This window comes from Patella vulgata, chromosome 3, assembly GCF_932274485.2.
Source record: "Patella vulgata chromosome 3, xgPatVulg1.2, whole genome shotgun sequence".
Lineage (NCBI taxonomy): Eukaryota > Metazoa > Mollusca > Gastropoda > Patellidae > Patella > Patella vulgata.
In genome coordinates, this window is record NC_065881.2 from 61,291,865 (window position 1) to 61,541,695 (window position 249,831).

Sequence of the window (249,831 nt, forward strand, 5' to 3'; positions counted from 1 at the left end):
TTACTACACTAGGATCTGGAGAGTTGTTATATGTACGGCGTTTTGGTTGAAGTGAGGGATAACCCAATGAAACAGTCTTTTGCGATTGAATAATCAATGTCTGACACAAAGCCGCTCATACGACCCCTGACACGACGTGTACGTGTAGGCCATTTAAAGTATAAAAAAAATAAAACGAAATATAGATCTGTATTTTGATCAGATTGGTCATTTTATGTAAATCAACCATCGTATGGAATGCAATAACAGGAACGGATTAAGGCCCCTACCTAAAATAGGCTGAGAAATGAAATGAAATGGGGTTTAACGTCCTACTGTTCTGCTCCTATACTGGGCTAATGAAGACGGGTATACGCCATACAGTGTGCTATGAGGGAAATTTTGCCAAGGGATCTTTTATGTGCATGCAGATGTAGGCCTATACACGGGACCTCGGTTTTGCATCACATCCGAACGACTAGACAGCTGTCCTTGCCAGACCCTTCTTCCTGCACAAGGGGAAACCACGTATGAAAATGCTGATGAACGTCCTGCACCAATGACCAGGAGAAACCACTAAAATTGAATCACATAATATATATTCCTGTATTGGCTATTGTCAAACTATACCAGGAAGACTATTAATGTCATGTTATATATTACATGTATACTAATGTCCAAAAGAAAGTATACACACTAAAAATTTGACTAAGTTTTGTTTAAATCAAAAAAATGTGGTAAAACTACACTGAACATGTCTCGTGCGTCCAAACTCAACATTTCTAAGCAAATAAACGGCAAAACAAATGGACATTGTACCCAAATACCGCGTACAATGGAAAAACGACTTTGTTTGAAGCAGGACGAAATGCACAGTGTATACTTTCTTTTGGACATTAGTATATATTCTTTTAACCTTTTCTTGTATGTTACCTATTATTTATAATCCATTGTCAGAGAGAGAGAGAGAGAGAGATGGGGTTTAACCTCCACTCAACACAAACTAGGTCATTTTGGGACTAACACATGGTTTAATTTTATAGGGGTCTTTAGCAGTGGGAGGAAACCAGAGGGCCCGGAGAAAACCCATAAGGTTGGACAGGCGACCCTACTCCTTGCCACGTACAACCGAGGGATTGAAAACACGCCACCTGACTCAATGACAGACCTAATGATAAGCGTGCACGTGCTAACCATTCGGCCATCCCCATCCCACCCCATTGTCATGGAAATCTATTATTGTAAGAATATGTATTGTATTTTCAGTATTTTGTATACATTATTAATATCTGAAGATGCCTATAGAGGGCAGACAGCTAGCATGATTTAATGTATGTCAGAATGAAGTAAAGTGGAGAATTTTTTACCCCCTGGACGTATTTTTTATTTATTTATGCATTTATCTACCGTAAACAAAGAAGTACTTGTACTTTAATATATATATATTAATTGATGGGCTATTCATTAACATAGAATGGTTAGCACGTTTTGCAAGAGATGGATGGAGAACGAGCTGCCCCCCCTCCCCCCCAGTGGCTGCCAGGCAGGATATGCCCACATTTTTGCAAGAGATGGATAGAGAACAAGCCAAAAACAAAAACGATTTTTGTACAATCAGGGGCCATAATCCAGAAAGTTATGGTCTAAAATGTGCAAATATCAAAAGGAACTCAAATTTTTGGAATATAAAGATATGTATTAAGTTTCATCAAAATCGGATAAAAATTGTGACCTCTAGAGGGTCCATAACCTTTGTATTACACACTTATACACAATTTGCGTACAGAGAGCGGCCATTTTGTCGGGCAGTTTCATTTCGATTTTCCCGAAATTCAAATTCAACCTTCATTATGGTGGAATGGTGAAACATTTAAACGGTTTTAAAATCGGAAAAAAAAGTTGTGACCTCTAGAGAATCCGCAAGCTAAATTTGAACTCAACCATCCTTAGGGTGTAACGGTGATATACTAAAACAATTTTTTAAATCAGATAAAAATTGTGAACTCTATAGGGTCCACAAGCTAAAAACGAAATTTTCCGTACAATCAGGGGCCATAATGCCCATAATCCATGAAGTTACGGTTAGATACATGTCAATATCGAAAGGAACCGAGATCTTTGGGAGATAAACCTGTATTTCAAGTTTCTTTGAAATCGTATAAAAATTGTGACCTGTAGAGTGTCCACAAACAATTGTGGACGGACGACTGGTGTGACGACAATATACGTCCATATGGTCCATATGAAAATCTGGGCGTATAAAAATAAAATTTAATAACTATATTTTATTCTTCATATCAATAATGTACAGTATCTTGTTTATTTTAGTACATTATATTTTTCTTTAGTAAAGCCAATTAACGTTCAGAAAATAAATAAATATTCATGTAACAGAAAACAATGTTTACAGCCAGAAAATTTTCATATTATTAATAATGAGATCACACAGTTCAAATAAACCAGTCAGCGGATAAAATACATGAATTTTTTCAGTCATATTCAGAACCAATGGCAATGGCAATTTCATCACCTTCTATTAATGTTTGATGATACCACATATTAGCATCCAGAACCACTGAAAGATAGAAAACATTAATAAGAAAATGTTTATACTGAGAGAATTTCTGGCACTCATATCTAGTTTTGTTTAAAAAACATATGAATGTTTCATGGATATTTTTGGGGTATTTACTATTCAAATTATAACATTCTGTCTTCTTCAGGAATATTTAATAATGTTAATCCAGGAAGTTATGTTCGGATATGCGCGATTATCGAAAGGAACCAAGGTCTTTGTGATTTAAACATAAATCTAAAGTTTCATCGAAATCGGACCAAAATTGTGGCCTCTAGAGGGTCCACAACTTTGATATACCATATTTTTACATTATTTGCATACGAGGGTCGACCATTTTTTCCAACAGTTTTGGACCGATTTTCATGAAATTTATACTCATACGTCATTAGGGTGTAACGGTGATATATTCCAGCGTTGTTTTTTTTAAATTGGATCAAAATTGTGACCTCTAGAGGGACCACAATCTAAAAACGTGATTTTTCGTACAATTAAGGGCCATAATTCAGGAATTTACGATCCAATATGCGCGAATATCGACAGGAACCAAGATCTTTGGGTTATAAACATGAATTTCAAGTTTCATCAAAATGGGATCAAAAGTGTGACCTCTAGAGGGTCCATAACCTTGATATACCATATTTTTACACTATTTGCGTAAGGCAGTTTTGGCCCAATTTTCACGAAATTTGAACTCAACCATCATTAGGGTGTAACAGTGATATATTCAAACGTTTTTTTAAATTGGATAATAATTGTGACCTCTAGAGGGACCACACGCTAAAATGCGATTTTCGTACAATCAGGTGCCATAATTCAGGAAGTTACAATCCAATATGCGCTAATATCGAAAGGACCCAAGATCTTTTGGTTATAAACATATATTTCAAGTTTCATTAAAATCAGATTAAAATTGTGACCTCTAGAGGGTCCACAACCTTGATATTTACGAGGGGCGGACATTTTGTCTGACAGTTTTGGTCTGATTTTCTTGAAATTTATATTCCATCGTCATTACGGAATAACGGTGATATATTCGAACAGTTTTTTAAATCAGATAATAATTGTGACCTCTAGAAGGACCACAAGCTAAAAACGCGATTTTTCAAACAATCAGGGGCCATAATTCAGGAAGATACAATCCGATATGCACAAATATAGAAAGGAACCAAGATCATTGGGTTATAAACACGCATTTCAAATTTCATCAAAATCAGATGAAAATTGTGACCACAAGCTAAAAAGGTAATTTTTCGTACAATCAGGGGCCATAATTCATGAAGTTTCGATCCGATACATGCCAATATCAAAAGGAACCGAGATCTTTTGGAGATAAACCTATATTTCAAGTTTCGCCAAAATCGGATAAGAATTGTGACGTGTAGAGTGTTCACAAACAATTGTGGACGAACAGACGGGCAGGGGCGACAACAATATACGTCCACATGAAAATGTGGGCGTTTAAAAAGTGAAGAAAATTTTTATTGTTTGTTTAAAATATCTTCATTGCAATTAAACAGAATATCCTGCTTGCATTAGAAGGCAATCCCCTACATTATGGATATAATCATTAATGCTTCCGCATCTCATTTTCCTCTGTCACTATTTAAATCTATCCCTCAACTAACTTCATTATTAGAGAAACTATCTGAGCATGAAATTATGATATTAATGACCTGTCTTCTCCTGAAACTTTATTACATGACTTCACTTTCATAACAAGTTTTATTACTATTCTTTATTTTCTATAATATCATTCCCTAATAATTACCATTAGAGACAATCTAGTTCTAAATCTAACTCACCAAAATCTATACTTAGCAGAAATCAATATTTCATGGTCAAAGCAGGAAGGAGAGTCTTTTTTTTATTTTGTCTTGAATTAAAATTAGGGATGCAAAAAAATCAATATCGACTGGTATATCAAAATATTGCAATACTCAGAATGAGAATACTGGTCTTCTGCAAGACATATTGCAATACAAAATTTGTCAATAGATATTTTCAGATAGATTCCTTGATGGATTTCAGTTTCATTTGATGGTTTGTTTTCAGTAATGTGGATTTTCTTATAAAAATATCATTCAAAGAATAGCATAACAGAACTTGTTGTAAATTCTTACTATACTGAAAGTCTGTTTTAATATTTTACAACAAGAATCAAGCACTTTAATATAAAAATTTCATAAAAACAATCCATGAACACAGGTATAAGCTTATACAAATTGTTTATTATGAAGTTATTTTTATGCTTTATTGTATCACAGTATTTTGCATACTAGTCATAGTATTCTCTTGAATAACATACAATCCTAATTAAAATCTTTTTTTTTTAATGTAGAAAGACAATGTTGTTTTTGCAAACCCACATTAGGGACCTATATAGCAGTTACTTGTGTCTCTGAGGGTTAGAGATTAACAGTACCCCAGCGCCCAGACCTGTCAGTACTTACTTATTTCTCCTGGTTGAACTACAACTTCCATATGAGATGTACATGTATAATAACATTCTGGTGGGGGTTCCAATATCCAACGTTTATGTCCAGTTATTTGAGCCTGCCATGAAGGATTACCAACATTATCAATCTAAAGAGGATAAATATTAATACCACATAAATGTTATTGTTCGATTTTTAAAGAAATCCATGCAATTTTAAATATGGTAAGTAAAGGCATGTTTTAAATAAAGCCAAATATGGTACGGTATGAGATAAAGCCAAATGAAATACAGTTTTAATTAAGCCAACTAAGATTTTAAAGATGGTGAAAAAGGATAAGTTGTAACTAATTGACATAAATTAAAGCCATGTTAAACGTTTATATATACATACATGTAAATTGGCACCATAGCCGGGACTTCCCATAAATATCCAATCTGTTTTGCTGGATTCAGCTAATACTGGCAGAAAATATGGTCGACTATAATGACGTCGTAAAATACTCCCAATGGTGAAATCACAATTTTTCCTGAAAATGATAAAAATAGGAAATGTTATCAAAACGAGCTTATATTGTGGTAACTGAGACTAATTGTGAATGTCACATGCCTTCTTTTTAGAACAAAGCGTATGCACATAAATAACATTTTATTTGCGAAAATTTGCGGTTTCAAGTATATGTTATAGTTCTAATAGGCTATACGTGCCAATGATAACTATAACCGTTGACCACGACTGGTTTCGATTATAGAATGTGTGAACTCCACATAAACTAGTTTGTGGCCATCTATGGACAACGAATAAGATAAATACTTACCATCCTATGTACCATGGTTTTGAACCATCTCTCATGTAGGCCATGTCTAGTGTCATTTTAAATACATCTGCAAGTGCTTTAAAGTTTGTTTTGTATGGGAAAAATTGGCAGTCTGTTCCCTTCACATTAGTTCCTGATCCCGACACATTTTCATGAATATCTTTAAAAAATTTAAAATTATACACATCCATAGCTGTCCATTGTTTCGTGGCATCTGCAATTACTACTGGATGACCAGAGTATGCATATTTGCTCTCAAAATCTTCTTGTCTTATACCAGTCACCCTTGGTATGTGTGTAACATTTTGACAAAACTCACATGACACTGGAGGTCGAAATATTTTTTGTAAATCATGGGGCATATCCACCACACATTCTTCTCTTCCAAAATATTTAGAAGACACGCCTTGAATGGATAATAATTTTGATGCAATTTGTTCATTCAGAATGGGCCAGTTGAAGGTCCATACAAATCCAAAGATAATTGTTGCAAAGATCACTGTTTTTATAATGAAAAAACTCACATACATAAGCAAATTTCTGTTACTGTCATAGTTTATTTTTAGGCGTTTAAGAGATGGAAGAGATTCCAAATCTGATCCTGTTAACCCAAGAGATTCAGTTTTTTCTAGCAGACGATTGAACCGAAGTCTGGGGTGGTCTTCCGTATCACTTGTGGCACCCTTCATTTGAACGTGTCTGTGCTTTAAAATGTCACATCTAAGTCCATGAGTATGAAGTAAGATTGAACCACTACTATTACAAAATGACGCTTGTTTCAACGAGCTAAAACCTCAAATACTTCTCTGTCAGATCGGAACATCCTGTGCTTCTTTTATCAACAAAGAGGTTGCTTCAAAACGAAGTAACTAAACGATTTGGCGAAACGAAATTTAATTCAAAGGTAGTCAGCCGTGTGATTGGACTGGTAAAATGATTTGATGGGGTTTGTGTCAATGTCATTTCTCTCCTGGTATCCTGTTATTATATTACAGTATAAATCTATGCCTATTATTGATTAATGAAGCATAATAATGAAGGCTAATGCAGTGTTCTATGACTATGATGAGGGAAATGCTGGACGGACAGCGCTGTCTATATATACCATTCAAAAAAAGTAGGGGATATTTGATTTTGGGGGCATAATACTAAAATATGCAAATGACTACGAAAAAAGTCACTATAGAACCTAACAGAAGAAACATTTCCAGTAACATGTGACGCCCAAACGCACCAATAGCTACCGCATGGAATGCAGGTGATGCTTGGGATCATCATGGGGGTCCAACCCAAGATTTGCACGACTCTGACTTTGAATGTTACAGTCATTGTGGCATTGAATTCCAGGGTGGAAACATCAGTTTAGTTGTTTTAGTGACCAGAAAACAAATTTTGATATGCGTCGGCTTACCCAAAATGAAAGGTTACGTGCCCTTGGCATGCTACAGATCGGCACAACACAGGCGGTTGTGGCGCGGACGATGAATGTTTCTCAGTCTGTCATAAGCAGGCTATGGTCCAGATACCGTGATACACAATCTGTACAGGACAGACCACGCTCAGGTCGACCAAGGGCGACAACTCAAGCCCAGGATCGATTTATCCGTACCTTGGCCTTGAGAAATCGTGTCATCACAGCAAATCAGATCAGCGCTCGTCTTCAAACAGACACTGGTGTGAGAGTGAGTGGCCAGACGATTCGGAATCGACTGCATAGGGGTCACCTTCGCGCCCGACGTCCTCGCGTGATCCCTTGTTTGAGAGATCATCACATTCAGGCAAGACGTCGTTGGTGTAGGGATCGTCAACACTGGGATAATCGACGCTGGAGCAATGTGATGTTTTCAGATGAGTCAAGGTTCACTGTTGATTTTTTGGACAGACGTAGGAGGGTGTGGCGTCGTCGAAACGAGCGCTTCCAAGACGTTAACGTCATCAGACATGATCGATTTGGGGGTGGTTCTGTTATGGTGTGGGGAGGCATCACTGTTGCTGGAAGAACGGCTTTACATGTTGTTGCAGGGCGTGTTACAGGCCAGTACTACCGAGACAACATCTTGGCAGTCCATGTTGTGCCGTTCGCACGACGTCATGGCCGCCGTTTCATCTTCCAGGATGACAACGCAAGATGTCACAGGGCCAGGATCGTTACAGGTTACCTCCAACAACAGAACATCACCACATTACCTTGGCCAGCACTGAGTCCCGACCTCTCCCCCATCGAGCATGTCTGGGACATGCTTGGACAGAGGTTACGTCAACGTCAACAGCGTCCTGCCAATGTCCAAGAACTTGCTGCTGCGTTGCAACAGGAATGGGACAATCTGGACCAAAATGACCTTAGACGTCTCATTAGGAGTATGCCACGTCGGATCAATGCTTGTTTGGCAAACAGAGGAGGATTTACCCGTTACTGACTTGGTTGTGATGCTGTGGTAACTTTGCTGTTTGACCCCGGGTATCATTTTACCCTTATAATGGTCAGTCTGTGCCTTACTTAGTCTAACGATCATTTGGAATAAATCGATGAATGTGAACTTCATTTCATTTTGTCATTTGTTTCTTCGTCAGTTTCATTAGGTGACTTTAATAACACTTAAAAATCAAATATCCCCTACTTTTTTTGAATAGTATACTATTACTATATAGCTCCACCCCATGGAGGTGTATATATTCAATGTATATATTCTTCGAATTGCTTCTGACCACCCAACGGCTCTTTTATGTACACGCGGACGCCAATCACGCGGCCAATGTGTTCAAGAGACCTTGTTTTTGTCCCATCCTAACGACTAGACGCCGTCCAGCAGTCCTGGTAAAATGGGTGACCGAGCTGAAAACTCCCGATGGTATAAGCTATAGTTTTCTATTATAACGTCTAAATTAGTAACATCAATTCAGTTGTGAAAACCTACATTGTGTTGAGGGGCGCGACGTGTTTAACAAAAATGGGATCGGCGCAGCCATGGGGGTATTTATGAATCTAGAGTCCCTAAAATACCATTTCATGGACTTTGGGGGCAGATTTTACAGAATTCTGATGGTCAGAAAACACATAAAATTATAACATGAGTAAATTGAGTAGGCCTACTACTACGCTTGGGAATTCATACTATTTATTAAGATTTTTCCAAGAGTGCAACCCATGCCCACGGAACGCCACAGCCCACTCCACAGCCAACAGCCTATGGTTTATGAATCATCTGGAAAATTCTGATGTACGCGAGGATTATGTTGAATTAAGCTGTCCGCGAGGTTTATGATGAATATTTCTGGCAATGTGATTGAAGTGGGCATATACATCTCTTTGGTAACTAAAATGTATCGTGTTACCCGTGAACACACTCGGGTTCAAATTTAGATAACAAAATTCACAGTATTTTAGTTCCGTTTGGTTTTGAGCCTAAGATATAAAAACTAATTTATACTGTTCTGTATATTTTCTGGAGAAACATAACAGGTGAGCATTCTATAGTTTTCTGTAAAATTTAGATGTAGGCCCGTATAACCTTTCCCGTAAAATTTACGAGCAAATTTAACAAATAATATAGTAATAATGTAGGTATTGTATATATACTATTGATTTCATAATTTGGAGATCTTAAAAATGCATTATGTAACAGCTAACAAAAATGGCGTTCAAGGTCACAAGAAGGACTAATGTCATTGATATAAGATGCTTAGCCGAATTAGGAATTTTTCCTGTTAATATCGATATATTCCAAAGAATGACTATGTAAAAGGCTAAATGAAAATAGCAATACCTTACGTAACTCTCTACTTAATTCTGCATACCAGGAAGACATAAAATCAAATAGAAAGTGAGTTTAACGATCTCCTTGCTGAATCTTGCGGACCTAACCATAAATTCAGAACCTTCGGATTATTCAAAAAGAATTCAATAACACTCCAAAATATCTAGAGGTTGTTAATAATAAGAAGTTCAAAATTGCGATGTCTACCCTACGATTAAGTACTCATCAGGTTGCCATATCACCCCAGGATCGCATCTGTAAAAAATGAAATGCAAACAAAACTGAATCTAAATAACATTTTCTTATAAAATGCCAAAAATATGAAGATTTAAGAAAACAACTGATACTTTGCACGTTTTGTTTCGTATTTTCATATATATATATATATGTATCATGTATGCACGTTTTATACTGTCTATTTATATGAGTGCTCTGAATTTAGGGGTTCACGGTAGCTAAGTGGGTAAGACGCTGGCTCACTAGCCTGGAGGTCGGGTGTTCGATCCCTACATTGGCCGAGAAAGTTCATCCAGATTTTCCGGCGTGGTTCCCCCTTGTCAGTGACGGCCTGACAAGGGCAGCTGTCTAGTCGTTCGGATGGGACGAAAAACCGAGGTCCCGTGTACACATTGGCGTGCACGTAAAAGATCCCTTGACATTTGGAATTCGATATAAGAGTAAGCACACTGTTTGGCGTATGCCCGTCTTCATTAGTCCAGTTCGGAGCAGAACAGTAGGACGTTAAACCCCATTTCATTTCATTTCATTTTTGCTCTGAATTTATGCCCGTCCATATTTTTTTCCCCGTCCAAATTTCTGTACTTGTATTTAATATCTGTATATTGTATGCCGTCCTCAAAGGACGTTCCGCTACAACAAAATTATTCCTCTTCTTCATACAACGGTACTAGTACTACGTACTGCCGTGGTGTGATCGTCTGATCAAATCACCAATCAACTTTTTCATCAAAAATTCATCATCTTATCAGATCTTACTTTTGTTTCATTCTTGAAAATGCACCCGCGTTTGTTTGTTTTTTTAACACTCGTCGATAAAGTAAATAAAAACACGAGAATCTGCCGAGGTTTTTTTTTTTTTTTTTTTTTACTTTATCGACGAGTGTCGACTTGTTTTGATATTGATATTAAGATATTGATATCAAAAAAGACTCGTAGGAGATTCTCTATATATCTTATCTTGATGTCATTTGAGGTAAAAGGGGGATAACTGACATCCGTACAGAACATTGTCTGGAGGCAGACCACCATTAATTTCCCCATTGACTTCAATGTTAATTCTGGCCTCGTTGCCCACCTCCAACTTTTCTCCAAATTTTCGTTTGGCTGAATGCTTTTCACTACAGACAGAGGAACAAATGATCATGTCTTTGCACTAAAATTTGCACGAGGGTGACCACCAAAATTTTGAGATACACAAACTTGAAGAAGCATACTAAAAACATGTTACTAGTTGCCGTACATATCACCGTAGCCAACCTGATAACTCCGTTATCCTTCGCCTCAAAATCATGAATATTTACCAAAACCTGGCAGAAAATGTTAATTCAAACCATCATCGTCCATTCTAGACCAAAAAATCAACAAAAATGGGCATGCAAAATGGGAGAAAGGGGACAGAGAGAGAATTGCTATAAATAGACGAACTACAATTTGTGGGTACCGAGATGGTGCAATTTAATGGTGGTCTGCCTCCGTATGTTATAAATAAAACACCACGTGTTCTTCTTAATCCAAGTGATTAAAAACATAAACATTCGTTCAGTTAATGGAATGTAAAATCATAACTGCAAAGGTCATTCTCAAGAGAAACATTGCAAGTCATATATCATAATGAAACGTAAAGTTATGACAAGCAAACTCACTTTATTGTATTTTCACGTGATTTTTCTATAATAATTTTGCTTAATATATTTCTATCTTTGAAAAATTATTCAATTGTGTCCCGAATATTTGGCATTTATTTAGATTTAACGCCTAGAACAGATTCATAGAACATATTGTTCTGTTTGGAACACTCGAGTTATGGATAGTGAAACACGTTAGAGCATTTCAGAACACATTTATAAAAAAAACCCAATAAACAGAACCCGCGTCTAACTTTTAGAGTGATAATGATCATTACAGTGGATTTGTAATGGCAGAATTAGTGGAAACTAGCACCCCTTTCTTCGTTTTATCTTATCTGGTGCCAAAGATATTACATTTTGAATTTTTCAGATGTTCAAGTTCATTGTCATCATAAATGGTCCTGGTTGTTTAAATCCACGAAAGAAAAAGTAGGAAAAAATGTTCACCGATTCAAAGAAAAAGACTTTACTGCATACGACATTTTCAGTAGCATCTGTCCTTCTAGGTCGACGAGGATTATCTCGAGGTATAGCCTATCTTCTTGATGTTTAGGATCTACCATTTGGTAGTCTCGATAATTACCAGGATCAGTATCAATCATTCTATCAGATAATTTAGGTTTTTATTATACTTTTGATGTACCACTAATAAGTCCTACTACCAATTCAATTGGTTTGCGTCAAGGGTAAATACTATATCAACTTCTGAAATAACATGCTGGGTATCTGAAGACATCTTTCCGTGATCGATGGTATGCGAGTTACGGATTTCAAGGAGGTATTCACATTGTCATTTATTCCAGAAGTGATCCGTGGCCAATTCAACATTATCTGGCGAGGAATTACAACCCATATCATCTGGAACATTCTTATCTGGTAGACTAGCTATAACCACATATAATATGAGAGTGTATAGGGGTTCTTCATATACTCTTCCGATTTAAACAATATTTTATTCGTAATAACTACAAACAATCATACAAAATAGTACAGTCTAAAGAATACAACAATGGAATATAGATATCGCTTTATAGCCTTATGATGAGCTGTAAGAAAGTGGTCTAATGTTTATAATTAGCAGATCTATAAAGTCCCGAAGCTTATACAATCTACTAATTTCCCCATATTTCATCTATGTTTGTTCTCTGATTAGTGATTACAATTATGACAAAACCGTGACAGAAAATACAATTCGAACAGCTTTCTTCGATTCTAGACTAGACAGTCACAAAAGAATTGCCATGCAAAAAGGGGAAAGAGGAAAAAGAGGAAATCATATAAATAGTAAAACCATATAGGAAACAATTACTAGTCTTGGACCTGTTGGCTTAAGAATGGGTTCGCGAGAGAATCATGCAAAATTTTAAAAAAACGGCACAAGCGGTGTCGGGCGATTTTGACCAAACTTTGCAGATTTGGTCATTGGGTACCCCGTATACCCCACATGAAATATGAGGGTCACCAACCTTGTAGTTACGGAGAACCAGCTATGACCATTTTAGAGTTAAAAAAAACGTCATTTTTAAAAAAAAAACAAACAAAAACCCAAAATTCAAATATTTCCCATAAATTGTCTATTGGTTTTTTATTTTTTTTTAATTATTTTTTATGAATGATCATGTCTACTACTTCAATATATATGACTATTAAATTTTTCCAAAACCATTTGAGGCTATGAGGAATTTATTTTGAAACGTAGTTTTTGCTATATGCTAAAACATATAAATTTCATGATGCCAAATCTCACCCACTGCGGGGCTGAGGAAAATTCTATTAATAATGGAAGTTGAGGACTACTAATACTAATATTTGGTTTTGACAAAATGACTGGCACGGATTTCTTTCATATTAAATTTGATGGTCGAACTTGAAGAAAATGACTTCATTTTTGGCATCATTTTTCCAATAAAATCATCCATTGCCTGGATTATTAGGCCTGATAATGCCCCATGCAACCGCCTTCCAGCAACCCTGTGTAGGGCCGGTACAGATGATTCGGGAGTTCCACAAGGATCAGTCCTTGGACCTGTGCTTTCTATAATGTATACTAAGAATTTGGGACAACTAATCGACAATCATGGTTCTAGGACGACATTCTTATGCAGACGATACACAGCTGATCGCAACTTATTCCCTTTCAAAAACTGTTTCATTCCCTAATTATTCTGACATCAAATTGTGTACACATGACATTAAAGATAGGATGACAAGACATATGTTGAAATTAAATTTAATTGAATTAAGTAAATCAGAATGTATTTTATGTGGTCAAAATACACATCTGAAAAATACAAGTTCAAATGATGTGGTAGTACGAGATGCAATATTTGTACCATGAGACACTGTGAATTTGGTCCAGGAACATTGGCCATGTAAACACTTTATTAGCCAGGAAGCAGCTGCTACACTTATATGTTCATTGGTATTCCCAAGGATTGACTACTGTAACAGCTTGTTAGTAGAAACATCTAGTGCCAATATTTAAAAAAATCAACTTGTAGAAAATACCGCAACTCGAATTCTTACCAGATCATCAAAACACTCTCAGATTACTCCTGTTCTGAAATCAATCTATTGGCTGCCAATCATCTTCAAAAGTCTGTCTTTGACGTATCAGTGTGTGAATGGCTTAGCTCAAATACTAACTTTATGCACATACAAGTTCCCTCGAGTAACCTCCGGCCGAACACACATTCATCAGTTTTGTTGCTCAAGGTGGAAATTAATATCATTTAGATACGGATCGTGCTCAGTGAATGCGCCTAAACTGCGTAACAATCTTCCAGAGATCATTAAATCATCGCAAACCCTTTCTTGTTTTACATCAAGACTTATCAAGATTAATTAAATTAATTTAAATGTATGCGCAGTGGACATGCTTCTGTACATGGAGTACGTGCGCTATATAAATGTACGCAATAGCCAGAGAAATGCCACTCTGGCCATTGCTGGATTGACTTCTGATACGTTTTTGAGGGAATGTGTCTATTCTTCCCGTTCAATCAAATCGCTCCTAAGTAAAGCCTTTCGTTTAATCTGGGGTCTTCCCTAAAACTTTGGACAGTGATTTAAGGTATTAAACACGGTGAAAGCATTGTTCGTCTCCAAACAGTATTGTTTACATTGCAGACATGTTGATAGCCTCGTTTGTCACGCAATTAGTTTTTCTGCAATATTCTGCTATGCACTGGTTAATAGTTCGTAATAAATTTCGTGAATCATAACGTAACGTTATGTTAACATATTTGAAACTCTGTTTAAACCAGAATGATATTGTTACGCAGTTAGGTATTGGTTGTTAATCGGACAATTGACCAGTCATAATTTGGAACAGAAAGTTGCTTTCATTACGGCAGTGTTGAGTGGGATTAGGTCTAATCAAACGAAACACTGAGGGGAGTATGCTAAAATAATGACCTTACGCTCATATAGAATTTGTTTTTTGTCTTTTTGAAATATCGCTCGATTCGTTTGACAAGTATAGACAGATGTATATGACTAGTACACCATTTAGTTTTTATGATTTGCTATTCAAAAATTCATCATCCTTCTACTAGATCATGAGGTTATATTCCCGAATTAATAAAATGTTGACAAATTGTCTAGAGAAATTAATTGTATTTACCAAGAACAGCTCTTTTGGCATTTACAGTAAATTAAGCTTTTCAAACTTCATCGTTTGAAAATTTTAACAGTGTAATTTTGAGCTCAGTTTTCGTGATTAGATACTTATTGGATAGATAGATAGATATATAGAGAGATAGATAGCGCTAGCTAGATAGATAGATATATGGATAGGAATAAGTATTTGTCGTTTTGACAATGAAACATTTTTTAAACTTTAATTTTTTGATGAAAGTATATAATCTGCGTTTATATTTATTTGTTTATTTCTATTTTTATTATGGCTTGCCCTTAATGGGCCTGGAAACCACGTTAATTTGGTTTCACGTGTCATGTTACACTTTTCACTGTGTAAATAAAGCGGTTTATTTTTCCTCTTTTTTGTTGAAAATCGTTATTTTTGTACAAAAATGGAAATTATTTACTACTAAACGGGTCGAGTGCCACCCAATTTTTTTCTTGATCTTAATACTATAGATCGTTGCCTTTTCAGTCAGCATTCCAAAAAAATACTTAAACCCGCAGTGGATGAGATATAGATAGAATAAAATGACATACATAAATTGAGCTATTTTGGAACCTTGCAGCAATAAGTCCCTATACCAAAAACCGCTCCATGAAAATCCATCAAACTTTCAGAATGTATACTCACTAACCATATCTACTACGCTATAAAGTTTCATTAATCTACTCGCCGTAGTTTAGTTGTACGAAATAATTGAAAAGTGGTCTGAAAATAATGATTTTTTGGCTTTTTTCGGCCTTAAAATTTCAATTTTTTTTCTACGCTCTAAAAATGGTTCGATTGATCTAAAATTGTGGTAGTGGGGTTTGGAGGGGTTACCCATCATACATAAAAAAAATGGTGAAAATCGGTCACCCACCATGTGCCGGTCCCTGCATGGTTCTCTCGCAAAGGCATTCTTAAAATGGACTTCCCTCCCTTCGTCCATTCTACAGTATTTAAAAAGTATCGGCACACGTAAAGCGCCATGATTACCAGAATATAAAAATGAATTGGCTTATCAATAAAGCTGCCACTTATAAATGCATAATTATTCCCCCTTTGGCTTAAAGATACATTATGGGAGATTAGATACTGGCAGTTCTCACTATAATAGTTTAAAAAAAACTAGATAATGTAAACGGAATTTTCTGAAAATTTCAGTCAAATTGATCCACACTGAACCGAAAATTTAGCGATTGAATTTTAGGCCTAGCCTCGTTCATTATTACTAAAGTTGGGACGATAAAAAACAGTTTCGATTATCCATTTTTTGATTTAATCATCGATGAGCGCGGGGCAGCAAATCGGATTGTAATCCAGTAAATATCGTAGGCTAAGGGTGACATCGAGAGTTGATTATGGTCTGGATAAGTTAATTAATGTCTAATTAATAATTTAGATAACATTTCAGACCTAAAAAAAGAAAGACCTGCAATAGGCAGATTTAGCCCTTGCATAATGTAAGTTTAATTAAAATATACTCTTCAAAAAAAGTAGGGGATATTCAGAAACAATACAAAACTGCAGAAATGCACTGCTGTTTTTATTAGAGGTAACCAGTGTATGTTAATAACAGGCCCATTGCCTACACATGAACATAAACAGTTCTTATGGGCGGCTTATCTGGCGGCCCCTTTTCACTCGCAAAGAGATACAGTTCAAAAGTGAAAATGGACGTTTTTGATTTTTGTCTTAATATTGAGTAATTGCTCCACCAATCCTCAGACATTCAGCCATTCGTCGTGGCATGCTCCTAATCAACCGTTCAATCACGATTTGGGGCAATCTGACCCACTCCTCTTGCAGTACCACGGCAATATCTTGCAGTGTTGTCAGTTGACGTTGACGAACACGTCTCCTGATCATGTCCCGGACATGCCCTATAGGGGAAAGGTCAGGACTCATGGCTGGCCAAGGCATATGGACAATATGGTGACGCTGGAGGTAGTCATTCACGACATGAACGGCAGTGGGCACGGGCATTATCATCTTGAAAGATGAAACATCGACCTTCACGTTGAGCAAATGGCAGAACTATCGGTGCCAGGATGTGACACTTCCTTGAACAGTATGCAAGTCCGTTATGCCAGTCATGGTGATTCCTCCCCACACCATAACAGACCCACGCCCGAATCGGTCATGTTGTCTGACGTTAACGTTAGCATGACGCTCATTTACACGCCTCCAAACGCGAGCACGCCTATCGGTGAAATCCAAAGTAAATCTGGACTCATCTGAGAACATTACACGGGCCCATCGACGATTAACCCAATTTCTACGCTGCCTACACCATTTACGCCTGTTTGCCATGTGCTGGCGAGTTAATGGAGGCACAACACGCGGTCGTCGCGCATGCAGATGGGCTGCATGTAGCCGATTTCTAATCGTTTGGGGTATAACTGGAATTCCTGTAACTTGGTACAAGTTTACAGAAAGCTGATTGACCGCTTGTCCACGATTTCGCAGGACCTGTGTACGAATGTATCGATCCTGGGCTTGTTTAGTGGCTCTGGGACGACCTGAACGAGGTCTATCACCAACATTAAGCATGTTTGCTACTGCTCGCTGTGTAGAACCCCTTTGAATCATGCCAATAGATCATGTTGAATACGTCTCATTGCAAATTAAACGTAACACACTAAAGCAAAGATACGCTAAACAGTAAATCTTATGCAAGAACCGATAGGAAAGCAAACATGGATAGGATAAACCAGCACGCGGCAGTTTTCATCAACCCTTCCTTGAAATGTCAAATTTGACAATTAACCCCTCCCACGTGTAGTCCTAAAACAAGATGTTGACGAACATGAAATTAATTTTAAAAAATGCCATTTCAAAAAATCCATTTGACTGCATGTCAGTTCAATATCCAACACTCTTATTTTTTTATTGTAAAATTTCTCTCTTCGTGGACCATATCTATGTTTTTTAAATTAATCCTAATTCGTCGTCACGATTCATTTGTTGTTATTAATGCAAGAATTATGGGATTTATTGCGGGAAGGGGCGCAACTCTTACTTGACTTGGCCAGAAGATACTGGATTATCAACCACATTAAAAACCAAACTACCGGGTACGCATGGACAATGGACTTTTCGTCAAATACAAATACTGACAACGGTCTCAGACCCTTCTCCGTACGTTGAAGGCTGGGGGGTTCTGAGTAACCGAGACTAGAAATTACCTACTCATGGCCTAACAAGGAAATGGAGCCTACACAAAAACCGAGGTCCATATCCGTGAACACATTGGCGTGCACGTAAAAGGACCAGTCACAGATGGAAATGCGACTGTCACGGTAAATTCTCCTTACACCTTGCATTGCACACAAAACCCTATTTATAATAATTACCGTATTTGTGTGTCTCAAAATGGCCAAAGTATTGTGTTGAGACGTTAAACCCATTTTATTCAATTCGAACGCGTTGGCCTTTGTGTGTGGTATTTGACTTTTCAACGAGAAGTTTTATTTTTTTGGAAGCAAAGTACATATGTTAGTAACGGAATTACCCAAATGACTTTATGTGGATCTCATCCATGGAATTTATCAATTTGGGTCTCTGAGGCCAACAGATATATATAGTTTGTATGTTTTGTTGACATTTTCAGGCCGACATACTGTTTGATATTATATTAATTTTGTTCTAGAACCTTAGAATCTGCTTTGCGTAATGTACCACAACAAATACAAGTCTAATGGCCAGCCAGTGTGGAGCATTGTGTTTTCTACCGGAAGTGTCGAGACACTTTGTCAAAAATGTAATGTCAAAGTAGCATACTACAAACAGTTTAACGGGCCTTAATATGGTGTCATCCGTTCGCGTAATGGTTATCTCGATTGTGTAGGAGACCACGAGGTAACACAAAGTATTATAGACCGTGTCAGTATTATTTGGAAAAGCAACACGCACTTTTTTCAATGTTATATATTTCATAATATTTATCGGTGATAAGTTTTTAATTTTGGGTTTATCATTTTATAATATTCAGCTGATCATTTTTATATGCTCAAGTTATTACTTTTTGTGATAAATATGCTCCCTTCCACTCCCTTTAGATCATGTATGTTTGAGCTGTACCCGATCTTGTTCTGCTGAAGGCTAATGGGCAATTGTTTCATCAACTATAGAATCAGAGTTGATCAATAACAAGTTTATTTAGTAAGTACATAGAATGTTATTAACTTCACTAATGTTCGTTCTTTCTAAGGTCTGTAATTCTTAATTTCCAGAAAAGGTCAATAAACAAGAACATCTACAGAAAATGGACTCGGTTTAGCTACAAATAGAAAACAACAAGGCGAGTAATAGGGGGGCATTATAGAACCAAATGTCCCGGGGCCAATTTTAGCCCGGTTATCTAGCAATACAATTACATATAACGATATTTATCAAACCGCCTAGTTTCTAAATATAAATTACATTTGCTTCTTCTATACAAGTCCAACTTTCGAGTAAAAATTGCTCCAAATTACACTGGATATTAGAGAAGCGTCAAGAGTAACTTGTTCCCGGAATGAAGACTCATTTAAAATTAACGAGGAATAAGTGAATTTTTTGTATGCGTGTGTGTGGTTTTTTTTGTATGTTTTTTTTATTAATCAATAAAAGTTGGTATTTCATCAACTATTTCGAGTGAATTTATTTTTCAAGAGGAATGAAAAACTGTTACATGACAGAATGGAGTGGAGTTTTCAACTAATACTGCACAAAAACATTATGGGAAGGTATGAAGTAGTTGTAAATTGGATATTCTCATCTGCTATCTGTTTTGAGGAGCTATTTCTTCAAGATCGCATCATTAGAAAAACTAATCACATTACAGGATGCTGCAAGGATTTGTCGTTCTTTATGGTATGTGTGTGTGTGGGGGGGGGGGGGTTGTTAAAATAAAAGATTACGGTAATACAAATCAACAGAAGGAATAGCAAGATAATAATCAATATGACTGATTACAAGAGAAGCACAATATATTACCAACGATATTTTAATTTAAAATGCAACAAGGGCAAGTTACAAAGCACACTTTGAGTATTCCCTTAGATCAGTTTATATATCTTTGATCTCTTCACAATAACGGGGGAGGGTGAGGGGTCAAGTGGGCTAATGCATGCGCTGTCACTGAATCAAATGGCGTTATTTCCATCCCTTCACCCATTCATTGGCCGCCCTTTCCATTGGACGCAATACGAAGCCAACGACCAAAGTGCCCATTTCAAAATTCAAGCAAGTCGCACTCTAACCAGATTCCGAACTTTTCATTATTATAGGTACGTTAAAGTTGTATTCCATCCTTCTAATAATTTTTATAATGTTCATATCAAATTATCATAATACGCCAATATCGCAAATTCAGCGTCAAAATTGAAATTTTCCGACAGTTTCAGGTCCGAACCGCATTTTCCCAAATTTTCGTGCGTGTGTGTGTGTGTGGGGGGGGGGGGGGGCTGGGACGCACCCTAGACCCTCGGAAGGGAGGCGTGTCCATGGTACCGTTCGCCGTGGACCGTCAAGTGTAGGTACATCGGCGGCCCCAGTAGCCTTTGACCGCCCCCCCCCCCCCAACAATTTTGGGCTAGCTAACGGGGCTGAATATTGTATCTGCAAAATAATACGATAGACCTTCAGACCAAATGTTTATAAGTAACCATCACGCACCTTTATTCTCCGTTGATACAAAAAAAAAAAAGAAAAAAAAAGAACAAATTAAAAAGAAAAAAAATCAACAAGAAAAAATAACAACCATGTTCATTAACATTCCTAACAATCGATATTTCAATTTCGATATTTCAGATCACGTACCTGATTGAAGGTTAATTGCAGCGGATAAAACATCAATTCATGCACGAAATTGACTGGAGTTTTCCTTCAGGTGCTTCAGGATATAAACTTAATTCTAAAATAAATCTTGTGAAACATGATATCGCACATCTTTGGCAGATTTGAAACTTAGAATTATGCGCTTAGCCCAGCACCGGGTAGCCCAGTGGTTGAACTCAAGTAGCGGAGGCAGGCGATAGTAAGTAGGAGGTGGGGTCGCATCTCCCAGCCTGCGCAAATGCCGTCCTCAGGCAGAGTCTTTCACTCTGTTTTGTATATATTTTATTGAAATCATTCCAAGTTCCCGAAAATACGCGATGACTTAATATACAATTTCTTTTGCCTAACAAACTTGTCTAAATTAACAAAAACTAAAAAAAAATGAGACATGTGAAACCAAACAGTGTTTTGCCAGCCATAACAATAAAAAAAACCCAAATAGTTTAACAAGAGAAATGTATCGTGTGAAAATATATATTATTTTTATACATCCATACATTTTAGGCATATTGATTTTTGTATGTGCAACCTATGTTATTAGTAGTAATATCCGTCCACTCATCAATCCGCCATTCGTTCTATTCTCTCTGGCTCGCAAGAGCCCGTTATACTCAATATAAACCAACGGCTGCCAGGCAAGATACGCCCACATTTTGCAAAAGATAGATAGAGAACAAGCTAAACAAAAAGTGATTTTTTTCGTACAATCAAGGACCATAATCCAGGAGGTTACGATCCGATATATCAAAATAAACCAAAACATGATTTTTCGAACAATCAAGGACCATGATTTAGGAAGTTACGATCCTATATGCGCGAATATCGACAGGAACCAAGATCTTTGGATTATAAACATGTAGTTCAAGTTTCATCAAAATCGGATCAAAATTTTGACCTTAAGAGGGCCCACAACCTTTATATACCATATTTTTTACACTATTTGCGTACGAGGAGCTACCATTTTGTCCGGAGGTTTTGGTTCGATTTCCACAAAATTCGATTTGAAGCATCATTACAGTGTAACGGCGATTCGAACGGTTTTTTTTTTAAAAAATAAATCGGATAATAATTGTGACCTCTAGAGGGACCAAAAGCTAAAAACGCGATTTTTCGTACAATCAATGGCCATAATTTAGAAAGATACGATCCAATATGCGCAAATATCAAAAGATGTTTCAGAAGATGTTGGAGACAATAATACCCCCGAAAACTTATTAAAAATGTATAGTAATAAAAGTGGTACGCGGGGCGCAGCGAGCCAAAAGATTTCTAGCAATGTGTTAATTTTTGTCAGTCCACAATATAATAACAGCATCAATCAGTATTTTAAAAATACTTCTTCATTTACCCAGGTGCATATACAAATAGAGACTGTATATGCGTTGTTGTTGTAAGATCCAATTCTTGTATGGTAGGAGTAACGGTTATCTTTGAGAAGAAAATTGCCCCAACCAGAATCTGCATTCGGGACACCGGAATGACGATAATGATTTAATAATTTATCTTTATAGATCGCACCGAAATGTATCATTTAAAAGTGTCTAATTTACAAATTGTCGCATGTTTCTTTTCACAAAATAACGATAACATTGATTCTATTCCTGTCTGTAACATGTAATACCTAGCTGTTCGCATGTAATACACAAATTTCTACGACTTGTCATTACGGGCGGACTAGAGAGCTCTTGAAACCTGACAGATCCAGCAAATTGGCTTCTGCACGGAGGACTAGTTTCATTTAGTCTGTGAGAAGAGATTTTCGTGGTGCTAAATTCATTAGAGAAGTAGTAAAGACGGCTAGGGGGCAGGAGAAATCGTATTATACGATGGTGTTGACCGTTAGATTACAATCTTATCAGCTGTAAGTAAATATCGGGTTGTCCTGTGATTTCATTTCTACCTTATATAAAAGTCTTAAGTAGCCTGACCTTATGAGGTTATCAAATTGATAAGGAAAGTTCCAGTAGCAAGTCTGGTAATACATGGTGACAGTTTGTGGAGTAACGCAGTTATCGATATGCACAGATAAATCAGTCTGTTAATGGAAATCTTTTATGAGGCAGCAAACGACTTCTCTTACAACAGAGAAGTATATACCACCAATAAAACCAAGTTCGACTGAATTACTCGCGTAGGGGTCTTTAGCAGTGGGAGGAAACCGGAGAAAACCCACGAGGTTGGACAGGCGACCCTACTCCTTGTCACGTACAACCGGGGATTCGAAACCACGCCAGTCGACTCAATGACAGACTTTATGATACAGCGCGCGCACGCTAACCATTCAGCCATCCACCCCCCCCCCCCCCAGTTGAATAAAGGAAATCTGCGAAAATACTAATTATCGGCAATGCATATGTTGGGCGCAGAGTTCACCTCGCGACCAGATTACCACGCTTATAGAATTTATATCGGAGATTTTAGTCAAAGAATTTTCGTTCCAATAGCGAGTTTCAGCGACGGACAAATTTACCAATGCGAGTATCAGTGTTTGCCAAGGGTAAACTTTTTCTTAAAATCAGCACTAACAAACACTAGAATTTTTTTATTTGAAGAGATCACCCCGGTTAAGTCATGAAAATTCGCTGTAGTTTACTCAGGAGAGATTTGATTGGACAATGGGAATGGACACGCTCCGTCAAAGACTCGATTTTCAGTCCCAATGCAGCAATGGCTAGAGAGGGATTTCTCGGGCCATTGCTTCAGGATTATAAATATGAGTATTTTATGGCTTACCGCGATTGTCGTCGATATGGATTCGGACGTTAGATAAAGCTTTCACGGACATGATAATCGGTATTCATCATGTATCACCGCGGCAGCTTTATTCGTTTTAATGAATTTTGTGACCGTCAGTTTAGTGGTTCAAATGCGAGCAACGCGATACGGAAGGAGAAGTTGATTACCTTAAAGGAAGAACCGGTAGTGAGAACTCCAAATAGTTTGTTTGTTGGGTTAGAGAGAAAGGATTTGAGCTAAAGCGGTTCCGATCGTTAGGTCTACATGACATACTCTGTGAGCTTTCCAAAGAAAAAAAATGGGTCCATACATACCTTACCGATGATTTATCTCCACTTAACCAGAATGTTAGCTATAAACACTGAAAATTACGGTAATTACAGCAAATATTTTTGGAGATTCAGTCACATGATTAGTTGAGTAAATAATGGCGAAGATTATGAGATACTACGAACTCGAATTTAAATCTTATTCTTAGCATACCCGCTAGTTATGCAGTGATTTTGAAAAATATTTGAAAAATCATTACAGTACAAAGTCGACAGAGAGCAGATCATACACGGGACGTCTGACACTCATACTTTCACCATTAAAAACATTGAGAAGTAATCGGCCCAAAACTGACAGTCTGAGCAACAGTTTGATACTCACCGGTCACAATCAGTGCGCGCAGGCGTAATCTGCGCAGACAGAGTGGACCATTGTGCAAAACGGCCACGCAGTGGTGAAAAATGCGCCCAACACATACGATACGCTAAAATGTTAAATATATGGTTGCCAAATATTCACATTGATTGTACAAATTATGTAATGAGTTGTATCGGTAAAAGTGTGATTAAGATTGTTGTTTTACTCTTGTTCTATCTCACGAAAACTGTGGACGGATTTAAAAGAGTGGTTACAAATATTGCAAGATAAGGACTACTCTAAAGCTAGCGTTTTATTAGGAAACCCTAATGCATCCATTCTATGGAATCATGTTATTTTAATAACAAAATATTATTTATATAGATGTACAAAAGATGATTCTAAACCCTTATTCAAAGTTCTCTTAATAAATATTAAATAATATTACAAAATTGAAAAGTTTCTTTTTCAGAAAAATAACAAAATAGAAAAATTCCAACCAAAATGCGGTCCTTTAATTGAAAATATTAACATAAGAATATAGGGCTTGTCTACAGTTCACATGAGAGTATTAGAGATATATCTTCTCTAATTTATATAATGTCTAGTATCATATTGCGAACATTACGATAATTTTCCTTGGGTCTTAAATAGGTAGATATTTATAATAGACTCTCTTTTCAGCTTATATTCACTGTATATTATCTATTACTGAAGCATGACAAAGTAATATTTCTTTTCAGATTTGAAACAGGAAAATATAACGTTTATTAAACTATATTACTAAACTATTATAATATGGAAACATGAAAGTGCTTATTTTGGTTGAAACCCGTGAATTAGTTAATACCCCCCCCCCCCACACACACACACACACACACCACCACCCCCAGTGTTAGTCATATAGGAAATGAAATGAAATATAATGGGATCTAACTTTCTACTGTTCTGCTCCGATTGTGCTAATGAAGACGAACATACGACATATAGTGTGCTATGAGGGAAATTTTGCCTGGAAGGCGGCGATACGGCCTACTCTTATATCGAAATCCAACTACCAAGGGATCTTTTACGTATATACCAATGTGAACAAGGGACCTCGGGTTTTCGTCCTATCCGAACGACTAGACAGCTGTCCTTGTCAGGCCCTCCATCCTGCATTACTGACAAGGGGAACCACGCCGTAAAACCCCGATGAACTAATAAGAGCTTTAATGTAATGAAGGTTAATTTGCTCTCCATGATTACATGACCGTTGCTAGTTGTCATATAAGTAAACTGATTAAATTATTGTTGATTTAAAATTCGTATTTTGGCAATAAAACGAAAAATGTCTGCAACTAACGGGCAATCAAGATAGAGAGTCAGTCAAGGCCTGTAAATATGGAAGCAGAAAGCGTATGGAAACCAAACAGAAGCGGGAAGTTCTGAGGCAACCCATCATCGTCTCCGGAATCGTCTCTTTAAATAGATGAATGACCACTTTATTTAGACATGAACTTTCGATGAATGGATGAAATACCATCAACCTGGTATCTTTTAGTTTGATGGATAATGATGTCATGAGGAGATGATGTCCCACCTGTATGTTCATAACATCCCTATGATCAATTTGAATAATTAAGATAATAACATGTTTTAACGATAGTATAGATATTATTTTGGAGAACATTTCCAAACGGTCAATATTTTTAGTTGCAACATTCAGTTATGGTAAAATTTCTTAAAAGTTTGGTCTTTGATTTACATACGTAATGAAGTCTGTTTTTAGAGAGCCATTGAAAAACTGTACTTGTCCTTAAAGAGATGTCTTTTCGAAGACCCATTGAAAACTGCCCCCCTCCCCCACTTTAATCTACATGGCATGGGATGGTACGTTGTAAATCAGAGCCTATTCCTTTAATCAAAATAGCTGATCAAATGTAGATTTTATTAAGGTCTTCAGATAATCAACTTAATCATTATTGTATTACTAAAATGTTGATTATCTGAAGAGCTTAATAAAATAAGCGAAAGTGCTAGTAATCGACAAATATTGTAGTTCTTTTTTCAAAAACTTTTATATTTTTGTGTATCTAAGAGTAGTTATCTTTTATATATATATATATATATATATATATATATATATATATGTATATATATATATATATATATATATATGTATATATATACTAAAATAATGAAAAATTATTATCTGATAATGTATGGAGAATATGGTCTGTTAATATCAACAATATATTAACAAGTGATATCCCTTCCTTTGTGATTTTATATATATAAATTTATTTTATATTATGTTTTCAATCTGGTTAAAAAGCGAAGTTTCAATCATGTTTCGCCTTTCTGATACCCCATTGACATCCGTCATATTTTTATACGCCCACGGTCGTATACATTATAGATTTTTGGCAAGCGTAAATCCTGGTCCTTATCGTGTATCCGAATGGATTTTGCGTGTGACGTCATCGGCAGATTCCGTTACTCTACATCTAGATGTAGGATACTGAAATCTGCTGAGGTTTGCCGAGTGGTGATACGGCACACAGATACGACAGCACGTATCGAACAAATTTCATACGGAAAAGTTCCGTATAACAACTTTGTCGGTTTTGTTTTTGCTACTTTTAGACACTGAAATGTTATATCATAGCTTTTTTATGAATCTATGTGTATCCTAGAACACGAAGGTGTATATTTGATGTGATTTTAACCATGTTAAAGACTCAATATCATCCAAAGTCGTCGACATTGAAAACATGAATTATTTGTCAATTTAAATCAAAATTGATGTTGTGATCTTACTGGGAAAGATTGGCTTCTGATATCCAATATTTTACCATTGGTACACGAATCGTGTACCATAATGCGTTTCAGCGTCATTTGTAAAAAGGGCTCAAAGAACGAAGCTAGACATATTCCACAAGTCGTGTCAACCGGTGACGTCATATTCTTATCTGGATAGCATTCTCAATAAATACTATCGGTGTAGACTGGAATAACCAGACGCTAGAGATTGTCATTCGATTGAGACTTCTGGATTGAACATAAATGATTTGAAATTAGAGTAAAAACGGAAATGATTGAATGAAATCAGTTTATATACATGTACACTCATATATTACATTATTATATGGGTTGCGACCCATTTGTGTCAATTTCTAGGTCCCAAATATTAGCGATTTAGCTCCTTTAATCATTATTTTTGATGGGGTTTTCTCGGAATTTTTATACTTTTCCCGTCTGTCTGCATGCTGGTTGATCTACGTGTTAAATTTAGGGAGGCGGGGCCTTGCAAATCTGTAAATGATTTTATTCTATGGTAAAGGTGCATAAACGTTCTGAAATGATACATTAATGAAACCAAAAATTGCTGTCGAGTCAAAGTCGAAGATTTTTAATAAGATTCAACGTTAAATTTTTTCTCAGCGACTGTCGAGCGACTTCAGTCCCTCCGGGAAATTGTAGGCTAGCCACTTGACTAGTACTGATGGTGATCTTGGTAGATATCTGCCATCATGCTACAACAGAACTAAGCTCAGCTCAGCGACGCATACGGACGCGACGCGACTCGAAAATCTGCCAGAACTCAAAAACTACATTGACGCAACGTAACACGTATACGATACGGATGCATGATACGGATGGGAAAAATTCCGCTTGCCAAAAGTCTCTAATAGTCGCCATCCTATTCGTGCGTTGGTCCGTGCTTTAACAATTGGCTTGTGAACACGATAGAGTCTACAGATTTCCAAGTTTAGTGTGAATTATTGGGGTCATGAGAGGACAAACTCTGTCGATATTCAGTGTTCCAGAGCTATGCCCCGTTTCAGAATAACCCTGTGAGGACGATAAAGGCTAATCATTGTTTCAAATCCGGTGTGACCCTGTAATTATTCAGCATTCCGTGCCAGTGAACACGATAGCGGCTACAGTTTTTAAGCCTTGAACAACATTCAAGTTGTCCGTTCGGATAAGCTGTTGTCGAGACATACTATATTTCCATGTTTTCCGTGGGTATCTTCATTGAAGACGGTGTCCGGATCATGTGAGCTTATTGGTAAATCAAATACCTCGCATTGGTGTGCAGGACCTCGTTTTGTAGTGATTTATAGGAATATTAATACTTTGATGAGGTTAGGATTAAGAATTTGGGGAGAGATTAAATCTCCAAGCGAATTATTAAAATAAAATTATATCATGTTATTCCCGAAATGATCTAGTTTGTGTCGAGTGGACGTTAAACCTCATTTCTCTCGCCAACTCTCTGTGTTGACATGTCTATTTTCAAGTCATCGAAGTCAGATCACGGGTCTGGTCATTGGCCATTGTTTTTATATTGTCACCTAGTTCAGCTCACAAGCCCACTGGCGTAGCCGCTGAATTGCACAAACAGCTTTTCGGAACTACAGGCGAGGGATGGGTAACCAACCAGTGATGACTAATACCAGAAATGGCTAACTTCTGAAACGAATGTGCAAACTCTACTACAGCCACACCACCATGCAAAATAGCCAATCCCTCAGTTGTCCCGAAAATATTCTTGCATTCTGCAGTCGCATTTTATGGTAATGATTAAATATGGCACAACTTCAAGATATCTTAAAGGCATATTAAGGGTTCTCGAATCGACTTCTATAGTAAGTGCAGGAGCACCGCACTACACGTAAAACAAAAATCTACAAGATAAACCTGAGGACAAGACAGAAAAAAGACACTGTGGCTGTAAGTGTATAATTTAAGTCCATGGACAATCAAATAGGACACTATGGTGTGATTATATTGCAAAAAACATATGATAATATTTTGTTTCTCGAAAGATCGGCCATCTTGGATTTTAGAATGGTTAATGTGCATTTTCAACAGATTAATTCACAGGGTGTATTTGTGTCCATGTTCTAACTTGTATCCATCTTTCAAAGATTTCCCTGATAAGTGCAGTCATCTGTTGCAAATACCAATAATGACGTTGCTCGACTTGTCCAAAAGATAGAAAAAAATAAAGTTTAAAATTACATAGTAATAGACTAGTGTTTTAAATACAGTGTTATACGGTAAGATAAATTGATTATTCCTCTTTAACTTCACTGTTTTCTTGAAGAAAAAAGCTCAATAAATTGAATTATTATATAATTTGATAATACTCGGCTCAATGCATCTGCATGACTTTTGTTGAAAAAAGAAAGATTTAATAAACAGGCTGTTTTTAAAATTATCTTTGAACATTGAATATACATAGGAAAACAGTTTTGTTCCTAAATGACTAGTTTGATGAAAAGATTTGATTTCAAGTTGTGGAATGCATGATTTGTGTCGAAATATGATTCATCCCAGGTCGTCTTGAAAGTACGAAAGTCTTGACGAACTTAATTATATTTTATTTTCTGTCATTTCAAGTTCTAAACCAACATTTCTAACTAATATGGAATTAAAGGGATTATCCCGATTTGAGGAGAGTCTCAAAAATGAAAGTCCGAATACGTATGAAATTTAAACGGCAAAATATAGAGGTATGGGGGACGTAAACGTCAAAAGTGCTTATCCGGACACATAACCCTTTAAGATTTCGCGTCAATTTTTTCGTTGGGTGATTTGATAATCGATTGCCGTTCCTTTGGAGGTCTATACAGTGAATAACCCATGTGCTGTACTTGATAACGAAAGGTAAATTTCACCTACACATTATTTTTATATCTGGTTTTATCAAAACACCGCATAATACAGCTTGGGGTACCGGTCTCCATTTCCAGATGAAGATGGCGGGTTTAAATTGTTTGAAAACGTATCACACATATTGAGTTAGTAGCTCGGCCCTTAGGTAGAGGATTTTAATATTATAATATTATCGTGATTGACCCTTTAAATGTAAAAAGAGGGGTTATGTTTATTATCAGAAATACCTTTTTACGCGTGTTTAGCAAGTTTGGTTTTGTAATTTAATAACTATTCGCTGAAACATTTTAAATAACCAGTTTCAAGATCGTTATTTTGAATGTTTGGAAGGTTTTACTACCACAAAAAATATAGGAAAATTACATAGAAATACCACGACCATATTGAACTGAAACAAAAATCTAATTTGTCTATATAATGTCAAAAGATGAATTATTCAATTAGCGATAATGGATTCGATGATGTAAATAAAGTCTTGTAGGCTTTCAGACAAATCTGGTGTCTATTCTGTTTTATACTAGGTTAACATCAATAGGTCAAGACGTAATGGCTATCTTGGATATTTTATGGTTAATATCACAATTTTTAGCTTGTCATTGTTAGTTGGAAATAGAGGTCTAAATTACGGTTTGCTATTTCATTAATAATACACTAATATGTAATAGAGTCTCTTAATAATGAACTGTCTTCTTTCAGGAACGACGTTGATGACTTTTAGTTCCCCAATTTAAACCGTTCCAGACTACAAAGAGCGCAAAACAACATTGTTCTTTTCAGGGTTACCACTTAAATATACCCAAATTGAGTTTTTCTTAAATCGATTTCTTCTCTGTATTCTTTATTCTTGAAATCTAGTTATCTAGTGAAAAGCTTTCGACTGAAAGCTTTTCTTCATTACTTGAGCCTTGATTATTGCGTGGCTGACACAAAACTTGCCCATTTGCTCATTAGCATCTCACGATTGCCATTTTCTGATCACTTGGAGCAAACAGAAGAGGATACAACAACCAGAAAACAAGATAGTCTGTTATTTTCCCGTGTTCTATTGTCGTCTGTTCAGTCTATTATTTCTGCCAAGATGTACATATTGTGTAGATAAGATAATCACACACGCAAAAATCAAACATTACACGACCACCACTCGCCTGAATCTATCTTGCATAAATTGGTATACATTTCTAGACATACTTCGGACAGTCCTGAGTGTGTCGTGGTCATTTATTTGAAGATATCGATTATTTTCTTCTACATAGCTCTACAGTACCCATGATTTGTTATGTGTCTGTAGCAACAATGATATCTCACTTTATATCTTTCAAAAGATTTACTTGTTTTGCGACAGCAGTCATAATAAGATGTGCGGTATAACACAGAACAATGTACTTATGTCTGATTAAGTTTTAGTTTTAATGTTTTGGTGTTTATCCACCTTTATCACCCAATAATAAATTCTACAGTAGATATCGCTTGTGTGATAAATTTCATAATCTACTGCGCTATCTCCTTAGGAGATATCGCTTTACATGAATTTGATTGGTCAATCAAAAAGGAACTACTTTTTTTTATTTTCAAAGAACAGTACATTTTTTTTTATTAAAAATAACTCCTCTCTTATTAAAAAGGAACTATTTTTATTTAATTGACTTTCATGGAAACACTGGGTCAATATAAAGGAGTTTGCAATGGTTGAATTACTGTCAAAAATGATGTATCACTACGCCGTAATGTAATCAGGTTCAGTAAAAGTGAAATCTATAGCAAAGAATTATTTATTTATATGTGCATGTAAGAAATGATTGAGTGATAAATAAAATCTCGAGCTCGTTTTTTTTTTTACTTTATCGACGAGTGTTGATGTTTTTTGATATCAAAAAAGACGAGTAGGAGATTCTCTATATATAAATAAAATATACATTTTCATTCTTTTATCTACGAGTTAAAAACTTTTTCAAACGTCCCAGATCCTTGTCATGTCATATAGACAATTCCGTTCTTCGATCCATTTCATTTCTAAATAAAAGAGTAACCCAGAATCATTAGATCAGACCTATAACAGACCTATAAGTGTCATAATGTCTAACCGTCTAAAATAATCTAATTTTGTTAAAATCGGACTGTCAGTGTGGGTGGAATTGGGTTAGTTCAATGACAATCATAAATGTTACCGCGCTGACCAATTGTCAATTATTCCCCACAAAAAAAGAACGAAATAGTAAGCCAAGCCCGCAGAGTGACTATCATTACCTGAAGAAATCTGTAGTATATCTCAATTCTCCCCCCACCCCACCCTCGATACTATATTTTATGCACTTACTTTCATCTATGACCAGAACTGAATTATCAACAAACATTAGGTCACAAAAACTAATCTATCCACTTGCATTGTATTTTTCTCTCCAAATTTCTCAAGTTTTTAGTCCTTTAGAGATAACTTTGTATTACAGTTTTTGACATTAGACTGATATTGTGAATTTTTATATTGGGAGTAATTTTTAAAATTATTTATGGTTTTGTTAAAATTCAGCAAAACAAAGTTTTTATGGTCAGTTTGCATCATGATCACCTAGATCAGAGATGAGTTGATTTCTATAAGTAGTGAGTTGCTGTTCTCTTGCCGGATGTGGACAGTGTGGTTGACAAGGCATGAACTGGGTGTGGGCGTGGCCTGCCTCTTGTTTTTGTACGCCGTACAATCGTCCATGATTTTTCTACAACTTGAAAACAAGTATGGCGATTATTTAGGGTGTTAATTTTTTTTATTTGAATATTTCTGTAGTTTTGTAATCGGAGTTCAGCTTTAAGACAAGGATAACAAACAGAAAGAAACTTGGCCATAAGCCAACTAGGTCTGTGAACTTTAATAATCTAACAAACATCAATACTAGTATCTCACATAACACCTATTTTAAAATCCTTACATTGGCTCCCAATTCCAGCTCGCGTCAACTTTAAGGTTCTGTGCCTCACATACCAGTGTCTACGAAATCTTGCACCCAGCTATTTATCAGAACTACTAACAGTATATCAACCAAATCGGCCCCTGAGATCTTATTACCAGAACACTCTTGTCGTTCCACACTCAAAACTGAAACATTTTGTTGACAGAAGTTTTAGTGTAGTTGCTCCCAAATTGTGGAATGATTTACCACTGAAAATCCGAAACGGTGAAACTTTGACTACTTTCAAATCACTGCTGAAGACTCACTCATTTCGAGAATGCTACGAGAATTAGACTTTCTATTCACTGTGTATATAAATATTGTCTCATTGCGCTTTGATTTGATTTGGCGCTCTACAAATGTACATTATTATTATTAGTAGTAGTAGTTCTGATTCAAAACAACATATAATTACAACTGTACTAAATGTTTTTCCACGGCTCAAAGTTATCAAGCCCAATAGAGCATCAGTTCGTACTAAATTAAAATTTATCTCATCCTATGAACTTCAATAGAGTCTAAATTTCATGCAATCGAATGCCCATTCGTTGGATAAGAAGATCAGTTCTGTATGTGCATCTATTGTATCCAATCGGATAGACGCGTGTTTGATCTCGGAATCCTGGAATACTGACAAAAATGGTGCTCTAGTGGATGCTGATTTTTTTCATCGTCTATTTCCGGCTTTAACACATATCATGTGCCACGGAGCCATCGTCGTGGTGGTGATTTTGCGATGCTGGCGAGAACAAACCTCAAAGTACTGAAGTGTAGTTCTGTCACCTTCAAATCAATCAAAGTCCTGCACTACAATATCCACAGTGGAAGAGACATTCTCCATATAGTTCTGATCTATCGTGGGGAGTTGGATGGCTGAATGGTTAGCGTGCGCGCGCTGTATCATAAAGTCTGTCATTGAGTCGACTGGCGTGGTTTCGAATCCCCGGTTGTACGTGACAAGGAGTAGGGTCGCCTGTCCAACCTCGTGGGTTTTCTCCGGGTCCTCCGGTTTCCTCCCACTGCTAAAGACCCCTACGCGCAAGCGAATTATTGAAATAAAATTAAAAACCATATGTTAGTCCCGAAATGACCTAGTTTGTGTCGAGTGGACGTTAAACCCCATTTCTCTCTCTTTCTTTGATCTATCGTATCCCATACTCAAAAAGGCACCGCATTACAGTCAGTACTTTTATCTCAGTATTTGGGACTCTCATGGAATCTGCTCTGTCCTCCTCGGGTCATCTGATATCCCATACTCAAAAAGGCACCGCGTTACAGTCAGTACTTTTATCTCAGAATTTGGGACTCTCATGGAATCTGCTCTGTCCTCCTCGGGTCATCTGATAGTGGCAGGCGACATGAATATTCATGTAGATGTGATGGAAGCTGCGAATGCCAGAACGTACTGGAGTCTACCCATAACAAAGGCCACACGTTGGAACTTGTATTGTCACGCGCTGAAGATTCATGCCTATCCAACTTCAGAATAGATCGATCAATGCCATCTGACCATTATGCAGTGCACTTTACAGCCAATATTCACCGTTCACCATCGACGAAAATTAAAAACAGCACAGGAACCTAACGGATCTTGACCCATGTGTACTGAAGGGATCTATTCATTCGTCACTCACCATGTCAAGCTCCTGTGTGGATGAACTGGCTACCGCTTACAATTATGCACCCAGTAATACAATAGATGAGCATGCCTCTATTCGGACCAGGGTTGTTGTTGAGAAGCCTCGGGTTTATTGGTTTTCCATTAAATTCGCTGAAGAGAGGCGACTACTGAGAAAGCTCGAAAGGAAGATGGTGAAAACGGAGCTGATCATTCACAAGGAGATCTACAAGGCAGGGTCTAAGGCATACAATAAATAACTTGTTGATGCGAAATCCGAGTTCCCCAGGAACAAGATTCAGGCTGCTGACTCGAAGAGATTGTTTCCTATTATTGACAATTTGTCTGGTAGCAAGGGGTCCACTGCCTCGGTACTCCCGGACATGGATCATGTACAGTTACCTGACATTTTTGCGAACTTCTTCAGTAAGAAAATTTTGGACATTAGGCTTAGCTTAAATTATAATTCCATTTTAGATTGTAACTATAAAACTTCTAGTCTTGACCCATGTACATTATCTTTTTCTGTGGCTTCTACGCCTTAGTTCTGTCAGTTTCAGCAGATGAATGTTGAAAAAGTTATAACTGTCATGCGGAAAATGTCACACAATACCTACCTTATCGATCCAATGGCGACATTGATTCAATGCCGACTAACTTAGTGAAAGAGTGCATCGACATTAAAGCGCCCTTTTTTAACTTCTATTGTGAATACGTCTTTTGTGTCAGGCTCGTTTCCCGAGAGTTGTAAAGTTGCCATCATTCGCCATTTGATCGAGAAACTAGGATTAGACAAGGAGGTTTTGAAGAATTATAGGCCAGTTTCGAACTGTACGCCTTGATAAGTTTCTAGAAAAGTGTGCCTCTCAGCTTCACAAGTACCTACAGAATAATAGTCTTTATGGCAAATTTCAGTCGGCCCACCGCGAGGGCCACAGCACAGAGACGGCTCTTTTGCGTGTCTACAATGACGCCATGCGTTCTCTCGATAGACATCATGATCTGATTCTTATCCTACTGGACTTGTCTGCTGCCTTCTACACCATCGATCACGACATCCTCATAGACAGGTTGCGTTCCTGGTTTGGGATCAAAGACACAGCCCTAAATGTGGCTTGACTCATATCTGCGGGCTAGAACGCAGAGGGTTGCGATTGGTTCGGTGGTTTCCGAGACACACCCTCTTACCTATGGAGTACCTCAAGCTTCTGGGACCAGTTCTTTAATTCTCTTTCATTACACGCCATGGCCTGAAATCCGTCATCTATACAGATGACACTCAACTGTACATTGCATGTGAATCCTGGGCTGATTACACTATGGTGCGTTGTATTAGGGCTTGTGTGGACGATTTCCGTCTTTGGTTGCGTGCGAATATGCTCGAATTGAACGGTTGAAAACCGGAAGTTCTGTAGCTTTCATCCCGATTTAAAGATGCGGTCTGTCATGAACGATGTGTGGATTGGCGAGGTACACGTCTCTGCTACGGATCTGGTGTGGAATCTTGGGGTGTTGATGGATTCGATGGGAACCATGGATAGTTATTTCAAGAAACAGAATTATTTACGATATACAAATTCAAGAAACAAGATTGCCTATGCATTAATTACATCCGTAAAATCCGCTTTGATGGAGGTCCCATCTGCAAAACCGGAAAAGGACAAAATTATATAATAAGAGAGACCACCCACAGACACATGTGTCGTGTTCTGCATTGCATTGATTGGAGAAATGAAATGATGTAATTGATGGTTAATGGCACGCCAGAATCAACCCGGAGATAATGCGCCAGACATGATTATTATAGTCAATGATTTAGGACGTGCCTATGTAATAATACCTGTATATAAAAATTGTTTTACTTTTGTTGAAGGCTTCATGAAATATTAGGTTACATATACAATTAGTTTGATCATCACTCCAGCCACAATTCAACTTTAAAATTTTCGAGAGTTCTCAAGGCAAAGTCTTAAGCAAAGGAATAACTATGCAACCCGCGATGAATTTTGCACATTATGAACCCAGTTATTATTGTGTACGCCTATAGCCTCATTCCAAATTTCCATCACGTGTCAGTTCAGGATAAAATTTATATGCAGTTTATATCAATATGAAAACGCTACAGTCCTCGGGGCCAATTACATATCCATGTGAGTTGGACAAACAACTGTGGTCTTGGATCCCGTAAAATAAAATTTATAGTCTACTGGGCCGAAACAACTTCCTTAACATCCAAGTAGGCCGAAGCCAAACCAACGCCCCCAGCCCTCTTCGACTATTTCAGATAACTAGGTCAAACATGGCTGATGAAATGAAATGAAATGGGATTTAACGTCCTACTGTTCTGCTCCTATACTGGGCTAAAGAAGACGGGCATACGCCATACAGTGTGCTATGAGGGAAATTTTGCCCGGGCAGAACATGGCTGATGTTCAGTAGCGCGATGTAAACAAACCACGAATTTTCAAGAGAGAGATGTTATAAAGCTTGATTTGAAATTGGTTCCCTCGTGTAAGAAAGTAATGGGATGGCAATTCCAGGTATATCACTATGTTTTAGCCGTTTTAATTAAAAATGGAAGAAATGGCAAGCAACTTTCTTGTCGTAGTGTCACCTGGAACAAACAGTAATATCGCCAGTAAAACTAGATACCTAATGGGAAACGAGAAAGGTCTTATTGTAATAATAACTGATATAAGATTATGCCTCTTTGTAATCTAATAAATCAATGTTTTCCGTACTACGATTTCCTTCATGACATATATTTCTGGAATCAACAGTATGCTTGCAAAAGGCTAATGCATTATTAATTTCTGGAAAATAAATACAGACTTGATTTCCGATATACAATTTTGCAATTATGTCCCGAGGCACTTCTCGATTTATGAACCCGACCAATCCTGACACAAGCTATAGAGCAAAATAGCAATTGAATATTGTTTATTCGAAGTCTTTGGGAAATCTTACCAATGTCAGCTTGTATCACTGATTGTCAAGTGTCTCTTCGTTTGTGATTGCAAGGTTACTTTTAATTCACAGGGAATTTTTGAATTTTGTAAAGGACACCAATATACTGTAGCTTGTTTCTCTTTTCAGATTATTTTTATTAGTGTTCTTTCAACTTAAACTCATAAGTATTCATGCAAAGCATTTGGGTTCAACAACATCTGCATATGAATAAATATCTTCGTGACAAGAACGTTTCTATTAAGGATTCTTAATGAACACGTAAGTCACCCCTGCTTACTGTAATAAATATCAGTTACGAGTGTACATATAGAATCACTAGCAGTAATTGATCCACAAATTCAATTAACTTATGGGTAGTTTCACTTACTTGTACAGTTGTATTTTAATAACTATATTACCAGTTTGTAATATAATATAATGTTGGGTTTCATGTGTTGGCCGATTGGTCATTCCTCCCGTTTCTCCCGATTTCCCGTCTTCATTAGCCCAGTTCGGCGCAAAACAGTAAGGCGTTAAACCCCATTTCATATCATTTCTTATTTCCTATTATATTCCTCCGATTTCCTTCCATTGTTGAAGACCCATACTCATAATATGCGAAAATTGGAATAAAGATATACCATTATTTAGTTGGTACCGAATGTAGAATCGCCTGTCTGAACCCATTTTATTTCTTTCAGTTTCCCTCCTCACTCTCTTTCGATCTCGATGTGAGGTCATTTTTGAAAGCTTTATTGCTTTAATTAAAATGGAATTTATTGATTGGGGACATTTGTCGCATTTCAAAGAAAAAAACGGTAGAGCAATATCTTGTTGTCCACATTATAGGAAAATACAGAATTAATTAACGCTGTTGCGAAAATAAATGATACTTTTAATCAACGTAACCAGACTACATTTCAGTGAGTTTCCCGCTAGGAATAGGATTTCCAAAGTTATATATATTTAAGGAAACGGCATTACAAAAAAAGAAAACCTGGATGAAAAGTAAGAATACTTGACATAACAAATATTTCTTACAAATAATTATCGTCCGGGGCCGGGGGAGGGGGGGGGGCACCACCTGAACAACAACAATAATCAATATAATCTTTAAGTAACATTTAGTCAATATCATTGTATTATCACATCAGTATCTAACATTGTCGTTACCCGATTGTTACAGTTTAATTTAATCCTGTTTTGGCTAATTGAGCAACATTCCACGCGATGCTTCAAGCTGCCGATAACTGTTTTTCAATTAACAACCCACTTTTTATTTAATTGGGCAATGTTGTTTTGAAAAATAATCGTTATTTGGGCAATCTAGGCTACGCGGATGAATTGAGATTTAATTCGATTTTACGACAAAGTATTCATATTAGATTGTATTTCATTTTTTAAACCCATTTAGTGAGGTAGATCGGTAACCATAGCTTTGCTGATTCGACGTCTCAAATCATGTACGAGAATTTCGTAGCCGACGATTAGAAATCCCGACCTTATAACGCCAGAAGCAATACATTGGTATCAATAATGTATGACATGACAGAAAAGTAATATATAATTTTAAAAAGTCAATTCGTTAACAGGCTATAGGAAAGACAAATATTATGTCTTGAATTCATCCATATCAACAATAACTAGTCGGGGCATAATAGGGAACAAGGTTTGACCCTAGCGAAGAAATAATATAGTTTGCTACCTCTGAGATCTATGGGCTAACTTTAAGAGTGTCGAAAATCCAAGATGGCGGCTAAAAGTGGTCTGAAATTGAGTTTGACAGACATTTTTGGCGAAATAAACCGTGTTATATATGAGTTTACAGGTTTTGTGGGTCACCGGGCTCATTTTGGACAGTTTCCGATTCATCTAACAAACGGTTGATCCAATATGGTAGCAAAAATCTAAAATGGCGAAGAAAATTGGCGCGAAAAGTATTCTTTCCATACTAAGAGCCACATGCAGGTTTGATATGTCGTTTCAGGGGTTGCGGGGGACTAGAAACGCGAGTATGTCATTTCCAAGCTTAATGAATTAATTTGAAAGGAGATAGCATACACAACTTAAACATTATTGCGTCTACAGACCTACACATGTACTAATAACAAGCATGAATATTATTCTTCATGTTACAGCTATCATGATACATTATAATGCACTACATAATACCGTATTCCGTCTTAAGAATTGGAAATATCAGAAAATACGTGTCAAGAGTCTTAAGTATTTTGAGTCAACTATCAGACTTGCCCACTCAGACTGAGCAGTATTATTTTGGGAGTTATCGATTGAGAGGTTGTTTAAACACTAAGAAATGAGGCATCGGCTGTAAATCATTTATAGACTATAAGACTTCCATTGACTACTTTCCAAATATTTCCTAGTGGCGATGGTGGAATCTGTAGTCAGTAATGCAGCATAATGTAGGATTGATAGTAGACTCTCTTGACTTTTTGCCTAAACTACCGCGATCTAGTAGTATTAGGAGATCAACTTAGATCACATTCCTAAGAGACACACGTTTATGTCAATTTATGGCGAACACATCATCCTAGCGCGAACGTTATGTAGAACTATCAAGAAGTATGTGACTCTTTCCACGTTTAAGCCGTTAGGTCTGCGGTAGAAAGGATATTAAACTCAGACCGTGGATAATTTAATAACTCAAAAAGTAATTATCATAGATATTGTAGTTTCGTGTATGTAACCTTTGTAGTTTGCTGTATTCGTTAGATAAACTTAGTAACAACATAAACGGTGTTCCAGGGTCATTTACTTGATGATTGAAATATTTCACCCAACAACGTGAAGTCCAAGCAGGTCCTAGACGATCATCTGTCCCCATAGTGTCACATCTAATTCCTTTTTGGTACCGCGACACAGTATAGTGTCACACTCTAAGCCGAGGCGGCTAAACGTACGACTAGAAACGCCGGATGATGTCTGAAGGGAATTTAACCCCGCTCTTCTTATATAGAAAGTATAGATGCGTCAGATATTACGGCAGGACAATTACCATTTTTTGGGTAAGTGTTGCGTATGTGTGCCGTTTCACATCAACGTTATTCTATTTAATGTCCAGATGCCTGGACGATAGTACCCTACTTTCAGCAACTTGAATCTTGCAAAACACCTTCTTAGTCTATTTCTCGTTGTCACCCATTTGTTTAACCACTTCAATATATTAAACAGAACACCTTTCCTAGAATAACCCCTATAGTATCACATTACCAACGGTAAAAAGCGATAATTTCAAATTTCAACAAACCTGATTTAGATTTTACTCTTTGATTGGATTCCCCTTATGAAATGAATTCCCCACCTCATTACCTGCTCCGTTGAACGGATTTCGATAAGCACCACTCAATCAACATACCTACAAATTTTTCTGTAACCCATTAGAGTGTTCACGGTGAACACCAAAAAACTATGGGGTCGAGCAATTTTCATTCGAATAAATCTAAACAACCACAAGCTAAGTAACATTCATGCCAATATTTAAAAAAAAAATCAACTCTTTCAGACAAGCTCTTCTATTTATCGTCTTACGGCGATCCTTGTCAGCCATTATGACAAACACGCCGATTTTGCAATAGAACTTCTACTTGACCCTTAATTGTGTTGGAACCTGAGTACCTATACCCTTTAAAGGCGGGTTACCATTAGATCCCGATAGTTTCAGGCAAAAATTCAAAAGCGTTTACTATCAATCCTGCATTATACATTATGTTACATTACAGACTCCAGAATCTACGAATGGTTGTGGCCGAATGGTTAACGCGTGCGCATTGGATCATTGTGTCTAATTTTGAGTGGACGTTAAACTCCATTTTATTCTCACCAGAAAGTGTTGAATGGAAAGCGCTTGTCTATATTCCCATCCGATACCTACTCGTATGTCTCAGTGTTTAACTCCCAAAATAACAATAATTCTCAATCTGAGTGCAAATGTCCCGATAGATGACTCAAAATACTTAGACTCCTGAAGTGCGTTTCTAGAGATTGCTGTAATATATGAAGGATGAGATTCATGGATGTCTGGAACAATTTATGGCTATGCTTAAACCACTGAGGTATACAGTATCAGTCTTCGCACCACGTTTTCGTTTACCATGTAACTACGACCAATCTAACGCTCCAGTGGTTGTCCTACATGAGTCAGCTTACTCTTTCTAGAACACCACTTCTCAACCGACACATTAACATAGCTAATGAGTGTTAGAATTGGGTTGCTTTTACCATGTCTTGTAAGATTTGTGAATTTACCAGTCCACATGTAGGTAAGAGGTTACACGCATTGAAATAAGCATATTGGCATACGCATTAGCATTATGTTGAGAATTGATTTATTATGCCGTTGCTTCGTTATTTCATTGTCTATCAAACTATCAGAAATGTTTATATAAACTTTGATATTATTGTGTATATGTTATATATTATTTCGGGGTTTTTTTTGTTCAATATTATCAGGCCAAACGGCTACTCTTTTGTAGATCTAGACAATTAAAGATGCTTTATTTAGGAGGTAAATCTGCCTATTGCAGATATTATTCTGGTTTCAAATGTTATATAAATTGCTATTTAGGCATTTATTCACATGCAAAACACATAATCAACTATCTGAACCGGGTGGCTGAAATGTTGAGTGGATTAGGCAATGTCTCCCATATATTCGTTAAACAATAAAATGGATTTCGTTTTTATCGAAGAAATGGTACTTGACAATCTAGACTAAATACGCATATTGTTTTCAGTATATTCATTTCTTCTAATCTATCTTGAAACTATCAAGAACGGTCAGCTGTCTATCTCAATCTTACATACTGCATGTACATGTACCTTATTTTATAACTAAATATTTTGGTACCTTATTTTATAACTAAATATTTTGATACCCATCTCAACCGCATCACTGGTGCGGTTTAAAAAAAAACACAAGCTGGGTTGAATGTCCATTTTATAGATGAGGAGTTGTCGGGACTAATGTTTAATACAATAATCAGCTTGCAGTGAGAATGGGTTTGAAGTGGGGAACCTGGACAAAACCCACGATGCCAGGCAGGCGAAAATAACCCATATAACGTACACGCATTGGACCGAGACCACGCCATAGTATTCAATAGCAGACCTTAAATGATCTAAATCACACACGCTAGACCAAACCTATCACCCAGCAACCCGTATCAAATATTAATTAAAATTCATAATAATAATCTAATTAATCTGTAATAATCTGTACAGAGTGGTGTCTATGCCGATCTTGTAACAGGCCCGTTTCGGTTATCTATACTGGCATGATAATCCGGTCTACATATCGAGAACTTGATATAACTCATATTGCTACTTGTTATTAACATGTCTGGTCGTCGTAATATTAGCCAACCACAGATCTAGATCTATTAATCAAAAACGAAGGATACAAAACGGCTATAATTTACCGATTCGCATTTGTTAAAGTAAAAAAAATCGAGTCACGTAAAAAAATATTAAATGCCCTTAGCACTTTTCAGTAGACCATATTACATAGAATTATGGGAATCTCTGACAAATGGATGACATATAATCATTATTGCTATTTTCTATTGATTTACTCCATTACTCTTCCCTTATCACGTCATCAACTGACTGACTGAAGTCGTCTGCTTATTGCATTCCATCTGTGTTTAATACCTAGGACACGTCATCGATTATATGCATTTATGCAATGGCTGACTCTCATCGTCTATGGAATATTGGTCAGAAGCGTAGCAATGTATTCATTCTTGTGTAACTACCTTCTAATATTGTGTATTATTGCCTAGGTTTGTAGTGGAACCAGCACTACGATAACTCGACAAAGCAGTTGTAAATTTTAATGAAGCAAATACAAGGAAGCATTATACAGGTAAGATATTTCACTCTAATGGATTTCTGCACAAACTAAACTGATTGAGTGAAGTGTGGTTTGGGTTTGGTATAGTGACGTGTATTGTACGGTAGTGTAGTATCAATCACGTATGCAATACATCTAAGCTACCGTCGTTCATCTGTTGAATGTTTAAAATGCTGTGAGTATGAGGCGATAGTTGCAACCAGACCAGTGTATACTGCGCATGTCTGCAAGAAACGGAAATAATTTGAAATGACTGGCATTACTTGGTTAGATATAACTATTAAGGCCACCTGCAGATTTCTTCAAGGTCACGAGATATAAACAGGGCTGGCGCTATCCGTAATCCTTATCCTACCCTAAGACCTAGCCCTGTTTACATACTTAGCTATGACCAGCACTATATATACCCAGACTGAATTTAGTGTTTTCCGATTTACTGAATTCAGATAGATAATGGAAATAAAGCAACCAAAATTTTGATTTTATTTACTGGAGTTATAGCCCGTGTTAACTTTGCGATTTTGTAATCGCTAGCGAAAGTCACTGTCTGGTCTACTTTAAATTTATTTTCTTTGTTTCAATTACTTCTGATAATATCTTGTAGAGCAATCTCCCTGGATTATGTCATAGATCTTTATGGACTATCCGGATGAATGTGGACGTGCGTTTTGTACAAAGCATGAAATCAAAAGAAAACCTAACCTTCATTTAAATCCTTTATTGTATATTTTAATTGTCAATTTCTTAAAAATGATATGTTCTAAAAACCATTACAGTAATATGCATTGAAAGATTTTTATGATATTTTCTTACATGGTTATACTTTATCTGACCCCGATTCTGACTCACTGAATGTTGTTTTATGGGGTATTATATGATTAAGTTCGTCATATTTATGTGTTCAGTCCACTTGTTGCTAAAGCAACCAATATCGAAAAGTGGAGTAATAGACGGAGATTAAACTAATAACATGAAAGGTTTTTAGAGACAGAGGGAGAGAGAGAGTTTAGACAGGCGACCCTACTCCTTAGCGATATAAATACATCTGAGATACACTGTAAATAATATCTGTGTATTTTTACTGTAAAGTGACTGGCAGAAAGTTGCCAGTATAATGACTGTATTTTACCACTGACTTGTAAATTTACACCTAAGTGGTAGATTTAGATTTACAAATGGCATGTAAATTTACAGTGATATCTTATTTATCACCCAATCCTTTCTTACATGCACAAATAGATAAATATAATTCTTTGGTATAGATTTTACTTTTACTGAAGCTGATTACATCACAGCGTAGTGATACATCATTTTTTGACAGCAATTTACCTATTGCAAAGTACTATATATTAACCCAGTGTTTCTTTCAAGGTTAATTAAATAAAATTATTTTCTTTTTAATAAAACAAGAAGTTACCTTTTAATATAAAAAAAGAAGTTACCTTTTATTCAAAAGAAGTGGTTCCTTTAAAATAAAAGAAAGTAGTTCTTTTTAATTGACCAATCAAATTCATGTAAAGCGATAAGAGATGTCGCAGTAGATTATGTAATTTATCACACAAGCGATATCTACTCTAGGGTGTGTTATTGGGTGATAAAATAAATTCACAATTTGTTGTAATAATACTATTTCAAATGGCATTTCTGTTAATATACAGCTCACATAATGTAAACTGACATATGGTTGTATTTCTACATTACGTTTGATGTAATCTTACATGTGGCCAAAGAGCGAATAACCGGTGTGGCCACTATTTGAGAGTAGTTAATTTACAATTTACTGTAAAAAATAATAATTCAAATGGCATTTCTGTTAATATACAGCTCACATAATAATAATAATAATAATAATAATGAATTTATATAGCGCCTCTCATCTAGAACTACTCAATCGCGCCGAGCTGCACTGTCACGTTTGGTATTCACAGTTAAATAAGTGAGTCTTCAAGGCTGATTTAAAGGACTCTAATGTTCTGGCTTCCTTTAATGGTGCTGGAAGTTTATTCCATTGGTTGGGTGCTGAAAAAACTCTATCTTGTTTTCATGTTGATCGAGTTGTTCTTTCTTCACTTTTGATTTGTAGAAGATCACTCAGCTAGTCAGGAGCTAAACCATGGATGCACTTATAAGTGTGTGTGTGTGTGTGTGGGGGGGGGGGGTATTTTATATTGAATACGCCTGTAATTATGGGCAGCCAGTGAAGGGATTTGAGCACATGTGTAATATGATCGTGGAGTTTTGTTCTGGTGATTACACGTGCAGCAGTGTTTTTTATCCTCTGTAATAAGCGAAGAGAAGAAGCTGGAAGTCCGTAAAGTAACGAACTACAATAGGCCAATCTAGATGTGATTAAAGAGTTCATTAACAGTTTATTTGAATCTGTATTTAATAGTAAAATGCAGGGGGACTGCACCACACAAAATTTACACCAAAAAAACAGCAAATACACGGATAAGACATCATACTCAGGAAAACACAAACAGACAAACAATTAAAAAAAAGTGAATGGATTCGGGGGCTAGCCGTAAGCGTCCACTGCGCTGTACAGTTCCGGGTCTGTAGTGACACAGACTTCACTCAAATTTGAAAACAATCAGGAATACAACCCAAAGAAACCATTGTGTAATGCCAGCATGAGTCATGATCTACTATATGCTACACGAAATACGAATGTAAGCATATGTAGTAAAATTCAACTATACAAGTAACCACACCGGTGAAATGTATAAAAAAGTAGTCTAAACCTAAATGATCTAAAATCAATCAAGAAACGTTTCAGTAGTCAATACATATAGGGCACATGTTCCATCCGTCACAAAAAACTATAACAAAACTGAATACAAAGAAGCAAATAGGAAATGTAGACTGTCTCGAGAGACAGCGTCTGCTGACGGAGTGGCGACGTTATTTTGGAAATGACGTCAAATCTTAGAAGGTGATAAAAAAAATCACAATAATAAGGGGGATAATCCAGATAAAATAACGTTAAAAGCTTAAAAACTATAAGTTTTAGCGACTAATCGGAATTATTAAGTTATGTAATTGTACAATTTATAATATATTAATATAATACTCCACACAAAAAATGCAAAACAGGTATGCTGTAAGTGTATTTATAAAGGCATAAAAAATAAGGGAGTTAATTCAGACAGGGTTAGGTAACTACAGAAAATCTAAATTAAAATTTAGATTGGATCATTATCCAGTATGTAGTCGGTTATATACTTATAAGAAATGTCAAACTTGGTATGTTGAATAAATGGAAGTTTTGAAATTTCTTTTAAAATGCGTAATTGTGTACCGCCTTTGGCAGTGCATTTAAAGTAAAGAGATTTTATTCGGGAGAGAAATAGTTCTTTATTGTTACATATTGTCAAAAATCGCAATGCCTGTGAATAGAATACACTATATAGCGTGGTATCTGGTATGTTACTATAGATTGACGGGTATTTTACTACTTCAAAACCAAATTTGTCCGTTTTGTCGAAAATACCGACATTAAATTTATTGCTAATTATATTGATGTCCAGGTCAAGAATTTTCTTTATTTAATATTAGTTCAGGAGGATATATTTCACTTTTATATTTGTTGAAATTTCCGTTATCGTTGATAGGTGTTATGTCATCAATGTATCGGAAGGTATAGTTTAGACTTTTAGCTACTTTGTAATCTGTTTTTCTTTTATGGTCTTGAAAGTCGAATTCGTATTTATATAAATGTGCATTTGCCATAAATGGGGCGGAGTCAGTTCTCATTGGTAAACCAATGGTTTGCTGTATTATCTGATCCCCAACCTCAAATATGGCATTGTCAATGAGGAAATGTATGATGTTTTGAAATTGTTCTTTATCAAAAACTATAGTGTTGGCATTGCGACGTTTTATAATCCATTTAGCATCTTCTGCATAAATGACCATCAAGTTTCTGCCTTTCCCGAAAGCCCCATCATACTATTTTCAAGCTTCATCTTATATCAAAACACATCGCTGAAATAATAAAACATTAGAAAATCGGTCATAAATTAAATTAAACTATTTTCAGATATCCTAAATTATTCGTAATTTCAACTAGACAGTGTGCACAATTTTAATTTCCTTTTTGATAGACTAGCTTCACTCAGCAATGTTTACTTAAAGATACATTATTTAATATTTTGGTAAAGAACTGTCCGTTCGTGCTATAATAGTTCAAGATCATTCAAATTTCTTCAAATTATCGGAACCACGGTGCCGGTTATTCGGATCCTAGCCTCGCTTCATCATTTTTAAATTAAATCATTCAATAGCAAAACCGTTCTAATCTATTTAAAACCAGAGCCACTCAATAGCATTGAGAGTTGATTATGGTCTTGTCATGTTAATAAATGTCTAATTAATAATTTATTTACTATTTTAGGCCTAAAGAAAGACCTACAATAGCCCCACGGTTCGATTTAGCTCTTGAATAAAGTAGAAGTTTCTAAGTCACAGTTTGATCAAAATCTGACTACCGTGATCTGCCAAATAAAATATAATAAGGGGGCTGAAATAGGTCACATTGAAACGTGCCAAAATTGACACTGACAACAAATCAGAACAGTATGCCTATACAATAACATCCTCTAGAATCCTAGGTAACACATAGTTTTATAGGGTATTTTAGGGGATGTAAGCACTAACTGATCTGGACTAAACACGAACCGAAATCCTAAAATAAATAGATGACACATACTAATTAATTGCACATTTATTTTTTTGAAAAGTATTGAGCAATCAAACTGATTATACCTAGTCTAAGGAGTACACGGTCGAACTCATTCATGGTTTTGAAGTACCTGTTAGTGAAACTTTTCACTAAGTTTCATCAGTTAGAATTAAAGTTATCTTGTCCCAAAGCATCGACCAATGTCATTGCTTAGCTTAACTTAGCTTTAGGGGAAAATGTTAATCACTGAACTCAGTTAAGACATTCACCCAATGAACATCTTAAGTTTACATATTGTACCGCAATTAAAAGCAGAGTTGATATGTTGAATAATCAAATTGCTTGTCGCTACTTTGCCTTAGCAGTAATATCTTATCATTGAACTTAGTCAAGGTATTGATATAATGAAACTATACTCTGGTTTCAACACTGTCGCGCAATTAGAAACAAAGTTATCGTATTCCAAAGTCTTAACCAATGAAACTGCTAATCTATACTTAACCTTAGTGGTAAATGTGCATGATCGAGCACTGTCAAGGCATTCACCTAATAGACACCTACACCATGTTTGAACATTAGACCTCAATTAGAAGGAGAGTTGTTGTGTTCCCGGGTCTCTCTACCAATCAGATTGAAGTAGGCCTATCTATTTAGCCTAAGCAGAAAATGCTCATCATCGAACTTAGTCAAAGTACTGATGCAATGAAACTATACACGACGTTTCACTACTCTCACTAAATTAGAATCAAAGTTATCCAGCTCCAAAGTCTCGACCAATCAAATTGCTTATGGCTCTGCTTACCCTGAGCAAATTCGCACCAGGTTTCATCACTCTCACTTAATTAGAACCAAAGTTATCGTTTCCCAAAGAAAGAACCTATCAAATTGCTTTTCTGGGAATACCCTAAGCCGAAAATGGTCATCTTTTAACTCCATTCACGCATTCACATCAACCGACAACCAATCAAATTGATTATCTCTGCTTAGTCTAAGCATAAAATGCTCATCTTTGAAATCCCTCCAGTCTTTCACATAATAAAAACTAACACCACGATTGAACATTCTTATTCAATAAGAGTAAGAGTTGTGTCCCAAAAAGTGCGACAGACAGACAGACTCATTTTAATAGTCCCCTGCTGTCTTCGAAAGGCGGGGAACAATTATAAATGCTATATACTCACCACATCACATGTTACCTTAGAAAGCGAACCCAGCTGTGTTGCCGAAAGTTATCCCTTTTTAATCTCGCTTAGTAGGCCGCAACTATTAAATATATTTTATTGGCTACATCTGAATAACACTTTCTTTCGTAATTCATTTAATCCATCTAAATCTGCTAGAAATATTGGTGTCATGTTTGATTGTCACTTACCCATGGAGTCTCAAATTAATAATATCTGTAAAACTGGTTATTTTAATCTACGTAATATATGTAGAATTAAGAAATATATGTCTTTTGATGCTACCAAAACCTTAATTAATTCTCTTGTTACATATCGTATTGATTGCTTTAACTCGTTACTCTATGGTACTCCTGCTCAACATCTTGATAAGCTTCAAAAACTTAAAAACTCTGCTGCTAGACTAATATCAGGCATTTCCTATCGTGACCAAATTACACCTGTTCTCTATAAATTACATTCGCTACGGGTTGTATATATATACTCTTCAAAAAAAAAGTAGGGGATATTGAAATGCAAATACCTATGCAGGTTGTGATATAAGTCATGGACACTTGACATGCTTTGAGAGTGTGTTCACAGATGAAGAACTTATCGCCCCAACAGAACCACTGAGATGCGAATGCGACACGCAATAGCGCCATACATGTGGGAGGGGTTCATTGTCAAATTTGACACTTCAAGGAAGGGTTAATGAAAACTGCCGCGTGCTGGTTTATCTATTCATGTTTGCTTTTCTATCGGTTCTTACATATGATTTACTGTTTAGCGTATCTTTGCTTTAGTGTGTTACGTTTAATTTGATCGGAGCAGAACAGTAGGACGTTAAACTCCATTTCATTTCATTTAATTTGATCGGGAGACGTGTTCGTCGACGTCAACGTCAACCGACAACACTGCAAGAATTGGCCGTGGCACTGCAAGAGGAGTGGGTCAGATTGCCCCAAATCGTGATTAGGCGGTTGATTAGGAGCATGCCACGACGAATTGCTGAATGTCTGAGGATTGGTGAAGCAATTACTCATTATTAAGACAATAATCAAAAACGTCCATTTTCACTTTTGACAGTGTATCTCTTTGCGAGTGAAATGGGGCCGTCAGATAAGCCGCCCATATGAACTGTTTATGTTCATGTGTAGGCAACTGGCCTGTTATTTACATACGCTGGTTACCTCTAATAAAAACGGCAGTGCATTTCCGCAGTTTTGTATTGTTTCTGAATATCCACTACTTTTTGTAAAGAGTATAGAATAGAATATAAGATTTTATTTCTAACTTTTAAATGTTTAAATAATATATGCCCTTCTTATTTGTCAAATATCTTAAATTTTATAAACCTAGTCGTTGTTTACGTTCTGCTTCTGATGAATATCTACTTTTTGAGAAAAAGCTAATTTGGCGTTTCACGGCCAGAAAGCTTTTTCAGTCGTCTCTCCCAACTCTGGAATAAACGTCTGCTTAAGACCTATCTTTTTAAAAGAGCGTTTAAATAGCTAATTAGTCTGTGATAGATGTTCATTTTTATTATTTTATTTGTTTGTAACTTTATATTTTATTTGTCTGTCACTTTATATTTTATTTGTCTGTCACTTTATATTTCATTCGTTTGTCATTTTATATTTTATTTGAACACTTCTAGTGAAAGCAGCGCTATGTAATTACATGTATAATAATAATAATAATAATAATTCCAAACATTTTAAAACATTTTAAAATTTGCAAAAGACGAGGACGGTCGGTATAAATCTTTTGACCAAATAACGGCCATAAATTATTCCGAAGAAAATCCGTAAATATTTGAACTGCAATTAACGTTCCTGTTTCGAATTGATCGGGGGTTCATTGTCCATTTAACCATCCTTGAATAATGTTCGAATTTGAAACAGGGAGTGTTTATCTCATAAGTGGACTATAGACGAAAAGTAATGAAGCCTTAAAAGTACAGATAACATGCAATAAAAAATACAGTTCTAACTTGTGAAACTCCACTTTTATGGTTAATTCACCCATCTTTTACAGAAACCACATGTTACATCACCAATACAATAAATTAATAGTATAAAAACATGCAGTGTTATTTTTACAGCGTTATGTTAAACCAGCGGCTGCCGGGCAGGATACGCCCACATTTTGCAAGAGATGGATAGAGAACAAGCTATAAACAAAAACGTTTTTGTACAATCAGGGCCATAATCCAGAAAGTTATGGTCTGAAATGCGGAAATATCAAAAGGGACTGAGATTTTTGGAATATAAAGATATGTTTTAAATTTCATCAAAATCCGATAAAAATTGTGACCTCTAGAGGGTCCATAACCTTTGTATTTCCCGAAATTCCAATTCAGCCTTCATTATGGTGGAATGGTGATATATCTAAACGGTTTTTAAAATCGGAAAAAAAATGTGACCTCTAGAGAATCCACAAGCTAAAAATGCGATTTTTCATGAAATGAAATGGGGTTTAACGTCCTACTGTTCTGCTCCTAACCTGGGCTAATGAAGACGGGCATACGCCATACAGTGTGCTATGAGGGAAATTTTGCCCGGACAGCGGCACTACGGCCTACTCTTATATCGAATTCCAAGGGATCTTTTACGTGCACGCCAATGAGTACACGGGACCTCGGTTTTTCGTCCGATCCGAACGACTAGACAGCTTTCCTTGTCAGGCCCTCCGTCCTGCATCACTGACAAGGGAGAACCACGCCGGAAAATCTGGATGAACTTTCTCGGCCAATGCAGGGATCGAACACCCGACCTCCAGGCTAGCGAGCTAGCGTCTTACCCACTTAGCCACGCGATTTTTCAACCAATCAGGGGCCATAATCCAGGGAGTTACGTTCGGATATGTGTGATTATCAAAAGGGACCAAGAATTTCTTTATGATAAAAACAAATATTTAAAGTTTCATCCAAATCGCATAAAAACTGTGGCCTATAAAGGGTCCACAACCTTGATATACCATATTTTTACACTATTTGCGTACAATGAACGGCCATTATAACCGCCAGATTTTGTCCGAACTCGAACTCAACCATCATTAGTGTATAACTGTGATATATTCACACGTTTTTTTTTTTAAATCGGATAAAAATTGTAACCTCTATAGGGACCACAAGCTCAAAACGCGTTTTATCGTACAACCAAGGGCCATAATACAGGAAGTTAGGATCCGATATGCATGAATATCGAAAGAAAACAAGATATTTGGGTCATAAGCATGCATTTCAAGTTTCATCAAAATCGGATCAAAATTGTGAATATACCATATTTTACGCTATTTGCGTACAAGGGGCGGCAATTTTGTCCGGCAGTTTATGTCCGATTTTCACGAAATTCGAACTCCGCCATCATTAGGGTGTAACGGTGATATACTAAAACGGTTTTTTAAATCGGATAAAAATTGTAACCCTTAGAGGGACCACAAGCTAAAAACGCGATTTTTTGTACAATCAGGAGCCATAATTCAGGAAGTCATGATCCAATATGCGCGAATATCGACAAGAAACAAGGTATTTGGGTCATAAACATGCATTTCAAGTTTCATCAAAATCAGATCAAAATTGTCACCTCTAGAGTGTCTACAAGCTAAAAACGTGATTTTTCGTACAATCCATGAAGTTACCTACCGATACATGCCAATATCGAAAGGAGCCGAGATCTTTGGGAGATAGACCTATATTTCGAGTTTCGTCAAAATCGGATAAAAATTATGACCTGTAGAGTGTCCACAAAGAAAATGTGAACGGACGCACGGACGGGCGGGGGCAATACACGTCCACGTGAAAATGTGGACGTATAAAAAATACATATTTTTTTTCCAGTAATTTTTCATTTATTGTTAACAGTGTATATGTACTCAGATACAGGACTATATAAGTGTGTGTGCGGGGGGGGGGAGAGAATGGTTAGCACGTACGCGCTATATCATAAGGTCTGTCATTGAGTCAACTGGCGTGGTTTCTATTCCCCGGTGGTACGTGACAAGGAGTAGGGTCGTCTGTCCAACCTCGTGGATTTTCTCCGGGTCCTCCGCCGGTTAACCCCCACTGCTAATGACCCTTACGCCCAATCGAATTATTTAAATGAAACTGAACCGTGTGTTGGTCCCGAAATGACCTAGTTTGTGTCGAGTGGACGATAAACCCATCTCTCTCTCGCTCGCCCCCCCCCCCCCTCTCTCTCTCCCTTGTATACATATAAACAGGAGTAAGAAATAATTTTCGATTTGCTTTGATTTGACGGAACAGTTATATCTGGAAATTTGTCAAATTAGATTGTATGCAAAATTTGAGCCAGCTGATGTAATTAATTTTGCGTTGATTTAATTAGGACAGTTATTGGAATTTCGATAATAAGTCGAGTCTAGTGATATTTTGATATAAAATTAATTAAATTTATTTTCTTGTCGAAAGTTATAATGCTTATGCAAATACGAAACGCCACAGCATTTCCAAAAGGGCAGGAGTCTTATTGAATTTCGGCGATTTCTGGCGCTTAATGTTGGAGTTATGTCACATAATTACGAAGTTCACCGTTATCTTTTGATGTTTGTGATATTCTAATAATTTATTCTGATAAGTAAAAAGAAGACGCTTATCGATATAAACCAATTTCCAGTAATACCATTCATAGGCGTGGAGGGTCCAATCTCAGTTCGGAGGGGGCGGGGTGTTGAAAACATTTGCCCGAAAATTTTCTTTTGTCACCCAAATTTTCAGAATGAGTCAACGATGAACTAAAACGAGTTTTCCACAAAGCTCCACTTATAGTATTCAAAACGTAAACCGCAAACGATATCATTTTACAATTATACAATTATATTTCTATGATATATGGTCTCATTCCCTGATGTTTGTACCCGAAAAACGGAAATACATTGGCCGAAAAATGGACGATTGACTAAATCGCCTATGATACCCTCATATTTATTGCATGAGACTGGATCTTTATGAAATTTAGTGAATTTGTCCAGAGAAGAGAAATATGGACATCGACCATATTTGTTTTTCATAATATACCTGTATACAGCATTTGTGTCTTTGTTTGCTCAATTTGCTTTGAGGATATATGATCCCTAGACTACAATACTCCATGTAACTAATCATAACATGCATCTTCCATTTACTATGTTCACTAATATGTTGATTAAATGAGTAACCCCTATAACCAGAGAAGACAGACGAACTCTTAGGTGGTGATAAACAAATTTATTGCAAACGTTTCGGACTAAAGGTGTCCTTCCTCAGTAATATGAATTTCTGAGTTACTTGTTAAAGGGGAAATTTGATAAAACTGTTGTCCGTGATTAGAGTTTATCAATTGAAAAGTGCTCTCAGTGGTGAAATTTAAGAACATGCCAACCATTCCAACAAATACGTTTACCGCTTAAAAGCATTACATTTCCCCGGTGGCCTCAATTAATTGATAAGTTTAAAGTATACGTAGAACCGTCGGGTATTATGTCATCATTATACTTGTATGTTACCAGATTACTGTAATTTGAAGCAAAGGGGTTGCGGTGGGGGTGGAGCTAGTGGTATGTTGCAAAAATCCATTTTGCTAAATCCATTTGAGAACCAATAATTGAACAAATTATGTCTGGACATTAATTTATAAATTACCCTGTGTTTAAAAATGTTGTATAGTGTAGGGCGCGCATAGTAATGTAGAAATTGCGTTCGGCGGACTCCAGATCACCCTATACTAATCCCTCTCTCCCTCTCTCTCTCTCTCACTCTTTTTCACCCTCCCCGCTTTTGTAAACATGTCAAATTGACATTTTATTATCCAAAAAAGACTTACAAATGACCGTGCTCAATCTGATAATGACCTATTGGTGTATGATATCTTAAAGGTTCATATAAAGATGTCTGGCACAAAAAGCCTAGAGATAAAATCTTGATGTAATTGATGTTTGTCTTGTCCGGACTGTTTCCTCTGGGTTTACAGACCTTTCCAACAAAGTAGCAGACGTCTGCCTCGCACTCTTTTTGCCGTCTAATAATACGACGAATTTGACATGAACATACGACTTTATGAAGCTTATTAGACACATCAGGCGAGACAAAATAAGAAATAATGACAATTACCATTGGTACTTAATATCAACCTCCGGCTTTCAGACCTGACACTACATTCCATCTCATAACTTCTACTCGTCAATTATACAAATAAGTGACTCGATTCCACACAAATTACCCGTATATACGGATTATACAAAGAATATGACATAATCAATAATATAATGTAGACCATTATTATATTTTTCTCTAGGTGTGACTCAGTTAGGTACCCCCTAATTTTGCTATTTCCGGTAAGATGTACATTTATTTGGAGTTTCCTCGCAATTCTGATCTGATCTGACTAGAAAGTGATCCCAATTAGTCCTATATACCGTTCGTTAAAGAGAATTTTTAAAATCATTAAAAATCTTTAGCTAATCTACACTGAACGAAAGATGATTCGTCCCATTGGTCAGTATGTGCCTGAAAAATGGTTTATTTAAAAATATTTTACATACAGTTGTACACAATTGACCAACTAATACGTTTGGCGTCGCTGGTCATTGCTATAATGGTTTTTCCAATGAAAACAAGTAATATAATAATTATAGTCTTTAACAATAAGTCTACATGGATAAGTCTTCGGCGAGGTCCTGTTGTAGCGTTTCCATCTAAAAGTATAAGCGCGGGGGGGGGGGGCTTTAGGTCATAAAGTCAGTCATGAAGTCAGTCAAGTGGTGTAGTTTCGATTACCCGCTTGCACATGAGCTTCAGTAGGGTGAACTGTCCAAACTCGCGGGTTGTCTCCGGGCCCCCGTTTTTTCCTCCTGTTAAAAACCCTTAAATTTAACCATATGTTAGTCCCTAAATGACCTAATTTGTGTCGAGTGGACGTTACCCCTTCCCTTCCCTACTCTCCCCCCCTGCTTAAACCCATTATATTGAACTACATGTTAGTCCCTAAATGACCTTGTTTGTGTCGAGTGGAGGTTATCTCTACTAAACCCTACCCCCTCCCTCTCTCTATCTCTTTCCATCCATCTAAATCTGCTCTACAATAACGCAGTAAATCATATTTAGAACAGGACAGACAATTAACTTGGGATGAGAATCATGTCTGATCCACTAACCCTATAATAATAACACCGTTCATCTTCACTGAGTTAATCTGACCCAATACCATTCAAACTGTATATTATACCCTATCAACTAAGAAAATCAGTACCATCATTAGGTACCAAGACATCTCGATAAAATTGGTTGATTTTATAACAACAGCCAATAGATGTGTCACTCAAAAAGTGTTCCATGCATGAAACATTAGTTATTTTGATTTTATAGCATGAACTCCCAATAATGGCTGCTGTGAACAATTCGACAGATTATTACGCGTACGAAACTATCACTCGATAAAGTAATTAGATATGATATTTTTTCATCATGAATCACTTTGCACCTGGATCGAATACAAAGGATTGTTTCAAGTGTTGCAAATGTCACAGATGAAATCTATAGTGTATACTTAATAATTTATTCAAGAAAAGAAATATGCTACAATAGACTTGGTCGATAGAGGACTTTCACTCAATAATTAGAAACGTGCCTTTTTAAAAGGTTGTGTATAATATGGAATTCACAAATAATAAATAATGCCATTTGGATGAATACTACGTGGAGACATAGTCCAATGCGATCGCTAGAATATTACTATACGTACCTAATGACTGACCTAATCAATCAATTGATTACGATTTTGTATGATTTGGAAATAAGGTGATTCAATCTTAGTGCTTACGTACTGTTATGACCAAAGTAAAACAAGGTCAACCACTTAAAGATACATTTCCGGGTACAACCTGGGTGATTTGATGATATATTTGGACTAAAAACATATTCAAACTAATTAATTTATCATAATTTTGCTTCAAATCCTTCTCAAAACATTGCAATTGTCGGGGAATACCCTGGCTATAAAAAATCGATCAAAAGAGGTCATGTTTGTGACTTACCTCTCTCGGTATCTAGCAACGCAAGCGAAGTCGGAGGAGAATTCATTACATACACAAGACGATGTTGTCTTTAATCGGTGACTATTTATTACAAATATCGAAGCCTAATTAAATTTTCGGATTATCCGTCTTTTTCCGTGATTTTTATCTCAGAAAGTGTTGTACATTTTATTCTTCATAAAGTTTATCAAATTGTACATCAAGCGCTCAATCTCCGCGTGCAACCATCGACATCACGCGTGCAGACACTCCTAATCGTCGGGCTGTCGATTAGGGAAACCCTTACATTTTTGTCCTGTATGCGCCCCAGTAAGATTGGATATTTCTACTTTCCATATATACCAAAATTGCCATACTTCTCTGGGAACGTAGCTTTAAGATTGGTGAGCAATATATGTTTTCAATATCAATATCAAAATTGGTAAATATGATATAAAGACAAACTATGCATGGTGCATTAACAGTTATTGAAAATATAATATTTTGGGGGGGGATTTCGTATTTTGATCAAATAATCTTATTAAATATTCCTCGCACGCAGCCATTTACATTCTTTCGATGGTCGTTAGATGGATTGCAGACTACTTATCAAACTTCGCAAATTTTGACCTGGAGAACATTCCAACGCCATTTATTTCAATATAGGACTTCGCACGATTGTGGTGTGATCGTTTCGACATTAGATAATTTTCGACGTGATGTATACCACTGGTTAAATAACAATTATATTGACTAATCTTTTTATCATATGGAAGATAGTTGATACCCTTAGGCACGTAGACGAACATTTATTTGTACCTCTTGTAGAAATGCTCAAGAAAATAAACATCGTCTGTATTATGTCGTCTAGAATTGTCAATAATCCCCATATTAGGTTTACCATAATTTCTTTATATATACACAGACGCGAGAGGCAGACGATTTAATTTCAAATCTTAAGCGTTTAGTTTATCTCTACTGAATTAAACATTCCTTAATTTATTTGCACAAACGATTTCTTTCTTATTGGTTGCTGTTTCTTTACCCATTCTTGTCCAAATAAATTGATTACCCCTCAGATGAAAATAAAATGTCTGTTAATAGTCAAATGACCCGGAAAACTTGTATTCCCATACCTTCCAGGCATTCGACCGATTAGGCGTGTTATCGGTGGCTTATTTTGCAACACAGCTTTTTAGAGACCTACACATATAAAACCAAACGAACAACACAAGCTGTTTGCTACAAAGGCGATGGGTTTCCCAATGAAATTAAAAATTATACTACACATTCGTTTTTTTGTTGTTTTTTTTTGTGTGTTATTTTAATTTATTTTCTATCAAATCTGTATTCTGCCAGTGACAGTTCTATGTATATTAAACAGCCATACTGTACCCCCAAACCCCTACTTAGGCTATAACGTTGTTATGCTAAAAATATTCCCTAGACAATTATGGAGCGGAATTTCCCCCATAATTCTTACTCCTAAACTAGTTATGCGTATGCTAATATGCTTAATTCTATGCATGTAACTTCTTACTAACACATGTTAAATTGGCTATTTACACATGTAAAAATGCTAATTTATATGACTTATTTTTTTAAATATTGCAGTTAGAATTTGTATTTTGTTCTATTTCCATTATTACTTTTAATTTATTGTAGGCAGTTTAGCTTCGTTAACATTTTGACATTTTACAAATGTTTCGCGGTAAAGGCGCCATAATTCTAAGCTCATTTTGGTAACAGACGGCGCTGTTTACAATTGTATGGTGACTCATTGGGAACATGAACAATTGACCCGACAGACATGACGACATTTTTTGTCAAAAATAATAAAAATATTTTACTTACAAAGCAATCTATTTTAAACTATTTTCGATAAATTAATGGGCTATTTTATCGTGCATTTTCACAAATAGTTAACTGTCGATTGTTTTGGCCTATTTGTTTTCTAAAAGAATAATATATATAGGTCATGCATGAAATTGAATACATCAATATAAATCAGTCATGCTTAGTTTAGCTTATCTCTTCCCTTCAAAATTATGAAATATTTCACGTACACAAATAAAGTATTTATGATATCATTGAAGTAATCCATATCGGGCCAGGCTTCCAAATCATCGGGAGCCGCGGTGTCTCGGTGAGTAAGTCACTGGCTCGGTAACCAGAAGGTCCCGGGTTCGCTCCCGGAGTTGGAAGAGAAAGTCCCTCAGGTTTTCCGGCGTGCTTTCCACCCGTCAGTGCCTGAGAAGGAACACTGTCTTAATGGGACGAAAACGCGATGGCGTGCACCAAGAGTAGGCCATCGCGCCCCTGCCCGTACAAAATCCCCAGAAATTGCACACTTCATGACGTATGCCCGTCTTCATTAGCACAATCGGTGCGTAACAGCAGGACATTAAACTTTATTTCATTTCCAAATCACCGGTTTTGTGTTAGGATGTAGGAAGACTTTTGGGGATTGGGCGAACGATTCACCGCCCTTATTGACCCCATTCTATAGGGTCATAACTAAACGAAATTAAAGTTGGTATAGTTCTACATTGTTTACACTCTCTCATCAAAGTCCCATATTATGCTCCCGTTGAGGGGTTCCGGGGTAATTGTCACCACCCCTCCCCTCTTATATTTTAATGTTTCCAAATGAAATGAAATGGAGTTTAATGTCCTACTGTTCAACTGTCAAGGATTATTTTACGTGCAGTCCAATGTGTACACGGGCCCTCGGTCCTGCACCACTGACAAGGGGGAACCACGCCGGAAAATCTGGATGAACTTTCTCGGCCAATGAAGGGATCGAACACTCGATCTCCAGGCTAGCGAGCCAGCGTCATACCCACCGTGACCCCATCATTAATGTTTTCATAGGGTAGTATAACATTTTGGATTATAGCTCCTGATCGTACGAAAATTGCACACATAGCTTGTGGGTCACAATTTTTATTCGATTTATTTTAAAACTAAAGTTGTATGTTATATCTGAAAGAACTCGAATAGGTTCAATTTTGGCACATATTGGACCGTAATTTCCTGGATTTTAGCCGAGAAGAGATCAAAATTTTGATTCGTTTTCGAAAACATTGTGAACGCGATACAGGCTATAGTTTTTAACAGTTTTTTTTTTAGTTTTTTTTTTATCAAATTAGGTTATGGCCCCTTAGCCGAAACCCCTTCAATATTTAACCTTCTGTAAAATATAAAATATTGCTTATAAACTAAAACAAACACAATGAAAACTTAGAATAAATTACTTTTGCACGTAAAATACTTTATTTTTTCTTTTAGAGAAAAAAATAGCCTATTTTAAATTGTCGAGAATGACTTACTTTTGTACCTATGTTAGAAAGCAAAAATGTCGTGTTTTTGGGTTATATAAAAAGGCACAACTTCACATGTCCTCAATGGACCACCATATAATAAACAGCGCCACCTGTTACTATAATGAGTGTTAGAATTATGACTTATCATAACGTGTTAAAAGGGAGTCATAATTTTAACGCACATTATGCTAGCAGATGGCGCTGTTAATTATATGGTGGCTCATTGGGGACATGTAAAATCTCGCCCTTTTCATTACCCATCAGACATGGCGACATTTTTCTGTCAAAAATACTAAAATATTTTACGTACAAAAGCATATTATTCTAGATATTTTTCAGATGACTAAATAGGCTACTTTTTCGTGCATTTGTCCTAATGCTATGGCGGTATATTAGATTCAAAATTCTAAAATGCTTTCGTCTAACTTCTTACTTCTGTTCATGTATTTTTTAACTTCTATTCATGTAATTTCTAACTTCTATTCATGTAACTTTTAAATTAAGACAATGTATAATCCAACTTCTTTATTTGTTCACTGTAAATTTTAATTCTATTTCATCTTATTTCTATTATTTAGACGAAAAACGTCTTCTTCATTGATGCTTTACACGTTTAGCATCAACATCAACGAATTCAGAATTTTTACATTCTACCTAGCAACCATCATTATGAAGTCGTTTGGTGTCGCCACTGCGTGCTCATTTGGTGATTGCGCAACTGGTCAGGACCATTATGTTGATATAAACGACTCGTAGAGAGAGAGAGAGAGAGAGAGAGAGACGGGCTTGATAAAGACGAGTGTATCCTCGTCGAAACGTCGCTTAGTATTAAACTCAGTAATTGTGTATCCATAAAATTGTACCCTGTGTTAATATAGCCCGTACAGTATATATAAATTATTAATTGGCTCAATTGTAAAAAAAAAATCAAATAAAATTCTCTAAATCCTGCACTTGCTTTAAAATAAAAATTAGCAAATGCTGTTTAGCTTATATTTGAAATAGTATTTGTAAACCATATCACGTTCGATGTTGTTTGGGGGGTTGGATGGCCGAATGGTTAGCACATGCGCGCTGTATTATAAGGTCTGTTATCGAGTCAACTGGTGTGGTTTCGATTTCCCAGTTGTACGTGCCAAGGAGTATGTTCGCCTGTCTAACGTCATGGGTTTTCTCTGAGTCCTCCAGGTTCCTCCCACTGCTAAAGACCCCTACGCGCAAGCGAATTATTGAAATAAAATTAAACCATATGTTAGTCCCGAAATGACCTAGTTTGTGTCGAGTGAACGTTAAACCCCATTTCTCCCTCTTCCCCCCCCCCCACACACACCAACCCAAATTCGTTTGGAATGAGATTAATAAGATCAATTCAAGCGGCTAATCCGATGATGTGGAAATTTAACATACATTATGCAAGAGCTGAATTTGCCTATTGCAGGTCTTTCTTTAGGCCTGAAATGTTATCTAAAGTATTAATTAGACATTAATTAACTTATCCAGACCATACTCAACTGTCGATGTCATCGCTAGTCTGCGATGTTTACTGGATTAGGATCTGATCTGCTGCTCAACGCTCATTCATGATTAAATCAAAAAATGGATAATCGAGATTATGTTTTTTTTTCGTACCGACTTTAGTAATGATGATGGAAGCTAGGCCCAAATTCAATCGCTAAATTCTCGGTTCAGAGGGGAACTGTTATTTTCAGCAAATTCTCTTTACATTAGTCAGCTCTTTGGGTCTATCTATTCTCCCATAATTTATCTTTAAATTAAATGAAATCGAGTTTAACGTCCCGTCGTTCAGCATCAACTGTGCAGTGTGAGGTGATTTTGCACTGACAGCGGCGCTACGGCCTACTCTTATTTCAAATCCCAACGTCCAGGGTTCTTTTACGTGCACGCTATTAGAACGACTAGACAGTGCTCCTTGTCAGGAACCCCGTCTTGCACCACTGAAAAGGGGAAATCACGCCGAAAAACCCAAGGACTTTCTCTTCCAACACCAGGAGCGAACCCGAGACCGAGTCAGGGATATACTAACCGAGCTATCGCGGCTCACAATGATTTGAAGGCTTGATCCGATAGAAAGCTAAAATAATATCAAAAATACTTTACTTGTGTGCGAAAAATATTTCATAAATTTGAGGGGAAAAGATACGCTAAACTTATCATTACCTATATAGCAGTATATTGGAAAATGCGCGACAGGGAAGCCTATTTATATATTTTAAAAATATCTACAACAGTTTGCTTTTGTTCATAAAATATTTTATGATTTTTATCTGTCGGGTTATGAAAAAGGCGAGATTTTACATGTCACTAATCAGCCTCCATACAATAAATAGCGCTATCTGTTACCAAAATGAGCTTAGAATTATGACGGCTTTACCGCGAAACATTTGTGAAATGTCAAAATGTTAACCAAACTATACAGACTACAACAAATTAAATGTAATAATGGAAATAGAACAAAATACAAATTCTAACTGCAATATTTAAAAAATAAGTTATATAAATTAGCATTTATACATCTGTAAATAGCAATTTAACATGTGTTAATAAGAACTTACATGTATAGAACTAAGCATATTAGCATACGCATTACTAGGTTAGAAGTTAGAATTATGGGGGAAATTCCGCTCCATAGACAATTAGTGTAGCAGAATATATAGAGGAAAATGGCATTATAAGAGTCACCCCGTTCGCCCCCAACCGCCCCTGTTATTCTCCTCATTAAAGTGGACCGGTCATATCATATTCTTCTTGTGAAATATTACTCCAAGGAACTTGGATTCGTCTGTGAACTGAATAAGCTGACCATGGCGTAGAATATATAAACAAACCAGCACCAGCCAACGATATCACCCTTGGTGGAAGTGGACGTTAAACTCCAGAAACGAACGAACGAGCCAACAGAGTAAAATCTTCTGATGGGCCTCTTTTTAATCCGATTAAAGCCCTAGCGAGATATTTTGATTTCGTTTTTTAAATTAAATGTCCAATAATCAATTTAAGAACATTTACCGTGGATTATACAGTGAAAAATTCGATATACATTTAATGCACATGGTCATATCCCCAACCTATTTCATTTTTGCATTCCGTCAAACATTGCGATTTTGTTCCGTTATCTATAGATTTATTTCTGCCGAAACCGGGTGACCTATCACTGCGTCCCAGGAATGCCAATGTTTCTATAGAATATATTTATCTTTCAATATTCTGCTATTTTTTCTAATTGTTTAGAGAATTCTGTGTAAATTATATATAAGAAAGTCTTCAATATATCAATGCTAGCATTTATTAAAACGGAATAAAGTAATAGCTTTGGTTATCTCAAATGTCAATGCTTGAGGATAAATCTGTGTGGCTAGATTACCAAAGTTAAACGATATAAAGGGTAATGTTGCTATTGGGACACTTAGATCTAAATAGGACTAAAGATTCCCGTCTAAATCAATCATGGTAGTCACTTTTTCAAGGTTAAATTCATTAAATGTTCAGTTTGTTTCATTAGCACAACTTGTACTGAAAATCGATATTTTTTGTGTAAAAGAGAAAACTATGAAGAAATTGGGAACATGAAGACTGGCGTAGACTGACTACACAACTGGCATCGGGTGTAAACAGACATCTATCTATATGGATATAGGTATCACTTAAAGATTACTCTATTCTGATCTAGCGTAGGTTGTCCACTATCGCATCAACGGCACTTGACATTCAAGGCCCTGTTTCACAAAAATTTAAGGTAAAATCACTAAAATAGATTTTAACTAAAATCAAAATGAAATTTTAAATTTTATGCGTTTCACGAAGATCGAGTGTAACTTAAAATGCAATTTTAAGAGATTTTAGTTAAAATTGCTTGCGCCCGCGCAGTACACATTTCCGAATACGCTTCGAAACTGAAAACTGTTGCCAGGTTGAACTGACAGGTACAATATCAATAGATAGAGTTTCATACGTTGTAAAAATGTTTGGACATGGTCAGAGAGTCGTAGCGAGGTAAAATAAACGAGTTTATTGCGTATTATTCGTTTCGAAATGTATCAGTGGGTTGGCCTTGAACTTGGCATTTGATTCGTTACCTTGACATGTGATTTACTCGCAGGCTTCAATGTAAATAATGTGTATCGATAAACTATATTAAATCGCTTGAATGATATTTTGGATAACAGAAACTATTGAGAATTGTCACAAACATATGATATGAGTGACTCAAACGACTAATCTAGGCCGTAAAGTGTTGTCGAATTTTAAAAGTATTTAAAAACTTTGAAACTAATCCACCAAATAGCCAATGTTGCGATGACTAGATTTGGAATGTCATCCTATACTTTTTTGAAAAATACTTTGAAATTACCAAAGTGCCACACTCCTTATAGGATAATGTCTATCTATCTTACGCAAGTAAAATGAATTTTTCCCAAAATAAAATATCTTTGGCTCCTAAAACGCCTCTAATTTATGCTGTGTTATTAACGAAGGGGGGGGGGGTGGATGGCTGAATGGTTAGCGTGCGCGCGCTGTATCATAAAGTCTGTCATTGAGTCGACTGGCGTGGTTTCGAATCCCCGGTTGTACGTGGCAAGGAGTAGGGTCGCCTGTCCAACCTCGTGGGTTTTCTCCGGGTCCTCCGGTTTCCTCCCACTGCTAAAGACACCTACGCGCAAGCGAATTATGTAAATGAAATTAAACCATGTGTTAGTCCCGAAATGACCTAGTTTGTGTCGAGTTGACGTTAAACCCCATTTCTCTCTCTCTCTATTAACGAAGGCCTTCATTAAGAAATAATAATAAATTCATGATATTAAAATTTAATTTCAAATAGACCTATAACACTTTTCAATAGACGCATTTGAGATTATTTATTTATCTTTTTACAAATCATCATAACTCCAAAACCATATGAGTAAATAATTTGCATGTGACATGTCTAGTAGTATATGGCAATATTAAACCATTGTAGGCCTACACGAAGATATTTTTTGTTTATAGATAAGAGTGTTCTTCTTTCCACGAAATTAGATATGAAATGAGTTTAGATTTTGTTTTAGGTTGTTGTTTTTTTTGTTTTTTTTGGGGTGGGGCATCATCTAATTTCTTAAATTGCAGCTATATTTCACATGCTATAATGAAAAGAAATTGAATGAGAATTATTTTTGTGAATAGTAGTATGTTAAAATTATGTGACCCGGGCCATTTGCAATATTATCATTATTCCAAATATATCTATATGTCGCTATAGATCTAACAACGTAGCTCTAATCAATGTTTGTTAATGTCGTGATTTTAAGTTAGGAGAGGGTGATGACTGTCCTAAGTTAAAATTGATTTTAGTTTAAATTGTCCCTAAAATAGTTTTGTGAGGTGCCAATATTTTAAGTTAAGATAAAATATTATTTTAGTGGATTTTATCTAAAATGCTTAAAATCGTTTTGTGAAACGCATCTATCTTAAGTTAGGATGAAATTATAGTTTAAGATGATTTCAAGGAGATTTAAGTTTTTGTGAAACAGGGCCCTGTGTGACAGTGTGAGATGGTTCCTGGTGTGTGATTACCGTTTAGCGCATGCGCAGTTGTAGGAGTCAGCTCACACCGTTATCGACACGGTGTGCATTGACTCCCCGTGATAGGATTTCAACTAAGATTTTCTTACGGTCAAAAAGGTTTGTACACTATTATCTACCAATATTAAATATTAAATTTTGAATCTGAATCTTTGCAGATATTGAGATTGATATTAAACTTTTACAACACAATTTCTAGTAACACATTTGAATAAAATAGCAATTCAGAATCGTAGATTGAAGCGGACTATATTTCAGCCGCTGACTGTCAGATTTCACGCTAAAGTCACGTGATAAGCAAATTAAGCTCTTACATAATGCAGCTTTAATATAATTTAATATTTATCAGATGTTTGCAAAGTAATCGTTTCCAGACAAAGCCAACTTTTGTTAATATTGAGCACTGAAAACTCAAATAATCACAACAGTTCTATGGAGGAAAATTATTGTTGCTGAAATTTAATTGGAGCTACGTTTCTAAAATAATTCTCTACTCATTTTTAATTATAAAATTCAGTAAATTTCTCTCGCAGAGAACTGTTGCGGTTATTTTATCTGTGTTCTGAAGGTCACTAAAACAGTACACGGTTAATAAACGATCTAAACTATATCTTCAAACAGTGATAACTTGGCTCAGAATAAAGTAATTTAAGTGAAATTTTCAATATATTCATTTTTCATTTTCTATATCTAAATCTTACATAATTCATCTTTAAGTATCTTACACATACGATGTATAATTATATGTATAATGTAAAATGTAGTCACTGTCTGTTACATGGAATATATTGACTGATTACCCCACAATTCTCATTACATTTTTAGTCTTGATTTTCTAGACAGATTACATGGCAAACAAAGTTCAAGGTCATACACAGCCAACATTGTTGGGCCCATAAAACTATTTAACCCCCAAATTATACATGCTTCGAATGGTATATGCATTATTTAAAGATATTTGTTTATATGTCAACTCTATGTTCCATCGGATGGCAGATATATTAAAGTAAGAATACGACACAATAATAAGACTTATCATTTCAGAATTTAACTAAAACTGAAATACAAAATACAACTAGAACTGCGGTGCAGTAATGACGGGTTTCACCAGTGCCACGTTAACCTTGAACTTATGTCACATCCGGTACCAATAAAACCGTTAAACAATTTCCACATAAGCATTGCACACGTGTTATAAAATAGACGCAGAATCAACCAAATCCAAAAATATCAATTCCATTGATACATTTGTTACCATGTGTTACACATGTCAAAAAAGTGATCCTGGCAAAATTTGTTACTAACTTGCCGCTAAGTTAGCTGACTTTCTAATGGGAAGTTCTCGACAAGGGGAGATGCTAGAAGCAATTTTTGAACATCTATATGATTGTATTGATCCAGTCTATGTGTCAATCGGAATCAAATATCATAATGTTAAACGAATAATAAATATAACTCACAAAAAACATTTGTTTTGAAGTCTAAACTACAGTTTTTACCAAAATGTACTTCCGTTGATAATGAAAATGTTAAATTAGTTCTATGAAATCATACATGGTATAAGGCATCACATGTTGAAAATTTTATGAAAATCCAATAATAATTGACACTTTTATAGACCAAAAACCTTCAAAAGTGACTTGTAGAAAATCGTCTATTTCTCTGCAACCGTACAAGTTAGAAACCATTTGGTGATATCTGTATGATCGTACGGGTTCATTCTATTTGTTGATTGGAATCAAATATCATAATTTTAAAAACATTACAAATCAGACTCATGTGAATAAAATATCAGTTTTGAAGGCTAAAAATAAAGTTTTTTCCGAAATGGCGCCATGTCTGGTGACATTGAAAATGTGAAATTGGATCCGCCCAGTCAAAAGTGGCATGAGGCATCACATGGTAAAGAAAAATCGAAAATCGGACAATAATTAACTCGTTTATAGGCAAAATAATGTGAAAATGGACTGAAGCAAAATCGCCTATTTCTCGGCATCTGCTAATATAACAAACTTATTTTGACATACACTGTCTTTGTATGGATTAATGCTACAGGTTTATGAAAGTTTTTAAGATATATTTTAAAATGTGAAAAGCCTGAATGCATTGTACATAGCTTATTTTTATACCTAATTTATCATCCTTAAATCAAATTGGCGCAAATACAAAATTTTTTGATATAAATATGATCGCATTGATGCATACTATTTGTCAATAGGAATCAAATATCATAATCTTAACTGAATAATAAATATAACTCATTAAAACAAAATAAAAACGTTAAATTAGTTTTATGACATCGTCAATGGCATTAGGCATCACATGTTGAAAATTTTATGAAAATCCAATAATAATTGACACTTTTATGGACCAAAAACCTTGAAAGGTGACTTGTAGAAAACCGTCTATTTCCCCGCAACCGAACAAGTTAGAAACAATTTTGTGATATCTATATGACCGTCTGCGTTTTAAGACATACAAGAGTAGGATTTTAAATCCCTTTTCATTTCATTATCGTTATTTTCAGATAGCAATATCTCGGCAATTATATAATTGTGCAAGCTAATCTTTTCATAGTTGGTCAATGGAGAGGTAAGAATGGAAATTTATTTGAGTGTTATTTAGTAATTGAGTAGTATCACACTAAAAATCTTTATGGAATAACAATTACTGGTTTATTAACATGCAACGTTTTGACGATGATACTCTCGTCTTTATCAAGCAACATGGATCGGTGTCTTTGATTCTCCAAAACTGACGAACGCCAAAAAAATAGGGATAATGCTGTAAAAATTAGAACTACCGGAAAATTCACAGCGAAACGAAGAAATACTATGTGCTGATAATACAAGGAGGTATATATATATAAGAAGCCATTTAAAGACCTGTTTTCTATTCACTTAATTCATAAAACATTCGCTCATCTGTGTTTCTTTTTTATGAAAATAATAATCGTCATATTCGTCATTGATTTTTATCTCTTGTTTTGTTTAATTCAGATATAATTTACAATAAAGTATTCATTGATCTCTAGTTTGTATTTATGTTTCTTCATTCATCCAATTCCTTAATATACTACTACATGTTGCACTTTAACCACGACTTTCAACTTTGTCAGTTCTTTTCTTTGCTGATGTAATGGTTCAGGCCTATAAAATGCATTTATTTTGTATATTTTTCTATACTGCTTAGGCCTATAAATCCATTTATATTTGTATAATATTGTGTTACAGATATAGACCTAATAGACCCACTGGCCTACTAAGAGCAAATCCTGGCGTTTGCTGAACACTTTGAAAATGTGTAGGTCTACCACTCGCCAAGGAGGCTCGTCAGTGGTGCAGGACAGAAGGCTTGGGAAGAAACAGCGTCAAGTCATTCGGTTGAGACGAATAACCGAGTTTCCGTGTACACATTGGCGTGCACGTAAACTAACCCTTGACAGTTGGAATTCAATATAAGAGTAGGCCGTAGCGCCGCTGTCCTGGAAAAATTTCTCTCATAGCACACTGCATGGCATATGCCCGTCTTTATTAGCCAAGTCGGTGCAGAAAATTAGGACGTTAAACTCAATTTCTTTTCATTTCATTTACGATTCGTTATATTTATCTTAAAACTCCTTTAACTTAAAAATGAATGGAAGATTTGTCTGAATTGCTGTACACATTGTAATCTACTAAACTGTTTAATCAATTGGAAAAAAAGAAAAGAAATATACGCTGATGAAATAAAAATTAGAATTCAATATAATTTAAAAATACATTATGCAAGAGCTAAATCTGCCTATTGCGGGTCTTTCTTTAAGCCTTAAATGTTATATAAACTATTAATTACACATTTACCGTCCACTCGACACAAACGAGGTCATTTTGGGACTAACATATGGTTCAATTTTATTTCAATAATTCGATTGCGCGTAGGGGTCTTTATCAGTGGGAGGAAACCGGAGGATCTTGAGAAACCCACGAGGATGGCCAGACGTCCAAAACCACTGTATTGCATATGTCTGTCTTCATTAACCCATTTGGTGTTTGAAAGTAAGACGTTAAAAGCCCACTTATCGATTATAAACCAACGAGATTTGACCTTCAGTTATTGCTTCGCGCCCCTTTGGATATGATATTAATGGTTGACCGGTTGCCTTTTAAATAGAGACGCTGTTTTCAAGATATGGGGTAGGGCAATGCATAGATTTAATAGAGGTGTTTAATTTTTCCTTGTAATAACACGTATGATTTCACTATAATCCCCCAGACATGCGGTTAAATACAAAGACTAGGTTGAATTTTAAAGCCCAGTTGATCAGACTGGAATTATCCGACTAGAGATAATTTTTTTCTAAAATTCAAGAATATCCTGCTTGTATTTCACCCTCATTAACTCCACACAATGGACCTATTTAGATTCCTTTCTAGTGTCAGTGAGTAGAATTCGATAAAAAGATACGAACGCTGGTAGTGAAAAGAGAACGGAATAGAGACGTCAAATGAAACAATTGGACCAACTTTCCACTGGATCGACTGGCATCAAAACAAATTAAGAGGAGCTAAAAGATGTAGAGATCGAGGAAGCGTAATTTACACGTAAAACGGATGTTAATAAGTTCAGATTGTGAATAATTGATACTATTTAGCACAGTCTTATATAAAACTTTTCTATTTAAAGCGACATTCTATCTTTCTAAAATACAATTGGCTTTCCTGGTATATTTATCAGTCTTAAAACCATAAAATAAATGTGCTTCGAAAAAGCACCACCAACTGTTTAATGTCCATATTTTTTCTTTATTTTACTTTATGAGACAACCAGAACAAATATATCATTAACGGGTTAACAGTATTTATTTTCGATTTGTTTAAACCTAAATGTATTCTGCCTGATGCCAGGAGAATTGAATAAATGTCTGTGGAAAATACAATACCGTAGAAAAACACTTACATATAAACGGCATTGATCTCAACTATGGCGTGGTTTACTAAAGATATTATCCAAACTACAAAATCCTTCTTACGTAAGAGGACAAAAAATCTCTTACTTTCCCGTTTTAGATGACTTTTATTTCTCCACATTCGCAATTTAATTTCCTTCTTTTTAATGTTACCGCCAGTCTTTTTCAATAAATATTCTTCTCCAAACACTGTTTAAAAATCAGTTATCCTAATAATCCCAGTTTTTTCTAGGCACTGTTTCCACTTCTGCGATACCTGACACGTCAATTACCCGCGTTTAAAAAACATCTATTCATGTTGGAATTTATTCTTTTGTGATATTTTAGCTTTCAGTTATTATTAGTTAAAAAAAACATCTACACTAAAACAACATTACTATTAATGGAGAAAAGTATATTACTCTTCAAAGAAAGTAGGGGATATTGAAATGCAAATACTTATGAAGGTTGTGATATGATAAATAGTCATGGACACTTGACATGCTTTGAGGGTATGTTCACAGATGAAGAACTTATCGCACCAACAGAACCACTGAGCTGCACGTGCGTCACGCAATAGCGCCATACACGTGGGAGGGGTTCATTGTCAAATTTGACACTTCAAGTAAGGGTTGATGAAAACTGCCGCGTGTTGGTTTTTTCCTATCCATGTTTGCTTTCCTATCGGTTCTTGCATAATATTTACTGTTTAGCGTATGTTTGCTTTAGTGTGTCACGTTTGATTTGCAATGAGACGTCTTCAACAAGATGAACGTCTACGTGCTATTGGCATGCTTCAAATGGGTTCTACACAGTGTGCAGTAGCCAACATGCTTAATGTGTCACAGTCTGAGATCAGCAGACTCTGGAACCGGTACCAACAAACACAACAATGTTGATGATATACCTCGTTCAGGTCGTCCTAGAGCCACTACACAAGCCCAGGATCGATACATTCGTTCACAGGTCATGCGAAATAGAGGACAAACGGCCAATCAGCTTTCTGTAAATTTGTACCAAGTTACAGGAATTCGAGTTACACCCCAAACGATTAGAAATCGGCTACATGCAGCCCATCTGCATGCGCGACGACCGCGTGTTGTGCCTCCATTAACTCGCCAGCACATGGCAAAGAGGCGTCAATGGTGTAGGCAGCGTAGGAATTGGGGTAATCGTCGATGGGCGCGTGCAATGTTCTCAGATGAGTCCAGATTTACTCTGGATTTCACCGATAGGCGTGCTCGCGTTTGGAGGCGTGTAAATGAGCGTCATGCTAACGTTAACGTCAGACAGCATGACAGATTCGGGCGTGGGTCTGTTATGATGTGGGGAGGAATCACCATGACTGGCAGAACGTACTTGCATATTGTTCAAGGAAGGGTCACTGGTGTGTACTACCGTCACCACATCCTTGCACCGATAGTTCTGCCTTTTGCTCAACGTGCGGGTCGACGTTTCATCTTTCAAGATGATAATGCCCGTGCCCACAACGCTTGTGTCGTGAATGGTGAATGACTACCTACAGCGTCACCATATTGTCCATATGCCTTTTGGCCAGCCATGAGTCTTAGCCTTTCCCCTATAGAGCATGTCTGGGGCATGATCGGGAGACGTGTTCGTCGACGTCAACCTTCTATTATGTTATTCTTGTCAATTAATCTAGCAGTTGCCAAAATAATTTTATTTTTAGGTATTGAAACGGTGTTATTTGTAGGATTCAAAAACAAATATACGGCCTTGCCTTTTTGAATTTTAACGACACACTTGCCTCCTGTAATGTTATTATTTACAAGAGTTGAGACTGTTTATAATAAAGCCACAGACTCATTTTTCAGTTTGGAAATATGAACACGAATTTGAGTTTCTCCTTTTGGTTCCAAATTAATAGCAGTAGCAGATCTTACTAGACCCTTGATGATATTAACTGATGGTTTTTGTAGTTTCAAGTCTTTCTCTAATTTTATGTCCTCATTACCTAAGGAAGATTTAGAATTAGCTCATACTTTGTGATAAAATCGACACCTAATAATAAGGGATGGTGTAATCGTTCCATGACATAAAATGTTTGACAACACATATTATTTTGGATTTCCAGACATAACTTTATAGTTCCTAATATATTATGAGATTCGCCACCTACTTCTATGATTTTATCAAGATCGGAAAACTTTAATGTGTTACTTTGCATGCCAATTTTGCGTAAGAATGTCAATGATACATAACTAATTTGGGCTCCTATTGTGGACAGGGTTGTCTACGACAATTTCGTGTTGTGTGATTATGCATGTTACAATTAGAGCAGAAAGGCTTTCCTTCATAAAAATGACGTGAATTATTGTACTAACCAAAATGTTGATTGGAAGGTTGGTTGAAAGGTTGACCTGGTTTCTGCTTATAATTCTGGTGATATGACGGCTGATAACTTGGTTGTCTTTGATAAGTTTGACTTCTTGGATTATAGGGTTGTTTATAGTGTCTCTGGGGTATATTTTGTCTGTTATTTCTAGCACAAGTTTCACGTAGTAAGGATTGGAACATCTCCATGTTTTGTCTTTGTGTCGATTCTAACATCTCTCCAAATGTTTCACAAAGTGTATCCATTGAATTAGAATCTGTTTTAGTTACGCTTTGTAACAGTGCATATCGAAGAAATATGCACAAATATTTTATTTTAGATATTTATATTTTATGTATTATAAAGAATTTATAGTTTATAGATTATATAGTTTATTGATAATGTATACACGTTTATTAAAGACGGCGAATGAATAATCCCCTAATAGGCATAAATCAACCTTGACGCCGATGGCTGTCGATAGCTTTTAATAAACATGTATACATTAACAATAAACTATATAATCTATAAACTATACATTCTTTAAAATACATAAAAATTAAATTAATTCTGACTAGTTTTGTGGTTTTTGTATATATATATCAACGTGTTTCTGATACTGTCCATTGACAGTCAGTTTTCTCGCCTGGTTGTTGTTTAATGTTGCCAATATCGGGATGTAATTTGGATGAAAAACGTAATTTAGATTGTTCTTGAATTAACTTGTCTGACATCATTTGGTAGATTTTCAAATCACCGTTTAGCACTTTCTTTTAGATGAAATGAAAATAGACTGATTATTTTACTTCTGTTTGTTATAACGTGCATGATATAGTATGAATTGAAGTCTTGGATCCAGGATTTCGCATTTTCACAGGAAAGTCCACTGAATGTAGATAATTGAATATTTAACGAACCAGCCATTATCACTTGAGGTGGTACGGAAGAAATCTCGATATTTGTCGACGTGTGTGACAGTGGTTTGTTTTCCCGAACAGCCTTTGCTTGTCTCTTGGGTATTTGTAGTTTTCTGGCGTTACTCCTTTAGACATACGGGGAGCTTTTTAACATCTTCTTAATTGTAAAAGCTAAAGATCTCTGGTTATAAGTCTTAAATGAAACAAACACTGTATTAGATGTATAGCAAGTTTATGAGGAGCCTACTACTATGGACAATATGGTGACGCTGGATGTAGTCATTCGCAATTCTTTGAAGAGTAATATATTTTTCTCCATTAATAGTAATGTTGTTTTAGTGTAGATGTTTTTTTAACTAACAATAACTGAAAGCTAAAATATCACAAAAGAATACATTCCAACATGAATATATGATTTTTAAACGCGGGTAATTGACGTGTCGGGTATCGCAGAAGTGGAAACAGTGTCTAGAAGAAACTGGGATTATTAGGATATATGATTTTTAAACAGTGTTTGGAGAAGAGAATTTATTGAAAAACATTAAAAAGAAGGAAATTAAATTGCGAATGTGGAGAAAAAAACAGGCAAATAAAAGTCATCTAAAACGGGAAAGTAAGAGATTTTTTGTCCTCTTACGTAAGAAGGATTTTGTAGTTTGGATAATATCTTTAGTAAACCACGCCATAGTTGAGATCAATGCCGTTTATATGTAAGTGTTTTTCTACGGTATTGTATTTTCCACAGACATTTATTCAATTCTCCTGGCATCAGGCAGAATACATTTAGGTTTAAACAAATCGAAAATAAATACTGTTAACCCGTTAATGATATATTTGTTCTGGTTGTCTCATAAAGTAAAATAAAGAAAAAATATGGACATTAAACAGTTGGTGGTGCTTTTTCGAAGCACATTTATTTTATGGTTTTAAGACTGATAAATATACCAGGAAAGCCAATTGTATTTTAGAAAGATAGAATGTCGCTTTAAATAGAAAAGTTTTATATAAGACTGTGCTAAATAGTATCAATTATTCACAATCTGAACTTATTAACATCCGTTTTACGTGTAAATTACGCTTCCACGATCTCTACATCTTTTATCTCCTCTTAATTTGTTTTGATGCCAGTCGATCCAGTGGAAAGTTGGTCCAATTGTTTCATTTGACGTCTCTATTCCTTTCTCTTTTCACTACCAGCGTTCGTATCTTTTTATCGAATTCTACTCACTGACACTAGAAAGGAATCTAAATAGGTTCATTGTGTGGAGTTAATGAGGGTGAAATACAAGCAGGATATTCTTGAATTTTAGAAAAAAAATTATCTCTAGTCGGATGATTCCAGTCTGATCAACTGTGCTTTAGAATTCAACCTAGTCTTTGTATTTAACCGCATGTCTGGGGAATTATAGTGAAATCATACGTGTTATTACAAGGAAAAATTAAACACCTCTATTAAATCTATGCATTGCCCTACCCCATATCTTGAAAACAGCGTCTCTATTTAAAAGGCAACCGGTCAACCATTAATATCATATCCAAAGGGGCACGAAGCAATAACAGGAGGTCAAATCTCGTTGGTTTATAATCGCCTGTAAGTGGGGTTTTAACGTCTTACTTTCCTACACCAAGTGGGTTAATGAAGACAGACATATGCCATACAGTGGTTTTGGACGCCTGTCCACCCTCGTGGGTTTTCTCAAGATCCCCCGGTTTCCTCCCACTGATAAAGACCCCTACGCGCAATCGAATTATTGAAATAAAATGGAACCATATGTTAGTCCCGAAATGACCTCGTTTGTGTCGAGTGGATGTTAAATGTGTAATTAATAGTTTATATAACATTTAAGGCCTAAAGGAAGACCCGCAATAGGCAGATTTAGCTAGCTCTTGCATAACGTATTTTTAAATTATCTTGAACTCTAATTTTTATTTCATCAGCGTATATTTCTTTTCTTTTTTTCCAATTGAATAAACAGTTTAGTAGATTACAATGTGTACAGCAATTCAGACAAATCTTCCATTCATTTTGAAGTTAAAGGAGTTTTAAGATAAATTTAACGAATCGTAAATGAAACGAACAATGTGTACACGGAAACTCGGTTATTCATCTCAACCGAATGACTTGACCCTGTTTCTTCCCAAGCCTTCTGTCCTGCACCACTGACAAGCCTCCTTGACGAGTGGTAGACCTACACATTTTCAAAGTGTTCAGCAAACGCCGGGATTTGCTCTTAGTAGGCCAATGGGTCTATTAGGTCTATATCTGTAACACAATATTATACAAATATAAATGGATTTATAGGCCTAAGCAGTAAAGAAAAATATACAAAAAAAATGCATTTTATAGGCCTGAACCATTACATCAGCAAAGAAAAGAACTGACAAAGTTGAAAGTTGTGCAACACGTAGTAGTATTTTAAGGAATTGGATGAATGAAGAAACATAAATACAAACTAGAGATCAATAAATACTTTATTGTAAATTATGTCTGAATTAAACAAAACAAGAGATAAAAATTAAATGACGAATATGACGATTATTTTTTTCATAAAAAAAGAAACACAGATGAGCGAATGTTTCATGAATTAAGTGAATATATAACTATGACTCCTTGTATTATCAGCACATAGTATTTCTTCGTTTCGCTGTGAATTTTCCGGTAGTTCTAATTTTTACAGCATTATCCCTAATTTTTTGGCGTTCGTCAGTTTTGGAGAATCAAAGACACCGATCCATGTTGCTTGATAAAGACGAGAGTATCATCGTCGAAACGTTGCATGTTAATAAACCAGTAATTGTTATTCCATAAAGAGTTTTAGTGTGATACTGCTCAATTACTAAATAACACTCAAATAAATTTCCATTCTTACCCTTCCGTTGACCAACTATTAAAAGATAAGCTTGCACAATTATATAATTGCCGAGATATTGCTATCTGAAAATAACGATAATGAAATGAAATGATAGTTGTACGTCTTAAAAAGCAGACGGTCATATAGATATCACAAAATTGTTTCTAACTTGTTCGGTTGCGGGGAAATAGACGGTTTTCTACAAGTCACCTTTCAAGGTTTTGGGTCCATAAAAGTGTCTATTATAGGATTTTCATAAATTTTTCAACATGTGATGCCTAATGTCATTGACGGTGTCATAAAACTAATTTAACATTTTTATTATCATCGAAAGTAATGTCATTTTGGCAAAATTTTGTTGTAATGAGTAATATTTATTATTCAGTTAAGATTATGATATTTGATTCCTATTGACAAATAGTATGAATCAATGTGATCATATTTATATCAAAAAATTGTTTCGAACATCTTCCCTTGCCGAGAAATAACCAATTTTTACGATTTTTCGCATTTTAATTTCAGTATATGGGCTCTGGGTTAATTAATTATTGCCCGATTTGTATGAAACAAACGTTCCTATCTGCAGATAAACTTTTCTGTCGGCACGGGAAGTGGCGTAATTTTGCCCAAAACTTCAATTTTGACGTTTCAAAGGAAAATATTAATTTTTACAAATCTGAAAGATCAAGATGAATGCTCCTACTAATGAGGCAAAATATGTCGGGCTTGTTTTTTTTATTTCGGTTTTGTATTTGCGCCATTTTGATTTAAGGATGATAAATTAGGTGTAAAAATAAGCTATGTACAATGCATTCAGGCTTTTCACATTTTAAAATATTTCTTGACAACATTCATAAACCTGTAGCATTAATCCATACAATTTCACATTTTCAATGTCACCAGACATGGTGCCATTTCGGAAAAAAATGTATTTTTAGCCTTCAAAACTGATATTTTATTGACATGATTCTGGTTTGTAATGTTTTTAAAATTATGATATTTGATTCCAATCAACAAACAGAATGAACCCGTACGATCATACAGATATCACCAAATGGTTTCTAACTTGTACGGTTGCAGAGAAATAGACGATTTTCTACAAGTCACTTTTTATGGTTTTTGGTTTATAAAAGTGTCAATATAGAACTAATTTAACATTTTCATTATCACCGGAAGTAATGCCATGTTGGCAAAAACTGTAGTTTAGACTTCAAATCAAATGGGTTTTTTTTTAAAGTGAGTTATATTTATTATTCTTTTAACAGTATGATATAGATTGGATCAATACAATCATATAGATGTTCAAAAATTGCTTCTAGCATCTTCCCGTGTCGAGAAATTCCCATTAGAAAGTCAGCTAACTTAGCGGTAAGTTAGTAACAAATTTTGCCAGGTTCTATTTTATAACACGTGTGCAATGCTTATGTGGAATTGTTTAACGGTTTTATTGGTACCGGATGTGACATAAGTTCAAGGTTAACGTAGCACTGGTGAAACCCGTTATTACTGCATCGCAGTTCTAGCTGTATTTCAGTTTTAGTTAAATTCTGAAATGATAAGTCTTATTATTGTGTCGTATTCTTACTTTCATATATCTGCCATCCGATGGAACAGAGAGTTGACACATAAACAAATATCTTTAAATAATTTATATACCATTCGAAGCATGTATAATTTTAGGGTTAAATAGTTTTATAGGGCCAACAATGTTGGCTGTGTATGACCTTGAACTTTGTTGGCCATTTAATCTGTCTAGAAAATTAAAAGTAACCAGCGGCTGCCAGGCAGGATACGCCCACATTTTCAAGAGATGGATAGAGAACAAGCTAAAAAGAAAGTGATTTTTCCTACAATCAAGGGCCATAATTCAGGAAATTACAATTCGATATACGCAAATATCGAAAGGAACCGAGATCTTTGGGTTATAAATTTACATTTCAAGTTTCAACAAAATCGGATAAAGGTCCACAACCTTGATAAACCATATTTTTACGCTATTTGAGAACGAGGGGCGGCCATTTTGTCTGTCAGTTCTGGGCCGATTTTCATGAAATTCGAACTCAGCCGTCCTTAGGGTGTAACGGTGATATAATAATACGTTATTTTTTAAATCGGATAAAAATTATGACCTCTATAGGGACCACAAGCTAAAATCGCGATTTTTCGTACAATCAGGGGCCATAATTCAGGAAGTTACGTTCCGAAATGCGCGAATATCGAAAGAAACCGAGATCTTTGGGTAATAAACTTACATTTCAAGTTTCATCAAAATGGGATTAAAATTGTGACCTCTATAGGGTCCACAACCTTGATATACCATATTTTTACGCTATTTGGGCCGATTTAGGGTTTAACGGTGATATAATAATACGTTTTTTTAAATCGGATAAAAATTATGACCGCTATAGGGTCCACAAGCTAATGGTTTTATTTTAAAATGGCGAATCGAGTCTAAGTCTCGAATAACAATTGCCGTTGATAGATAAGAAACAATCTATGCCACATCTTGTCAAAACTTCACACAATATTCAATATATTTATTTTGCACTATCTTTTTCTGAACTATAACAAGAACGGTCTAAATCTTACATAATGTACCTTTAAGCTGCAAAAGAATAGACATTGTTCGAAATATGTAAATGATCAGCGACTTTAAAGGAGCTGTATTTTCAATCTGATTAAAACACAGATCCTATTTCGTTTCGTTTTTTTATAGTTCAAAATTACATTTTACTTGTCTTTACTACACTAAGATCTGGAACACTACACTAGTAACGCCAACGCTGATTGATTAATCAATGTCTGACTCATAGGTCAAAAGCCCAGCGTACGACCCCTGACACGACCTTCGAGTACAACTTGTCAGATCTTCATGCAGTGTGGGCCTTTGAAAGTATAGAAAGAAACAAAACAAAACGAAATATTGATTGCTGTATTTTAACCATATTATAGAGAGAACTACATTCGTTTCTTATAGAAATAAAACACAATTATACTGTAGCCATTAAATAGCCAAATATGTTTTTACAAATGTCTCTTTAACGGTGAGAAAATAAATCAATTTGATAATAAAAAGTAAGAAAAAAATATAAATACCAATTGAACAATTTCTTTATATTCTATAAAATTTCTCTCTAGAGAAAACATTCATTATTTTAAATTGATTTTAATCAAAATGAACGGAATGAACTATTGACGAACAAATAATCAGTGTACAATTATTTTATGGTTAACAAGATGTGCGTTGATTTGTGATTGCAAGTAAACATCAAATACGTCAGTTTTCAAATTTTAATTGCATTCAATGAACGGCTTCAAAGTTACAGAGCGTCGAAAATGTAAAAAAAATCATAAATTTGGAAGGTCATACCTAACGGCAAGCACGACTTGAGAGTAGGCGTTCCTAAAAGAGTAAGCATATCCTGTCTCGTGTACGGCACCTACCACAACTTGTTCTTTTAAAGGAAAATGTCTGAAATTGCTATTATCAGCCTAGAAAAATAAATGAATTACAATTCCAATAGTTAGTGGATTTTCCAGGTTATCATTCAACCACAAATTTCTCATTTTAGCCATTAATGCGTAAACCGAAATAACTGATCAATGCCCTTACAACCACAATAACTCCTAGTCTCGGTCACCCAGAACCTCCTAGTCTTCAACGTCTGGGACACTGATCTATATATCAATCAGTGGTCTGGGACCGTTGTCAATATTTGACGAAAAGTTCCATTGTCCATGCGTAACCGGGGGTTTGGTTTTTATTTGGTTGATTATCCAGTATCTTTGGCCATGTCAAGTAAGAGTTGCGCCCCTTCCCGAAATAAATCCCACAATAATTCATTCTTGCATTAAAGGACAATATCGGTGCCAGTCATTATCACATATGTCATAGAGCTGGTTAAACACATTCCAAATATAATTTTAACATAGAGATCATTGCTACTATAGCTGAGTAATACAGGTTTCCTGAGTCGGAAGTGACGAACGCCAAAGGAAAACACGAGTCATCTCTCTATATAACTGACTGATGTGACGAGTGATAACGGATATACGGCCGAATTTCTGCTCACTAATAATTCCTTCGAAGACCAAAAGTTGATATATGGGACTGTAAGAGGATACCTGACAATTCAATAAAGTAATTGAATGTCATTAGATAAGAGAACACGAGGAAAATAGAAATAGTCCGTACATTCCCTTGTTTATATTCATTCTATATCTTATAAAAACATGGTAATGCACGGACTTTTTCTGTTTTTCTTTCGTGTTCACTTATCTAGTGGCAGTCAATTCTTTTTATGAATTGTCAGATATGTGATAATGACTGGCACCAATACTGTCCTTTAATATAAACAAACACGAATCGTGACGATGAATTATGATTAATTTTTAAAAAAAAAACAACAACATAGATATGGCCCACGAAGAAAGAAATTTTAAAATAAAAAAAATTTAAGATATTAAACTGGCAATGCAATCAAATGGATTTTCTGAAATGGCATTCTTAAATTAATTTCATGGGGCCAGCATCTTGTTCCGTAGACTTTGTTAATGATAATGTAAAAGACCGGATAATCTAGCCAATGACTTATTATTCTGAAATGTTGACAACGCATCCAAACTAATATTCGTAATATATCTTCTGGATGAAAGAGACTAAATAACTCCATGTGTTTAGAAATGCTTTCAATTTTGATAGGCTTCATGAGGACATGATTAAAAGTGCACGGCGAATCTGTATCACTTGATTTGACACGATATGATCATTCAGTGAAGTAACAAATTTTAAAGGCACAAAGATTACCTGTTTATCAACTTTTTTTTTATTAATCAATAGTTTCCTGATTATAATTTGAACACATTTCATAGTCATTGAATTTATTTCAGATTTAAAATCTGATAGAAGGGGGAATTAATTCCCCCAGAAAAATACATTGAACTTAACTAAAGTTTTGGAAAAAAACAGCCGTTATGCAAAGCTCTAAATGCCATTTAGCGATGTTTTACCAAGCGTCAAATAACAGTTTTATTAAGTGAGCACTCACACACTTCAAATCAGATCTCATTTTTTTTCTTCATCTTTGCCAATCACATTTCGATGAAAAAAATGGTGAATTTCAATTTCGTGTTTATACGATTGAATGAATATATAGCGAAAATTAAATGAGAATGTAGAAAGTGTAAAATGTCAAAAATGTATATGTTTTGCCATTCAACGCAAATATTACGCCTACTATAGTACCAGCTCTTTGATGCTTGACCAGAACCTTGCAGTACGGTCACAGTCAAATAAAGAGCAATTCCAAATACAAAATCGTGACCTGCAGCGCTTCACCACGGTTTCGTTGACGGAGACAAAGACTCTGCCTAAAATAACTGCAAAAGAAATCTAAAAAATTGAAACGTGTAAAGTGGCCAGAATGTTGACTAACATGGACAATAACGGAATTTCGAAAAACTAGGCCAATTACAATTATCCCGAAAGTAATGTACGAAACCACAGGGTATTTTTGACGTTATTATATTTAGTCAAACATGTCCACCCACCCGTCCGCCCGTCGGTCGTCAAGAAATACAACTGGTCGATCTAGAGATTAAAGTTAAATTCTCATTTAGTTTAAAAATCACTTTGAAACATCTTGTGCACGCTCCAGAGGCTAAAGTTATCATTCTATTGATTTAAAATCCACACGTGTGTTTTGCTTTTTCACGAGAAGAAAAAAAAATCCGTTTCCAATAACTCGTGGGAGGCACGGTGGCTAAGTGGGTCAGATGCTGGCTCGCTCATTGGCCAAGAAAGTTCATCGGGATTTTCCGACGTGGTTACCCCTTGTCAGTGGTGCAGGAAGGAGGGCCTGGCAGGGCAGTTGTCTAGTCGTTCGGGTGGGAAGAAAAACCGAGGTCTTGTGTATGCACGTAAAAAATCCCCTGACAGTTGGAATTCGATATAAGAGTAGGTCATAGTGCCGCTGACCGGGAAAAAATATCCCTTGGAAGTTTGAATTCGATATAAGAGTAGGCTATAGTGCCGCTGACTGGGAAAAATTCCGCCATAACACACTGCATGGTGTATGTCAGCCTTCATTATCGGAGCAGAACAGTAAGGCGTTAAACCCCATTTCATTTCCAATAACTCGAACATCTTATATTAAAGGGGCATTAGGTAAGATTAGATAAAGAACTGGCAGTTATCGCTATAATAGTTTTATAAAATAGATAATGAAAACAGGATTTGCTAAACATTTCAGTCAGATTGCTTCACTCTGAACCAAGATATGAGCGATTCAATTTAAGGCTAGCCTCGATCGTCATTACTGCCTCTGGTACGATAATAAAGTCTCGATTATCCATTTTTACGTTAAATCACCCATCATAAAACGTGATCAAATCTACTAAATATCACAGGTTAACGATCGCATCGAGAGTTGATTATGGTATAGATAAGTTAGACAGATTTAGCTCTTGCATAATGTATGTTTAACAACTGATTATCGGCACATTTTTAATTTAGGATAGCTTTAATCAAATTTTAATTATTTCTCGTTTATTACTTCATCGGCTGTTGCTCTTGGTCAGTTTTTAGTGCCTTGTAAATGGTACTACAACATACAACTTACGAACAGCTCGAGTGACTTAGCTGCTGTGGGAATACCTTTTGAATAAACCAATAACTCAGCGATACACATAGACTATTGGCAAACGTTATGTATGGGCCGTGTGGCGGCACTGTATTCCATATTACTCTAAAATTAGATTTGAAACGTTTTAGAGGAACTGTTAGAATATTGTCTTTAAGTCGCTATTTGAAAGGCAACGCAAATTAATAATAAAAAAGAATCATGATTAAATATCGTTATCTCAAACATGAAGAATTATAAAAATGGCCTACGTGACGACTCCCGAAATATGATGGAATATTTAAATAGAGAATGGAAACCTTAGAATCTCTTAGGTATTATAGAATCATCATGATAAGACAGGGATGTAACTGATCAATGCCTCTTACTTTCTTATTATCTTTCTCCTATTCGTGCATAGATTCACGTATTTCAACTCAGGAAGTACGTGGCTTATAGAAACTGAGAAACCAGATACTTTTATGTTGACTCTACTCGTGTTAATGATGTATCAGAACCTTTCACGTCACTTTATGTTTTTAATATGAGAAATATTAATAGAACAAACTTGAACTCATCATTGCTATAGCACACTGAACCATAGGCGTAGTGAAGAAGTGACGAAAGCAAAAGGAAAACACGAGTTATCCTTCTATATCCTATAAATCTATCGTCTATACAAACAATATACCATGGTAACTAACACGTTATAGCCCGTGGACGTTAATTGCAACTTATAAGATGAATTTAAAGTGTAAAACAAAGAATACTCGAAACAGGTGATTAAGGAAATTCATTAGACAATATGAAATAGTTTAACCTCACTATCCCCACATCTGATTGTTTTGATAGGGGATTAGACTGTGGGTGTAGGACTATAGTCTCTTCTAATTAATTAGTGTCACTTTTGTAAAATTCTCACTCTAATTAGTGTCACTGGTGAACACTTCCCACTGGTTTAACCTCACTTTCCCCACATTTGATTGTTTTGATAAAGGATTAGGAGGTTAGCAGACCATGGGTGTAGGACTATGGTCTGTTTTAATTAATTAGTATCACTGATGTAAACTTCTCACTCTAATTAATGTTACTGGTAAACACTTCCCACTATCAGTAAACTAAAGAAGCTTGGTCCGGGCCATCCAAATATATACAAGTTCCTAGACTTGATTAAGACTGAACAGGAAGATGTTGAACTAACCATCAGACAAATAGAATCTGGGGGCAGACTTGCTCCCAAAAGAAGAAGTACCGTCGCCTTGATGAGAGAATCGTAGAAGAGAAGAATTTATTAATAACTGGCGCCAAGACGCCCATTGATACCTCAACACTGTTATGAATTTTGTTGGACAGTGAATTGTCATGTTTATCAAACTGTTTATAAATATTTATACTATAAAAATGTATTTATTTATTTACTATGTTGAAGTGTTACAAACTTTTTACAGACTATACTTTAAATCCCCTTAAACCCTCTTTGTTGGTTAATTAGTCATGGCTGGGTGGACCTAGACTCTAAACAATAGATGTAGGGAAAGTGAGGTGTCCCCTTCCCACTATCAGTAGAAGGGCAAATTGGTGAAATCAGATTTCAACTGTGAGTCGTTTTTATGTAATAATTAATTTGAAATATAAACAAATAAACTACTGACATTTCATCACAGTTTATCAGTTGACATATATAGCTCCTCTGAATCGAAAATGGTGACAGAAATCTGGAACCATTTCGCCACTGTGGGGTCAAGAACAGCTTATCATTTGGAAGGTTGGCACTGCAAAACTGAAGAAGCTTCGCCCGGGTCATCCAAATATATACAATTTCCTAGACTTGATTAAGACCGAACAAGAAGGTATTGAACTAACTATCAGACAACTGGAATCTGGGGACAGACTTTCTCCCAAAAGAAGAAAGTACTGCCGCCTTGATCAGAGAATCGTAGAAGAGAAGACCTGGGCCTGTTTCACGAAATATTAACTAAGATAAAATCCAAATTGATTTTATTGCTTAGCCAATCAAAATTGAAATATCTACTAAAATTTGAATTTTATCTTTAGTTAAGATTCAAGAAACAGGGCCCTGGTGCCAAGACGCGCATTGAATACCTCAACACTGTTATGAATTTTGTTGGAATGTAAACTGTCATGTTTATACTATAAATTTACTTATTATATATTTATTATATTAAATATGTATTAATTTAGTTATTATTAAAATTCTGGAAATGGTTTAATATAAGAAATCATGTTATATGTATTCTTTACATGTAATCTTTTTCACTAAATATTGTTTAAATCATTTTGTTGAAGTGTCACACATTTTTTACAGACTATACTTTAAACCCCCTTTTTTAATTAATTAGTCGTGGCCTGGTGGACCCAGATTCTAAACAATAGATGTGGGGATAAAAAAAAACTTTTTTAATTAATTAGTCGTGGCCTGGTGGACCCAGAATTAAGATCCACTGAAATATAGTTTACGGAATTAAGTAATACTGTGCGGATTAGCACGACGTATTACATTTACTACTGGGTCGAAATTCACCCTACTACAGTACACGGGACCTCAGTTTTCATCCAATTCGAACCACTGGACACTGTTATTTCCAGGCCCTCCGTCCTGCACCACTAACAAGGGCGAGAGGACACTGTCATATCCAGGCCCTCTGCCCAGCACAGCACCACTGGCAAGAGAAAATCATGCCGTAAATCCAGATAAACTTTCTCGGCCAACACGGGAGTGAACCCCTGTAGTCCAACCGTTGCTCATAGTGGAAATATTAAATGAAAACGAAGCTATCATAAACATAATATCCCTGAATAAAAAGGGTGAAGTGTTACAGCTGAGAATGCAATTAAACTCAATCATTTAAGAACGATAGTAATCATTTATTTTTAAATTTACCAGACGCAGAGGTTAGATGTCATCTTGAGCTCCATGTTCATGGAGTAAAATGACATTTCATTGCATTGGTTAACGATCTTAGAAGAAAGACTGCGACATGAAGCCAACATAATCTTTAGTCTGGAATATTGAATCTTTAAAGTTGCAATTGCAAATTTTCAAGTTATATTTTTAAAATGTATTAAAATAAAGCCTTAAAATAGATGGTATCCATAAACAGTCCTTCCTTGTTAAAGAATAATCCTATTAATCCTATAATTCGCTATTGCCAGCTGAGAAATTGGCAAAAATATCATTTTTAACTTCAAATTCCAACGTTGGAAAATGGCTGCCCCATGTTGTCAATAGCAAAACAGGGGAGGTAATTGTGTTGTTATTTCCTGTGTCATAGATTTTTAAGGTAGGGAAATAATGCCCATGATCGTATAATAGTGATTTGATAACCTATTGAGCAAAAGACATAGAAATAATTATGTTTTGACTTTCTTAGAAAATTTGAAATTCTCGCTTTAAAGCGTGGATGGGTTACTATTCACCAGGTTAGAAATTAACATGTACAAATTATCGATGATTAAAACATATATAAAAAAACACGCTGTTACCATATAATGAGAATTTTGTTAGTATCGGTGGTTATCAACGCCTTATTTCTGATAATTATACACAAGATGTGAAAAGTCAGTCATAAAGAAGACAAATGAATAATGGCCTAATATCAAATTACGCGACTTAATAAACATCCTATAAAATATGGGTAGCTCCATGACCTTATCACAGACTAGCCAGTAATGATATTTTCGTCATTATTCATCGGTATCCCTGTCGTGGCACATTGAAGAAAGAGGTTTTAATGCTATATAGTTCATGGATTACTACATAATTTTCCAGCATTCCTGCCAAATCGGCTCATATGGTATTAAGACGATCATATGGGGAGACCACACGAGGCTTTAATAATGTCTCTTGGTTAACTTTAGAACATGATATATTCTATTGGGTCTGTAAGGGGCGGGGCTATCCAAGATTTTCAAATTTCCGTTCAATTATTTAAAGTATTTTTCTCTATTTCCGGAATGTTTTCCATCTATGAATATCTGTAGATTTCAATATCCTTTCCTTTAAATACTCATAACGTGTTGGTAATAATTTAACATTTACTATTAAATTCAGTTCTTTATGTTTATTTGGTTGTTTTCTTCACAGAGATCTTAATAGTCATCTCGTGTTGGTAATACTTTATCTTCTTGTTAACATATCACATTAAATTCTGCAAAATTATTATTTTTTTTTTCATGTGGGAATATACATCGTAATAGTCGTAGTCTTGCCCGACAACAACACAGATCAGATTCTGCTACATTAAAGCCGACTAGACGAGGTTCCTAAGCTTGACGTTCTTGTTGTCGATGTTTAGGGTGGGTTTCGGAGGACAAATGAAGCCTGTTATCTGTACATATCATGGGATCGCGAATTTATATATGACACGGAAAAATGAGTCCTTGATTAAACCCGCCTTCTTCACATTTTTCACTGAGGTGTTCTCTGAATGAAGTTTTTGACAAGGACAAGGATATCTCTAAAGATGGGTTAACTAGTCAAACTAATAAACCTTTACAATACTATTTGAGCGCAACATTTATATTCCGGTAAAATATACGTCAAAATCAATAAGAGTGGCGAAATGTTTTCCGCACCCGATCTCCAAAAGAACTCAGCTACCCTTCTGGGGTGCTGTAAGGAAAGATGCTGTAAGATAATCTTAAAAGAAGTCACACGAATGGGGTAAGCATTATTACAAGCATTACCAAGTTAAGAGTTAGAATGTCGTGAATTCCGCTGCATCGACCGATGCATCGATGCATTGAAATGCTGAACATGTATCGAAGATTACCAAAACAAAGAAAAATAACTAAATACAACTATTTGACATTTATAAACCCCCTCCGCGAATTTCTACCACATCTTTGCAGTTAGAATGACAATGTAATAATAATTCTATCGAGCTGGTTCTCTTTTTTATTCAGTTAACTACACTTTACGTTAATGACTGTTGAATTTCTTATCGAGTATTAGCTCACACCGGACATTACGGTCGGCGTCATGTTACGTTCATTATATAAAGATCGCACTGTAATCACTTTGATTCCATGTGTTCTAGAACAAAAACAAGTTAAGCCTGAACCGGCTTCTATAATGCCAGAAAAACAGATACGCTACTACCAGCTGAGTTGACTAAACTATAATATTCTATTGAGTGACAGTCTTCTAAAAGTGTGAAAGATCGGGAAAAAATTAAAATACGTTTGAAAATTCATGATTATTTTCTTTGTTTTTGTATTCAATATTTTATTCCAATTAAAATATGCAGAGTGGTTATAAGAGTATAAGCTATAATCAAAATACTTTAAAGCTCGGGAACATCGATCACATACAGAAATATGCCTGAAAATTTATGGAGGTTTTTTTTTGTAATCAATAATTTAATTCAATTTAAACTGGATTGTTGGGCGTGTCAATATCAGTGTGCCAACATAAATAATTGACTTACAAGTTTTAATGATCAATTATTATTTGGTTCACAGAACGTACAGAAATAGCACATTTACCGGTCTGGAAGTTTTAGTTTAAAATAATCAGTAGTTGGGAAATGATAGTTTATAAAATATGATTTTCGAAACACTTTTCTTCATTGAGTAGCCTGATAAACGCGACCAGCATGATTGTTGGACAAGACGTCCATCCACAACTCCACCTATGAAATTGTACATTGGTATCTTTGAAAACGTATTGCTGAGCTTCAGATAGTTGCTTAGGATACTTATATTACTGACCTCACTTTACTGCTACCAAATTTTTGTGGAGGAAGTAGAGAAGTTGTTCTCACTGGTGACTTTAATCTTGGCAAAAGTAGTTCTATTAATAATTTGTATGCTGCTGTTACTTCTTCTAAACTCTGTTTTGTAAAATGTCCCATTCATGTACAAATTCGTCATCTGCTTTACCTCTTAAGCGTTTCTCTGACCATCAACCTTATTTTACCTGTTTTCTATTTATTCAAAAATGTATTCGTAACGCTCAAATATCCTATTTTCATAAGTTATTTGATTTGCATGAGTTTGACATGAAAAAAGCTTGGTCAGCAATTAATGAGGCTCATCCCTCCTGTTAGACCTATATGAGTTTGGGAAGATCTAAAGCAGACTTGGTATTCCCCGCTAGCAAAGGACAGTGTCTTTGCTGATAAACTAGTAAGAAAATAGCAGACGATTGGGTATTCAAACTGTTTATTGCTTGAAGCGCGGACAGAGAATCGGTAAAGATGACGCGCTGTAGTGTATTTGATGATTGAATGAACTCAAAGGCCTGAAGAAAAGCTACCCGATCACCATCTTTAGAACCATCTGTGTAAATAGGAGTATAATCACCATACTTAGACCTTAGCTCTCTTAAGAAAGATTGGAACGCCGTCGAACTAGAATCTCTCTTTTTTATGTTGAGTAAGATCGAAAGTTCGGAATATCATTAGGGTCAATCAAATGATATAATTATAAGATAGCTATCTTGTAAATTACAAGATAACCATTTTATATAACTATCTTGTAATTACAAGATAGCCTAATATAGCCTATCTTGTAATTACTAGACATGGATTGGCCCATTAGAGTCAATCACGTGAAAAGGGTGTTCTATCTAGTTTATTTCAAGGTCGTCTTGCACTGATTTATCGGATTTCTAGGCCAACGTAGTACTTTTTTATGTTACGGGATCGGCACATTCAGGTCATGCTCCCATTAATATCATTCGTTATTTCATGCCCCCATTAAAATCCATCCATCCATTAAGTTCATACTTTCATTAACTTCATAGTCCTATCAACTTCATACTCTCACTGATATCATTTATTAATGATTCATTGATTTCATGCCCTCCGTAAAGCCACGGAATGTCATTTACATTTTTCAGAAAATTTTGCTAACCCAAGCCTGAATGTACACCAATTGATTATTAAATAAATCAAAATCAAGATCGCAGCAATAGATAATTTGCAGGCCTGGATTCAATCGGATTAAATATAGGCGCATGAAAGAGGTTCAGCGAAACGTAAAGATGACAACGGCTTGTTTAAACGGGATATAGATGAAACGATACTAATCCAAAACGGCCGAAAATGTGATAAAACTTTACCTTAATATAAACATCAGTGGGTTCTTATTAAAGGGCGTATGGCTCTATATTTTTGGAACCTTGAAATATACAAAGATGGTCCTAACAGCACATATTAATGTAATATGAATGTATGTAAATTTATTATTCAAATTTTGAAAAAAAATATTGTAATTTCCAATCAATTATGTTTACGCCTGCTTAGTGCATTCTACACGTTTTTTAAATTACTATTTTTTCCTTTTCCTTATTATCAATAATTGATTTCCTGTTTGAATCTTCTATGTTAAAATTGTAATTAGAACACCTGCTTAACCATTTCTATTACAAAATTGACGGACGTCAACATTGTCCACTTTCGGGCCACCGACACCACGGACGATCGCCCTCGAACTGGTAGACCAAGGGTGACCGCAAGGTGACAAGATCGCCATGTTGTGCGACAGCACATGCAGAATCCCTTCACACAGGCATCTGAGACAGCACGTCAGACAGTGGGAACACACGGAAGACCCATTAGTACCGATACAGTGCGCCGACGTCTCACCAGAGAGAACACCCATTGCCGTAGACCTTACCGTGGATCGATCCTCACCCCTCGCCATCGACATGAACGTCTACAGTTTGCCTAACAACAGCAGAACTGGTAACACAGGCAATCGAGAACTGTTCTGTTCACAGACGAGAGTCGGTATTGCGTATCAACTGCAGATGACGACCAGAATATGGCGTCGATGTGGCCAGCGTTATTCTGACCAATGTGTCTTGGAACGAGACTCATTGGGAGGTACAAGCATATTGATTTAGGTTGAATCAGCCTGAACCAGAGAGTGGGTCCTGTGGTGTTTCAAAATCTTGGTCCAGGGAAAGGAGGCGGCATCACAGCAGTGCGCTACATTGATCAAGCTCTCATACCCCACGTCATACCACATTTCGCACGTCATCGAAACAACGTTTTCCAGCATGACAACGCCTGTGCCCACATCGCCAGAGTTACTCGGGACTTTCTACAGCAGACCAGTGTCAACGTTATGCACTGGCCAGCCCTTCGTCCGGACTTAAACCCGATTGAACATTTTTGGGATGAAACTCAGAGGAGACTGAATAACGACGCACCAAGACCAAACACATCCGATGGATTGCGCTAGGCTTTTCTGAAAGTGTGGTTCCAGGTGCCAATGGCGTCACCAATCGCCTGGTCCACTCCATGTACAGACGCTGCGCTGCTGTTATTGACACTCGCGGTGGACACACCAAATATTGATGTATAGACTGTAAACCTTGGAATTGTGATCCATTTAGTATGTCCCTCTCTAGAATGATTTCATTAAAGTGCCTCTCTGATTTTGAAATCGTACTGACTTTTTTTTTATGTTTTTTTTTGGGGGGGGGGGGGCTGTTAATTTTTTTTTTTTGCTGTATATATATATGGACCAATGAAAACATTAATATACAATGAGAGTGATAATCATTTAGAAACCATCAAAGGGAGTGAGAAGCCATAGGGGTTTGGGTAGTGATGAACAATATACAACGAAACCATGAAAATAAGGACAGTTAATTAGGTAAATTGGTGATATAGTGTCAAGTATGCGTACACAGGGGGTTGGGGGGGGGGGGGGACTTAAGAGACCATTAACAATGTGGAGAAGCTATACTGTCAACGGATAGATATTGAATTCAGTGAAGCATTTCAATAAATATTTATATAAAAAAAAGATGTTCATAAACATAATATAAAAAATACAAAAAATCAATAAACAAATAAATAAATGAAAAATATGATGAAATATAAAGAAAATGTTCAATGTCTATGTATTCTGTCGTGTCCGTAGGTTTATCTTGCAGATTTTGTTTTGCGTGTAGTGCTATCCTCCTGCGCTTACTTTTAAGAAATATAAAACATATTTAAGAAAATATAAAAATATTCAAGTATTTAAGAAAATAATTTAAAATTAAATGCAAAAAAAATAAAATAAAATCATTTATGAAATATAAAATACTTGTGAAATACAAAAAACATTATAAAATATAGAAATATTTATAAACCATTTATAAAATATTTATAAAACATTTATAAAATATTGAAAAACATTTATAAAATATTGAAAAACTTTTATAAAATATTGAAAAGCATTATAAAATATATCCATAAAATGTAAAGATATAATAATACATACAGTGGGAGAATATACTGAATGTTATGTCACTGGATGAGGCTGTCGTATGCTCTTGGGATGAATAGATTAAGGTGATGATTAAGTGCCGGATAGTGCCTTTTGATGTTGATGGCTTCTACGAGTTTTCTTGTCTTTGTATTCTGTCGGTTGACTGTCAGTGTCGTGTAACTTCCCAATTGCTTTTATGACGACCATTGTTGTTCAGGTGTTGGGCTATGGCAGAGGTGTTGTTGCCTGTTACGTATTGGTGCTCTTTAATACAGGCATAAACGGGCGTTTTGTTTCACCTATACATGACTGGTCACACGAACACGAAATTTGGTAGACACATACCATTGGTTGTTGTTGTATGGTTGGATTAATTTTCGCGGTAGCCCGTGATAATTATTTGGATAGGCGCCGAGTAGACCGAAATGAAATGAAATGAAATGGAGTTTAACGTCCTACTGTTTTGCTCCGAACTGGGCTAATGAAGACGGGCCGAGTAGACCGGGTCTCTGGAGAAAAACAAGTACCCTGGCATTGAGTTGGTATTTGTGGATTTTGATGATAGCTCTGGTATAAGGCGGATGGGGATGAGTCGGGTTTAGTTGGTGGAATAGCTGGTTTGAAATCTGATTCTGATCTTTAAGCGATTTGCGGTTTTTCAGGTGCTTCGTTTGGTAGGTAGAAATGGGAGTCTTTCCTTAAAGATACATTATGGGAGATTAGATAACGAGTTGGCAGTTCTCACTATAATAGTTCAAAGCTAGATAAACGTAATGGCAATTTGCTGAAAATTTCATTCAAATTGATCCACTATGACCAGAGAATTAAGTGATTGAAATTTCCGCCTAGCCTCGATCATCATTACTAAAGTCCGTATGATAAACAACATAGTCTCGATTATCCATTTAATCATTAAATCGTGAAGGAAAATTATGCAGTAAATCGGCTCATAAACCACTAAAGATCGCAGGCTAGCGATGCCATCGAGGGTTGATTATGGCCTGGATAGGTTAATTAATGTCTAATTAATAATTTAGATAACATTTCAGGACTAAAGAAAGACCTGCAATAGACAGATTTAGCTCTTGCATAATGTATGTTTAATCTTTTGTAGGTGGATTGGTCTTGAAGCAATGTATTGGGTACCCATTATGACCGTTTCCCCCCTTTGTCCGCAAGTACTATGGTGATGTCTTCGTCTTCTTTAAGTTCTTTGAGGGTTTCACATTCGGTTTAATGAGGATGTTGGGTTGTTCTGGGGACTTGGAGAGGATGTTGGCGATCTAGTGCCGTAGATAGTCGGCGCTACCCCCTGGTGCTAATTGGCGTAGTCTCTTCTCAATGCTAGCGATGTAATCAGTATAATTCTTGGACTTGGCGGTGAGAGTAAGTAGGAGTTCACGTAACAGTAGGGAAATTCGGACATCTGTGAGGAGCCATTGGCTAAGATTAATGAGAGTTTTGTTAATGCATTATCCTTTGCTGTTTTGGAAGTAAGCAGGATTGGTTGGATGTTGGTTGCTGCTTTTCAATTGGTTGAGCTGGTGACGCTTATATATTAGACACTGACTGGCTTTGTAGAGAATTTTCAGCGCGGCTGATAACACAACTAGTGACTTGAGGGCGAATCCTTTCGACACTAAACAACTGTCTCTTCATGGCATAAAAAATGTTAAACTGTTACACACATTGACAGATTTACCTTCAGACTTACTAATCTGGTTGATGAGATTGACTGCCACATCTCCTTGGTCATGACGAATAAATTGTTTAAGCGGCATTTAGTAACTGAATGAAAATATCACATGACCCTATTATATGGAATAGAAGTTACTTAAAAGGTTTATTTCTTTCTGGCGACTTTTAAGCAGCATTTAGTAACTGAATGAAAATATCACATGACCCTATTAAATGGAATAGAAGTTACTTAAAAGGTTTATTTCTTTCTGGCGACTTTTCCACGTGAACCTCTCGTCTTTATCAAGCAAATAATGATAACCATAATACAATATGGAACAATGAAAACATTAATATACAACGATAAATAGTCATTTAGAAACCATCAAAGGGGGCGAGAAGATATATGTACACCTGTATTCCATGTAATTGTGACATGTGTTAGACCCGATTTACTTACAAGTTTTAATTATTAATTTGCTCACACTTTGATGTGTTACTTAGTTTAATCAAGGCATACATAACATGAAAACTCGTATTAAATATAAATAATCATCAGTGCCGGATGTACCTGCCTTATCAAACTGAAGTTACAATGAACCTTTCTTACGCGCAATGTAATTAATTAAATTTTAAACACTCTTACATTTACCCGATAATAATTATTTACAAAATTGCTAAAAAGTAGTTGAACCCAGTCCTGTACTTCATTCTCAATTTGTAAAAGTGAAAGCCTTAGCGGGGAGATAACTCTATAATATATGCGCCGATTAAGAAACAGAATAGCTATAGAAAAAAAATACTTATAGACCATAAGCTAAAGATAGATAACTTTAAAGCGTACTTTAATTACTTGAACCCATTTATAAAGTATACATAAAGAATAGGTTTGATGGGATGGGAAAAGTGCAGTGAAAACATTCCAGAATCTCAACACAATTCTTAACAGAACTATAAGAGAGAGAGAGAGAGAGAGAGAGAGAGAGAGAGAGATAAATGGGGTTTAACGTCCACTCGACACAAACTAGGTCATTTCGGGACTAACATGGTTTAATTTTATTTCAATAATTCGCTTGCCCGTAGGGGTCTTTAGCAGTGGGAGGACCGGAGGAACCGGAGAAAAAACATGAGGTTGGACAGGCGACGCCAGTTAACTCAATGACAGGCCTTATGATACAGCGCGCACGTGCTAACCATTCGGCCATCCAACGTTCCTCAGAAATCGTCTGCCGATCAGAGCAAGTAACAACAAAGATACAAAAAGTGAGAATCACTAAGTTATCAGATTTTTAAAATGAATTTTAGACAATTTGTTTCATTAAGAATTTTGGACTAAAGAATTTTCCACAAAAGTATTTAAAACCGGAAAACAGCAAACTGCTTAAATGAGGAGTCCCAACTGTTGTAAAAATGGTACCACCACTCCATCCTAAATTGTCTCGTTATCGACAAAACAGGGACTATTAGTCTGGACACAATGATATCCATTACGTACATGGTAAAGGTCCCGTCACACTTATTCGCAATCAGCAGGACCCAAGCATTTATCGTAGCAATGATCTCTGTGTTGAAATTATATTTGGAACGTGTTTCACCAGTTCTATCACATATGTGATAATGACTGACACCAGTATTGTCCTTTACGTACAGAATGAATAAAAACAAGGCAATGCACGAGCGATTTATATTTTTCTCGTGACAGCCAATTCTTTTTTTTTTAATTGTCAGATATCCTCTGACAGTCTCATTAACACCTTTTCATCTTCAACGAAATTATCAGTTAAATTAAATTCGACCATGTGTCTGTTATCGCTCGTTACTTCAGTCAGTTATATAAAAGGATAACTCATGTTTGTCATTTATGGCGGTCTTTTTTAAATGTTCGTTACACAACTACCGTAGCAATGATCTCTATGTTAAAATTATATTTGGAATGTGTTTAACTAGTTCTGTCACATATGTAATAATGGCTGACACCAATGCTGTCCTTTAACTCTCAGCCAATCGTATATTCATGACCTATGACACCGTATGCCAATTTAGTGCTATTTTGTCCAGACTAATATTCACCGCAGTCGGGGACAATTGGGGATCTTGTGGTCGAGACTACAATGGACACGGTCCATCATTACAACCACCAAGAGAATTCGTACGATTAGCGTCTTATTAAAATAAGACGAAAACAATTTCAGGAAATCTAATTTACATCCTCATGCAAGTACACGAATATCGAGGAATATCACTTCGGGACATATATCACCGTCGTAATTCGCAAATATAAATCAATATCATTATTCTACAACTATATATATTTTTATTTTATGAATTCAAATTTAGAAATCTAAACTTAAATTGCAAACCTATTTTTCTGTAAGTTAAAAATCCGAGATTCTCCGGTTCCCTCCAACATTAAAGATACATTATGGGAGATAAGATAAAGAGATGGTAGTTCTCGCTATAACAGTTAAAAACTAGATAGTGTAAAGGTAATTTGCTGAAAATTTCAGTCAAATTGATCCACTTTGAGCCGAGAAAGAAGCGGGTTAAATTTTTGCATAGTCTCGGTCATCATTACTAAAATCATTAATATAAACAGCATAGTCTCGATTATCCACTTTTATTGATTTAATTATCAATAGCCGTTAGCGGCATATATGAATCTAATCCAGCCAACATCGAAGGCTAGCCTTGACATCGAGAGTTTATTATGGTCTGGATAAGTTAATTAATGTCTAATTGATAATTTAGATAACATTTCAGGCCTAAAGAAAGACTTGTAATAAGCAGATTTTGCTCTTGCATAATGCATGTTTAAAGGAGCTAAATGGCTAATAAATGGGTCGCAAAATGAATGTATATAAATCGATTTACATTCAATCGTTTCCGTTTTACTTTAATTTCAAGTCAGTTATGTTCGGCGAAATACGCCAGAACTCCCAATCGAATGTCAATCTCTAGCATCTGGTTATTCCAGTCTACATCGATAGTTTTATTGCGCATGCTCTCCAGATAAGAATATGGCGCCACCGCTTGACGTGACTTGTGGAATATCTCTAGCCTGGTTCTTCGAGACCCTTGTTACAAATAGCACTGAAACGCATTATGGTGCACGATTCGTGTACCAATGGTAAAATGTTTATATCGTCTTAAATATTGGATATCAGAAGCTCATCTTTACTCGGAAAGATCACAACATCAATGTTGATTTAAACTGACAAAAAATTTGTGTTTTCAATGTAGAAGACTTTGGATGATATTGGGTTAGTGACTTAGCTACTTCAACATTCATTATGACTTATGGAAAACTAAACCGTGCCAATTGATTCAATGAAACTGAGAGTTTTTTTCTTGACGCTATACAAGCACCTAGTACAATAATCGATTATTGGAAACCAATATCACCATAGTACATTACAAGGCGGGATAATGTTTATTTTATTATTACACGATGTGTCAAACCGATAAAACACTTAGCTGGAGTTTTTGAATAAATATACCAAGTTTCTAAATCAAGATATCAAAAAATACTGATATACCACACATATTATTCAACCTATAATTACATCTTTGATCTTTGCGTAATGTTATTGATTAGAAATCAGTCTAATCGAACAAGCTCTTCTTGGCGTGAACAGGAATGCTATGGTGAGAAACTTCAGAAGCAAACTCGCTTGTCACCAAGCCAAAGATCCATCTTGCTCAGTTAATATTGCGTGCTGGCGCTTTATTATAGACTCTCCAGTAAGAGCAATGACGCGTGCATGATAACATCGGCGACAGTTGATTAAGGCGGACGATTTGTGATGAGCACCATTCCTTCTTTTCAACCGGACATTGGCTGATGGGTATTCTGGGTTTCCATGGAATTAGGAGGAACATGTATTTTTAATCCGTGGAAAGCCACATGTTGCCGTTTAGCGGTCGATCACAGTATTTAGATCGCATACAAACTATTAGGATAAACGGACTTCACGTCTAGGTAAGATAAGTTTCTTGTTGAGATTATTATTGTAACAAAGCCATCGTGTTCTTTCTTAAATACATATTTATGATATTGGTTATTGTGCCTGATTATTATAAATTAATAATCAATATAAGAAAGATGATGATCTTTGACAATGATATCTATAATAGTTCTGTGCTATAGCTAGGGTATTTATAATATTACTGGTATGTTCATATTTTAATAACTTGTTCTTGAGCACTGCGTAGTTAATTAGTATTTGTTCTATTGATAACAACAATACGTATGATTTAAAGGTCGAGTAATCAAAACAGAACGACCCGGGCTTTATTTTATTGTATTTTGTCAAAAGGTTTCAATGATGCTTTGCACCAATGTTTTATGGTTACGTTTTTTCTTTCTTCATTATTTTGGTTGGAAGATAATGCCACGAAAATATAATCTCTAATTATCAATTACATTTCATTTAGGGGTGGGTTGGTGGTGGGTGGTGGCGGGGGGCTGAAATAATACAAAACGTGTATATCTTTAGACCTTCCTATTTGCTGCACTGTAGTTGCTGATTTTAATATGAGAACCCTTTTACTTTATAATTGAATACGAATTATTTGTTTTATTAATTATTCAAAATTAATTAGTGACAGTCGGTTTCAGCAAAAATCAATCTAGTCTATGATTTCACAATGAGTAGAGTATGTTTTTGGTATCGATTGTATCTAGGCTACCAATAGTCTGGAGAAATGGCAGGTCGTATGACACACACTAACGCGAATTGAATGAAGGCGCGCTAAAAAAAAAAGTACTAAAATTGATTTTAGTAGCGGGCATCGTTATCTGTCTATAGGTGGACCATATCTTTAATATTCATGTGATCGATTCTAATTTTTAACTTTTATCCATCACTGTCAATGATTCAATGTGGGCATTTTGTCTTTCAAACAACTAAACGATACGCTTGAAATAAAGTTTTAATTTATGGAAGAATTGTCTTTTGTGCAACGAAGAATACTTATAGTTTATAGCGTTTTCTCATTGTTCTAATATCAAACCATCGTATAAGCCAAACGGCTATTTCTTACTTATTAAAGCCTATTCAATATTTTCTCGGGAAGCGAGAAGAATGCCAATTTCAGTTGATAGATCATTTCTCATTACATTCCCCTCTCGACCAACGGTACACACGAAGACATTGATTGTAATTATATCCAATTAGAAGATGGCCTCGGTACTGTTGATTTGAACTTTGTAAACGACGTATTAGTATCAAAATCATTAGCAATCTGAAATATTGTCAGAAAAATGTACTGATCGATTAATTTACAGTACCGTAGAGATAACGATGGAATTAATGAAATTGTACAAAAAAAAAACTACTGTCTGTTCCAGGAGATACTTCAACTCAAAAATTGCTTGCCATTTCTTCAATTTTAATTTAAATGGCGAAAACTTATTGACATACCTTGAATTGTCACCCCGTTACTTTGTTCGTCGAGCTTTAAAACCTAGTAGTATCGATAAAATCCATATTTCTCTTGTAAATTTCACATAGTTCGACATTGTCCCATTCTCGGAACATAAACATTACGACTGCGTCTGCGTAAAATGAGACACTTGTATATCGGATAAAGGCTAGTAAGGGATCTACAATTCGGGTGCATTCGGTTAGAAGTATTTAGTGAAGGAAAATTTACCGTTTGTTTTGCGACAGTAATACTTATTTGGGTTTCACACTGGGAAGCTTGTGTAATACACTATTTTTTGGTTCGGATTATATTATGTTCTATTTCCACTTGGCTTATTTCGCAGAAACTGCTCATTGAGAACAAGATCTGGAAATATGAGATTTGCCCAAACGCTTTGTTAGTTTTCAAAAGTAAATAGGTACTTATCGGGCTGTAAATAAATATAAAACAATATATTTATCTAAATTATCTCCCTTTGGCGATGCATTTTTTAGCGGAAAAAATATATAATAATTATCCGATTGACACAGAATTGGTGGCATATAATACACCATGACACCAGCTATAATAATTATTGATGCAAAATACTATTTTATTACAATTTAGCTGATATATATAGATAGTCCTAGTAAATAAGCAGGGCAAGGCGGGGGGCGATTTTCGAATTACGTTTTCCAGCAGTTTTTATTTAAAAGTTAAAACATAACCATTTTCAAAGGCATATAACTTTTTCATTTTCATTTTTTAATATTTTTATTCTAAACTTTCGTAAACACGATGGGCGGATATATAAGATCTAACGAAATCCATGAATCATTTTGAATTTTTGCTATTTCCGAGAAAAGGACAATTTCACTCATCGAAAAGCCTAAATAATGCGAACATATAGATATCAAAAGGTGGTATATAACTTGAGGCAATTGTCTAAAAGTAACTTTTTACGTTGTTTTGTCCAACACATTTATTTATAGTGATTTTGAAAAAGAAAACTATATTTTTAATCTTTAAAACACACATTTTTCTTTAGAGTGTTATTCGTTACTCTTTAATAATACTGTTTGCTAGCTTCCTTGCAATTTTCGAGTCGGGATATCTCCTGGAACAGACAGATAACAGACACTATTCAGAAAATTGGAGCAACTTTGCAATTAAGTGTAACTGACAATAAATACAATGGAGAAGAAATCTGTGAATCTGTTTCATTAGTACGGGAAGTGGCGTCAGTTAAAGGGCAACGGACACCGGCGAAACCAGTCATGCTGCATCGCAGTCATATTTTTGATTATTTTCGGACGTATTTCTAATCCTTTCTTGCAAAATAAATGTATTCTTACAACAGCAATATATTTGGCTTTCGGTATTTTAATAGTCCTCACAGTTGACTGGACCATAGATATTCTTGATTGATACCAAATTGTACTCCACATAACACTTATTGGCATGTTGACCATGTTCTTGCAAAATAAATGTATTCTTACAACAGCAATATATTTGGCTTTCGGTATTTTAATAGTCCTCACAGTTGACTGGACCATAGATATTCTTGATTGATACCAAATTGTACTCCACATAACACTTATTGGCATGTTGACCTTTAGGATCAAGTGTAAATTTTGTACAATATCTTATCTTACAGGGGGAACCACGCCGGAAAATCGCGATGAACTTTCTCGGTCAACGCAGGGATCGAACACGGGACCTCCAGACTACCGAGCCAACGTTTTACTCACCGAGCCACCGTGGCTCCCGGTTTCAGTAGGAATAAGAAATGAAATGAAATGAAATGTTGTTTAATGGCACGCCAGCTCCAACCGGGATATATTGCGCCAAACATATGGTGATTATTTCGAGACAGGCTAAATTATATCACAGTATAAATTACATGCATAAATAAAAACAATATCACAGTAAGTAACATTTTAAAAAAATACATCTTTTGAACATATAACTATCTAAAATACAGAAATGAAATAATATATAAATACAAATTAAAATTTATTTTAAAAATCTGCCTCTTTTAAAAAGTCTAAGACTTTACCATATAAACCCGGTTGGGCAAACATGTGATGTAATGACTGACAACGGTAAAACTGCGATCTAATATCCTTAAGATGCTTGGACTCAATCAAAATGGGCTTAACTGTCAAAGGAACATGACAGTGTTCACATTCTGGTTGAGGCTCTCGCTTTAAGATGAAAATATGCGTTAAAAGAAAGTAGGAATAAAGCTACCTATACAATTAGATTGATCATCCTTCCAGGCTTCCAGTCTAAACTCGAGTTTAAAATTCCGAGAGTTCTCAAGGCAAATATTAAGCGAAGGAATAGCTATACAAACCGCCATGACTATTGACCGAATTATTATTAGGTATGTCCTATAGCCTCCTTCCAAATTTCCATCACGTGTCAGTTCAGATTAATCTTTATATGTAATTTATACCAATATTAAAACGTTGCAGCCCTCGAACTGGGGCCAATTAAATATCCAAGTCAGCGGGACAAACAACCGTGGTCTCGGATCCCGTAAATATCGTTTTAGAATAAATTGATATATTTTACTTTCCGGCCCAGGACACCTCACTAATGACAAGATTGATCCTGCTGTGACACAAAAAAGAACTTACGCAGTATGGAAACTTGGATAACTAAATTCAGACCATTTTCCCATATGGCCTCAATGATTGATGTAAAAACATTGATTATAACAACCCTGATGAAAACACTTTGATTACAAGAAATTGTTATAAGAAACGATCATAATTTTCAAAATAAAAAACATTCTATAAAAAAAATCGAAATTACAAAAAGACCCGGAAATTATTTTGAATGAATTGCATTCTATATGTCAATGCCATACTTCCGATAAATTGTCCTGTGCAGCTTGTGTACTCAACCCAGCCCGACAAATTGTACACGCTTTGAAAAATCAACAGCTAAGAAACTTGATGTCCTCATACAGGATATCATCTATTCTAATCAACTTAATGAACGTTTTCTTCCTCAATATTACGGATTGAATGCGCCAACTCTCCTTTTAAAGATAAGTTTCATGACCATATACTGACAGGAAACTTCGATATTGTGGAAGATAAAAATCTTAAAAACCTTTTCCGCTTTGGACAACAATTTCGAAAACAACCAAGTCAAACTAATTTCAAAAAGTTACATAACAATCTCAAATCTTAAATCAGGAAATGTATAATAGCTTGGTCTGATAAATCTCGTGCACCTATAGAATCTTTTGGAGAATGGGGAAACACAGTTTTTGATCTCTTGTCAAAGACAATCAAGTATATAAAACTAAACCCAAGACGACCCCACCCGAGGTCCTAAATAACAATACATCTGCAGTTTAATGACTTGCTACTCTTCAAGAGAGATTTGTTTTAACGCCTGTCGATAAGGCTAGCAACAATATTGCTTTTACCTGTAAAAAATACTATTTTAGAAATATTCTTACTGAAGTTGGACTTTGGCTCAATACCAAAAATGAAACTTTTAAATGCATAACGGATATAACTTAACTTGATATTTTACATAATCCATATACTTTCAGCGGGAGTAATAAAATTAAAGATAATGTTAAAATAGACGCACATTTATTCTATACCTAAATTCCATAAAACCCCAGTACAATTCAGGTACATAATATCTTCCAGCAACTGTCAAACAAAACCACTGGCTAAAGCAATTACCAAAGGACTTAAATTATGCCAAACCCAACATGACAGTTGGTGCAGAACACTTCGCAGTTATACTGGCATTAATTTTTTTTTTCATAATTGATCAAAATAGAAATTTTAGATGAAATCAATCAAAAACTTAAAGCAAAAACAATAGAAACGTTTGATTTTTCTATTTTGTATACTTTTCTTCAACATTCAGATCTTAACGGTAATTTAGATTGGTTTGTGGATAAAGCTTTTAATCACGCTTTCGGGAAAGGCAATATCTTGATGGCTATTTACTCGGAAGATGCTAAATGGATTATAAAACGTCGCAATGCCGACACTGTAGTTTAGTTTCAAAATATTATACATTTTCTCATTGACAATGCCATATTTGAGGTTAGTGATCAGATAATACAGCAAACTATTGATTTACCAATCGGAACTGACCCCGCCCCATTTATGGCAAACGCACATTTATATAAATATGAATTCTGCTGTCAGGATCATAAACGAAAAACTGATTACAAATTAGCTAAAAGTCTAAACTATACCTTCCGATACATTGATTTGGAGAGCATGCGCAATACATACTATCGGTATAAACTGGAATAACCAGTCGCTAGAGATTGCCATTCGATTGAGACTTCTGGCGTATTTCGCCGAACATAAATGATTAGAAATTACAGTAAAAACAGAAACAATTGAATGTAAATCAGTTTATATACATATTACATTATTAGATGCGTTATGACCCATTTGTGTAAATTTCTAGGTCCCAAATATTAGCGATTTAGTTTCTTTAGTAGGTCTAAACGATTCAAAGCCAAACCAACGCCCCAAGCCCTCGTGAACTGTTCCAGATAATAAGGCTATACATGGCTGATTTTCACTATATACCCCCGTTAGACCAGGGTGGCGTCCTTACTGCGCTGCTATGACCATACGACGACCAGACGATGTACAAGGTTGCGGGCAAACGTGAACACAACACGAGAAAATGTCCTTTCCGCGACATGGGCAATTATACCGCGTTCTCAATGCGCGCCCGTCACGATGTCTCCGCGTATGTGTGGCGTATGCTAGCCTTCATTAGCCCAGTCGGTGCAGAAAAGCGGGACATTAAACCATATTTCGTGGCGCGCCCGTCACGATCTCTCCGCGTATGTATGGCGTATGCTAGCCTTCATTAGCCCAGTCGGTGCAGAAAAGCGGGACATTAAACCATATTTCAATTCTTAACTGGGCGTTTACTATATTTTGAATCAGTTCTCATAATTCAACAACAGTGTTGAATAATCCTAACCATAGTCTGTATGTGTCTCCGAGTATTTATAGTTCTTCACAGAATATGTAGAATTGTAATTATAATTCGAAATGTAATTTTCTTAATAGGCCAACTATTAGAATAAGGGAACTATATTTTTTTTAAAACGAATTATTGCTTCCAAACTATTTATCAAAAGTGGATGAAAATACATTTCTTGGGTTAGCAATTGATCTAGAATATTTGTTTTTACACTGACTTCCGCACATGTGGTTTGAAATAATTCTCTTAAAATTATATCACGGCTGAGCACATATTGAGCTTACATCTTTGCTTTATAAAGAAGGCCCATAGGACAACAACGACATGCTGTTGTGTTTCAAGTATATACAGACGAACGTCATCCAGTACTTTATCAGTTTCGATTATAGTGGTATTGTGATTGTCAATTTCAAGAAGCAACATCAATAACTGAATTTTACTAATCCCGTGTGAAATGAAAGGTATTTGGATTTTTAAATGTAATCTAAGATACAATAAATAAGAGAAAATCACGATTTCATGTCTCCCTCTGGAATATCTACGTTCGTCGTTAAAATACAATGATTGACGTTACTGGAATGGACGATTCCTATAGAGAATGTAATTTCAGTTACACAAAATTCGATAAGAATTGTTCCAAAATGGCTCATGGGATTACTCGTTTACCATTTTCTAAAGAATGAAATTCCCTCATTTTCTGTTAGTAAAGACAAGAAACTATGTGATTGACGTAAAGTGGATCAAGAAAAGACAATTTAGTGGCTCGACATCTACCAGTAAAGCCTCAGCGGAGGTCAAATTAGGCAACATTTATTCAATTACGGCAGGATTTCTTGTTTGATGTAGTTTCTTTCGGAATGGAACCATAGAATAACCCTCTCTAACCAGCTGGTTTTATCAAATTCGCCTTTATCCTGTGCGAAAAATTACTTTGCGTTCCTGATGTTTACATTTCGTTGCAATACGTGAGGTATTTTCAAGTTTCCAGTGTTGATAATTCAAGTTTTCACAATTATACTGAGGCCTCCCTTCACTTGAGATTTAATCTAACGAATTTAACTCCTTGGTATACTTTCTATGCTTGTTTATTTCATGAATAATTGAAAGTTTAAATGATGAAACATCATTGATTTGATGTCGATTATTCTTGGACTTATCTACTAATTTATTTTGTGAAATGATAATAGGTCTTCGTTGGAATTTTACGTCCACAGAAAAGCCAAATAAGATGTAAGATTAGTAAACAAAGCAAGTTCCGCTTAATCTTTAGCCCCCCACCCCAACAAATCCAGCAAAAAAAAAACCACCGAAATTAATCGAACCTCTATGGACCTAAAGCATAGAGGTTTAATTTCTTTAACTATAATTGTTTTGCAGGATATTTATACGTATAAGCCATATTATCTAGAAACGTGCCATAGAAGATTATCCACCAACTTCATTTCCTGATAAAATTTGAAAATAATGAATAGAATATAGTTGTTATCTGGTTGGCTAGATGTCATCTGAACAGCTAATTGGATTCAAATGAAATGAAATGAAATAGGGTTTAACGTCCTACTGTTCTGATCCCACTGGTCTAACGAAGACGAGCAGACGCCATGTGCTGTGAGGGAATTTTGTCCGAACAGCAGCGTTATGGCTTACTCTTATATCGAATTCCATCTGTCGATTCCAACTTTACGGGACCATGATACCTTCCAAGAAGCAATCGCGAACATTTAAAAACAAGAAAATTTAAGAAGTTTTATGTGTCGATAAGATTCTTGCTAAAAAAAATTGGCTATTTCTTTATAATCGAGCAGTTTAAGAAGTTTTATGTGTCGATAAAATTCTTGCTAAAAAAATTGGCTATTTCTTTATAATCGAGCAGTTTGAAAAGCTACATGTAGAATTTAAAAAGCAACAATTAAACTTTTTTGCACCTTGATATACATTATTCGTTCCTATGTAAAAATGACCACTCGAGTGGAGCTAGGTTAAATACTTAGTAGCTGTACTAACATATATAAGATAATTAAACAACAAAGATGACAAACAGTTTTTGTACACAAATGGGTCGATATGATGTATTACCGTATGTCATTACCTTCAATGAAGATTTTTAAAAGAGGATATTGCCAGACTGAAAAGGAATTTTAATCAATTGTAGCGGGTCTTCGACGATCAGTCAGACTTTTTAATTTCACTTATCGATATATCGATGACGTTTTATCACTTAATAATCCTAAATTTAGTGATTATGTAGAATTCATATATCCTGATGAGCTCGAAATTAAAAACACCACTGACAGTGACAATTACGCTTCCTACTTGGATCTGCGTCTCGATTTTGACAATTGCCATAAACTGAGTGTTAAATTGTACGATAAACGTGATGACTTTGACTTTCCGATTGTTAACTTTCCATTTATTAGTAGTAACATTCCAATATCACCAGCTTATGGAGTGTTTGTGTCTCAGCTAATTCGTTACGCGAGAGCTTGTTCCTTTTATTCTGATTTTTTAAGTAGATCGAGGCATTTGTCATCTAAGCTTCAACTACAACGATACTTGCGCACTAAACTTATTAAAACTTTTAAAAAGTTTTATGGCCGTCATATTGATTTGATTGGTAAATATAACGTGTCTCTCTCGGCTATTATTCTAGATATATTTAATTGACACGTGTACTATTACTATCTCCCTGATAATATCTACTACAGTTCATCGCGTGCATTTTGCATACCGATAGTTCATTGGCCAATCACGCTATTTTACCGACATTTCGCCTAATAGTTTGGATGCAGCTATGGCGGGTGTGGCGCCAGGCAGGGTAAGCTTACTCTTCCGGACACCTGTTACCACTGTTTGTCGTGTATTTTGTACACGAGGAGCAGTCCATTTGCTGATTACACTATTTTGCTTGAATACACTATTTTGCCTATAACGTTTTTTAGGACTTCGAATTCTGTCTTATGGTTTGGATTGTTCGTACTTGGTTTTATTTTATTGCATGGCCGAAGAGTCAAACGCGTGCGCTGTAGATCACAAGGACTGTTATCTATACAAGTTATGGGTTCGATCCGGGATCCGACACTACTAAAGGTGCCCGCACGCAACTGGATGGTAATCCCGCTTATTTTTCTCTCTCCCATTATATTACTTTATATCTGAAGCGTATACATCACATAGAACTTGGGCTTATAAATGTTTGACAGGACAATGTTTTCTCGATATATGTCATTAATTTTTTCTACATTGTTTGGATCATAAATGTAAACTACTTCAAGATTAAGATAAGTATTGTCTCGAGTTGGTAATTATATACATGTATATTTTATAATGTAAATTTTAACAAAAGTAATACTGTGATTATCACTCTTGGTGTCTAGCGTGTTGAATGCTATGATTTATTTGCAGAACTTGTATGTAATATATGTAATGACACTAAAGAGACTTTGTTTAAAAGATAAAGAATTAAATATGTATTTTATTGGAATTCCTTTGTTTGTAATTTGGGTTTTGTTGGTTTAGAAGTTATTTTTGTCGCTCATTATAAGAATTTTAACGCTTATTGTTTTCATCTAATTTCTATTTATTAACTACAATGGCCAGAAATCCCAAATAGCAATTTATGCCATACCCCACTTTGTTAATCTGTCACAATTTTGCCTTCTTCACCTAAACCATTTCGTGGATTTCAACAAAATACTCTAATTTCTGAGGAAATTTAGATATTTTCGATCAGGTGATGGAATTGAAAAAAAAAAAAAAAATTAGGATAGACATAGTGCCCGGTTTAAATCTGTTTACATGAAGTTCTATTTGGCTCAGGGGTGTGACAGCAGTACCTCAACAGAGGAATATTTAAATAATGTTACCGTTAAAAACGGATTTAATAAATGAATATTTACATCCATGGGAATATTTTCGACTTTTCCCCCTAAAACATTAAAGGAATTATTTCAACAGAATTTTGCAAGAGTTTTAAAAGACCTATAAAATATGTTCAAATAAAGTCGCCACGTATCATACTACAAGATAAGGGAGAAAAGATGGTTTCGTTAAAATTAGAAGTATATGTATGTAGTTAAGCCACTTAAAAAGGTTTCATACAATGTGTATTCTTCAGAGGAAAAATGCCTTTGCCGAAATTAATTTCTCAAATACAACGTGATATAAACATTTTGTTCGTGATTTGCTAGAAAATCGACGGTGTGTAATATTAAGCTGTGGTATTTAACAAAATCTAATATCTTGTTATCGTCTAGACGTCTCTTAGCCACGGCTCAATCTGGAATACGTCATTTTGACGTTAATAGCTTATTGCAGATAACTAGTTTCTAGAATACCTTAAAACTGACTAAAGCCTGTATATGAGCATGATCGAAAAAAACCCAAAAAAACCGAAAACAACCGTATTTTCATTAATTACCGGTACGCTATAAATTCTATAAAGTTTATATAGAAATTCGGACGACGCTAGTTCTAACCACCAAACTGGTGTTTTGAGGAAACGAGCAAACATAGAAATTCACAAGCTATGAAATCCAAATTCTTCAGGAAAACGTAGGTGGATATATACTTGTTCTTGGTAATAACGTTAAATTACATTGTGTTTTTTAAAGATACTTTCCTACAAAAGTATTTATCAAGTGGTTATTTCCAATAAAAGTATGGTAATTTTGATATTTATAAAAAGTAGAAACACCCAATCTTACTAGTAAAATACTGGATTCCCTAAAAAAAAACACCCCTGGAGCGCATACAGGACAAAAATGTAAGGGTTTCCCTAACCGCAACCCGACGATTAGGGATGTCTGCTCGAGTGTTGTCAAAGGTTGCACGCGAAGATTGTCTGATCTCTCAGCGTTAGTGAGCCCTTGATATATATGTTGATAAACATGATGGTGAGCTTAAACGTGCAGCAGTTTCTGAGATAAAAAACACGGAAAAGGACGTGGGCAGTGGATAATTCGAGAATTTATGATACTTGGACAGCGATTAAAGACAACATCGTCTTGTATATGCATTGAATTCTCCGATGGCTTCGCACCCGTTGCTAGGTACCACGTCAGTCAAGTCACGTGACATAAACATGACTTCTTTAATAGATTTTATAGAGGGGGTATACCCTCGCGAATGCAATGTTTTGAGAAAGATTTGAAGCAAACTTTTGATAGATCAATTAATTTGAATATGTTTTTAGTCCAAATATATCATCAAATCACCCAGTTTGTACGCGGGGAGGTATCTTTAAAAGCAATAATTTCTTCCTAATCAATATGCCGTGTCATTTTTGAGTTCCAAACTATCGCTCCGTTCACTATAGTTATTAATGAGATTCTAACATGAGGCAAAAATGTCTTCATTCAACAAAATACCCATTATATATAGCTTTATGGCACGGAAGCCTATTGGCAACAATGTTAAAATCAATTTTCAATAATGTCTTTACATACTCGTGGGTGTGGGATTAAGACATTATTGATGACATTGCTAATAGTAACTCTCTCAGCAACAATTTCTCAACAGTCTTACAAATGGCTGATGTGGTAGGTGCCTTCAGTGTAGTGTATGTAGTTTAGTTCAGTATTGAACAAAAACTTCAAGATGTTCTCTTTATAGATATACTTCAATCGGATATTTCCCTTTTGTGAGTTAAGACCCTTTGGCACACAACCGAATCATTAATCAAAAAAATTACTCTAAATGTTTCCCGTTCAGAACTTAAACTACATGTAATTGTGACACTAAGGGGAGAGATGTGACTATCCTGGTCACGGACTCAAAACAGAGAGGCCTGTGACACTAGGGTGACTCTTATCTAGTCAACACTTTCACGCTGTATATAAATCTATTTTCACTGAACAATTGACTCTGGAACCCTTTGTTGGTTAACTATGTTTTGATATCTTTATAACATCCATAATACAACGGTTATATACAACTGCTCAGACGCGGCCCCAGGTTTAAACCCAGTTTACCAATATGGACACAAGGAGGACGGTTGTCCACGTGTCTAAAATATGGGATTACCATATTTGGATTACAAGACTATGATGTCATTGTCCGATTTTTATCTACCAAACATATCCTTGTTAGCCTAGATCTCCTTGTCACTGGTTCCAGCTAACTTAAATACCCCCTACGGTACATAAGCCCTATAGTATTACATAATGACTAATTCACACATCAATTAAAAAATAAATTTTGCATGAAGTGACAAAGGTGACTTTTATTCCATGTGAAAATGGTACCAATTTATCGATTTCAACCTGTAAATAATCCAGTTTTGAAAATCCGGTTTTTGAAAATAATTTCTTTACCTTATAAAGTTAGATGTTTTAAACAGGATAGAATCGAAGAATGTAAAACTAACAGAATGAGATATAATGTTTAACCTTTAAGCAGTTTAGAATCTTGTTATTCTGTGAATTCTCATATTTAGTTTAATGTTTCACGCCACTACAAATTTTATTAAATGATTGACATCCCTGTTTAATATCCCGTCTCTTTGGAAAACATCATTTGCTGATTATATTATATGTATATATAGATATACCCCCCCCCCCCGACACAAACCAGCCTTCGGTCTGCTGTGACCAAACGCGTGGTGTCTACTATTTAAGACTATAGCCAGGGTCTCATGTTGTGAGACGATAAAACTATAAAAAATATATATCATACTCTTTTATAAGAATAGTACCCATGATGTTAGATATGACAATACCCGTAAAAAACCTAAAAACACTTTCTAGAAATGACAATGGTACACTACAAGTTCATGTGGCTTTACGTGTACTAATCAGAAAGCCCGATGAAAGTGAGACCAATGCCTTTCTGATGGATTAGATATGTGTGGACATTGTAAGGGATTCGGTGGTTTTCTTCTACCACGTGAAAATCGAACATTTTTGGTAGATTAATATTAATTTTTGTAGTCTAGTTAGGGTTTCTGATAAGTACTGACCAAAAATGTTTCATGGTTCAAATACATGTAGTTTTAATTTGAAAACAATGCCACAAGTCCTTACAAGAACAGTTCGTTCTTTGAAGTACATAGTTCGTCCTTGTCCTTTCAGTGTTTGGTTCATTTTACTATAAAAAGATTACGTAGTTGTTTTTCAACAAGGGTGTATATTGTTTTGTTGTGGTCGATAAAAGTTCACCGGATTTCTGGGAGAAATGTGTACGCACGTCTGAGCATAGAATAGAATAGAATAGAATAAGTTTATTGCAGTAATATAGATCAAAGACCAAACGTTACAAGTTTGAATCAACTAAAAAATGATATGTGCAATTATATTTTAAAAGGTACGAGTCATTACCAAATTATTAATTGTTGACAATTGGAGGTTTATATACAATTCTGATATATTTAACATATAATACTATAAGCATGTCTGATGACTGTGTTGAATACAAGATATGGTATCAAACTTTAGTTTGATAATACTCAAATGGCGCCTGCAAACAACCCAAACCACGCACTTAGTGTTACCCACGCAATTTTAAAGAGGTTTTATCATGGGTAATTTTCAGTTTGGTGCAATATGACTATTCGATTACATTGAGCTTATTCAAAATAGATTGTATGCAAAATGTAACCTGTCTACCAAGACATCGATGGGCAATGTACAATTCAGCGTTCAACTAAGAGTGCTAAATTCTTTTTAACACGACCTTAAATATAGATAGAAACGTGCTATTTCGTTGTAACTAAAGTCTTGTAAACTGAGAAAACAGTTATTTATATCAAGCAATAGATTTTTATATGTATGCTTATAGAGTCACCAAGCATCCACTTTCACTTACGAAATAGAAATTCAGTTAAGAACAAAAATGAAAAGTAATTGATACCATCCCCCAAACGAAAAGTATTCAACGTTATGCATACTGATACCAACTCCATGTCTTTTTCTAAGATGAGTTGTCGAAATGTATATATATTTTTTTGTGGAGGGGGGGGGGCTTCAAATGTTATATAAATTATTAATTAGGCATTAATTTATTTAAATGGCAAGGAGGTGATCGACTCTCCTCTCAAGATTATCGGGTGGTCGTAATATTGAATGGATTAGATCATCATCGCCATTTAATAATTTAACGTTACAATGGATAATCGAGACTGTGTTTTATTATCCAAACAATGATACTTGACAATCGAGGCTATCTTGTCAAACTTCAAAGCTCATAACTTCGCTCATAAGGCGACTGAATTAATTTTTGGCTAAATCTAATATTTAAAAATGCATTATGTAAGATTTGGATAAAGAGCTATCCGTTATTGCGGTGATAGTTCAAAAGTAGATAGTGCAAAATATGTATATTGAAAATTTCATTCAAATTACTTTATTCTAAGCGACTTTATCAGTGTTTGAAGTTTTGACAAGATGTGGCATAGATTGTTTATTATCATAACGGTACTTGTTATTCGAGAATTAACCTCGATTCATCATTTTTAAATTAAATCATTAAATGGCGGCCGTCTTTTAATCTGTTTAAGTCTCTGCTATCCGATGGTCTAGAGTGTTGATTATAGGCTTGTCGTGTGAATAAATGTATAAATAATAGTTTATTAAATGAAGCCAAAATAAAACCCTGCAATAGACAGATTTAGCTTTTAGCCTCTTTAAAGGCTGTCACTCAATGGCAAGGAGTAATTCGTGAGTTTTTCTCTCTCTCGGGTTTCCCACTGCTAAAGAGTCCTATGTATACTCGAATTATTGAAATGATGATATGTTAATCCGTAAATGACATATTTTGTACGTTGCCTCTCTCACCGTATTGGTGTTAACTAAATGTCATTTGGGTTAAACAAACATAAATAATTTACATTTCTGAGTGATCGATGCTAAATTAAATTCTCGATTACCATAACATTTGGGTACTGGTTAAGAAATTATTGTTTTCCGCGTCTGGATTAGTTTTCGGTTCTTGATAGTGTAATAAGTGAACTTTTAACCTGGAATTCAATTATTGTCTGTTTTGTTCGATTTTTCCATTTTTCATTTAAGTTTTCTTTTAAAACTTTCAATGACCCCATAAATATGTACACTGCCATTGATTAAGTCAGGTTCAGCAGAAATGGAATTATTCCTGATGCGTTTAGTTGCAAATTAACAAACTCGTATACTAGATCGTTTACCTAATTCATGCTTTAAACAACACTTCCTGATGAATACACCTGCAACATAATACATAAGGTTAAAGATACATTATGTAAGAGCTAAATCTAATTGCAAATCTTTCTTTTGGCCGCAAATGCTATATAAATTATTAATTAGACATTTATTCACATGGCAAGCCCATAATCAACCCTATAGACCATGGGATAGTTGTGATTTTTAACGGACTGCAATGCGATTGCCATTCAGTAATTTAATTTAAAAATGATAATGGATGCTTTGCTTCTTATCCTAACAACGGTACCAATGCAGACGAAGACCACGCTATTCTTCAGAATGAAATAATTTGACTGAAATATTCAACATACTTTAATTTATCAAATCAGAAATGAAATTCGATTGGTATAGTACTTGAAATAATGTATAGTATTGGAATCAGAATTGTGGACCCGTTACACGTTTCCTGCCACAAAGACTGTACAAAATAAGTTTGCTTTGGTGAGCTGGTCTAAATTATACTAAACCAAAGTTAACCATTTCTATCTGAAATAAATTCTTGATAGACGATTAGCTGTAAATTATTCAAAAGCCAAACTATGTATCATTTTAAAGATACTTTAGTAAAGAGTTTAATAAAGAGTTTGCCATTCCTGGTATAATAATTCAAAAATAGATGATAAAAAAAGAAAATATTGAAAATATCAGTCAAATTACTTTATTCTGAATGGAGTTGTCACTGTTGGAAGTTTTGGACTAGAAATAGGCAAAAACTGTCTCCGCACCGTCTACGAGAATTGCCGATCGTTTATTTGATAGACGATAACTTCACCCACATATTCCCGATTATCAAGTAACATTCTCAATAGCCATGGTACCCTCGATTGGCAGGCCTTCCATCGGCATTCTCCGGTAGTGACGACAGTGACTAACGGTAAACGTTAGCTTAGTCAGCCATTTATTGCTTTACTTATTAAATGGATGACTGTTTAAACCCAAGTTGTATCCAAACCATCCGAGGGTCTTCATAGTTGATTTTGAGCTTTTCATGTAAATAAAGATCCAATTAATAATTTCTATAACATCTGAAGCCTAAAGAAAGAACTTCTCGTTCATGCACGGGTTGGGAGAAGGGGGTAGGGGGTATTTCTCAATGCGAGAAGAAATGCAGGCCTTCCATCGGCATTCTCCGGTAGTGACTAACGGTAAACGTTAGCTTAGTCAGCCATTTATTGCTTTACTTATTAAATGGATGACTGTTTAAACCCAAGTTGTATCCAAACCATCCGAGGGTCTACAGAGTTGATTTTGAGCTTTTCATGTAAATAAAGATCCAATTAATAATTTCTATAACATCTGAAGCCTAAAGAAAGAACTTCTCGTTCATGCACGGGTTGGGAGAAGGGGGTAGGGGGTATTTCTCAATGCGAAAAGAAAACTTGTCAGCCCTGTTTACTTTGGGTTTGTAACTCAATTAGGAGTTATTTGAGCATCACCAAGTTGCAGAAACTATAAGTTTTTCACAGATTATGCGGGAGGGTTATTGTAAAGCGCCATGTACCAAAAGAAAGAAATTCGGCGTCATCACACCCGATAAAATGCCATTGGGAGTTCGGCCAAGACAGGGCCTTCGATTCAATATCTTATCGCTATTCCGAATATACTGATATGGTTTTCTCTACTGTCCCAGTCTCGCTCCGACGGGCAGCCTTTCTTGATGGCTTTCGACCAATTCCTTAATTGGAACATTGTTTGCGAATTCACCAAGGTGCAAACCTGACGTTAAACCTACTTCATGGGCTTTTTTGTCTTTGATTGTCCCATACGATTATTTGTATGTACAAGAACGTCGTGTTCGAAACTGTAGTCTTGACAAAACGCGAACATCACGAACTTATAAGCGAACACCGTCTTCATTCTTCAGTTTGCCAGGATTTGATTTCCAGAGCGAAGAACGTAACGTCAATCTAATTGCAAATCTTTCTTTTGGCCGCAAATGCTATATTTATTAGGTCAATGCCTCGAGGGAGTTCGAAGATGAGCATTTTCTGCTTAGGATAAGCAGAGATAAGCAATTTGATTGGTTGATGCCTTGGGACACGATAACTTTAGTTCTAATTAAGTGAGAGTGATGAAACTTGGTGTATAGTTTCATTACATCAATACCTTGACTAAGTTCGATAATAAGCATTTTCTGCCCAGGGTAAGCAGAGCGATAAGCAATTTGATTGGCCGAAACTTTTGAACACATTAACTCTCCTTCTAATTGAGCTAGAACGTTCAAACTTGGCGTAGGTGTTTATTAGGTGAATGCCTTGATGGAGTTCAAAGATGAGCATTTTCTGCTCAGGGTAAGTTGAGATAAGCAATTTGATTGGTTCATGCTTTGGGACACGATAACTTTAGTTATAATTAAGTGAGAGTAAGGACACTTGGTGTATAGTTTTATTAATACCTTCACTAAGTTCATTAATGAACATTTTCTGCTCAGGGTAAGCAGAGCGATAAGCAATTTGATTGGTCGAGACTTTGGAACACAATAACTCTCATTCTAATTCAGCTAGAATGTTCACACTTGGAGTAGTTGTTTTTGGTGAATGACTTGGTGGAGTTCCAAGATGAGAATTTTCTGCTTAGAGTAAGCAGAGATAAGCAATTTGATTGGTTGATGCTTTGGGACACGATAACTTTAGTTCTAATTAAGTGAGATTGGGGGCATTTGGTGTATAGTTTTATCACATCAATACCTTGACTAAGTTCGATAATGAGTATTTTCTGCTCAGGAGCCATAAGCAATTTGATTGGTCGAGTCTTTGGAATACAATGACTCTCCTTCTAAATGAGGTAGAATGTCCAAACTTGGTGTAGGCGTTCATTAGGCGAATGCCTTAATGGAGTTCGATGATAGACATTGTCTGCTTACGGTAAGCAGACGATAAGCAATCGGATTGGTTGATGCGTTGGGGCGCGATAACTTTGGTTTTAATTAAGTGAGAGTGATGAAATGTCAGTATAGATTCATTATATCATTACCTTAACTAAGTTCGATGATGAGAATTTTCTGCTTAGGCTAAGGAGCGACAAATAATTTAATTGGTCAAGACTTTGGAACATAAAAACTCTGCTTTTAATTGGGGTAGACTGTTTAAACTTGATGTAGATGTTCATTAGGTGAATGTCTTGACTGAGTTCAATTATTAACATTTCTAACTAAAGCTAAGCAGAGCTAAGCAATTTCATTGGTCGATGCTTTGGGACAAGATAACTTTGATTCCATCTGATAGAGAGTGATGAAACTTAGTGTATAGGTGATAATCAGTTTGATTGCTTGACATTTAGGAAAAAAATAAATGTGCGATTAATTAATATGTGTCATCTATTTATTTTGGGATTTCTGCGGGGGACATCAGCCTCACTGTTGGCTTATTCAAGATTAATGTTGCTATGTAAGGAGTACCAAAGTAATGGAAATAGTGTCATTGCCGTGCGGCAAAAATTGTTTTTTGTATTTGATAAGTTATGATTTTTACTCTACCGTTTTATCGGATGTGATCAAATTTATACAGGGTCGTCGGAAACCCCATATTGACCCGGTATTTTCCGATTGGAAAAACATAATTTGCTTTTTTTTTTAAATCGAGACCAAAATCAGAGGAAATTGGGTAGTCACAATCAGTCGATCACCTTCAGCGTTTCCTGTTCCACTGAGAGCCAACAAGCAAGGAAGCTTGATCGATGGTGCATGAACGTATACATTGAGCGAGATTGGTTTTTAGTATCTGTAAAGATGGCACAAGGTAACTCTTTCGAAATTCAAGAGCACTTTTTCTTAAATGACGGCACTTTTTCTTAAATGACGACTTAAATGACGGCATTTTTTCAGAAGAGAGGGCACTTTTTCAGAAGAGAGGGCATTTTTTGGGAAGGGGATGGGGGGTGGGCAGGTCGCCACGCCCACCCCTATACCCTGATAAGAAATTTCATCGGATTCGGGCATTGTCAAATATTCTCGGTTTCTTTTGTTTTTAAATGTATGAGGGCAGGTTAGGCGGTTGCCCCTGTACAGGACTAGATATTGAGTGATATTAATATAAAGTCGATCTCTGTCTAATAATCAGTCTCTATACTATACGGGGCTGGAACTTAAAGTAGGAACAACTGGTAAGGCTCTAATAAGTTTATAGTTAGTAAACGTAACTCAAAATATGAATGATAAAAATACAGTAAGTATTACAAAATAATACTGAATATGAATACATTATGATATCAAGTTAAAATAAAAATAACAGCTATTATTAATTATTCTTAGAAACTTAGATATATACAAAATGACTTGATAATATTAAACTCAATATATTTACACATACCTAAATACGAGAACAACTGGTCAGGTTTCTAATAAATATATAGTTAGTAAACTTAACTAAAGAACTGGCTGTTTCTTGGGTTTATATATCTTTGAGTTGTTAAGTTCCCCAATCTATAGAAGCAAGTTACTAACTTATAAACAAACCTACCAGTTGCCTGACTACGATTACGTAAAGTGGTTAATCCCCAACAACTTAAACAATTCTAATTACTATTATTGTTTAGTTGATTATCACGAGAACAGTAGTTATGATACCTATATATGCAAATTTCAATAAAGCCTTTTCGGGTGAAAATGTACAATATAATAATATCAATACTAATCCAGTAATACCATGAGCTCAACATTAGTTAATCAATAGACCAACTGAACAGTTTTTCCCTTTTTTTCTTTCTAATTTACATTACATTAATTTATCTAGCACCTTATTATATAAACATACAGTTTACGGTTGAGTTCATTCTTTCATGTAATAAAAAAGATTTATGTAAATCGAATGATTAGCTACATGCACTATAGTGTAACAGAGCGGAAAGAATAAAGACAGCGATCGAGTTTTTGTTGATATTTGCGATTCTGAATTCCGTCGCACGCTATACAATTACTGTATAATGTTCTTTTCCATGCAAATTGAATGATTATATTAATAAAAAAATTGCATATGAATTAATATGATGCATCATGCCACAAACAAGTTATTTAGATTAGATTATTTAACATAATTTTGATCTACACAGTGGCGTGGGATCCATTTTAGAGGGAATTAGGAATTATCGCGGTTACAAGTTGCACTGATTAATTTGAATGATTAGTTTATTTCATATATTTTACATATTTTAAGGAGCTAAACCTCTAACTCAATATTATCCATAAAATTGGAAATTAAAAAAATCCAATTATAATTCAATATTGGTCCATTTCAATCAATATTGATGTTATTACCGTGAAAATATGTCATCCTAGCTAAGATCCAATATTTAAGACACAATGAACATTTTTAAATCTCTACACGACTCGTGTATTCTGTGAACATAATGGTTTCGTGCGCCATTTACAATGACTACAGAAAATCATATCCCAGAAAACAATGCGGAAGTAACTAAAAATGGCTGATCGACATTTCTTACATTTATGAGTACTAGTCCTCATTCTTGAGTCTTGGGGGCGTACACTCAATGATTTGGCCCCTGGCATCACAGAACCCCTGCGCACCACTGGATCTACAAATAACGAACGTTAAATATTATATACTTATTGTCTGGTGCGGTTTTCGTTGCATATTGAAATAGACGGGCAACACAGAACAATTAATTTACTCGAGAATGGCTTCAGAAATACAATTGCTGTTTTTTGTTGTTTTTTATATTACGCGCCGTAGTAGTATTCCTGGTGTCAATAAAATCGTTGTTAGGGTGATAAAAGAAATTAAATGATTTTATGGTACATCACGTAATAGATAAACATAAAAGTTAAGCTTAGTTAACATCTTTGACCTGTAATTCACAGGCTGATGAATAGCTAGCTGTCTTTGTGGTCCTCGATTGACCATCTTACTTAAGACTCGATGGCCCCACAAATCACCAATAAATTACCGTAACAACGAGTTTAGTGTACACATCACGCAATATTCTCGTTCACATAACTGAAGTTCTATCTGCTTTAGTACCGTTTAACTAGGCAAGAATCATTTTGTTAAACCGTAGACCGATAATGACACGTTATGGAAGTTATATGCTTGGGCTTGTAGCTGTAAAAAAGCGCCTGGTTAGAAGTCTATCGATGCTCTAGGAGTTTCAATTTTTATTTGCATAATTTCACCCACCCACCCCCCTATCCAACTAACCCTTCTATTGAGTGTCTTTTTAAAAAGTGACATTTATGTGTAAGTGCCTCAGCTTCTATGCTAATCATATAATCCTATTTTCTTTCCCAGTTTCGCAAATAACACCATTTGATCGTGTCAGTTTTAAATTCTTGAGCTCCACTAAAGTACAGAATTTAAAGATGTCCCTTGATTATATTTAGACAGATTGTTTTGTCATTGGGGAAGTTTGTAATCGAAAGTCAGAGTTTTGAGATTATTATTTTCCAAAACGTCAAAGGATTAAAACGCTGAAAACGTTTATTAACAGTTCGCACGACAGATCTGCTGGTGTTCCTATGTTTTCGTTGCATACCAAAGATTTTGTGTTTGTGTCGATATCACCCTTGCCGTCATCGAAGTATGGTCACCATTACGCCCTCTAACACTATCGCTAGTAACACCATATCTTAACCACCATAAAAACGATTTTATTATAACTTTCAGTATCATCATTATCGCCCCCAACACTGCATAATCCTTATCCTGAACACCACGCTACAATCACCATCCCTTCTCATGCCATCCCCTGTCAGCATCATAGCTTACAGAATCACCATTACCACCCCCAACAATACCCCCATATTTCCTTCCAATACCATCTCCTTTCAGCATCACCATTATCGTGCCAACAATACCCCATAACCCGTATTCTGAACACCAGACTACAGTTACCAACCCTTTTAATATCGTCTCCTTTCAGCATCATAACTTTCAGTATCATCATTATCGCAACCAACAACACCCCATAATCCGTATCCTGAACACCACACTACAATCACCAACCTTTCCAATATCGCCCCCCTCACTGCCAAAATCATCATCACACACAATACTTTCAACATCATCCCTAGTACTTCTTTAATGATGAACATATTTTATTGCAGAAAAAATATACAAGGGGGCTGGCAAAAACGTACCGATAACCTCTCCCGGCACTTGTACTTTCTATTACCATCACCCTCATCCCCATACATGCAAAATTTAAAAATAAAGCAATTCTGAACTCAAAGAATGTTAAGCAGTAATATTTGTATTGTAAGTCTGTTGTGGAGGATGTAAAAAACAACACAGCAACAGCAAAAGGAATAGAATGTTTTAGTTACCGAGAAACAGCCTTCAAGATTTTTCAGGCCGGTTTTTCAGCGGACTGACACGAACAGTTGGTTTGGTCGTTCGGGTAGGGTGAAAAATAGAGATCCAAACATATACACCATGACACTTGTAAATCTAAGAAGAGTAGATGAAAACTCCGTCGCATTGTAACCACATACGACAACATGACCGAAGTATTATTTGTGGAAGAGACTTTCAACCTCATTCCATTCTTCTACTAACTTGAAAAACTGGCGAATTCTGTTCTATTCGTGTTAAGATTTTATTTTTTGAAATTATAAGATTGGGTGTTTGTCTCAATGTGTATAATTTGAGAAACAACAAAAAATAAACGCAACACATTTTATGATAGACATTAATTGTGAATTTTTAGAAGAACCTGTTATTACCCTCTGACAAGAAAATTCTTATAATTGTGATTTAATATATATTGAAGAGGTGGTTTTCGGATTAAATGAATGCCCTGTCAATGTATAATGTGAATACTCTATAATAACACATTTGCTTAGGTTTCTATAGACACCAGGTATTTGATTAGAAAGTCTGTAGCAGGCACACGGTTATTTTCAGGGTCTTACACAATTGAATTCATCTTCAAAAATTGAAGTATAATGAAATGAAATTGTGTTTGATTTCCTACTTTTCTTCCCCGACTGGGCTAATGGATACGGGGTTCACACCGGTCATAGTAAAAGAATATGACTATAACTGGAAGCAATCGTTAGAAATGTAGAAAGCTACAAACAAAGGCAACAAAATATACTCTCATAAGGAGCCCAGCATCATTAGTACTCAGTCCTTGGGAGCTGAAAATCACACGGGAGTGACAATTTGTGTTTGCCATATATCTTGCTGGAGCAATTTTTAGCGGAGACTATATAATGTTTATTATTATTAATAGTCTAAAATTACAAATGTTCATTAAATAAACACTATTACAATTAATTTACTGTTTTAACGTGAGTGTTCATAAATATATAAAAGTAAACAAAACATTTGAAAGAATTCCCTTTTCTTCTGTTATCATAATACATGTAATGTATGTCAAATTACCAGAAAACTAAAATACATTTAAATTATGGATGTTCAATATCGATTAAGTATAGATCAGTTGATTAGTCAACTGATTGTTTAGATACATTCAGAGTCACTTGAATATTGGACATCATTTGATCTAGACTCCAAGTCTATACGGCTGGAGTTTTCAAAGTCACTCATGTAATCATTATCAGATTGAGAAGACGAAATGTCAGACTCCTCTGATGTTTTAGAATCCTCAGATAATAAAATCCAACTTCAGGTGCCTTTAACTGATTGTCAGTATGAGGTGTTTTACCCAATACAGACATGTGAGATGCTTGGGGCTTGTGTAGTTTATTTTTTTCTTTTTAGTTGAGTGATAAGTATCTAAAGCACAAGATATACTGTGATCTTTGTCTTCAGAGCTCCAAACTAGATGGTTAACCTTTAATAGTAATAGGTCTGCCATTGTACTGTGTTTCATGGACAATCTGGAATCTGTCAACATGGCAGTCAAAAGGCTAAAACCATTGTCTACTATACTATTTGATATGCCAATAAACGACACTTTAACATATTGTTTTTCTACAAATTTATTACAGCCATCTTATAATTTCTAGATTTACATTAAATATATGGTCACTGATTCTTGTAACCGTAAATTTGTGAGATTTAGCAATGTCTTCAGGAAGGTCCTCATACAAATCCTTTAGATCAGAAATCAATTTGATCACCCGTTTCAAAAATATTCAGTTTTGATGATTGCAGAAAGAAAGGTACATGTAGTTTTGATATTCTCGCCAGAACAAAAGAGTACAAAGAACAAAGAACACATTGTTAGAAATGTAACGTCAACGAGTTTTTTAACACACACCTAGTAATTTAGAATTAATATTTGAATATTTATTGGCGACAGAATTTTCAATCACGACAAGCAAAGTCATCCAGTTGTTTAACAGCACATTTAATCCCCTCTAGTGATTACCAATAAAACGTGTTCCACTGGTTTTTGGAAATTTGTAAACATGAGCTTCTAAAGCCTTGACAGTATTTTCAAAGTGTCTTTTAAATTTTCCTGTTATCATCAGACCTTCAATTTCTTTAAAAGTCTTTTCTTTGTGTAATATATCTTTGACAGCTAATTCAACTCGGTGACATACACAATGTATTATCAACAGCCAATGTCTTTCATCTTGTTTCATCCGAGTTAGTAGTCCATTGTAACAGCCCATTTTAACCGAGGCGCCGTCTGCTGTGACTGCCACGAGTTTCTTTGTGTATTGTTCTTGCTCTTAAATACAACATCTATTAAGGCTTTCAGTCGTTGCATCTCCAAAGTCATCTATATTTTGTAAAGCCATAAGAAAATTTTCTGGGGTTCCATTGCGTAAGGTCCGTACTCAAACCAACTCCGTTTCACTGCCTGTTTTATGGATTTGCGATCCGTCCGACAGGACAGTGAAAAATTTAGAACTATCTAATATCTGGCATAGTTGTGCTGCTAATGACAGTTCATGAATAAACTTCCGACAGTTCATGAATAAACTTCCGACAGTTCATGAATAAACTTCCTTCCCTTGGCAATGTTGCCAACACCATCAATTAATTGTACCATATTAGATTTTTGAACATATACAAGTGTTTTAAACGCTTTTAATCACAGCCCCTCTGTGGCTAGGATATATGCTGTTTTCAGTAGTTTTTCATAAACATTGCGTGTAAAGGAGTTAAGAGATGTATTAATCTTGGATTGCCTGGATGAGGCTGAAGCGGACGCAGGTGTAGACGATTCTGTAGAACTGATAGTTGTGTTGCCACCATCTGTCTTAGAATTTGAACTTGTGGATCCTCTGCAGATTCGCTCGAACTCTCTAGCTGCTGCATGTGCCTCAAATAAAAGAACAGAAATAAGCTTATACTTATAGTGTAATATCAAACCAGATAGAGAACTTTGCTCAACACAAATAACGGCTAAGTCTTTATAAGGATGTAATCTGAGAAAGTGCCACCTAATAATTTCTAAAATATTTTGATGAGCCTCCTTTTAATTTGTTTTAATGGAAGATAGGGAGATTATATTGATCATACCTTACTTTAAGTTACTACTCGTGGCGCTGTATACTAGGGCCTAGTATACAACCTATCATGATAATATTATATTATATACCATTATCATAATGTTAATTTAATTATATTTGGAATGTGTTTAACCAGTTCTGTCACATATATAATAATGTCTGACACCATAAGTTATGTACTATCGCTCGGCCGTGTTTATCCGCACCGCAATCACGCCCGTCAAATCTCAAGGCCTGAAAACGTAGTGACAAAATCTGCCACAAAACATGACGTTGTCCTGTCCAGCCAATATGCCATGCAACCATATCACAAATGGCAGATAATAAATCGGTCATTTCTCAGATTTATCACACATGTAGAGGAAGTTGTTTTAATTGTCTTAAAAATAAATATTTATTTTATTTGTCCCTTTAATACATATGTTCACATATTATTTCTTATTCCTCTGTATAAATTTCACAGGTAATTATCAATGTCTAAGATGTAGTAATAACCAATATTAAGTATATAGATTCATGAAGCCAAACACACTGGTTAATAATTGGTTTTTGTGAGAGAACTATAATTTGCTTGGCCATATCTGTATTCGGTATCTTTATTATACTGTTTTCTCATTTTTTGTTTGCAGATGTTCGAGCCAGCAGTATTATTGATCTTATCTCTTAAAGAAGATGCGAATTTTCATAGCAGACAACTTTTAAAAAAAAACGGACAATAGTTATTGCATCGAATTGTATGGTGGGTGTTGAAAGCTTCTTCTCGTCAGCTTTATTCTATTTGTTGTGTGTCAAAATATCGGCTGACAGTCAAAGACCTTAACAAGAACAAACGGCGCAGGTTTAAGCTCCAAGACATTAAAGATTGTCACATTGGTTTTCATTGTGCTTTTGGGATTATTGTGTTTCATGTTTAGAACACGACTCTTCTAATTACTTACAGTGCCGCCTTGATAGATGAAACGTGCTCCTCATTATTCCGATGGTCCGGGGCCCGATTTTGTAATTGGTTTTGACTGGGTCTAGCTGCTTCTTGTATAATTAATCACGTGTAGAATAGAGGATGTAAACAAGCGCGGGTTTTTACTAGTCGTAACTACTCGTTTTTTACTGACACGAACTTTTCACTTGTTCTATACCTCTGGCGCCGAAACAGTATTAAGTTGTAAAATATAACAGTTATTTTGTATAGTTTGCTTTCTAATAATCACCAATATGACCGAAAAGGTAGTCGATTTCAAACTGGAAGAGGCGGAAACGACACAGAAGACTAACTTTAGACAGGAATTGATGAACTACAGAAGTTTTATGAACAACAATGTGTACTCTTTAATGGGAGCAGACGATAAAAGACCTCCAACATGGCGGAACTTTATAACATTGTGTGTGGCTACGTTTTTAGCCATCACATCGGTGATGCCAACAAGAAATTTACAAGCAAGTGTGTACACTGATTCACATTTAGGAAAGTTATCATTATGTTGCATGTACGGTTTTTATTTAATTGGATGCTTCTCAGCCAAGCCATTGATGGACCACTGCAGACCCAAATGTATAATGTTGATCAGCCTCTTTGTTCATGTGCTTTATTCCATTTCTAACGCAGTTCCGTCATTTTACACGGTTCTGCCTTCAGCCGCCATGTTGGGTTTTACCCACCCAGTCATGTGGTCCATACAAGAGCGTTTGATGTTGGGGTACTCGCTCAGTTATACCGCTTCCTCCACGCTCACTCTCCAAAGCTCGCTCCATTCCTTCCAAACTCTCATGGTCATCATCATCCATTCTGCTCATATTATGGGAAACCTACTCAGTGCTGGGCTTATCTCGGTTTCTCACATACACTGCCCTGGACTGTCCCTTTGGGGGAACGAGACTGTCTCGGGTGGCTCCCATCGAATCCACACTTCTGGAATACCAAATACTGAAGATCGGTGGACCTACACGTTGCCATTGATGCCCATCCTTACACGCCAGGGTGGAAGTAAACCCCACGAATTAGACTATTATCAGCTACTTACTGTACTATTTGTCTGTTTCTCGGTTATCGCCATGGGAGCGCTGTTGGTATTTTTTGAAAATCCAGATATTATCATACAGAAGAAGACGGGGAACTGGAAACAGAGACTGGGGAAGTTGTTCTCGATTTCTAGAGACCCCGGGTGGTTTATGGGGCAGATCGGCGCCTTGTTTAATGGCTTTCTCCAGGGAATGCTGATAAGTGATATACTTAAGGTGAGTTGTGTAGTTATTATTTGTGTCTTGTGATTTCTGCTGTCCAACATGTTTTTATAACTTTAAGAAAACCTATATCTTGATACTCCTTACAAACGGTCAACATTGCAGTACTTTGCTACTGCTGTTGTGTATAACAACTTTGTCGAAGTACATAATGTAGTGGCCAAAATCTAGCAAGGTCTATGTTGGCTTTGCGTAGAATGAAGTCAGTGGTTTACGAGGAAGTTTAGGGTTCTTTTAAGCTACTAATAATAAGTACAGGGTCCGTATTCAAAGCTTTTCTGAAAATTAAGTGAAAATACTTAATTTTTCCACATAACCAAGTGTGTAACCTTAAATCGGTATTCAAAGGCTGTATTTTACAGATCCTTGGTAATGTGAAAAAATTAACTGCACATCTAACTTATGGGTTGTCAGCAAACGCCGAAAAGCTAACCTCTGTCATTGAGACAAATATTAGTCTGGATGGGTTGTCAACATTTGAGAACAACTATGTCTTTGGATAGATTATCCAACTGGAAGTGACATAGTTGGTTTAACACGTTCACTGGTCTCTATAGTAAGCATACAGATTTGGCACAAGTTTACTCCTGTATTGTGTTCACGCGTCGTCCTTTGGCCAAAAATCTGATCAAATGGGTTGTTTATTAGGATATTATAAACACGAATTTTTGTTTTTAACGTTTAGTTCACAAAGCCGTCGCGGAAATTCACTCATACTGAACAGTACGCTGTGCCTCAATTCACGCCACATGGCTAATTGTTTACATCACGTGGTTTGATTGACAGCTTGCAAGTGAGAGACGTTTCGTCTGCTTGAATGTTTTTGTGCGTGCTGAGTCTGCTGACATTGTTTTTATTTATTTCAACGAACTTGTGGCACATATATATTCAAAAAATAAATATATAAATTTCCAAAGTATGTCAACGTCAAATACCAACGTATTGGAATAGAAAATATCTGTTCTATGGGTTTGCAGTAATGCCGTATAAACATTCGACCCCAGCCATTCTCAAGAGGAAATGGAAGAAAAAAGGAAAAGCCGTTCACGTCGACATTATGTGCCAAAATGCACTATATTATATGTCTTACATGCCCACATAATTTTGATCTGTTTATGTTGGAAAAAGCTGTCAGCAAGCACAAAAACATCGAAGCAGACGAAATACATGTCACTGGCAAGTTGTCAATCAAACCACGTGATGTAAACAATAAGCCATGTGGCGTGAATTGAGGCACAGCGTACTGTTCAGTATGAGTGAATTTACGCGGCGACTTAGTGTACTAAACGTTAAAAAAACATAAATTCGTGTTTATAATATCCAAATAAACAGCCCATTTCATCAGATTTTTGGCCAAAGGACGACGCGTGAACACAATACAGCTGTAAACTTATGCCAAATATGTATGCTTACTATAGAGACCGCTGAGCGTGTTGAACCAACTATGTCACTTCCTGTTTTAATAAAAAATTAATTTCTCACTTACAAAAACTTTTTTGCTTGTGCTACAAAGGGGATTATTTATCAATATATATTTAAGGTTTATGGAAACCTTGTTGAAAATCGTTGGTCTTCCCCTTTAACATGAACAAAATCTAAGGGAAGTAACTAACCCTAAACAAGATGTCGACGCCCATAAAATTTATTTAAGAATTGCCATTTCAGAAAATCTATTTGCATTTCCTGTTCGGTATCCAACATCTCTTCATGGACCATATTTATGTTTTTATTAATCCTAGTTCGTCGTCACGATTCGTGTCTGTTTATAATAATGCATGAATTATGGGATTTATTTCGGGAATGGGCGTAACTCTTACTTGACTTGGCGAAATGTACTGGACAATCAACATAAAAAAAAAACCCGGTTACCAAATGTTGACAACCGACCCAAACTCTCCCTACCGAAAAGCATGATTTTGTAACTTATGGAATATCCTCTGCTGCCAAAAATTACGAATTTCTAACTTCGAATGCAAGTTATGTCCTCTTAAGAGCACCACTTCTCTACTAAAATCTTAGTTGTCACTGCTAGGAAAAAGTTTGTTAAAATATTATATTGTAACCTTTGAAAATATTATGACTAAAAATGATAGTACGCATCCTTTGCAGAAACAGTTGTTTTTGGTAGGTTAAGAGCACTGCTTCTCTACTAAAATCTTAGTTGCCACCGCTATATTATAACTATAAACGATAGTGCGCTACTATATAACCTTCGGATGAACAGCTGTTTTGGTAGTTGTTGTTTTTTTTTTTTTTTTTTTTTTTTTAGTTTTTAAATTTCAATTTTAATAGATTTCAATTGCAGTTATCGAATAGTGGTAGTATACTGTCACATATTGTAACCTTTAATATTTCAACAATGTGTAACGAATGGAAATAACATTTTCTTCTTACCAATACAGAAAGCCTTTTGGGTTTTAAATTAGATGATTATTTATGAATTCATAGAAATTCTGTCAGTGCCTAAACTTTAGAATCCCAATTGCCAGGCGTTGATTGTTTACCAAATAAGAACGAAAGATGCACTGAGCATTATTTTCTACTCCTGAATACATATTTCCGATTAAATTGCAATAAGTGATATTCAAAGGCAATGTTAAGTAACTTACTGAATGACGTCACGTTATTTCGCATGCCAATTGAATTTGAAAAACTTGAGCTATTATCCAGATTCAATGTACAGGTTCATTTCCCTTTCACACGTTAGCCATGCTTTTGACCAAACATTCAGTAATCTCTCAAATCCAAGATTGGTTTAACATGCAAGCTGACACACCGCTAGTGGAAATTATTGAAATCAGACTTGTGTTCCGTTTGTCAACTTTGACCTTCTTCTTATGACATCTGTTCTTAGTAATACGATTAATGCATATTTTAGCTGGCATTATTACGTGACAGAATGAAGTCTTTAACAAAGTAAAAAATGCATGATCGCTGAAACATTAAAGCCACTTGTCGACAGTGTAGAAAAGAAAAAAATATAACGCCTTTATATTTCCCAATATAAGGCTTAACACTTTCTGTTTGTTACGAGCAATAAAACGAAAAAAATATGATCCGTATATTGCTTGTTGCGTGCTTACTTTTAATGTCAGATACAAAAAGAAGAAATGCCGATAAAAATCAGGATTTTACATGTTTTCCCATTTGATAATCACAATAAATTGAGAAGCACTGGTGTGTTTCGCCTTTGTCAAACCTTCAGATGGAATAATTAGGGTTTCACATAGCGTAACTTGTGTGAAACACTATTGTTTTTGTTTAAGATTATTATTAGGGTTTCACACTGCTGTAGCTTGTCTGAAACACTATTGTTTTTGTTAAGATTATTAGTCTTATTATTACTATGCTTTTTCCATTTTGATTAGATCTCAGAAACTGGTTGTCGCATCGTTACGAAGTCTTCGGTTTTACTGGGAGAGTGGGTATGACTTAGAGGATAAAGCTATTTTGAACGTTCTGCGATAATGCGAAATGTCCAAATCACCGAAGTTGTTGTTTTTAATAATATTGCAATCATTTTCACAATAATCGTTGGTTTTTAACTTTCGATACATTTTGGCATAGCCTGAAACAGGGCACATAGCTACGCTACTTTTGATTTTTGGTTTTCGGCAAATCGTTGTAGATATTCGGCGTCAAATTTAGAAAATTTAAATTTTTACAAAAAACTTTTTTATTTATGAATATTTCTTGATGGTATTTTATACAGGATTAAATATTTTGTCTCGGTAATTTACATTAGCTTATTACATTACATGGCTTATTCAGTTTTTCGGTCCTAGATTAATTATTTATTGTTCGATTTGTATAAAACAATTTTTATATTCTCCGTGGTTTCAATTGTGTGTTGTTTTTCGTGTCGGCGCCGGAAGTGGCGTAATTTTACCAAAAACTACAATTTTGACAGTTCGGTACCACTTTTTGAAAGTAAATATTATTTTTTTTAAAATTGATGTAACTAAACGGGTGAGACCTTTAAATTCGCACAAAAGTGTAAGCTCATTTTTTTTTAATTTCGATTATTATTTTCGGGCCATTTCAATTAAAAGATGAAAAAAGGTGTAAATTTAAGCTATTTACAATCCATTCAGCGTCATCATATTTTAAAATATTTCATCGTAACTTTCATAAACTCATAGCAATAATCCATTCGAAGAGAATGTATGTGAAAATTAGTTTGTAATATTAGCAGTTGCCTAGAAATAGGCAATTTTGTATGCGTCACTTTTCACGTTACTTTGCCTGTAAAAGAGTCAAGTATTATACGATTTTCAATTTTCTTTCACCATTTGATGCCTAATGCCAATTTTGACAAGGTCAAATGAATTTAACATTTTCACTGTCACAAACGGGTCTTATGATATTTGATTCCAATCAATAAATAAAATGAACCCATAGGATCATACAGATACCACAAAATGGTTTCTAACTTGTTCGGTTGTAGAGAAAAAGGTTTTTGGTCTATAAAAGTGTGAGTTATTATTCGATTTTCATAAAATTTTCACTATGTGATGCCTTATGCCATTTATGATTTCATAGAACTAATTTAACATTTTCATTATCAACTGAAGTAATGTCATTTTGGCAAAAGCTGTATTTTTAGCCTCCAAAACAAATATTTTGTTGTAATGAGTTAAATTTATTATTTGTTTGAAATTGTGATACTTAATTCCAATGGACATATAGATTGGATCAATAAGATGATATAGATATATAAAAAAAAAATTTCTAACATATTCTCTTGCCGAGAAATAACCAATTTCGCCAGGTTCACTTTTAAAGATTTTCCGCATTTTAATTTCAGTTTATGGGTTCTAGGTTTATTATTTATTGCCCGATATGTATAAAACAAATGTTTCGTGGTGAACATTCTCAACTTTTTTGTTACCGATAAAAGGTTGCTGTCAGCACTGGAAGTGACTGAATTTTGCAAGAATTTACAATTTCGATCGGTCTTTTCGCAAGCAAATATTAATTTTTACAAATTTGATAATTCAAGAAGATTGCCCCTGTGACATGTCGAACTCAATTTTTTTAATTTGGGTATTGTGTTTGCGCCATTTCGATTTACACTGAAACAGGGAGAAAATTTAATCAATTTACGACCCATTCAGACGTTTCATATTTATCTGCATAAAAAGGGTCTAACACCGAAAGCCGTACATGATGATATGATTGAGACATTAGGAGATGGTGCTCCTTCATATGCCACAATTAAGTGGTTGTCAGCTGAATTGAAGCGTGGCCGAGACAGCATTGAAGACGAACCACGCCCCGGTCGACCAAAAACTGTGTCAACACCTGAAGTGGTACAAAAAATTCATGATCTATTAATGAATGACCGGCGAGTTACTGAACGATTCATAGCTGGGGTAGTTGGTATTAGCCAGGAGAGAGTTCATTCTATTATCACTGAAACTTTGGAAATGACAAAGGTTTCATTACGATGGGTGCCAAAGCTTTTGACGCCTGATCAAAAGCGTTCTAGATACATCATGTCAGAAGAGAATCTAGCCTTATTTGAAACCGATCCTGGCCGCTTCCTAAAACAAATTGTTACTATGGATGAAACTTGGGTCCACCACTTTCAGCCAGAAAAAAAGAGCAGTCAAAACAGTGGAAATATGTGACGTCGCCGACCCCAAAGAAGGCAAAGACTGAGGGTGTTCTCATGGTGGATTACCTCCAAAAGGGTCAAACAATTAACGGTAGATACTATGCAGCCATTGAGGCAAGAAATTAAGACCAAAAGACGAGGAAAGCTGACTAAAAGTTTTAGTTTTGCAACAGGGCAATGCGCCAGTGCACAAATCAGCTGTTGTCATGTCAGCAATCCATGACTGTGGTTTTCAACTTCTTCAGCATCCACCCTACTCTCCTGATTTAGCTCCCCCAGACTTCTATCTGTTTCCGGCTCTGAAGAAATGTCTTTCCGGCAGGCATTTCCCGTCTGACGATGACGTCATTGTCGCTGTGGATGATTTTCTACACACCCAAGACAAAGACTTCTACAGAACTGGAATAAAAGCTCTGCAACACCGTTTGCAAAAGTGTATTACACTGAAGGGGGACTATGTTGAAAAATAAATGCATTTGATTTGAATTTCTTGTTTCTTTCTGTGTTAGACTCACTACTTATCAATCACCCCTCGTATCTCTGGATCAACTTGATGTCTTCGGTTTTACTGGGAAAGTGGGTGTGACTAAGAGATTAAAGCTATTTTGAACTTTCTGCGACAATGCGAAATGTCCGAAATCACCGAAGTTTTCGTTTTTTTGAAATATTGCCGTAGTATTAACAATAATTATCGGGTTTTAAGATTTTGACAAGGCAAATAGCTACGATTTTTGTCTCAATAATTTTCTTTGGCCGCTATTGGCTAATTCAGTTTTCTGGGTTCTATGTTAAATAATTATTTATTGCTCGATTTGTATAAAACAAAGTTCATATGCTCAAGGGTGGTATTTGTCCACTTCTTTATTACCTATAAAGTTTTCTGTCGGCACCGGAAGTGACGTAATTTTGCTCTAAACTACTATTTTGGCTGTTCGGAACGTCATTTCGCAAGCAAATTAATATTAATTATCACAAATCTGATAGATCAAGATGAATGCACCTACTATAGGCGCAAAAAATGTCGGACTTTTGTTTCGGTTTTTGTATTTGCGCTATTTCGATTTAAAGGTGAAAATAGGTGTAAAAATGAGCTATTTACAACCCATTTAGGCATTTCATATGTTAAAATATTTCTTCGTAACTTTCATAATCTTGTAGCATTAATCCATACGAAGAAAATGTAAGGGAAAATTAGTTTGTAATATGAGCAGTTGCCGAGAAATAGTCAACTTTGCTTGAGTCAACTTTTTATGTTATTTTGCCTGAAGGCAAGGCAAGAAGGCCATTGAGGCAAGAAATTAAGACCAAAAGACGAGGAAAGCTGACCAAAGGTGTGATTTTCCACCAGGACAATGCGTCAGTGCACAAATCAGCTGTTGCCATGTCAGCAATCCATGACTGTGGTTTTCAACTTCTTCAGCATCCACCCTACTCTCCTGATTTAGCTCCCTCAGACTTCTATCTGTTTCCGGCTCTGAAGAAATGTCATTCCGGCAGGCATTTCCCGTCTGACGATGACGTCATTGCCGCTGTGGATGATTTTCTACACACCCAAGACAAAGACTTCTACAGAACTGGAATAAAGGCTCTGCAACACCGTTTGCAAAAGTGTATTACACTGAAGGGGGACTATGTTGAAAAATAAATGCATTTGATTTGAATTTCTTGTTTCTTTCTGTGTTAGACTCACTACTCATCAATCACCCCTCGTATCTCTGGATCAACTTGATGTCTTCGGTTTTACTGGGAAAGTGGGTGTGACTAAGAGATTAAAGCTATTTTGAACTTTCTGCGACAATGCGAAATGTCCGAAATCACCGAAGTTTTCGTTTTTTTGAATTATTGCCGTAGTATTAACAATAATTATCGGGTTTTAAGATTTTGACAAGGCAAATAGCTACGATTTTTGTCTCAATAATTTTCCTTGGCCGCTATTGGCTAATTCAGTCTTCTGGGTTCTATGTTAAATAATTATTTATTGCTCGATTTGTATAAAACAAAGTTCATATGCTCAAGGGTGGTATTTGTCCACTTCTTTATTACCTATAAAGTTTTCTGTCGGCACCGGAAGTGACGTAATTTTGCTCTAAACTACTATTTTGGCTGTTTGGAACGTCATTTCGCAAGCAAATTAATATTAATTATCACAAATCTGATAGATCAAGATGAATGCACCTACTATAGGCGCAAAAAATGTCGATTTAAAGGTGAAAATAGGTGTAAAAATGAGCTATTCACAGCCCATTTAGGCATTTCATATGTTAAAATATTTCTTCGTAACTTTCATAATCTTGTAGCATTAATCCATACGAAGAAAATGTAAGGGAAAATTAGTTTGTAATATGAGCAGTTGCCGAGAAATAGTCAACTTTGCTTGAGTCAACTTTTTATGTTATTTTGCCTGAAAATGAGTCAATTATTATTGGATTTTCATAAAAGTGATACCATTTAATGCATAAGGCAAATATGTCTTCTATCACACTGATTACAATTTAAAATTAACACCGAAAGTAACGCCATTTTGTTCAAAACTGTATTTTTAACCTTTAAAAATGAAAAAAAAAACACTTTCAACTAAGTACTATTTAATATGTATTAAAAAATTTAACTTTTGGTTTAAATAACATATTATTGAAATTCATACGGTCATATAGATATCACAAAATGGTTTCTAATTTGTCCAGTTTTGAAGAAATAGGTGATTTTCTACAAGTCAATTTTCAAGGTTTTTGGTCCATAAAAGTGTCAATTATTATTCGATTTTCATACAATCTTCACCATGTGATGCCTTATGTCATTTACGATTTCACATTTTCATCACTGGAAGTAATGTCATTTTGGCAAAAACTGTATTTTTAGCATTGAAAACAACCGAGTCGTATTTGTAATTTGTTTATAATTAAGATATTTACTTACAATCAACAAATAGAATGAACCCATGCGAACATATTGATATCACAAAATGGTTTCTAACTTGTTCAGTTGCGAAGAAATAGACGTTTTTCTACAAGTCGCTTTTCAAGGTTTTTGGTCCATGTGATGCCTATTGCCATTTACGACTTCCTAAAACTGATTTAACATTTTCATTGTCACCAGAAGTAATGTCATTTTGGCAAAAACTGTATTTTGATCCTCCAAAACAACTATTTGTTTGAAGTAAGTTATATTCATTATTCGTATAAAATAATTTGATTTCAATGAACAAATAGTAGAAATCAATACGATCATATAAATATCAAAGAGGTGTTTTTAACATCTTCTCGTGCCGAGAAATAACCCGTTTTGTCAGTATCACTTTTTAAGATTGTTTGCATTTTAATAAGGCTTTATAAAAGGTTAATTCTGTTCAAATTTTAATCGATTTTTGTGTCATGCAAAGGACAATCGAATTGGTTATTTCTGTAATCCAATTTCAATATTTTGTTGATAACGGAAGTGATGTAATCGCGCCGAGTCTTCGTTGTATAAATGGAACTGGTATTGCAGGATGTATTGGCTAATTATGTGTCACTTGTCCAATGCTCATGTGGAAATCTGTTTAATGTTTCTATTAGTACGGAAAGTGACGTCAGTTCAAGGATAATATAGCACCGGTGAAACCCGTCATTACTGTATCGCAGTTCTAGTTACTCTTGTAATAGTATTGAACAGAAAATAAATACCTAACACAAAGACTCTTTATTTGGGTGTTAAGAATATTTATAAATATATAATTATTGGTTAGAGTTTTTAATCTTAACTTTGTATTTATAAATAGCCATTTCTCATTTTTTTAATGGTCTTTAAGAATATTTTACAAATAAATAAAAAAATCTTTATTTGCGTTTATCCATTAGTAATATTTTTAATTATCTATTTCTTGTCTAGAGCTTTTTACTATAATGTAGAAATACTTTTTAAAAAGTTCTTTAAGCGGATATCTACGAACATTGAAATGTGTTAACAGAAAAGTTTCCCCACTTAATTCCTTAAGATGCGACTCAAACAAAAGGATCTGTCGTCGAAGGTTTTAATTTAGCAAATTAACTGTTCTATACACCGTAATCTTAGAAATATAATATAAGTACATTGTCTAAGAGGTTTTCCAGACAAGCCGGTTTCACCACATTATTGTTTTTAGTGGTGATAATAGCCTACTGACTCCACGTAGTAAAGAACTACGCTCGTTCTATTGATCATTTAACGCATTCTACATGCATAGAACTATCAACTTTGAGAACAGATCTTTTCACAGAATGGGGTCCATCAAAACGCTTGTGTAATCATTTGAGGGCGTGGCTGGTACGACTTTCTATTCCGGAAGCACCATTACCCATAATTAGTTACCCCTTCTATATAAAGTAGGGGATAATGAAATGCAGGTCGTTTCGGGACTAACATGGTTTAATTTTATTTCAATAATTCGCTTGCGCGTAGGGGTCTTTAGCAGTGGGAGGAAACCGGGGGACCCTGAAAAAACCAACGAGGTACAACCGGGAAATCGAAACCACACCGGTTGACTCAATGACAAACTTTTATGATACAGCGCGCACACGCTAACCATTCAGCCCCCCCCCCCCCCCCCGTGTCGTGAATGACTACCTCCAGCGTCACGATATTGTCCATATGCCTTGGGCAGCCATGAGTCCTGATCAATGATCAAGGGCCATAACGGACGGACGGACCGACGGACGGGGGCGACGAAAATATACGAAAACATTTCAATGTGGGCGTATAAAAATGGAGAACCAAATAGATATATAAGAGGAACGGCTTTTTTAAGCACCGTACACAAGGAACAGAACCAAATAATCAAATGGTGACAATGGAAAGTCCGAATATCTCGTACGTCTTGCATAACAACAATAACAGCTCATTGTGTAGGAAACCCCAAGACAACTGTTCTCATCCACAATTCACGACCATTAACAGTTCTAATATACGCTTCAAAAAAGTAGGGGATATTGAAATGCAAATACCTATGCAAGTTGTGATATGATAAATAGGCATGGACACTTGATATGCTTTGAGAGTATGGTCACAGATGAAGAACCACTGAGCTGACCGTGCGACACGCAATAGCGCCATACACGTGGGAGAGGTTCATTATCAAATTTGACACTTCAAGGAAGGGTTGATGAAAACTGTCGCGTGCTGGTTTATCATATCCATGTTTGCTTTCCTATTGGTTCTTGCATAAGATTTACTGTTTAGCGTATCTTTGCTTAAGTGTGTTACGTTTAATTTTCAATGAGACGCCTTCAACATGATGAACGTCTACGTGCTATTGGCATGCTTCAAATGGGTTCTTCACAGCGACCAGTAGCCAACATGCTTAATGTGTCACAGTCTGTGATCAACAGACTGTGGACCGGTATCAGCAAAGACACAATGCTGATGATAGACGTCGTAATAGAGCCATTACACAGTCCCAGGATCGATACATTCGTACACAGGTCCTGCGAAATCGAAGACAAACGGCCAATCAGCTTTCTGTAAACTTCGAGTTACACCCCAAACGATTAGAAATCGGCTACATGCAGCCCATTTGCATGCCCGACGACCGCGTGTTGTGCCTCCATTAACTCGCCAGCACATACAGGAGTCAATGGTGTAGGCAGCGTAGAAATTGGCGTAATCATCGATGGGCGCGTGTAATGTTCTCTGATGAGTCCCGATTTACTCTAGATTTCACCGATAGGAGTACTCGCGTTTGGAGGCGTGTAAATGAGCGTCATGCTAACGTTAATGTCAGACAGCATGACAGATTCGGGCGTGGGTCTACAGCCCTTGAACAAATAAACACACTAATAGAATATAATTAGTTCAATAAAATACATGATTTAATTTCGAAGCGTAATACGGTCTAATTAGCACCATACCTGTAATTAACAGGGAGTTTAGATTCCACTTTAAGCAACGTTTTGCTTCGAGTTAGTTGGAGAATATCTAAGTGGGTATATGTACTGAGAAAACTGATTTTATTTTGCACAAAGCAAAAAGGAAAACTATGTGAAAACAAGGATGACTTCCTGGCAATTACTATTAAGCAAACACTTTGTTATCTTAAGAAAAATAAGGAAGACTTCCTGGCAATTACTATTAAGCAAACACTTTGTTACCTGAAGAAAAATTGAAAATAAAACATCTCGTCTATAATTCTTCGTAGTTAGATCGTTGACAATCACGTATATCGAGAATGATTATTGTTTTAAGAAAAACATAGTAGATATACAATTTTATTACTGCAAGCATATCTCGGTCAAAATAAACTGCTTATATTTAGATGGTTAACTCGATTACCCTACCAGGTTTTCTTTTTCGTTGTGTGTTTGAGCCCGTACCTCGGCCCCAGGTGCTACTAATTTTATTGTTGTTCTTCTTCTTCTTTAGGGTCGACCAATATTGAACTTGGCATGCTTGTTCCTTGGACAGTGCACCTATCTTCTTTCCTTAGCATGTTTTAACTGCGAATAGCGCATTTTATGTTTACACAAATTTCTAAAGGTGGCTCACAACCCTACCCGACATAACGAGATTCGTGACATCTCTTAAACACAAGCAAAACAATAAGTCATCTGAGATATGTGGTATTGTCACTTTTATCATGGGATTTTACCAAAATGGTACTGAGTTATATCAAAAGTAATTTTTTTTTTATATATATATACATTGTACTTGAAAAAGAGTTGACAAAAAAGACATGTATATAGCCAATAAGATGTTAGCAAATTTCGTCATGTGATTATAATGTCTGTTTAAGTTCCCATGTACGCGTTTCTGCCAAAGTGAACACATCCACGTTTAGGCGCGTGAACTGGAAATCGCGGAAGAAATTGGCGTTTCGCCTTGTCAGTGCCGCAGAACGGAGTGCTTGGCAAGGATAGTGTCTTGTCCTTCGGATGTTACGAGAAACCGAGCTCCTGTGCACGTGAAAGAACCCTTGGCAGGGGGAATTCGAAATAGAAGTAGGCCGTAGCACCTCTGTCCGGACTAAATTTCACCCATATGGCGTATGTCCGCCTTTATTAACCCAGTCGGTACAGAAAAGCAGGACACTAAACCCCATGTCACCCCTTTTCAAGTTAATCCAGTCACGTGTGACAAATGCGCATGAGTTGTTTTGGAATACACGCGCTTTGTGTTTATTAAGAGTTCTGAGGAATCGCATTGTGATAAGTTGGGTAACTGGGGGACATACTAGCCGAATCATTCGGTCGATTCGTTCGTCTGAATCAATCGCCGCCGAAATTCGCCTAATGTCCCGATGCCGAATTTGCATTCGCCCGAAGACACTAAACAAAACCCCGGAAAGTAATTTTCAATATTAGAATTTTAAGATTAGTAAATAAAAACATTGTCTGTAGATAAATCCCACTAGCTAACATGGTGGAACTCAATCTCTGTGGGTTGTTTAAGTTGACAAACCTTTTGTTCGTTCTTGGATATTCAGTATCGGACGTCCTCATTAATGGGTGTTTTTATATCTGTTTGCCAACATTGACCTTTTCCTAATGACGCACAGGGATATCTGATGTTTATAAATACCTGTTTTTATGCTTAAACGGCTACTATTTGTTTCATTATAATATAGTGAAAATGGATAGAGAAAAGATGAGTGTAATTCATTAATATTCTTCGTATGGTATTAAATTACGCAGTGTTCTGTTAGAAACATGCAATATAGGACCACGGCGTGTGTGTGGTTAGAACACTATGGACTCCATAGATTGTCCCTGGTTCGAATCCCATCTTGTTTCAAGAATAACCTTTGGGACATTTTCAAGACCGGTTCTCACATGTCAAGATACAGTCTAAGTAGCTGACAAAGCAAATGTGTTTAGTCTTTCGGGTCGTACCGACACCTGGAAACTCCACCGTCCGGGAAAAATCCCCTTCGCTTTACGCACGTAAACATAACAATATTTATTTTATGATCAGTAGTAGAATACCGCGTTTTATCAGTGAAATAAATGTGTTATTCCACTGGCTAGAAGCGGACAAAGTAGTCCATGTTGTTTTTACCGAAAATAATTGTAAAATCATAAAATAAATAGAACATTTGTCGTTTTGTCGTGAATAACATAATTTATTTCATCAAGAAGCAAGAAAACTTATATTTTCACGAAATGCGTAGCATGAGTGAAAATATAAGTTTTCTTGCTTCTTGATGAAATAAAATATGTTATTCACTTTAAAACGACAAATATCCTCTATATATTATCGAATAATGACGTTATATACTGACGTAAGTAAAATGTAGACAAGGCGTTGGCGTTCCTTCCTTGCGTTGGCCGAGAAAGTTCATCGGGATTTTCCGACGTGGTTCCCCCTTGTTGTCAGTGGTGCAGGGCTGAGGGCCTGACAAGGGACAACGTAAAGTCGTTCGGATGTGACGAAAAACCGAGGTCCCGTATACACATTGGCGTGCATGTAAAATATCCCTTGGCAGTAATAAGTCGTAGCGCCGTTGTCCGAACAAAATTACCCCTATAGCACACTGTATGACGTGTGGCTTTCTACATTAGCCCTGTCGGAACAGAAAAGTAGGACGTTAGTCCCTAGCTACGAGAACGTAGCTAAAAACGTTGTGATATAACGATGTGCTTGTATTTAGCTACGATTGGAAGCCCTTAGTTTCACCTGGCAAACATGTATAACACCTTAAAAATACTTTAAGTTTATACTATTAGAACTTATTAAAGCTACATTATGGGAGGTTCGGTAAAGAGTTGGCAGTTCTCACTATAATAGTTAAAAACTAGATAATGTAAAGGCAATTTGGTGAAAATTTCATTCAAATTGATCCACTATGAACCAAGAACTAAGCGACTGATTACTAAAGTCAGTACGATAAACAGCATAGTCTCGATTATCCATTTAATCGTTTAATCGAGAAGGAAAGTTATGCAGTAAATCTGCTTACAATCCACTAAAGATCGCACTCTAGCGCTGCCATCTAGAGTTGATTATGGCCTGGATATGTTAATTAATGTCTAATTAATAATTTAGATAAGATTTCAGGCCTAAAGAAAGACCTGAAATAGGCAGATTTAGCTATTGCATAATGTATGTTTAAACATACCCAGTCTAATCTAGTGAAACAACTTTCGTTGATCTGCAAATATTGTCAGTAAAGTGAATCAAGCGGTGTCTTTATCAAAATTGTTACGGACATTCATAATTACGGTGCATTGGTCATGCGCGACTCGTATAGGTAAGTACTTTTCGCGTATTTTGATTGGCTGTTGTACACGGCATATATTTAGTCCCGCCTCAATGACGTAAAGACGTCAAATTTAAAATATTGGGAATGCCAGTTATAATCGCTTCGATTTAACAGAGATGTTCTGTTCCCGTGTCAGGTAGGATTATATGCTTAATTGTAGTTGGATCTGGCAGAAATGTAATAAATAACAATACTCAATCGTTGTTTTGAAGAACAAAAATGACAGTTTTGCTTATTGAAGTACTATCTGATTAGCATCATACTTTGTCAGGTGGATCTATGTAGTACCATCTCTTATCTCTGACACGCAAGATTGAGAGATGAGGATTCTTATCTAGTTAAACCCCATTTCATTTCATTTTAAACCCCATTCCATTCCAAGAAACACCCTTGCAACCAATCTTCGCCCCTTCTTCAAAAACGAACCGTTGTTGCAGAAAAGTAGGACGTTAAACCTAATTTCATTTCACAAAGCAAACCAATAATATTATGTTCATGTACCTTGTGATTTTCGTTACAAATAAAGCCAACCATTATTCTGTTTTCTAGTATTTCTTACGATCTGATAACCATTGGAAGAAAACCAGATAAAACATTGATTTGATTTCGAGTTGATATCCTAATAAAAATGGATTACAAAGCAACGAGTTTCGCGGCTTTGTTTAATGGGCAGACGGCTTAATGTCTTTTCATGTTTCATGTACATCTATAAAACGTTTTGGACCCATCTAAGACACGCGTTCTTGAGCCTGATAAGCCGTATCTGGACAGTGTTGACAAATATTTTCTGGCTAGGATTTCTTGTTCACTTATATCGTTTGTAGTATTTAGTTCCGTTTAGGTAGTCTGGATTAAAGAACACTGGTAGTCTTGAAAGTGTCTAAATGACAGTTTAATTAACTACCTATGAACTATCAACTTAAAATGTGTTCCTATTACTGAAGTATAATAAAATACCCACCAACCTTTCAGAATAACACGGAGCAGAACAGTAGCACGTTAAACCCTATTTCATTGCATTTCAAAATATCGCCAGCCAATGGCAGGGGATCAATTCTACTTGGCTACAATAGTTTTGATTAAGCTCAATCCATGCCATCCAAAAAAATAAAAATCTACTAAAAATGTTTAACTGATGTCAAAATACGCATTATTTAAAGCGATAATTTCATATTTTCTAAGAACGTCAAAACATAATTATTTCTATGTCTTTTGCTCAATAGGTTGTCAACTCACTATTATACGATCATAGGTATTATTCTTCCACTTTGACCCCGGAAATAATAACACAATTATCTCCCTTGTTTTTCTATTCCCAACATGGAATAGCTATCTTAAAACGTTTGAATTTGAAGTTGAAAATGATATTTTTGCCAATTTCTCAACTGACAATAGTGAATTATAGGATTAATAGGATTGTTCTTTAACAAATTATGATTGTTTATAGATACCATCTATTTTAAGGCTTTATTTTAATAATTTTTCAAAAATATAACTTAAAAATATGAAATTGCAACTTTAAGATTATGATAAAGAGTTGACCATTCTTGCTATAATAGATCAAAAATAGATAATGCAAAATGAAATATTATCGTTGCAACGATACTTGTTGATCGAGGCTAAACTTCGATTCACCATTTTTTAATTAAATCATTAAATGGCAATCGCATTTCAGTCCGTTTATATCACCGCCATCCGATAGTCTAATTAATAAGTTATATGAAATTTGAGGGGGAAAAGAAAGACCTGCGATAGGCTGATTAAGCACTCATATAGGGCATATTTAATTTGTTACAGAGATATCGCAGTCTTAAAGCAAGCTATATGCAACTAATTGACGATCCTAATTTCACCGCTAGACGCAATCGCTAATTAATAGAAAACATGCCTAAATAGGGTAAAATAACTCTTAGGAAGACCTCTCCCGTATTTATTTCAGTCAGTTTCTTGATGTAAGCAAATGCAAGTTACAAAATTATGACCTGGGGTTTCGATCTTATAAATTGACATTTAATTATCCAAAACATAATGAATTAAGCTTCTTAATATTATTATAAAGCCAGCAAAATGAAGCGTAACTGAAAATACACCGCGAGCAAAATAACCGGATGACACTGCAGAAAAATCTTCTGTCATATTGTGTTTACGTTACACAAACTGCATCACCATGATGATTTCTTTTTAATAGGCTAGGAAGACACCATAAAAAAATAAATAGATTTAACAGGTTGTAAAACAAATATTTAATATATTAAAATAAAAACCCTTGAGTGCGTAATAATGCAGCTGAATCCCCGTTGTATTTCAGAACCCGGGCTCTATCTGATAAAACGTATGACTCATTTTGATTATATCTGTTGATAACCAGAAATGATTTAGTTTTTCCTAACAATCTTTTCGATCTATATCATCATCATCTATTGGGAAAACACACTTTTTCCTGAGAAAAACGCGAGAAAGGAAAACGGGTAAATTCTAAAATGTGTTATATATTAGTAATCCTAAAAGTTGAAATCACCACAAGAGCACTTACTATTTATTACCTTGGACATTGATTGTGAAGCTTGAGGTTTGTGTTTGAATATTATACAATGGGGTGGCTAAGGTCGATATGACATAATCTAGTCACATTATTTTTATTGAGCAAAGAGCCCTTGATAGAAAGAGCAAACATAAAAACGATTTGTGTAATCAGAAGTCGTATTGGTCTGTCTGCTGGCAAGCATCAGTTGTTAAAGTAATGAATTAATTCTCACGAGGGAATCTTTTATTTACTAGCATGTAATCATAGAACAGTTTTTGTTGTTTAGAATTTGTGTTGTTTTGTCCGAAAAAAAAAATATTCTTCAGATTACCAGGTCTACAATAATGCCGAAGCTCATATAAGAATGAGATATGCTTGATTGAGGTAATCGTCTTACATTAACGGACGCATTTTACTTTATTAAAATACCATATATGAATAAATACCATATGGTTTATTTTTCGAGTTGTGCTTCGATGGGTGGACTAGATTTATGACGTCACAATTCCAAGATAGCGGCTATGAGGTCCACCTAATCGTACTTTTTATTGTTAGCCTATATTTTATCAGAATATAATACCACATCACTGCCTAATAACTAGATATCACATGTAGTCGAGTAACTCGTGGCGGTACCGAACATCATTTAAAGTGTGTATCCACGGACTTGTTTTGCTTTCGAATTTGAATCGTTCAGTAACCCATCAAAAACTAATTTATGGGTGAATTCAAGGTTTTAGATATCTTCTGAGGATAAGCCCATAAAATATTTCCGCAATCTGCGCCCAAATTTGTGGCGTCTTTTTCGACTGCTTTTTGATCGAGTGGCGCCATGCTATCAGAAGAGCCGTTGAAGGGTTGTTGATACATTTCTAAAGAATATAATTACTGAGCGACATTTTGACATGATTCCCTAGACTTGATCAATTTTACGATTTTATATCCAATCCAATTACTAAATGCTTTTGAAAACGATTATCTCGAGCATCAAGGTATCAGTTATTTTGGATGATTGCCAATGTTTTAAAGTATTAAGCATGGGACTTCATTATGTATGACACTAAGAATTTGCACAACATTGTTGATTATTAAATTGGTGAACATTTATGTTAAGTTTTAAACAACAGATAACTCTCTTTCGATATTCAGCGATACACGAGGGAAACAGATTGATAAACACATTAGCTTACTATATTACACATATCCTGATATATGAAAATCCTGATATCTATAAGTAAGTAAGTAAAGTTTTAAGTAAGTACATTTTATTGCATAAAAACGCCCGCGGGGAGCAGCATACAATTACAAAAATTGCATTAATACAATACAACAAATATACATGTAACAAATAAACGAACGTATATATAAAGCAAGTTACCGGTCGAAATCGGTTAAATAGGGGATGTAAACAAAGCAGAAGGTGTAGACAATAAAGGTGAAGCAGAATACATTTAAATTTAACACTCCCTATAATCTGCAAATAGCGTATGTATTTAGAAATCCAAGTCGTTTAATCATTGTACGGAATAATAACTTTCAACAGCTTTATTGATTCAAAACTAGGCCTTTTGAAAAAACAAAACAAAACCCATAATTAGAGTTAGGAATGGATTTAGAGATAATCCTATGTATATCCTCGGTCCAACCTATAACATCTGGTTCCGTTTCTGATTTCTGGACAAGTTCACATAGCTAACAATTTTAAAGGGCGTAAAGCTTTAACTCAGTATTATTGAGAGTCCTTGACATTACAAACACGAATTATTGGTTCATTCTAATCAATAGAGATGTTGTTATCTTACATCGCTATTTGTAAAAATAATGAGACGCCTTGATGAAAGAGGTGAAACGTATGTGCGGAAGTAACATGTTAAACCATATCCCCGATCTAGACTGGAATAACCAGGCGCAAACTACTCACGTATTTCACCGCACATAATTTAGAAATTACAATACAAATTTAAATATATATATAAAAGTTTTTGAAAAAAGAACTACATTATATTTCGATTACTAGCACTTTCGCTTATTTTATTAAGCTCTTCGGGTAAACAACATTTAGATAATGCAATGTATATTCATATTACTTTAAGTCGTGCCTTTTGTCCATTTTAGCTTCCAACGAATATAGATTTAGCTCTTTTAATAATTGTAGGCCCACTTTAGTGCTTACATTTTGTCATTAGATAATGATAAAAAATTTGAGATGACATAAAATAGACGAATTAAAAGGGAGCAATAATAAATGAGAAAATTTTACGACCAGATGAATTCTAGGACGGCTTTACATTAATTTGATAAATTTGTTATTAATAACATTGAAGATATTCTATATTGATAGATTAATAACATCGATGTCGTTAATATCAAATATCAGTTATGCAAATATTGATAGAAAGCGTGGTAGCGCTTTTTAAACGTGTAATCCTGGTTAACAGTAAAGAAACATATACCCACAAATTCATCGTTCAATGCACGTAAATAAACACTGTATAAATAAATTTCAAATCCATCAGGTATGGTGGCTGAAAGCGTCCATTTAGATCGGCGTGTTTCTAGATACAACGCGAGAGTCGCCGTTAATCAGGTGATAATAGTGCTGTACTACCGCGCCACTTATCTTTTGTTTTGGCCAGTGATCGTCTAGGTTTGTCTCTGGTGTGGATATTATTGTAAATCATATTCTTGGGCTTCACTTGGGCTTTACTCGGACTTCCCATTATGTAATTATTGGCAGAAGCCAAATCGTAGGTTTATCAGGAACAACAATACAATATTCTCTTGTATACATATTTATATAAATGCAGGTTACACAGATTTATACAATAATCTACTTAATAGGCATTCTCCCCACCCTATTCCTGTACAGTCTAACCAGCGTGGCTAGACTCTGGAAAGTCCTACATCACGGCCTTCTGGGAGTCAAATGGTTGTCTGCGAATCAGATGGTTGTCTAATGGACCCAAGCGGTGTCTGATTATTCGAGACCCGGTTTTGCTCTTTTATAGGTGCCAAACCTCTAATTTCTTACGTCATAAAATGATCACAGTACTAAATTCCACACGGAACAGACATGCCTCATACCTTGCATACCGACAGGGATTATTACCTAATTTGGTCAACAAAATATATTCCATCACTATTGATGCAGTTGCATGAGCAAGAGAGGATATGATATATTTTTGACCATGAAGAAGGCACGTCAAATGTGTTCGTTAACCTATAGTTCATTTAGGGTATTAATCCACCGCACATTTCCGTTAATTCACGTGCTATATTTCTTGTTTATGAATCTGGAACAATATTAGGTCGACTGTTCTCATACTCGTTTGGCGTTATTATTCATATAGCATAAATCCCTAAATATATTACACAAGGGCCATAACCCCATCAATTAATACTGGAAATCGTTTAAAATCAATAGTTTTTTCGCCTTACGAACAAAATACCTTGTATAGATTTCATGTCAATTGGATCGTAATCATAGCCAGTCTGGGAATACTTGAACTTTGAAATTCTCCGAAAAGTAGGCGCCCCCCGCCCCCTCACACACACTCACACGTAGCCAAACAACCGAAAGATAGCATATCCTAATATCTAAGTATATTTAATATTAATTTTAGTCCACACATGCGTTGTTACACTTTTAGGTTCTTTGAATCGGTTCTGGATGACAACACGGGTTTAACTTCATGTGACACTTTTATTGTTCTTCAAACATATCATGTACAAAACTTAAAACTCCGTAATTAGCTTGTGTTGAGGGAGCCATGGTCTTAGCTTGGCTTAACACCCTTGGGTGCCAACTCTCAACTAACTTACATGGCCCTTAACCCAAGGCACCTATGGCCTTCACTGAACTATCTACTTTTGATTCCTGCTTTTACACCCTTTTTAGACAAAGGATAATCGAAGAGATTATGCAGCTGGATATACTGCATCATATACCAGATTAAACGTTCAGTAGAGATTGTTTTAAAAGACAAAGGACGTTACATACTGTTTATATTATGGTAATGACTAATGAGTGCAATCTGGACAACCATGGATGTCAATAGCCACTATAAGGATATTTTTAATCAGTTCTGCTTCCATGTGTCAAGATGGCACGATAACTATCAATAGCATCTGCCATTATGTAACAGCGTTTTAGATACGTTTCTGTCAGTGCAGTCCTGGCAATAAGCATTATTTAGCCAGGAATGGTTCTATATAGTCAACATGTCTGGGCATGCTTTTAAAACTGACATCCGAAATTAGTTGCTAGCGAAAACCCCATTCATAATTAACATGTTGTCGTACATATTTTTACAGTGTAAAATTCCTAAGGTACAATTCTGCATTAGTCATATTACTTTCATCCTTAAAGCTATAATTAACAATGTTGGCGTATATATTTTTACAGTGTAAAATCCCTAGGGTACAATTCTGTATTAGTCATATTATATAGTAAGAGGAAAGATTTACTTTCATCCTTAAAGCTTTTGTTCTCAAATAAGACAAACCGTCTGTTAGTTAATCTCCTTTCTGCCAACAGTTGGTTATTTATAGTCTCTTTAAATGGATTCAAATGTTAAAGAGAAAAAAAATACTTATCAAAGATGGGGGGAGGGGGATAACCAATTTAAGGGCACCGTTGCCAACTATTTAGACTCCTGATCAAAGGGTTTATCCGAGTTTATCCGTTATGTTCTAATAATTGAGTCTGAATGGAAAATAGTTAGTAGAGGTAATTATAGGTTAATGTTACGCTCAGGTTGCGAAAAACGTATGATTTCATGTCTCATTGGATGAATTGGTTTGACTGTTTGAATGTTTGTCCCTCATTGTAATACCCTTTGGTCATTTTTATTGACCATGCCTTTTATTGATCATTGCATTTTAGTACTTGAATCGCCCTTGAGTCATTTGGTACAGTTTATAGTTTTTAATTTCTATGTAAACGTATTCTAGAAAACACATATTCCGTGCTTTTTGCTTTTTTTTGGCTAGAGAATAAAGGTTCGAAATTCTATTCCAGCAAGGCCATCGATAAGTCTAGGAGTATATTTTTATCGATTTAAACTCAACAGATAGTAGTCTATCGGTCAATTATAAAGTTAATTACCGCGATTCTTTCTGTGTGGTAAACTGTCTATTGCAGTTGACACGGTCAGATACCAGCTGCCCAAAGGACTTACTAAGGGTGAAATTAATCGACCAATAGTGACCCCAATCACTGCTAGTTTTCGAAATCCCCTAGCAAAGATTCTGACATATGGTAACAGGGGCGGATCCAGAAGGGGGGTTGGGGAGGGGGGGGTCCAAATCCCACCCTGCTCAGCTACATTAAAAAAAATTGAATGCCTTGCATCAATGAAATTAAATCACAATGTGTTTCTACATCATTACAAAAATGATTTCTCTCTTTAAAAAGCTCAATTTGTATGTATGCCTATGTAATTTAGAGACGATGATGACAGATTTCCTTAACAGGAACCTGGCAAACACCCTCCTGCAAAAATTTCTGGATCCGCCCCTGGGTAAGTTAGTAAACTCGTATCTTACTTGGTTATGATTAAATTTTCCTCTAAAATCTACTCTTCAAAAGACATCTTTGCTCATTTTCTCAAGTAGACTTTCGTGTGGGCTTTCCGTCTTCCACACGACTCGCAAGTAGGTCTAAACATGACAAGTCTATGTCGTTAGTTTGATTAGAAAGACTGTTTACTCTCACAAGAAATCTTAATAAAAATAAAAAAGTATATACCCGAGTCTCGGCTAAGTTTCTCTATATCGTATAAGCTTATCAATCTTATCCTAATTCTCGTGCCTATTTTATTGAAATCGTCTTAGTAGAGATTGTATGGAACCGTATATAAGGGTTAATAGCGTGATAGATACCGAGATATTAATAAGGTAATATATGTCAACCTATTGTGATCGTTACGATGTTTTAACCATGAAAAGTATATTATATTTGCTGTAATGCAAAAGACTGTTTCAACAGATGATGATGTCAACAACACTTCCAGTGGCTAGATTCTTGGCGAATGACAGGAAGTCAAGATCTCGTATGACATCCTTGATATTTTGGAGATACTGTCAGTGGTGCATTAAGAAAAATACGTTCTTTTAAGTTATGAAAGGTGACATTGTGCCCGTTTCTTTTTTTAAAAAAAAAGAAAGATAATATGCAATTTTGCTGAACGTCTAGAACGTAGAACTAAAACATTATAAAGGGCGGCCATGTACAGTTTGGTTAATAATATCCGCAAGATCAAAGAATACTGCTTCTATAAAGCTTTAACTGAATAAATGTTGATAGTTTAGTTTCCAATAAAAGGCTTGATTAATGGAGACTTAGACAATCTCTCTCTTAAAAATTAAAAAGTGTCTTAATCACACCATTAATACTCCCAAGGGTGCAGTTGCGCCGACTCTTATCCTTTGGTTTAAATTCAATGATGTGTCCCTTATCCACCGTCTCGTCCAAACTGATGCAATACTTCGTCGTACCACTTGAAAACCACAATTACTGCTTATGTAATAAAACGAAGATTTTATAGATTGATTAAAGTGCTACATGTACATCTATGTCAATTGTAAATTTTGAATGGCGTAATTTTACAATAATAAACATTATATGAAAGAAAATAGAGCTGTCTTATCTCGACTGAAGATCTTATTCAATAAATTCATCGATAACTATCTTAGACTAGAAATAATTCATGCAAGCAAACGGATCAAAGAAAGATGTACTTTATTCTTGTAATAGAAAATGGTTATTACGTGCTTGCTCACAGCTTGTATGTAGTTAGCGATTTTTTTATGACTTTTTAATGGCACAAAAGATAATATAGATATTAATTAAGCTTTCAAAACATGGAAACCCTGGTTGTTCATTTGATGAGAATGGGATTTAGCAACCAGAAAATTGCCATATTGTCATCTTCTAGGACAAGGTTCTTGCTCATGTTGACTAAACGTATAGTTATTTCTTTATTCCATTATTGATTCTCGTTCATGTAAAATTCCTAAACCATATGTGAGAGATAGTATAGGTTTATTTCATTACAAGAAGCTGTCCTTGTGAACTTTCCTAATAAGTATATTTAAATCTCTGTGCATGTCCCTCTGTTTACCCAGATATGGTTTGATCACAATGTTATTCATATTTACAATTATGCAACATTTAGTCTCGCATTTTACGTTTAAATTACATTTACTTCAAGTCCAGTATTGCAAACTAAATACATTTACTTCAGTTCCAATATTGCAAACTAAATACTGATAGCGAGACAAAACGTAGTTTAGTTGATATAGGTTTTATTTCTAAATAGAGCATTTTGTTTTTAAATAAAAGTGTATCTTATGCGAAATATATGGCGTTCTAAGCTTGGTTCATATGCGGCTCTTTCATTCGGCTGCCCAGAAAAACGAAAGAGAGTGTATTTCGAAGCGGTTTTTCGTCGAAGCAAAACTTTCGGTGCTGTGATCCCATTGACTGACTAAAAGGGAACTACGAGGTCACCACATTTACTAAATGAAGAAGTAAACCCTACCACGAGGAGATATGTTTATGACCACCCTCACTAACAACTAAATCGAGTGAGACCCACGCTAAAGAAACCCTGCTTATGCTTAATGGCGACAATAAGCAAATCTTGATAAAACACATGTTTCTGTGTTTAATAGGCTATTATCGCCCCGTGTGCTTCAGGATTCCGTTTTCTTTCACCAAGCTTTATAGATCCTAATTATGTTACTTACTATAGAATAAATGAATCTCGTTTTTTACACGCTTCTGCTTGCTTACTGTTTGTTGGGCTATATAGACAAATTAATTAGTATTGATCAGAAATTTAGCTATAAGACTGTCTTAAGATACGGTATGGGTGATAATTGAGATGAAATGTATCTATACAATACTGGAACAGGTATTTTTCTTTATAACATATTGACTCCATAGACTGATGCTACAACTCATTCATCACAAATATAAATGGTTCGGCTGACCAGTTGATAATCCATCAATAACAGCGATTTTTGACATGATTGTTGGGTTGACCTTCACTGACACAAGAAAGCGTAGGCACATTGGGTAAAAATCGAAAGTCTTGAGTAACGGCGTCGAGTCTGATTTGGTCCAACGTAAGCCCGTCTGGCACGCACTCCAGCAAAGCATTTTCTGCGACGACCAGTGTCAGCACTGTTGAACCTATGTGGACCCCCCCCCCCCACAGTAGTAGCTGTACGGGAAACTTGTATCGTTCGATAATGCAGATGCCGATACGCCTTCCAGTCCAGGCCGTGGCAGATCTATAGCGGATCCTGCCAACTGAAAAAGATCGTCTCGTCTCAGTATGGTAGTGTGATGGCATTCAAACCTTCGGAAGACGGCTCTGGACCAATGCCCCCCACCCCCGTCTCAACTTAACACAATGGCTGCATGCCGTACTGTGGCATATCGTGCGCCTTACATAGAACTGTAGGAGTTATATTGTGGAACGTTTTCATTGTTACAGTATCTACACCTACGATACTTCGTAATGACAAATGCTCACATGAATTTGATTTTATTCCTACCACTCCAAAATTATAAAAATGACTATATTATTTTAAAGAATTAAAGGCTCAATACCACTCTTGTTGTAACTGAATAATATGTCGCAATCTTTATTCTGGTCAACACATTGTACTATTTTACAATATTCCACTTAATTGATGATACAAATTTCATCTTAACACATCTAATTTAAAAAATTGGAAAGATTCAACTAAATGATTTGAAAAGCCTGACGTAAAGCTTTTCAAATGTGACTTGGATTTAAAAATATTTTTGAACCCTCTGGACAAGTAAAATAGGATTTAATAGATAATTTACACAACAGGTAGGATACTAACACATCTAGTACTTAGAATAAGGCTATTTTTATTTTCTGGAGCTGTCAAGCCAGCAAGAGTGTTATTGTCCCTTTAAAATAAAGTATGCTTGGTATAAATCCGTCCCATATGTGGACATATTGTGCATATTACATATTATATTGGTAGCGGACTGAAGAGGTGGTGGGACAACGTACCAGAATATTCTTCATAAGTTTAAATACTTGCGTAATTGATTTCGTGCCAGATCTAGTTCGAAACAGTTTAATGACAAAACCACACAGCCCTTGAATCTTGTCCTCATAGCATACGCCACCTGTATGTATAACGGTTAACGAAACTTAACATAAATAGATCAACCATTCTCAGCATTTTTCTCCACAAAATGTTGATCATATTTATTTAACGTATTATCATCTTTATCATTTGATATAACTCACTCATCTCTGTTACATAATATTGCGTCATATATCGGTCGATATCGAAAAATTGATCAATAATATATCCAGATCAAGTTATCGTGGTAGACATCAAATCAAAATTTCCATTTTGTTATTGTTACGGCAAATACATGGTCGATTACCGGGTTAATCTGTTCAAAACAACGCAATCATTAATTGAATTACGTCAATAAGACTAATGAAGTTAATGAATATTTTTATTAAATATCCAGTGACGCGCAGGGGGTTTGTTGTGCCCAGGAACCACTCCTTAATTGTATTCCCCTAAGACTCAGGTATAGGGGCTTAGTACTGAGAAATGAGAACAGTGGATATTTGCAATATTTCAATAATTTCAAATTTCAAAAAACTTACTTTTATTTCTCTATTTTTATTGAATGCCCGCCCCCTGAAAAAGACGTCCGGGTCGTCAACCATCTTCAATATATACATCTTCAACAGCAACAAAAACGTCAGTAAGATTTCAAAATCAGAGAGGCACTTTAATCAAATCATTCTAGAAAACGACTTACTAAATGGATCAAAGCATTTTTTTGTGAACAGTATGTTGACACATTAGTGATTAATTAATCACAATTCCAAGACATTAGAGTCTGTACACAGTATACATCAGTATCTGGTGTGTCCACCGCAAGTGTCAATAACAGTAGCACAGCGTCTGTACATGGAGTGGACCAGGCGATTGATGAACGCCATTGGCTTCAGGAACCACACTCTCAGAAAAGCCTGGTGCAATCAATCGGCTGTGTCTGGTCTTGGTACGACGTTGTTATGTCTCCTCTGAATTTCATCCCAAAGATATTCAGTCGGGTTTAAGTCCGGACTAAGGGCTGGCCAGTGCATAACGTTGACGCCGCTCTGCGTTCCGAGTTCTGCACGTACTGTCGCACAACAAGGCGGTCTTATCGCCTTGTGGTAACCCTTGGTCTACCAGTTCGGGGAAAATCATCAGAGGTGTTGGGTGTCCCGAAAGCGTTGCCGAAGCCTGTAGATGGTCCAAACATTGACCTGGAAGTGATTGGCAACGGCTTCGGCGTGTGGCCAGCGTCGTATCTTCCAAGCGCCTGGTTCCTCTGAGCTGTCGTGAAACAAGGCATGCTGGTGACGTAGCGTGAATGATTCATCCAGGTATGGGATGAATTTTATAGGGCTGGTCCCGGTGAACAACACGTGCAGTATGAGTTACATGAAAATCATCGAGAACACATTACCATCTCATAAGTCAGATTGCGTTTTTGAGAACATTCCCTGGGTTCAATTCTGTGTTTGGGAAGGAGCCTTATTGCTCAGGTAAAGTTGGGATGTGGTCACAGATATATTGGCAAGTTTTATGCAATGCGTCTATTCAGCGTAACATACCAACCTGACGTTTCTTTTGCTGCTTAGTATATTAAAATTTCCAGTTAACCATCCTATATATAGTTATTCTCCAATATAAAATGGATAACAGTATGTTTGATATTTTAACAAGACTGAATGGCAATTATCTTTACTATATTTTATTACAAACCTATCTTTATTCATTTGAAAATGACAGTTTGCCTTAATCGAAGAGCAGGGTTTGCAGAGATGATATGATTTAAAAGAGAACTCCAGATGAGGGCAACTGTCAATCACTGTCAATGTAACAAATGGCTGTGTTTATTATGGTACATGCTGCTTATTTACAGGGACTGACACAGTTGGTGTCGTGAATTGCTAATTAAAACCTAAATAATTCAACAATTTAAATTCAGGTTGTGCATTCTTAGACTTATTTCAATATTAAATAATGAAAAAACTATAAGCAAATGACATAGTTTGGAATTGCCTTTCGGAAATAGCAATTATTCCATAAGGTAATTATTGTGAAAAATATTTATCAATGCATTAGACATTTTACTAGTTAACACAACAATTCCACTCAAATTAATTCGCCCAAACCGGAAATAAAAATGGGTTTGGTAAATGTCAATCAAGTATTTTGAGTTTTTTTAGTGACCGTGGTTGACACTACCCCGCTTTGTCAAAATGTTGTCTGTCGTCTTAATTATTAATTTAAATGTATATTTAATAGGTTTGTGCTATCAAAACCTTTTTTATAAACTTAAAATTCAGAAATGTTTTATTATAAGTTTTTATTAAAAGTAAAAACCGTATGTTAGTTGCGAGCCACTATGTGCAATGGCTCCCTATTAAATTTAACCTGTCATAATTCTCCTTTCAGATATACGGAAGTGACGTTTTTGGTTGTTTTATTGTTGGTTACATGATGATGTGTTTTGGAACCGGTAATCTGGCCGCCATTTTGTCTTTGGATCGACTGAAGAACTACAGACTCAACATAGTGTCATTGATTTTTGGTAAGTTTTCAAGCATACATATTTGCATAAGTTTGTTGAAAAGTGGATTTGTTTTATGTTACGTTGATTTGTGATTGGAACAGGAAAGTATGGTCAAGGGCCTACCCGTCGTCCATTTATATACACAGAACAATATCGTACATGTTGCTGCAGATGTCGCCAGCCAATTTAACGCAATGTCACCACTGTTTCTTTTTAAAGGACAACGTTGGTAGCAATAATCTCATAGAAAAGGTTGAACACATTTCGCATATAATTTTAAGATAGAGGTTTGAACGTATAGATAACCCCGTGAACCACGATGCGTTCGAGAGCAATCCCTCCTAAAGTTTACTAATTCTGTTTTATAAATTTGAATATTAATAGCGGAACTCTGCGCTTTGGGATCGGAAAAATCCGTATATCGATAGGGTCCAAACCCAATCGAGAACTTTGCCCTGTATCGCCTTTACAAGCGATGAAAGGAAAGATAGTGTGACTCGGAGAAATACGTTTGAAATTGGATAGACTAGAGTTAATCCTTATGACCAAATAATGAACAATTCCTGTAAATCTAAAATCGGACATGGATTGTAGTGTTTAGAGCGTTCACGAAAATAAATTGGGTGGACCGACGGACGCACTGGATGACAATATACATCCACATTAAACGTTGGCGTATAAAAAAAACCCACAGTCGTCTTTTACCCGACTGCGATATCACCCTGGCCTAGGTGGAAGCGGACGTTAGCCTTCTAAACGAACGAATGAACTAATCTGTCAGGCAAGTGTCGGATATATCTGGTAAACTTCAGTATATATTCTTTGAATGGCATTTTGTAATTGGAACATAATCAAAACACACTTTTATGGATAACAATTACTATGGTTTATTTCACTGCGACGTTTCAACAAGGTTTCACAAGTCTTTATCAAGCATATACACAAGTGAAACCTTGTTGAAACGTCGCAGTGAAATAAACCATAGTAATTGTTATCCATAAAAGTGTGTTTTTGATATTGGATATATGATGGTAGATCAGGAAGTACATCTTGAAATTCTGTCGTAGACAGTGACAAGCTAACTTGAATACAGCCACCTATCGGTGTTTCTTTTTAACAAAAAATCAATTTCACCGGTTAATTGTTTTCTCAAAACTGAAATGTTTAGAAAATATTTTCACAGCAACAAGTATAAAAGAGAAGCAGTGATTGAATGTGAAATGAGGTGAATTCGTGATGTTATAACATGTCTGCACGCGAACTATTCATTCCCGCTTTCAAACAATAATCTGCTGTAAGACCTTACAATAATACTGATTACAAAATCGTCGACATCAGGAAAAATCGTCGTTCATTAAAAGGGGTATCTGATCCAATGTGCGTATGGACTTTCTTTTGTCTGAGTATTATATTGAAAGTACATGTATACTGAAATAACATAGATAAATTGGAATTCGTTGTCACTACGTCTGACATAATGTATATTTTCACTTTTAATATAATCTGGAAAGAACACCTTTTTTTTCTTGGTACAGAACCAGTTTGGGGAAAATACCAAACTACACATATAATTAACTATTACTGTTCAAGCGTATTCGAATTCACTTGCTTTGCTTTCGACAATGTAAAGTAGCAATGGTTCTAACTCTTTTCAAATTGCGCTAGACGCAAATCCCTCTGACTTTAGATAAACTCGAATCGGTTAATCGCTTCCGGTCGTATTGATTGGAAAAATGAAGACACATTTGTCACAAAAAAAACGGGCATTGTATAGTTTGAGTGTATGTTAAAGAAAAATTTAAAATATCATACTGGTTATGCTTCAAACTAATTCCCTAAACTTTTAATTGAACACTGAGGTTGAAAAGTTAAATACAACTAAATATTATTAATATTATTATTAATATTAGGTAACACAAATAAAATAAGTTGTTTCTCGGGCACCGCCCGCACGCAAAATTGGTTGCGCGTGCGGCCTATTTATTAGTCTTGATGAAAAATAAAAAATATGTAACGCCCGCCCGAACATCGATAAGCAAGTCATAAAAAAAATATGCCGCATGTATCTACATGCCCCATACGTGAATATCCATTCAAATGTATTAAACTGATTCAGATGTAAACGCTCATTTACGGGTCTTTTTTTATTGATATCGAAAGAACCTCCATTTTTGTATCACGTGATTTTAATTACCTCCCCTTGTGAACTAGAATTTGATTCGTGTTAAACATCGAAAGTCATTGACAACAATCCAATGGATTTCAATCATTCGATCTTAATCGGCTCATTATTGCCGGCTTCAGTCGGTCCATGTTTGAAAAAATCCTACTTATAAAACAATGAATCGTAGAACAGGTTAATTATTATAACTTGTGGCTACGAATACGATACGATGATAGTCACCATACCTTAGTCAGAATTTGGGTCATTAGCACATTTAACGGTAGTTTTGATAATCCGGAAAATAATAATTGGATTACACATTTGATGGTTTTACTGACGAGTTGTTAGTTAAATTTAAATAGTCATTCGATATAAATCCCAGATAGAACACCGAATATCCTGAGAAACACACCGAATAACCTGAGAAACAGTCATATCCCGATGACACGTGACATTGGTTGGAATTAGGTCAATCATTATAAACCAGCGATACTAGATTTAGATCGCAGTGTCGTTTACCGTGATGATTATTTTTGATACAAATGCTGACAGAGGTTTACTCTTTAAAATATTGTCGTTATTATGGACGGCTATTAATAGTCGTACGGAATTTTATTTTAAACCAATTTCAATTATGGTTGTCACCATTACCATTAGTAAGCTACATTACGTGAATTAAATATGGAAAATTATTTTCCTTTCAGTCAGTGTTCAGTGTTTGAGTAGACTTGATTTTTGAGTTTATGTTCTAAGTATGTATAATATATAATTGAAAGCAAAACCGTAGACAAGTAATGACTTTCTCATTAAAAAAAAAAAAAAAAATACAAGGCCGCCCTCCCGCCCAAACAATTTTCAACAATAGGCAAATTTTATTTTGCACCATCCTCTAGCCATAAATGAGATAAAAAAAAAAATAAACCGCCCCCCCCCCCCTACAGTTTCAGCTGTCAGTTGCCCGAGAAACAAGACATTTATTTTGTGTAGCCTTATTATTTAATACAGTTAGGCATCTTTCAGATGCGCTTAACAATAACAAAGTAAAAATACAATTTAAAATCTATGATAAAAAGAAAAGTTATAAAGATAATGTAATAATAGAAGGAGATTTCTGAATAAAATAAGGTAATTTGTTCCAAAGTAACGGTGCATAAAATAAAAAGGCCCTCTCGTCATAGAATGCTAGTCTGGCTCGATGTTGTACTAACTGAAATCATCACTGGAAGACCTTGTATTTCCCACTGTAGTGCGGATTTGTATTAATTCGGACAAGTATGGAGGAGCTAAACCATTAAACATACATAATGCAAGAGCTAGATCTGCCTATTTCGGGTCTTTCTTTAGGCCCGAAATGTTATCTAAATTATTAATTAGACATTAATTAACCTATTCAGGCCATAATCAACTCTAGATGACAGCGCTAGCCTGCGATCTTTAGTGGATTGTAAGCAGATTTACTGCATAACTTTCCTTCTCGATTAAACGATTAAATCGATAATCGAGACTATGCTGTTTATCGTACTCTAGTAATGATAAGGCTTATGGGAATTTCAGTGGATCAATTTGAATTAAATTTTCAGCAAATTGCCTTTACATTATCTAGTTTTTAACTATTATAGTGAGAACTGCCAACTCGTTACCGAATCTCCCATAATGTATCTTTAAAGGAGCTAAATCTCTAACTCAATTGTTTCTATTATATTCGAATTACAATTTATGATGCTATCGTGCCATGAAAATATAGGACTCCAATATTCAAGACACATTTAACATTTTATAATCAGTACACAAGTCGTGTATTCTATGGTTTCGGGTACCATTTCGTAATGAACAACTAAAAACATATCCTACGAGACAATGTAGAAGTAATAAGTAAAGGCTGATTCACAAACAACAAAATAATTATAAAACAAACTTGTGGAATGGACTAAGCAGGCATAAACGACTGTCCTTCAGTTTGAACTAGTCACGTATTTCACCGAATATAACTGATTAGAAATTACAATATTTTTTTCAAAAATTGAATATAAATCACTTTACATTTATTCATATTACGTTAATATGTACTTTCAGAATCATTTTCGTCTATTTTAAGGTTACACAAAATAGTGCCATACGCCGTTTTAGACATTTGTATGTGATTAACAATATTTTAAAATCAATTCTGAATGATACAGGAAGCCAATGACTACTATAAAAAATTATATGATTATATAATTTGAAGAATGCGTTGCTTGATGCACTTACAAATTTTCAGAAATGTTTTCTTTTCATGACTTAGAAAGTCCGATGACTTTATAATACCTTGCGGCTCTCATAATCGCATATACTGAAGCAAACTTGATTAATTTATTTGATAAATGCATATATTTATCCTCTTTTTTTCCTATTTCAGGATTTTTCCTAACTTCTTTTATACTAATTACAAGTTATATATGGAAACCTACAAAGCAAGATTCTATTTGGCTTCTTCTATTTATCGCTTGTTGGGGTTTGGCAGATGGCGTCATGCAGTCTCAGATGCAAGGTATACAATGCTTTATTATATTATTGACTTTGGGTATTAATTCATTTAAACAAAACCTATAAATATTATTTATCATTGTCAGACAAGATATTGTACTCAGTAATTAAAATCCTAGTTCAGTCTGGGCAGTGGGCATGTTTATGAAATGTCTGAATTGTTAGAATTCATTCTTACTGACGCGTGAATTCAATAAATGGCAATTTTAGAGGCTCTGGGTTCAGAAAATCATAGAATAGATTGGATGGATTCAACACGCCTGACCGTTGACCGAGTTAGAGTGCACCGCTAGGGTGGTCCTTTAGTTTGCCCACACCCGCCCCCCATCAAGCTATTAAACAAAAATCCGTGTTTTCGTGGGAAAATAAAATCTTAACAAGCACCATTTCGTATTCCCTTACTGCCCAAACAGAAAAAACAGCTTTTTTTTCTTTCAATGTCCCTTTACCCTGTGAATTTTTCGTTGTCTGTGCATTGACATCCTCCCTCTGCCATTAAATAAACTCATAGTTCAGCGTATGGGTGTTAAATTTACCTAGGTACTGAGATAGCCATGAATATATATCCCTTTGGGGCCCAAGTGGTTAAATTTTAAAATAATTTCTTGTTTTATGATATTTTATAGATGATTTGGGTTTGGTTAGGGTATCCACAAAATTATTTTTAAGTTTAACAAATTTTGTTGAAGCGGGTGGGTGTGCGACTTGAATGTCCCGACGGGCGGCAAAGGGGTAAATTATTTTCAATACAAAAAGGTTTAAATTATTCTTGAAATCCGTATTTTCATCATAACTTTAATCCACAACACTAAACAGACAATTCAAACAAAGAAACCTATATTTTCTCAACAATTTGAAACAATAATCCATAGTTAAATCCATTCAACTAAAGGCGTAAACAATTTTAACTTGAAATTCAAATGTATAGTTTATTTCCAACCGCACCATGAAAATCTAGAAAACAATTTCTTGATTTATTACAGCATTTACTCTGTTTGCGAGATTTGATGTTTTCTTAGAAAACATATATCATTTCACAGACCAATTGTAATTTAAAATCTCTTTGTCATGTTGTAAAAGGATAAATTCAGACATATTAATCATTCGCAATGGAAAATTCCGATAAATTTGAAAAAAAAAACCGTATTTGTACTTCAGAGTCCCAGGACCCATATGGGTATACAATCTGCCTGGCGGGACTGATACGTCCCACTGAAAAAATATATGACAGTAATTGCAAATATTGCCCATTTTTTTATATAAACTTTATGAAAGGGTTTTGATTTGGATAAAGTGTCATGAAAAAAATTCACAACCATTTTACTTACTTAGAACTTTCTCTGTCTTCAAACTTGCACAAAGATTTTCTTACAAAAAGATCACCGTGATTTTGTGTTTGACATTGAAATGCCACTCGAGCTTAACGGACCTTAACTTCTTGGATTATGGCCCCATATTGTTCTAAAATATCGCGATTTTAGCTTGTGGGCCCATAGAGGTCGCAATTTTTATCCGATTTTACAAGTCAAAATTCGTGAAACTGCCGCTCTCTGTACGCAAATAATGTAAAAGTATGTAATATCAAGGTTGTGGACGCTCTAGAGGTCACTTTTGTCCGATTTCCAGAATACTTAAAATGTATGTTTATATCCTAAAGACCTGGGTTCCTTTTGATACTTGCACATATCGGACCGTAACTTCCTGCATTATTGCTCGCATTTTTGGCTTGTTCTATGTCCATCTCTTGCAAAATGTAGTCGTATCTTGCATGGCAACCACTTGTTTCTGTTGAATTTAGTTTAATGTGCGCAGAAATGGCTTATTTTAAGTGTTTTTATTAAAATGTATTTCGATAAGACAAGAAGCTGTCAGGGTAAAAAAAAGAGACAGCTAATATTCCTCGAAGCTATAATCCATAGCGATTATATATAGTAAAATAGAAGTTTCATGCTATTTGTATTTTTAATGATCACCTTGTGTGTTCTAAGTAAAACTTCCAGTGCATGATTAAAGAGCATTACATATATTGTTTTTCGAAATACCAGAATGTGTTTTATAAACTTCTATTATGTTGATAAAAAGAGAGAAAAAGAGTTATCATTTATTCTTGCAGACTTGAAATCAAATCATTTTAATGCAAATTTTACTATGGCTATAAAATAAGAAAATATTAACTTAATTTAGAGTTTCATGTTTCCAAACATTTACACAAAGTTTTAATACTCTGACCCTGGGTGCTTTCGATCGATCCAAAAATATCAAATTATCAAAGGAAGTTTTAACAGACTGATCTGCCCTGGAGTTATGCAGTGGTCAATTAAACGAAACAACATAATATACTTCTAGAAAAGGGTTTTAACTAATAAACATGGATATGAATATTATCTAGGAAAAAATGTGCTCTGTTCATAGACAGGCCATAGTCAGGGTCCTCACAAGCCTTTGTGGCGCCCCAGAGAAAAGGTTTTAGTGACGCCCCCACCCCCTTGCATACTGTAACTGCTTTGTTCAGAGTCTGCGCTCAGTTGATTTTTATGATTAAAGAAATTTTTATACTTTTAAAACTTTATCTAAATAACTACTAGTTATTGAATCAACTTATATGTAGAATTTTTATGTTTATTTCCCCTCCAACTCTCCATTTGATCGACAAACCTGTAATAATCTTGGAAAAAATCACAATTCTACCCTCTCTATTGGCTGAAATATGAACTGGTTTTCACAGGATTGGGGGAACCGAAGGCCGATGATTTGCTATTTCATCCTCCAAGGAGGCTAGTCCATAAATTTCAAAGGGTCCAGTTATGCACTTAGATAATTTGCCCCCCCCCCCTCCACCAAGAAGTGTCACCCCGGACATATGCCCCCCTCAGTCCCCCGCCCCATATGTGAGGGCCCTCCATGTAATGTAGACGGGTTTCCAGTTTTCCTAACTTTACACGAATTGCTGATATTTTTTTACACACGCAGTTTATATAAAGGGACAATTACGTCATCTACTCTGGCTTAATGCCAAACTAAATGTTTACACAATCGAGTGACGATAACTTGTATAAATCAGAATACCTGACAGCTTTTTCACATTGTCAATATTACCTTTTAACAGTAGGATTGCACAAGAAAGGGATATTTTTGATAGAATGCTTCCGATCCCAAAATAATACAGTTAGAGTCCTATAGGGCGGGTGTCTACGCAATTGCGATAGTCAGATAAAATTAACCTCAGTTCAGTAGAAGCTGTCGTTTATCATCGGCAATCAAATTTACCATACCAGCCACAGCATTCTCAATCTGGGCTTGCGAAAAAGAACGTTGCAAAGCAAACACTACTGAATGATGGCCCATAAGTACCCGAGTCAGTTTTGGAAGACATGGGTGGTTGATTTTAACAGGTCTTGATCTATGATTACTTGCAGTAAACATGATCACTATAGGGTTTTCATTTACATCATCATACACAAAATTGTTCCAAATTCCGTTTAGTTTTAAAGTATTCGTGACATTTTGAGTAACATATGCCTGATTGCTGTAAATGGTGTTACTTGTAGGACTCCAACGGTCTGTGATTTATCTCTTATTAGTTACTATTTTTATCCATATTGTCATCAAGATGGCATCGATCATAAGACGACTGTCACATCTGCCAACAACTGTGAAATAGTGAAAGGAAGACGATACATTAAAACAATTCGACAATTGCACCATGTTGACGTCATATTTTGCTAGGAGCTTTTAAAAATTTGTATAAAAATGAGATAGACCTGGAACCCCCATTATCATTTCTATTAGGAATAGACTGATTTGGCGTCAAAACTATGAATACAGTATTTACAGTTCTTCAGTTAATTACAGTTTATTTAGACATGTTGAAAGGCATAATTTCAGCAGGTCTAAATGTTGCTGATGTATATGCTAAATATTCTCATTAGCAAATGAGTTATTGGTGGTCATTAGGCACCATGTGATGCCGCCATTCTAATATGTTACAGCAGGCTAAAACGATAATCGAGATCTCTTCATATAAATGAATAGTGGTGTGGGGTATCCCATCTCTAGAGACGGTTACGAACGTTGCGTATAGTAGTAGCACGCAATAATGCATATGTTGTGTTTCCAGTAACCCGACTGTCCCATTCAAAATGACGTCGACTCAAAAGTTTTCAGGTAAGAAAGCAAATGACGTGATCCCGAGAAATGACAACGGCAGTTATCTACAGAACAGACTCTAAAAAATAATGTACTGATCGCGTAAGGTTTTCACAGGTTTGTGAAGTTAATACCCTTGACATACATGCTGACCTTGATTTAATTGACATTTCCATCATTGTATTTCAATTAACACTACTTTAGTATGGGAGTTATAATCCATGACAAAACCTGGATGCGGCTGACCCTAACCGAGATAGTCGTATAGTCGTTCGGGTTGCACGAAAAACTGAGGTCCCGTGTACAAATTTGCATACATTTGACAGTTTAATTACCGTCCTACTGGGCCAAGGAAGACTGCCATACGCCATATATAGGGAAATTTTGCCCGGACAGCGGCACTACATTCGACTGCAGGGGACTTTAAAAACGGGTTCGTCCGTCCGTCCGACCGTCTGTCTGTCCGTCACACTTTTTGGGACACAATAACTCTCCTTCTAATTGAGCTAGAATGTTCAAACTTGATGTAGGTGTTTATTAGGCCAATGTCTTGATGGAGTTCGAAGATGAGCATTTTCTGCTTAGGGTAAGCAGAGATAAGCAATTTGATTGGTTGATGCTTTGGGACATGATAACTTTAGTTCTAATTAAGTGGGGGGGTTGGATGGCTGAATGGTTAGCGTGCGCGCGCTGTATCATAAAGTCTGTCATTGAGTCGACTGGCGTGGTTTCGAATCCCCGGTTGTACGTGACAAGGAGTAGGATCGCCTGTCCAACCTCGTGGGTTTTCTCCGGGTCCTCCGGTTTCCCCCCACTGCTAAAGACCCCTATGCAAGCGAATTATTGAAATAAAATTAAACCATATGTTAGTCCCGAAATGACCTAGTTTGTGTCGAGTGGACGTTAAACCCCATCTCTCTCTCTCTAATTAAGTGAGGGGGTTGGATGGCCGAATGGTTAGCACGTGCGCGCTGTAGCATAAGGCCTGTCATTGAGCCAACTGGCGCGGTTTCGAATCCCCGGTTGTACGTGACAAGGAGTAGGGTCGCCTGTCCAACCTCGTGGGTTTTCTCCGGGTCCTCCGGTTTCCTCCCACTGCTAAAGACCCCTACGCGCAAGCGAATTATTGAAATAAAATTAAACCATATGTTAGTCCCGAAATGACCTAGTTTGTGTCGAGTGGACTTTAAACACATTTCAGCCTGTCTGTCTGTCTGTCTAATTAAGTGAGAGTGATGAAATTTAGTGTATAGTTTTATTACATCAATACCTTGACTAAGTTTGTTCATGAGCATTTTCTGCTAAGGGTGTGCAGAGCTATAAGCAATTTGATTGGTCGAGACTTTGGAACACAATAAATCTCATTCTGATTGAGTAAGAATGGTCACACTTGGAGTAGGTGTTTATTAAGTGAATGCCTTGATGAAGTTCGAAGATGAGAATTTTCGGCTTAGGGTAAGCAGAGATAAGCAATTTGATTGGTTGATGATTTGGGACACGATAACATTAGTTCTAATTATGTGAGAGTGAGGACACGTGGTGTATAGTTTAATCACATCAATACCTTGACTAAGTTCGATAATAAGCATTTTCTGTTCAGGGTAAGCAATTTGATTGGCCGAGACTTTGGAACACAATAACTCTCCTTCTAATTAAGGTAGAATGTTCAAACTTGGTGTAGGCGTTCATTAGGTAGGCAGGGATAAGCAATTTGATTGGCCGAGACTTTGGAACACAATAACTCTCCTTCTAATTAAGGTAGAATGTTCAAACCTTGTGTAGGCGTTCATTAGGTGAATGCCTTAATGGACTTCGATGAGAAACATTGTCTGCTTACTGTAAGCAGAAATAAGCAATCTGATTGGTTGATGCTTTGGGGCACGATAACTTTGGTTATAATTAAGTGAAAGGGATGAAACTCTGAGTATAGATTCATTATGTCATTACCTTGACTAAGTTCGAAGATAAGAATTTTCTGCTTAGGCTAAGGAGCGATAAGCAATTTGATTGGTCAGGACTTTGGGGACGTAACAATTCTGCTTTCAATTGAGGTAGAATGTTTAAACTTGATGTAAATGTTCATTAGGTGAATGTCTGAGATTTGAGAACGACGCTTGTGTTCCTGGTAGAACCGACAATTTCTTATCTATCATTTATTTGAATTTCAGTGCGTGGGAACTTCACTTACGGCTGCATGTGTATATTATTCAAATTACAAGATTAAGTTCTCTCCAAGAATCCTGTGACATCTTGACTAACATCTAAGATAAAAATAAGTTATCTATTCTTCGTCTCTTCAGGCAAGGGAATATCCATTCGTAATACACATCCTTTAATTATTGATAATAGCGTGTTGCCGGTTATTACAGGGGCGCTTCAGGGATCGTATAGATATTAACTTTAATTATTTACGACATTTCTTAGTTAATAATCTGACCCGAAAACAAATTATCATGTAGTCAATATGGTGGTCTTAACTTGCATCTGTGGTTCTTTCTGTTGCATTTGTAGTTCCAAGCAGCATTATAACCGAGTTGTTCTTTTTTGTGACTGTAGGCTGTTGGTGGCCTTTTTATGGCATTCTATCGTAATCTGGGATTAGAGAAATATAATACCCGCTGGCGATGACAAACTCAATGATGATTTTCAGGGATTTTGTTTTTTTGCAAAGAACTGATAAGTTACTGTTGCTTAAAGGGGAATTCAATCAGCATATACCGGGTTTTGTTTAACGATAATGTGCTTTACGTCTTGGGGTTATGTTGATAGTAATTTAGACGATTAAAGCAATACCAAGGTTCTTTGGACAGTAATAAAGGCGATCATAGCAATGTCAGACAAAACCACATTTCCCTTTAATCAGCAATGTCGTACCGGTACCTTTAAATGATTTGTTAGTATATATAATGATCTATTAAAATCGTTCTTGTCCGTTGTCCATTGGCTATTCGAGAAACGGGTTTTATAGAGTACAAACCCTTTAAAGAAGTTGGTTGATTGTACTGTGTTGTAAACCCCGGGGGTTCGGATATATATTACGTCATGGAGTAATTAAGGCTTTATCATTTTACCCAGCCTCAACTCTAATTTAAACCACTTAAGAGGCTGTGAAGTTTTTGCAAATTATTCTCCAGTATAATTTCTTTCTCTATCATCTTAAATATTTGATAATCAAACAACGCGTATAATTCGTTTATGAAAAGTGGAGTTCCCCTTAAACCGTGTTATTGTAGAATTGAATCAATAATATATCAAATGTTACATGGTACAGCTAGCTACCAACAGCTTATACCCCCATATCAGCTATTATAAAACTATTATTATGTAAAAATGATGGTAAATTGAACGTTGTAGATAATGCGGCGAAATGAAAGTATCAGTAAGAAAGAACCCCCGTGAGTCATTGTCAATTTGGAATCTAATATAATTAGAAAAATACATGATAGATTATAATGGGGTTTTTTTATTTATGTATGAAACCCCATCATCACAGCAGTCTCAATTATTTAACGCACACTTCAACAATTATAAAATACTTTTGGGATACAATAGGATGACATCTTATGCTTTAATTATATGGTAGAAACATTCCGTCTAAGTATGACAATTATTGTTCGCTGTTTGAACAGGACATGTTTTTTCCTGCTCTAGTAAAGAATACGACACTCATCACTATTTGATAGAAAACAGACCAAGATACTGTTTCCGTAAAGATAACAACGAGCACTTAAATAAGTCACAAACTATTTGTTTCAACGAAGCCAAGGGCGACAACTCCGCAATTAATTTACTAATCTCAAACTTGTCTGAGATCTCGTGGAAAACAACTCACAAAGTTTCATTAAAATCGGATGAAAATATACTCTCTATTTCGTTTACTAGTTATTCATAGAGAATTTGCAGTACGCCAAGGGCATGTGTCATGAGGGGATAACGGCGTGTTCGCATACTCTCTTTTACGTGCACATCAAAGTGTACACCGGGCCTCGGATTTTCATCGCATCCGAACGACTAGATGCGATTGCTTGAAAAATTCCGAGAAATTGAACCCAGGACTACTGTTTAGTGAGGCAGCGCCTGTCTCGCTGAGCCACCGTGGTTCACAGTACAGATGATGTAAACAGAAGATGACAAGAATATAACACGAACGCCTGTCAACTATAATTACATATTTCTATAAGTATAATAATGACAAAGAGATATCATTTCAAAGATTTATTATGAATTGTTACTTTAACCCAAATTAAATAATTATCATCATAGACTAAACACTACTGATCAACGCCGTCTAAACAATATGCATTACAAAAATATACTAATGTCCAAAAGAAAGTATACACTGTGCATTTTGTCCTGCTTCAAACAAAGTCGTTTTTCCATTGTATGCGGTATTTGGGTACAATGTCCATTTGTTTTGCCTTTTATTTGATTAGAAATGTTGAGTTTGGACGCACGAGACATGTTCAGTGTAGTTAAATCATATTTTTTTTATTTAAAAAAACTTAGTCATATTTTTAGTGTGTAAACTTTCTTTTGGACATTAGTATAGTCCCAAATAACAATTTCTATTACTTGGAAAAGGGATTAACAAAGCTCCACGGGTTCTAAAATTCGTACAGTAGGCTAATTTATATGATTTTACAATATAGCGAATGTTGGAACGTATGTGGACCTTTTAGTCTGCAAGTTATACATCACCGTTTTCATTCAAATTAACTTGATCCATCCGTGAAGTTAGTTGCTCTCTTGTCCTGTGATCAATGGATTTTACGGCGTCTTTAACCAGTTTTTATTAGCGTCTTATATTTGCACTCTATTTATTCCAACGATATAAGGGCACAAGAATGGTGCGATAACTCTGACTGGGTTTAATTTACCGTCTGCTTCTCTAGTTGCCCATTACCTTATTGATTTTCACACTGTGTCACTCTTAAGCGAAAACAAAAAAATCAGGTTGAGATATATGTCTAAAACAGTAATTACCCTTATGGTTGAGCATTTTGCGAGCCCGGAAAGGTTTCGAATGAAAGCAACTATTAACTTAAAGGATATAGTTAATGAGCAACCTAAAATTGGATTCGCTCTGCGTTATTTTTATCCTAGTCTCAAGCAACTATTTGCACTATACTCTTAAAAAAAGTAGGGAATATTCAGAAACAATACAAAACTGCGGAAATGCACTGCTGTTTTTATTAGAGGTAACCAGTGTATGTTAATAAAAGGCCAATTGCCTACACATGAACATAAACAGTTCATATGGGCGGCTTATCTAACGGCCCCATTTCACTCGCAAAGAGATACACCGTAAAAAGTGAAAATGGACGTTTTTTGATTTTTGTCTTAATAATGAGTAATTGTTCCACCAATCCTCAGACATTCAGCAATTCGCCGTGGCATGCTCCTACTCAACCGTCCAATCACGATTTGGGGCAATCTGACCCACTCCTCTTGCAGTGCCACGGCCAATTCTTGCAGTGTTGTCGGTTGACATTGGCGTCGACGAACACGTCTCCCGATCAAATTAAACGTAACACACTAAAGCAAAAATACGCTAAACAGTAAATCTTATGCAAGAACCGATAGGAAAGCAAACATGGACAGGATAAACCAGCACGCGGCAGTTTTCATCAACCCTTCCTTGAAGTGTCAAATTTGACAATGAATCCCTCCCACGTGTATGGCGCTATTGCGTGTCGCATGTGTAGCTCAGTGGTTCTGTTGGGGCGATAAGATCTTCATCTGTGAACATACTCTCAAAGCGTGTCAAATGTCCATGACTATTTATGATATCGCAACCTGCATAGGTATTTGCAATTCAATATCCCCTACTTTTTTTGAAGAGTATATATTCGCCTTTTCGAAGGAATAGAAACGGACTGTAAACCAGAATCAGATAGGACGAAAAACTGAGGTCCCGTGTACACATTGGCGTGCACGTAAAAGATCCCTTGGCAGTTGGAATTCTAGCGCTACTGTCTGGGCAAAATTTACCTCACAGCACACTGTGTGGTGTATGCCCGTCTTCATTAGCCCTGTCGGAGCAGAACAGTCGGACGTTAAACCACATCCAGAATTAGGTGAAATATTCTACTTCTCAAAATATTAAACAAGAACTCTCTAAAAATGATCTGAAAAACAAACTCTCTTTTATTATATCGGCAAATATAAAAATCAAATTATTCATACCAAGACTAGGCTACAGTAATCTAAATTTTCATAGATTTACAAGACATATTTCAAAAACTCATGAATATCCTTGTGGTAATGCAATAGAAGATCTTTACCACTATCTTCTAATATGTTTCTTGTATTCAGATGTCATCAAAACATTAAAATGCTACTATATGGATCGAAAATACGGTGGCTGATAAGGGACATGAAAAATAATATAATTTGTTTTTTTATATTTTTCACCCAAGTCAATTTTAATTTTCACCCAAGTCAATTTTATTATAATTTGTTTTTTATAATTTTCACCCAAGTCAATTTTAATATAATTTGTTTTTTATAATTTTCACCCAAGTCAATTTTAATTCCCACCCAAGTCAATTTTAATATAATTTGTTTTTTATAATTTTCACCCAAGTCAATTTTAATATAATTTGTTTTTTATAATTTTCACCCAAGTCAATTTTAATATAATTTGATTTTTATAATTTTCACCCAAGAATTTCCACCCAGCGCGTGACGTCATCTCAATTGACTTGGGTGAAAATTACAAAAAACAAATTATATTAAAATTGACTTAGGTGAAAATTAAAATTGACTTGGGTGAAAATTAAAATTGACTTGGGTGAAAATTAAGAAAACAAATTATATTATTTTTCATGTCCCTTATCAGCCATCGTACGGAAAAGCTAACACATGAAGAAAATGTGTCGGTGGGTTTTTTTTTAACCATGTACATATTTTTTTTGAAAAAAAAACAAAAGAAAGATTTCAATTCTAAGAAATTAACGGATTTTAAATACTTCAAATTTATGTGTACATGCATGTATATATTATTATGGGTTGTATGACATATATATATATTCATTTTTTATCTATTCATTTCATTATGGGTTATGTGTACATATAGATACATTATGTATTTTTATTTTTTATGTATTCATTTTTAACCGGGAGAGGGGTTTATATAGCCTTTTTCTATTCCCCAATCCCCTCAGTTTCTGAATAACGCCAATAATAATCGTCAAACCATTCGAAGGCCTAAACTATTTATAATAACCCAACAAAATACAGGACAGTATACCACCCAAACATCCATTTGTAATCTGTCCAGATAAGTCCGTATAATACGGCGATCTACTTGCATTTATAAAATGTCAAACTATTTAAAGACATATTTGTATCGTTTCAGCTGCCTTGTCTGCTTACTTTGGTCGTCATAAATCTACAGCAATGGCGGGTTACAGGGTGTTCCAGGGTGTTGGATTGGAGACCAGTTTTCTTATGTCGCTTTTTGTTCATGACCTGAATATTTCTCTATACGTTGCTGGTGCTTTCCATATTTTCTCAGCTATCGGTTTGGTGTGGATATCGCGCGCAAAACGAACAACGCGGCCGCTAAATGGTGCTGTGACTACTGAGTTACAATCATCGTCATCCTCGTCAATCATAGATCAAAACGGCATGCCTCCAGAAGCACAGTTTGAAGAACCTGCGTGATTTGTGTTTACGTACTTGGCGTCATAATTAAGACCAGTAAAGAAAAAACTAACCCACATTTTTTCGAAATCCGAAAATAATATCATCATGTTTTCAGGAATAAACTAAACTGTTCAGCAACTGCGCTGACTATTAATGGCGGAAATAAATTTGATAAATGTGATTTATATTTAAGATTATACGCGATCAACACAGATTATCAGTGACAATTCTTTGACAAACTATACATACATCAGCTAGTCCCAAATACTCATCAAAATACATATTTTCTGAACTTCAAGATGAACGAAAGAAAGAGAGAGAGAAAAACGTGATCCATTCCATACAATAATATAAGTCCCGTTAAAAAAAAGATGTTGGTTTAATGATTTTAACAACGATAATGGTGGTGCAGACATTTTCCCAGTTACACCGTCAATAGAGGATGCCAAATGTTGACAAGTATTCAGTTCATCATATCCTTGAAAATACTGAATGGAAGTGTGCATTATTGGACTGGTGTACCTTTTAGAGATTCAACTTTCACAATATTGTAGTTTACAAGGAATTCCCCAATCCCCCAGATGACGACCGGAGACTTTAATGGAGAATCATCGCACATATCCTCGTGTATTGCTTGTGCTGGGTAATTGAAATACAGAACTACGATATTTCATGCTTTCTTGTATGTTTTTCAGAAAACATTTTTGACACGTTTTGGTGATACGCGCTAATCAGCAGAAGATACAGAATGTACCGGGACAACTTCCGGTGCACTTCAGATATAGCGGAGTCGATGCGGTTGCTATACAAGAATAAGACTTGATGGTTTAGTTGGGAGTGTTTAAAAAAATCAGACTGAAATGTTGCGGTGAGAAAGAAAGTGATACAAATCCTATCGTGTATATAAACTTTCCCTTTTATCTTTATTTATATTGATATGTAACTGTCCAGTGTGGTTAATATCGAATCGATATTCTTATTGATTTTTGTGGTATTAAACGTGATAATGATAAAACCTAATTTTGATTGAAATTTTATTTGCTCAAGAATAATCAATGATTCGAAACGTGATCATTTATTCATAGTAACTAGAATTCATCGGTTACATGAAAATGTGAAAAACCTGAGGTTGGATTGGTTTTCTAATTCAATAAGGGATATAACAACCTACGCCAGCGTTTGGTCTATTTCGGCTTGCATTTATTTTAGGATTATACAAAATAGTGTACGTAATTAGTCCTAAGATGTAATCGCAGAGAAATATCCATGAAACCAACGGATAAACTAATTAGCCTGTTCGCATAAATGTTTATAATAGAGCCCATCCATTATAAAATACTTATTAGGAAAGTCTAACAACTTGAAGATTAAAATATATGATTATCGAAAGCGACACCTGGGACCAAATTGATGTATTATGCCATGGAATACAATATTAATCTGCCATGTAAAAACAACAAAATAGTTATAATGTTTGGTTTTAGCTATATAATAGTCTTACTGAAGCAAATTTATCAATTGTAATTTGATGGAATAAGTGCATCCATTAAAGAGACGTACAACACCAGATTTGGTGACGGTTTCTTAACTCTAGATATCTGGCTGTTGTTTTCAGTCTCTACTGTACTATCAAATATTATTGTTAACTAAAGAAATAATTAGCGTCTCATGTACATTAATTCAACCTGTCACATTTGAAAATACACATTCTCGTGAAATACGAAAGAAATACATGTTCAGTTGATTATCCAGACACTATGTTTACGCAGGTTGTGATTGATCGACTCAGGATCAACCGACCAATTACCACAGAAAATTACTCAGAATGTTTGAACGGATTAATTATGGAAACATTATGGCTTTTATTATCGAAAGATTTGATCGGCTGACTAATCATGGTCGAAGGTATTATTATGCTGTCGTGATAGGGCCGAAGGCACTTTTCTTAAGCAGGTCTTTAGATACTAATCCAATGACCTCCTGAATAAACGGAATGAAAATGTCACCAAATTGTCTATAGAATTAAACTAACAAAATCACACAATTCCGTTTCCAAGCAGTCTCATCACTCCATATATAGTAATGAAATCAAGCCAGTGTGATTATATAATTATGTAATTTCATATAAAAGTTCATTACATCTGAGATTTCCAATTACTTAATGCTGAATAAAATATTGTTTTGACCAAAAGTTAAATTTAATTACGTGATTATAATTATCACAGCAGTGCTTCATTTCAGTGAAAAGTTACAGAATCAAGGGGAGAAACGGACATGGTCACATTCCACGGCGCAATTTTAGTGTCTGTACAAGTGCATTTTGGTCTAATTGTGAAGTCTGTTTCTAATCTCATCTTCATCAATGCGTCTAAAATCTTCGTTCATTCATCTTGGGTGCTTCATGCAGAATCCTATAAACATTTTGACATTCTACACCGCATGTCTCGGGACGATGCCCTTTAAATGTTTTCCCACTCATCAGGAATCACTCGAATGCAATATCTAATAACTGCATGTACCAAATGACCTGTTATCAATTTTATTAACATTTCAAATTGGCATAAAACTCGTTAAAAAAACACCCACCCACAAATAATTTAAAAGCATAATAATAGCATATTATTGCCTTTTTTCTGGCCACTATGGTGGACATCGTTGATTTGACGATGTCTTCATATGTTTTAATAAAGCGAATGGTTTTGTAATAGTGTGCAACAAACATATATTTTTTGTACACTCTAACAATTAATTAAATTAAAGATTAAGCCATTAACTCGATAATCCCTCTTATATGAAGTCCTACAGATGAATTGTTTGGAATAAAAATTCACAACTCTCCACCCAAATGTTTTGCAAAGAAATATTCCCCCACTCTATTTTTTGTTAATAATTTCATTATATTTCAATTGTAACTATTTATTAATTAAATTAAAGATTAAGCCATTAACTCGATAATCCCTCTTGTCCAGTTAAACTTAGGTTGTTAACATGTCTTGGTCTGGGTTATAATCCTCTCCATTAGAAACGGATTAAATACTTTAGAATGCACGCTAATCAAATCTATGGTAACCGAAATTAGGATATAAACCCGGAAACTCAAGAAGCATAATCATTATTATCTCTTGAAAACATTAAAAGACATTATATGTTAACAGCCTCTTCTTATTATTAGGTAAACATTGTGAGAACTAGTGACAAATAACCCAAGGGTTGCGTCACATCGGCCAAGACAAGATAAGGGCACGTTCTCAGTTTTAACGGATAGGTTTATGTTGACCCGTATAACCTATGTACAGACACAAAAATCACAGTTCTGAAAAGTTGGATTTCCATATATATGTGTTGTCCATATAGCGATTGGTTTTAATAGATTGCATTGGGCACCACATGGTGAATTTCACCGTTCATTCCCATGATTCATAGTGGCAGCCCAATTTTTGGTTACTCACACATGGGTCCCCAACATGATTCAAAAGTCAAATTGATGGACATATAAATAAATAAAGGACCACCCTTAGCTGATAGACTGATGGCACAAACAAGTTGTGGCGCCAAGGCATTTGCCCCCCCCCCCCCCCCGCATAAATCTGGTCTGCCCTCTGACACACCCCCTCCCGCCAATAATTTTAGAAAATAAAAAGAAAAGTATTGGTGATACGTTTCGGTAATCAATACCTTCTCCGGTGATCAAATCTCACATTCCCACTCAGTCATAGACTTGCATGTTGTAGAGTCTGAGTGATTTCTTACGAAGCCCATCCTGTTGTAAATCTACTATAAACATTAACACGTGCACCACTTGAGATATGTTGCCAGGCAACGAAACATACGCCCACAGCAGCTAAATCGTCCGAGCAGTCAACAAGAGTTGTCGCATATTTTTACTTTTGTCGGTAATGAAACATTTATAGTACACTAAAATCTGATTAAGAGTAACAACTCATTAAATAATTATCAGAAGATCATTAGAATTTGTTTGGCCCATGGATTTATCTGTTCAAGTTATCAAATATCATTGGAAATTAATATAATTGTTCTTCTCAAGACCTCAAACTTCGCGTATCAATATACGAAAATATACGAAAACATTTCAATGTGGGCGTATAAAAATGGAGAACCAAATAGATATATAAGAGGAACGGTTTTTTTAAGCACCGTACACAAGGAACAGAACCAAAGACTTTTGGCAAGCGGAATTTTTCCCATCCGTATCACGTATCCATATCGTATACGTGATACGTTGAGTCAATGTAACCTTAGAGTTTTGTCAGATTTACGCGTCGCTGAGCTGAGCTTAGTTCTACATGTATTACAACATGATGGCAGATATCTACCAAGATCACCCTAAGTACTAGCCTACAATTTCCTGGAGGGACTGAAGTCGCTGGGCTATTAAAAAAATTAATTTCGAATCTTATCAAAAATTCTTCGACTTAGATTCGGCAGAAATTTTTGGTTTCACTAATGTATCATTTCAGAAAGTTTATACCCCTTAGTACAAAATAATTTACAGATTTGCAAGGTCCCACCTCCCTAAATTTAGCAAGTAGATCAATCAGCATGCAGACAGACAGACAGGAAAAGTATGAATAATACAAACGCTATACAACATTTCTGCGTCTCAAAGTAGCAAAAAAAGATGACAATTTTATACGGACCTTTTCCGTATGACAGCTGTTCGATACGTGCTGCCGTATCCGTGTGCCGTATCACGTATGAGAAAAGCACACACATTGATGACGTCACACTCAAAATCCATACGGATACGCGATAGGGACCAGGAATTTACGCTTGCCAAAAGTCTCTATTAACAGTTCATTGTGTAGGAAACCCCAAGATAACTGTTCTCATCCACAATTATGGAAGCCTATTGCGGCCATTTCAGAATCTCGTCTTCTCGCCGCGAGAAGTCGAGGGCGAGAACACGAGAAGTCGAGGGCGAGAACACGAGAACACGAGAAGACGAGAAGTCGAGGGCGAGAACACGAGAAGACGAGAACACGAGGAAATAGGGCGAGAATACGAGGATCTCGCCCCGAGAACACGAGATTACTTTCACCTCGACTTCTCGTTCCCTCGTCCCTCGACTTCTCGCTCCCTCGTGTTCTCGCCGTTGAAAAACCTCGTGTTCTCGCACTCTCGCCCTCGACTTCTCATCTTCTCGTGTTCTCGCCCTCGACTTCTCGTGTTCTCGTGTTCTCGCCTTTGAAAAACCTCGTGTTCTCGCTCCCTCGCTCCCTCGCATTTGAGTCAATCTCGTCTTCTCGTGTTCTCGCTCCCTCGCTTCGTCACAATCTCGACTTCTCGTCTTCTCGTGTTCTCGCCTCGGAAGTGCAGTTTATACGCATGTCCACTGACTACCGTATCGGCATTTATATTTGGACATGAATTATATACGGAAATGTATGAAGGTCTAGAAAATTTAATAGTCCTAATTAAACAATTTTAATCTCTTCTTGCACAGATAGTACTCTATTCTGTAATCAGTCGAATCTTTCTTTGCCCTCTAACTTTTCATCGGGTTTTTTGATGAGTGGTCTTGTCAGTGTTGTAGGATGTAGAGTCTGACAAGGGTCAACGCATAGTCGTTCGAATGGGATTAAAAAAAACGAGGTCCCGTGCCTGTAATCAAAATGAAGTTGGTTCTACGGTGGCCCAGTGAGTAGGACGTTTGCTCTCAAACTTCATCAAGGTTCGTCGTGATTTTTCTGGCGATGTCCACCCTAGGACGGAGGGCCTGAGAAGGGACAACGTATAGCGTTTGGGAATACAAATAACCGAGATCCCGTGTCCGGAATCTAAATGAAGTGTAAGCTACGATGGCTCAGTGAGTACGACGTTTGCTCTCTTACTTCATCAAAGTTCTCATTTTTCGGTCGTGGTTCTGGCTTGTCAGTGGTATAGTCGTCCGAAATCGAATGAAGTGAGGGCTACGGTGGCTCAGTGAGTAGCACGTTTGCTCTCTAACTTCATCAAAGTTCATCGTGATTTTTCTGGCTATGTCCACCCTTGTCAGTGGTGTAGGACGAAGCGTCTGGCAAGAGACAACATATCGTTCGGATGGAATAAAAATAACCGAGATCCCATGTCCGGAATCTAAATGAAGTAGGAGCTACAGTGGGTCAGTGAGTGGGACGTTTGCACTCAAGATTAGGCCTACTTCAATTCAGAAGTTCAGTGGAGTAGGAGGAAAGCCCTGGCAAGGGACCATACGTACACTGTAAGCCTTTTCTGTAATTTTTACAATTTTATTGTTTCTGTAAAACGCCTACAGCGCAGTTCTGTCATCCTGATAACAGACACAAGCCTGTAAATATTTGAGAAGTCGAAATTTCTTCCGTAAATATGACATACGGGTGCTTAAATTAGAGTGACGTCATCGGTCTTCCTGGGCGCCATTACTGCGAATACCGTTAGTTAGAGGCAAAGAGGAATCCCTCTGCATCGAGCACAATAGTTGAACCATAGATGGTATAGTTCTATGGTTGAACACTACAGTCAATACCCAACATTGCAGTTTTAGGTAAGTAATGTTTATATAGTAGGCACACATCTTTGTTTGATACAGATTGATTCTTGACATTCGTAAAAATGTACGGGGTAACTTATTTTTGACAAATGGACATACTGCTAGTGCTACTGCTAGGCCTAATATTTTTTAGCATTGTTTTTGAAGGCTTCAGTTCTAGTTGAGGCTACTCGGATGGCATAACCCATTCAAACTCATTGATAGAAATAAAAATATGAACTATATGAAGGGCTAACATTTCTGGGCTTCATGTCTATCTTTATCTTAGTATAATACTATTAATAGACTACCACTGAAAACCATCATTATTAAAGGAGCTAAATCGCTAACATTGGGGACCTAGAAATTGACAAAAGTGGATCGCAACGCATATAATACTGTAATATGAATGTATATAAACTGTTTTACATTCAATGGTTTCCGTTTTACTCCAATTTCAAATCAGTTATGTTCGGCGAAATAAGCCAGCAGTCTCAAGCGAGTGCAAATTTCTAGCGTCTGGTTATTCTAGTCTACATACGCCGTTTGATTTGGTGCAATGTGTCTCGCCTCGTCCCTCGAGTCTCTTGATACAACTGGGGCTGAAGCGCATTATGGTACACGATTCGTGTGCCAATGGTAAAATGTTTATTTTGTCTTAAATATTGGATATCAAAAGCCCATCTTTTTCCGGTAAGATCACAACATGAATGTTGATTTAATTTGACAAATAAATCGTGTTTTCAATGTTAAAGACTTTGGATGATATTGAGTTAGAGACTTAGCTACTTTAATAAGCATTAAGAATTTATACTGAGGGAATTGTCAATGTACGTTTGGATAATAAGATCTTTAATTTTTCATTTTACTAATGGAAAAATCTGTTGGTCATTTAGTTTGTCCATTCACAATTTGGTATATTTGTAAAATTATCCTCCGTTCATTTTGTCTCTAAATATGCTGCTGCGTTGCATAAACATTAAAAATGTGCAACTCTCATCTATACATTTCATTTTGGGACTGGTACATTAACTTTGTCAGTAGTCGAGTTCCATCTAAATTTGTATCAACGAGACTGAATCAATTTATGCCATTCTCACTAAGGAATTACATACTTAGGCAGAGTTATTGTGCAAAATTTTATACATTTTCAAACAGAGATTAAGCTAATCATTGAAACAAGCTGTACATTCAAGGTAGAATGATGCTGTTCTTGTTTTAAAGTCCTGATACTTTTGGGGTTCAATAATTGTTAGATTTTAAATTGTTCATTTAAACATTTAGAATGCAAATTCGTTACTCTCAAAAAATTTTCATGATTTCATAAGATCATGTTTTACTGTTATAATTTACTGATAAGGTGATAGTTTTATTTCATGTTGTTGATGTTTTAAATAATAGATTTGAGATAAATATTATAATACCTTGGTAAGATTTTAGAAAAAGATTTGAGGGTAATACTATTGTAACACACTGATTTTATTTTTGTAGAATAGATTCTGAATGTTATTGTTATACTATAAAAAATTCATTTAAATATTATAATGTAAATGTTACATGTACAAGAATTTGAATGGATAATTTTATTATTGTTAAATTTTTCATGAACTTTCCTTTGGACATTTGTATTTTGTTGCTACCCATTATTTGATACATCCATGGAAATTTTCATTTTTTACTTGCTGGAAATTTGTGTTTGCATGTCTTAGAGAACTTGACAAATATTTTGGAGAGTTATTTCCCTTGTTAATAAGGGTAACAGATTCTTTTTCGGTTTTTTTAAAGTCTTCATTTTTCCATGTACAAATGTTCATTATTATTAATGAAGAATTATTTAAAGAGCTTTGTTTTTGTTGAAATATACCACCAAACTGCTTGACAGCCAAAGAATATGTTCAATCTCTAAACATTCTCCATATTGTAATAGCAAACCTGCTCTTGATCAAATATTTTAAAAATATGGATTTGTGGTTGACAGGTTTTTTTTTTAAGGCAGTTGTTAGCTTTACTTACTGACAGTAATCTCCAATTTCCAGTATTTTGAGGTCTTTTTATTATATCTTAAACTATCATGTAAAAGCATTTTTGAGGAATTATATCTTGTTTTGAATAATTAAATTCTGTTTTTAATCTTAAGTAAATGTCTTTTTGATGCTTATCATACCATAAGTTTTTTACTGCTATAAAACATTTTCCGTAAAATTTACGAACAAATGGCTGGCAGGTAGGTTGCCAATCTTTGGTCGTAATTTTTACAACATGTTCGTAAAAATATATTTATGGTGTGTCGTAATTTTTACGTACATTAGTTGGCAACCTAGCTGCCAGCCATTTGTCCGTAAATTTTACGGAAAATTTTTTACGGTGATATAGTCGTTCGGATGGCATAAAAAAAACCGAGGCCCCTTGTCCGGAATCGAAATGAAGTGGGGGTTAGGGTGGCTCAGTGAGTAGGACGTTTTCTCTCTAACATCATTATAGTTCGGAGCCACAGTGGCTAAGTGGGTAAGACGCTGGCTTACTAAACTGGGGGTCACATGTTCGATCCCTGCATTAGCCGAGAAAGTTCATCAGGGTTTTCCAATGTGGTTTCACCTTGTCAGTGGTGCAGGGTGGAGGGCTTAGCAAGGACAGCTGTCTAGTTGTTCGGATTGGTCGAAAAACCGAGGCTATAAATTGGCGTGCACGTAATTGGAAGTTTGAATTCGATATAAGCCGAGGCCTTGGTGCCGCTGCCCGGGCACAATTTTCCTCATATCACACTGTATGGCGTATACCCGTCTTCATTAGCCCAGTTGGAGCAGAACAGTAGGACGTTAAACCCCATTTCATTTCATTTCATCAAAGTTTAACTGAAATTTTCTGGCGGGGTTTACCAATGTCAGTTGTGAAAGAGAGAAATGGGGTTTAACGTCCACTCGACACAAACTAGGTCATTTCGGGACTAACATATGGTTAATTTTATTTCATTAATTCGCTTGCGCATAGGGGTCTTTAGCAGTGGGAGGAAACCGGAGGACCCGGAGAAAACCAACGAGGTTGGACAGGCGACCCTACTCCTTGTCACGTACAACCTGGGATTCGAAACTACGCCAGTTGACTCAATGACAGGCCGTATGATACAGCACGCACATGCTAACTATTCGGCCATCCGACCCCCCAGTTGTGAAGGAAGGATGGGATAAAAAAGACCGAAGTTCTGTGTCAGAATTTGAAATGAAGTAGGGGCTGCTGTGGCTCAGTGCGTAGTCGGGACTTTTCTGGCAAGGGATCCCCTTGTCAGTGGTGTAGGACGGAAGGCATAGGGACAGCATGTTCTTCGGATGGCATAAAAAAAAACCGAGGTCCCGTGTACACATTGGCGTGGTGATGTGTGGGGCGCGGAGGGAGGGACTCTAGTTTCGATCCGCCGCTTATATGTGACAAGGAGTAGGGTCGTCTTTCCAACCTTGTGGGTTTTCTTCAGGTCCTCCGCCCCCCACCCCCACTAAAAAAACTGTTAATTGCTTGATTTGTAGAGTGGACGTTCAACCCCAATTCCCCCCCCCCCCTCTCATTTCATTTTCATTTCGAACGTCAATAGAGAGAGAGAGAGAGAGAGAAATGGGGTTTAACGTCCACTCGACACAAACTAGGTCATTTCGGGACTAACATATGGTTTTAAATTTTATTTCAATAATTCGCTTGCGCATAGGGGTCTTTAGCAGTGGGAGGAAACCGGAGGACCCGGAGAAAACCCACGAGGTTGGATTCGAAACCACGTCGAACGTCAATAAAAACAGATAATAATTGTTACCTTTGTATTAGAAAATAACGTTTTAAAACAAATTAGTACCAGACAAAAAATAACCACATTAAGTCATTACTGTACACACACTAAAATGTCGCACACTAGACTAAGTGAGCACGCAGAAAAGGGTACTTGCATCAAAAAGTATTCAAACCAGCTTTCGTGGCAGCATACTTAATATTTCACAGAATCAAGGGATGAATGAACTACTAGACTGCAAAATTCCAGAAGCCTTCTTTGCTGTTTTGTCGACATATATTACCATAGACGTACCAAAAATATGGGAAAATCGGGTTATTTTAGGCTCACTGCGCAGATAATAACTTCTTAACTAGCTTTGGTGGCTCCAAGATGTTTATGTTTTCGAATTAACGGATGAATTAGTTAGGAGACCCGGCTTTACACGTGCCCAAACTCGCCCGGAGCCTAAATTCGCCCGTAGCCCAAATTTGCCAGTGGCCCATATTCGCCCAATGCTCAAATTCGCCCGAAACCAAAATTCGCCCGAGGCCCATTCGTTCTTGGCCCAAATTCGCCTGGAGCCCAGATTCGATGGCCTAAAACATTCACGTGGTCGTGCTTTTTAATTTGATACGAGATATGTGGGGGTGGAGCGCGGCGACGAAGCGCAATTCGCATGGGACCCGAATTCAATGGCCTAAAACATTCATGTTGTGATGATGTTTCATTTTGTTAATAAAATAACTTGTATATAAAGTAGTTAATATTGATATGAAAAATATAATATGTACATGCTAAATTTGTTAATAAAATAACTTTTATGTAAAGTGTTTAATATTGATATGAAAAAGACTATAGTTTTAACACCATTGTTACCCTAATTAGTACTGGCCCAATGATTTTACCTGGAAAACAATAGCTGCTGGGAAAGTGAGAACACCCCGATTCAATGACAGTCCTTATGATCAAATGCGAATGCGTTAACCATTCGGCTACCAAAACCCATACTGTTCTTCTCCAACTGAGCTAATGAAAGCGAATATACGTCATGCAGTGTGCTACGAGGGCCTACTGTTATTTCGAATTCTAACGGTAAAGGGTTCTTGTACCTGGACACCAATGAGTGTGAAAGAGAGGCACAAACCAGGTCATTCCGATACTAACAATTTTATTTCAATAATTTGCTTGCGTTTAGGGGTCTTTAGCAGTGGGGGAAATCCGGAGAACCCGGAGAAAACCCACACGATTGGACAGACGATCCTAATCATTGTCACGTTCAAGCGGCGAATCGAAACCGAGCCACTTGACTCAATGACAGACGCCAATGTGTACACGGGACCCCGGTTTTTTTGTCCCATCTTAACGACTATACGTGGTCCCTCGCGAGGGCTTTCCTCCTACACCACTGAAGTAGGAGAGCAAACGTTCCACTCACTGACCCACCGTAGCTCCTACTTCATTTAGTTTCCGGACATGGGACCTCGGTTATTTTTATTCCATTCGAACGATTATATGTTGTCTCTTGCCAGGCTCCCCGTCCTACACCACTGACAAGGGTGGACATCGCCAGAAAAATCACGATGAACTTTGATGAAGTTAGAGAGCAAACGTCCTACTCACTGAGCCACCGTAGCCCCCACTTCAGATTTCGATTTCGGACAAGGAACATCGGGGTTTTTTTATACCATTCAAACGACTCTACCACTGACAAGTAGGAACCCCGACCGAAAAATCCAGGAGAACTTTGATGAAGTAAGAGAGTAAACGTCCTACTCACTGAGCCATCGTAGCTCACACTTCATTTAGATACTGGACACGGAAACTCGGTTATTTGTATTCCATCGCCAGAAAAATCACGTTGAACTTTGATGAAGTTAGAAAGCAAACGTCCTACTCACTGGGCCACCGTAGAGCCAACTTCATTTCGATTCCGGGCACGGGGCCTCGTTCTTTTAATCCCATTCGAACGACTATACGTTGTCCCTTGTCAGGCTCTACATTCTACAGCACTGACAAGTCCACGCATCAAAAAACCCGATGAAGGTAATTGAAGATAGCGAGCAAAGATAGATTCGACTGAAGACTTAAAATCGATTACAGAATACAATACTATCTGTGCAAGAAGAGATTAAAATTGTTTAGGACTATTAAACTTCAAACATTTCCGTTTATTATAATCCATGTCCAAATATAAATGCCGATACGGTAGTCAGTGGACATGCGTATAAACTGCACTTCCGAGGCGAGAAGACGAGAAGTCGAGATTGTGACAAAGCGAGGGAGCGAGAACACAGAGGACGAGATTAACCCAAAGGCGAGAAGACGAGAACACGAGGTTTTTCAAAGGCGAGAAGACGAGAAGTCGAGGGCGAGAAGACGAGAAGTCGAGGGCGAGAGTGCGAGAACACGAGGTTTTTCAAAGGCGAGAACACGAGGGAGCGAGAAGTCGAGGGACGAGGGAGCGAGAAGTCGAGGTGAAAGTAATCTCGTGTTCTCGGGGCGAGATCCTCGTATTCTCGCCCTATTTCCTCGTCTTCTCGTCTTCTCGTGTTCTCGCCCTCGACTTCTCGTCTTCTCGTCTCCTCGCCCTCGACTTCTCGCGGCGAGAAGACGAGATTCTGAAATGGCCGCAATAGGCTTCCATACACAATACACGACCATTAACAGTTCTAATATATACGCTTCAAAAAAGTAGGGGATATTGAAATGCAAATACCTATGCAGGTTGTGATATGATAAATAGGCATGGACACTTGATATGCTTTGAGAGTATGGTCACAGATGAAGAACCACTGAGCTGCACGTGCGACACGCAATAGCGCCATACACGTGGGAGGGGTTCATTGTCAAATTTGACACTTCAAGGAAGGGTTGATGAAAACTGTCGCGTGCTGGTTTATCCTATCCGTGTTTGCTTTCCTATCGGTTCTTGCATAAGATTTACTGTTAAGCGTATCTTTGCTTAAGTGTGATACGTTTAATTTTCAATGAGACGTCTTCAACATGATGAACGTCTACGTGCTATTGGCATGGGTTCTTCACAGCGACCAGTAGCCAACATGCTTAATGTGTCACAGTCTGTGATCAGCAGACTGTGGACCGGTATCAGCAAACACACAAAGCTGATGATAGACGTCGTAATAGAGCCATTACACAAGCCCAGGATCGATACATTCGTACACAGGTCCTGCAAAATCGAGGACAAACGGCCAATCAACTTTCTGTAAACTTCGAGTTACACCCCAAACGATTAGAAATCGGCTACATGCAGCCCATTTGCATGCCCGACGACCGCATGTTGTGCCTCCATTAACTCGCCAGCACATTCAGGAGTCAATGATGTAGGCAGCGTAGAAATTGGGGTAATCGTCGATGGGCGCGTGTAATGTTCTCAGATGAGTCCAGATTTACTCTAGATTTCACCGATAGGCGTGCTCGCGTTTGAAGGCGTGTAAATTGGCGTCATGCTAACGTTAATGTCAGACGGCATGGCAGATTCGGGCGTGTAGTCCATGTGACAGACAGATTTTCATTACCAATTTGATGAATAAATTTAACCATGATTTTCAGTTAGCCTTAGGTCTAAAGTGTCCAAAATTGGTTGATGGACATCCGGGTCACTTTGCCAAATGTGAGTTTGGCGGCCATCTTTAAAAATGGCCGCCATTTTTTAATTTGAAATAGTGCAAGTCAGGGAAACCTCCACAACTCCTCAACAGGTTCACCTATGGATATGTAAAATGGCTCAAAATGTTCATAATACAATTCTAAATCTGCTGGTATATGACTCATGTTGTTTAGGAAATGCTTTCGGTTTCAAAATAAAAGACTAATCTGAAAACAGCAATATTTTCGGGTTTTTTTTCATGATGTCTGTTCATAAGTTTACTAAAAAAATCTTGTTCAGACCCATATAAGCCAAATTATCTATTTGGTCAACTAAAGTGATTTACTAGATATCAGAAACATTGATCATAAAAAAATAATCTCTAATATGAGTGTCCAAAATCCAAGATGGCATAATATCAAAATGGCGGCCAAAAGTTGCTCAAATGGCCAATTTGTCAGTTAATAGTTATTTCACAGTTTGATATTACATGTAATATCCAATTGAAAGGGATTACTGACCTTAAAATTAACCAAAACACAGAGTGTTTAATAAAATCCAAGATGGTGAATATTCATAATGGCGGCCAGAATTTCCGTAAAATGATCGATTTTCTGTTTAATGTAGCTTGTAATATGTCTTTTTAAGCAAATAACACACTATTTGTGGATAACAATTACTATAGTTTATTTCACTGTGACGTTTCAACAAGATTTTACATGTCGTTATCATGTTTTTACTGTTATGGCCTATTGCTCGTGGTTCATTATACCGCTTGAATAATTGTTTGATCTTTTGTTCTTGTGCTTATCTATACCAATTACAGTTTATACCTGTATATGTGCATTTGATTATCTAACGGCTTGGGACACTACAATGCCCATACTAGCTGACTTTGCATCCCTTTGGAGGGTCAGCACCGTTCTTGTATATATACTATTCAAAAAAAGTAGGGGATATTTGATTTTGGGGGCATAATACTAAAATATGCAAATGACTACGAAAAAAGTCACTATAGAACCTAACAGAAGAAACATTTCCAGTTACATGTGACGCCCAAACGCACCAATAGCTACCGCATGGAATGCAGGTGATGCTTGGGATCATCATGGGGGTCCAACCCAAGATTTGCACGACTCTGACTTTGAATGTTACAGTCATTGTGGCATTGAATTCCAGGGTGGAAACATCAGTTTAATTGTTTTAGTGACCAGAAAACAAATTTTGATATGCGTCGGCTTACCCAAAATGAAAGGTTACGTGCCCTTGGCATGCTACAGATCGGCACAACACAGGCGGTTGTGGCGCGGACGATGAATGTTTCTCAGTCTGTCATAAGCAGGCTATGGTCCAGATACCGTGATACACAATCTGTACAGGACAGACCACGCTCAGGTCGACCAAGGGCGACAACTCAAGCCCAGGATCGATTTATCCGTACCTTGGCCTTGAGAAATCGTGTCATCACAGCAAATCAGATCAGCGCTCGTCTTCAAACAGACACTGGTGTGAGAGTGAGTGGCCAGACGATTCGGAATCGACTGCATAGGGGTCACCTTCGCGCCCGACGTCCTCGCGTGATCCCTTGTTTGAGAGATCATCACATTCAGGCAAGACGTCGTTGGTGTAGGGATCGCCAACACTGGGATAATCGACGCTGGAGCAATGTGATGTTTTCAGATGAGTCAAGGTTCACTGTTGATTTTTTGGACAGACGTAGGAGGGTGTGGCGTATTCGAAACGAGCGCTTCCAAGACGTTAACGTCATCAGACATGATCGATTTGGGGGTGGTTCTGTTATGGTGTGGGGAGGCATCACTGTTGCTGGAAGAACGGCTTTACGTGTTGTTGCAGGGCGTGTTACAGGCCAGTACTACCGGGACAACATCTTGGCAGTCCATGTTGTGCCGTTCGCACGACGTCATGGCCGCCGTTTCATCTTCCAGGATGACAACGCAAGATGTCACAGGGCCAGGATCGTTACAGGTTACCTCCAACAACAGAACATCACCACATTACCTTGGCCAGCACTGAGTCCCGACCTCTCCCCCATCGAGCATGTCTGGGACATGCTTGGACAGAGGTTACGTCAACGTCAACAACGTCCTGCCAATGTCCAAGAACTTGCTGCTGCGTTGCAACAGGAATGGGACAATCTGGACCAAAATGACCTTAGACGTCTCATTAGGAGTATGCCACGTCGGATCAATGCTTGTTTGGCAAACAGAGGAGGATTTACCCGTTACTGACTTGGTTGTGATGCTGTGGTAACTTTGCTGTTTGACCCCGGGTATCATTTTACCCTTATAATGGTCAGTCTGTGCCTTACTTAGTCTAACGATCATTTGGAATAAATCGATGAATGTGAACTTCATTTTATTTTGTCATTTGTTTCTTCGTCAGTTTCATTAGGTGACTTTAATAACACTTAAAAATCAAATATCCCCTACTTTTTTTGAATAGTATATATAGCCATATTCTTTTCATTTTAATCCCCCCCCCCCCCCCGCCTTTCGAAGAAAGCAGATGACTATTAAAATGGGTTCGTCTGTCCGTCCGTCACACTTTTTGGGACACAATAAGTCTCTTTCTAATTGAGCAAGAATGTTCAAACTTGGTGTAGGTGTTTATTAGGTCAATGCCTTGATGGAGTTCGAAGATGAGAATTTTTTGCTTAGGGTAAGCAGAAATACGCAATTTGATTGGTTGATGCTTTGGGACACGATAGTACTTTAGTTCTAATTAAGTGAGAGTGATAAATCTTGGTGTATAGTTTCATTACATCAATACCTTGACTAAGTTCGATAATGAGAGTTTTCTGCTCAGGGTAAGCAGAACAATAAGCAATTTGATTGGCCGAGACTTTAGAACACAATAACTCTCATTCTAATTGAGGTAGAATGTTCAAACTGGGTGTAGGCGTTCATTAAATGAATGCCTTGATGGAGTTCGATGATGAACTAGCGCTCCCGGCAACAAAAATGGGACATTTTACAATGAAAATATTCCTACTTATTCAATATTCCTAACTGGTTAATCAAATGGTCAAAATTTTCTCAACTAGTCCCATTTTTAAACCAGTTAAATTCTCTTGACTCTTGACGATACAATGATAATACGTTAATTAATAATATGACGATATGATAATTTCACAGGTTTAGTTGGTGGTTGTAAATTACTTGCAGGTCGGGGTTTTGGCCTAAATTAATCGATTTATGAGATATATTATTTGACAAAGATTATAATCACATATGCCACCAAATCGCATATTTGGGGTTCATTTAAAGGGGTAGCTCCGACAAGGGAGCCCGGACCGGTTCCCGGCCCCAATCCGCCCCTGACTGAAAGTGTACCACTATATTTATGCCTGATCTTGCTTGACCCATTACCCACCAAGCTAGAGTGTCAACAATTTTAATTTAATGCGTAACCTACAGTTCCCAACAATTTTTATGCATGGTCTAGTCTGACCCACCTAGCAATTTTTGTGTGTGGCTTAGGGTTTTTTCGGTAATTAGTGTTGTTTTTTTCGTTATTTATTGATTTTTCGATATTTGGGGTTTTTCGGATTTTTTCGGTAATTAGTATCAAAAAAGTTTTTTCGGTATTTTGTCTGCATCTTTCGGTACTTTTCAGATTTTTATCTCGGTACTTTTCGCATTTTTTCGTTATATGGTACAACCGAACCGGTTTTTCATCAAAGACTCTATGCCTGGCAACTTTTGTGGTATAGTCTACCACAGATCCATTTCACTACAAGTTGAAAGTTTAAAAAGAATCGTTGCGAAGATAATTTGAAATGCATTAACGACTAGGCATCACAAAAGTAATGTCGACCAATTTCTTCTTTCGCTTTAGGCAGGCCTATGATATTAAAAGGATATCATCATTGTCGCTGCCGAGATCTCCTGTTTCTTCTTGTACTTTGGCTAGTATCCATTGCTGAAGAAAAACAGTAGTTGCGATTATCACAGTAATTCCAATGAGGTGGATGGTTGTGACATTAACAAAGAGGAAATAGTGAGCCATGCTTTTGGGTAAATGTATTTCAAATTATCTCTGTTATTGTCATTTTTAAACTTAGAACTTGTTGTGAAATACATTTTACACTTTACACTTTCACAACTGACAAATATGAATCCATGATACCATCTGGCTAGATTCTAGATGATACCACAAAAGGTTGCCAGACTCTTCAAAGTAAAAATCTATCATATTACCATTTGTGGACCAAAAATAAAATGCAATGTGGGTTAACGACCTACTGTTCTAACTTGGTCAATGAAGATGGCTATTCGTCATAGAGTGTGAAATGAGGTAAAATTTGTCCAGACACAGGGATCGAATTCCGGACCTCGTTGAACCTTACCCACTGAGCCACTATTTCGGCCAATTTCTGAACAAACAGAATAGATAAATTCTTAACAACTAGATATATTTGCAAAGATATATTAAAATTCCTTACAGTTTTGCTGGAATATTATTAAATCTTATTTTCTGATTTACGAGATCTGGTATAATTAATTCCATCCTCCCCTAAAAAAACTACTACACATTTTTATAATAAGCCAAGCCAAGAGAAAGACTGACAATTGTCCCGTTTTGTTCTTAAGCAATAATCTACGATATCCAAAATCTTTTTTTGAGGTAATATTTAAGTTTAGTGATCCTGAAAACCCCATAAATGGCATATTACAAGCCGTACAAAACAGAAAAATGACGATTATCTGAAAAATCATTCATTTTAGGGAAAATCTTGCCGCACTCTTGGATTTTAGCCATCTTGGATTTTGGAAATCCTTTTTTTAGATGTTGTATTTAAGTTCTGTGACATCGAAAACCCCTTAAGCGGCATTACAGGGCATATCAAACTGTAAAATGACGATTATCCGAGGCATCGATCATTTTAGGCAAATTTTGACTGCCATTTTGAATTTTCGCCATCTTGGATTTTGGGAAACTAATTTTATAGATCAATTGTAAGTACAATGACTACGGAAACCCTATATATGATATATTACAAGTTTTACCTTGCGTGATACTCATCCATCCTAACAAGAAATTCATTTTTCGTCAAATTTTGGCGACCATTTTGGAAATCAGACGGATTCAACCGAAAATGACGTCACAGAAGTGACACACTATCAAAATCGTCTTCAGTGACAAATTTTTCTTCAGAAACAACCGGTCCCCAAATATCGGTGTGATTGCGACAACCCTAAATAAACGTTCACATGGTTAGTACCCTTCCTCGCCGAGGCTCAACATTTTAAAATTGACAGTCTACTCAAGACTTTTGTTGAGTTTGCGGCCACCGCAGCTGTATAGACTGGGTCACTGACCGTATTTATTTATGCCAAATGACCAGACACAAAATTTGGCTAAATTTACCCTGAACATGATTTGGTAGTAAACTTTTAAAATAAATCTTGAAAAAAAATGCCAAAACGTTGCTTTTTTCAGAATAATCTGTTGATTTGGAAAATATATGATTCATTCACCAACATGTGTCATATAACAGCAGCTGTAGAATGTTATTGCGAACATTTTGAGCCATATTCCATATCAATAGGTCAATCTGTGAAAGAGTTATGAAGGTTTCCTTGACGCGCTCAATTTCAATGAAAAAACGGCGGCCATTTTTAAAGATGGCCGCCAAAATGGCATTTAGCAAAGTGACCCGGAAGTCCATCAACCAAATTTGAACACTTCGGGCACCAGGCTAACTGAAAATCATGGTTGAATTTATTCATCAAATTGGTAATGATACTCCGAAATCTGAGGTCTGTCACATGGACTAGTGGGTCTGTTATGGTGTGGGGAGGATTCACAATGACTGGCAGAACGGACTTGCATATTGTTCAAGGGTCACTGGTGTGTACTACCGTGGCCACGTCCCGGCACCGATAGTTCTGCCCTTTGCTCAACGTGCAGGTCGACGTTTCATCTTTCAAGATGATAATGCGCGTGCCCACTGCGCTCATGTCGTGAATGACTACATCCAGCGTCACCATATTGTCCATATGCCCTGGCCAGCCATGAGTCCTGATCTTTCCCCTATAGAACATGTCTGGGACATGATCGGGATACGTCAACGTCAACCGACAACACTGCAAGAATTGGCCGTGGCACTGCAAGAGGAGTGGGTCAGATTGCCCCAAATCGTGATTGGACGGTTGATTAGGAGCAAACCACGACGAATTGCTGAATGTCTGAGGATTGGTGGAGCAATTACTCATTATTAAGACATCAATCAAAAACGTCCATTTTCACTTTTGACAGTGTATCTCTTTGCGAGTGAAATGGGGTCGTCAGATAAGCCGCCCATGTGAACTGTTTATGTTCATGTGTAGGCAATTGGCCTGTTATTAACATACACGGGTTGGTTACCTCTAATAAAAACAGCAGAGCATTTCCGCACTTTTGTATTGTTTCTGAATATCCCCTACTTTTTTTGAAGAGTATAGTATGTTTCTATTCACCCATGCCAGAAGTATAATCTATAGGGAAATAATAATGAATTTTTCCATACACTCAGCAGCTTTCAATAGAGCAATTAATTAGATATGTCACAAAAATTGACAAATCAAGAAATCTATCTATCGTTGGTAAAAGTAATAACTCAATCATTTGCCTGCCCACCAGGCCTTTGTATTACATGATGATAGCGTGTTTGAGTATACACAGACCAATTAATTTTGGCTCTTAGCGATAAATTTGATTCTTCTCCAGACGATACAATGGTTGTTGTTATATGGCTCACTGGTTGTTCTCTAATTACAAATCACCTATTGCCCAATGTCCAGTGCTCCAAAAATATACCCTTGATCTCCTAAACGGAATTCGCAAATGAAGGGCCACAGCAGACTATATTACATCCGTGAACGGCATGTGTTAATCAAATAGAAGATGCATTATGTGCATCTCTTAAGCCCATGGCACTATTGACTTATTCATAATATTAGCAGGTAAAGATAATTAACAATATTTATTTATAAATAGGTTAGTTGGTAAGTGAGGATTTATTGTTCTCGTTTCAATAGCAAGTGTACCCGATGATTAGTAAACACATCAAAGTGGCAAAGGTATGAGGAACACCTGGTATTGTATTTTGTTATAAATTTTTCCGTACGCGACGAGCTAGTTCTTTTTTGAATTCCCCGTCCGTCCTAACTTGCTCCGAGATTGCAGAATTAGTAAGCTGGCTACTATCGCATGTGTTTGAATGTAATTGATTTTCTAAACACAACAACTAATTACTTTTCGGTGGATTTGGATGTAACAAATTATTCATGACTATTCACAATAAACAATGATCTCATTAGCATTTAATTTTTAATTGAGGGGTTTTTTTTGGGCATATGGTTAGGACGTGCGCGCTGTATCATAAGGTCTGTCATTGTGTCAACTGGCGTGGTTTCGCTTCCCCGGTTGTGCGCGACAAGGAGTAGGGTCGCCTGTCCAACCTCGATGGTTTTCTTCGGGTACTCCGGTTTTCTCCCACTGCTAAAAACCCCTACGCGCAGGCGGATTATTGAAATAAAATTGAACCACGTGTTAGTCCCGAAACGACCTAGTTTGTGACGAGTGAACGTTAAACCCCTCTCTCTCTCTCTCTCTCTCTCTAATTGAGTTACTTTTCAACGTGGGGATGGGGAACCAAAACGGCATATACAACCACAATCATTACATTCTTAAAAAAAAAAATTAATTATCTTCCTTTAGTGTCATTCAAAGACGGTTGTAGGTCAATTGTTTGAGAGTTACTTGGACGTTTACTGATTGATTCTGGACACACCGACTATTATTGTCCGACTATTTTCACCTTGACGAACCATCACTGGTTTTCAGTAAATTATCCAGGACGACAAATTGTCCTCAATGTGTCGTCGGTCAGTCAGACAATCCGTCGTCGATAAATCATCGGGTTTAATAGAATGAACGCTATCGTCGTTGGAATTCGGAGAAGAGTAGACGGAAACGCCCTGTCCAGGCAAAATTATGTAACCTCAAATTGAACATGTAACCGTCATAATGTGTGAAGTATTCTGTTGACTCCATTCCGTTTCAATGATCACAAGACACTATCTATGTCCTTGTTGGATGCGCTTGTTCAGATGTCTCTTTTTAAACTTTAAATTGTGGCGTGAGACGTAGTGAATATGTTTGTGTAAAATAAATGGACTTACATTAGGTAATGACTGATCAATTATTTACCAGACTAGTATATTAAAATAGACAGTAGCATGTTTAAAACACACATACATCAAACACTCTAGGCTAGACTCAATAATCCCATAATCCTATTTAAAGTGGGACTGCTTTGACACCTTCAATAGCCCAATTTAGGAGCAGAACAGTAGGACGTTAAAACCCATTTCATTTCTTTTCCTTGACAGCCGGGGATCACCTGGCTAAGTGGGTAAGACGCTGGCTCGCTAGCCTGGAGGTCGGGTGTTCGATCCCTGCATTAGCCGAGAAAGTTCATCCCGATTTTCCGGCGTGGTTTCCCCTTGTCAGTGATGCAGGACGGAGGGCCTGACAAGGACAGCTGTCTAGTCGTTCGGATGGGACGAAAACCCGAGGTCCCGTGTACACATTGGTGTGCACGTAAAAGATCCCTTGGCAGTTGGAATTCGATATAAGAGTAGGCCGTAGCGCCGCTGCCCGGGCAAAATTTCCTTCATAGCACACTATGGCGTATGCCCGTCTTCATTAGCCCAGGTTAGGAGCAGAACAGTAGGACGTTAAACACCGGCCGGATGACCAATGTCATAAACTTGAAACAAGACAAAAATCATTAATAAAAAGGGAGTGGGGTGTACCTCAACAAAATGAAACAAAAATATTGTTATGCAATTAGCACATCAAAATCACAGGCGCTTGACTAGTATTATAACTAATAACACAACGTCAATCACCCGCCATATTGTTTTGAATCGTTGAAGATATTTCGTCTGCTATCGTCTCACAATGCTCACTAGTTCTAACATTTCCCGTAATTTTTGATTGCCAACGACACTTTATTTGATCATTATACATCTTCCAATGTAATTAAATTGGTCATTTTACAGCGTTATTAATTACAAATCAAACTTGAAGCCACACAATCATCTGTTGATTCAGGAAAGATCGGAGTGTTGATCCTTTTGGATTAGTTACTTTAGTAACGAAGTCTTAGAGACTCCTAGTGCTCTCTCTTCGTTACTGGCCCGTCCTAATGACAACTAATATGAAAATAAGGCTTTTCCCCATCTCCGTTCTAAATCTATTTTGGAGTCACCGTGATTCTTCTTTGTTCGCCAAAAAGCCTCATTTCTTGCCACACCCGACACAAATTTATAATAATCCAACACTATTTTCATGTAGAATTTAGCGATCCAAAAACACAATCAGAATTCATTTGAAATGATCCGCCATTGTGAAAGTCACGTCTGCGCGCAGCCAATATTCCAAATTTAGCAATGGAATGTTACCGTAAACGAAATTCGTGCTGTACTTCAAGTTACGGACAAAACTGTCAAAACATTGGCCCCGACTTCGAGAAAGGAATAAAATTGACATCTACTTGTATCTTTAACATAATAATCAATCTATTAACAAATTAGCTCTAGGTTATCTATCTTTAAAATCTAGTGCCACTGTATCACCCAAAACGTTCATTACTATTAGGAGGCAAATTTTTATTGGATGTACCTACCCATTACTTGAACACATTTGCATCCAGACCTGGGGCCTTATTCACGAAATTTTAACTAAGATAAAATCAAAATTTTAGTTATTTGATTGGATAATATTAGATTGATTTTAGTGCTTAGCCAATCAAAACTGAAGTATCTACTAAAATTTGGATTTTATCTTTAGTTAAGATTTCGTGAATCAGGGCCCAGACTTTTGATACAGTGCATGTGTGGAATGCACTTCCAGAAAATATCTGACTATATGATTCTATGTCAATTTCTAAATCTGTAATGATACAGATTTTACTCGAAATTAAAGCAAACGCACATTAAAACAAGGAAGACACAATAGAAAATACGCGGCCGATTTTGACGCTCGGCTGCTCTTCCAGTGAATCAAACTCTTCCCTTAAAATATATTCATGATACGCACCCCCGAATTTAAATTTATAGCACTACAACGCTAAGTTTTAGTTGCTTTCAAGGCATTGAAAGCACGGTGACGTAAAGCAGTGCATGGATTGTCGGTTAATTATATTCATTTTCTTGGTAATAATGTTAATGATCTTTAAGGTACAGTAGTTCGAATTATCTTGTAAAATGTATTAAACCCCTAAGGCTATATTTAGGCTGAGTCTAAAATTACTACTAAGTATTTGTCAGAATTTCGCCTAAGTAAATACCAACATAGATAATGATCTTAGGCCTCCCAGTAAAATCAAGATGATCAATCTGTACTAAGCTTCTCAGAATTTAAATTTACAAATTTGCCGATTTTTTCACATCACTTGTTTTTCGAGAATTTGTTCCCAAGCCAGTGGTTTCCGCGTGTATTCATTAACAGGAATTTGTTCCCAGGAGAGGAAGACATAGTTGAAAATAAATGGTGTCTTGTGTCAATTTTGCAATGAAGATAATAAATATAGAAGCATATTATAGAAAGATGCTAATCTGCTATGTCATTAATTAGAACACTTTATTAACTGTATTAAGGTTGGGTCAATGGTTGTATGTCTATAGATGTAATTACGGGCTCAGCTTAAAATATTCCAAAAACGTCAGGAGTTATAAGAAACTTTAGCTAGCTTAGAGGTTGCGGGATCGATCCCGGTGTTTTTGTCGAGAAAGTTCGTCGTAATTTCCCGGCGGAGGGCCTGACAAGGACAGCTGTCTAGTCATTCAGATGGGACGAAAAACCGAAGGCCCGTGTACACATTGGCGTTGGAATTCGATATAAGAGTAGGCCATAGTGCTGCTGCTCGGGCAAAATTTCCCTCGTGGCACACTGTATGAAGTATGCTCGTTTTCGTTAGCCCAGTTGGAGCAGAACAGTAGAAAGGTAAACCCCATTTCATTTGCTATGACAGTGTCATTTCTTCGTCGAATTCCAACTGTGAAGTGTTATTATTTGTGCACGCCAATGTGTAGGAGCTTGTGTTTTTTGTCCCATCTAACATCTACACAACTAGACACTGTTCTTTGCCAGGCCTTCTACACTGTATTACCGACAGGGAGAAACCACGCTACAAAATCCCGGGGAACTTTCTTGACCAACACCAGTGTAATAATCATAATATTGTTCTGCCATTGTTCTGGAAAGGCGACAACACGACATCACGACAATCCGAGATCACGGTATTTCGGGATGTCGGGTTGTCGTGATGTCTGGTTAAAATGTCGTGATTGTCAGGTTGTCGAGTCGTCGACATCATGACATCTCGACATGTAACCAATCAACCACCATACTTTTAGACATGGCAAGTTTTGGGGGCGTTTGGAAAAGTGGACAATGAAATATTTATGAAACATTTTTTTTTTATTTCGCTGGAACAATAATAGTTTATCGGGAAAATATATTCTACAAAATATATTAATCTGTGGTGTTTTTCACCACAAGAGTTCCACAAGATATTGAACTTAGAAAAAAAATCTTTTTTTTTTCTAAAAATTTCTTTTTTTCTAAGTGTAATATCTTGTGGACACTCTTGTGGTGAAAAACACCACAGACCAAAAACACTCTATCAAAATTATTCTAAGTCGAAAATCTTGTGCAATGTGGTACGACACAGGCATATAGGGAGGTCTGAGAAGAAATATTTGAAAAAATTGATATTTTTTCTATGTCCAATATCTTGTGGAACTCTTGTACACCACAGACCCAAAACACTCTATGAATATTATTTTAAGCCGAAAGTCTTGTGGAATGTATTTATTTTCAGAAACCCAATATCTTGTGGAACTCTTGTGGTGAAAAGTTCCACACAAATGCCCCCAATCCTTGCCATAGATGCATACTTTTCACACTTATGTAAAGATGGAAGAAGCGATTTGTTGGTATCGTAACAAAAGATATAGTTTAACATGCCTTTAAAACTATAGAAGTTTCTAAGTATGGAAGCGTATAGGGGTCAATAGCGCGATAAATACCGCAATATTAAGTTGGTAATATGTTAACATATTGTAATTCTTTTGAAGATTTTATCTCTGTTGTATGTCGTCATTTCGTTTTAAATGCACACGCTGACATAGCGCATGGCAATATTTCGCGAAAATGTCGACATATACTACGACGAAATGGAATATGTCGACAAAGCTTCAGAATAGCAATATCTTAACGCAAACGGGCACATTTAAATCGAAATGGAGAAATATAACATAGCGCGTTGCTCATTCAACTCGACAAAAATTGTCTTTTCAGAGATAAAATCATCAGAACAATCACAATATGTTAACATATTACCAACTTAATATTGCGTTATTCATCGCGCTATTCGCCCCTATACGCTTCCACAGGAAGAGTCAATAGCGCAATAGATACGAAATGATGATTTACAACATAGCGGGTGATTCAGTTAACTCTGCAAAAATTGTCTTTTCAGAGATAAAATCATCTGAACAATCACAATATGTTGACATATTACCAACTTAATATTACGGTATCTATCGCGCTACTGACCCCTATACGCTTCCATATAAAACAGTATGGAGATTAAAATCCAGATATCAAGCAGGATATATTATCTAAAAAGGTATAGCCTATAAAGTATAGGAAATAAAATTTACTTTTGGTCAAACTTATAATATTGCTTAAAACAATTTTCCATTATTCGACTTTACATGATTAATTATGAAGACATAGATAGCCACTTTATTTATAGATAGCGTGATGGATGTTTTTATATAAAATCATTAATATATAAGTAATACAATGAGACGGTTAAAGCTATTTTTGCATTCTGTGTCACACATTTATAGACTGCGGAAATTAAACCTGTTTTACCATTGTCCAGAAGTATGTCTATATACATTGGCTAATTCTTATGGATTTGGAGTGAAAGAGTCACTTTGAAAAGATAGATGTTCTTTAAATTTCGCCCATGGTGAAATGACGGAAAAATCAATTTTGTTTGATGAGATTAATTAAAGAATAACAGCCTACTGGAAGCTCCGTGAAAGCCTCCATAAAGCTCTGGCTATCACTTTAGTTATAATATTTGTAAGGAAATCTCTTGGGTACTCTTTTCTCCTGTCATTCTACAGTGATCGACGACTATTTTATGGCAAGTGCCAGGGTTATTTGTTTTTTTCCTGTTGATTTTATCGACTTGGTACAATCGCTTCAAACAAAATCAAGACAATGTTTGAAAGACGACGAATTTAAGGGTTCTCGGCGTCTTCAAATTAAGTGTTCTGAAGTGCGAGAACCGTATTGGTGGCTATCATTATTATCCGCCAATTGCTTCTTATGTCACTGAAGTGTTTTCTTCATCCATAGTTGATATGTACATTTATGAGAATGGTGCCCATACTCTTAAGAGATGTTATTACACCGCAAGTGACATTCCACAATGACGCTTAGAGCACGAGGCAATTTAACCAATATAAAACTAAGAATATAAAAGAGCTTCAAAATCTACTTCAATAAGATTTGTATAAAACCCATGCCAATCCGATCCTTATCTATCCCACTGACAGAAAGTCATAGTTGAGTCTTGGCAGCTATTTTCAATATACCATTACATTGGATGTAAAGATCTTAATTTGGAACTGAGATAATGCTGAACTTTTTGAGAGAAAATCCCGTGGTGTCGGGAAAGAACAATAGGAATTCAAAAGAAACCATCTCGGGTATTTTTTTAGTGAAGATGGTTAGCTCTAGGTGAAAGGGAGAAAAATCATTTTAGACCCAGAAGGTTGTTAATTATAGCTTTAGTCTCTTTTTTGATGAATTTTGTGTTTTCATAAAATCCAAATAAATAATTGATTTTTAAAACTCGAGAAAGGTAGGCCTATATTCATATCGGTATATTGATCTAACGTAATATCAATTACAACTCTAATTTCATTCTACTCAAAAGCTATCAATGGATTTTTGTTGATCAAATATCGTGGTTATCTTTCCCTTCACTACGAAAAGATCGGTTGTCAAGCAACGAAACATATACACCCACACTAGCACTGTCGCCAGTACCGTTAATGGTTTGGGTAATTAAAACGCAAAATCTTGATACCGTATAATACCATTCTATGACATAATCAAGGGCAATAACTGTATAAGTAATTATCAGAAGTAGTTGAGATTTGCTAATAGAATTCTTCGTTTCACAAGTCTGAACAATGCATATAAAATTCAAGCAGATTGTGTGACAACCAGGGTCGGATTACGGTTTTGTACGGCCCTAGGCCAAAATATTTCATGGGCCTATTACACATGCAGCCATCCATCCATAATCAAAAGAAATAACAGTGGCATGTAGATGGACATTATACGTTGCATGTATTGCATTACTTTACATTAGATAGGTGACGTGACATTACACGGAATAACATGGCTTTTTTTCTAGATTTGGAGATACATGTATAGAGAATCTCTTACGAGTCTTATTTGATATAAAAAAAAGACGAGTAGGAGATTTTATTTATCACCCAATCCTTTCTTATATGCACAAATAAATAAATATAATTCTTTGCTATAGATTTCACTTTTACTGAACCTGATTACATAACGGCGTAGCGATACATCATTTTTGACAGCAATTCAACCATTGCAAAGTCCTTTATATTGATCCAGTGTTTCCATCAAGATCAATTAAATAAAAATAGTTCATTTTTAATAAAAAAAAAAAAGAAGTTACTTTTAATAAAAAAATGAACTGTTCTTTGAAAATAAAAGAAAAGTAGTTCCTTTTTAACTGACCAATCAAATTCATGTAACCTAAGGAGATATCGCAGTAGATTATGAAATTTATCACACAAGCGACATCTACTGTAGAATGTATTATTGGGTGATAAATATCAGATTGATACCAATTAAGACGATTTTTAGCATGACCGGCAAATCACTGACTCTCAAGTAGGCATAACTTAGCGTTAGACCTAAGGGAACAATTCGACGACTCTTGAGATTGTCACATACGGTACCGAAGAGGGAATTAAACAATTTGGCCATTTAAAGTAAAAATAGTCCTTAGGCCATTGTTACAACGATGCTTTCAGAGCCCTCCATCGGCAACGTTTAGGGTTGGGGTTAGGCCCGGATACAAGATTTTGTCGAGAGGGGGGGGGGATACATTGGAGCAAAGGGTAATCATCAGAGTGCCCTAGCATTAGTGGTTCACATTAGTGGCGTGGGCTGAGAGGGAATGGGGGCACGGCACTGGATCCGGGCCTGTAGTGAAGTTGAAATCCATCGATTCAGAGGAGTAATAGAAATCGATGGTCGTAACAATAGCCACAGGACAATATTTACGACTATTCAGTTTTTAACTTCGCCGATGGAGGGCTCTGAAAGCATCGTCGTAACAATAGCCTGAGGAATATTTTTACGACTCGTCGTAACACTAGCCACTGCCTTTAAAAAGATAGGTTGCCAGGCAACGAAACATACGCCCACAGCAGCTATATCCTCCGGGCAGTCAACAAGAGTTGTCGCATAGTTTTACTTTTTTCGGTAATGAAACATTTATAATACATTAAAATCTGATTAAGAGTAACAACTCATTAAGTAATTATCAGAAAACCATTAGAATTTGTTTGGTTTTTATAAAGGTCTGCACCATGCTAACGTTTAGTATACGAAACTTTTAACTTCATGGATTTAGCTGTTCAAGTCATAAAGATTCATTGAAAATCAATATACTTGTTCGTCTCAAGACCTTAACTCTGTGTATCAATCTGAAGTCAATCGGATGGTAACTTTAGCCTCTAGAGCGTCCACAATATTTTTCAAAGTGATCAAGGACCATAAATCTGGCAGTAATTATCGGAAATAGCTGAAAATCAATAGACTTCTTCGTCTCATGACCTTAAACACTGTGTATAAATTTAAAGTCAATCGGATATTAACTTTAGCCTCTAGAGCGTCCACAATATTTTTCAAGGTGATCAAGGGCCATAACTCCGACAGTAATTATCGGAAATCGCTGAAAATCAATAGGCTTCTTCGCCTCATGACCTTAAACACTGTGTATAAATTTAAAGTCAATCGGATATTAGCTTTGACCTCTAGAACGTCCACAAGATTTTTTGAAGTGATCAAGGGTCATAACTCTGGCAGTAATTATCGAAAATCGCTGAAAATAGGCTTCTTCGTCTCATGACCTTAAACACTGTGTATAAATTTAAAGTCAATCGGATATTAACTTTAGCCTATAGAGCGTCCACAAGCAATTGTGGACGCCGGACCGACGGATGGGGACGACAACAATATACGACCACATTTCAATGTGGGCGTATAAAAACGGAGGAAGTAATGCCATAATATGTTAATGTTTAGGGTATGGGATATTTGCCAGAAATTAACTATAGCCTGCAAGATAATAAAGTGTAAATGTAAACCATTTTCTTCGATTCAATACAAATCATCGTGAGGGTAAGGGTGAAAAAGCACTTGAAGGCACTACATGTTAACCATAAGAGGGACAATTTGGTGGTCTAGGTAATCTTCGCGGGTCTGCAATGAGTCGATTCTGTTAAATTTGACAGGGGGAATAACTCCACAATTCATGTTTTTTAAAAGAACATAACCCAGTAATTGGCTATTTAATGGCATAGTTTATTTCACTGCACAATTTTCCATTTATCCAGTGTTGTCTTAATAATTTGTACAAACATATTCACAAAAACAACTTTTATATAATACATCTTATATATGAACTAAATAAAATTACCAACTAATAAGGATTAAATTAGGGCTAACAAGAAGGGTATGGATGACATGTTAAAATAATTGACACAATTCCCTCTTTTTAAAAAAAAAAAAAAAAAAATCATTCAAAAGTAAGCTAGTTAATTTTGTACATAGTCTACAATAACATATTATCTTTGAAAGAAATGAATCTTTCATAAATATATTCTATTTACAAGTTATTATACACAATTTTAAAAAAAGCTCAACAAAGCACAGTCTTAGGTCTTAAATACACAAATTATTCACTATTAGAAATTTTTAATACATCAACAAGTCAAAGACAAACCATAGTGGTCACTAAAATTTGATTGAAATCTAAGTGCTGTGAAGATATACATTCTAATAATATTTTCCATGTGCTCAAGAATATGGAATCTCTCCTAACATAAGCATAATGTGAGGATGGCCATATGTCTTTCTCAAAGTTTTAATCAGAAGTACTAACAATTAATATTTCATCCCTGAAGATGTGCAAAGTTTCATTTGACTCCTTTTATGTTAACATTTTTACCTAGCTGAAACAATTGAATGGTTTAGGCTATTCAACACATTTAGTGATTATGATTGAGATAATTTGTACTGTTTTATTATTCCATTATAATCTTAATGAATTAACCGATATGCCTTAACATAGATAAACAAGCACCATTCACCAACGCTATTAAATTGCACAAAAACTGAATAAAATCAAATGAGTTGATATCTGTAACTATAATATATAAAACACCAAATAATATATACTGTTATATATCAACCAAAGATATAAAAGAACAATTTCGGCTATAATACATTTGAATGATTTTTTGTGTTAGTATTCAGAAATTAAAAACCTTTTAGTCAATTAGTCCATTTTTTAAACACTAGTTATAACAATGTTTTGTTTGGGTACCTCGTGTTATAGTTATAGAGCAATCTTTGAATATGTGATAAATGAGTTACTAATAATAGACAAAAATTGTGATGTCAACTAGCTTGTGAAATCATCATTATACATGAAAGTTGTAAAGCATGTTTAAATTTCTGTATATATTTGCACTAATTATCATAATTTGGTACAATCAAAATTTTAATATATCTTTTTATGTGCCCATTATCTACTTTATTCTATTTTTGTTTTTACAAATCTAAATTAAACAGATGTGTATTTTTTTTGCAATATTATTTCACAAATTCAGTAAACTTTTTCTGGGATATAATGACATCACAAGATATTTGCTGTCATATATTTTGTAATTTTTTTTTTATCACCTATTAATCTTTTACTACATTTTTATTAATACATATGAAGTTTACATATCTTTATATAGAATAAGTATAAATTGACGTGATATTTTCTAATATAAAAATCTACTATAATAACTGTATAAAACAACTGACTTCTATATCTACCTGTTGTTTTACATACATTAGTTTACTTATCTACACGGCTAGTCATCAAAAAATAATTCATTACTTTATGTACAATATATTAATATGATATCTCTATAATATTACAATGACTATAACAGTTATAACATTGAAGAGATAGAGTTCAACAAATAGAAATGTACATACAACAGATTTCATTATATAACCAGTATAGTTTGATTCATTGATTGACAAGCTTAACATATATTTATTGTTTCAATTTGTTAGTATTCCACAAAACATTAAATAACCATAATCAATCAGATAATGTGGTAAAAAAAAACCTTTGACAATTGGTTTTCTATTACAGAATAAGATCAAAAGGCCACTATAACCATATTTTGCCAAACAAAGCTTACACATTATAATGGCATTATACACATGCATGATGCTAAACAGACATGTGTACATAGATTTTCCAACACCTTGATGACATACTTGTACTGCTGTCACAAAAACTAATTCATGACACGTTCAGAGAGTGTAATTTAAATGCATGTTCAGTCTGAAGAAAATGATTAATGTTGAAGAAATATGTAGCTGAATGATTTTCACAAGAAAATTTACTTAATTACTTATATTTGTTTTAATTATATACATAACTAAATAAAATAGTATAAATATAAAAGATACCTATATAAAATGTCTATATATACCTGTTGATACTAATGTTTTAATGGAGTGCAATAGTCTTCTTATTGAACTTTGACCGGGTAAGAGAAGCAACTACGCTATGAGTCCTATAGCACATCCTGTTTTAAGGTTGCGGTTAGCAAGGCTTTAAACTGCTTTGTGAGCGATACTTGATTGATCCTTCAAGAATTTAATTCTCTAGCTCCCACAGTGAATATTGAGGAAACAAGAGAATTCCAGACATCGAGAAGCTATCCCAACCAATCATCATAACTGATATATATATGTCCTGGTTCTACGCACACACATCTTTTACCAAGACTGATCATGCTGAGGCAGGACAAACTTATGTTACACTGGATTGCAATTCACTTCAGAATATTCTGGGCCAACAAACAAGCACTCCTATTGCGAGTCCGTTCAGCAGTTGGGTCGAGGTAAAAGAGTATAAGCATCAAGCTATATGACTTTAGTATGTGAACTTCAACATCAGTGTGAAGCTCGACACATGTAGTACTAATCTCTAATTTTACATGGTCAAGTTTCAAGAAAATGGATATTGGTGTTTATAAAAGATTGCTTCAAAAGAATGAATGCGATAAAGTAATCAGTCTATGCATAGTTATATATTAAATATTATCCAATAAACAATCAGTGATAGAATTAGAGCTTTTTTTTTAACATTTAATTTATCTCTATATAAAATCACAGATATTACAGTCTACCACTAATAACTCACTAATGGAACCAGACAAGGATTGTCTCTATCCTTAAATATCACATATCTTGTATAGTTTAGCACAATGAATGGGAGGTAAAAGTACGATTTCTACCCAGTAAGAGTTATCTACTCTTGTCCAAAGCCCTCTGTTTCCTCAATAGCATAAGTGAGTTTTTCAACCAATTGCTCGTAGCTACGGAATGGTGGGAGATCAAGTCGATTAAAACAGGTATGACTTCTCGGAAGCCAGGTTTCCTTTCCAACCTTTTCTATGCAAAAACACTGAGGTCCGTTACTCCCTGTAAAATACAATTAATCACCAAATCAAACAAAATTCTACATTTTCTGTGACAACTGCTCATACTGGTATATAAAAATAGATTGCCATGCAACCAAACATATACCAACAGCAGCCAAGTAAATTTCAGTTCAATCAGATGTTACATTAATAGCCTGTAAGGACATCCACAAGATTTTTCAAAATGATACATCCCAATCCCAAAATAAATAGATGACATTAATCACTTGCACAATTATCTTTTTATAAAGCATCTAGCAATCAAATTGTTTATCACTCTGCTTATTAAACTGAGTAGAAATGATCATTATCAAACTTAGTCAAGGTATTGATGTAATGAAACTAGGGTTGCAACAACTTATCGATAAAACATGATATTTATTAAATCTACGATACACCATGTGATCAAGGTCTGTATCGTGATAAGTGCAGCTTGATATAAACTTTTAAATAGAAAAAAGTTTGTCTTATGTTAAATAGCTCAGGAACGCATAATATAACGGTTGGCCAGTCATTTTCTCAGATAAATATTAGAGCAATCCCATTTCGATGGAAATTAACATTACTCCACACAAATATATGGTTTCAGAACTAACAGATCTATATTTGACTTTTCACATTTAATGTGAACGGGAGAATCTGAAGAATGTCCTGAAGAATGTCCTAAAGATTAAGAAGATGGCCCTACCCTGGTCGCTCCTCACTCTTTAATCAAAGCCACAACTATATTAATGATAGATCTCGGATTCACTTTACAATGCTTTGAAATCCTTGGCCATACAATATAAGGTTGTTAACTCGATGTGTTTTATCTTACCCATGAGTTCAGCAAATCCACCAACAGGTAGACGACAGGTACCAGTAACAAACTGTAATAATCTAGTTCTCTTCTCATTATCAATCTCTCGTACAAACTGAAATACATTTTAACCAATATATACAATACCAATGTTTTGTTAGATTTGTTTATTTATTCTTGACACAATACTATCCAGATTCAACTTCAATACTTCTATTTCAGATTGAAGCTATTCAATTCCTAGTTCAAGTGTTGGTATACCTACCATCTGATAAATCTCATTGACACAACTTTGACAAAAATATCCACGTACAGTAAGAATGTCAACTTCTAATACTAATCAATTACCTATATATATTAAATTAAAGTAATTGTTTACCTTCCAGAACCAAACAATCTGTTTACTGTTACGTTGATAATGTCTGTATTTAGTGTTCTTCTCCCAATCATCAACATCTATTTCCTGCATTCCACATAACATCAACTATAAAATAAAAGTAAAACAATGTTTAAAGCCTCATTAAAATTACACAAATCAATTTGGTAACATCCGAAACGTGAACAATGTTAATTCAGATGTTAGCCTCTTGAAACAAAAGATCAACTAGTGATGACGATGGAGTTCCCATAATTTGTAGTTCTTTCATGAATTCGGGCATCAATTACTGGAACCAATGAGAAATTGTCCTTTATGACAGTCTCGTTGAACATGTCTTATAAAGAATTTGTGGTATGATGCACCTCAATCTTAAGTAGATATTAAGTCTTCCTTACCTCGAGCTCTCTTTCATCAAAATATTGTAACCACTGCAATGGTACAACTTCATTAAATCCTTCCAGGTAAGCTTTAGTCTGTTCTTCTACACCTCTGGTAAATCTCCAGTTGGTCATTAAACTAAAAACATCAAATAATTATCTGGTTTTAAACAGCGTTCAATTTTATATCTATACTATGTTATAACCTTCATATCAATAGAACAGTTGAACAGCACTACAATAAGCAACATTTTAAAACAAAAGACAAACTGCCTTGCCCATCAATTGAAATTTATATCTTATACAATACTAACTTAATATATTCTTCTTTGTTTTCATCTGTAACTTTGATATCTGCTCCACCCGGTTTTAATTCATGTTGATCTATTTTACCCAGAATCTCAAAATCACAGGCAAAATAAAGCTCCAGACCACATTCCTCTATATTATTATCTCTGTGAAAAACAGAATCAATTTCATCATATTATAAAATGGTCTAAAGATAGGTTGCCAGGAAACAAACAATACACCCACAGAAGCTAAGTCATCCGAGCAGCCCACAAAGGTTGTCGCATATTTATTCTTTTGTAGGTAATGGGAGAATTTACAAAACATTAAAAATAGATCAGGAATAACAACCAATGAATAACAACCCATCAAGAGCCATAACTCTAGCAGTAATTATTGGAAAATCAATAGGTTTCTTCGTCACATGATCTTAAACACTGTGTATAAATTTAAATTCAATCAAATATTAAAGATACATTATGGGAGATAAGATAAAGAGATGGCAGTTCTCGCTATAATAGTTAAAAACTAGATAGTGTAAAGGTAATTTGCTGAAAATTTCAGTCAAATTGATTCCACTATGAGCCGAGAAAGAAGCGGGTGAAATTTTTGCATAGTCTCGGTCATCATTACTAAAATCATTAATATAAACTTTATAGTCTCGATTATCCACTTTTTTTGATTTAATTATCACTGGCCGTTAGCGGCATATAGGAATCTAATCCAAACAACATCGAAGGCTAGCCTTGACATCGAGAGTTTATTACGGTCTGGATAAGTCAATTAATGTCTAATTGATAATTTAGATAACATTTCAGGCCTAAAGAAAGACTTGTAATAAGCAGATTTTACTCTTGCATAATGCATGTTTAACTTTAGCCTCTAGAGCTAAATTGCTTGTGGACGCCGGATGGACAGACAGGCGGATGGGGGCAACGACAATATACGACCACATTTCAATGTGGGCGTATAAAAATCAATATGCTATCACTGTAATCCGGGTATCATTTAATCTTGTGTATCTAGCACTAATTTCTTTTACATTCGTTTAATATCAAATCTTTGTTTAAAAAGTTGTAAAAATCATTTCAAATCACCCAAAATCTTCTAATTTGTACTTGTGTCCAGTTTAAGGCTGACTGATTAATTTTGATAATGAGTGTCTAATTAACAAGTATTTAATTTAGTGACCAGTTAAAAAATTAATCATCATGCATCAATAATCAATTGGGTTGTTTATTTTTTTAACAGTGATCGAAAAATTAAATTCTTGTAAATTGGACACTCATTATCAAAATTGAATGGTCTGCTTTAAGCTGGACACAAGTACAAATTAAATGAATTTCGGTGATTTTAAATGATTTTTACAAATTTTTAAACAAGGATTTGATATTGAATGAATGTGAAAGAAATTAGGGCTAAATACACAAGATTAAATGATACTCCAATTACAGTGTATTATAAAAGAATGTATTCTGGTTGGGTTACAGATCTGTAATTATAAAAGACTTACTTGATCCATGTTAAAGATGTGTAAAATTCTGGATCTATAGATTCTAAATCTTTTATGGTTAGTTTTTTACTCAACATTCTTTTATAGAAAGGCAGTGTAAAACCACTGTCAATAAATTTACCATGATACAAAGCCTGAAAATCAATAAAATACATCCCATGACAGACATAAAATATTTCATAAAAGTTTTCCAATACTCAATTTGTAAATTAAGCCTTCATAAGTTTGGTTGGAATCTGGGTTAAATCAAGTTTGACATAAAAGATAAAAAAATTTAGTAAGGCAGTTTTTAAAAATCCAATATAAAGTTTCCTCAGTCGTTTAATCAAACCATACTTATAACCTGGATGAATGAAGAAAAGCTAATCAGGATGTCTTTAACTTTGACAGAATAATGCTGTGTTTATGACTACTGGAGAAAATGAGGCTTACTAGTATGCACGACCAGAAGTAGCTATTTAAAGAACTATCAAATGACTATATTCATAAGGAATGGGCTGTCATTTTAATCAACTGTATGTAAGAAGAAAGGCAAGAATTGCTATGTCGATTTCGACAAGATTTCTCACTGATATGAGAAGTTCTCACCAAAATGAGAACATGTATCTCTGATTAAAACATTGAAACATTATTTTCTCCTGAATGCAACATAGGTTACCATGCTTTGTACAGTTCAGAGTGAGAATGAATGAGTAGTAGTAATATTAAAACTATAAAAATAACCAGTCACTTACCATGGCAATAAATCGGCCAATAAAGCGGAAGTAAAGTAAATGATCAGGATTAACACTAGAGGCTGGATTAATCTGTAAACTATAATTACTGTTACTAGCATACTCAAATAAACAATACATAGGATTCAATACATCATGAGACAGGTGGAAAAACCATTCTCTGAAAAACAAATATACAAAAAATAAAATTATACAACATAACAGAAAACCCACATGCATCACAAAATCAATGTAACACATCAACTATTTAATTCAATAGAATCCACTGTATCGCAGTTAGTTGGTTAAATGAATGAATGACACCATGTTTTTATTTCATATTTATCATTACCAGCAGACCACAGTACAAAATACAAATTATTACGTAATCAACAACATTGATTATGGTTACCATAATCTATTGGGGTTTTTTGGTTTTTTTAAACAATGCCACAGAATAATCTCCGTATAAACAATGCATATACCTGTGTTAAAATTAATTTGCAATCTGATTAAAATACAGATCTATATTTCGTTTCGTTTTTTTTATACTTTCAATGGCCTACACTACATGAAGATATGACCGGTTGTACTGGAAGGTTGTGTCAGGGGTCGTACAAGTGGCTTTTGAAATTATGACGTCAGACATTGATTAATCAGCGTCGACATTTCTAGTCATTTACCCACAGTTCCGTGCATCGCATGCCAAGAACTCAATATAACAGACCGTTTCATTGGCTAATCCTTCACTTCAATCAGAATGCCTGTATTATAACAACTCATCAAGATCCTAGTGTAGTAGGATTTTGAACTATTAAAAAACGAAACGAAATAGGATCTGTTTTAATCAGATTGATTAATTTGTAAGCAAAAATTTCTTTGTCTTATCATAGTAAATAACAGAATGACAAATTTTAAATTACATGAAACATACCTAGCTAATCCACCATAATCTAATCCCTCTTCACCTTTAAATATCATGTATAATCTTCTTCTCAGATCAAATGGTTTTAACCTCATAATCTAAATAGGGAATCGAGTATTAGTCAATATCAACTAGATACACCATGGTGTTTTGGTTGTTTTTTTTAGTTCACAAACAGATCCTAGATTCACAATCACATATGATACAGTTTCAACTAGTGCGACAGTTAAAACACAGACAATTCAAAATATTGAATTATAAATTTTTACCAAATAATTCTATTTTTATCCAAACAAACGACTACACACAATTGCCTGTAAACTGTAACAACAAAACGTTTATTATAACATCATGTTGCAAACAAATCATTTATAACACTACAACTCACCTGTGCAAAAGAATCTTCAAACATATTATCCCTAGCAACGGTAATTTTAACATGGCCAGGCAAAGAATTGGAGTGACATAAATATCTAAACTGTCCTAGTTTCCAAACAAAACTACGTTCATACTGAATAGATACACCATATGCTCCTTTAGGACTGAAATTAAAATGCATTAGTCAGATTATGTTGAATTTTAATACTGGTGTCTAGGATAAAGAAAATAAGTTAACATTGATTTCTTCAACTTATAAATCTGTAACAACAGTAAATCGCTTTGATCTTTTGAATGAACTATACTGAACTTCACACATCCAACACACCGCACTGATTACAATTCACTGTCACTGACGATGGGTGTTACTATAATTAAGGCAATATCTGCAAGTGCAGGACACTTTTGTTGCGTTGAAACTGAATGGATATAACTTAGATGACAACATTTCTGTGCAGTTCCACGCCAGTAATCTTTTATATACTATTCAAAAAAAGTAGGGGAAATTTGATTTTGGGGGCATAATACTAAAATATGCAAATGACTACGAAAAAAGTCACTATAGAACCTAACAGAAGAAACATTTCCAGTTACATGTGACGCCCAAATGCACCAATAGCTACTGCATGGAATGCAGGTGATGCTTGGGATCATCATGGGGGTCCAACCCAAGATTTGCACGACTCTGACTTTGAATGTTACAGTCATTGTGGCATTGAATTCCAGGGTGGAAACATCAGTTTAATTGTTTTAGTGACCAGAAAACAAATTTTGATATGCGTCGGCTTACCCAAAATGAAAGGTTACGTGCCCTTGGCATGCTACAGATCGGCACAACACAGGCGGTTGTGGCGCGGACGATGAATGTTTCTCAGTCTGTCATAAGCAGGCTATGGTCCAGATACCGTGATACACAATCTGTACAGGACAGACCACGCTCAGGTCGACCAAGGGCGACAACTCAAGCCCAGGATCGATTTATCCGTACCTTGGCCTTGAGAAATCGTGTCATCACAGCAAATCAGATCAGCGCTCGTCTTCAAACAGACACTGGTGTGAGAGTGAGTGGCCAGACGATTCGGAATCGACTGCATAGGGGTCACCTTCGCGCCCGACGTCCTCGCGTGATCCCTTGTTTGAGAGATCATCACATTCAGGCAAGACGTCGTTGGTGTAGGGATCGTCAACACTGGGATAATCGACGCTGGAGCAATGTGATGTTTTCAGATGAGTCAAGGTTCACTGTTGATTTTTTGGACAGACGTAGGAGGGGGTGGCGTCGTCGAAACGATCGCTTCCAAGACGTTAACATCATCAGACATGATCGATTTGGGGGTGGTTCTGTTATGGTGTGGGGAGGCATCACTGTTGCTGGAAGAACAGCTTTACATGTTGTTGCAGGGCGTGTTACAGGCCAGTACTACCGGGACAACATCTTGGCAGTCCATGTTGTGCCGTTCGCACGACGTCATGGCCGCCATTTCATCTTCCAGGATGACAACGCAAGATGTCACAGGGCCAGGATCGTTACAGGTTACCTCCAACAACAGAACATCACCACATTACCTTGGCCAGCACTGAGTCCCGACCTCTCCCCCATCGAGCATGTCTGGGACATGCTTGGACAGAGGTTACGTCAACGTCAACAACGTCCTGCCAATGTCCAAGAACTTGCTGCTGCGTTGCAACAGGAATGGGACAATCTGGACCAAAATGACCTTAGACGTCTCATTAGGAGTATGCCACGTCGGATCAATGCTTGTTTGGCAAACAGAGGAGGATTTACCCGTTACTGACTTGGTTGTGGTGCTGTGGTAACTTTGCTGTTTGACCCCGGGTATCATTTTACCCTTATAATGGTCAGTCTGTGCCTTACTTAGTCTAACGATCATTTGGAATAAATCGATGAATGTGAACTTCATTTCATTTTGTCATTTGTTTCTTCGTCAGTTTCATTAGGCGACTTTAATAACACTTAAAAATCAAATATCCCCTACTTTTTTTGAATAGTATATTATAAACAAACGTAGAATCAAATCAAATAAATTTGCATTAAAAATGCTCGATGAGGAAGAATGGGAATGAAATAATATTTTGGTCTAAATGGCTTATCCATATCCCAAATAACTAAAATTAAAATACTATCTTTTACAGGGTTTGACTTATATTTAACTCTTGGTCTATAGGAGCAAAATTTGTTATTTTTCTTTCATCAAAGTTCAATTTCGTGTGTGTCTCAAACAGTTTATAAGTTAGATAAAGCACAAGTCTGGGGTTATGCTAGGTCAGAAAGACCTCAAAAAGAAACCCTCTGTTTTTCTGTCATCTTCGGGTTTTTCTTTTTCCAGCATAACCTCAGACTCATGCTTTATCCATTACAGAAATCTACATTTATATATCACTCATTTTTAAAGAACAGGGATATAATTAGCATTCAGCTAATTGTCAGCATTTAGCAGATTCACTGTCAATTATTCAACAAAAAAATTGAATATTGAACTATAAAACTGTAGCTCTATAATAAAGGAAAACAATAAAACGGTTTGATGACTATCTAGCCTAAATTACATATTAAAATGTATCAAAATAACATTGACATTGTGCGACACTACTGAGAAAGTTGTTTAACTACATTGTCTATTTCAACATCATTTCACTGAAGCCCATTGATACAAGAACAATTCTAAATATTTAGTTAACATTCAAAATACATGATTTTTGGAAAAACATCAGAACACCCACCCTTTACAAGAGCCACCTCTGGGATCTTGGAATGTTGTTGTTCGAGTATTATGATCAACAAAATATCGAACACCTTCTGCAGTATATCGCATCTCCATTCCTTCTGGTAGCGGATCTTCTTGCATAATTCTGCAAAACAAATCATACAGTTATTGATTTCAAATAATTAGTCAATTCAAAATCAATGATTCAGATAATAATAATATTTACTTTAGTAACAACTTCAAAGCTAAAATTATCTACCATTTTCTAAGATAAATGCGTAGGTGACATAGTCTTTGAATACAGCAGCTAAATTATGCATAGCTGTATTTGGATTTTTCTGACCTATGCCTGCAGCCAGGGTATTCATGCAAAGACTGATATTCTATTGCAGATGACATTTAAGACATAATATATATATATATATATATATATAAATATAATATATCCTATTAATAGAATTTTAATCTTCTAAAAATATATTATTCTTCTATTTTCACTAAAACTTTTGGCACTTTAATTAAATTATCAATTAATCCAACATACCCTTGTGTTCTAGGGTCCTCCCATTGTGTTGTTCTATTTTTGTGATTTACAAAATATACTCGAGCATTAGCATCTACTCGTTTCTCTGAAACATGAACACATTTTATTAGTTAAATCAAGAATTGATTATTAAACTTAAGTTTGGATAATGTCAGCATCCATATTCATCAGGTGTTCTTTAAAAACATTATTGAATGGAATGGGGTTTAACTTCTGGTCAATACAATACTAGTTTCTGACTACTTTTCAATGAAGTCAAACTGCTATGGGATTTTTATATATATCTATACCTTGTCAGTCCTACAGACACCACTCCTTACAAGTGGGAACCCATCTTAATAAAAGAATCTGAAGGAGTTATTCAGCCCACGGTAGGATTCAAACCTGGGATATTCTGGTTGTGGCACCCAAAATGACATTATATTCATATATTTTTAAAGGAAGGCTGATCAAGATTATAATGTAAGATTTAAAAATTCATTTCTGCATTGCCATTAATGTTACAAAAGAGAAAATAGAAATCCTACCCCATCCTTCAGGCAATGGACCTAACGGATCATTATCTGGAGCTTGTGCATCTGCTTGTGGGAAGAGGAATCTTCGCTGTAGATTTTCTAATGTTCTGTTATTCCTCCATTCCTGCCATTGTTGCCAGTTGATTAATGATTCAACATTGGGTCGTTGCCAAGTAGTTGTTCTTGTATTATGATCAACATAATAAACTCTACCTCTCTGGTCAACCCTTCTTTCCCATCTACACAAAATAACATATTTTCAAATACACTTGATTCACTTTTCCTATTCTATCTATTCAAATACGCAAAATTACAAAGAGAACTTACCTTTGATTGATGATTGTAATGTTTAAATAGCTGGCTCTTAAATTCTAAATATTAATAGCCAACAACTAATGCTCCTGAACACTTTTTATCAATATAAATAACCTTTCTTTCTCATCTACACCAATAAATAACCATAAATCATTTTCAATCATACTCAATTCATTTTTTCTAATCTAACCTATTTAAATACTTAAAATTACCGACCCACTGAACTTGACTATAATTGTAATGTCTAAATTATAATGGGCTTTCAAATTCTAAATTTTGTTATTCCGCACATGTTCAGTACATTAAAGGAAAATATCGAAGACCAAAAGCTGTTATATGAGACTGTGAGAGGATATCTGGAAATTCAAAAAAATAATTGACTGCCACTAGATAAGAGAAAACGAGAAAAACAGAAAAAGTCTGTGCATTTCCATGTTTTTATTAAGTATAGAATGAATAAAAACATGGGAATGTACGGACTATTTCTATTTTTCTTGTTTTCCTTTATCTAGTGACATTCAATTACTTTTTTGAATTATCAGATATCTTCTGACAGCCTCACATAACAACTTTTGGTCTTTGAAGGAATTATTAGTGGGTATCTGTTATCAACCGTCACTTCAGTCAGTTATAAAGGATAACTTGTGTTTTCCTTGTACGTTCGTCACTTTCCTTTCTTGAAATCTTAACAACGCATCTATCGTAGCAATGATCTCTGTGTTAAAATTATATTTGGAACATGTTAAACCAGCTCTATCACATATGTGATAATGACTGACACCAATAGTGTCCTTTAAATCTATCATCAATAATAAATAACTATAATTTATTTTTATACCCTTGAGGAAGTGGTTGTGGCTTTTCCCACGTTGTTGTTCTTGTGTTATGATCGACATAATAAGGCCTTCCATGCTGATCATAGCGGGTTTCCCAACTGAAAAATAAAAAAAAAGTGAATGATACTATTAATCTACCTAAATAATATATCACTAGTTTTATTTTCAACAACTAATTATTGAAATAGATGGAAACATTAAAGAGTCACCTGTAATTAAACAAATTAACATGATACATTATTTAACAGGATGATGAATATGCTTTACCCTGGTGCAATTGGTTCATTATCCACGGGAGGTGTTCCTTGTGGTGCACCGTTAGTACTAGCAGATGCAGCCCCCGCAGCTGGTGATGCACTCCCACTATCATTTGTTGCTGTTGCTGTTGCAAAAGATGGTGGGCCTGCCACTAGAATAAAGCAAATCAGAACATAAATAATAAGACAACAATGAGGCTGATGTCCCCCCCCCCCCCCCCATCGCAATCCCAAAATAAGTAGATGACACAACCGTATCAATTTACTGCACATTTATCTTTCTGAAAAGTATCAAGCAATTAAACTGATTACCTATACTCAGTCTAAGCAGAAAATGTTCACAATTGAATTCACTCAAGGTTTTGAAGTAACTGGTAGTGAAACTCTATACTAAGTTTCATCACTCTCCATAAGTTAGAATCAAAGTTATCTTGTCCCAAAGCATTGACCAATGAAATTGCTCAGCTCTGCTTAGCTTTAGGGGAAAATGTTAATCTCTGAACTCAGTCAAGATATTCACCTAATGAACATCTACACAAAGTTTAACCATTCTACGTGTACCTCAATCAAAAGCAGAGCTGTTGTGTTACAAAGTCTTGACCAATCAAATTGTTTATCGCTGCTTAGCCTAAGTAGAAAATTCTCATCATCAAACTTAGTCAAGGTATTGATATAATGAATCTATACTTTGAGTTTTATCACTCTCACTTAATTAGAACCAAAGTTACTGGGTCCCAAAGTAGAAAATTCTCATCATCAAACTTAGTCAAGGTATTGATATAATGAATCTATACTTTGAGTTTTATCACTCTCACTTAATTAGAACCAAAGTTACTGGGTCCCAAAGCATCAACCAATCAAAATGCTTATCTCTGCTTAGCCTTAGACATAAATTCCTCATCTTTGAACTCCGTCAAAAAACACCTACACTGGGCCTGCTTGATTTGTCCGCCGATAGGTGAGCCAGTTGCTACTACAGCGTACGCCAGTCAGGTTACCGTATCGAAGCAAATCAAGTGACCCGGCTGATAAACAATATGGCGTTGGATAATGTTATAATATTAAACCGGTTATATGACATGTTTTAATCAAAAAAAGTATTCTTAAAAGTATGACTTGAAAGTGCCTTGAAAAAAATAAGCAGAAAATTATTAGTAGTAATATTACTGAGAAAAAATAAATGACATATGAACTTTTGGTAATACGAAGCTCAAATTCAACTTCAAAACATTTGGTTTAATTTTAACGCTTTAAAATTAGTGTTTTATGGCATTCCTAAATAACGTGAATTTTATCTCGTTGACATGTTCACCATCTTGCGCCGGTGTTCGCCGCTGCCGCCAAACAGTTCATTCGACGTATACCGCAGACGAACTTTTGTCGACTTCCGGTGAAATCAAGTGCCTTACTGTGGTCAGCCGGTATGCGCCGGTATTGACAAATCAAGCAGGGCCACTGGCTAGTGGCTACACTAAGTTTGAATATTCTAGCTCATTTAGAAGGAGAGTTATTGTGTCCCAAAAAGTTTGACTGACAGACAGTCCCATTTTAACTGTCCCCTATAGGCCTGCAGTCGAAATTTCTAGTTTGCTTAGAAACACAATTCCGCCACATGGTCCTCCCAAATAAACTATACATTTTTGGAAAGCTTATAACACCAGGAACACAAATCCAGAGAGTTCCAAGCAAAATGTTTGCACTAACTCGATTTAGGGCCAGATGAAAATTGTGATAATTTTTTAGTAAACAGAATTTAGGAAATCCATTAACGGTAATAGAGAGTTATCTCCCTTTCTGTCACAGTATTTCAGGTGTGTGTTGACTGCTGATGCTGTATGACGCACAAGACCATGTGTGAGCACACAAGCCCAATATTTATATCGTTAATGGGGTCACAGGGGACGGCAAGGGTTGGTGAGCGGGTGTTTACCCAGAAATTATGGGCGGAGCGCCTAGTCTGATGAGCAAGGAGATATGTTGACATTGGTTGAGCAATATGTCTATGAAGTAATGGAGACTGGACTGTCCGTAGTTTTGTAAATCACATTGAAACCACATGATTTTATCCACTAAAACATAAACCCACGCCCACATACCCTTTCAATTAGACCCTACATTATTTTTACTACAGGTAGCTGTAAACCTCTAGTTCAGATATTTAAGGCCGAATTACAAACATTTAAACTGAAACCGTATCTATGATTGTGTAATTTGCTAACAAATATAGATATAAGAAAAAAAGCTAATTATTTATTGAAGTAAAACAATTATTGAAAATTAAAATTACGCAGTTAAAAACATACTGGGTAAAAGCAAAACATAAAAAAAAAGTTCTTGGTTGACTATCGGGTGTACATGTGCGTTTTTATAGCTATGATTGGCGGATATTCATTCACACATGCTGACTTTTTTTTCTAATTCAAGCATACATGTATGTCTTTTTGAAAATAAGTTATACATTTACAATACAAGAACACTGAATTCTAAACTTTGAAACATCAGTGTTGTCTAAAAAGGTGTTCATTAACAAGTCAAACACATTACATTGACAATCCGCCTACTGATACTCTCAAAATAGTTGGCTTTATATTTCGGCTTTATTAAAATTCATTTCAATAAGAATATCAACGATTTCTTTGAAAAATCAAAGCATCGGTATACAACATCCTACTGTTCTGCTCCGAACTGGGCTATTGAAGACGGGCATACGCCATACAGTGTGCTATGAGGGAAATTTTGCACGGGCAAAGGCACTACGGCCTACTGTTATCTCAAATTCCAACTGTCACAAGATCTTTTACGTTCACGCCAATGTGTACATGGGACCTTGGTTTTTCGATCCATCCAAAGGACTAGACAGCTGTCCTTGTCCAGAGCAGAGACAATGTTTGATGTTTAGCAAGTAGAATGATAATCGCACCTTCGGCTGGTGCATCATTGCATAGCCGATGCATCAATGAATGCTAACATAGTACATACCCGAAGGTGTAGCTGGAGTAGATGGTGTAGCTGGAGTAGATGGTGTAGCTGGTGTGGCTGGTGTAGCTGGTGTACCTGGAGTAGTAGGTGTTGTGGGTAAAACAAGTGGAGGTGATTGAAAGACCGGGTTTGATGGAGGAGTTGGTGCAGGCCCTCTTACTACTGCAGCGTTTTTTGAAGCTCTATTTGGAGGTCTCTCCGGTCGATCTGGTTTGTTAACCGATCCATTTGAGCTTTCTGAAATTAAGATCATTTAGTACACTGTAAACGTTAAAAAACCCAAGACTACTCCCACTCCAATTCTCAATTGTGTGATACTGATGAATCAACAAAGTGACTATTTATTTGTTTATACCAATTCTCTTACTAATCAAAGTTGTAAGGGGATTATAGTCCAAGATTCATTCTCAAACCTCTTTATAGTATTGGAGAAAAAAAAATTAACATGGAAGTCGTTAATAAGTTTAGACAGAATACCGTACATAAACTTTATTATGCATGTATATATACATGTACATGAATTTATAGAACTCATATGTAGAATATATATAAATAAAAAGTAATGATAATTACTTTTGTTATTTCTACCTCCAGATGCATTTCGTACAACAGGTCGGTTGCTCACATCCATACCATTTAAAATAATAGTTAGCTCCCCTGTTTTTCCTTTACCATCAACTTTCAGATCAGAAGTCTTCATACAATTATCAACTAGAAATAAAACAAACAAAAGTTAAGTATTAACAGCAATTGTGTCATTTTATTCCTTCTCTAATGTGCTTTAATTGTGTATGGTCTGAAAATTTATAATTGCCTGGAATATTGTGCCTTTAATTTCAAACACAGTTCATTATATCTATTCTTTTAGTTTTACAATTCAGTTTGAAATACATGTACTGTTCACTGATAATGTCAAATAATACTTATTACTATCAACTTAATTAATAATCAATGATCTTTTCCATAAGTAAAAATTAACTTACATTTGCCGCCATGTTTTTGCAGTAGTGGAGTGAGTTCTACCACAGTATTTCCAAGTAATGTGTCTGCACGTATACTATTCTGACTTAAAACTCGAAATTCTAATTTAGAGTTGGGATTAACTAGACTATTAAAATAGAAAATTCATAATGTAGGCCTACATGTACATAAAATCAAATTGCTTGTCTAAGCATCAAACTTAGTAGTCTCAGTCACCCAGAATCAACGTACAGAGGGTCTGGGAACGTTGTCAATTTTTGACGTAAAGTTCCATTGCCCATGTGTAACCAGGAGTTATTTTTTTTATGTGGCTGATTATCCAGTATTGTTGGCCAAGTCAAGCAAGCGTTGTGCTCCTTCCCGCAATAAATCTCATAATTCTTGCATTATTATAAACAAACATAAATCGTGACGACCAATTAGGATTAATTAAAAAAACATACATGTACATGTAGATATGGCCCATGAAGAGAGAAATTTTACAATAAAAAAAATTAAAAGTGTTGGATATTGAAATTGAACTGGTAATGCGATCAAATGGATTTTAGGAAATGGCATGCTTAATTTAATTTCATTGGCGTCGACACCTTATAGTTTTAGGGCTAGTTACCTCCCTTTGTTTATGTTAACGTAAAAGACCGGAAAATCTAACCAATGACCTATTATTCTCAAATGCTGACAATGCATCCAGACTAATATTCCTAGAATATTTTCTGGATGATAGAGACTACGAACTTAGTCAAAGTACTGATATAATGAATCCATACTCTGAGTTTTATCACTCTCACTAAACTGTAGAACCAAAGTTATCGTCTCCCAAAGCTTCAACCAATAAAATTGCTTATCTCTGTTCATCTTCGAACTCCATCAAGGCATTGACCTAATAAACACCTATACTAAGTTTGGACATTCTAGCTCAATTAGAAGAACAGTTATTGTGTCCGAAAAAGACAGAGAGAGAGAGAAATGGGGTTTAACGTCCACTCGACAGCTAAATACTGTATATAAGACGTGACCATCGTTTTTCAATTGTTGCACAAAGAAAGTAGGCTAGGGCATAGAATACCGTATTACCCTATGGGTAGGGTGAACTTGTTGGAATTAATAGTTTTTCTCGGATATATTTTCGCCGATGAAGAGCACACATCAATAAATGAAGCGAAAAGTTATCGAGAATCAAAGGAATGTGATAAGACAAGGTACTCTGGCCTAATCTGAACACAGCCTGCAGCGATTGTTCTTCTTCGCTAGAAATGGTAGAATGTTCCAAACCATCATCGTCACTGTTGTTGCTCGCATTTCTAATTGGCTCATACCGATAGAAAAGAACATTCGGGGCGAAATCAATGTCTGACAAGCTGTCTCTTTCTGCCAATGCCATATTGAAATATACATCGACTGCTACACGAGTGTCGCCTCTTACGTCATGTCACATGATTTAGCGTCAGCTCATTAATTGTCAGGTGTTTCCGTAATTGCGGAAATCCAAAAGTGTTTTTTAACGTTATTTGTAACTAAAACTTTTTTTTAAAAAAAAAAAAAAAATTCTGAAATGTGTTACACACAATGAACTAAGTAAATGATAAAATTAAACTTTTATTATAGCATTCTCCTTTAAAGGCAAGTAATATTTATCTGCTAATTATGTCTAGAGCTGTACATGTATATGGTACATCTCAATCCGGGTGTGTACATGCATAGGTTGCAATTGACCACCCTTGGTCTACATCAAAAGATCTACTTGTTAAAACAAGAGTATTACACAAAAACTATACAGCTCATAAATATTCTACTTACACTGTTAGATGTTCATCCCATTTAGGGTTAACAGATTTTTTCTGTACGTCTGTTTTACGTGGTGGTTGACCGTCAACACTAACTTCACAGTAAGAATCCGGTTTCGCAGAAAATAAACCTCCACCTGAGGAAAATTTTGCCGAAACAACTGAAAAGTAAATGACAGTACATTTTTGTGAAGTTTTGATTGCTTTTATTTTTTTGAATTCATAATTTAATTATAATCTGATAATGTTATCTACATGTAGTTGTCAAAAGGTTATTCTTTGGCAATTCATCTGTACATGTACCCAGATACATGTATTCTAAAGAGGTATGCTACATGTATGTACATGTATCTTACTTAACCTTTACTTTAAGAGCTAAATTAGCCAATTGACGACAGGCATGTTTCTTGCTTCAAATGTTATATAAATCATTATTTAGAATTTTATTAACACAACAAGCCCATATCAACTCTCTAGACTATCAGATGGCTTAGATATTGAGTTGATTATTAGACAATGCCCACCGTATCTGCATTAAAAAATGCAAGTATGGCCAACCATATTTCCAGTAATACATGACGTCACCCGTAGAGATTGCCAATAAAAGGAATGAAAATCAAGACTTTGTTTATTATCGCAGCCAATCTGATTAAAATACAGATCTATATTTTGTTTCATATTTTTTTTATACTTTCGGTTGTAGTGGGATATGGCGTCAGGGGTCATACAAGCGGCTTTTGACCTTATAACATCAGACATTTGATTAACCAACGAGCATTGATGTTACATGTACAACTTTTGCTTTGTCTTCACTGCGAATGTCTACCCACAGTTCCATGCGCCGCACGCCAAGAGCTCGCCACAACAGACCATTTCATTGGCGGGTTATATAACAACCAGGACACAGGTACATGTACCACTCTTCCAGATCCTAGTGTAGTGAAGGCAGGTAAAACAAGAGCATCGCTAACGCAGCAATATACGTCCACATTCCTGTTTTGTTTGATATGGTCCAGTTTGCATTGAGGGTCTGTGAAATAAAACTGGGTTGTAGGACTGCTATCAGTTTAACACTTCGTTCACATTAACAGAACACAATTTTATTTTAAAACAATCGATGTCTTTATTCTAAAAGCATGGCGTTTCGAATAGGTATGCAAAGTTTCAAAAGGATCTGTTAAGAATTGCGGTCTGTAGGCAAAACACAAGACACACAAACATTAGGCGTGGCTCTGTCCCAAGGGGTCGAGCATGCACCAAAAATAATAATAGAGGTCGGCCTTAGGATTAAGGAATAAGTATAAATAGTAGCCTTAGGCTATAAGGAATAAGTATAAAAAAGTTTTCAAGATGATCGATTAAGAAATGCGGTCTGCAAGTGACACACAGACATAAAAAAAGAAAATGGGCGTAGCTCTGCCCCTGGGGGTTGGGTATTCACCACAAATAATAGGGATGTTCCTTAGGACAGAAGGAATATGTATGCTAGGTTTCAAGGTGATACGATAAAAAAATGCGATCTGTAGATGACAAACAAATAAATAAATATAATGGATGGGCGTGGCTATGCCCCTGGCGGTCGGGCATGCACCAAAAACAATAGGGATCATCGTTAGGGTATAAGCAATTCATATGAAATTTTTTCAAGACGATTAAGAATTGTGGCCTGTAGGTGACACACAGACAGAAAAAGAAAAGAAAATGGGCGTGGCTCTGCCCCTGGGGGTAAAAAAAACAATAGGGATCATCGTTAGGGTATAAGCAATTCATATGAAAAAATTTCAAGACGATTAAGAATTGTGGCCTGTAGGCGACACACAGACATAAAAAAGAAAATAGCCGTGGCTTTGCCCCTGGGGGTTGGGCATGCACCCAAAACGATAGGGATGTTCCTTAGGGTACAAAGAATAAGTATGCAAAGTTTCAAGATGATACGTTAAGAAATGTGGCCTGTAGACGACAAACAAACAAATACAAAAAATGGGCGTGGCTCTGCCCCGGGGAGGCGAGCATGCACCAAAAACAATAGGGATCTTCCTTGGGGTATAAGGAATAAGTATACCAAGTTTGAAGAAAATCCAGTAAGAATTGCGCCCTGTAGGCGACACAAAGACACACGAAAAGAAAATGGGAAATGGGCGTGGCTCTGCCCCTGGGGGTTGGGCATGTACCCCAAACGATAGGGATGTTCCTTAGGGTACAAAGAATGTGTATGCAAGATTATAAGTTAAGAAATGTGGCCTGTAGACGACAAACAAACAAATACTAGAAATGGGCGTGGCTCTGCCCCTGGGGGTCGGGCATGCACCAAAAACAATAGGGATCTTCCTTGGGGTATAAGGAATAAGTATACCAAGTTTGAAGAAAATCCAGTAAGAATTGCGCCCTGTAGGCGACACAAAGACACACGAAAAGAAAATGGGCGTGGCTCTGCCCCTGGGGGTTGGGCATGCACCCCAAACGATAGGGATGTTCCTTAGGGTACAAAGAATGTGTATGCAAAGTTTCAAGATTATTAGTTAAGAAATGTGGCCTGTAGACGACAAACAAACAAATACTAGAAATGGGCGTGGCTCTGCCCCGGGGGGTCGGGCATGCACCAAAAACAATAGGGATCTTCCTTGGGGTATAAGGAATAAGTATACCAAGTTTGAAGAAAATCCATGAAGAATTGCGCCCTGTAGGCGAACCACAGACACACACACACACACACACACATACATACATACATACACACACACACACACACACACACACACACAGACAGGGGCGACGGCATAATACGTTCACATTATGAATGTGGACGTATAACAAAATGAAATAAGGTCTGTGTTTTAATCAGATTGTATATTACTACAAGCAATGAAGAATATGAACTGTGGATACAGTTTATGACTGCCAGTGCCAAAGATCAGCAATCCTCACATTCAGAGACAATTTGATTGAAATTTCCAATACATTCATACATGTATTTCATTATCTATTTTTGAACTATTATAATTATAGCAAGAATGGCCTGCTGTGTTTATAGATCTAGCATACTGTTTCTATATTATAAACATACATTATGCAAGAGCTAAATCTGTCTATTTTTGCAGGTCTTTCTTTAGGCCTGAAATGTTATACATGTATAAACTATTAATTAGACATTAATTAACTTATCCAAACCATAATCAACTCTCAATGTCATCTTAAGTGTCGGATTTTCACTGGATTTGAATCAAATCTGCTGCTCAACACTCATTGATGATTAAATTCAAGCAGCGGCTGCCAGGCAGAATACGCCCACATTTTCGAGAGATGGATAGAGAACAAGCTAACAAGAAAGTGATTTTTCCTACAATCAAGGGCCATAATTCAGGAAATTACAATTCGATATGCGCATATATCGAAAGGAACTGAGATCTTTGTGTTATAAACTTACATTTCAAGTTTCAACAAAATCGGATAAAAATTGTGACCCCTATAGGGTCCACAACCTTAATATACCATATTCTTACGCTATTTGGGAACGAATGACGGCCATTTTGTCTGTCAATTTTGGGCCGATTTTCACGAAATTCGAACTCAGTCATCCTTAGGGTGTAACGGTGATATAATAGAACGTTTTTTTTAAATCGGATAAAAATTCTGACTTCTATAGGGTCCACAAGCTAAAAACGTGATTTTTCGTACAATCAGGGGCCATAATTCAGGAAGTTACGGTCCGATATGCACGAATATCGAAAGGAACCGAGATCTTTGGGTTATAAACTTACATTTCAAGTTTCAACAAAATCGGATAAAAATTGTGACCCCTATAGGGTCCACAACCTTGATATACCATATTCTTACGCTTTTTGGGAACGAACGGCGGCCATTTTGTCTGTCAATTTTGGGCCGATTTTCACGAAATTCGAACTCAGTCATCCTTAGGGTGTAGCGGTGATATTATAGAACGGTTTCTTAAATCGGATAAAAATTATGACTTCTATAGGGTCCACAAGCTAAAAACGTGATTTTTCGTACAATCAGGGGCCATAATTCAGGAAGTTACTGTCCGATATGCGCAAATATCGAAAGGAACTGAGATCTTTGGGTTATAAACTTACATTTCAAGTTTCAACAAAATCGGATAAAAATTGTGACCTCTACATGTATAGGGTCCACAAGCTAAAAACGTGATTTTTCGTACAAACAGGGGCCATAATCCATGAAGTTTCGATCCGATACATGCCAATATCGAAAGCAGCCGAGATCTTTTGGGGATAAACCTATATTTCAAGTTTCGTCGAAATCGGATAAGAATTGTGACATGTAGAGAGTCCACAAACAATTGTGGACGGACGGACGTCCGGACGGACAGGGGCGACGGCATAATACGTCCACATGAAAATGTGGGCGTATAAAAATGGATAATCGAGACTATGTTTTTTACTGCACCGAGTTTAGTATTGATGATCAAGGCTAGGCTTAAAATTCAAAAGCTAATATCTGGGTTCAAATTGGAGCAATATGACAGAAATTTTCAAGATATTCTATTCACGTTATCTATTTTTTTAACTATCAACTCTTTATCTAATCTCCCATAATGCCTCTTTAAGTTTGGTTGCTGTTTGGGTTTATATCATGCAATGTAAATGGTGTTTTTCATATTTTAGAAAAGTAGATTCACTGTGACATGTGAGCTACATGTACATCAACATACACTACTACTAATATAACTAGTTCAATCAGTTGTTGGGTCAGTAATTTTGTTTTTAATAAATTAAAGACTTACTTGAGATTTGCAATTGGCACAGTTGTGAGGTACTTGATCCTGTAGCGCCTGCCGCCTCTCCCATTATGATCTCTGTTCAAACATAGTCAAATCTGTAACAAATTCAATGACATGCTGCTATAGATAACAATATTACAAATATATACTATTGTGCATGCATGTACAAGCATAAATATATCAATTTAGTAAATGAAACAATAGTTATGAGCTTTATTACAAATGTACATGTACCTACGTTTATACACTATACGTACATGTACATGTACTGTACATGTACAGATTTATCTAAATGGCCAGACCTACTTGATTTGGGTAAAAATTAAACTAGATTTTACACAATCATTGTAGAAATTGTTATACATATGGAAATATAATTGATTTTTTGATCCACTGTTCATAAAGGAAACAAAAATGAAACAAGCCAATTAAATCAGAAAGAGTTTTAAATCCCATCTTAAATTGAAATATCCCATCAGATCAACTCAATTCAATACTTTATTTTAACCTCAATCAAGAGTTTTAACTCCTGCTTTAAATCACATACATGTATGCTAATTCGTAGGCATTTTGTCAATTCTGTCAATTACATGTATCAAAAATTGTAGACTACTTTATCACTACATGTACATCCTCACTATTAGTACGTACATGTACTTAAACTCTAATGGTGGTTCATGTGAACAGTAAATGCTTTTAATGAGAAAAAAATAGAAGGAAATAGAGAATGTAAATATGTAAACCATATGTAAAAGATAAAAATATACAACATATAAAGACAACATACATAGCAGGTCATCCAATGTCATATAGTTTAAATTTTATGTAAAACATTATCATAAAATAATCTAACAATAGAAACTACATGTAGGCCACTAAATAACTTTGCATTTCCTGTATTGAAATCACTTAATATAGGCTTGCAGCTTACTACATGTATGAATTAAGGGAGAACTTAATAGGCCTACATGATAAAATATCTGATGGAAAACTGACAAATTTTTGGTTTTGGTCTACATGTAGAATCAGGTGAATTACAAAATAAAATATTGTGCATTTATAAGTTTAAAAAATATTGTGATACAAGTATTTACTTTGTAAGGTAAACTTTGTGTAGTAAACCTAATCAAAGAAATTGTATAATGCTTCAAATTCAACAGGATATATAGCAAGCCATATTTAAATGAACAACATCGATCAACCACCCAATTTCATGTTTCCCAAACCAAACTACATGTACAAGTGAAGGCAAGAGTAATAAGAGTCGACGTTCAATAAGTCACATCCCAAGTTTAACCAACCATCGCAGAACAAGATTTGTCAGATCATGAACAAAACATTGAAAATACATGTACTTCTTTTAAAACCTGTTGATTTTATTTTTACCATACTGGCGATAAATCAAGGTATTGACAATATTTTCAGTATTTCGATATTTTTTTAATTGTTTGATATTACTAACTATATTGATTTTCATATCATGACATGTAGTCATACCCTATTCCTATTTGGAGTGCAATAAATTTAAGATAAAAACATTAATTTATGACAGATTATCAACCAGATATATTCAGTGAATATAACTAGTTAAACATACATTATGCAAGAGCTAAATCTGATTATTGCAAGTCTTTATTTAGGCTTCAGATGTCATAGGAATTATAAATTAGATCTTTAATTACACAACAAGCACAAAATCAACTCTGTAGACCCAGTAATGGCTTGGATTCAGCTTGGATTTAAACGGGATTTCGTTGACTGATTTAATTTTAAATGGCGTCGTGATTGGAGATTAACCGTTACGTTGACGTCATACTCCCGGATCGAGGCTAAATGATAGAGTGTACGAAGCGAGGCCGCTGTTGAGCGATGCCTTAACAAATGACATCTAAACTATTTAAAGTCCAATAAACTAAACACAGATAATGACAAATTATACAAATCCTGAAGACCGTGTGATAACTAATACAGACAGACAGTTCTTCTGTCTTAATAATATCAATAAAATTATTTTTATTTCCCCAATAGGCACAACGCCACTGGTAGATACTATAGATTTATTGTAATTGTATTATAATATCATGTCCTATATTCAATTGATGTAATGCATGCCCAAAATACAAGTAAGAATGAAAATTTACCCTCTCACTCATTTTGTCCAATTGTTATAAAAATCCAAAAAAGTAAAACACAAATTCGGATATGATGACAGCAGACAAGACAGCAGAGATTATGTAGGTGGAGTTAACGCCTGTCAATAAAACAATCGGCCATACTAAGAATCGGTGAAGATGGAATTCAATCCCATTTCTAGTCAAAAATTACACTGGTGATAACTATGTTCAGAATAAAGTAATTTGATTGAAATTTTCAATATATTCTTCTTTCATCATCTATTTTTGAACTGTTATAGCAAAAATGGCTAACTCCTAATAAAAATCTCCATTAATGTATCTTTAATTGTGTTAGTAAAATATTCCTAGAAACCTTTATCCTAGCCTTCTTTTCTTGAACTATCTGTAAAAGCCCTGTGATAATTTTTTAAAATACATTGTACATGACAATACATTCTTTTTTCTACATGTACTACACCTGGATAACCATGTTTACCCTTCTGAACTCATGGTGGGAAGTGAATTAGATGGGTCCAGAAATACATGTACGTATGTTTCATACAATAAAATTAGTAAAAGCAACTAGTTTTCTCTACTGTAATTGAAAACTATTCAATATCATTAGGTTAGTCAACTCAGTAACAGTACTTTACATGTATCTGTTTCTTGGCAAGATAAAACTGTGAATAATGATAAAAATTAATTTACAATAAGATGTTGCAATTTTATGAAATCTATAGGGCTACTTATCAGTTCAACAGGAGACTCATTCATTTTGAAATACGTCCTAATGACCATTAAAACTGGAATTATGTTAAAATCCACTGATACTGAAGAACTAATTCTCTTTTCATTTTGAACGCCTCGTTTCAAATGTCGAGTACACTATTGCATGGACACAAAGGCCTTAAAACAAAACAGTAAAAAAAATAATTATGTTCAGAACAGCCAAAACATTTTGGTCATAGCGGCCAAGCATTTGGTCATAATGGCCTAACATTTTGGCTAAAATTGCCAAAGAAGATTCAAAATGGCAGTAATTGTTTTTTGAGGCACGATCCCTCGCGTGCGCCTGCCACACACCTGAATGTCAACCGAGGGGAGGTCCCCCCCCCCCATAAATTCAAAATTGCTCTCCTTATTTGTAAATCATGGACATGTATTCTTTTTTTCAAAAGTGTGTGAAAGACTCACATTACAATAGCCACCATGCTGTCATTGTGAACATTTATTTGGTGTATTCCTAGTGTATAATGTGATCACACATGGTAATAAAATTCTGATGAATATGTTGCTAAAAGTAGATGGCGCCTACATGTATGCATCATATTTAACCAGTCATTGTTTTTTTACCAGACCTAGGGGAGGTTTTTCTCCCTCGACTTAAAATTGGAAGTCACTCTCCTTATTTGTAAATCATGGACATGTGTACTTTTTTATTTTCAAAAGAGTGTGAAAGCCTCACATTCCGATCGCCGAAATGCTGTCAGTGTGAACATTTATTTGGTGTATTCGATTAGTGCATAATGTGATCGCAGATGGTAATTAAATTATGAGGAATATGTTGCTAAAAATAGATGGCACCTACATGTATGCATCATTGGTTAATTTAACTGAAATGTAAAGTAGAACCCTTGTGAGATGTGAGAAATTACGAGAAATGGCACATGAAAATTTCCAATGAGAATAATTCTGGAAGAAATAGATTATATTTTGATGGAATTTTCAAGCATTGATGATTATATTTTGAATAGGGGTTATGTTTTTAAACAAATTTATACAAACTATATATAATTAGAAATGCCGACAAGTATTTCTATTGGAATACAGTATGTACATGTAGTTATAGACGATAGCAGAAGTTTGACTTGACCATACGCTTACGAGTACTATTATTTAGCAGATGATGTTTATTATGATTTATGTAACCAGGAATGACCCCTTACACGCAGTTATTGATCTTCAGAACCATTTACCATACATACAACTAATCACTCCTTAATATCAGATCACTCTCCTTAATTTCTAAATCACTCTTCTTTATCGAAACAGGGAGAGCTTTTTTAGGTGAAGCGATTTTTTCAATTTGTTCATTAAGGGGATCTTTTTTCGGCTCTCCTCTAAAATACAAAAAACAACGACTGAAACGTTTATGTAATATGTGTTTTTCATTATCAATCCAATGCTATTTACATAAATACATGTACTGTAGGAGTGACTACAAATACATGTACGTGTAGCTTGGGTGAAATGAAAAAGATATTGTTTAACTTTTAACTTTTAGAATTTCTCTCTCTCCTCTATCGACAACATTGGGTTTGCACACCCTTCAATTACTATTAAATCATCAGATAATCGTGTTGCTAACTATTTTTTGTATATGAGCTCATTGAAATGCGAAATATTGTTTTTCTCTTAACTGCGCAAATTCAATGTAATTTAAACCATTACATCTATGATTAAGATTTAAACAATGTATTTATATAACTGTATATATAAATAACCTAATTACATAAATATTTATTAAATAAATAGTGTTTGAAAAATAATAGACAAATTATAAAGGCTAGTGATATCATATTCATCTCACGAGTGGACTTGATAAACACTGATCATCGAAATGAAACTTAAAATAAATTCTAAATGTAAGTCAAAAAATTTTATGTCGTTTAAATATAACGTAATCAGTAAAAGCTTTAGTAGAGGGTGCAGTACTTAATTGGGGATTAACCAATCACTTGATTAACTAATACTCACTTCCATCCTTTCAAAAACAGTCTGGTCTTGGATGATGGAATAGGATGATTACCGATAGTTATTATTTTGATCTGGTTGAACCATACTCAAAATTGTTATTTTTATCAAATGAGAGTCAGTTTGTATCTATTTTTTTCTTTTTTAATGTTTTGTTAAATAAGCTTATATTATTTTTTCAATAAATAAATAATTTTTATCCGTCTTGAGACTGGGTAAAGTTTTGGCCGTTATGGCAACATCCCTAATATTTCCACCAATCAGGGGACATTTTCAGTGTGTGACAAAAATCTATCAGAGGCATGGAATAGATGTATTTACATGCCCACTTGAAGATAAGGTTGAATACTTTTCTTTAAAATCATAAGTTGAATCATATTCCAATGTCATGCAGCTATATATTGTCAGACACTGAGACAGGCAGAAAGTATCAACCTAAATCCTGGGGAGATACATGTATCTAGAATCTGATGCCTCATACGTCAATATAAGAATTGGGAAAAGTGTCATATTTTATACTTCCTAGAATTTAAGCAAAAAAAATTGTCAACTCATGTAGGACAAGTGAATGTTACAATGTATATCACTGATCACTTTAAATTGACAGTCACAGTGCCAAGGAAAGAAATGGTGGTTATAAAAAATGACCTAAACTAATAGATTAAGACCATAGAACTAAATAAACTGGCACCACACGATCTAGGTTTATTTAGTGAGTAGTAGTAGCCTTACGGGGTAGCCTATCTTTTATGTCAGATTCGGTATTCAGAATCATCTGATATGATTTATAAGGCCAAGGGAGACTGATTTTGTCACTTGAGAAAATTCACAACTCAACATTCCGTCGCTGTTTACTTTCGAGGCACAAACATATTAGCCCAACTAATGAATTTTCAATAAAGATTGGATCATGTTTTTCTTTGTTTCATTAAATTAATCTAAAATACTTACTAATCATAAGTTTATGACGTAAATTGTTTTGTTTATAGTCCCTACTTTTCGTCAGAAGGTTGGCCACCATTTATGATCACATGACCTATTACGTACAGTATCTCGATCACGTGAAATCTCGTTGGTATCAATATTAATAATGCTAAAAAATATAACCGAAGCATATAGAAATATACTTATATTTATGTTTAAATCATATTTAGTAATCTTTAGGTAGCATATTTGTTTAAGTCATTTTTTTTTTAAAATACTTCGGTCACATGATCTTAAAATGGCGACTGTAAAACACGTTGTTGTTGATTCGGCTGGATTTATTAAAAATGCCCCAATCAGAGTGAGTGCAATTAAGTATATATTGCATAATTGTCCTGAAAATGGTTTTCATCAACTATAGAACCTAATATTTTATCTTTAAAATTTACCAGTTTACATTAGGTTCTAATATGTAACAGGCATTGCCTGAGTAGAGCGAAGCTGATTATTGTAATATTCATATTGACGTCAAATAAAACCTTCATAATTAATTTTCTCAAGTGATACAAAAAATGTTAAATAATTTAGTTTTTCAAATTTGATTTTTATTTAGATCTAAATTTTATACATTAATTTTGTTTTTAAAAAAAAAAAAAAAGTGTGAGAATTATTTTCATTGACGTAAAAAATATGACGTCATTGATTAGACGCGTCATAGAAATAGTTCGATGAGGCGCGTAATCTCGCTTGGGCGAGATTTTATGTGTACAATTATTTTTGTTAGTTACGTCATAGATATTGTTACGTGATCTCGTTTGGTCGAGATTTGGTAAGTTGACATGCGCATTGCCTGTTTTGCCCAGTGTATCCGGTTCTGGTCTGAAATTTTTTTTTAATCAACAGTCTGTGGGTGACATTTTCAATTACGCTCCTGTGTTACCGGAAAAGAGCTTCGCTCAAGCACCGAGCTTCGCGCGGTCCTTTAGAGAGAGAGAGAGAGAGAAATAGGGTTTAACGTCCACTCGACACAAACTAGGTCATTTCGGGATTAACATATGGTTTTAATTTTATTTCAATAATTCGCTTGCGCGTAGGGTTCTTTAGCAGTGGGAGGAAACCGGAGGACCCGGAGAAAACCCACGAGGTTGGACAGGCGACCCTACTCCTTGTCACGTACAACGGTCCTTTAGATCTTCGCTCTATACATGTATTAGCATTAGCCATTACATGATTGATACATACATGTATGTAGTGATGTACTAGTTACTTTTAGTAACGTAAATTGTATCGGCTCTGCTCTCTACTACGTTTCTGTCAGCTCCTAATGACAACTAGTATGAAAATAAGGCTTTTCCCCTATCTCGGTTCTAAGGCAGTTTTGGAATCCTTACCGTCGATTTTTCACCGGATTCTTCTTTGGTCGCTAAAATGAACCATTTCTTGCCACATCCGACACAAATTTATGAAAATTCAACTCTATTTTCATGTAGAATTGTACGATACAAAAACATAAACAACTTTCATTTGAATTGGGCCGCCATTTTCAAACTAACGCTCAGCCAATAATCCAAACTTAGGAATGGAATTTTACCGTAAACGAAAATTCGTGCTGTACATGGTCACTAAAGTGTTTTTTATTGAACATACATGAATAATTATTACATTATATTGACCTTTATCAAATATTTTAAATATTCTATGTGTTATTCTCATGTACAGCGGAGCCAAAATATGAAGTGCGAAAAAAATTTTTGATCCAGTTTCGAAGTGGCCTCACTTTCCATTCATTGTTCCCAAGACAAAAGGGGCGTTAATTAGTGACAATTAATTAGGCTTAACTCCATTAATATAGGGCCTATCAAGCTCATTTTGGTGTCATTGTAAAGCTGTTGGACAGCCCTATCCAGAAATAACACAATTAAAGCCATACAGGATAGCTGAATTTTTTGTCATCGACCCTAATTGGTGCATGAATCATGTAAAATAATACATAATGCTTTTCAGCGCCATTTTTAACAAGGGACTCGAAGAACGAGGCTAACATATTCCACAAGTCATGTCAAACGGTGACCCTATATTCTTATCTGGCTTGTTCGTTCGTTCATTCCTGGAATTATGGCCCTTGATCACTTTGAAAAATCTTGTGGACGTTCTAGAGGCTAAAGTCAATATCCGATTGACTTTAAATTTATACACAGTGTTTAAAGTCATGAGATGAAGAAGCCTATTGATTTTCAACGATATCTGATAATTACTGCCAAAGTTATGGCCCTTGATCACTTTGTAATATCTTGTGGACCCTCTAGAGGCTGAAGTTAATATCCGATTGACTTTAGGTTGATAAACAGAGTTAAAGGTCTTGAGACGAACAAGTCTATTGATTTTCAATGAATTTTGATAACTTGAACAGCTAAATTCATGATATTAAATGTTTCGTATCCTAAACGTTAGCATGCATGGAGCAGAACTAAAAGCCAAACAATTTCTAATGATTTTCTGATAATTACTTAATGAGTTGTTAGTGTATTATAAATGTTTCATTACCGACAATAGAAAATATATGCGACAACTCTTGTTGACTGCTCGGACAACTTAGCTGCTGTGGGCGTATGTTTCGTTGCCTGGCAACCTACCTTATGATTTTGATGAAACTTAAAATATATGTTTACGTCCCAAAGATCTCAATCTCTTTCAACATAAATTGCGTATTTCAGACCATGTCTTTCTGGATTATGGCCTCTGATTGTACGAAAAATCGCTTTTGTTGTTAGCTTGTTCGCTATCCATCTCTTGCAGAATGTGGGGCGTATCTTGCCTGCAACCACCGATATATTCGCGTATATCGGACCATAATTTCCTGAATTATAGCTCCTGATTGTACGAAAAATCGTGTTTTTAACTTGTGGACCCCATAGAGGTCACAATTTTTATCCGATTTGAAAAACCGTTACAATATATCACCGTTACACCCTAAGCATGGTTGAGTTCCAATTTTGTAAAAATCGGACCAAAACTTACAGACAAAATGGCCGCCCCTCGTTCGAAAATAGTGAAAAAATATGGTATGTCAAGGTTGTGGACCCTATAGAGGTCACAATTTTTATCTGATTTTGTTGAAAATTGAAATGTAAGTTTAATAATCCAATGATCTTGGTTCCTTTCTAAATTCGCGCATATCGGACCGTAAAGTCCTGAATTATGGTTCCTGATTGTACGAAAAATCGCGTTTTTAGCTTGTGGACCCTATAGAGGTCATAATTTTTACCCGATTTGAAAAACCTTATGATTATATCACCGTTACACCCTAAGAACGGCTGAGTTCAAATTTCGTGAAAATCTGCCCAAAACTGACAGACAAAATGGCCGCCCTTCATTCTCAAATAGGGTAAAAAATATGGTATATCAAGGTTTGGTGATCCTCTAGAGGTCACAATTTCTATCCGATTGTGTTGAAACTTGAAATGTAAGTATATATCCCAAATATCTCGGTTGTTTTTGATATTCGCTCATATATGATTGTAACTTCCTGAATTATGGCCCCTGATTGTACGGAAAATCACGTTTTTAGCTTGAGGTCCCAGTGTATATCAGTGTTACACTGTAAGTTTGGTTGAGTTTGAATTTCGTGAAAATCGGACCAAAACTGCCGGACAAAATGACCGCGCCCCCCCCCCCCGTACACAATTAGCGTAAAAAATATGGTATATCAATGTTGTGGACCCTATAGAGGTCACAATTTTCTTCTGATTTTGATGAAACTTGAAATGTAAGTTTATAACCCAAAGATCTCGGTTCCTTTCGATATCCGCGCATATCGGATTGTAACTTCCTGAATTATGGCCCCTGATTGTACAAAATATCGCTTTTTGTTTAGCTTGTTCTCTATCCATCTCTTGCAAAATGTGGGCGTATCCTGCCTGGCATCCGCTGACTTTTTTTAAACTAACAGTTTTTGCTGGCTATAAGTGCCTGAACAGATATCTAAACCAATTTTGAACTGATTTTACTTTAGGAAATTGGAGAAAATATTTATACCCTACATTCGGTGGTAAATGAAATAAAAGATAAAACAACAAGAGATAGACTTCAAGTTTTACCATACACAATTAAATTTAAGGAACCATCTTCAGAAGCTATATTATTTGGTAGGTATACTTTTTATGTACATGTACATGTAAGTATTTATTTACTTTGATCCTGTGGGGGTATACGATCATCAAAGACTCATCATTGTTTACTGGTATTCAGATTTCAGTGTTCATTTACCTGCCAATGTCCTCTTAAACAGAATAAAGATGGTTAAATAGTTGAAATACTGTATGGGGATGGGTTACAGGGAGGGGGGGCGGGCAAAGAACACTGCCAAGATTAAGTAGTATTTGTTTTAGGGACTTCAATTTGTGGCGATTGATTATCCTAGTCCTATACTGAAAAATGCTTTTTGAGGAGACCAGGAGAAACACAATGAATCTCTGAATGTTTTTCTTATCACCATCTAATTTGAGAATTAACTCTTAAGAGAGCCAGAGCTTTGACGTCATAACGTCATAAATAGTGTTCAAATATAGATATGCATTTTAAAGTCATCTCATTAACAAACAACTGTAGATAGACCCTTCATGTAAATGAATGTAATGGTCTAGATTTAATGCCATTTTCATAAATATAAATTTTATACTAAAAACTATGGCAAATACTCTAATTTAGATATTTTATTCAGAATTCATGTATATGGTGATCTCTTTTTTTTGTTTGGCTGTTGTGAACTAAAAGCCTTTCATCATTATTTAGACTACAATCACAATCAAGTAATTTACTTCTATCACATTCTACACAAAACTATCAAAATCTACACCACCAATAAAATCTGTATCACTATCATTCAATAAGAATGGTAATCAGTTCAGTCATTAGGAGAATATTTTCGTATAGGCCTAGACATATCACCATTTTATGAAACATTATGATTTTTAACTGTCCAAATGCTAAACAATAAGTAAACAAATGAGTGAAAGTCGTCTGTTTATAAGAGAAGTACCGGTAAGTTACTTCAAGTAACTCTCATTACGCTAGGAACGTTGCATCCGGCTAACCGGTTTTGTCAACATTATAGGTGAAGAATGAAATGAGAAGGCTTTTCAAATTTTGTCTTCTATTTTATGCTGTAGGCATCACAGATCAGCCAGAAATTGTAAACATAACATATTATCTCTTAACTGTTCTCAAGTGACTGTCATCACAAACTTGTCTCTTGGGTCTGTTATATGTCCAGTGGCGGCGCCAAGGGGGGGGAATTTTTCCCCCCATAAATCTGGTCTGCCCTCTGTTTGCCCCCCCCCCCAATAATTTTAGAAAAAAAAAGTATTTGGTCAGATAGACTAGTGATCAGGCGACAGAAGGTATCTGATGAGCTCTATTTATCTCTACAATCGGTGCCTGAATACTGTCAGACAGTATTTCCGACAGTCTATTTTTAAAATTTTCTTGGGGAGGTCCGCCATTCCCCCCACAAGGACTCTCTACTTTGTTGAGGTTTGCAAGCCCGTTCGTTTGACATTTTGTAAACTAGTGATCAGGCGACGGACGGTATCTGGTCAGATCTATTTATCTCAACGATCGGTGCCTGACTGAATACTGTCAGACATTATTTCCGGCAGTCTATTTTTCCATATTTTCTGGGGGTGGTCCTCCATACCCTCCGTAAGGACTCCCTACTTTGGTGCTCGTGAGTGGGCTACGTCGAGGTTTGCAAGTCCGTTCGTTTGACACTTTATCTCAACGATCAGTGCCTGAAATACTGGCAGGCTGCATTTCCGGCAGCCTGTTTTTCAAAATTTCTGATGCATGTAGGAGGTAGACGGGCCCTCTGGGCATATGCCTGGACATGTAAATACGAGAAGTTGTACATGTGTATTTACTTAGTTCACACTTACATTTTCTTAATACAGTATATTTGGACATGTCATAGCATTAGCAATCCTGATTATATATTTCAGTAACTGAGTTTTCAAAGAAAACTGGTGATTACAAAAGTTTATCTGGTGTTGATATAAGATTAATAGCTTTAACTTATCAACTAGAAAAACAATATGTGGGAACAGACCACATCAAGAGAACACCTCCCCTACAGGTATAGTAAAGTAGTCTCAGCATGTCAGTTCACAATGTATATTCCTTTTCAATTTGTAAATAGTTATTAAATTATTTCAACATGTGTATCTGTAGTTATTGTATTTACTCCTGGACAGTTTTAATAATATTTTCCCAGGTACATATAGAAACCTTTTCTGCTGTTGAAAACTGAAAAGGCTTGATTTAAAAATAAACAACTCAAGTAGTTTATCTCCCTTTTATTATTAAAGTGGATTACATCCCTTGATCAATCGAATTCACAAAAAATCTGTTGAAAAATTATTTGTTTGGTGAAATTTACCTGCAAAAACTAAAAATGTTTCATAGCAGAATGATATCACATTGTTGGGGGGAAACATAGACCCATGTATCTGTAAAATTGTATTAATTTTTGTGAGTTATTTTGTCCCACGCCTTTCGTCTGTTTGTATGTCTTTCCATCCGTCCACCTTTTGGGACACAATAACTCTTCTTCTAATTGAGCTAGAATGTTCAAACTTGGTGTAGGTGGTTATTAGGTCAACGCATTGATAAGTGGAAACTATACACCAAGAGTGATCAAACTTGGTGTATAGTTTTCACTTGACAAAGTTTGATAATGAGCATTTTCTGCTCAGGGTAGCAAAGCGATAAGCAATTTGATTGGTCGAGACTTTGGAACACAATAACTCACCTTCTAATTGAGAAACAATGTTCACACTTGGTGTAGGTGTTTATTAGGTGAATGCCTTGATGGAGTTCGAAGATGAGAATTTTCTGCTAAGGGTAAGCAGAGATAAGCAATTTGATCGGTTGCTGCCTTGGGACACAATAACTTAAATTAAGTGAGAGTGATGAAACTTGGTGTATAGTTTCATCACATCAGTGCCTTGACTAAGTTCGATAATGAACATTTTCTGCTGATGGCAAGCAGAGCAATAAGCAATTTGATTTGTCGAGGCTTTGAAACACTATAACTCTCATTCTAATTGAGGTAGAATGTTCAAACTTGGTGTAGGCATTCATTAGGTGAATGCCTTGATGGTGGTCAATCGATAATGAGCATTGTCTGCTCACGGTAATTTGTTTGGTTGATGCTTTTGGGCAGGATAACTTTGTTATAATTAAGTGAGAGCATAGATTCATTATATCATTACCTTGTCTAAGTTTGATGAGAATTTTCTGCTTAGGCTAAGGAGCAATAAGCAATTTGATTGGTCAAGACTTTGGAACATAACAACCCTGCTTTTAATTACGGTAGAATGTTTAATGTTGATGTTGATTAGGTGATTATCTTGACTGTGTTCAATGATTAACATTTCACGCTAAAACTAAGCAAAGCTAAGCAATTTCTTTGACTTTGACCTCCTATCTGATAGAGAGATAGAGAGTGATGAAACTTAGTGTATAGTTGATAATCACTTTGATTGCTCGATACTTTTGAAAAAGATAAACCTACAATTAATTACATGTAATATGCGTCATCTATTTATTTCGGGATTTCGGCGGGGGGACATCAGCTTCAATGTTGGCTTGTTGCAATTATATGATCCAAAATAATTTTTTGACACTGTTGTAAAATTTGTTTCCATAGTAGCAGTTCTTGTCACCCAATTCTTTAGCTCAATTTTAGGTGTTTGATTGTGAATAAATTACAATTTGATTGCTTTTTCAGGCAGAATGGAATATGACAAAGTATAATTTGGAGAAACCTACAGACATTGCTGGGTTTTATCTAAAATCAGAGGTTTGTTTTGCTCTCTTTTAAGAATCATTGTTCAGAAATCATGTTATGTTTTGTAATCATGCTAACCTCTTCTCAGCTGTTACATACATACAGTAACTCTATATACGATCGTACAAGTGTTCAGTATAAACATTCAGGAGTTTTTAAACTTGGTGCTTTCTTTGTCAGGAGTAGCATCTATCACTCTTTTACACCCACTTGGTTCGTTGTCCACAACTACATTTATCATCTGATCTTTTAAAAATATATATACATATTTGCTGCTTGCATTAGTTAGGTGAAGAAGCCTTATGAATTTCAGCAGTCTCTAATAACCTCAGAAGGCTTATGAATTTCAGCAGTCTCTATTAACCTCAGAGTTATTGCCCTAGATCACTTTGTAGAATCTCGTGAGCGCTTAAAGTGAACACCTGATATGTATGAAATTTATATGCATTATTCAAATTAGTGAAACGAAGAAGCTGATTACTACATTTCAACAATTTCTGTATATTGAAAGTTGAAGACAAGTAGGCAAAAATGTCCATATCCAGGTAAAATGTGTTGATAAAACATTAAGCCCCATTCTTTTTTTTACATTAAAGTGATTGATCATGTTTATGTATGAATCCACAAAAAGTTGTGAATAGTTTCCACGAATAGTGCTTTGTTGTCAAAGTTTTAAAATGATCTCTATAGTACGTGTAGTTATTATAATCTTATAAAGTCTTATATTAAAGTAATTCTTATATTTATTTATTTTTTAAAAAACAAAAGGACAGTAAGGCAAGATCACGTAATTCTTCAGAGTGTTCAAAAGTGGATGTTATTGAAAGTAATCCCACAGAAAAAGTGTTACCAGTCATCTCAGAAACAGGCGACAGCCCAGAAAATAATGTGAAAAATAATGAACCCGAATCTCAAATAAACAATACAACAGAAAATATTTCATCTGATCAGAACTCGGTTTTTCCGACTCAGTATAAATCTAAAGGAGAAGGAGATGTGTTAAGAGCAGATGATATAGAAGAGGGTGAAGAATCAGATGAAGAAGACGAGAGTGATGATGATGATGATGATGATGGTGGATGGATTACTCCCAGTAATATTAAAGAAATTCGTGAGAAGATGGGTGATGTTAATACAGAGAAGGCTAATGTACCAGTTGGGTGTATAACAACAGATTTTGCCATGCAGGTAGATATTTGATAGTGTTAGAAATTAAGAGGGAGGTGGGGGGGGATACTGTATGTTATTGGTTAACGACATAACTATGATTGTGATTATAATTTAGAAAGAAGTTCTGCTCCCTCTGCACAACCTTGGACAATGGAGTAAATTGGGCAATTTATGGAGCAATAGTCTTTATTTACGTTCTGTGGAACCAGTGTACACTTATTATTAAATCAAGTATGCCAAAGCTTTCAATTTTAGACTAAAAGTGTTTCTTTGTGTTCAAATGACTAGTCCCAAACAATCATTTTTGTGATCTGTTATTTAAGGCAGTTGGTTGCATGTTATTTTTCAGAATGTTTTGATACAGATGGGTTTAAATGTGATATCAATTGATGGAATGATTATTAAAAAAACCAAGAACTATGTATTACGATGCTTTGCCTGTATGAAGTAAGTAAAAGTTCATGAATTAACAGTATCGCACATACTGGTATATTATTAAACACATAACAAGATATTCCTTTTGGTCATATGTTATGTGGGGATCACGTTGCTAAGTGGGTAAGACGCTGGCTTGCTAGCCTGGAGGTCGGGTGTTCGATCCCTGCATTGGCCGAGAAAGTTCATCCAGATTTTCTGCAACTTCATGGATTATGGCCCCTGATTTCACAAAAAAAATCACGTTTATAGCTTGTTGTCCCTCTAGATTTCACATATTTTATCTTATTTAAAAAATCGTTCAAATGTATCACCGTTACACCATGACAATATTTGAGTTCAAATAACCTGAAAATCGGAACGCAAATAGTCTAAAAGTATGAAATGCTAAGGTTGTAGACCCTCTAAAAATCACAATTTTTGTTTGATCTTGATGTATGTTTATATCACTCATATCGGAACATAAATTCCTGGATTATGGCACCTGATTGTTCGGAAAATCATGTTTTTAGCTTTTGGACACTCTAGATGTCACAATTTGTATTCAATTTTAAAATCTGTTTAAATATAAATCTGACAGAAACACCACTTTTTGTTAATACTTTGTCTGTCAGAATGATCTATCATAGGGTTGTACCTATTTATATTGCTCCATGTCCAACCGCCAGGGGCAGAGCCACACCCAAGTTTTGTGTTTTTTTGTCTACAGACTGGAATTCAAAATGGATCATCTTGGAACTTGGCATATTTATTCCTGTAAGGATAACAACTATTTATTTTGGTACATGTTCTGATCCCCATGGGTGTGGTACCATTTTTTGTTAATTTTTGTCTGTAAATACTCTACAGGTTTCTATAATCAACAGATTTTGTTCAAATTTCTCTATTATGGCTCCTGATTTTACGAAAAATCGTGTTTTTTAGCTTGTGGATTCTCTAGAGGTCACAATTTTTATCCGATTTTAAAAAACATTTATATATCACCATTCCACCATAATGAAGGTTGAATTTGAATTTAGGAAAAATCGAAATGAAACTGTACAAAAAATCACTTTTGTTTTTAGCTTGTTCTCTATCCATCTCTTGCAAAATGTGGGCGTATCTTGCCTGGCAACCGCTGGTTGTATTCTCACATCGAATTGTAGCTGTGTATCACCGTAGCTCCCACCTCTCCCTCTTCCCTAATTTACAGACTATATTAGCATTTAACTTTTGTATATGTTTCCGTTTAATTACTTCTAGAGTTATGGCCCTTGTTTCTCTTTGCTTAACTTTGTAGAATCTTGTTAACGATAAAAGTTAGCATCAAATCCTTTTGTGCTTATGTCTTTTATTTGTTTTGGGATTTCTCAGTAAGCGTTGTCTTGCTAAATTTTGTATTCATTTTTGTTTTCAGAATAACAAAGATATTACATAAACAGTTCTGTCCACACTGTGGTAATAAAACATTAAAACGTTTGTCAATGACAGTAGAAGAAGATGGTTCTATTAAATATTTCTACTCGGCAAGGAAATTAAATTGCACAAAAGGAATGAATGTAAGAAATTACATTTATAAAGAACATTGTTAAAAATATCTCAATTCTTCATTAGAAAGAGATAAGAAAAGACAACTTATCTAGAAAAGACACCTTTAGAGTACTTGTGTCACAAGACTAAGACCTTTTGTACCAGACTAAAGATAGCAGGGGCTTATTAAGAATAGTTTGTCCATATTGTGTGTCTGGGCACAAGTTTTAGGACACATGAACATGGCTTTTAATTGAGGTAGAATGTTAAAACTTTGTGTAGATGGTCATAAGGTGAATGTCTTAATGATGATTGCCGAGAAAGTTCATCAGGATTTTCTGGCGTGGCTTCTCCATGTCAGTGGTGCAGGATGGAGGGCCTGACAAGCACAGCTGTCTGGTCGTTCAGATTGGACGAAAAACCAAGGTCCCATGTATACATTGGCATGCATGTAAAAGATCCCTTGACAGTTGGAATTCGATAAAGGAGTAGGCTGTAGCACTGCCGTCCAGGCAAAATTTCCCTGAGAGCACACTGCATCGTGTAAGCCCGTGTTCATTAGCCCAGTCGGAGCAGAACAGTGGGACATTAAACCCCATTTCATTTCATTTTACTTCTTAATGATGAGCATTTTATGCTTAGGCTAAGCAGACATAAGCAGTTTGATTTGTCAATACTTTGGGACACAGTAAATTTGATTCTTTTTGAGTGAGAGGATTGAAACTGTTCATTACATCTATGCTTTGACTAAGTTTGATAATGAGCATTATCTGCTAAGCTTAAGCAGAGTGATAAGTAATTCGATTGCTCGATGCTTTATGAAAAGATAAATGTGCAAGTAATTAATGAGTGTCATCTAGTAATTATGGAATTCTGACGTGTAACATTTAATACTTTGATCAGAATTTGATATGGATTTTTTAAAACTTACTCTGCTGGAGTACTTTGTGTGTTTAATGTTATTGTATAAGTTAAAGTCATCGCATATTTCACTAAAATTACATATTTCTAACGGCTTAATCCAGCTAATATGAACTAAGATTTATTATTTTGCATTTAATTAAGAAAACAAATCAAAATACCATCTCAAGATAATGTCCCAGTTTCAATCAGATTTAAAAAAGGCCTATCAATAATTCTCGGGGACATCACAACAGGCTTATTGCATAACGGGCAGCATAGATCAGTGAAATTTCAATTCCACATATGTCTTTGTGCATGTAAATAATGAACGGAATTGAACCATTTTTGACTGATACTCCTATCAGAGATTCATTTTTCACTATATTCTTGTTTGCAAATGATGCATCTTAGTTTTTAAATAAAAACTATTTAGAATACTAAAACTAGCACTGTAACATAATTTGTCCTTGCAGAAAAATTTGGGAATGCCAAGAACTGGTAGACATGCTAATAATCCTATCTTAGTAGAAGATCAACCTGTTTCACAGCAACACCCAACACGACGCTCACAGATCAAAGTTGATGCTTTAAATCCAGATTATGTAGCCGGTTCTTCACCATTTGCGATGAATGATGTCACAAGTAGAGCTGCACAGCTTGGTATCAATAATAAGCGTATGAGAGAATTTCATCAGAATGGAAAAAGAACTTTCATACGTAAAAAGTAAATTTACTGAATAAATTTTATAAAACAAAAGATTTGACTTTCGTTGGTTGTTTAATTAATCCCTTACCAGTAAAACTGGGGGAATTATAGATTTAGATCTCTGTCGCCTTATCCGTCCTTTTTTCCATCCTTTTTTTAATCTTTGAGATACAGGTATTTGATTGAAATTTAGTAGACTGCTGTAATTAGCAGATTTACAGATCAAGTTCATGTTTTGTGGGATCACTTTAATTTTGTACTCAAATTATGATCTTTCATAAAATTTGTTTGAACCAGTTGGGAACATATATCATTTCAGCCATAGTAATAAAGGCTACAGTTTGAACAGATTTTTTTTATACGCCCACATTTTCATGTCGACATATTATGCCATCGACCCTGTCCATCCAGACGTCCGTCCACAATTTGTTTGTGTATACTCTACATGTCACAATTTTTATCTAATTTTGACGATATTGGTATGTATCAGACCATAACTTCATGAATTATGGCCCCTGAAACTTGATATATAGAGCGGGAGCCCAAGGTGTCAACCTAAAAGACATTTTTAGTAGTGGGGTACCCCTGACAGAGCTATGTAATTGCCAGACATTTGTAGTGGTGGAGTATCCCTGGAGTTTCCAGACCACAGCCAAGCTAGATTAGCTGAAATCTGTACCACCTAAAACTGCGTTGAAGTTGTTCAGTACCACCATAGAAATCATGAATGACCACTGCCGGACAGTTTGTGCGGTGGATTACTCCTAACAGACACGCCCAAAATGCCACGGCCCCCAACTAGGATAGATTAGCGCACACTGTTCTCATGGTCCCAAAATTTAAAAATTGTGCCAGGATGCGTAGAATAATACTACCTAGCACATATGGAAGAGGCGATAAACTGCTGTTGCAGGAACAATTTTTAGCCCCATAAAACGTTTTTTGACCAAAAATCAATTTCTTGCATCCGCAGTTTATTAGTATTCTGCTAGGTATCATCCTGGCAAAAAATGTATACTAGTTGGGGGCTGTTAAAAATATGTCCCCTTTTTTTAAACGCTTGGCTGAAGGCATTGCAATCTAAAAGATTCCAATTTTTTTCCCCCAGCTTACATAAATATTCGTTTCGTCATATGGCCAAGTTATGTAAATTTGTGCATTACCCTATATTCAGATTTCAATGGCTTCTGTCAAGCCATTTAGTAGAAGGGGACTTATTTTTAACAGCGTGTTCTTTTGCACATACTTACTCTAGCGAGGTAAGCAAGGTCTTTTTTCTCACGAAAATGTTCCTTTACATTGTTCAAGAGTTTACAGACTGACACACGACCGTTTAGCAGAAAAAGTTACCAAGTAAAATTGACTGGGGGTCGATTCTTTTTCGATAAGGATTCAATAGGACGGTTCCTGAACGTACAGGGCGAGTGTCATCCCAAACTTAGGCTGCCTATCTACAGCTAGCTCCGGCTGAGAATAGGCCCTAAGCTAATTAACCGACATTTTAAATTCTACATCGACGATTTTAGTCGAAAACACGGAGTATGCTTTTAGAAGTTTTTAGAAGTATTTATTTCTCTTCTATTGTCATATTGAATGAAATTAAATATGTTTATTTAGCCGTTGTGTGTATGAAAGATGTCAAACTAATCAGAGCCGAATCACAAAAAAGTTCCCTAATTATTCAATATGGCGGCGCCTATGACAGATAATTTCACAGAGGCGGTTTTGTTTGCGAAAACAAATTTAGGAGTATCTAACCTTATTCTTTAAATGGCATTTAGTAATTGGAACATAATCAAATAACACACTACACTGAAAAAAAACTTGTGTTGAAACAACACAAACTTGTGTTATTTTCAACACAAGTTAGGTGTCTCTATTTAACAACACAATCTTGTGTTAAATGTTGAAACAACACAAAACTTGTGTTAAATGTTGAAACAACACAAAACTTGTGTTAAATGTTGAAACAACACAAAACTTGTGTTAAATGTTGAAACAACACAAAACTTGTGTGAAAATCTACACATTATTTGTGTTGAAATTTCTGAAACTTGTTTGTGTTGAAATTTCTGAAACTTGTGTTGAAATTTCTGAAACTTGTGTTGAAATTTCTGAAACTTGTGTTGAAATTTCTGAAACTCGTGTTGTTTCGTACAAACTTGTGTATAACAAAAACTTGTGTTGTATTTTACCAATTTATATCCAGTATAACAACCTTTCGAATGCAACCCCTTCCATTCGTTCTGTTTAAACTGTAATTATTGATAAATGACATAATAATTTTGTTTGTTAAATTATTATTTATTCAATAAATGATATGAAAAAATAAATTAATGCCTAATTAATACCAATACAGACATCTCGAAGGTTAATAAACAAAGTTAATTCCAATACTAATAAAATTGTGTTATACAATGAAAAAATACCCACCCCCCATCCCCAATTATTAAATAAAAAGTAGCTATTTAAATTGAAAAATAAAGCACCGAGACATTTGGAATATTAATCAAAAAAGTTAATTTCAATACTAATAAAATTGTGTTCAATAATAACAATATCCCCCCACCCCTCAAAAAAAGCTATTTAATTTTTTTTTACAATTAACCTTAAAAAGAACTGAGAATATAATATATATGTTCACAATATCCCTACCCCATGGTCCCAAAACATACATTTTAAATATATCTAAATTTAATATCAACCAAACCAAGCACTAAAGACATTAATAATGCACTAAATTGAAATACTTTTAAGAAAAAATAGTCCCTTTAACAGATTAGGAATTCAAAATTTTCTACAGTATATAAATGGGAACTAATAGATAAAGCACAGGCAAATAATTATAGATAGATAAAATAAATATAGCATAAAAATCAAACAAAATGGAGAAAATTAAAAATTTGTAAAACAAAAATTGATTAATTAATAAAACCATTTTATATAAAAGAGGCATTAACATTCGAAATGTTCACTAAATGTTTAAAAATAAAGGTTGATTTCATCCTACAATAATACATTTTTATAATTATCGAATGTTACTATTAATTATTGATGATCCCTCTATATTATTTCAAATTTTCAGGCCAAATCTTTAGTGTTTAGGATTACACTGCATTCTATATAATGAAACAATATTAGAGATGGTTTGGTATTTGACATTAAAAACAAAAATGTGATTAAAAAGGCAATGGTGACATATAACTTTTGGGTTTCCACAATAAGATCTGTAAAAGAATTTGATGACTTTATATTCAGAATTTAGAGTTGTTTTCTTTCTTTGGTATTAATATTCACTAAATAGATATAATTCTCCAAGGATGTTCAAGTGATTATTATAAATACACTTATCGACAAATGGGGTTTTGATGTGGATTTAACTTGGTACACCAGTCATGGGTATAGAGTTGAAAAGAGCATAATTTAACAATATATTATATTATTTTGAGACTCATATGTATGACTACATGCGAATGCAAGAGGGGGGGGGGGGTATTTTAGTCAGGTAGCATTATTGCTTACTCATGTACACCAAAAACACGTCATCTCGCCTAAACAGATGTTTTACGCCAAAACGCTTCAACTTGATTGATTGCCATGTTTTTGGTGTAGATTTATATCTTTTCTTGGGCGCCGAATCGAACTACGGCTTTTAAAATGTTCAAAAATCGACGTAAATTGATTTTTTCAACGATAGTTGGTATACAACGATGAGCACATGAGTGAGTAGACTGTGGGAAAGTTACGACAACTCATTTCCAGGCGCCATTTTGGGTCCCAATTATGACGCCATAAAAGCTATGACGTCATGGCTTCATACAGGTTTACATACCAAAATTTGTTTTTTTCTTGCAGTATTAGACGTTGAGGGATAATATAACGTTTCACCCTAAAAAAAAATGCAAAAGAAACCAATGCAGTTTGGTTCAGTGATAAATATATCAAACAAAATCATACCCAAAATCGGGGAATTTTCTGAGAGCGATATCTCGTAATCAGTGTGTTTTACTATTTACTCGTTGGATTATAAATGATTTCTTTTTAAATTCCTCAAACACAGAGTGGTTATGCAAGCGAAATGTGCCGAAAAATCGAATTTGACAAACGTCAAATTAAAAAAAAGAAGTATTTGTTATATGGTGCCGGGCGTTTCTTTCATAATGGCCGCCAAATTTGGTAATATTATTATTATTATTATTATTATTATTACAGCATATTTATAGCGCGCCCTTTCATAAAACATGTTCAGGGGCACTTTACAAAGTGACAATGTAATCATAAATAAACAACAAGATTATGGACATGTTAACA

General features: G+C 35.7%; 4 protein-coding genes across 9 annotated transcripts; 2 read left to right on the forward strand and 2 right to left on the reverse strand.

Moving 5' to 3' along the window:
* Positions 1-2,274: 2,274 nt before the first annotated feature.
* LOC126814229 (uncharacterized) lies at positions 2,275-6,670 on the reverse strand. Its single transcript, XM_050539261.2, has 4 exons — positions 5,810-6,670; positions 5,386-5,521; positions 5,008-5,140; positions 2,275-2,554 (listed from the first exon to the last, which is right to left on the reverse strand). The coding sequence occupies exons 1-4, from the start codon at positions 6,496-6,498 to the stop codon at positions 2,469-2,471; spliced, it is 1,044 nt and encodes a 347-aa protein (XP_050395218.1). The 5' UTR covers positions 6,499-6,670; the 3' UTR covers positions 2,275-2,468.
* Positions 6,671-41,640: 34,970 nt separating this feature from the next.
* On the forward strand, positions 41,641-175,163 carry LOC126814213 (protein unc-93 homolog A). Of its 3 annotated transcripts, XM_050539226.2 has the most exons (6): positions 41,641-41,705; positions 43,227-43,309; positions 125,207-126,809; positions 155,700-155,835; positions 160,377-160,508; positions 172,011-175,163. In XM_050539226.2, exons 3-6 carry the CDS (start codon positions 125,790-125,792, stop codon positions 172,316-172,318), a joined length of 1,596 nt encoding a protein of 531 aa, XP_050395183.1. In that variant the 5' UTR covers positions 41,641-41,705; positions 43,227-43,309; positions 125,207-125,789; the 3' UTR covers positions 172,319-175,163. The 3 variants fall into 3 exon arrangements, with proteins under 3 accessions (XP_050395183.1, XP_050395181.1, XP_050395182.1); XM_050539224.2 differs by lacking the exon at positions 41,641-41,705 and having other exon boundaries at positions 43,114-43,309; XM_050539225.2 differs by lacking the exons at positions 41,641-41,705; positions 43,227-43,309 and adding an exon at positions 98,360-98,598.
* Positions 175,164-202,879: 27,716 nt separating this feature from the next.
* LOC126814205 (NEDD4-like E3 ubiquitin-protein ligase WWP1) lies at positions 202,880-233,068 on the reverse strand. Of its 3 annotated transcripts, none has more exons than XM_050539206.2 (20): positions 232,979-233,068; positions 227,163-227,254; positions 222,417-222,564; positions 220,622-220,746; positions 220,227-220,349; positions 219,639-219,875; positions 216,670-216,811; positions 216,405-216,500; positions 215,264-215,490; positions 214,737-214,821; positions 214,209-214,337; positions 211,477-211,630; positions 211,098-211,186; positions 210,185-210,344; positions 209,451-209,584; positions 207,964-208,104; positions 207,668-207,788; positions 207,273-207,377; positions 206,912-207,008; positions 202,880-206,095 (listed from the first exon to the last, which is right to left on the reverse strand). In XM_050539206.2, exons 2-20 carry the CDS (start codon positions 227,224-227,226, stop codon positions 205,923-205,925), a joined length of 2,550 nt encoding a protein of 849 aa, XP_050395163.1. In that variant the 5' UTR covers positions 227,227-227,254; positions 232,979-233,068; the 3' UTR covers positions 202,880-205,922. The 3 variants fall into 3 exon arrangements, with proteins under 3 accessions (XP_050395163.1, XP_050395160.1, XP_050395162.1); XM_050539203.2 differs by having other exon boundaries at positions 220,212-220,349; XM_050539205.2 differs by lacking the exon at positions 232,979-233,068 and adding an exon at positions 227,707-227,785 and having other exon boundaries at positions 220,212-220,349.
* On the forward strand, positions 228,238-245,571 carry LOC126814206 (RNA-binding protein NOB1). 2 transcript variants are annotated; one of them, XM_050539208.2, is made up of 9 exons: positions 228,238-228,565; positions 229,743-229,818; positions 236,964-237,096; positions 238,948-239,081; positions 240,738-240,809; positions 241,566-241,985; positions 242,317-242,414; positions 243,799-243,940; positions 245,288-245,571. In XM_050539208.2, the coding sequence occupies exons 2-9, from the start codon at positions 229,801-229,803 to the stop codon at positions 245,540-245,542; spliced, it is 1,272 nt and encodes a 423-aa protein (XP_050395165.2). In that variant the 5' UTR covers positions 228,238-228,565; positions 229,743-229,800; the 3' UTR covers positions 245,543-245,571. The 2 variants fall into 2 exon arrangements, with proteins under 2 accessions (XP_050395165.2, XP_050395164.2); XM_050539207.2 differs by lacking the exons at positions 228,238-228,565; positions 229,743-229,818 and adding an exon at positions 233,228-233,312.
* The last annotated feature ends 4,260 nt before the right edge of the window (positions 245,572-249,831 follow it).

Bases quoted from the DNA above. Each gene is read 5' to 3' on its own strand.
- LOC126814229 (XM_050539261.2), bottom strand. From the start codon at position 6,498: ATGAAGGGTGCCACAAGTGATACGGAAGACCACCCCAGACTTCGGTTC. The intron at 5,522-5,809 runs GTAAGTATTTAT...TATCATTTTCAG, and splicing joins AAACCATGGTACATAGGATG to GAAAAATTGTGATTTCACCA. The intron at 5,141-5,385 runs GTATGTATATAT...TATCCTCTTTAG, and splicing joins GCTATGGTGCCAATTTACAT to ATTGATAATGTTGGTAATCC.
- LOC126814213 (XM_050539226.2), top strand. From the start codon at position 125,790: ATGACCGAAAAGGTAGTCGATTTCAAACTGGAAGAGGCGGAAACGACA. The intron at 126,810-155,699 runs GTGAGTTGTGTA...TTCTCCTTTCAG, and splicing joins TGATAAGTGATATACTTAAG to ATATACGGAAGTGACGTTTT. The intron at 155,836-160,376 runs GTAAGTTTTCAA...TTCCTATTTCAG, and splicing joins CATAGTGTCATTGATTTTTG to GATTTTTCCTAACTTCTTTT.
- LOC126814205 (XM_050539203.2), bottom strand. From the start codon at position 227,226: ATGGGAGAGGCGGCAGGCGCTACAGGATCAAGTACCTCACAACTGTGC. The intron at 219,876-220,211 runs GTAATTATCATT...TCTTAATTTCAG, and splicing joins TGGAGGTAGAAATAACAAAA to AAAGCTCAAATGGATCGGTT. The intron at 207,789-207,963 runs GTTAGTATTGTA...TGATGTTTTTAG, and splicing joins AACAAAGAAGAATATATTAA to TTTAATGACCAACTGGAGAT.
- LOC126814206 (XM_050539207.2), top strand. From the start codon at position 233,250: ATGGCGACTGTAAAACACGTTGTTGTTGATTCGGCTGGATTTATTAAA. The intron at 240,810-241,565 runs GTTTGTTTTGCT...AAAAAACAAAAG, and splicing joins GGTTTTATCTAAAATCAGAG to GACAGTAAGGCAAGATCACG. The intron at 242,415-243,798 runs GTAAGTAAAAGT...TTTTGTTTTCAG, and splicing joins CGATGCTTTGCCTGTATGAA to AATAACAAAGATATTACATA.